Genomic DNA, 288,358 nt, shown 5'->3' on the forward strand with positions numbered 1-288,358 from the left:
TTCTATAATTATTCAAAATAATTTAAAAATTATTCCCTTTTTGAAGGAAATTAAGAGTTTTTAATCTCAAATTTAATCTCAAATTAAAGGCAGTGTTGCAGTGAATATTCTTCCACATACGAGGAAGAATACCTTCAGGGTGTGAAACTAGAAGTGGGTAAGCTGGGTTAAATGGCATGCACACACCTTCCAGCTTCGTTAGATTGTTCTCCAATGGAATTGCATCAATTTTTAGACTACTTAAATAAAAGTCAGTTTGTTTTCCCCTTAGAAAACAGTTACAATACTGAGTATTTATTTAATCATTTAAGAAATCTTTATCAAGTGGCTCCCCTGAGCTAGGCACTGTCCTAGGTACTGAAGATGCAATAAGAGAAAAAGAAAAAGATTGCTGCCTTCATGGAGTGATTTTATTAGATTTAATTTTTTGTTTTTGCTATTTCAATAAGTGAAACAGTAGCTCTTAGTTATTTTAATTTGTATTTCACAGGTTATTAGTGAGATAAAATATATTTTCTTTTTCTGTCAATTCTGTGTAATTGCTTGAGCTTTGGACATTTTAAAACATGGGAAGTAATTTTCCTATTGGTATGTAAATTTATTTATCCTGTATTCTAAACCTTTATAATCAGTTATACATCTTGCAAATATTTTCTCCCAGTCAATAACTAGCTTTAAACTTTGTTTGTGATGCCATTATTTAATAGAAAAATTTAGTATTCACTTAGTTGAGTTTATCATCCTATTCTTTTAAGGGTTGTGCCCTTTGTGTTTATGAAATTCATCAAGAGAATAGTTTTTGGTATGTGAAATTATTTGATTTTTGTTTTGATTTTTTTGAAATCTCTGTTTCTATTTCTTTTTTTCATTATTTCTCTATTATTTATGTTTAGTTTTTAAGTTAAATTTCTAATCCCCTAAATTGAACAATGAACTCATTCAATTTAAATGTTTCTAATTTTTCAAATAAATGTATTTGTCTAAGATCTTTCCATCATAGCTTTGCTTCAGTTGCATCCTACAAGCTTTATAAACATTTAGAAATTTTCATTGTAATTTTCTCATTACAATTATAAGGCATTTAGGAATTCATTTAACTCTTGAAATATAAAGATATTTTCAGCTATGTGTTGTTTATTGTTGTTTAAATTGCCTTATGATAAATGATGATTTCTATGGCATCTACTCTATAAAATCTATTAAAACTTCCTTTGTGACCTAGTATATGGTAATTTTTTTCAATGTTGTAAGTATATATGAAAACAATATATTTTAATTTGTATTTCTGCTTCATAATTCTTAGTCTTTGTGTGTCTTAAAATCTCTTTCTTATGTCCTCATTTATACCAAAGGTCTTCTTCTATCTAAGCTGTCATATTCTTCCCTCTGCACTTGAAAGTGATTCTTGATTTCAGACATCTGTTACTGCTGTTAGGTTGCTGTTAGTTTATCAATTCTTCATTGGAAATATGCCTTTTCTGTGGTAGTTTTTAATATTGTCTTTATATGCTTCATGTTTATAATACAACATATCTAAATGTATACTTACATTTTATTCTTTTTTTCATTTTCAGAGTGCACTATTGATCTGTAAACTTTTTTTTTTGCTTAAAATTGGAAAATTCTCAGTTTTTATCTTTCCAGTATACCTTCTTTATCAGACTGAACACTATCAGGGATTCAGTTGGGGATTAAGCTGGGTCTGAAATGAGTTTCAGTTTTGGTAAGACCCAGTATGCTTCTCTTTATCCCATATCCTAGTGTATGGCAACCCAGAGGTTTCATCCAAGAGCCTTATGAGTCTTCCCTTAAAAATGGGGAAGAATAGAAAGGTTCAGATCTTCCCTCAAGAGGTTTTCAGTTTAGTGCCTTAGCCTCTTGCCCCTCAACATTTTTGAGAGAGAAACTCGCCACATGTGAAGCCCTTACAGTCTCTTAGTTTGTCATTGCAGACCTTCATGAAGACACCATCTGTACTGGTTATTCTGTCTCCCAGTAGCAGCCTTCTGGCAGGATCAAACCTAAAACCCCCATGATCCCTTTGCTGTGACCTTTTTTCTCCAACTACAGATACTTTTCATTATTATCAAATAATTGCTGATGCTTTTTAAGAGCTTAGTAGATACTATGTTAAATATCTAACATGCTAAACTGTATTTATACTGTCTCATTTAATCCTCACAACTGTTGTGAGAATTAAGTACTATTCATTTCACTGTATACTTGAACAAAAATGAGTTCAATAGCTTCCCCAACTCTTACCTAGTAAGACATAGAGCCTGGATTTGAAGTGAAGAATGCCTGATTCCCATGTACTACATGCTGTTAACCACTATATCATGTAGTCTTGGCATCTCTAGTACTAGTACTTACTATTAATTTTTTCAGTGCTATTATATCCTTGACTCTTGTCCCATATTTTGCTGTTTTATTTCAGGTACTTTCTGAAACAGTTACTTACATTTGCCATTTACAATTGACTACTGCCTTACTCCTTTTGATGTAACCATCATTCATGTCATCTGTTGAAATAGTCTTATCAAAGCTCACCCATAGCTTCTTTTTTAATTTTTTTGTGTGTTATATATTTTTAAAAAAAAAATTTAATTGAAGTATAATGGACTAAAGTGTGCAAAGCAAACATAAACATTCAACTCAATGAGTTATTGTAAAGTAAACACCCCTGTAAGTACCACTGCATTCAAGAAGTAGAGTATTTTCATCTCCTGAGAGGCTCCCCTCATGCTCTTTCCCAAATTCTACTTCTTCTTTTCTTCCCAAGATTTTCCACTGTTGTAACTTTTCATGCTGTAGATTAGTTTTGCTTGCTTTTGAACTCTATATTAAATGGAGTCAGACTATGTATTTTTTATTGTCTGGCTTCTTTTGCTTTCATGCTTTAAGAATTACCTATGTTACCACAGAGAGCTGTAGTTTTTAAATTTTCATTTCTGTTTTATGTTCTATTCTGTGACTATACACAATTTAATTACATTATCACCTTTATTAGGGCATAATTGACATACTATAAACTGCATATGTTTTCAAGATACAATTTGATGAGTTTTAACATACTAATACATTAATAAAACTGTCACCACAAGCAAGATAGTGAACATATTTAACACTCCCAAAAGTTTCCTAGTGTTCCTCTATAATTCTTTCCTTCCAACCTCCTTACTCCATCTCCAAACAACAGCTGATCTGCTTTCTATTACTAGAGGTTTCATTAAACAGTCTTGTTTTATATATAAATTGAATCACACAGCAAGTGTACTTTTTGTATCTGGCTTCTGTCACAACATAATTATCTTAAGATTCATTCAATGAGAAGTTATTTCCTTTTTACTTCTGAGTAATATTCCATTTTATGGATAGACCAGATTCATTTGTTCATATGCTGATAAACATTCAAGTCATTTCCAGTGGTTGGGTGTTATGATTAAAGCTGCTATAAGCATTCATGTGTAAGATTTTTGTCAAGAAATGAAATTTTATTTCTCTTGGGTAAATACCTGGGAGGGAATGGCTAGGACAAATGGTAGGTGTATATTTAACTATCTGATAAACTGCAAACTGCAGTCCAAAGTGGTTATGGGGGTTATTTACATTTTTATCCGTAGTGTATGAAAGTTGCTCTATATGGTCACCAATGCTTGGTACGATCAGTTGTTTTAATTTTAGACACTTTAATAGGTGTACACATTTTATTTTTACTCAGTTTCTATAGCTGATGTATAGTTGGATTCCAGGTTATTGTTGTGAATATCAAAACAATAAAGCTTCTAAAAATAAATGAGAATTTCTCCATGAATTTGGGATATGAAAAGATTTCTTAAATACAACACAAGATCCACTGAACTATAAAGGAAAAAATTGGCACATTGGACTACATTAAAACTAAGAAATTCTGCTCATGAAGAGAAACTCTGTTCATCAAAACTGAAGTATGTTAAAACTAAGAAATATGATCATTAAAAGACATCATTATGTAAGGAGTGTTTGGGAGGTGATGGAGCTTTTCTGTATCATGATTATGATGGCTTATATGGTATACAACTGTTCAAAATTCATCAAAATGCACCCTCTTGCGAGATCTAGCTTTGTATATAAATTATCCTTCAATTAAATTGGTTAAAGAAAAACAAAAATAAATCAATAATGACACCAGTGAGAGACTAAAAAAGCTTTTAATTGTTGAATTTAGCCATCTTTCATTAATTTTATTTTTCTTGCAGTCTCTCTGGCATTAGGTGTAATTCACCATCTTTGAGGCTCTCTTGGTTTCTGTGATGCTACTCCATGATCTTTATCATTTTTCTAATATTTTTAAAGTATCCTTGGTTTTCGAGTATAACTAGATCTTCACATTGTATTTGGCACTGAACTAGGTGCTGAGAGTAGAAGAATGAGAAATAAGTGCTTAATTTTGTGATCTCATTCACTGGCTTCTGAATTTAACATGATTGGTAAGGACTGCCCAAGATTTCGTAAAGATTATTTTCCTTCTTGTTTTAAACTCTAACCTTCAATGATCTTTCTACCCAAAGAAAGTGTAAATGAGTAGACAAATTCACAGATGAATTCTGCCTTTTTAATTTACTAAATATAAGACTTTGAGTAAGTTACATGTTAACTTATCTAGGTCTTAGTTATCTTATCTATAAACTGAAGATTATAATAATGCCTTCTTTCTTGGACATTTATGAACAAAAAAATGAGGCAATTCATGTAGAATGCCCAGTTCGGCATCTTCCATGTAGAATATTCTAAAAAAAATTTTAGTCCCTCCCTTCTCCTTCCAGCCCTTCCCCACTAACTTCTTCCCTTTTATGTGTCTCCGTTATTTCCTTTTACTTAACCTCTTCTTTTTCTTTCCTCTTGGTTTTTCTAATCCTATTCTGTTTCTTTCCTCTTTTCCTCCTTCATCTCTTCATATAGGATTAAATTAGACTACACAAGTAATCTAATATAGTAGGAAATATATACATATATGTGTATTTCCTATTTATAATGCAGCTCCACCTCATAATGCTCACTTACCCATATAATCTCAAATTAAATTTCACTACCTCTATGAGCTGGATGTGATCTCTCATCTCCAAAACTGTTTGGCATTTTATTTGTGGCTTATCCTATATCATCTAGTATCATTACCTTGACTATACGGCTCTTATTTTAAAATGTGAGCCATTTGAGGTCTGGGCCATGTCTTAATCAGCACTTAGCATGGGTTCTGGTTCTTACTCCTTAGTAAATATACTTGAATGAGTTAATGCACAATGCAATTATGTACATGGCAAATATCAGCCTACTATGTTGTTCAGTATCTTAACCACACTGCAAATTTCTCAAGGACAAGATAAAATTTTTAACAATTATTTTTCTTCTTCAAACTCTGAACCAGTGCTGGGCATAAAAACAGTGAGCTCCACAGAGGCATGGATCTTTGCTGGTTTGTTCACCAATGTATCTCAAGCACTTAGGTATTTCAAGCACCTACAGAAGTGCCTGACATATAAAAAAAGATCAATAAATCTTTGTTACCCAAATGTAAACTATAGATAGTTGCCACTATATTTATATATTTTTAAAAGAAAACGTCCCTACTAGTTAACAATCCAGAGGTGTTTTATATGACAAACAGAGATAGAAAGATACAAAGTTCTTTACAAGTATAACACAACTACTGATAGAGCTGTGAAGAATGTCTTCAATGTGGCTATAGTGTCCTAGAATGCACCATGTTGTCCTAAACACACGTTGCTCTCATTAGCAGTGAACAATGAGAAAATGAAATTAAGAGAATAATTTCACTTACAGTAATAAAAAAGGATACAATATTTTACAGTAAGTTTAACATATAGGTACACAGAAAACTATAAAACATCATTAAAAGAAATTAAGGAAGACCTAATAAGTGGAAAGACTTCTTATGTTCATGGATTAGAAGATTTATATTGTTAAGATGACAGGACTCCCCAAATTGCACTACAGAGTTAATGCAACTTTTATCTGAATCTCAGCTGCAATTTTTGCAAAAATTGAGAAGTTGATCCTAAAATTCATATGGAAATGCAAGGAACCCAGAATAGCCAAAACAATCTTGAAAAAGAACAAACTTGGAGCACTCACATTTCCCTATTCAAAACTTACTACAAAGATAGTGTAATCAAGACAGTGTGGTACTGGCATAAGGATATACATATTCGTCAATGGAATGCAATTGAGAGTCCAGAAATAAGTCCATACATTTATGCTCAATTGATTTTTAATAGGGGTGCCAAGACAATCAATGGTAGAGAATAGTCTTTTCAACAAGTAGCACTGGGACAAGTGGGTATCCTCATGCAAAAGACTGAAAATGTACCCCTACTTTACATATCACATACAAAAATAAGCAAAAAGTGAACCACAGACCTAAATATAAAAGTTAAACCTATGAAATTTCCTAGGCAGGAATCCTCATGACTTTGGATTAGTCAGTGGTTTCTTTTATATGACACCAAAAGCACAAGCAATAACAACAACAAAAATAAATAAATTGTATATCATCAAAATAAAAATTTGTGTGCATCAAGGAAATAAAAAAAGCAGCCCCACAGAATGAGAAAGCATATTTGAAAATTATATGTATCTGATAAAGGACTTATGTCCAGAATATATAAAGAACTCATACACCTCGACTATGGAAAGCCAAGTAACCCAATTAAAAAATGGGCAAATAATTGGGATAGACATTAAGTCAAAGAAGATATTCAAATATCCAGTAAGCATATGAAAAGGTCCTCAACATCACTGATAATTAGAATGTAAGTTAAAATCATAATAAGGCACTACTTCATACCCTCTAGAATATCTAGAAAGAAGACAGATAAATTGGTCAGATTTTTAAATGGTGCAACTAATCTGGAAAACAGTCATGCAGTTCCTCAAAATGTTAAACAGGAAATTACCATATGATCCAAACAGTTCTACTCCCATGAAAAATGAAAATATAGATCAACACAAAAACTTGTACATGGATGCTTTTAGCAGTATTATTCATCACAGCCAAAAAGTAGAAGCAACCTAAATGTCCATACATGGATGAATAGTTAATCAAAATGTCGTGTATCCATGTAATGGGTATTATTTGGTCTTAAGATGGACTAAAGTACTGATCTATGCTATGACATTGATGAACCTTGAAAATATGCTAAGAAATTAGACACAAAAGGCCACATATTGTATGATTTTATTTATATGAAATATCCAGCATAGGTAGATCTATGGAGACAGAAAGTAGATTACAGGTTGCCAGGGGCTGGGAGGAGGAGGGAGTGGGGAGTGACTACTAAGGCGTGGGTGGGGACAGGCTTTCTTTATGGGGTGATGAAAATGTTCTAAAATTAGACAGTGGGGATGATCGTACAGCTCTATGAATATATAAATGCCATTGAATTTATACTTTAAAAGGATGGATTGTATGATATTTTAACTTTATCTCAATGAAGGTGTTATTAAAAAGCGGATACTTTCACTATAAAGCAAAACAAAACACAGGTGGATTATACATGTTATTTAGTTGATGTGTAAAAAAAAAAACCAAAAACCTAAATAGACCACCACAGAACAAGAAGCTCCCCTCCACCCCAAATTCTTCAATGAAGCATGACCTGATGACAAGTGACAGGCAGCCTTCCTGGCTGAACACACATAAATGCTTACTTAGGTGACAACTCTATTTGGGATGCTTCATGGACAGTAATAGGGCTTGCCTTTAAGGCAATTTCGTTGTACTTTTAAACGACAGGCTATCTCTAGTTTCATTTTCACAAAGATTGTTATAATGTCTTTATCTGCAGTGGTACTCATTACATGAAAACACAGTGTTGTGTGACTTTGCATGTTTGCCAACATCAGACTTCCTCTTGGGATTCCTGTGTGGGAGTCTGATGGGATAGCCTTTTTAACAAAGCAGTATTAACTGTGTGAGCTGAAACCTTATCCTTTTTGTGACTTTCACAAATGTGATGTGGGCTGATGCAAAGCTGCATTTTTCTCTCCTTCCTTCTGTGAATTATACCATCCCAGAGAGTGCAATCATTTACGCTCTCAGTCTAGTGTGTGCTTCCAACAAAACAAAACCCTGGCAGTGGGCTTCATGAAGTGTTTGTTTAGAGTTTTCTAAATAAGAAACATGATGGTTTGAGAGGAAACAGGCTCCTTTCACTAAAGAACTTGCATTGACAGAGTATATGGATACTCTTGGGGGAACTCTGGTTCTATTAAAATTTTTTTCTTGGTCACAAAGTCTTTAAATACGAGGTATGACCAGTTAATATTGAATCTTGTATCTAAAGCATTACCAGAGAAAAACTAATATGGTGCCAAATCCTCAATAGAGTATCTCCAAAATGTCTGGGATGAAAATTATAAGCATGAAAAAGTCTTCCAGATACAAAGGTCACATGCTTTCTTTCCAATTGTATTATTTTTCTATTGCTGTGTGACAAATTGCTACAAATATAGTGGCTTAAAACAACAGAAATTTGTTACCTCACATTCTTTGTAGGTCAAGTATCTGGCATGGTGTGACAGGATTCCCTGTTCAGAGTCTCACCAGGCTGAAATTAAGGTGTCAGCCATGTCAGCGTTTTCATCTGGGTTTACAGTCTTCTTCTAAACCCACTGATTATAGGCAGAATTCATTTCCTCATGGTTGCAGGACTCTAGGTACCCATTTTCCTTCTAGCTGTTGGTTGGGGACCACTGTCAGCTGCTAGAGACCATCTGCAGTTCTTTCCCATGTGACCCCCTTATAAAGTTCACACACAGATGTTGGCATTCTTCTAGGCCAATGGGAGCACATCTGTCTGACCTCCTTCTCTCTGACCAGCTGGAGAAGAGTCTTATCTTTTAAATAGGGCTCATGTGATTGATTTAGGCCCACCTGAGGATAAAATAAGGATAATCTCTTTATTTTAACAAAACCAAGTATGGTAAAACTCATCATACTCTCAGTCCTAGGGATTATGCAGGGCGTGTACCTCAGGGAGGTGGGAAATCTTGCAAGCCACTGTAGAATTCTGCCTACAATACCACACTTCTCATTTTAAAGAAATGAGATGTTTTCTTAATACTTAACACCAAAGAAAGGCTTGAGGGTGAAGATCAACTGAATGATTGCGCTTCATGTATCATCAAAGTCCTGAAGGTTGGGTCCAGGATAGGGTGGGTTAGGTGAAAGATGAGAAAGACATAGTAGCCCTGCTGTAATCACAGGTAAAATTAGGTTTAGTTCTGTCTGCATCTGCCTTTAAGGAATCTGAATCTCTGTGACCCATCTTGAATAAAGAAGATCACAGGCACTTGATGATCTTGCCTTTAAAAGGATACATATATATTTTCATGATTGACAGTTGTTGAATTGGATCACCAGGAATTTAGGTAACTTCATCATTGATCAAAGTTTTATTTGCTTTCCTCCTTTTGAACAGTCTGGAAGTATATGCTAATAGGAAGATTGAAAACTGGTGTTGAATGCAACCTACGTTTTTTGAAAATAACACATCAGCCATTAATTACAAAATCTACATATAAATATAAATACTGTATATATGAGAGGACAAAGACAGTTCCCCCCAGGTATCTTTGTCAGTCGGACAGGGTGGCTAGTATATTTTGAAGACTTTAGTGAGTTCAGGTGATCCCTACAACTTTTTACTTTCATGATTAGAATTTAAGGTCAGAGTAGCTAGGGAGCTGAGGCATTTTCCTGCTAAACATAAAGAAGAGGTGAATTCAGTGTTGTGCATTTAAAAGGGAGAGGGTTGAGAAAAGGAACAAGGATAAGGTTTCTTCCCGGGAGAATTTTAAAGCTGTTTCTAGAGAAATAACAAATGTGAAAATAAATTATACTAATCTATCCATTAATTCCTTAAATTCAGAGCCCATTAAAACATGCCTCAAAGAATGCTTGGGATGACCTGTTCTGCCCAATTAATTTTGAAGTATTGGAAATCAATTAGCTACAATAAACAGACCTGGCCTCATTATTTGAAGCAGTTTGCGATTAGCTTCATAGAAAGATGACTGTACACAGGGCTGTAAGTATAAATGCATGCTGGCATTGACAAAGAATACTGTGTACTCCTTCTTCCTAAAGCTAAATCGCTTTTGTTCTACGAGATCAACTTCTGCTAGGGAATTCAAACTTTTCCCAAGTGGTCTGCTTTTTATAGAACTGATTTAAATATTGAAACACGGCATTTTTCCTTCGCAGTATGTGCGACAGAAACTGAAGTTCTTCTGTGAATGTACACATAACATGGTACCAGTTTTTGTTTGCTATGCTTTCAGCCTGCAGGCAACATAGAATGAAATGTGTTTAATCCTTTTCTCTTTCCTTTTGGCCACTGAGGCACTTGGCTTGCCAAGGTACCCCTTCCTAACCACAGCCAAAAATGGACTCATTGTTCCCAACTCATTAAATGCAGTAGATTTGCTTGATAGAATCTGTTTGTTTGCCTGCCTATCTGGTGTGCTAACTCTTTTGCATCTGCAGTTTCCAAGGTATTCATTTGCTTCCCAGAAAAAAAATGAGGAGGAAAAAGCATAATCTGCATACTTCCCATATTAGTACATTGATTCATTATGTCATTTCTAAAAGAGGGACAATATTATGACTCATGAGCACAGAGGGAAAAAAATGGAACATTTTATTTCTTTGTTGGTTCAGTAAGCGTGCATTTGCTAGTGACATGAACTAATTGCACAGTTACCATGAAATAACATGTTTGATTTTTCTGTAATAATGTAGTAACTACATATTAACTTCTTAGGAAACAATGGTAATTATACAGTAACGTGATGATAGTGCTTTATTTTTCCCAACAACTCTGCAATTAACTGTACAAAACACACCATTTCTCAACTAACGTGCACACTGGTCTACAAAGGGTTTCTTCCTTGGTTTTCTGGTCCCTCACTTCCTCTCTCCCACATCAAGCCCCTTACACTATTCAAAAGTTTAAACCTAAATCCTTTTCGTATTCTCTCTTCTTCAAACCTGATAAGCTATTCATCCTTCAGAGTTCCATCACGAGGTTTAGAACTGAAGCATGAAACTTAAATACTATGTAGGGCTCTATGTTAAGTAACCCAGAAGTCACTTAGAATGACAAAAATAGCAAAGCCAGAGGGTGGCTTCAGCAGACTGGCTCTGGACAAACCACCTAGGGTGAAGATCTGAAACCCTCCTCGCAGGTTTCATGCTGAGCTAAGTCTGAAAGTAGGACATATATTTAGCGTCCAGGGTGAAGAGGTGTAGGAAGCACTGGTGGCACATCCTCTGCTGGATGATAGCACAGCCTTGGAGAGAAGGACAAGAAAGAGCTCCTCCATGTCTCAGCAGGCAGAGGGGAGTTGCAAGCCTCTGGAGAAAAAGCTTCTCTATAAAAATGCAAGGTATCAAAATGGAATTGCTCTAAACACTGTTGAGAGAGACAGAGAGTGGGGAGAGGGAGAGACTGTTACGGGAACAAAGACAGATTCCCATGGAAAAAGAGACTTAAATATGTGGTTAAAAAAGCAAGACAGGTGGGACTAAGAGAGAGGCACAGAGGCATACAGACCAAGCGGCAGCAAGAGAGTGAAAAGGACAGAGACAGTAAGTGACTGAGAGAGATCCAGAGGAGGGATCCACAGAGTCAGAGAAAGTAAGTTAGAGTAATAGAGACAGAGACAAAAAGAGAGGCAAAGAGAAAGGGAGTGAGAAGAAGATCAAGAGACAGAGAGATACAGTCCCAAAGATGGAAAGAGAGTCGGAGGGAGGGAGGAAGAGAGAGAGAGAGGGAGAAAATATATGGAGAGTGATATACGTATTATATATGCATATATATATATATAATATACATATGCATAAGACCCTTCTGATTTTTGGTCAGCCTTGTTCTAACTATTTTTGGAGTTGTATGAGGGCCAGAGGCAATGCTTCTGTTCATTATAAAATTGCATTGCATTTTCAACTTCTGGTTTGGTACCAAGAAATGAATCATACAGCCTCAGAAGAGTACTGTCATTTTTCTCTGTGGTCTAATTTAAATTCTCTATCAAATACCATTGCAACAGTGACTTTTAACATTTTGCATGATTTAAGCTGTTAATGAGCAAAGAACCAGAGCAGGTTGGGTAGTTTTCTATAAAGGGAATGGAATAAAATAAAATCCTGCACACAAGTCTTGCAAAAGTATTCCAATTCTGATGGGTCTCGTCCAAACTGATCACTTTAAGCTCTTGCTCCCACTTATTTTAAGTGAAATAACGTCTTTCAGTGACTGGGATACCTAGATAAGTTTTTTGCCTGCAGAAGAGAACTAATTGAATGGAGAAGAAGTACCCCAAAGGTAGAGGAAAGCCATGACATGATCTAATCGACTCTAAAAGATAAGCATGCTAGTCCAGTGGAAGACAGGGTGGACATAAAAAGCTGCAAATATCTGGGTTCATTGAAGAAAGTGCATTGGATTTTGGTGGCTTGACGTCTAAATTATAGAGTGCAATTTCTGAATTTTTTAAAATGTGTCTTGGGTTGTTTGAAGAGGATGTTGCCATGTGTTTAGAGAGTACTGTGCAACGGATTAAGGAGGGCATAAAAAACCCAAGTCCCTCAAATTTACCATGAGATCCAGTGTAAGATGTTTTGACCTGAGCTATGCCACTGACAACTTCAGATTCTGTTCACCACCACATCCAGCTTTTCTCTTTGGATATGTGGATCCCTATTCTAAACTTATTTTCAATGGGAAATATTAGTACATAAAACTGACAGTTTGTTCAAAGAGAATTTGAAAGAGAATGGGGAAGTGGTTCAAAACCATCCATCCACCCAACCAGTATGAACTGAGCCCCTCAAACCTACCTCTCACTCTGCTTGGAATGTGCCGTGCTAGTCACTGTGTAGGGAACGTGGTTGCACGGGGCCTGGTGTGCTTAGTGTTTCATTATGGGTTAGAGCTTCATTAGTGTTACGGGCTGTGACACCCGGCTTCATATATTCAAGAGCCTTGGCCCCCAGTAACTCAGAAAATGACTGTATTTGGGAAAGATCTTTAAAGAGGCAATCAAATTAAAATGAGATCGTTACATGGGCCCTAATCTAATGCAGCTGGTGTCCTTAAAAGAAAAGGAGATTAGAACATAGACATTTACCACGTGAAGAGACAGGGGAAAATAGCCAGATAATAAGGCGAATAAGCCAAAAAGAAATAAACCAAGAGAATAGTCTCAGAAGAAACCAACCCTTGCCGACACCTTGATCGAGTCTCTAGAACTGTGACAAAATAAACGTCCGTTGTATAAGCTGTCCAGCCTGCAGTGCTTTGTTATGGCAGCCCCAGCAGATGAATAGAATCAGTTCACATCATCTGTGCCAAGAATCATTTTCAGAGTGTAGATACTCCTCAACTAATGAAAGCTGTGCTTGATCAGTGATAAAAGCCTTCAGTATGATTCTTGAGTCTAAGTTATATTAACTGATCATCTTAAAAGTGATATTTAGAACAATGGTTTACTCTAAGAACATACTTGGACCCTTCTCGATAGGCCTCAAGTTTTCCTTTACCGACTCATCCTGAAAGTGAGAAACCCTTCTTACCAATTTGCATTAGCTACTTGGGGTCACATCCAAAGGCCCAGGTACCCTGTCTCTCAGCAGTGACATCCTCCGCCCTGTTCTGTCCACATGCTCCCTACAAGAGCAGAGAAGCTGGTGTCCCTCTCCTGTCTCTCTTTAAGCATCTTTTCTCTGTCCCTTACTCCTGATGACTTTATTCCCTTGCAGCATCCTCCTATGGGAGCTGTAGCTTCTCTCCTGCCTCAGGTGTTAATGTTTGCTCTCTGCTTGGCACTCCGCTCTCCCTTTCAGACTTTTGTTGACAATCTCTTCTTTTTTTAAGTTTAAACCAGTCCTTCTCAATATGGGGTCCCCAGAACTGTTTGTAACTAGTTTTTGTTGCCAGTGCATGAGGAGGTAGGAGCTTTCAACAATGTAAATTAACTATATCGCCAAACCCATTCTTTAGTGTGGCTCTTTGGCTAGTATTTTTATTATTATTTAAATAGTAGTAGCAGCAGCAGCAGTAAAACTTTCTCAAAGACAGAAACAGTGGATTGATTTACATTCTGGCATCAAGATCTGGTACTTTGAGCAACATTCTATTTACTTCCTTTATTCCATGGCTTTGCCTTACCTTTGGCACTCCAACAATCTTGTTTCTTTTATTCTGCTTTTATTTTTCTTCTACTTCCTAAAAGTAGATGCTTCCTTGATTTCTTCATTTAATTTTATCCTGTGAGCATCTCCTCCACTCTCTTGTATCCTTTTCCAACTGTGAGTAGTATTCCACATATCAGTGGCTGCCCATGAAACACTCTTTGGTCTTCTCATAATTTCCACTGGAAGCAATGTTGTGTTGAGCCTTTTGCCAGATGTAGCTCTTGCCTGCTCTTAAAACATGTCGTAGGTGATCAAATTTCTTTCCCCCTCGGTAATTCGATTTCACATTTTACTCCCTGGGCCTTGCTTGGACTTGTTCACTGCTTTCACTGAAATGGTAAGTATACTGCACTATGCTACAATATGCCTTTTCATAATGTTTTAATTTTTTTCTAAAAAAATGGGAAGAGTGCTTGGGTATCAGTCTCTTCAATGGAGAAAACAGAGTTATTTATGCTTTTTTTTTTTTTTTAATGAATGCTTGTTATACAGTTCTTTCTAGAATCCCATGTCCAACGTCCATACCTGGATGAGAAAGTAATACTAACGACCCAGCATGCCGGTATTTGAGCAAGAGCATCCTTGGGCTCACTCCCTAACTGCACCTGCGCCTGCAGTCAAGTGTCCACTTGTTTCTTGCTGGGAATGATCTTGGGAGTGACGTGTTCTGTTAAAGCCCTGTCATGGCTTCTCCTTCCTCCCCAGCCATAACGTACAGTGCAGGAGAACAGAATATCAAGAGGTCCTGACTTTTTTCTTTCCTTCCTTGTCCTCCTTCCTTTAATTCTTTTGCAGATCACCTTATCTTGCTTCAGTTCCTCAGAATCACCCTGACAACTCTTCTGCTGCTCCTGCAGGTCTCAGCTTTCTCCAAGATCTCCATCATCTGCCACCACTCAATGGCACTGGCTTTAATGCTTCTCTTCTGCTTTTTAGCACTTGCTTCTGTAATGTTATTGGCACTTACCCAGTTTTCTTCTGTGTAAATTCTTGATTTTATCCTGAACTTGGTACTTAAGGTTAGATCACTAGGTTTCCATGCAGTCCATTCTGTCCTGTTTGCTAGGAGGAAGTATTTTCATAGTTCAGTTTGATCCTAAAAATAGCATGGATGCTGTGCAAAAATATAAATTTAAGACTCCAGGATTCAGATTCTCCCTGGATCCATCCTTTCTATTGGGTTTGGCCATAGGTAATCACAAAGTCTTCCCCAAAAATGGAACTTTCTGACTGGTTGGAGATCTGTGAAAGGTACTCTTGGCAGTGGGTAGGGTGGTATTTGTGACATAAAATGTCTAAACTTATTTCTCAGCCTGAAATAAATGGGATACTTTATGAGATGCTTATATGCTTATTGCTTATTCTATTCTAGTTAATGTTGGAAAATGTCTCATCAATTTTGTAATACACCAGTGTTGTTAACTAGAGGTTCTTACCCTGAAGTCTAGAGCAACAGAGCACAGAAACTCAGAAATTGGATTTAAAGTCAGGCCAGATTGCATTCTGAATCTTGCTTTACCTCTCATGAACTATGTGGATAAGAGGAAGTTATTCAGCCTCTCTGGGCCTTTGTTTCCCACTATATCAAGTGGGGATAATAGTGTCTTTTAGGGCTCTAAGGATCTAAACCATAGAAATAAACCTAAGTTTCCATACCTCCTATTGAAAAAAAAAAATGACTCAAGGAATGTATTTGGTGTGGTTCTAAAGAAACTCAAGTTTATATGGTAGATACAAAAATCATCTGGGGAAACCTGGAGGAAGCACAGATTCAGCCAGTCTTTCTTCAGAGCAGCCATTCCTGAGATTCAGTGAACATGCCTGATTGACTCCCTATGAAGAGAAATATGTTATATGTATTAAGATATTGAGAGCATTGAAGACAGCAAGCGATTTAAGTTATGGCCCTAAGTTAAAGACACAACGGAAGCCACTCCTACTTTGCAGATACTTCTTTGTACTTGAGTGGCTTGGCACAAGAGCAAGTTCATGTGACTTCCTCAAGAGTGACTGGCCAAGAGTTTTTAATTGAATGATTCTTTCCAGCAGGGCTGAAGAGGCCAGGCCAGATGGTGTGATGATATCTCTAAGGTGTTAGTGCAGTGCCCGGCATGTAGAAAACGTTCAAAAACTGCACCTATGATTATGTCTCGTTAATGTAAGGGCTTTAAGGAGTCCATGGATGTTCTTCTGAAGTTGCATGCTGGTGTTTATGCGTTGTATGCATTTTTCTAAGGGTTGAGCACATATTTACTCAGATTCTTACATGATTCATAATCATTAACTATGTAGAAATATTTTAGCTTCTGTCTCAGATATAGAATCAACCCAGAGATTCTGTTCATCTTTAAATATGTTTCAGGATTGATATTGAATCCATGAAACTACACTTCAGTTTCAAAGCAAATAAAGGTCAGACACATGTCTGTGATAAATTGTTGTGAAAATCTAGAAACAGGCATGGGATGGAAGAGATGTTCAGGGTGAAGACATGTTATAACTTGTAGCTTTGGGTCCAGCTAATGTGCACCTCCTCGTGGACTCATCAAGACACCCATTTAATGTTCTTTGGACTCAATAAGTTCAAGTTCTTTCCTTCATTGATGATCCTCGAAGTCACCCCTGCTGGTAATGGCCGATGGTTATATGCCAAGACTTAAGCCTTTTTTGGTGCCCTACAATGTCGTACATCTTTGCTTTGGGACATTGTATAATGACTCTAGGATGAGGATCCTTCCTTGTCTTTGATAGCTCAAATTATAGGTAGTTCATCTATTGGTGGCCACTCCCACCCTGCCAGATGGCCTCATTTTATCAGAAAAATATGTATCTGGTTCTTCCTACTACAGTATTATTTCTGAATGGTGAAATTTCTTTCTTACATAGGTTAAACATTTAAAAAAAATTAGTCAGTTAACTTTGGAATTATATTTTCTACTTTGCTGAGCACAGGCTTCGCCAAACCATCTGACTGGTTGGGTTTTTGAACAGCATTGCAGTCTGGGAGTTTTGTTTTTCACTCTTCTTTTTTTTCATTTTTTCACCTTTCAGTAGTAATTTTGTGACATGATACATTTGCTGGCACCTTGGCTAACTATGTTCATGCATTCCTTTACACCTTCTAAAACTGTAAATGTAATCCAAAGCACAGCTGACAGAGGGAGTCCAGGAAGTGGGATACTGCAAATCAGAGGTGTGGTAGGGGAGATGACTGTGCACCACAGATAACTGTACTTGATTAGCTAGATTTAAATAGTGTCGGATGAATTTGCCAGGTGAAAATAAAAATTGTCAGTTCAGTTTAATTTCATGGTGAATCAAACAAGGAAATTAGATTCTGCTACTCTGTCAGTTTGACATCCACAGCAAGTGACAATTAGAGATGATGAGAGAACTTACATTTACTTTGAAACCCTTGATTCTCTGATAGGCATGTAACTTTTATTTACCTTTGCATTGCAGAAAAATGTGCCATCACAGTAGCACGGGTAGAGGTTGCTAGAACATGCAGGGTATAGGCTGAAGAGGCGGAAGGGGCAGGTGGAGAGGCCGGGGCTCACTTACATCGCGTGGCACGTTCTGATTGAGAAGGCTGCTGGAGAGGGAGAGCCCCTGTGCTGTTAGGCCAGACGAGTTTAGAGCTGAAATGCAGGTACTAACACAGTGGTCACACCTCTTGCTTCAGCAGACAAGATTACGTTAGAGCAAGTCGAGGCTGGAAGGCGAGGAGCGAAGGTGACTCTGACTTGTGCTGTGGCAGCCAGGGCATTCACGTTAATTTTCATTTTCTTCCTAAGTCCAAGACCAAAGCATCAAGCAACTTGGAGGCCTCCGATTTAAACACAAATGCATTTCCAGACATTCTCCCTTGTCAATCCTACTACAAAAAAAGTGGAATTTCAATTCCAAACAAGAGTTCAAAGAGCCCAGAAAATTCAGTAGAACCAAAGCTTGAAATGATCACATGGGAAGTTGCTTCCTTGATTTGCAGCCAAAGTTCTTGGCGAGAGGTAGGTCTCAACAGCATCAAGAAATCATTTTGTACCTGAATCTGCTTCCAAAGGAAGAGTTTCAGGGTTGACTGACTACCTTTGGAGAGCTAAGACAGCATTGGAAAGTGTAAACAGAACGAGAGGCAAAATATTGTTGATTCAAAGAAAGTGATAGAGACCAAGATATTCTCATCTTTGATTAATGTATAGATAGTTATTTTTAAAAGATCACACATCTTGAGGGTATAAGGGTCACAAGAAGACCTGGATAAGTTGATTAACACCTTTGTCCAAAACTTCTCATGAATCTGGACATTCTTAGATCTCAGTCCATAAAAGGCTTTCTCTCTCTCTCTCTCTCTCTCTCTCTCTCTCTCTCTCTCTTACTGTCTCTCTAGTTGGTTAAAGAGGAACACAATTCCTACTCCAATTGTTCATTAATTTTCTAGCAAAAACAATATGTCAGCATTCTGTACAGATTTCTTACAGTGCCTCTTCCCACATTAACCTCAGAAAATTTTTAAATGATAATAAGCAATGCATATTAAGATGTTGGTAGAATAGTCAATGATGAAAAGAACGAATACTTTTGGTTTTTAATATCTTGGAACTGGGAGACCCTCTTGGGAGGTTTAACAACTGTAAACGAAAATCCTGAATCAGGAGAATTTGATAGCTACATGGAACATATCTTTATAGTTACTGGTGGTTTTGAATTCATTTCTTTAATCTAGCATGATCAAAGTTAGGCTGGAAAGGAGAAGAAAAAAAGAATCCTGCATAATTTGTAGGTGATGATTTCAACTGCTGATCAAATAGGACACACGAGGTAGTATCCTTGTTATTTGGTAACGTGATAATTCATGGAGGTTGAAAGGTGGAGAAAGGAAAACGGATGAATTATTTCTTATCTATTTCCCACCTTTCTTGGCATGAATTTAAAACCAGAAATGTGAGCCATGGACATTGTCTCTGCTGTATAAAATTCTCAATTAATTTGATTAGTGCTTATACCAGAATGCTAGTACAAATGGAGCACCCTCATTCTAGGGTACTTGTTACATATAAATTCTGAAAGCATCTATTTAAAACCTTCTTCAACACTTTAAAAATGAGGTGCAATAATGATAAACAACTTGAACTAGAAATGGATTAGCAGCAGCAGCTCGACAGCCTTACATAAATCCTCACATTTCTACATCTTGTCTTTTATTGGGAGGCTAATTGGTACTTGAGTGTATCATCTGAATTACACAAGCAAGATAAATATTTATAAGTGAGAGACTGTGTGATATGTGAGAGTTCCAGAAGGGCAGCCCCTTACTTGATCTTATTAGTCATTGTATTCCTGACCCTCTAAACAGCTACTGCCTACCCTGGTAAAGTGTAAGGTTATTGATCTCTACTTCTTTTCTTCGCTTTTCCTTTTCACTTCATTTCATTTTACTTTTCTTTTCTGCCAGAGTTTCTTTAGGACAGTTAAATCTTTAGCTGACCATAACCTGCAGTTCTATTTTATTGACAGCAAATACTTGAGACTGCAATTTAATATATATTCTTTAGTTAATATTTTTGAGGGGTCCCTGAAGGAACATACAGGCAGAAGGCTATATGAGCTGTGCCTTTAAAGAGTTACTCACTATCAAATGCCAGAGGGCATTTATCTTGGATGCTCCCTGCCCCACCTTGAAATCCTCTGTGACGGTCTATTGGCAAAATATGGTATAAATTGGATCTCTCCATGGTTGATTAAAAAATTGCAAATTATGATTCTGACCATCCCTAAAATAAATACATTTCACTGCTAGCATATATTAATTGCCAATTGGAACGTTCTTTAGCTCGACCATAACACAATGCCATGGTTCATTACCTGCAGATTCTCCATTCAGCGAGCCACTGGTTACATGCAGGTATACCAAATGACTTCATAAACACAGGAGCACATACTGTTAAGCAGTGATTAATTCCTACAAGACCATGTGATGCCCTGTAATTCTTTAATGTTGCCAAAGTGATCTATAGCATGAGTGCATACTTTGGCTAGCTCAGCAAATGCCCCAGGGAAGCATCAGGAACATCTCTCCTTGCAGGCATTTTGTGGGGATTTTATTCACCTTGGAAAAGGACCTACAGGTTGCACAGAAAAGATGCTTTCAGAAACTTGCACGTGCAGGTGCAATTGCTCTGGGGGAATAAAAGGACATTTTTTTTCCTTTTAAAGATATAGTATTCTTTTATGGTGTTCACATGATCACCACACCCAACAAAAGGAAGTGGCCCAGCTACCCTTTCTCTGTTTCTCTGGCACCACTCCTGGGAGAGATACTTTTTCATATATTTTGAAATTCTTTATTCATTATACAAAAAGGTTCTTCTAAGGATACACATCAGTAGCCAGTTCCATCAACAACAGAGCATGAACAGAATGCATTTAGAAACCAGTGAGGTTACAACAGCAATCAACATTTTTCAGTGATGCACTCCAATTTTAAATGAGAATTCTGGTGACTCTGTGATGTCAGACAGCGTATCTTGATTAAAACATTTCTTTATTGAATTTTTTATGGGCCCATTATTGGAGTCCCTGGGTACAGATAAACATATTTCAGGACAATGCCATCCAGCAGAGAGGTGCGACTGGGTTTGGAGTCATAAAAGAGGAAACATTAAACCCAATGGCCTGGGAGTGTGCAATGCCCTAAACAGCAGTGACCCAGACTCTCCCTCCGGCCCAAGCCACTGTGTGAGATAAATTAGGGGCTTAGAAAGGAATGTGAATAACTGTGGGCACTGAAGCTGTAGTTAATTAGTGCTGGGAGCATCTTATTTCTAAACACCATTTAATAGTTGATGTGAGCAAATATATACTAATGGATATAGAAATGGTGGGCTCTGTTAAGCACTGGGTTAGAGACAGACATCCCAGGTTCCAGTACTGATTTGGACATTTACACTCTGCTGGATTTTGACAAATCAATTGAAATATCTCAGCTTCGGATGGCTCATTGTGGATGAAGAGATGAACAACATCTACTGTGCTTGGGCACATGTCACAAGATCAAAGGGGGGGGGAATTATCTGGAAAACCTTCTTAAAGCCTGAAAGTGCTTAAGAAAGAGAAATAATCATTGTTTATTTGATGATGAAAACTTCAATAGAGGCCTTCGAAATTTTCAAAAAGAAAAGTTGAAATCCGTGAAATGGGCTCTTTCCCAGCTGAGCCATTTGTTTCAAGGCCTGGCTGCCCTTTTACTTTACTTCAACCAATTCTGAAGTGTGAAGAGGGTTGAAATTCCCCCAAAGGTACGCTCGGCTGCTAAGTAGTGTGCTTGCTGGGCCCAGGAGTCGTGGCTCAGTGGTGGGAGCGGAGGCTGTCCTTGGTGCTGCTTCTCTAGGCTCTAACTTGAAAAAGTTGCTCACAGTGAGCATCGTTGTAAATGAAGGGGTCCATGCAGTTCGTGTTTTATTGAAGAGGGAATTGTAACTTCTATCACTTGTCTGGTTTATTGAGATGATCTACATGGTTTTAAAGATGTAGGGCCACTAAAGCCAAATAATTCATGAGAATTTTGAAGGTATCTCAGCTGTTTTATTTTAGAATAGCTCCTATTTCTGGGTGGTGTGTGTGTGTGCGTGTGTGCGTGTGCGTGTGCTTTCTGGTTTAGATGGAAATGAGTTAATTCTGGGACAAGACTACATAAATGATCCCAAGTAATGAGAAATCCTAAAGATAAAATAGATGGTTTGCTCGAGTCATCAACTGTTCAGGAATATGTACTTATTTGGTTTTAACTCTTCAGCATTCAAGGGCAAGATTCTCAAAGGCTAGAAGCCATCTCAGATCATAAAATATTGTTTTAAAGTCACCACAGTTTCTAAAGTGGTTGTTAAAGTAAATGGAAATTGCTACTGATGTGTTTTGTAGTTCTTTATTAAGGCATGGTAGCTAAGACACGGAACTTTTATATATACAGAAAGAAGCACACACACATAAACAAGTATATAACATTGTTTTCTGAAGTGAATTCTAACTGGAGGAGATTATAGTCTAGCTGATAAACAACCTTATTGGCACTCAATCTTTTCCCACTTTGAAAGATTAAAAGGCTATCTTGGGATTGATTTGAAAGAAGAAAATTCATACGCACATATTACACATCCTTATTATTGAATCAGCAGGCATTGTAGACATTTATTTCAATTCACAACCTAAATCATAAAATAAATGGGAAAGTTTGATTTCATTGTATAAATTGAGCTAACTGATACATTGATTCTCAGGAAGATTTTTTTCTGAGTTTTATTAAAGACGACACCAAACTTTTAGTTAACACTTAACTATAGTCCTGGCTAGATGGTAGACACTAGTACTGAAAGTTGAAGGAAATGCTGGTCTAGAGTGGGAGAAGGAAACTGCTGTGCAATTACCCAGATGAGGGACCAGAACTTGGAAAGAAGTGAGCTGAAGCATTAATGTGGAGATCATCCCACAGGCTCTGGAAGGACCAGGTGATGCTTGGTAAGATGCATTGCAGTGATTCTGAGATCTGTCATTAAGATAGAAAAATGAAAAAGAAAGAATGGGTGAAAATAAAACAAAGTGTAGCTAGCCAAGCAAGGAACTGAAAGCAACTTGACTTGAAAATATTTAGGATATTGAGTGCATGATGAATCTTGGGTCTTTAAGCATAGGTAGTTATAATGTTAAGGTGCTTATCAGTTTTTTAAATGTTTTCATTTCTGATTTTTACTTCCATTCTTGACTCCTCTCAAATCAGGCAGATAAAGCGTTGTTGTTGTTGTTGTTGTTGTTGTTGTTTTGTGTCCATGAAGCTTTGCAATAATGTGCTGAAATAGCACAAATTTTTCTCAGACTGAAGATGTTTGGTGATTTAATTTATTTGGGACAAGGGGCCTTGGCTGTGTTTGGTTGTCTAGGCTGTTTGAAAATAAACTTCATAAGCCATCCTTTCTTAGTTGTGTTAATATGTGGTCAAGATAAGTATCTTGAAATCCTTAAATACTGACAATTCACTCATTGCTACATTAGGTACAGAAGCACCCTCTGTGTTACTTGCTTTTCCCCAAATACTTACAGGATCTTGGACTCAAATGCGCTAAGAACTCTTGGCCTCTTTAGGATAAGGCCTAGAGGTATCACTGGCCTAGTTCTTACCTCCTTTTCTCTGGGCTCTAACTTGGTGGCTGCTTGGCATTCTATGGATACAGTCGTCTCCTCTTAAGATGGAGAATTTCCCTGGCTTGTTTACCTTATTTGGCTGCATTAGATCATAGATAGATAAATAGACAGGTAGATAGATAGATAGGAAATAGGTAGATGGGCAAATATGTAAGTAGGTAGCTAGCTAGACAGATGATAGAGTACACTACCATTTGGTAGAATATAGCGTATAATACAGTAGAAGGAAAGACATAGTTTACCCAGTTCAGTTCCACAAATCCCTTTGTTTGCCCCCTAAACCTCCAATCCCCATTAAGTTGACTTAACTCTGTGGGTTTAAATACTCCACTGGGTCCTTAATCCAAAAGAGAGCTAATCTTTGTCCATATAGATACAGGTTTTCTGATGGAGACTGTTCTCAGGGGGACTTAGAGTTTTAAAGGTCCTTGGTAGTGTCCTAGTGCCTCATGGCCAAATGGCCACTGCTTACTCAGTTCAAGAGTCTCCAGTTTTTCTGTCATACATTTCTTGATACCACTCTAATGACAAATGACCAAGCCTTTGGGAAGCATTTTTAAAATCCCATTTAAAAATCTATCATTACGCTATTATCCTATAAGATTGAGAATGAGGGAGAGGGGGAAGATGTGCTGTTGCCAAGCAGCAAAGGTTTTTCATTGTACCTCCTTTGGAATGTAGTAGTTCAAACAGCATTCTGGTATATAAGGTCTACAAAACAATGATACAGGGAGTCATTGATGCTAGTCGTAAAGTATCAAATTACTTTCAATGCATTAGGCTGTTTTGCATTGAAAAACCTTTTTTTGGTATATTATTGTACGTTTTTCTTACATGGCCGGGTTCCTTTGAGTACTGAATGTTTTGAAATAACATGAAGATTCAGGGAAGTTTGCCCTTTTTTTCTACAGGAAATGGTAGAACAGAAATCCATTTTTACTAATTATATTTGTCATACAACTTTAGAACTTACCCAGAATTGTTTTCTTTAAAATGTTAATACATGGATACCTATGATTCACAGTGCTCTTTGGATTTTGGAATGATGAACTAACAAAAGAAAAGACAAGACTACACTGAGTCAGCTTACTTTGTCTTACTATATAATTAACGTATGTACAATTAACATGACGGTGAGGAGTATGTGAACTTCTTTTCTTCTGTCTAATGTCATTATATGGACATCCTATAACAAAGGCACAACCCTATTTCTTACAGATAGATGAAACACTTCCCCAGGTATTAAGAAAGAAATAGCATAGAAGCTCTTAATCCTTCTTTTGACATAGACTTTGAAAAGGTCCTGGTGTAATTCTTTCTCCAGTTTAGTAGAACTTTGAGGTGAATGCCCCATGGAGTGTATAAGTCCCTTTCCTCACATCAGTGTTAGAAAAGGATTTAATTTGACTGGAAGGGCCTGTAGAATTTAATTGTACCTGTTTTAAGATTTTAATCTGTATAGTAAAACTAACTTCATAAGGACCAAGGAAACTGCAAGAGAACCTGAGCTTTAAAATCTCATTTTTTTTTTTTTCTTTTAACAATATCCTTTAGGTGACGGGGCTCTGTTGGTTCTGGTCTTCCTCATAAGAGGGGAGTGCCGATACTGGTCATCACTGCTATTCCTTCCTGAAAAAGAGTCTTTGAAATTGAAACCACAGAACTCCAGTTGTATGGATCATGATTTTCTCCATTTGACCACGTTAACCAAATCATGTAAATGCAAAGGATATTCTTTATCCACATATTGGGATATCTCTCAGGCTATATTTACCTCTTTCTCTCTCTCTTTATCGATTTCTGTATCACAGCCAAAATGAGGTCTTTTTTTTGGTGTGTAATTGTACCTGGAACAGCTTTACCTGGTATAACATCTATCCAATTGCCTTCACATCCTCTCTGAAAAAAGTATAGCATAAATCAATTTTGCTTTAAAAAAAACCTAAGAAAAAAACTCACTAAATTTTATACATTTATTATGTCCAGTATTTTATATATCAATTATACCTCAATCAAGCTGGGGAAAAAAAAGAAATAAAAAAAACCAAAATGCATTATTTTTTCCAGAATTTATCATTCTCAATCCATAACTTAAAAGGAGTTACTTTTTACTGTACTTGAGAATATATGTTGATCATTATCCAAGATTACATACTGGCTTTTGGCATTTTGTAAAATAAGTTGGATTAAATGGTAGCATAATCCTTGAGGATTATTACAGAGAAGTCCCTGATGTGTACAAGTTTTACTTGTATTCAGTTTTCAACAGACATTTCTGTGAGTACTATCTTAAAGATTATATGTCTGTTGGAAGAAAACTTTATAATCTAATTAAAAATGTGCTTTGGATAGTGTTGAGATTTGTATTTTAATTCTCACATTCAAGAAGCCAAATTAAAAATAAGAATAACTTAATTCTAAATCTTTGATCTTTAGGGCCATAATCATTTATCTATACCATTTCTTCTGGGAAGGGAAAATGTCCAGTTGTCACTTGCAGTTTGTGCTGTTTGAGGCTTTTCCTTTCTCTTTGTCATCACTCGAGTTACCTCTTGCAGTATAACGAATCATTCCAACATTTATTGGTTTAAAACACATCTGTTATCATATCTCTCTCTGTGGATGACTGGTGGTTCTTGCTCACGTTTTCTCATGAGGCTACAGCATCCAGCGCCGTGGCCGCTCACATGGCTAGCAGTCAGTGCTGGCTTCAGCTGAACCTCAGCTGGGCCATTAATCAGATCACCTACACACACTTCTCATGTGTAGAAATCTATGGAAAGTTATTTACTCTTTGTGGCTACTGCCTTTTTTAGTTCCCATCTAAGAGCTTGTGATAGATAGGCTTGGGGTCACTATTGGTTATTATGGCCAACAGTTAGGAAGGAAAGCTGGCTGCTGGGTAGGAAAGTAGAACCCACCAGTCCTGTGGCATCTGTCTACCCTTGCCTCTGACCAGTGTTGATATCCAGAATATAATGGCGGTTGTTTCAGTTCTACTTCTCAAATCTCACGCAACTTTACTTTTAGCCAACACCGTATAAAGTTGGGGATTCTGGGGAATGTTGCTCCCAATGTAAAGAAATTGATAGGAGAACAGTCCAGTGTGTTTCACTCCTTGTCAACTCAGTATCTAGCCACAATTCTTTTTATCATATTTAAGTTTCAAATATGGACAGTAAAATCGTGTTTCTGCTTAATGTGCATCTGTCTTCTTTACAACTGAAAATTTGCTTTCTCTTCAATAGAGGATTTACAAAGTCCCACTACATTTATTTTATTTATGATTGATGTTTATTCCTTTCCCAATGCTGAGCTTTTAGAAATAGCCTCCCCCTAAACTTTTCTTCTAAAATTAATAACAATTATAAAGAGTTTGAGATATAGAGAATTGTCTATATCCTACTATTAAAACTACATAGCTTTGTAAATTTAGCGTACTCCTTTTGAAAAATTTCCCAGTGTGATATATTATTATATATCGTGAATTAATAATAGGCATGCAATTTTAATTTACCATTCAATTTGCTACTGAATTATCACTATGTTTTCAGGTTGTTACATAGCCTTCATAATAATGGCTATGTAATATTCTACTCAGTGATTGTGGCACCAATTCTTTGTTCCCATTCTACTGATGCATATTTAGATTGCTTACAGTCTTTCACATGTACAAATAGTCCCATGTAGTCAAATATAATGCATTCTCAAATGGAGGTGAAATGCATGAAATTTGTATAATATACTCACAAGTTACAAGGGACATTTCATTCCCCAAACCTAAAAAATTTATGAAATCCATAACTTTATTTCTTTTAAGATAATATATGTTTCAACAATTATTCACAGAAAGCTTTTGCTCTTTTATTTACAGTAGAAGACTGTCGACTAGTTTAATTCCTGGAAGTGGCTGTCTGAAGCTAACAATTTCCTGATTTCTTCCTTTTTTTGCAGACATATTACATTGTATAAAAACCCCAGTGTTTTATTTGTATCAGCAATTTAATTTTTATCTTTTCTAGTAGTTTTTACATTATTTATAAAATAAACAAAACATTCAATACTATATCAAAATAATTGCAAAAACATTGTGAAGAGAAAAACTGATGGCAATATTGCCAAATCTGAATGTTTCCAAGAGGGGAACCAAAGCTTAAAATGTTCATTTTTTAGCTGATACACAGATGTAAAATATTGAAGTGATAAAGTAATTTAGAATTGTTGTGTAATGAACATGGAAATCTTACAAAAGTTGACAATATAAAAAATTTTGTGTTTTCCTACAATATGCCAATTACTTTTCATGCTTGTCACCTTTCCCATATTACAGAACTCTTTATAATAAATAAGTAGATTCAAGAGTATGCACATTGACCCAGTGTTGAGGATGTCTGAAAGGCAAATTTGAACAGTCAATGGAATTTGTCTTACTACATACCTCTACTTTGTCACAGATTTTCCTCCTGTTTTCATCCTGTCTGTTACATTTTCCTTATTTTCCTCCATTCTGATGACATTTAAGATCATTTAAAAATCAAAACGGAGTGACTATAGTTCAGGCATCCAGTATGGAGCCAGGTGGCCATTGTGCATGTGGTTTCAGACACATTTCTGTTATCACTGAGAACTCCGGTTTTCTCTGAACTGTATCAAACTCAAGATACCACCAGCTGTTTTCAAAACTATCTGCTAGTAGCTGCCACCTATAACCTTGTAGTTTCAAAATCTACCCCCCCAATTTTGCAACTGTGTAATCATTTCAGACTCCAACCAATCCTTGCTTAACAAGCACCCTTCTTGCCACCTCCAGTCCTAATTCATGACAAATAATTTATGTAACCTTGCATTTTTTGCCTATATAAGCCTCTCCCATTTTGTAGTTGGGCAGAACACAGTTCATATGCTTCTTAATCTGTGTCTCTAGGGCTGCAGTCCTAACAAACCCCAAAGAAATGGCTTTATTTCAATCAGGTCTCCATTTCTTAAATTTTGGTTAACAATTCTAAAGAATTTTTCTCAAACTTGGAGAATATATTATCAAACACTAATTCATTTAAAAATATTAAAATATGAATATATTATTTTTAAAAACTTTATTTGCATTTATTACTAGTTTTTCTGATCAGTGCACCTTTATAAATGTCCTAAAATACGCTTTTTTGTAAATGAGGTAAAGTTGACATTCAAGATTATATTAGTTTCAGATGTACAATATAATGATATGACATTTGTATGTATTATGAAATGATTAGAATAGGTGTAGTTAACATCTGTCACCATACATAGTTACAGAATTTTTTTTCTTGTGAGGAGAACATTTGATATCTATTCTCTTGATAACTTTCAAATTTGCAATACAGCATTATTAAATACAGTTTCCATGCTGTATGTTACATCCCCATGACTTACTTATTTTACATCTGGAAGTTTGTATCTTTTCAGTCCTTTCACCCACTTGCCCACCTCCCATCCCTTGCCTCTGGCAACCACTAATCTGTTCTCTGTATCTATGAGCTCAGTTATTGATTTTTTTTTCAGATTCCCTATGTACATAAGATCATATGGTATGTTTCTCTGTATGACTTACTTCACTCAGCATAATGACTTCAAGATCCATCCATGCTGTCACAAATGGCAGGATTTTATTCTTTTTTATGGCTGAGCAATATTCCATTGTATGTATATACATACCACCTTTTCTTTACCCATTCATCCATTGATGGACACTTAGGTTGTTTCCACAATATGAATTATTTCTTAAAGGCAGTGTTTTTCAAAGAGTGCATTGTGAGCTACCCAGATTTACCAACTCAGGTGATTTTGATACTCCTTCCCACTGGAGAAGCACTGCTCTAAGAGTATCTGTCTCTTTTAACAGGAGTGCAAGAAGAATTTGATATTACTACAAAAGAAATGATGGAAACATTATTATAGTGTGATGGAAATATTGCTTAGAATACTAATGAAAAGAAACCTTGACATTTTTCTCCCTAACTAGTTGTGAAGTGTTCTTAGCTAAGTTACTTGATCTCTTTGAAATTCATTTTGCCCATCTTTAAAATGGATACAATAATAAGAATAAAACCAATGATAAAAAAAAAACTTACTCCATGATACAGACTAGTTGTGAGCATCGAGAAAGAGACAGAGAAAGAAAGAGAGAAAGACTACTGGTGGCAGTAGTTTTACAAATCCGGAGTAATAGATATACCACTATCTTTACTTTAGCTAATGATAGAACATCTTTGAAGGGGGGGACACCATGTAACACATTTTATATTAAATGATACATTTACATATAAATATATACCTATAGATAGCTGGAATATATAAATGCAACGGAAATACAACATATGAATTGCACATAGCTGAAACTATAGATTTAGGTTTTTATTCTTATGGACATATTTCAAGAAAAAGCTTAATATTGCATCAGAATTCCTGAGTTGGTGCTCAATAAATATTTATTAAATAGGCGAATGCAGTTGGAATAGATTTATTTTATATTGTTAGTACAGAGCTATTCCTTTTTATTATATTTTCTAACATTTTCTCATAAGAACAGAAACTATGAAAACTTTGTTAATACCTTATCGATGCAGCATCCTGCAGGAGTATTAATATCACTGTGACAGCATATCAATAGTAATGCGACTAATGCAGAGAAACTGCCGTGAGGTTCATGTAAGAACCCACTTGAGCTCTCGTATGATTTTGAGGTCATTACCTATCAGTGCAATTATAATTTTATCTCAGCAAAATGACCATATGTTTGTCAATAACATTGTTTATTAATTCTTTTATAAAAACCTATAATATACTTAAAGAGATCAGATCTATAACCATTGTATTACCAAGGGACATTTATTTTCACTTCGGTGGTTGAAGTATTTATTTAAAAGCTTTCTAAAATAACATATAAATATGAGTTACAAAATTTGGTTTTGAATTAAGGAGGGAGTTTTCCTATGTTTGGTTTATAGTGAGTATTGAATATTGGGTAGTCTCTCAGTTTAGACTGAAAATTATCTATCTGCCAATGAATATTAGTAAATAGTGTAGAGTCCTTTTGTTCTGAATTCCCTCCCTCTTTCTCTCCTTCTTGCCTTTTCTTCCTTCCTTCCACCCATCCATCCATCCTTCAGCCCTGTCATAATTGTCATAACCTGATGGTCTTCTACGTCCCACGGAATGTATTAGGTGATAGAAGAGACTTAAAATCAGTGGTTCTCAATGGAGGGTAATTTGCCTCCCAGGGGGTCCTTGAGACTATCTGGAGAAATTTTTTCTTGTCACAACTGGCAAGTGTTAATGGCATGTACTGGGTAGAATTAGGGGTGCTGTTAAACACTCATAAAACAAAGAGCAGTACCCCTCCACAACAGAGTCCCAAAATCTCAGTAGTGCTGAGGTAGAGAAAGCTGCCTTAACATGTAGCTTTACCATATACTCAGAGTTGGCATCTCCTCTACAATGTCCCTGCCAGATGCTTTCTGCCTGATCCCTCATGACTTCTCATACGGAATCGAAGACGACAATTACGCATAATTACCTTCCATATGTAGAAAGTACTGGAGTCTTTGTAGCACTGCTTGGAGATTTCCATTTCTTCCATGGTCATCTTAATCATGTTCTGACAAAACATTGCTTTCTCTCTGTGTGATTATTACTGTTTATTAACCAAGCTACTATGGCAACATCTTGTGTTATAAGTTAACACAAGCAGGATGTTCCATGTTTCTTTTTGGTTAAGCGAGCACTTAGTAGAGGAGTGAAAGGTTTGGTTTGTACTGTGCAATGTCGCTTGAGTGGCACTGTGGATAGTGGCCGAGAGCACAAGCTGGAAACGCATCCTCCCTGGTTCTGGTGTTGATTTACTATGTGAATCTAGGCAAGTGTATTAATTTCTCTGTAAAATGGGGACTTTACATAGACTTGATTCAAATATTGAATGAGTTACTACTACATTTTATCAATGCAAGATGTTATTGATTTAAAGGCTCAGCATTTTTTATGTACTAATAAGAAAGAAAAAATGCTGTTCATTAAATTATTATACACCATTATATGAAAGGCATATTCCAATTTCAGAGATTATTAAAATGTGGAAAAAAATGTGCATCTTAGAACTAATGACATATAATATATGTAAAGCATTTAGAACCATGCCTGATACTGATTTTCCTCAATATCTATCAACACTTAAATCAATATATGTATTTAAAATTTTCAGCATAAAAATAGGCAATACTGTTCAGAAAGTTCCCTGGAACTGTTGCACTGCCAATATTCTTCTCCAGGATCATGATCTTTTGGGGGTTTAGGGTTTTTTTTTTTTGTTTTTGTTTTTGTTTTGTTTTGGTTTTACTGACAATACTTCTATTCATACATGTTTTAAAGGCCATTAACAATTTAAGCAAGATTATTGACTATGCTGTAAAGAATCCATTGAAAAAATAAGTGCTGCCAACTAACTGGAAACATTTAATAGGATGAAGAATTTGGGGTTGGGATGTCTTTTATCTACTTCTGTACCTGTTTTGGTTCCATGTTCTGTGTCATATCCTGGTGTATTCTCTTGACTGCCCTGTGTAAGAATAAATCATTCTCTTGGGCTTTCACGTCATTCTCTCTGAACATCTGTTCAGGTACCTTATTTTACACCGTATCCTGGATTTTCTATGTATGCCTTCTCCATTTCAATACAGACACCTAGAGGACAGTGACCAGGTGTTAATTGTCTCTGTATATCTAGTATCTGGCACAATTTCAGATGCAGACTATGTGTAAATTCATACGCTACAATTTGTTAGCCTCTTTTGTACTATAAGATGTAGAAGACATAGATGCCAGGACTAGAAACTATAGACTAAGTCAATTGGTTAAATAGTCTTTAAAAAAAGATTTATATGAGGTCAGAGTTCAATGTGACATATTGGAGCACAGAAAGCATCCTTGATCAGAAGGAGTAAGAATTTTCTATAATACTTCCATTAGTCCCATATTCTGATAAACTCATGAGTCTGAGGAAGTCTTAGCATTTGATCTCTTCATTTGCTCCAGTGTGGAGCTAGTTTCTGTTTTGTTCTTTCTCCTTACCTCCAATGTCCCATTTTGACAAGGCTGATGAAATTGGAGGATGAAGACAATGTTAGAGGCCTAAAAGTTTTGCCAGAGATGATGATCAGATGTGTAAGCCTGCCAGGAATACACTCAGTCATGTCTGTGGGATATAAGATTATGTCCTACGGTCAGAGGCAGGCTAAGACAACAGCGCAGGTGGAACATAACAGCTAGGACTCTGTTTCCTGATGATCAAGCCCAGAAGGAAGAGACATGCATTCCAAGAACAGAGTGTTCAACTAAAACCAAACCAAACCAACCTATTCTGGAATTTCAGGAATGTAAGAATACACTTCTAAACTGGAGCTTAGGCCATTATAGATAAACTTTGGTCTCCTTTTACCTGTGAGAGATGAGACTAATGTCCATAACTGCACAAGTCTTATCAGATGTGTAGTTGACTGGCTGAAGCTCTTTGCTCACATTGGGTCAGTTATCAAGGACAGTAGTAACTAGCAGACTGCTGGTTGCCAGGTGGCTTATTGAACCCAATATACCATCAAACATAATCAGGGTCATTGTTTTCCTGTTTATGCCAGTAGCTTTCAGAAACTCGGCCAGAAACAGTAGAAAGAAAGCCAAAATACAGCCACGAGAGAAGAAAAAATTTTACTATGCCAGTTATTGAATTTTATTGGATCTAGTTATTGAAAAGGGCTAAGGAATTTTATATCCTAATTTAGCTCCCTCTCTGAAATGACACTTATTTTATTTAGGCAGATGGTTGGAACAGAAGATAATATATTAACAACAGATGAACACCTTTCCCTGGACTTCACAGTGGGGAGGCTACTGTCTCAAGAAATCATTAATGGAATTTAAAGTCTCTCACTTCCAGGCCACAGGTGTGAAAACTGCTGCCTCCTTTGTTGTATCCAAAAATCATTACTATCTAATGTGCATCATCACCATGAACTTAGTCCAGAGCTCACCGGGTGTTAATAAGTTGCAATTGTAAGCAGGCGGGAAGTGATTTTTTTTTTTAAGTGCCACATGAATTACTCTTCTGTGTGATGTTTTAAATCATCCTTAGACAAAGGCAGTGCAATTTTGACTGAGGCTGACCAAATTCTTTGGCAGTCTATATCATCTTCACACACACTTCTTTTGAGATGGGGAAAAATAAACACCTTGGGTAGTAATTAGTTTTCCAACAGAGTAGTTTACTTCTAAGTACGCCTTACAAATATTATTTGATGCTTTATAATAACTAATTGGAAAGAAATAATATTTTGAAATACAGAAATACTTGAGGCATGAATTATATTTACATTCTTAAAGGTCATCTGCCTAGAATTTATTATGAGTAGAGGATCTGGGAGGCTTAGGGAGAAATAGTGTAAAGCTATTTCTTAAAGTTCTTTTTTAAGATTACCTAAAGTTACTTGAGAGAGGACAAGTAAAGCTGATGTTTGATTGTGTTGGGCACATCTTCCTCTGCAAAGTTAATTTATTCCCATGGTTTCCTACATATGTATTTACATTTTTCTTAATTAAAAAATAAAAATAGAGTAAAATTGACTTTTTGGTGGACAGTTCTAGAAATCTTAAGTATACGTATTTATTACCACCATCACAATCAGAATACAGACAGTTGGATCACCCCCATAACTTCAGGTGTACTACGACTTGATAGTCACACCGCACCCCCATCCCTAACCCCTCTCAACTGCTAATATGTTTTCTGTCACTACAGTTTTGTCTTTTTGCAGATGTCTTATAAATGGAATCATATAGCATGTAATACTTTGAAAGTGATGTCTTTCACTCAGCATAATAGGGCTGAGATTTACCCAGGTTGTTGTATCTGTCAGTAGTTCCTTTTTCCTGTTGAGTAGTTTCCAATGCATAAATGTCGTATGCTTTGTTTATTCGTTCATTTATTGAAGAGCATTGTCATTATTTCTAATTTTTGGCAGTTATAAATAATGCTGCCGTGCACATACACATACAGGTTTTGTGTTAACCTAAGTTGTAAATTATCTAGGATACCGAGGTGTGGGATAGCTGGATCATGTGGTAGGTGTGTGTTTCATTTATAAGAGTCTCGGCCGTTTTCATTGCCACCTTTGCTTCATATGTGAGTTCCAGTTACTCTACATCCTCAGCAGCATTTGGTATTGTCAGTAGTTTTTTGTCCTTCTGATGAAGCATAGTAATCCAACATCGCTTAAGTATGCATTTTCTTAATGACTAATGATGTTAAACGTGCTTAGAAGGACTTATTTACCAACTGTATATCTTCTTTGGTGAATTGTCTCTTCAAGTTCTTTTGCTCGATTATTAACTGGGTTGTTTTTCTTACTGTCGAGTGTTGAGGTTCAGGATCCAAATGATTTTATGATTGATTTTTTCCAGTCTGTAGCTACTTAACAGTATCTTTCATAGAGCAAGTGTTTTTCATTTTGATGAAGTTCAACTTTTCAGTTTTGTCCTTTATAGCTCATGCTTTTTGTGTTTTATCTAAGGACTATTTACTTAATCCTAGATAACAAAGATTTTAATCTAAAAGCTTTATAGTTGAACATTTTACATTTAAATATATGATCAATCTTGAATTAATTTTTGTGGAAGGCAAATTTCATTAGTGCTTGTATTATTTATCTTTGTCCATCCTTTTGCTTTTAACTTACCTGTATCATTTTAACTGAGGTGAGATTCTCATGTTTTTTCAATTAATTCTGAGACTGTCTGCTGTTTAATTGGTGCAGTAATACTACTTGCATTTAATACAATAAGTGACATGTTTGGATTTAAGTCTAAAATTTAAATAGTTGTTTTCTGTTTGTTTTTCCCTTTCCTGTACTTTAGTTTCCCCCTTCCCCTCTTTCCTTGAGATATTTGAAATTTGTTAGTAGTTCATTTTAATATCAGTTCTGTTTTTTGTCTATATATCATTTCTAAGACAGCAGAGCCATTGTCCAAGCTTGGGCTGCTGAAGTATACAGCTTCCTCATTCACATGATAATTTCAGATGCCTTCCTCTTGACTTTCTCTGAAATAGCAAGCAAAGCAACTTAACAGGCACTCAACAGTGTGTTAGTCTTAGTTTGAGTGCTAAGTAATTAGTATCCTATTTGATGAAAACAGCAAGATCATAATATTTTTCTACATTGGCACTACAGATTGGGAATTATTAGTGGAATAATGGTATGATATGAACTATCATGGTATTTTTTCTACCATGTCCAATAAATAGGCCTGTTTCCTTTAGTGGTGCCTGACTCTAAAGTGTATTTAATTTGGTTGTAACATGGCATGAGCAAAGAAGCCTTGAAATAGGCTGAATTATTAGGTCAGTAGTCATTTGGGGCCATACTGGCAACATGAGAAAGTCAGCAAGATAGGATTAGTAAGGTGCTTTTAAGGAAAAAACCTGGAATGTAGTAAGTACTCTACTTGTTGGATTGCAGCCCTCTCTTATGCCCCATTTTCTGATCCTCTCAGCTTCAGCGGCCTGGTCTGTGGATCAGCTGCTGCTATGGGCGCTGTCGAACTTCACACAGGTGTGATCAGACACTGTCTAATCTCAGGTCAGATGGCTCTCACTTCTGCTTCAGGGATTCCCTGTTTACTAAACATGGGACACTGTAGGGTTCTGAGAGGCAGCAAGAGTGCACGCTTGCTGTAGCAAAAACTTTTGACTGGTGGAAGTTAGTAACAAATGATTTCCCTTTTCCCCATTCTCTGTGCACGCAAAGAATTGTCCTGGGATGTAGTCTACGCATATGTTTTCTCAGAGGAGGGGCTCAGGAAATCAAGCAATCAATTACATTTATTGGCAGCCACCTGATAACACATTTTCTTAATCACTCCCCCTCCATCCTTGCTTCACTCTCTTTGTGTCTCTCTTCTGCACCCTGGTACTGTAGTCCCTAATTATACATTAACACTTAAAGCTATTTCTAGTGTTCTATTTTCTGGGGAACATTGGCCAAGACACATAATAACATTATTACTTAATTAAGAGACCCATGTGAAGTATAATAAAATATGAGCTAAGCATTTCTAGTTGAATATGGATATTAAAAAATTATGTTTAGTTGACTGCAATGAAATTTGTTTGCTTCACTTTTCAAATTTAATTTCCACCTCCTCTTTCCACTGCTGCATGCTCAAGGGGACTCTGGTCATCTGCCTTTTACCAGGTGTGTGCTGGGTAATCAGTGCTCCATAAATAGCTGTTAATTACTTTTGAGTTGTTTTACGGGAAACTTAAGCAATACATAATACGGAGGTGAAACTGATTTTTATATCCCCTCGGAATTACATAACAGACTACAAACTATTTTATAATATCCTTAAAAAGTCATGTGAGGTAGGCAGGAAAGCAGGTTTAGTTATCTCATATAGGACAATAACTGGGATTCAGGGAGATAAAGAGACTTACCTTAGGTCACAGAGGAGAGAATTGTCAGGTCTAGACTTACAGGTTTACCAAAATTTTGTTATTTCTCCTTTGATCTCTTTTACATCAGGAGTTTGCGATCATTATGTCTTGTAAATGAGTATTTTCAATGCACCTACAGCCAGCATCTCTGATAGTCTGATCTTTCCATTGATGCTGATTGTTAAAAAGTTTTCTACTTTATATGATGTAATAGAAAATATATAACATGTAACAATGTGAACTTGAAATGAATGGATCAATTCTATAAAAGAAGCAAATTACATTTCACCTTGACTTTCATCCTTATACAACCTATGCCTTTTTTTCTGCTCTGAGTTATTACTATGCTACAGTTACTCTCAGCTATTTAAAATTTATTTATTTATTTATTTATTTAGACATGGTTAATGTACCGTATTATCTGTTACAGGTGTACAATATAGTGTGATTCACAAGTTTTAAAGGTTATATTCCACTTATAGTTATTGTAAAATGTTGTCTATATTCCTTGTGTTGTACAATATACCTTGAAGCTTACTTATTTTATACCTGATAGTTTGTATTTCTTAATCCCCTACTCCTACCTTGCCCCTCTTCCATTCCTTTTCCCACAGGTAATCACTAGTTTGTTCTCTGCATCTGTATCCTGTACCTTTTTATAAATGCTTATTATTCTAAGTGTGTTTCATTTGTTTATTAAAGTTATACATTTTTTCAAAGCTCTTTGCTTCTCTCCTCCAATCCTTACATAGCCTCATTGAAGCTCTCACTGGAACAAACTGTGAGATTGGCTATTTCTGCAAATAAGAGGATAGGTTTCTGTTCTGTTTATTGAGCATAGTCCTAAACTGCTATAGGGGAATTTATTTTCAAATATATACTAAATAGTTATATAAGCAAAAGTAATCAATATATGAAAATCAAATATATTATATCTAAAGAATATAATGTGCATAAGGTGTTATAAATAACTATATAATTCTATTTACATATCTGGACTAACCTTTGTACAGTAAAAATTAAGTAGAATTTTAAAATATAAAATAATATAAAAGATTTTTGACAAGCTAAATCAGTTGAAGATACAGTATTTCTTTACTATAGTATGAATCACATTTTTCTCTTTTTGATAGTTGGTGTCTGCTTTTCACTATTAGATTTCTCAAATGACTGTTGAGGCATCAAATGGGTAATAATTAGTTACTGCTTAGGTGTCAACAAATCCTACTTCAGTACTTTCTGTCTGTACAATAGAGAGGAAACCGAAATATTTTTTTCTGTGTCAACATTCTTACTCCTCATACTTCATTAAATCAAGATGATATAAATCCCTGAAGACTGAAGTACAAATTTTAGAGCTGTATTGATTTAACCTTCCCTTTGTAACTATTTCATAGTTCTATAATGTGCAAATGCAGTCACACTTAGAACAAAGAATTGCACTTTCCTGTTAGTATGCAGAGGGAGTAACTGACAGCTTTTATTATACCATTTAGTAAATAATACATATGAAAATGTGTAAGGCTATTTCGTCATTATTATGGATGTCAAGAACTGATGAAACATTGTTTATAAAGGAAGAAATTTGTAGAGAATACTTTAAATGTGTCATTTTCAAACATAAATCCATTTACCTTTTTTAACTTAAAATTTTTTTCTCATTATTTTTTCAAGTTATTTATTGGTTCTTTTCATGTAAGGGGCTTTTTTTTCCATCAGCCTTTTGTTTCTCCCTCATTGACACTGTGAAGAAACTCAGGATTTAAATATGCGGTATTATGGAAACTTCCATATCAGCACACTGTGAAGTCATGGGGGTATAAAAATAAATATATTTCACTGAAGGATCCATTAAGGAAGAAGTATCCTTTCTCATCGAAGGGTTGGGAGTAAGACTGTAAAAATGACAAATATGTTATATCACTGTTTCATGTTTTCTCTTTTTAAGCTTTATGTAAAAATAAAGCCACAGTCAACCCAGAAGATTTTTGTGAATGCTGATATTTCAAGACATAACAAAATTAGTTTTCTGCTGCCATAGATGTGACATCAAAAAGAGAATGATTATTTGTTGTTTCAATACTTACTTTTCTAAGAATAAGGCAGAGAAAATGAATCTATGAATAAGAGCCTAGTATGAGATATCAGTGTGACCTACTCTCATTAAACAAAACATTTGGTCATTACACACACACACACACTCACATGCACAAACACTGTAGGAAAAGAATATTACATACTTACAAACTAGTAATTTTGAGCTCTGAAACAAAAATTCGGTCTACACCAAGGCAAACTGCATTCAGAATTCTAGGAATACAGTGATGAGGTTCACCTGTAGAGAGTTTTGCAAACAGGGGCCAGGGCTTTTCACTAGAGGGCAAACTTTAATCAGTACAGAAAGTCTTCTCAGTATTGAATCTGTGCTGACTTTTCTTATAAAATTTCCCATGAAAACAATAATCCAGATATATAAAAGGAAGGCTAATTATATTCAATTTCTTGGACTTACTCTTTAAGACCAGATAGCTAGTTTTTATTACTGTATCAGTGGGGTGTGATATACGTTATGTGAGAGTTCACATATATTTGTAAGTGGGTGATATTGCACCTTGTGACCTCACTTTAAGTGGGTTTTCTTTTCTTGGAGAAAGTTTGAGCTTTAACATTCCTTGTCTTTCCCTCGTAGTGTTTTCTGTGTAGATTGCCTATCACACATTCAAGTTAGAACACAGGGAAGGTAGTCTACTCACACGTGTTCCTCCAAGCCTACGCCTTTGTCACTCTACATGTGCATAAAAAACCTTGTCATTTGGGAATCATAGCAATTTTGTGATGTCCGAACCTACTTTTTCTTAATTATTTTCAATTCTTTCCCCCAAACATATTTCCAGGTCCAGCCCTAGCTACCTATTCTCCAGAACTCTTGTAATCTGAAATATGACTGTTAATTTCACCCCACAAGTATTTATTGATCACTTGCAGTGTGCTAGATATGCCCCTTCAAGTTAAGTTTGGGTGTAGAATGACTGGCACCTTAAAGGACAATCTGCTTTACTTATCAGCCCCCTTCCGAAGTTTTAAAAAGTGCCCAGGCATGATGCAGTTACTTACCAGAAGATGTAAGTTACTTTAATTGGGGGGATAAAAAATATTTCATCAAACAAGAAAATCTTTCATCTGAGTTGATTTTTTGTTTAAAGGCGAGTCCCGCGCCCCTCCCCCACATCCGGGGCTGCCCGCGTCTCTCCTCCCGCCTCCCGGAAGCCTCTCTCCTCCCGCCTCCTGGAAGCCGGAAGCCGGGCGCCTGAAGCCTGAAGACGCCAGACGCTGTCTCGCTGCTTCTGCGGCGCTAGTCCTGTACCAGCTCTCCGCAAGAGCCAGTTCCGAAGGCCAAGGTGAGTAAAGGACCGTCGTAGGCTCATGCCTGCCCTGCGGCTTTAGGGAGGGGATTGGTTTGGTTTTCTAGCCACAGGTTTTTTTGGTGGTCCCCGCAGAGCGGGAACCAGGATTTAGGGGCCCCTGCCTGGGGAGCCCAGGGATGAGGGGTTGGAGGCAGCGCCTGACTCTTGAAGGCCTAGGTCAGCATGGAGACCGTGACCTCCACTGAGTGCCAGGCGCTAATAGAGAGCTGCTGGGGTTGGGGCGGGGGGGGGGGGGTAAGGGGAGCAGGGAGGACGAGTTGACATCTGTGTCCAGAAAGACCTTCTGGCTGCTGTGAGCCTACGTTGGGTGAGGATGACTTTAGCCCCAATTAAAAGGCGAGGAAACAAACTCAGAGAAAAGATGAGTGTAGCCTGGGGGAGAGGCTCCTCTCTAAAGAAGCTGACTTCCTGGGGCGCTGCTGCCCGCCCCTCTCGGTGACGCCCAGGGCAGGTTCTAGGGCAGAGCCCCGCTCCTTCCCCACACCAGCACTCCTAGTTTCACCCTGTGGGACGCTTACTGACTGGAGAACTTCATGCCCGCTCCCCATCCCCTCTAGAGGATGTGAATTGTTCCAGGCCCTCATTCCTTAATGAGCACGCAGTGAATTGAGACCCAGGTGAAACTGGCCTTCCGGAGCAATATTCACAGCCTAGGATCTCAGAGCTCTATCGTCTCTTTCGGGGTGGAGGAGGAGACTGGTCTGCTCCAGCCCTTCAGGGCAGCTCTACCGGTTGGCCCTCCTCTAGGGCCAGGCCCTCCAGACAAACCCCACTTGGAAAACACGTCTAGGAGGAGAGGGAGACAAAGCAAGCAAAGGGAACAGAAACACATACTATATCTGTTTTTATTTCATTTATTCAACACTCAAATGAATGTAAACAAAGGTTTATTGAAAACCTTTGTACCAGGCAATTTATAGTCATTTGAGAACTGTGAAGAGTGAAAAAACAGCCTTCAAGGAGCTTACATTTTACTGGGGGAAGTAGGTGACACACAATAAACATATAAATAAATAACTTGTGTGATATGGTTGGAAGGTTGTAAGCCCTTTTGGAAAAAAAAAAAATTAGATGAGGATGTGATCAGTAGTGCTGGTGGGCAGTTTTAAGGGATGACCATGGGATGATAAGGATAGACGTTGTACAGGTGAGATCTTAGCTGAGTCTTGAAAGAAGAGAGAACTAGCCAAGCAGATATTTGGGAAAGGTCCCTCCAGGTAGGAGAAACATCTAAAGCAAATTGGAAATCAGTTTGAAAGCCAGTGCCATTATGGAGCTACTGAGTCAAGTAAGGGAGGAAACAAATCGTATAAAGCCATTTTTTTGGGGGGGGGCCTTTTTAAAATTGAAGTATAGCTGATGTACAATATCATATATGTTACAGGTATAAAATGAGGGCATAGTGAGTCACAATTTTTAAAGGTTACACTCCACTTATAGTTATTCTGGTCTATTTATATAATGGAATACTATTCAGCCATAAAAACCAACAACATAACGCCATTTGCAGCAACATGGATGTTCCTGGAGAATGTCATTCTAAGTGAAATAAGCCAGAAAGAGAAAGAAAAATACCATATGAGATCGTTCATATGTGGAATCTAAAAACAAAACAAAACATAAATACAAAACAGAAACAGACTCATAGACATAGAATACAAACTTGTGGTTGCCAAGGGGGTGGGGGGTAGGAAGGGACAGACTGGAATTTCAAAATGTAGAATAGGTAAACAAGATTATACTGTGTAGCACAGGGAAATACATACAAGATCTTACGGTAGCTCACAGAGAAAAAAATGTGACTATATATATGTTCATGTATAACTGAAAAATTGTGCTCTACACTGGAATTTGACACAACATTGTAAAATGATAACTCAATTAAAAAATGTTAAAAAGAAATAAACTCAGAGCCTAATATTAATATCACACACACAAAAAGTAAAATATTGGCTGCATTCCCTGGGCTGTACAATAAATCTTGTAGCTTATTTATTTTATACATGGTAGTTTTTACCTCTTAATCCCATCTCCTTAAACTGTGCCTTTCCCCTTCCATCTCCCCACTGATAGCCACTAGTTTGTTCTCTTTATCTGTGGATCTGTTTCTTTTTTGATATTCACTAGCTTGATGTATTTTTTAGATTCCACATATAAGTGATATCATACAATATTTCTTTCTCTGATCTATTTCACTTAGCATAATACCCTCCAAATCTATCCATGTTGTTGCAAATGGCAAAATTTCATTCTTTTTTATGGCTGAGTAGTTTTCCATTGTGTGTGTGTGTGTGTGTGTATATGTATATACACACACACATCTTTACAGTACATGAAAAGATGCTCAACATCACTGATCATCAGGGAAATGCAAATTACAACTTCAGTGAGGTAATAACTCACACCTGTCAGAATGGCTGTCATCAAGAACACAAGTAACAGATGTTGGCAAGGATGTGGAGAAAAGGGAGGCCTCTTACACTGTTGGTGGGAAAGTAAATTGGTGTAGCCACTATGGAAAACTGTATAGAGGTTTCTCAAAAAACTAAAAACAGAACTACCATATGACCTAGCAATTCTACTCCTGGGTATATATTCAAAAGAAACAAAAACACTAATTTGAAAAGATACATGCACCCTAATATTCATAGCCACATTATTTATAATTGCCAAGATATGGAAGTAACCTAAGTGTCCATCAAGAGATGAATGGATATAGGGCTATTGACCGATCTGACTCATGGTTGAAAAGATTGGTTTAGCTGTTGTGCTAAGAATAGACCGTCAAGAGGGAAGGGCAGAAGCAGCATAGAAGGAAAGAGGCTTGCATATCCAAATGGGAGATGATGGTGACTCAGACTTGGGTAGTTAACAGTGCAGGTAGAGTGATCACATTCTGGATATTTTGAATATATCCAAAGTTCTAGACAATGCAGTATGAAAGAAAATGAGAAGCCAAAGATGTCACAGTTTTGACCTAAACAGTGGTGAAGATGGAATCACTATCAAGAAAAAAATTAAAGAATGCAAGGGAGTAGGTTTGTATGGGGTGAGATCAGGAGTTCAGTGGAGAGATAAAGAAATCAGCTGGATGAGTCTGGACTTCTAGAGGGAGGTCTGGACTAGACATATGGCTTTATGAGTCATTAGCATATAGAAGATAATTGAAAGGTAGTCAGGTTGGATGAGATCACCAGAGGGAGTGAGTGTTGATAGAGACAAGATGTTTGTTTACCCTAACAGTAGGAGGATGAGGAGAAGAGACTTCTCTAAAGAAGATGGAGAAGGTGAAGCACAGGAAAAACCAAGACATTGTTTTGTCCTCAAAGGCAAATTAAGAAGGAGGAAGGAATGACCAACTGATGGTAAATGCTGATGGGTCAAGGAAGGAGAGGACTGAGAATTAAACATTCAGAAAATAGTGTTTGTGGGGGTCAAATAAAAGCCTTTAAGTAAATTAGTTTCTTTTTCCATATAAATACCAGAATCTTTCATGAGGCAATAACTCTATAATTATTAAAAACACATCTTTAGAATGAGATGGACCTGGACTTGAGTCCCAGCTCTGCACCCATAAGTTTGTAACTTTAGGGATGATAACTTAACCTTCATGAACTTCAGTTTCCTCATCTGTAGAAAGTGGTAGTAATATCTACATCATAAAGTGTTTGGAGGGATTAAATATTTAAGTGCTGGTCATCTTCCTGACATTTGTTGAGTGCTAATAAATAGAAGTTGTTATGATTATTGTAATTATAGTTTTAATTATCGTTAAGCCTAGTAGTAAAGGCTGCCTTAAATGTGATCCTTAAATGTGATCCTCTTCATCCCATTTGTTCACTATGGTCTCCTGTGGTCTTTATGGTCCAGTCAGAGTTACTGCTCATGATTGCCAGAATATTCTCTGTGCTTTTTCTTTCCCATTGTTAGACCATGTGTTTTCATCAAGTTAGAATACCTTCCACCGATCTTTTCCTATCAGGAGCCTGCCCCATTCTTCAAACCCTTGCTCAGATCCCTGAGTAAGAGGGTCCAGAAGAGGTCCAAATCTTCTCTGACCCCAGAGGATGAGGGCAGGGGATGTGGTCAGAATGACTTCTGCACTGTATACCCCTAGATTATGGTCTTCTCTGTAGTGACTCTAGCTAGGGTGGGCAGAAGCTAAGGTCTGCTCTGGATGAAGAGAGAACAACTCTTACTGATGTAGTTTCAATCATCTTCCCATACTCTCTCCTCCCTTGAAGGATGCTACAGAAACCAGGATTAGATTAAGCTTGTGAAGGTATCTACTACAGTGAATGGCCTACCAGATACTTGAGACATGGCACATGTCTAGAGAAGACCACTACCTTATTATTATGAGAAGCACATAAGAGATGCTATAGCATGTTGGCAATTGACAGCTCTGTTCTCTGTCAGATCGAGTTTCATATCCTATTTCTGTAGTTTCTTAGAAGCTGTTATCTTGGACAAGTTATTTAACTTTCCTGAAGTCCAGTTTATTCATCTAAGTACATAATCATAGTTCATTAAAATTTGACAATATGTATATGATTACAGTATCTGTATGCAACAGGCACTAAATAAGCAGTGATCGTACAAGTACATGTTGTATGGCAGTTTACAAAGCATGTTTATATAAAAGTAATTTGTGAGAAAGATGAGCTCTGTCTCCATTAAATGTCCTAGTAAACCTACTGACTTCTGAGCTGTCTCCTCTTTATGCCTTGTGCTGTCCATGGCAGGAGATAGTTTTATATTCATATTTTTGTCCCAGGGTCGGGTAGAGTCCATGTAGCATGGCAAACCTTTAGTGTTTTTTAAATTGAGCTTTAAAGACGTTCAGTGACTTTTTCAAGATCCCTCAAGCAAGAAAGGTGCCAATCAATGTGGGATTCATACAAGTCATCAAGTCCAATGAGCTTTCTACTCTGATTTTCCAGTGGATGGTATATCTGGTTGTAATATCATGTCCGCTGGTGGTCCAGACCTTAAATAAATTTATCATTTGTTAGATATGATTTTATTTCAGCTAGAAATTTCCATTATTTTAGCTCTAGGATTCTAATTATTTATGAGGTGTTAATGTGGGGATTAGGAGTCGGGGGAAGGCGATTAAAGGCCTTAGAATCTGTAGTGCCCTGGTAGAGGCGATCCCTTCTGTAGAGGGAAGACTGCATTTGGATTGGTGTTTGGCTTCAGGTGTTGGTAGTTCACTTTTCTGGCTCATGGCTAAGTATTTCTAAGGCATAATTACTGAAGTAGACACTCTGTACATTGGTTGTGACAAGGACAGTGTTTGCAAGCCTTTAGTTTATGCGTTTTGAGATCAGAAGTTCTGTAGGTCTCATTTGAATGTTTATCTCTAGAGAAATCCTTTCCATTAATTGGTTTATACTTTCCTCAGTGAATATCTGTTGAGAAATGTAAATGTTAAATGACTCACTTTCATCCCAGAAAACGTTTTCCACATTTTAGAATGAAACATCATAAATAAGGATCAACAGCTTTTTTGCTTTTTTCCTGATAATCAAAGCCAGACTTCAGTAACATGGCATTCTGGAAAACCACTACATTCCTTGATGAGTCTATTTCACAAGCTCCCCAATTAATATGAAGTCATTAAAATGATCTGGAGAGAATATTGTGGTTCAAAATGAGAGAAGCTGAAGCGTAAGATAGAGTAGAGTTTAAATTGTATGTAAAGACTCTGAACTACTTGAAAGGTACAATATACAAACTATTGTCAAATTGTGGTTTCGGGTCTTACATTTAAGTCTTAAATCCATTTTGAATTTATTTTTGTGTATGGTGTATAATCTATACAAATATCAAATCACCATGTTGTACCCATGAAACTAATATAATAATGTAAGTCAACCATTACTTCAATTAAAAAATGACTGTGTCTAATGTGGGGTTTGTGTGTAGCTCAGCGAAGACCAGTGAAGAATTCTGAAATTGTGATTCAGTCAAATGATGGCAAATAGGTTTTCACTTGTGAATCACTTCAGAATGAAAAATACTCAGGAGTATTTTTTTTTTTTTAAAAGACCTTAAAGCTGCTCCTGTCTTCGTTGGGGAGATTGCTAGGGGTAAGCAGCGGTGTGTATACTGTGAGTGCAGTAGGGAGGAGTGACCACATGCATCCTTCCTCTTTGCTTTGTGGACCTGGGCAAAGCCTTAGGTTAATCCTGGAGAGAATGTGAATCCATTTCATTACTTTCAGATTTTTAAAAAATATACTCTCGATATGTCCTCAACAAATCCCAGATAATTCATCTGAACTGTCTCCTTTTTAGATTAAATCTGAGGCAGATATCTGCAATATGTTAACTAAGTGGGGAGGGAGTAGATTAAAGATGCTTCAGGTTCTTGAGTTATCTCTTCTAGAACTTACTGACAAGAGGAGCAAACTTGGGCAGGTTTCTGTAGCTCTCTCTTCAAGGGACCCCTTTGGCATCTGGTGAAACATTTAGCTCTATGTGGTGTTTGGGCATCTCCAAATGAAACACCAAATGCAAATATTACAAGTCAATCAAGAAATATATATTATATATATATATATATTTATCATTTGGTTTGAAATGGTGAGTAAAGACTAGGCATTGCCTGCACTCTAGAACTTACTCCTCTGTTGAGGGACTATTGACTGAATAACATAAGAATTTATAAAACATTGTCAGTGAATGTGTATTATTTCAAACTTACGTGCATAAAGCATTATTAAGTGGTTTTGAGCATGTTTTCAGGAAGGCATCTGTAATCCATTATTGCTTCTTGCCTGGTTTTTGCATTTACAGCTAATAACATGAAGAAAAAAAAAGTATGCCAGGAAATAAACACTCCCCCCCCCGGCCCCACTTTTTGGTAACAGTTTTCTCCCTATTTGGGTCTTTTGATTCATCAAGTTAATCTCAAAATCATTATAGTAATGAGTTCCAAATAAAGATCTATTGACGTGTGACAGACACAGTGAACACAGTAGATGAATTGAAACCTGACTCAGAGGATAAGAAATTTGTTTTAAACATTTCCTGCCTTCCCACCGCATGTACGTCAGCCTCTTGGTAATTTTGAAGATGAATTCAGCTGTATGTACTAGACAAAAATATCTTTTCCCCTACTTTCCCAGGATTAAAGCATTTGGTTTTAACAGGAACTTCAGAATTAATCTTTGTGTCCTTTCTTATCTTTTCTTGCTCCACTGAGCTTTTTAAACATAAATGCCCTGAGGCAGCACACCACTCATCTTAAAACACTGGAGGCTCCGAACATGACAATCACAGGGTTCTCTTTACCACCAACTATTGGAAACAAATTGCAGGCCTCTGTCTCTTTCTTGCCCTCAGTAGGGAAAAAACACCCCCTCAGTGCTCCCCAGCCACCCTGCCTGTCCTGATTGAATCTCCACATCTTGCTTCTCTGTCAGTGGGGTCCTGGGCCATGTGTTCAGGTTGTAACACCTAGTGTTTAACTAGGAGAAGCATGACTTACTCTAATTGCTTGGGAACAAAACAAACAAAAACCTTCCACTGAAGTAGATCCCAGAAGTGGATCTGTTGGCTTTTTGTACCAGGAAGGCAAAAATCCAGCACAGGTGCTCAGAGCAAAGGATTCATTCCCATTCTTCATCCTGTAGCAGAAAGTAGTGGTGCTATTTAGTATATGGTTTCGTTTTACAAAGTTTTAGGAAATGAATCTCTTCATCACCACCCTCACCCAACACACATGTTAAAGCAAAAAGAAAGTCCAGTTAGATACATATGTTTTATAAATCAGACAGTAGAGAATAATAGGGCCATTTTGAAAGCGGCATTTTTGAAGAATAATTGTCAAATGGTAAAATGTGTTATGATGATTCATCTACATGATAAGAGGCTCTCAGCAGTTCTCCAAGGTGAAATTTGCAAAAAAAAAAAAAATTGTTAGGGTCTGACAGTTCTTTCCTAATGCTAATATGGAATTAACATTAGACTGTGCCCCTGAATGCCCTTCCTCCAGGAAGACATCTTTGGCCTGTCATTTAAGTTCATAGACTCTAACATCTGGAGCCTGTTTAAACACCTAATCTCAATTTTTCCAGTTCCCTGTTTGGCAGGCAGAGTTCTAAAAATGCTCCCCAAGATTTTGCATTCTAATTTCTGGAACCTGTGAATATGATGAGAGATCATTCCTATATAAGATTATGTTATGTGGCACAGTTGACCTTGAGATAGATTATCCAGGTAAACTTTATCTAATTATTTAGAATCCCTTTAAATTTTTTTTTTTTTTTTTTTTTTTTTTACAACTGATAGGAAAATGAAAAGTTAACGTTGATGCTCTCTTGCTGGTTATGATGGAGGGTACACATGCCAGTGAATACAAGCAGCCTTTAGGAGCTGAGTGCCTCTAGCCCCCTCCACCCCCACCTCCCTGAGGCTAATGGCCAGCTAGGAAAGGATTATCTAGTCTGACACCCACAAGGAACTGAATTTGCCAACATTTTTAAGGCACTTGGAAACAGATATTTTTCCGAGGTGCCTATGTAAGAACATATTTGGGTGACCTTGATTTTGGTCTTTTGAGGATATAACCTAGTTGCACCCTCTGGGTTTCCAGCTACAAAACTGTGAGCTAATAAATGGATGTTATTTTAAGCTGCTAAGTTTGTAGTAATTTGTTACATAGCACGTAGGTATACCCTACCTTCCTTATTGACACCCAAGTCTTGCTGAGAATAAATTGGAGCTGAAAAATAAGAATGTTAGGTCCCTGGAGACTTTTATTCCTTTAGATATTTGAGTTTGATGGAAGAGTTTTGGGATTAAAATATGCAAGCTATATAGTCTCTTATTAATGAATGTCCATCATTGTCTTATCAAACATTCAAAAGTAAATTCAATAACTTTTAAGATAGAATAATAGGAGGTTTTATATGCTGAGTAGAAAAGGAACCCCATCTCATAAACACAGTGTGCTTCTCTTTGTACCTGGTAGTAACTGATAGGAATGAGAGAGAATTAGGCTCTTGGCCTTAGTGAGACTGAAGTATTAAAAAGAGAACATCACAGCCATTTACTTCTCAACATTAGAGATTATTAACACGTTTAGAGGAAGTTCATTTTACAGTAATACACTTTGCTACATCATTTAATATTTGATTCATTTGGATTTATCTTTAGGGAAATAGTGAAGTATTTAGCATAAATTGTAACTTTACTGTACGATAAAATGTGAATGTTTTATGGAAGCACACCCAGTAAAGTAGGCTTTATTGGGTGGGTACATTCAAGTTCAGCAATAGAGCAAAGGGATGTGTAATGATCATATAAAGTCTTGGTAGGAGTATAAATTTAATTCTTTTTTAATATGGGAATGGATTTTAGTGTTTAATTTATAAATGTGGCTAATTAGTCTTATTTATGGATATATGTGTATATCTATTGATATATAAAAGCTTCTGTACAAGACCCTGCAAAATGAAACTTGCCTGACTAATGGATGTTTAGAGAATATTCTGACTAATTGAGTTTTCTATTTGAATTCTGGCCATGATAATTGAAAATCTTTCTCAAGTATACTATTCTGCTTTCTTGCCTTAATAGGTATACTATCCTGAAACTAAACATATTTTGAGTTCTCATAGATTCAAAGTAGTTACTAACTCAAGGGTTAATGTCAACAATTTGAAGTCATTCATACATTAAAGTATTTGTTTTTAGAGTAAATTCATAGGTATTTATCTGAACTTTTTCATGTACCATCAGAAATTTTCTCTTAAAGTAGAATGAAGAGTAATAAAGAGTTGTGTGAAAGTTTCTTTGATTTTGCTTCCAGGTAACTGAGGGGCATTTGTGGGTGTGTGCATAAATAATTATGTTTACAATCCATAAAACTGTAGGAAAATAGAAATACAAAGAGAAAAATACAAAAATCATGCATGATCTCACCTCACTGTTTATCTCTTGGGATATATTCTTTTAAGTTTTTTTTAGTTGATGCAATAATATTAAATGCAGTTATATTGAATATACTACATTAATTATGTTAAATATTAAGCAATAATTATATCAAATTATAATTATATTTAATATAATGTTAAATAAGTATAAAATGCTTATGCCAGTACCTAAATTTAAAGAACTGTTTGCAGTGTGGACCTCATATAGGAAAGATGAAGAGATCAGTCTTTAAGAGAGAGGTGATGGAAAGGGTAGAGTGTTAGAACTTCAAAGGCAAATAAATGTAGGCTACCTCTTTCTAATGGAAAAGAGAAGTGACCGAGTAATGGGTAATTTAGAAGGTGTTTATATTAGTCTTGGAATGTCGTCACAGAGGCAAATATACACACATACTCAGACACATGTATATCCCCCCTGGACCTGGTGGGTGGTAGTAAGAAAACACTGGGTTACTGAAAATAAACCGCAAATTCCATCATTGATGAGTAATTGAGGGTGACTCTCTTCTCAACAATGCACAATCTGTTCGAGTCCTTGACATTCAAAGAAACCAGTGTTACTGCACATGGAGAGAAATTTTCTGGTGTACTGAGGGATGTCTTTTCTTTCCCTGTTGGTTAATCATACAATTTTAGAACTGGATGAAATCTTAAAAATATTTTAATACTACCTCATTTAATGAAGGAGAATAATAAAATTCAGGGAGTTAAATTGCCATGTTGAGAATCATTAAACCTTTTTTATAATGGTCAACAAACTTTTTTTTTGATGTATGTATTTTTTTAATTTATAGTTTACAATGTGTCAATTTCTGGTGTACAGCATAATGCCTTAGTCATACATGAACATACATATATTCATTTTCATATTTTTCACCATAAGTTACTACAAGATACTGAATGTAGTTTCCTGTGCTATACAGTATGGACTTGTTGTTTATCTATTTTACATATATTAGTATCTGCAAATCTCGAACTCCCTGTTTATCCCTTCCCTCCCCCTACCCCTAAGTTTTATTTCTATGACTGGGAGTCTGTTTCTGTTTTGTAAATAAGTTCATTTGTCTTTTTTTTTAGATTCCTCATACAAGTAATATCATACGGTATTTTTCTTTCTCTTTCTGGCTTACTTAGAATGACAATGTCCAGGTCCATCCATGTTGCTGCAAATGGCATCGTTTTATTCTTTTTTTATGGCTGAGTTGTATTCCATTGTATAAATATACTACAACTTCTTTATCCAGTCATCTGTCCATGGACATTTAGGTCATTTCCATATCTCAGCTATTGTAAATAGTGCTGCTATGAACATTGGGGTGCATGTATCTTTTTGAATTAAGGTTCCTTCTGGATATATGCTCAGGAGTTGAATATTGAATCATATTGTAAGTCTATTTTTAGTCTTTTGAGAAATCTCCATACTGTTTTCCCTAATGGCTGCACCAAACTACATTCCCACCAACAATGTAGGAGGGTTCCCTTTTCTCCACAGCCTCTCCAGCATTTATCATTTATGGACTTTTGAATGATGGCTATTCTGACTGGTGTGAGGTGATACCTCATTTTAGTTTTGATTTGTATTTCTCTGATAATTAGCGGTATTGAGCATTTTTCCATTTGCCTCTTGGTCATTTGTATGTCTTCATTGGAGAATTGCTTGTTTAGAGGTCTGCCCATTTTTGGATTGGGTTGTTTGTTTTTCTATTATTAGATTGTATGAGCTGTTTATATATTCTGGAAATTAAGCCCTTGTCAGTCTCATTGTTTGCAAATATTTTCTCCCATTCCATTGATTGTCTTTTTGTTTTGCTTATGTTTTCCTTTGCTGTGCAAAAGCTTGTAAGTTTAATTAGGTCCCATTTGTTTATTTTTGCTTTTATTTCTATTCCTGGGTAGACTGCCCTAGGAGAACATTGCTAAGATTTATGTCAGAGAAGGTTTTGCTTATGTTTTCTTCTAGGAGGTTTATAGTGTCTTGTCTTACATTTAAGTTTTAAGCCATTTTGAGTTTATTTTTGTGTATGGGTGAGGAAGTGTTCTAACTTCATTGATTTACATGCAGCTGTCCAGTAAGAACTCTTGTCCCTTAATTTTCTTTCCACTCCTTTTCTGAACTACACAATAATATCAATTGATAAATATTTACTGGGGACCTTCGATGTTCAGGAAGATATTTAAATTAGTAATAATAAAAAACATTTATTGCAGTGTCTCTGACATTAAGGCATTTACATGTATGGCTCAATTATAAAACAAATCCATATCCTATTAAGCTAATAACCATATGAATTAGACTAAGAACAATAACAGATACTATGAAAAAGAAGGTACTGGGCTAGAGTCATTAGAAAATATTTTTTTGAAGAAGTGGTAGAGATTTTGGAAGTATTTTTCAGGGTTTGGTGCAGAACTGCCTTGGAAATAGTTATCACAATAATTCTTAGTTTTAAAAATGCTATGTTACTGTTTAAAATTTTATTTCTAATTTTATTTCATTGTAATTACAGAGTATAGTCTGTACAAGTTATACTGTAAAGTTTTTATTAGGATTTTTTTTTTGCTGCATTTGGCAGATACTTCAAGAAAGTTTACTCATATATTTAAATCTTTATTTTTACTTTTCTATAATTTACTTTACTTGGTTTATTTTTCTGTAAGAACTATGGTTCTATTAATATTTTCTTATATTTTTATTAATTTTTGCTTCTTTTTTTTAATGCTTTATTGTAAGCACATCAGTGTCACTGACTTTTGTATCTTCATGCTGGTTTTTACCTACTTAATTACTATCAAATGATCTTATTTCCCTTAATGATTTTTTCTCTTAAATTTCTTTTTATCTGAAGTTAATTTGCTCATTTTCCTTTTTTTTTTTTGGCCCCTGATCTTTATTCAGTCTTTTTCTGTCTTTTCAGCTTAGGTGTACTTTTTCAAAGTACCTTGTAGCTTTTTAATATTTTTTGGTAACAGCTTTATTGAGATATAATTCATATACCTTACACTTCACTGAAGTATAAAATTTAATGGGTTTTAGTATATTAAGAGTTGCACAGTTATCACTGCAATTTTAGAAGAGTTTCATCACCTCAAAACAAAATCCTGTACCCATTAGTCATCACCTCTCACTCACTGTATCCCTCGACCCCAGCCCTAATCAATCACTAATTTACTTTCTGTCTATAGATTTGTCTCTTCTGGACATTTCTTATAAATGGAATCATATAAGACACGGCCTTTGTGTCTGGCTTCTTTTCATTTAGCATAACGTTTTCAAGGTTTTTACATGTTTCAAGCATCTGTTGGGACTTCATTTCTTTCTTTGATTGGATAATATTCCATTGCATGCTTATATCACATTTCTTTTATCCATTCATCACCTGATGGACATTTGGGTTATTTCCACTTTTTAGCCATTATGAATAATGCTGCCATAAACGTTCGTGTACAAGTTTTTGTGTGGAAATGTGTTTTCATTTCTTTTGTGTATATGCCTTGGAGTGCGATTGTTGGGTCAGATGGGAAGTCTATGTTCTTTTTTTTTTTTTTTTTTTCTTCTTTTTTTGAGGAACTGCCAGATTGTTTTCCAAAGTGAATGTATCATTTTACATCCCACCAGCGGTCTATGAGGGTTCCAGTTTTTCCATACCCTTTCCATACCCATGTTATCTCTTTTTTATTATAGTCATCCTAGTAAGTGTGAAATAGTATCTTGTGGTTTTGATTTGCATTTCCCTGAAAATTAATGATGTTGAACTTATTTTCATGAGCATGTTGCCTTGCACTTGCGCAGTATCTTTTCTTTAGGAAAAATGTCTGTTGGGTTTTATGAGAGTCATTACTTTTTAAGACAGAAGATCGAGCTCTTTACATTCATTGACTAAACCAATTTTTTTTTTTTTACATAAAATTGAAGAACAGGCAGTTTACAATTATCAATTTTTGGTGTGCAGCATACTATTTCAGTCATACATATACATACATATATTTGTTTTCTTATTTTTTTCATTGTAGGTTACTACAAGATATTAAATATAGTTCCCTTTGCTATACAGAAAAAACTTAAAGTTGCAATATTTGTTCCTTTGTCTTTTGATGTTTTCTATTTTTTGATATTTTACTATATGAACTTATTTAACTTTTCCAAATGATTTGATGGTTATGAATACTAGTTTCAACCATCTGTTGGTTCTATTTAAAACCTGTAAAATCTTTTACTTACTCATCTTTGGTTATTAAAACAAGATGAAAATTCAGAAGTATCTTCTGAGTCCCACTCAGGCAAAATGAGGCATTTACTAAACTTTTACTTCCACTTTTCTTTCCATTCCCAGATTATATATATATAGAAGCTTAGATATGAAAACCTTAGATTATCATATAATCATGTTACAAACATCTATTTTGAGGACTATTTTGCATTCAGTTCCCATTTATTATTACTCAATTCTTTTTTAAATTGGTTTCACTGTGTATTTAAAGTTTTTCAATTTAATTTTTTCTCCTTTATTATCCTATTGTTTTTGGTCCATCATTTAGTCAATTGTTGTATAAAACACAAATTTTTTCAAGAAAGGTATAAATTGGCATATTGGAACACAGGGATAGCTGGAAAAATTTGTTTCTTTCACACATAAATTAGATAGCAATTAGTCTTTTACTTCAAAGATATTGACATATATTAGTGTTTTAGACTGTAAAATTAGCTTGATGATAAAATTGTGATTTTTTTATTGTTATATTTCTTTTTCTTCCCATATGTTTAATGATATTTTTGTTATTCCTATACTCAGTATTTTCCAGAGTATGTTTAAATATAGATTGCTTTTTTGTCATTTTGACTCTTCTTTTCATGACAGTTTTTGTCCTTTAATTTTACAGTTTCTGAAAGTATTTTTAATTATATTATTGATTTGTTTTTATGTCAAAATTGCTCTTTTTTCCCTTAAGCTAAGTTTGAAGTTTTAAACTTTTTTTTTGTTATCTTTCATTTCTATTCCGTTCAATTTTATTATAGTCTGCCAGTATCTACTGAGCATCATTATATACTGGGCTGTGCTGAGAATAGATGATGGACACACATCTTGATCTCCTGAAACTTCAGTGTAGTTGATAAAAACATTAGAGTTGGGGTACATGCAGTGGAAAGGGAAGTACGTGCAGCTCAATAGAGTTTAACATGAGGAACCTTATTTTAGCAATGGGGTAAGGGAAGGCCTTGTAGAGAAAGTAAAAAGTAAGGTGAAACTTAAGGATAGGTACTATTAAGTGATTCAGGGTCATGGTGATATTGACAGTGTGGTGGTGTTTAGGGAGTGCTAAGAGACAGAGGGATTACTCAGGCTGCCTGAAAAAAAACAAAAACAAAATAAAAGAAAATCCAGAAATACCATGCAGCAGGAGTCACCAAACAATAACCTATTGTCTGATTTCATAAATCAAGTTTTATTGGATGATGATCATGCCCATTTGTTCATATATTTGTCTATGGCTCCTTCCATGTGATGATGGCAGAGTTGAATAGTTACACAAGGACCTGATGGCCCATGAAGCCTAAAATTTTATTATCTGGCTCTAGAGAGAAAAATTTTGTCGACTCCTGCTACAGAGGGATGAAAATCTGGTTTTTAATCTGTCTGTCTGTAAGTCAGTTGTCTACCTCAAATGGTTGGAACACACAACAGGATTCTGAGCCAGTAGGTATGTTTTATGGGAAGGTGAATTCATATTTTTAGTTTCTTTGCACCTATGTGCAACACATAGATGGGTAAAGTACCTCCCCTTCACCAATTTTATCCATGGATTTGCAGCTTATGGAAACCCTCAGATCTTGTCAGTAACTAGTCTGCCAGCTTTTGTTTTGTTCTGTGTGTTTGTATTTTAGAGAGAAATTATGAGAGACCACACAGGAAAATCTGCACAGTTATTCAGCTGTGTCTGTGAATTATGTATGACACTTGAGATCTTGGTAGTAATCTGTTGTTGTTGCGTTAGGAATTGATGGCATGGCCTAACTCTTACCTTCTGGGTTGCTCTAATATAGTTATTAATACCATTATCCCTTCAATTTACTGGTCTTAAAATACTCCAGTTAACCTTGACACTCACCTTTTATACAGTTTTTAAACTGGATATCAATAGGCAAAAGAATGAAGTTGGACACTTCCCTAACACTATATATATAAATTAGCTCAAAACATGTCAAAAACCTAAAAATGTAAAACTCCTAAAATATAGAGCAGAAACTTCACAACATTGAATTTGTCAATGACTTCCTGCCTCTGACACCAAAGACACAGGCAACAAAAGAAAAAAGTTGATTAGACTTCATGAAAATTTTAAAAAATTATGCATCAAAAGACAGTTTCAATAGAGAAACCTACAGAATGGGAGAAGATATTTGCAAGTCATGTATCTGATAAGGGGTTAGTATCTAGAATATATAGAGAACTTATAAAATTCAACAACAACAAAAAAAACCCCAAACTGATTCAAAAATGAGCAAAAGACTTGATTAGGCATTTCTGGTTAGGGAGTGGAAGATATACACGTGGCTGATAAGAACATGAAAAGATGCTCAAATCAACATTGATACTAAGGAAATGCAAGTCAAAGTACAGTGAGATACCACTTCATACCCATTAAGATGGCTACTGCCAAAATCAGAAAATGCTGTACTGGTAAGGATGTAGGGAAGTTAGAAATCTTGTGCACTGTTGGTGAGAATATAATGAACAGCTGCTGTAGAATACAGTGTGGTGGTTCTTCAAGAAATAAAAATAACATTACAGTATGACCCAGCCATTCTACTTCCGGGAATATACCCAAAGCTTGAAAGCAGTCTTGAAGAGATATTTGTACCCGCATGTTCATAGCATCATTATTCACAATAACCAAAACATGGAAACAACCCAATGGGATGAATGGATAAGCGAAATGTAGTGTATACGTAAAATAGAATATTATGTAGCCTTAAAAAAGAAGGAAATTCTGACATATACTATAGCTGGCATATGTATGAACCTTGAGGATATTATGCTACATGAAATAAGCCATTCACAAAAAGACAAGTACATTATGATTCCACTTACATGAGATATTAAAGTAGTCAAAATCATAGTAGAATGGACCAGAGGCAAGGAGAAGGAGACAGTAGGGAGTTATTGTATATTGGGTTCAGAGTTACGGTTTTACAAGATGAAAAGTTATGGAAATGGATGATGGTGACGGTTGCACAATATTACGCATTTAATACCATTAAATTTTCTACTTGAAAATGGTTAAGGTGGTAAATTTTATGTTATGTGTATTGTACTATGTTAAAAAATGGGGGTTGGGGAAAATGTTTTCAGCAGGCATCCATTCATTCAGTGTTGTTGGAAAGTAGCAGAGACAATTGAAGGAGTTTACACTGGCTGGCTGTTCTTTTTTATTCCACTAGTATCACTGGATTTTAGAATTTCTTAAAAAATACAATTCCCTAGAAGTTATAAAGATATAGAACTGAACTAACTGATCAAATGGTATTATATTTAGATGATGTGACTGGAATGTTTTTTAAAATTGTGAAAAGTGGTAAGAAACATCAAATAAGATGCCAAGAGGAAGTAGAATTATTATGGGCAATGTGATTGTAATGATATAAAAAAATACAACATGCAAAAGTGAAATGACTATAGTTAAGCAGATTAAATTCTGTGTCACTGATAACAGGTTTTCATTTATTCTTGCTCTCTTCTCTGTATTTTCTCTTACATTTAAAATAAGGAAAACAAAAATCCACCTATGAAGCTAAACTGTCTACAGTCTCAGGAAGGATCACATTTGTGATTCAACCTGTTGAAGGTTTAGCCTCACATTTTACTGCTCCCTTAATGCTCTTACATACACAGTCTCATTTGATCTACCAAATTGCTCCTTCTATCAGATCTTTGCTTTTGAGCAAAGTTAATCACTGAGTTCTTCGTCACCATTCTCATCCCAGCTCATGTTAGACACATGAGACTATTTAGTTCCTTGTGTCAAATTGTCCGCTTCACTCTGTTCATTACCCACCTGTTGTGTATTGCAATAAAGGTGGCAGAAGCTAGAAAAAAATCCACTGAGAAGGACAAATTCTAAATCTGCTCCAGTTGTTGTTGTTGTGGACAACAGTGACAAAATTGGCTAAGTCTGGACAATAATAACAACCGTCTCTCTTACTCAGATGAACCCTGTGTGGCATTTTCCTCGCACAGAAGACCAGTTGCTTTCTCCTTGCACTCAAGTTTGACTCACCATTATTGTTTTGTTTCTAATGAACACTGGTAAAATATTCAGTGGTGCCTGAAATTTTTATCTTTTTCTTAAAGGAGTTTTGAAATGATGCTCTTGAGTGTATGACTAAAGGTATCCTATAATAAAAGTCATAAAAATGGGTCAACAAAATGAAAGTTTCAATAAAAATAGTCTCTGTGATGACTTCTAAAGGATGCTTGCTGCTGACCTGGCTTTTATTTCTTCTTTAAATATTAATTGTTGATTTGCTGGCTTGAAAGCTTAGCTTTGAGTACCAATAGATCTAGAGCTACACATTCCTCATTTTTTTCTTTTTGGATAGAGAAACTGGATTCTACTACTCCCACGAGAAATGTTGCGGTTTGTGTGCTAGTTCCATCTATATGGAATGCTGTTACTACACTTGCTGGGTTCCCACATCTCATTTTAATACATCATTGTGCTAGCAATGTTGGTGAGGAAGTTTGCCTATGAAAAATAGCAGAGCAATAAAAAGGAAAAAATAAAGAGCAAAGGCAGCACTTTCCATTCTGAATGTCTTTCTTCCTAATCATATCTCACCTCCACAGACATCCCAAGGAGGTAGTTCGATATAATGGAAATTATAAACTTTGGCATATAACCATTTTTGGCCCTGCAATTAAAAAAGGACTTGATTTTCAGGGAGATTCTTCACCTATAAAATTGAGGATAATACCTGTCTTGCAAGGATTTTGTGAGAGTTAAGTTCAGTAATGTGTACAAAATAGGTACCAGCCATGAAAGCATGTATTTTGTGAGTCTATAAAACCCCTGGATTCGCCTTCATTTTCCTGCTTTTATGTATTTCTAACGACTCACTTACGTATTTGTTTTATGTTGATAGTGGACATGATCCTTTGAAAACTCCCTTAAATACTTGGGGGGAAAAAGCTGGGAGTGTGCCAGTCCTTAATGTATTGCTTCTTAGCACGAAACCCACCCTCCTTTGTCCTACTCTGTGCTATTGGAACTGAATTCAGCAAACAACATTTCTTCTTCATCAGGGGCTTGAGGTTAGGCTCCGCCAGCATCGAGCACAGAGGAAGATTGCTAGGCTGGAGGAAGGAGGGCTGTGCTCTTTCTTGGGTATTCGTTTTTGCGTGGTGGTGAGTTGGTAAGTCAGTGGCAGGCCCTGCAGGTTTCACTGTACGGGTGGGTGAGGGGTCCTTACTGTGGTCCTTTCATGCCCTTAAGAGGTCTGAGTCTCACCCTCGTAACCTGTGGGTTCTTCCTTGTTCACTTTTCTCCCAGCACCTTGGGGAGGCAGCTGCTCCCTGCGGCTGTTCCTTCCATTCACCTTCTGTTCACCCCATCAGTTGTTAGCCACGTTTCACCAGGATGAACCACTGTAGTTAACAGTTCTTCATTCCCTGTTCAATTCACTGGTGCAGCTTCTCTGTCCTGACCAGACCCTGATGGATACGTAGTTATTAATATAGCTGACAGTATTGATTAAATTCAAAATGACTTTTTTATTTAAAAATCTGAGCCAGGTATTTCACTGGGAGTATAAAAATGAATTAAAAATTCCTCCTCTCAAGGAACTCATAGCATGGTTGATTTGTGTCATAGACTCATATGATAGAAAGGATGTATGAGATCAGCTTATTTAGTTTTCTAACTTATTTCCACCTTGCTTCTAAAGCAACTATGTTAGGTCAACTTTCAGTCTGAGCTTTAAGACTCAGGGGAGGCAACTGTATTTTTGCCTCTACAGATTTTTATCCTGTTCTTCCTTGTATTAAAATAAGCCCTACTGCCTTACAATTTTCTTTTTTGAGACAAATTCTGCCTTCTGGTATAATTGATTAAACTGATGAATATTTACTTGGCAACTGCTGTGCACCAAACACTGTTCTAGATCCCAGGAGTGCACTTGTGAGTAAAAATGAGGGTTCTCTGCCCTCATTGAATGTGTTCTAGTGTAGAGGTGATGAAGAAATGAATCAGTAAACAAGACAGCAGTGAGAGGGAAGGACATAAACTGGGGAGTGCATCAGGAGTGCCCGAGAGAGACAGAATACTCCTTTAGAGAAAGTGGCCGTCACAGTCCTCTCTAAAGGACATCATCAGGAATGGTTTGGCATGTCAGAGAGCCAGTGGAAGTCGGTATGGGTGCACAGAAGTCAGCATGAAAGCAGGTGGCACGATGAGGGGCAGCAGGTGCAGGGCCACATGTTTTCAGGGATAGAATACATTGGGAAACCAGCGAGGGTTTAAGCAGAAAGTGTCATCGTTTGCTTTGGGGGAAAAGAAAGAGAAAAAAAAGCTTTTTTTCCCATGAATACTTTGTTTCTATTTATCTTCCCTGTACCACTTCCCTGTCCTCCAAAATCAGTGTTATTCCTTTTCATGTTAAGAATTCTCAGCTCTTTCAACAGTTTTATCTTTCTTAAATGCAATGGTTCCCAGGCCCCTGTTATTTTGACTGTCTTCTGGACTTGCTCTATTTATTTGTCCAGATCCCAGAATTAAACATCTTTTGCATACTAATGTGATCTAATCAACACAGATAAAGGGGGCCTGTCACCTGATTTAGGTGGGTACTGAATTTTTTATTTTTCTAGAAGCAAACTCTGTTAGGTTCCTGACTTTTGCTGAGCCAGTGCTTGGTTAATTTGAACTATGATGAAGCATGATTGTTTTCATCTTATATTTCATTCTTAACGAATTGAGTTCTTGAATTGAAATATAGAAGTTTGCATCTTTTTCAGTTTTAGATGTAGTCTTGTTGGTATTAAACAAGTATTTTTATCCTAATTATCTCTTTCTTTGGCAGTGTATAGGTCTGTATGTATAACCTTTCAGAAATTGCCACAATTAAAAATTAAATGTGAATCACTATGAAATCTCTGCGTGAACTTTACAAATCAGCACTAGAATTCCGACACTGTCCAAGTGACACATGTGATTCCAGTTTCCAAGACTTTTTAAAAATTCTTTCATGCTTTTTCATACCATACTCCAGAAGGAGGAAGGAAGAAGGGAAAGAAGAAAGGAAAGTAAGGGAAAGAATTCACTTGATTCTGTGGTAAAATGCATAACCCATTCATTTGTTAACTTGGATTTATGGCATTATACATGTTGAGCCTGGAGCTCAGGAATGGGTTGGAAATCAATAGAGGAGTCTCTGAGAAATATCCTGCCTATGCTGAGAAAAAGAGTTATGTTTGCATTATAAGACATCTAAAAATAGGGTAAATAAGTGTAGTTGTAAAAAATTATAATACATACAAGACCGAGCTTCTTAAAAAATTAGTATTAATGCTTACCCACTCTAGCAAACAAGTGAGAACATCTAGGATGTCACACCAGTTGTGGTTATGGGGAACCCAGATTTTTTTCCAGGTCTTTGTGATGTCATGGTATTATCAGAGACTATGGATGCATTTGTGCCCAGTCATAACATGTAGACTGCTGTTGGCTCTATTAGTATTTGTCTTCTATTGTATTTGGTTGTATTATAATCATAGAAGATTTTGGTCATAGAACTTCTGTTTCCTCTCTGAAAGAATAGGTCTTTATTTTTGCCAAAGTACCCAGACAAGAAAATAACTATTTCTCAAGTGTCACTGTCTTCAGAAAGGTGAATATGAATACTTTCAAAGTGTGAAAGTGAGAATGAGGAGGCTAGTGGGGTTTAGAGTGGAAAGAAGGTTGTAGATCTGGCTCGGTGTATAAACATTCTGCCCCTTACTACTACCAGGACTGTAAGTTGGCTTAGGACAGCAGTATGCCCATACTAGAGGAAAACCTGACCCCTCAGCTGCCTCGCAGCTATGGGTAGTCATGTGACCCAGCCTTAGGCAGTGAGGTGTAAACAAAAGTCAATTGGATTGGGATTCTGGAAGTGCTATGGCTTTCCTGTTTTAAAATTTTTATAAAGACAGCTTGAGCTGGCATGTATTCTTTTTGTGTGCCTTTGCCTTTTTTCCCCTAGAATGTAAATTTAAGACTGAAACACCTTCTTATAAACTCTGAGTCAACAAGTAGGAAGAAGAAACCACATAATAAGGATGAAGGAGCAGACAGAGAGGCTGTGTGGGCATTACTGGCATAACAAAACTGCTCCACAGCCTGGGGCTCCTATCTCTGGACTCCTTGTTCTCTTATTCTGTGAACAAAATTAGACCGTATTATAATACGGTTTTCTTTACATGGAGATGAATGCAATCCCAACTGGTTGAGAAATCTGACCACAAAAATGAATAAATTTGACTTGATGTTTTACAGGAAGTCACTTTTATGAAGTCAGCGATGTTAGATTAAGCTGAGCCAAGTAAATGTCCAAAATGGCTTATTTGATCATTTGAACAAAATCTTCAAATAAATGTCATCAAGTAAAATGTATCATGTTTCTAATTCTATGGATTCCTCGCAGTAGGCCAAAAATGTTGGTTGAATTTAACTCTCTTCTTCCTGAATATCACATAGTTTATATTGAGTGAAAAATAGAGGTACAATATACCTCTGCTGTGGCTTTTTATTTTTCTCTTTTTTTACTTTTCATGCAGGCGTAGGCGTGCGTACGTATGTGTACGTACGTACGTACACACACACACACACACACACACACACACACAGAGGCATTTCCTGTAAACCAAGACCCTGAAACAAAATGTGTCTTCTCTTTTCCTTCCAAGTCCTTCTAATGCAAGTACAGTTATGGGCTTTTGGCTGTTTGCCTACCTTTTAGTGCAAATTACCTTTAAGATGAGAGCCCTTAATCATAATAGATTTAGCCTCCCCTGCTATACAATGTTGACAACTCATGTCTTATTAATGAGTATTTCAAGCATCCATTTCTGTATATCTTGTCTAATATGATAGGAAAGCATACCAATAAATCTTTTCTGCTCCGTTTATCACAGGTTTCGACAACAGGAGTGTGAGCCAAGACAAAGAGACATGGACTTTAAGAAGGTGTTGCTGTTGCCCCACTGCTGACATCACAGAAAGTCTCCTTCCTTGAAACCACAGGTAAACTGTCTGTTTTACCATTGCTAAGTAGAAATACTGAATTTTTAAAAAGTTACCCGAGTGGTCCACATCATCAATTCTATATCCATCATGAGTAGGACGATCAGAATCCATGTTTCATGGTCTGACTACAAAGGAAAATCATTTAGATACTGTTGTGTATTAAGCATCTTCTATCATCATGATAGACTATTAAGTCTCTATAAGCTTTTGGAATTCCATAGAAAACTTTAAAATAGTTTTAGTCTATTCTTTTTAGCAAGATTACTAGCAATGTTTATTGATTCTAAGCAAGCTGAATCTCTATAATACCCATGGATATTTCTTTCTAGTATCATAGTGGTGTGTTGATAATTGCTGAAGACTTCTTTTTCGCCAAGCCAGAAACTTGAGGGATCAGCTTGTCTCCTCTTATCTGTCATCTCTTCCCACTCACCCTTCTATAAACATTTCTCTCTCTGTCTCTCTCTGTCTCTGTCTCTTTGTTCGCCTCCTCCCAGTATTCTGAATTTTGAATCTTTAAATTTCACTTCATTCTCATCACTCTGACCTTACTTTAAACCACCATTATTCTCTAACTTAACCTTAGTAGCTTTCTAAATTAGTCTCACCTTTATTCTTACGGGTTCTCTAATTTTCTTTTTCAAACTCATCACATGCTAATTGTTTTTTTTTTAATTAATAGAGTGCTTTTTAGAACAGTTTTAAATTTATAGAACAAATGAACAGATAATAGAATCCCCATATCCCAGCTGCCTGCCCAGTACTCACACGCAGGAACATCTGGCATTAGTGTGTGGTACAGTTGTTGCAATTAATGAAATAAGATTGGTTCACTGTTACTAACTGAAGTCAGTAGTTTCTGTTAAGGTTCAGTCTTTGTATAGTTCTGTGGGTTTTCACAAATGCATAATGTCGTGTATTTATCATTACGGTATTACACAGAATGGTTTCACTGCCCTACAAGTTCCCAGTGTTATCCCCCACCCTCAATCTGAGCGCCAGCAACCACTGACCTTTTTATTGTCCCTATAGCTTTTCCTTTCCCAGAATGTCATATAGTTAGAATCAGATAGTAGGTTGCCTTTTTGGACCACTTTCCATCATTTAGCAATATGTGTTTAAGGTCCCTCTATGTCTTTTTGTGGCTTGATAGCTCACTTTTTTTTAATCACTGAATAATATTGCATTGTATGGATATTTCAGTTTTTTTATTCATTTACCTACTGAAGAACCTCTTGATTGTTTCCAGTTTTGGGTGATTATGAATAAAGCTGCTATAAACAGATTTTTGTTTTGAACTCAATTGGGTAAATACCTAGAATTACAATTGAAAAGAAACTGCCAATCTTTCTTCCCAAAGTGCCTGTGTCATTTTACATTTCCAGCAGCAATGAATGAGAGGTCTTATTGCTCCACCTCTGCAAACATTTGATATTGCCAGTGTTTTGGATTTTAGCCATCTAATAGAAGTATAGTGGTATCTCATTATCATTTTAATTTGCAGTTCCCTAGCTACATGTCGTGTCAAGCATCTTTTCATATGCTTATTTGCTATATGTATACTTTTGGTTAGGTGTCTGTTCAGCTCTTCTGCCCGTTTTTAATTGGGTTACTTGTTTCCTTATTGCTGACTTGTAAGAATTCTTTGTATATTTTCATTGCAAATTCTTTATTGGATATGCATTTTGCAAATATTTTCTTTCATAGAGCAGAAGTGTGTCTTTTAATAAATTTCTAACTTTTCAGTTTTTTCCTTTCATGGATTGTGCTTTTTGGTGCTGCATCTAAAATCTCATTACTAAAACCAACATCACCTAGATTTTTTCCTATGTTGTCTCCCGGTGGTCATATAGTTGACAGTGTTGCGTTTTAAATTTAGTCCTATGATCCATTTTGAGTTAATTATGATAGGTGAAATTAGTGAAAGGTCTAAGCTCTGTGTTTAGATCTTTTTAATATATAGGTTACAACTCTTCTAGCACCATTTGTTGGAAAGAGTATCTCTTTTCTTCACTGAATGGTTTTTACTCCTTTGGCAAAGATCAGTTGACTCTATATATGTAGGTCTATTTGGGGGCTCTTCATTATGTTACAGTGATATATTTGTTCTTTCACCAGTGCCACATTGTCTTGATTCCTGTAGCATCATATTAAATCTTAAAGTTAAATAGTGTCAGTCCTCCTGTGTTCTTCCTCTTCTTTTCCTTCCTCTCCTTCCCCTCCCCCGCCCTCTACTTCATTTTGTCTTCAGTATTGTGTTAGCTGTACTAGTCTTTCGCTCGTCTGTCTTAATGCTGAAATCAGTTTGTTGATACCAACAAAATAACTTGCTGGCATTTTGATTGGGATTGCATTTGAGTCTACAAACCAAGTTGAAAAGAATTGACATCCCTACTATATTGAGTCTTCCAATCCATGAACATGCAAACTTGAAATAACTCATTAAGATCTAGTTTTCCTCATGTAGATCTTGTACATATTTTGTTCAATTTGTACTGAAGTATTTCTTTTTTTGGGGTTAACGTAAATGGTATTGTGTTTTTAACATAAAATTCCAATAGTTCCTTGCTAGTATATAGAAAAGCAACTGACTTTTGTATATTTACTACATATCCTGCAATTTTGTTATAATTGGTTATTAGTTTCAGGAGGCTTTTTTTGTTGTTGTTAATTCATTGGTATTTTCTACGTAGACAATCATGTATCTGAACAAAAGCAGTTGTATTTACTCCTTCATTATCTGTATAACTTTTACTTTGTTTTCTTGTCTTATTGCATTAGCTAGGACTGGCATATGACATTGAAAAGGAGTAGTGATAGAAGACATTGTCTTGTTCCTGATATTAGCAGAAAAGCAACCAGCTTCGTAGCATTAAGTACAATGTTAGTTGTAGGTTTTTTGTAGATTTTCTTTATCAAATTAAGAAAGTTTCCTTCTATTTCTTACTTCCAAAAGTTTTAATTATGAATAGATACTGAATTTTTTCGAGTATTTTTCTGCATCTAATGATATGATCGTATAATATTTCTTCTGTATCTTGTTGATTATATTAATTGATTTTGAAATGTTGAACCAGCCTTACCTGGAATAAATCCCTCTGAGACATGATGTACAATTATTTTTACATTATTTGATTAGATTTGTTAAGATTTTGCTGATAATTTTTGCATCTATGTTCATCAGAGATACTGGTTTATAGAAGAGACTCTGGTTTATAGATTTCCTTCCCTGTAATAGCTTTGGTTTTGGTTTTAGGGTAATATAGGCCTCAAAGAATAAGTAAAAAACTGTCAACTATGCTTCTATACTCTGAAAGAGAGTGCATAAAATTGGTGTCATTCCTTTCTTAAATGTTTGATAGAATTCACCAATGAACCCACCTAGGTCTGGTGCTTTCTTTTTAGGAAGATTATTAATTATTTGATTCAATTTACTTAATATCTATAGACCTATTTAGGTTATTTATTCCTCTAGTGAGTTTTCATAGATCATGTCTTAAGAATTGGCCCAGTTCATGTAAGTTACCACATTTGTAGACATAGAGTTGTTTATCATGTCATTATAATATTATAACCCTTTTAATGTCCAAGTTATCAGTAGTGATGACCATTCTTTCATTTCTGATATTAATATTTTTTGTTCTTTCATTTTTCTATAGATGGCTTGGCTAGAATTTTGTGAATTTTATTGATTTTTTAAAAAAAATAGCTTTTAGTTTTGTTGATTTTTCTCTGCTGAGTTCCTGTTTTCAATTTTATTGATTATTGCTATAAATTATTATTATTATCATCATTATTTGCTTGCTTTAGGCTTATATTACTCTTTCCCCCATTTTCCTAAGCTTAGATGATTGATTTTAGGTCTTCTGTAATATATCAATTTTATAAATTTCCCTCTAAGCACTGCTTTCACTGTATTCCAGAAATTTTGATAAATTATATTTTCATTTTTGCTTAATTGGAAATATTTAAAATTTTTTCGTTAAAGACCTCCACATTGACCTATGTGTTATTAAGAGCAGTGTTGTGTAATATCTGAGTATTTTGGAATTTTCCTACTATTCTGCTATTGATTTCCAGTTTAACTCCATTGTGGTCTGAGAGCATGTTTTGTATGATTTTTGCTAAGGTGTATTCTGTAGTCCAGAATGTGGTTTGTCTTAGTGAATGTTCGTTGTGATCTTGAGAAGAATGTTTATTCTACTGTTGTTTGGTGAAGCATGCTGTAAATTTTGATTAGATAAATTTGATGGTGCTTTCCATATCAACTCTATTCTTACACAGTTTCTAACTGCTAGATCTGTCAATTACTGATAGAGGGGTGTGGAAGTCTTCAGTTATAATGGGTTCGTCTATTCCCCCTTGAAGTTCTATCAGTTTTGCCTCTTAACAGTCTATTAAGTGCATACATTTGAAGAACTATTATGTTTTGGAGAATTGACTCCTTTATAATTTTATAATGCTTTCTTTTATCCCTGTTTATTTTCCTTGCGCTGAAGTCTGCTTTGTCTGAAATTAATATAGCTACTCAAGAGTAGTGCTAGCATGGTGTATCTTTCTGTATTCTCTTACTTTTAATGTATTTTTGTTTTTGTATTTAAAATAAGTTTCTTCTAGACATTTGCTTCAGTTTAAAAAAAAATCCTTTCTGCCAATCTCTTTATAAAGCTTTTATTGATATAGTTGCATTAACACCTACCATGTTTCCTGTTTTCTATTCATTGCACTTGTTTCTTTTATATGTTCCCTTTTTTCCTGCCTTCTTTGATTTTGATCAAACATTTGTGAGTGTACTCTTGGGATTATCACTAACATAAGCACTCTGAATCTGTAAATCTACCTTCCTCTAAGCTAACCCCTGCTAGATCAAAGCAATAACATGAGAGTGGCAAAGAGAAGATAGTTATTTGTAGTTTGACAATGATTTTGTCATACTACTATTCACTTAAATAATAATTGACTATTTATATTTTTAAAGAATTACTGTATGTCCAGTATTGTTATTATTACTGTGTATAAAAATATGCTTACAGTTTTACAGTTACAATTCAGTGGAATGAGAGAAAGACAAGAAAGTATAATACGGTTTGATAAGTACCATAGAACAACAAAAGGTAGATGCTTTGAGAATGTGTGTTGGGACGTCTACCTGGGGTATAAGTGGAGTGAAGAAATGTCTGCTGATGGAACATGCATCCCAGTTAACATCTGAATTCGGCAAAAGTTGACAGGCAAAGACAAGGGAAGGTTGATGTTTGGGGTGCTATGAGAAAACTGCCCTATCTTCCTTTTAGGACTTCCTACCTTCAGAGCTCCCTGTAGGATCAGCTGAGGCCTTTATTAAGACTACATTACAACCCAATTTTTCAATCTGCTCAGTTCTGTTTTCTCTCCTTTCCCCCTGCCCCTTCCATTCCACAGCTCTTGATCCTAAGGGAAATCCCTAAGAAATTTTCTGTACTCTAATCTGTGTCTCACAAATCTTTCTGGGGAACCCAAACTTCATCAGTTGGTACCAGGAGTGGTGTTAGAAAATAGTTGCTAAGATGAGATGCAGGAGCTGTTTCGTATGTCAGTTAGCTAGCAATGATGACTCCATCATTGAATGGAATGTGAATATATATAAATGTGAATAACTCCTGGCACAAAGTAGGTTTGTAATAGTTAAATTTTTTTATTGGTGAATTAGGAAGAGTATACCAGTTGTTTCAGTTACCTACTGCCGTGTAAGAAACCAGTCCAAAATTTAGTGTTATGAAAACAAAGTTTTGTGGGTTATGAAGGCTTAGCTGGGGAGTTGTCATTTAGGGGCTTCCATACTGTTGTTCTCTGGTGTCAGCCAAAGCTGCTGTCATCAAAAAGTGCAAATGGAGCCATCTGAAACGGCTCACTCACCTTGCTGGAAGTTGATGCTGTCTGTTGACAGGGAGATCAGCTTGGACTGTGGAGAAGTGTACCTATATGTGGCCCATGCATGTGGCTTTGATTTCTCATGACGTACACTCCAGGATCAGAGAGGATACAGCCTAAGAGTAAGTGTTCAGGAGACCCTTACAGCTTAAGTTCTAAAGCTATGCAGCATTGCTCTTACTGTATTTTATTGGTCAAAAGCAAGTTATAGGGCCCATCCAGATTCAAAGAAATTGCTTACACAAAGGTGTGAATAATAGGAGATGAATTTCACTGTGGGAGAGGGGGAATCTTTGGGAAATGGCTACCATGTCAGGGGCAGCCTATCAAGTACTTGAGAAGTATGTGTGTGTGTATAGACAGAGGGATAATTCTAAGGACACTTTAATTGGGTGACTGTTGCTAAACATGATTGATATTTTGGAAAAGACATAAAAAGCAGGGAGTGTTTAATTAGCAATTAAATACTGAATATAAATGTCAAAGGGCCTGCTTAGTAGCATGTAAAGAGGCTGTTATCTCACCCAGAGGATAGAAAAATCATACAGTATTTTATCCCAAGGACATAAAGATATAAAGACTAATAGATACAGGGGTAGTGGGCCCACTCATATCCCCATTTATTTTTCTAGTCTGGCCACTTAAAATCTAGTTGAATTCTGGAAGATAATAGAGGACTACTGTAAACTCAGCATGGACTGTAGTACCACCCAGATATAATATCTTTGCTAGAGCAGAGAAACATGGCCTCAGAAACGTGGTGTGTGGCCATTAATAGGACTAATGCTTCTTCTTCCATCTTATTAAGAAAGAGTATCAGAAACAGTTCACATTTACTTGGAAGAGTGGAATGTACATTTATGGTCCTGCCTCTGGGCTGTATTAACTCATTGTCATGGTGTAGTCTGAAGGGACCAGGATTGCCTGGGCATCTCATAAGACTTGACACTGGGCCCATATTGCTGACATCCTGCTAATTGGACCAGCTGTTCAAGATGCAGCCAGTATGTTGGGGCATTGTTAAGATATGTGTGCTCTGGAAGGTGGGAAATAAATTCTGTGAAATTTGAATGGCTCACAACATTAGTAAAATATTTAGGAGTCCATTAGTTTGAGACATCTCATGACATCCTCTCCTTAGTAAAGGACAAACCATTTCATCTCACATCTCCTTCTATGAAGGAGGCCCAGCGGGCCTCTTCAGGTTGCAGAGGCAGATGATTCAACTCTTGGATTTACACTATCTCCAGTATATTGAGTGACATGAAAATCTGTCAGCTTTGAGTGGGCGCAAGAGCAGTGAAGTATTCTGTAGCACTCCAGGTTTCAGTTCAAGAGGCCCTGCTGTTTGGCCCATGTGATTAAGAATATGGTATATGTTGTGAGAAAACATGCCATCTGGAGTTATGGCAGGACCTAATAATAGGAGAACCACCATGCACATCCTAAGGATTTGGGGGCAAGACTTTGCCATTGGCAGTGAAGAGTCTTGCTTCACTTGAAAAATAGTTCCTACGATGATAAAGATAGAGAACCTGGCTGTGGGTCATCTAGTGATCATGAGCCACACCTGCCCATCATAAGGTGGCTTCTCTCATACTTATCAAATCATAAGATCTGGCAATATCCCATAGATGTGAGCAGTAATCCGTAGTAAAAGGAAAGTGGTGCATCCAGGATTGGACATGAAAAGGGCTAGTGAGCACATGAAAGCTGCACAAGTTGGTTACTCAGATTTCTTGTACCTATGCCTCTTCCTTACGTGTGACCCCATAGGGAGGTCCCTTGTAACCAGCTGACTGGGTACGAAAAAGCCAAACTTGGTTCATGGATCAGTTGGCTTGGTACATAAGTAAGCCAAAAAATGACAGCTGCTCTAAAACATCCTTTATCAGCAATAACTTTGAAAGACAGCAATTTGGATAAATCATCACAGAGAACTTTAGTCAGGTTGGAAACAGATGTGGCCCATGATTACAATATTTACAAACTTATGGGCAGTGGCAAATGGCTTGGCTGATTGACCTGGAAGGAAAAATTTTAGAAGATTGAGGACAAGGAGACATTGGAATAAAGGCTTAATTTACTGTGGATGGACTTACAGCAGTAAGCAAACTTTGGTGTGAAGATACTAGAATCATATTTTAATATTCACCATAGATATCCATCATAGAAGAAGTATTAAACAACTGAGAAGGCAGTGTAGCTCAACCAGTTGGCATCAGCTAGCCTTGGTCATCAGCCATCCCAGTGTTGACATAGTGAACGTGTGAATTCAGTAGCCATGATGGTAAAGATGAAGGATGTACATGGGGCAATAGCAAATACTCTTATTACTAATGATGAAGCTATTGTTAATCCCAAGTGTCTCATCTGCCAGCAACTGAGATCATTAATGTTTTTCCAGTGTGGCACTATCCCTTGAGGAGACTAATCATCCATTTTGGTGGCAGGTTGACTACACAGACCCTTTCCACCCTGGAAGGAATGGTACACAGAAGTTTTTGGATTGAAAGTGATAACCCATTGAAGCCAAAGCTGAAGTATCAGCTTTGAGAAGATTCCTTATGAGTAGGGGGTGCCATCCTCTATGATACTGTGTATACCCTTAATCAATGATATTTATTTGATGTGGTGCCCTCTTAATACAGATCTGAGAATCAGGAGTTGATACAGAAGTGTCTCTGTTTACCATCACTCCAAGTGACCCTCTTTAAGGATTTGTTTCCTGTTTCCAAATCTGGGCTCCGTGGTTCCTTAAGAGAGGAAGCATTTTCACCATTGGATACTGCACGGGCCCCACAGACCATAAGCTACCAGTTTCTGCCTGGATACTTTTGGCTTCTTGTGTCAAAGGAAAAGTAGGCAGAAAGAGGAGTTATTACCCTAAGGAAGTAACTGACCTTGACCATTAAGAGGAAGTAGGGCTTCTGTTAAATAAAGGGGGCAGAGAGAAATATGTTTATCATGAAGACAAAACATTTGCAAGTTTCTTGAAATTCTCTTACCAGTCTTGATGGTAAATGGACAAGTGAAGTAGTCATGGATACAGAAGGCTATGATGACCAGGCCATGCCCAAGATCATGTCCCCTTCCCTGGTGTAGCCTTCATTCAGTGGCTGAACTTTGTGGGAGCATAATAAAGGCCTTGCCCCCTCTTCACAATGGGGACCACTAGTAAGGGCCACTCTAGTTTTAGAACTTTCTATGGGTTGACTGAGACCTTTGACTAGATTGCATAGGAACCTGGCTTCTTCCTTTGCCTAATTTTGCTCCTTTCCCTTCCTTTTCCTTCCTCAGGTATTGATCCCAAGAGCACTCTCTAATAAATTTTATGCATACCAACCTCCATCTTAAAGTTGGTTTCTGAGGAAACCCAATGTTGAACAGCTGATTGAAGCCAGAGGGAATCCTTTGAATGCGTGATTGAGCAAGATGCAGTCATTTTTTCTAAAACTGAAATGGTGATTTAGTAGGAAGAGATGAAATTAGAGAACTAACCAAGGGCCTTGAAGGCCATTTTAATACAGTTTGACTTTATACTAGGTACAATATGTAGCAATCAAAATGTTTTAAATGAAGGAGAGAGACGACTGGACTTGTGTTTTAGAAAAATGACTGTCAGCATGGTGAAAAAAAAAAGGATGATACTGGAGGCAGGTATTCCAGTTAGAAGACTTTTGTAATATTGTATAACATGAAGGAGAAGTTGGTTGCTTGAATTAGGAAATTGACAGGAAGGAGAACAGTTGATGGATTTGAGTTATGAGATACAAGTGGGTGATGTTCTGTTTTCTTACTTGAATGATTGGGTGGATAATGTCCTACTGACAGTGCTAGGGAACACAGAAGCAGCATTGGGTTTGTGGGGAGAAAATGAGTTTAATTTAGAAATGATGAGTTTGAGATACCTGTGAGACTTCTGAATGGAGATGTCCAAACAGCTACTGGATATACAAATCTGTAATATAGGACAGAGTTCTAGGTTAAATGTAGATTTAAATATTATCAGCCTAAAATGGATGGAGCTAGGAGAACAGATGAGAGAATGTGTAGAGGATAAGATTAGAGGATTTAGGACAAACCTTGCAGATTTAAGTAATTTCTGAAGAAAAGGGTCTTCGCAGAGGTAGCATGAATACATGGTAAAATGTAGTACCCTAGAAGCCCTGGGAAGAAAATGTGTCGGGAAATGGAAAAATAAGCAGGAGAAGGAAGAGGAGTGGAGAGGACAGTGGTAACTAGCCGAGTATTTAAGCAAGTTAAGTACTGAAAAGTATTTGCTGAGTTTAGCAGCATGTGGAGGGGCCAACTCATGTGTGTTAATATTCTGAGGATATCTGATATTATTTTGACAGTGGTTGGACTCAGTGACCTTTAAGTTCCCTTCTAACCCTTAAATTCTGTGAAATTGTTTGAGTTGTGTGCTGCCATCTCAGCAAAGAGCTTAGCCTAAGAAATCAATAAATGGGACTAAAACAAATATTGCTCTGGATATAACCGGGGTGATCCCCAGGACTGTTAACAGCCAGAGCAACTTGTAGTTCTAAGAAGCTAGCAATTTGAGGTTAAATATTTTTATCCACAGTCACTGTGTTTTTTTGTTTTTGTTTTTGTTTTTTTTTTGGCTTATGTCGTTTAATGCAATTTCCAAAAATAAAAAGTATAAGCTGAAGATCCATAACATAACTAATATAGTTACTTTGAGAACATTTGGAATGCTGCTAAATTATTTTATTTACGAAGTAACTAATGTTTGCTGACCTTTGAGAAGGGATGGAAAAAACATTTTCTTGGCAAATCAAGACTAAATTTACTTAAGTAGAACTGGATTCAAATCAAAACCCTGTAGGCAATAGAAAAATGGTAGAAGTGGATATTCAGTTAGATATCCACCAGTAAAATGTTAGCACTGAGGATTAATTTGGAAAAAGCATGTGTTGTGTCATAACTTGAGTTACTTTGTTTATCAAGATAATTTGTAATTTAAATAGAGATTAAACAGATAGATTAGTGGAACAGAATAGAAGGCCCAGAATTAGAATGACATTTGATTTTCAATTAAGTATTTAAAACAATTAAATGCAGAAAGGGATGTCTTTGAAATAAATGGATAAACTGGATATTCATATGGAAAAAAAGTAAACCTTAAACAGTGCCTTATATCATACCAAAAATTAGTTTGAGATGACTTATAAATCTAAATTTAAAGCTTGAAAAATAAAACTTGCAAAGAAAACATAGGTGACTATCTTTGAGATTGCAGATAACAAACTTTTCTTGGACAGGATAGAGAAAGCAATAACCATTAAAAAAAAATGATAAACTTAATCAAAATTTAAAATTCTTGTCAAAAGATAACATTGAGAGAATGATTTACAAATCCACAAACTGGAAAAAAATATTTCCAACACAGATATCTGACAAAGGACTGATACCGAGGATATAAAAAGAACTTCTACAACTCAAGAATAAATATTGAGATAAATAATCCAATTGAAAGTGTGCAAATTGGGGGTTGGAGGAGGGTATAGCTCAGCGGTAGAGTGCATGCCTAACATGCACAAGGTCCTAGGTTCAACCCCCAGTACCTCCATTAAAAATAAATAAACCTAATTACCTCCCCTCTCAAAAAAAAAAAAAATGCAAAAATGTTTGGACAGATGTGTTTATAAAAGAAGATACACAAATTAGCACATGAAAAAGTACTCAACATCACAAAGAGATACCAATAGACATCCAGCAAATTTCATGGATGGTGCTCTTAAGATTTGTACATTTCTTTGCATATACATTATACCTCAAAATAACAACTGTGAATAAATATTGAACTCTAGTAGGTGGTGTGCATTTTGAGGTATTTAGCAAGCAGCATAGGTGAGACCTGCAGCTTAGACTTAAAGCAAGTAATAAAATACATAGATAGAAGGGTGGAGAGTTAGATAAATAAGTAATGAAGCAAGTTTAGTAAAATGTAGAATCTAGGTGCTGTGTATATGCTTGTGCAGAATCTAGATGATACATAGATGCTCGTGCACTGTAAAATTCTTCCACTTTTCTATATATTTGAATATTTTCATAACAAACTGTTGGAATATTATCAGATTGAATTGATACCAATGCAAGAATGACTAAAAAGTGCCAGAGTGGATATGTTTGTGAATAAATCTTTAAAATAAATGTGAACTTCTTAATAATAATGTTGTGGGTTTTAAAATATATATAGAATTACATGGTAAGAAGAGTACACAAGGAGGAAGGAAGATGAATGGTATTAAAAGGTTCTGAGTTCTTGTACTGTCTGGAAATGTGAGAAGTTTAAATTTGATAGATACTAGTAAAACTAGAATGCAAGTTTTAATTGCCGAGGTAAGCAAAACAAATGTGAATTGAAGAATGTATAAATAAAAAGCTAATACAAGGGAAAATGAAATAATATAAAGATTGATAACTCAAAAAGAAGGCAAGAACAGAGAACCATAAAAACAAAGGAAAAGATGCAGATGGGAGAAAAAAACTAAATACTACAATTGTAGATATAAATCATATATATTAGTAATTATGTTAAGTGTAAATAGATTAAATAATTAAAAGATAAATATTGTTAGATTGGATTAAACAACAAAACCCAATAATTTGCTGCTTACAAGAGACTCACCTTAAATACAAGAATACATAAAATTTGAAAGCAAAAGGATTTTATAGAAAGACACCAGTAAAAAAGATACAGTGAAGATATACTGACATTAAAGTAAACTTCAAGGGCAGAGGTAACATTAATGACTAAAACAGGCATTTCATAATATTGGGTAAATTCAACAAGAAGAAATAATAGACCTAAATTTATATATGCATCTAATATCGTAGCCTTTAAATACCCAAAGCAAAACCTGACAGAAATAAGAAGAAAAATCCACAATTATAGTAGGAGATTTTTAAGCACATCTCTTTCAATAACTAATAGAGCAAGCAGACCGTAAAAAATCATTACAGACAGATGATTTGAATTTAAGGGATACTAGCAAACCTTAATTGCTATGTATGTACATGAGCCAAGAGTATTTCATAATAGCTGTACCAATAAAGCTAAATGTGCTACTGAGAATCAGAATTTTCTCTAATTATTTCTGAGATTCCCTTGTTTCTAGAATTTATCAGACTCTGTATTTACAAATGACTAGGTTAAAATGTTCTCATAGAGATTTGTTGAATACCGCACTACCATCTTTGGCAAAGGACTAGGTATTAGGCTCCATTTTAAGCCACTTTGTAAAAATCCATGGTCAGTTACCTTGATCTTAATTTTCCATCAGTACAACTTCACTGCAATAAAATGTGCAGGTATCATGGCAACTAAATTATATAATGGAGGCTCCTTTTCCATGCTGTGAGTCAAGAATGGTTTGGACACAATGCTCAATCTTACCTACCTATATTTCCCACAGTAACTTCATTACTTCTAAAAATGATAAGAAAATTAAAATGTATTAGCAACTTCTATATGGCAGGTACCATGCCATGTAGACACTGTAGGGATCATCTCAAGTAACCATTCAGAAAAAGAGTGTACCTCTTTTAGCAGAGTATTCATATTTGACAGTAAAAGTAAATTGAGTAAACTGCTGCTTATTAGACAATGCTTTATAAAGGACAAAATCAAGTATGCAGGTACTATATATATTATTTACAAAGATAAATTTGTATGCCTTAAATTGTATACCTTAGCAGAAGATTTCACTTTGGCCTGGATATGAAGGTTCCTGAAAGCCTAGGAGGCAGATGACAAAGTGAAAGTCTCTTGTGCCTTTCTAGTTGATTGATTGGTTTCTTTCTTTATTCAGCAAGTATTTATTTATTATTTACTATGTATCAGGGACTTTGTTAATAATTAAGAAACTTGTGACTAAGATTGACGTAACTCTAGACCCCTAGCTTTTATAAGATCACGTTTTAGTTTGGGAGGGCAATATTAAGAAAACAAACAAAAAACAAAAAAACACTCTCCCTACTTAAATCAATTCATTACTTAATTGTAACTGTTATAAGTGCTATAAAGAAGTATGGGATTGGATAAGTTATTATAACAAGTAATCCTGTATCTTAGTGGTGATAGCAGAGAGGGTGGTATGTGTGTCACAGAATGTTAAAGACAGTGCGTTTGAGCCATGGCCTGATGATAAATTCAGTGCAATGGAAGTGTCTGGCCATGTATCCCAGACTGAAGGAACAACCTATATGTAAAAGACTTATCCTTTCCTTAACAAATATAATGTACCTAATGAATTAAGCCAAATGTGGCTAGAATGACTTGGAAAGGACTATATCTAGACCATGCAAAGCTTTTAAGAAGTCAAAGATTTTCTTCTTTATACCCAGCGAATAGAAAGCCTCCAAGGAATTTAGAGAGTGAAAGAATTTTTAAAGGATTATTCTGAATTGACTCAGAGCAAGATTGTATGCATGGAGGCCATTGGGAGAAATTAACTATAGTGTGGGAAAAATTCCCTAATGACCTGGACCAGCATGGTAAATGTGGAAAGAGAGAGAAACAGTGTCATTTTTATTGAGAAGGAAGAAATTTTCCTCTGCCCTTCTCGGTTCTTCTGGTTGGTCTAAGAATGAAACTGACATGAGACAGATTAACAAGAGAAAAATCAAATGAAGTTTAATAACATGTGTTCAAGGAGGAGACTCAGGAAAACTGAGAAACTCACTAAAATGGCTAAAGCCTTCGTCTTAAATACCATCTTCAGCTAAAGACAAAAGAGGGTGTGGTGGGTAGTGGTTTGGGAATTCAGGTGGGAGGAAGAAATTGACATGGAGATAAAAAGCAAATGCTCAGTAAACAAATGTTTGCTGGGTCTTGCAGAGACAGTGGGACACGGAGTGGACTCTGGTTCCTAAGCTCTGCCTGAGATTTCCCCACCACACCTAGCCTATATTCTTTGCAGATAACTCTCATGATACTCTGTTCTGGGAACAGACTATCGAAATTCTTTTGGGCAGTTAGTGGGGTAGGTCAAAGTTTCCTCTTATGACTAGGACTTCCAAAACTTTGTTGAATAAAAGTGTCAAGAGAGGGCATCTCTGATCTGTGAGGAGATGCTTTCAGCTTTTCCCCATTAAATATGATGTTAGCTGTGGGTTTGTCATATATGGCCTTTATTATATTGAGGTATGTTCCCTCTATGTCCATTTTCTGGAGAGTTTTTATCATAAATGGATGTTGAATTTTATCACAAGCTTTATCTGCATCTATTGAGATGATCATATGGTTTTTATTCTTTGACTTGTTAATGTGCTGCATCACATTGATTGATTTGTGGATATTGAAAAGTCTTTGTATCCCTGGGATAAATCCCACTTGATCATGGTGTGTGATCCTTTTAATGCATTGTTGGAGATGATTTGCTCGTATTTTGTTGAGGACTTTTGCATCTATATTCATAACTGATATTGGCCTGTAATTTCCTTTTTTTGTGATATCTTTATCTGGTTTTAGTATCAAGCTGGTGATGGCCTCATAGAATTTGGAAGTGTTTCTTCCTCTGCAATTTTTTGAAATAGTTTCCAAAGGATTGAGGTTAACTCTTTCTTAAATGTTTGGTAGAATTTGCCTGTGAAGCCACCTGGTCCTGGACTTTTATGTGTTGGGGGTTTTTAAATTATGGATTCAGTTTCAGTACTGGATATTGTTCTATTCATATTGTCTATTTCTTCCTGGTTCAGTCTTGGAAAATTGTACCTTTCTAAGAAATTGTCCGTCTCTTCTAGGTTGTCCTTTTTGTATAGGCGTATAGTTGAGGCTACTAGTTGCTCATAGTAGCCTCTTATGATCCCTTGTATTTCTGTGCTGTTGGTTGTAACTTCTCCTTTTTCATTTCTGATTTTATTAATTTAGTTTCTCTCCCTTTTTTTCTTGATGAATCTGACTAAAGGTTTATCAGTTTTGTTTAACTTTTCAAAGAACCAGCTTTTAGTTCTTGAGTCTTTTGGGACTTGATTGTTTTCAATTTGAAATAATCCATATGCCAAAGAGACATTTTGGGATTGCAAGTTTTGCTCCCTTACACATTCAAGAAGTATTTAGTATGTGGAACAGAAAACAAAAAAACTGATTCTTGATTGGATATGAGGGGAGAGGGGAGGGAGAAGGCATGGCTGGAGCCCTAGTTTATTTAATTACATGGAGTGGTGCTCTTTGAGATTCTAAGCAATTGGAGAAGGGCAGGCCGCAGGAGGAAGATGATGATGTTCAGGGTGAGCTGCCTATGAAACTTCCAAGTAGAGATGCTGGCAGTTACTCTCTAAAACTCAAAGGAAAGAGGTGGACAAGAAAGAAGTTGATAATTAGATGGTATTGCCTAGGAGTAAATGTAAAAGTAAGGCAAGTTTAGTTCTAAACTTTGAGGAACTCAGCTAAAGATCACTGAGAAAGGATGAGCAGGCAGACACAGAATGAAAATGATACACGTAGGAGGAAAACCTTTGGGTACGGTGTCATCTAAGGCAGGGGGAGAGTGTTTTGAGAATAACACTGTGCCTCAGAGTGAACTCTTCTCATTGTATTTAAAGCAGGTTTGCTTAGTGCTCTTTAAAATACTAATGTTACCTGACTCTGCTTAGAGTGAAGGTTTGGTTATTACTGGTGATAGGAAATAAAATCCTTGAGAACTGGTGACTTCATATTGCTAAGAGTACATGGTGCCAAATCTCTTCTAGAATAACATTTATCTCTTGAATGGTGTAATTTAGAATGTCTTCATTTAATTCACTGCTAATGTTGTATTAGAAGTTAATATGACTTGTCAGTGCATTATTGTATTCACATTGAAAAGAATTCTTTCTGACATTAAGTATGAGCATCTGAAGTCTGAATGTGTTTGAAATCATGCATAAATACAAGTATTACATGATCCATTACTTACATAGGAAGTTCTCATTCACTCTCCCATTCAGCAAACATTTCTTAATTGCCAATATGTGCCAGCAGTTGCTAAATGATGGGGATGTCAGAAAAGATCTTGAAACACAGTTCTTGTAAACCATTACACTCCTGGGGAAAATCTGTGTGTGGTGGGGAGGAGAGATTGAATCTGACAAGACAGGTCAGAGCTGGATTGTGAAGTATTTTCATTACTACAAAGCTTAAAATTACAGTTTAAAGTAACCAAATAATTAATGAGGAAAATTTCTTCTTTATAGACTATTTAGACCTAATAAATCAAGAAGAAATAATAAAATATCACAATTTTGCATCTAATACCTTATAAATTAGTGGATCTAGGCAAAGACTGGTAACATAAAAAAAGAGATAAGCCATTTTTATGCTAGTATGTGAGACAACCTATGAAATTTTCTTGCCTGAAATATTAAATCTAAAACAGATCAAGCCTATAGATATAATCAACAATTTATAGGAAATTTATAGCAAACAAAAGAGCATGTTAAAACATATCCTGGAAATGCAATCAGAAAAACCCAGCAGAACAAACAGTGCATTTTCTTCAACAAGTACTGTCAATTGAAAGAAAAATGCCCAGCATAAGAGCTGTGAGTTTAAGTTTTATTCAGGGACCTTACTGAGGACTATAGCCCAAGATACAGCCCCTCAATAGCTCTGAGGGAACTGTTCCAGAGGGGTAAGGGAGGTATATATATATGACTTTTGACTAGAAAGTATGGGCAGTCAAGTATACATCTTGGTAAAAGACTACTGCTATTCACAAAAAACAGATAACTCAAGTTAATGATTTTAGTGCTTTTCTATGTATGGGGAAATGCAAGAATCAGGGTTCATTAAAACTCTTCCCAAGATATCTATCCATCTAAGGGGCTTTCTTGTCCAAAGCTCAGGTGCCTCATCCTGTTTTGATTCCTCCCAGGGTGCACTGTCAGTGGCTCATGACTTACTCCTTGTAGAACTGGGTGGTGAGCAACCATCTTTGTTTTCCTTAGGTTTACACTACCGCAATAGCTGTGACAGAAAGAACAAAAAGAAGTAGACAATCCATAGAGTAAGGGGCTTAAAAGATACAGAAAAGTTGCCATTTTGATTCCTATCTAGACTTTGATTCAAACTGCAAAAAAAAATAAATGTGTAAGACAATGAGAGAATCGTGAGTACTGCTGGACTTCTTACTATTAAAAATTACAGTTAATTTTTATGTGTGATAATATTTTATAATAGGGTTTTTTTGGTTTTGTTTTAAAAAGAAAAGAGTTTCTTTCTTGCACTCTTCAGAGTTGAAATGATATGATGCCTGGAGTTTGCTTTAATATAGTCAGGGCCCAGTAGACTCAAGAAGAGCTTTTTACCTCTCTTTTAACTGCCTAAAAGAATTTAGATAGGGAGCCTGTACCAGGAAAGAGCTATTAACAAAGATAACTTTTTTACATCAGAAAGAATCCCCACATGGCAAACATTTATTTACTAGACATTGGCTGTTTGTATCTTCTTGTGAACTGGCTTTCTCCTCTGAAATCCCAGCCCCCTACCCACTTCTCCTTAGCCCAGGATGTCATGTAAACCTTAATAGCCTGACTGTTGTGGAGTCTTGTATGTTTTTGTGGGACTGCCATATGTATGAAATTATTTTTTTCCTCCTGTTTATCTGTTTTGTGTCAATTTAATTATTAGGCCATTCCAAGAGCCTAGAAGGGAGGAAGGGAAAAGTTTTCCTCTCCATAGGTTCATAATCAAAATATGGGAAGATTGACAATTTTGTACAGCGCAGAAGAGGTCAGAGTTTCACACTGGATTATCATAAAATAACTAACACAAATGTTGTCAAGGCTTATTATTAGAAGAGCATTTTCAGTAAGAATGGAGCACATTTCAGTACAGATGATCTCAAGATGATAAGCTTCTGTGGGGGTGCAAACCATGAGTTTTCTTTTGTATTGCCCCTGTGTTTCCAGTACAATCAGAAATATAATGGACAGTCAAAGATTTTTAAATTAATGAAGCAGAATGATGATCTGAAAGGGAATTAGATTGGAATGTCTAGGTATGTCTCTGTCACTAATCATCCTTTTGACAGGGAAAATTTCCTTTATTAGTAAAATGAGTGTATTAGGCCAGGTCTTTTCTAAGTTCTAATTCATGATTCCAAGAGGAATTAGTTTTAAATTAGCTGCAAAAAGGTCCTGATGTGCACATGCGCACATGCACAAACACACATACACACACTCCAACAACAAAACAACAAAACATCAAACCTAGAATACGTTTTCCCTGTGAAAATGAGCTACCGTAAATAAAATGTTGACTTTTTACACTTGAGGCAAAGTAGTCTATATCATAAGTAATGTACTTTCTCCAGTGGATACCACATGGGTTTTCCCAGGTCCCCTGTTCTGGCTGATGCACCCATCCTCTGGTTGCTTGGAATTTCTAGGGCTAGTAGCTCACAACTGCCTCCCTCCCTAGGCATTGCCCTTGGCTATAGGAACTGACTCACCCAAGAGTCTGCCCTCAAAGGGAGCTGCCCAAGGCCCCAGACTGTCTGCTATGAGGATAAAGCCCAGAATTCTTGCCTCGTTTGACACAACTCTTAGGAGCCATTCCATCCTTGGAGCTCCCCGGGATGAGTGGATGCCCCAGTTACAGCTGCATTCTAAGTCAGCTTCTCCCACTGCCTGGTTCCACCATCCTTTCCTTTTTTACAGTTGTAGCTCTCAAGAGTATCCCCTGCTTAACCTTCTGCTTATAATTCTCCATCTCACTATTTGTTTCCAGAAAACAATCTAAGACACAATGTAATCAAATGTGCTTATTTATCCACCTAAATAGTGTGTATCTGCCAATGGGCTTCAGGCTCTTTGTTGGATTCTCAATTGAGGTGTATGTGTGTCCTTTCTTATGTTAGTGGAGACAATAGTTTCAACGTGAGCCTTGAACCATCTCAGATGAGACAATTCTTTAAATTATAGTCTTTAACCTGGGATTAATAAAAAATAAAATTCAAGTCCTTTTCCTTTTAGACCAGCTGTGTGGTCTTGGACATGGGATAAAGCTAGGGCTTGAGAACTTTATGATGAGATGCTTCCTTTTGCAACAATATGATAGGATAATTGCGAGAAGAGTGCTTTTACGTAAGATTTCCTTAATTCTTATGTATGATGGAAAGTTGCATACCAAACTAAATGCCTAAAAGCCTTCTTTCACAAATGAGAGAAGAGACATACAGAAACTTCTTAAAAAGAAATGACAGAAAGAAAATTTTTCAGAGCTTAAAAAACAAAACAAAGTAACTGATCACAACTTTCTGATAATAGAAGGGATCCCTTTCTGTCATAAATGGTCTGGGGGCAGATATCATCATAATGGGTTTTACTTGGTTGTGTGTTCTAATTTAATTTTTACTTCTTTTGGAGTGAAAAGTTTTCTTAACCATAAGGTAAGGTAGGAAAGAAGAGGGAAAAACAAAAGTAAATTTTGTCCCTAAAAAAGGGAGCACATATAGCACTTATAAATATGTTTTAATATGTTGTTTGGGATTAGCATATACAAACTATTATATATAAAATAGATAAACAACAAGGTCCTACTGTATAGCATAGGGAACTATACTCAATAGCTTGTAATAACCTATAATGAAAAAGAATATGTGTATGATATATATATATAAAACTGAATCACTATGCTGTACTTCAGAGATGAACACAGCATTGTAAATCAACTATAATTCAGTTAAAAAGTTTTAAGTCTAAAAATGTTTGGATAATACATTTTTATATATGGATATTTCATAACAGATGAAACAGTTTTGTTTAAACTTTTCGGTTCTTAAAAGGAATGTTGTTGAATGTGAAGAAATATTCTGAGAACCAGGATGAATTGCATTATAGTAGCAAGAGCCTTTATTATGGCCATGAAATCAAATGAGAAAACACTGTCTTAATTTTGGTTATTATCCTAACTCTAATTTATTTTCTTTTTTGGTCATTTATGACAAAAACAGGTCTACTTACTGTTAACACTTTGTTTCTATGGTACTATGAACTTGAAAACTTTTGAAAATTCCTGTTACTCCTTTATAGCAATCATAAAGCTCTTCTGTGCAAGAGGAGGCTGACTCCTTAGTGATTAAAAACACCTCCGGAGGTGTGGAGGCTGGGGCCAGAGAATACCAGGAGCTGTTTAGCAGGCACTCTTCTGGCATCCTCTCCTAATGCCTGTTTTCTTTGTGACCAAGTTAGTTAATCTTGCTCCTTCCTCTTTTCACCTTTGGCCCCATTACTTTTCCATGTTAGTTCTATTTTTTTCTTTCCTGGGTGGAAAAAAAAAGGAAAAGATGTTACTACTGTAACTACCTTCTTTTGTGCTGGATTTTGTGTAACATGGGACTCCAGGGGCATTCAGGTTGAATGAGTTAAAGAACCATCAGTATCCAACCAAGATTCCTGTCCAGTGCTATATTGTTTGGAAAACTGGCTTATTAACTGCTCTATTTCTTTGTGTCCTTTGAAATTTTTACTGATGTTTTCCTTGATCTGAACAAGTGATTCCCCCCTCACCACTACATTATACAGGAGATTTGAGTTTTCTTCCCTCATTTCCAATGGCTTGCTGATCAAGCTAGCAGAAAGTTAAGGGCAAGTCATGGTTCTGTTCAACCCATGACATCAAAGAGCTTCTTCCGTGGCTGAAATCCTGTTGCCATCTTGGCCTATTGACAGTGTAACAAGTTTTCAGTACAGCTATTTGTGTCTCAAGTTTATATCCTAAGGTACAAGGAGAAATTGGGTAAAATAAACCATGTTGTCAAAGATCGACACAGTGAAAATCTTCATTTAGGGTTACCTAGTTTTTGGTTACAAAATAAAATCACAGACAAAAGCATATGAAAATACACCTTTCAATAAACAGTTCCAGAATGCTCTAATTACTAGGCAGTACTTTTCTCATTCCATAGAGGTCTGGTGTGTATGTTTCCAGTCAGGCAAGTTCAAGGCTCAATTTCAAGCTGACAGTTGGAGGTAGAAGGCAGGAGACTGGTTTGCTGTTTTAAGCAGTATATCTATAAAAATTCTATTTGGCTTTGCTGTACACCTGAAACTAATATTGTAAATCAACTACACTTCAGTGAGAAATAAGAATTAAAAAATAAAGTTCTGTTTTGACCCAGTGCTGCTGTAGAGACCTCTGTATATGCTGTCTTCTGACCATGCCTCCTGTTTCTGGTGCACAGTGTGATGCCAAGAGAGAGCAGCTTTTAACAGCCTCACTCTATTATAAATAACCAAGGATATTCTGTGCACAAAAATCTATTAAGGGTGACTGTCTTATTTAGATTGCAGAAGATCAGTAGGTGGAACCATTGCTAAAACAGTCCTCCAATTCGTGGACAGGGTGCATTTGTAACCTTACTGATCAAATCCAGGAAGTAAAGTGGCATTTTTCTGTAAAATATGTCTTACTCTCTGTTGTGATTCTAAGTTATAGGAGCAGCAGCCACACCCCAGAGGATTCCAGCAAATTGCACTATTTGGGCACAAAAAGCTGCTTAGAATGAAGGGTTAGCCTTTTCCATCATAAAAACATTTTATGTGATTGGCAAATCAGAAAGTGGTCAATCAGCAGACAGTTATAGAGATGTTTTTCATCTCTAGTAACAGCAGGATGCTAACGGGAGAGTTAAGACGAAAGGGGGAAAAATACATTGATTTGTTGGCAGAGGCCTAGCAGCTGTCACAGTAAAACATGGTTCTCTTGCACTTAATCAATGTCAGCCTCCAACCCAATCGTTTTGTAGCCCAGATGAGAAGCAATCAAGAGGAACACCTTCATAAGCATGAAGCTTGCTAGATGGGGTTCAATGAAGTGTGTCTTTCAGCTTAGGCACTCAAAATGTGATGCATGACCCAGAGCTAATCAGAAACGCTTAACCCTTTGAAAGGCAGCAATTACTTGCCTGCTTCTTTTTCTTTTTAAAGATAGAAAGTACATTCCCCACTCCATCTATAATTTTAAAATACCTTGTATCTGTTTTGATGTGCAGTTCTTTTTCTTTCTGAATAAGGTGAAGCATTGTCATTAATCATGGTTCCCATCTTAAAGTATGGGCACTATCTTAAATGCATCTCATTTCTCAGAAAGACAATATAGGAACCATAACTAACTTCGCTACCAATTTTTCATGGTTTCTTTCAGTGTGAATATTTACTTTACCAATTGGTACCTTTATTATTTGTGTCTCTGGCCCAAGGTTAATGGCTTGTGTCCTTGCAAATGAAGACCAGTTTAAGGACCTAAGTCATATTTCATATAGAATGATATTTAATTTCATGTGAGTTTCCTTTTCTGCTGACTAGTGGGGAAGATGCTTGGAGAAACAGAACGCCAGGGACAGGCTCACTCAAATGGAGAGAAATAGCCAGCAAAGCTCAGGTCTCCCAGCTTGGAGGACACGCCAGCACAGTCCCTCCACACCATTGCTTCAGCAGCACCCAGAGAAGCTGAGTCATCAGGGATTATATATATTTTTTCCAGTTTTCACAGAAATAAGATTCCTAAGTGGTGGTGGAGGGAGTTGGTTGGGACTTGACTCTGAACTATCTGGGGAAAAGCAAAACAACAAACGCTACTTCCTCATTTAATGTGAAATTTCGAAGACAGAAATCTGTCTTTTGTGTCAGTTTTCACTTTAGATGCTTTCAGAAATAATCTGTGAGTTGAGAGGGAGGGAGACTAAAAGTCCTTGATATCTAGTGTGGAGTGTGAAAAAAGTATTCAGTAAAGATGAAGAAATACAGACTCCTACAGAGTAATTTATACTTGAGATTGCCAAGAAAAAATAAAGGAAAAATAGACAAGATACTAAAATGAGCTTTTGTCTTTAAGATAATTGTATATTCCTAGGTTTTTTTTCCTGACAAAGTTACTTTATTCATGGTTCAGGTATAATCTGTATAATGGGTAGATTATAATGCTGAGAACCTGGAGGTTTTATACCAGATTTCCCACTGGTCAGATTTGCCACTAGGAATCAAGGCTTTCTTAAATAAGAGTTTAGTTATTCCTCCTGTTAAAAGATAAACTGAGGCATATTAAATATTTTAAGAGTTTCTTTGAAGAAAACTTGAATTGAGCAGCACCAAACTAGAAGTAGTCAAGAGGGCTCCATGGACAGGAGCTTGGGAAAATACTTTTACAGAGAAGATGTGGAAGCAAAGCAAGGGTCATTGTTTGATTGGCTGTTTGATTTGGGAAGGCCTTGTTAGGTGTTGTGATTACTTGTCCTCAGATTTCGCTTTCTTGACCTTGAGGCATTTCAGGTTTAGGATCTGGGTGTGCTTAGGCAGGCTCCCATGGCATTAGAGCCCCTTCAGTCTAATGGCCTCTTTTCTTAATGGATCTAACACTCCCAAACTCAAATTGACATCATTTCCATATTTGTGAGAGATTGAAATCTAACAAACAGAAATCATTATCTACTCTGAGTACGAAAACAAACATTAAAAATGGGCCTGGAGGACCAGACATATTTTATGTGCCTTTTCATGTGGATGGTATTGTATTAAAGCAAAAAAAAAAAAAAAAAAAAATACTTGACCATCACTGTAGGGAGAGAATATTTTCAAGTTTTTCGTGAACTAGGGACAGACCAAGGGAATGTGTTGTTTAGAACCACTTTTTACAAATTCAAGATACATAAAAAGACATTTTAAAAATACTTGTACTGTCATCATTCTTCCTTGTTTGGTTTTTATTATATATATAGACAGTGTTTAAAATAATTTCACAATTTTGATTATAAATCTTATCTCTAACCCATGTTTACTTCATAAATTCTTAAGTTACTTGCAATAGTAAATTCTTCTATAAGAAATATGTTTAGGAGCATAGGAATGAAGATTGTGGAGAGACAATATACTGATAAATTCTTTTTTTTAACTGAAGTATAATTGATTTACAATATGTTTCTGGTGTACAGCATAGTGATTCAGTTATACATATATATGTTCTTTTTTATACTATTTTTCATTATAGATTATTACAAGCTTTTGAATATAGTTCCCTGTGTTATATAGTATGACCCTGTTGCTTATCTATTCTTTATATAGTAGTTTGTGTCTGCTAATCCCAAACTCCTAATTTATCTCTCCTCTCCCTTTCCCCTTTGGTAACTGTAAGTTTGTTTTCTATGTCTGTGAGTCTGTTTCTATTTTGTAAATAAGTTCATTTACATCTTTTTTTTTTTTAAAGATTCCACATATAAGTAAGTGCTATCATATGGTATTTGTCTTTGACTTACTTCACTTAGTATGATAATCCCCAGGTCCATACATGTTGCTATAAATGGCATTATTTCATTCTTTATTATGGCTGAGTGGTACTCTGCTGTGTATATATACCACATCTTTATCCAGTCATCTGTCGATGGACATTTAGATTGCTTATGTGACTTGCTGTTGTAAATAGTACTGCTTGTGAATAGTGGGGTGCTTGTATCTTTTTGGAATAAAGTTCCCTCTGGATATATGCCCAGGAGTGGGATTGCTGGCTATTATGGTAACTCTATTTTTAGTTTTTTAAGGAATCTTCATACTGTTTTTCTTAGTGGCTGCACCAAATTACACTCCCACCAACAGTGTAGGAGGGTTCCTTTTTCTTTACACCTTCTTCAGCATTTATCATTTCTGGACTTTTTCATGGTGGCCATCTGACTGGTGTGAGGTGATACCTCATTGTAGTTTTAATTTGCATTTCTCTGGTAATTAGTAATATTTAGCTTCTTTTCATGTGCATATTGGCAATTTGTATGTCTTCATTGGAGAAATGTTTGTTTAGGTCTTCTCATTTTTTGATTGGGTTGTTTTTTGTTTGTTTTTTTGTTATTAGTTGTATGAGCTGTTTGTACATTCTGGAAGTTAAACTCCTGTCAATCGCATTGTTTATAAATATTTTCTCCCATTCCATAGATTGTCTTTTCATTTTGTTTATGATTTCCTTTGCTGTGCAAAAGCTTATAAGTTTAATTAGGTCCTATTTGTTTATTTTTGCTTTTCTTTCTGTTGCCTTGTTCTCCCTAGGAGAACATTGCTATGAATTATGTCAAAGAATGTTTTGCCTGTGTTTTATTCTAGGAGATTTATGGTGTCCTGTCTTATGTTTAAGTCTTTAAGCCATTTTGAGTTTATTTTTGTGTATGGTGTGAGGGAATGTTCTAACTTGATTGATTTATATGCAGCTCTCCAGCTTTCCCAACGTTACTTGCCAAACAGATTGTGTTTTCTCTGTTATGTATTCTTGCCTCCTTTGTGAAAGATTAATTGATTGTAGGTGTGTTGGTTTATTTCTAGGCTCTCTGTTCTGTTCCATTGATCCATATGTCTGTTTTTGTGCCAGTACCATAGTGTTTCAATTACTGTAGCTTTGTAGTATTATCTGAAGTCTGGGAAGATTATTCCTCCACCTTCATTATTTTCCTTCTGTATTGATAAATTCTAAATTCTCTTTTCCCTCCAAGATTTTGACCAACTTCTCTTACCCAGAATATCCAAATCCAAAGGATTTATCATCTACCAAGTTAGGTGGAATTAGAGGGGACAAGTGCAGAATAAGGCAGCTGTGCTGTGAGGCCTTCCTTACCCCCTGGATATTCTGTTAGACTACACTTACATCTGCACCTTATTGAGGTGTTAGAGTTTTTGTTTTGCATGTCTGATGCTTCTTTAATGCTGGAGCTTTTGTCTCCAAAAGCCCTTGTGGAAAATCTTTATTTGCCTTCATCAGCACTACTTTAATATTTATCAGATCAGAGATGTTAGATTCTTTTTAGTATCAATTAGTCAGGGCCTAGTATCAACATACATTGATTGATAGCTACTGGGAGTTCAGCGTGGATAAAGACGGGTCATTTACATTGTCTGAACACAATTAGATAAGCATCTTTAAGTGCTTTTTCCTAATAAGGAGATATGTTAGATACCTTAAGTACTGGCAAAAGCCCACTGTAAAAATGAACGAGGCAGTTATTACTATGCAGCTGCCAGTGAGGTGGTGGGAATCTCTAATGAAATGGGAATCTCTGGCCTATGTACTTGAATACATGTGTGTGTAATATTTGATCATGAAAAATTTCAAACGTAGGCAAAAGTAGAAAGAATACTAAAGTGAACAACCATACACCCATCCTCTAGATATAATAATGGTTACTGTTTGGCCATATTTGCTTTATATATCACATACACACATACATACATATGTGTGCATATATCTATATCTATATCTATATATATATACACTGAAATTATTAAGGTAAATTACAAAACATACATGTTTTGAAATCACTAGAGCATTGTAACTACTATGTATTCATTTAGCTTATTTTGTTATATGAAAAACACCTGAAATGTCTCAGACAATATATGAAGTGTTAAAAATCTTAAATGTCATTTTTGTTGTGGTAATATCCTTTATTTTTCATTTAAGGATATAGTTTCATAATTGTGTTAGTTGTTAATAGAAAACATGGTTGAAGCTCACAGTGAAAAAGGTAACAATATGTGTATGTTCATGTATAATTGAAAAATTGTGTTCTACACTGGAATTTGACACAACATTGTAAAATGAATATAACTCAATAAAAATGTTCAAAAAAAAGAAGGAAAATATGGTTGAAAATGCAAACACTCATTCTGTACAAATTGGAATATTTCTGACAAACCCTTGGGTAGACGTATTCCTGTTAAATTTATCTTCTCAAACCTGTGGAATAAAGGTACGTGAAGATGGTATCCAGTGAAGGCAAACCAAGGCTTGGACTTGGTAGCCTCTTTAGTTACAAGGGAGTTTTCAAAAACTTTAGAAGGATGACTTAGACATATCTGGAAAGGATATAGCACCTCCTTGTCTTCTGAGGTACATACATAGACTGTAGAATTAGGGTTTAGGCTTAAAATTGTCTGGACCTTTAAGAATAAAAGCAATATGCAAGCAAGTTCACACTGGGTTATAGTGCAGAAAAATTACAGTTAGCCCTCAGTACCTGTGGGTTCCACATTTACAGATTCAACCAACTGAATCAAAAATATTTGGAAAAGAAAAATTCCAGGAAGTTCAAAAAAGCAAATTGAACTTGCCACATGCTGGCAACTATTTACATAGCATTCATATTGTATTTACAACTATTTACATGGCATTTACATTGTATTAGGTATTATAAATAATCTAGAAATGATTTAAAGTATGCAGGAGGATATGGAGAGATGTCTATATTAATTGAAACTATTAATTCTCATGAGATTAACGACTATATTTGTATCTGACTTGGTGACTATGCTTATCTTAATCTTTCCTGGGTTCTAGATCACACTGTATCTTCCTTTTACTTGATTTGACATCCCTTTTTTATTCTTGTATGTGGCCAAGACTACAGACTGTAGCCTTACTCCCTTCAGTATTTACAGCCTTCTCTGCTTATCTGCGCTCAAGCCTGCTCTTTCCTAGAGTGATGCCCAGTATTAAATATAACATTTTCTTACGTATATCTGCTAATTTTTTTATTTTAAGAATACTTTTCCATATAGTCTGCTTACTTGTTGGCTGAGCTCTATGGCTTGCCCATTGACCAGTCTTAGCCCATTTGCTAGAGATATCACAGAGTAGGAGAAAGAGGATGGATGTGGATGTTGGCATAATGCTGAGCTCAGGTTTCTCCAAGGACAGTGTTGTTACTGTAGTTAAGTTATGCTAGGTAAAGCACCTAGCATAGAGCTTACCTAGCAGTGCTTCGTTGGTGTTTTCCTGTCTTCTGCTTGCCAGAGGAGAAGGAAGAAGGAAAGGAGAGAAGAGAGAGAGAATCTAATATATGTCTGAAAGGATTTTTCAGATTTAATTCAGAAGAGATCATGTCCTTTCACAGCTGTTCATATTCTCATCGAATTCAGCTCATGCCTGTAGCTCTGCTTACCTGTGGAGGGAAATGTCGGGGACAACTGCCTTCAGCAGTTTGCTGAGAACAAGATTTAGATGTGTGATTGCTGTGCCGCCGAGGTCCTACAAACTTTCAGTAGGGCTAACACATCAGGGTGCCTAAATGCTGTTTGCCGACATCTCTAAATGATACCCTGGAACTAGGAAAAGGAAAGTCCACATGTCTGTTACAGTCGATTAACAATTTCTGTATACCTGCAATTGACACATTGATAGCCTCTGAGAAGGTTGCAGAAATGACTCACAAAGAGACTGTATTTCTTTCCATTCAGTACATACAACCCACACCCCTGAAAGCAGCCACTTTCTGGAAGGATGGTGGTCTAAGTTCTGATTTACAACGTCTGGTCTGCTCACTTATAGATGGTGTATTCCCTGGGATTGACTACTCAAGCAACATATTAAAAAGTCTTCTTACATAATACTTGCGTTTATTTGTTCCTAGTTCTTTTCATATTTTACTTAAGGGAAGGTGAGGCAGATAGCTCCCAAATGTTCTCAGTTGAGAGCAACTTTTGTCTATTTGCACATGAAAGCATGTGGAGAGAGGCATACAGGCCCATGGAGCCAGCAAGAGAGCTCCGTTGGTCCCCATGCTAATGGGAGACGTTGTAAGTAGTCAGGTTTACCTCATCTTTTCGTGAATGTGTTATTAAAAGGAAGCCTCACAGATTTTTAGTTATTTGGTCACCTCTCTATGCAAAGCATTCGGAAAGTGATTCTGGATGTTATTTGATCAGCAAAAAGTGATGAATCATCGCACTTCAGTAATACGTATGTACAGGAATGATAAATGAGCAAGCGGTTGGTGTCTGCATAATGAAAGAGGTGCGGGCGATGCAGATGTTGCTTAGCTCTGGATGTGAAAATTAACCGGGAAGGCGCGTTTGTCAGAAAATTCTCGCTCAGGGTTTTATTAATTTCCCTTTCCTTCACTCCTCATCTGTCTTTTCTTAATGCTTAATTAGCGGCCCAAGCTGTGTTTAGGTAGCTAAGATCATAACTGATAAGAACTTTTTCTCTTATTTTCTGCTCCATTTTAATTTTTGTACCAGTGTTTGACTTATTTCTATGACATTTTGTGCTTAATTCTTACTTGAAATTTCTTTCATTTGAATGTGAAGATTCTTTACATTTAACATTTAGTATGACTTGGTTTGTGGTTTAGTTTATTTGTAACAAAATTAGAACTCTGAATGGTTTCAGAATAAATGTGGATTTCCTTATCCACTTTTGCCAAGTGAAAGTTCATTTAAGAGCTACATACTTTATCGGTAGCTAATGAGATGAGATTGACGCTAGATGTCTTTGACCTGAAAAGAATAAAAAGGGGTCCAATCAGTGCATATTCTGTGTAAAATACAATTAAACTGTGTTTCTGGGATTATTTGGAGAAAAATTCCCTTGAAAATCAAGCACATTGTGTTTGGAAAAAATTAAGAATTCTTTGTGATGTGTTTTCTTTTTCTTGTTTGATATAGCTCATGGTAGACAAGAAAAGAAAAATGTACTGTATCTTTCCTAGGGTAAGATTCCAAATGTTGTGTGGGCAGAATAATAATCTTGAATCCATTTGGGTTGCCCTTTCCCTCTCTCCTACCCCAGAGGTAGTCCTTAAGGACTATATAAAGCAATTGGTCTGGAGTCCATTAAGAATTTATTATATGCCAACTAGGCACACTCTGTTGCTATAGGGTGAGGAAAGCTTGCTGCAAATTAGAGTATATGGTTTTATTAGCTCCCTGTGGTTGCTGTAACAGATTGCCACAAACTTCGTGGCTTAAAACACAGAAATTTATACTCTCACAGTTCTGGAGGCCAGAATATGTAATGAAGGTGTGCCAGCAGGGCCATGCTCCTTCTGAAGTCTCTAGCAGAGAATCTTTCTTTGCCTCCTCCAGCTTCTGGTGGCTCCAGGTGTTCTTTGGCTTATGAGTACATCACTTCAATCTCTGCCTCTGTCATCACATGGCCTTCTCCTCTTCCCCCTGTGTGTCTCTCCTCTGTCTCTCTCATAAGGACACTTACTGCATTTGGGTCCCAACTTGGATAAAACCAGATGATCTCATCTTGAGGTCCTTAGATCTTTAAGATCCTTTATCCAAATGAAGTAACATTCACAGGCTCCAGGACTCAGAGCATGGACATGTGTTCTGGGGGGGTCACCATTCAACCCTCTATAATGGCTTGGGTGGAGGCTCTGAAAAATGTTCTGAATTGAGGCTTGACCTAGTAGAGCTGCAGTTTTCACTTTGTGGCGCCTTCCTGAAACTGTAATTTGAACATTTCATTTCAGCACTGCTCTTTCCCAACTTGTCTGCATTCTCTTACCATGCCAGTAAAGGTCATTTTTCTTTTTTTTTAACGTCTAATTTTTATTGAATACAACATAAAGTACACAAATGTTAAATATACTGCTACATAGCATGTATATGATGAACAATTGTTAAATGAATGAATACATGAGTAAACCTTATATGGGTTTTATTGTTGGAAGCAATATGTGGTCTTTTGAAAGTTTTCCAAATATGGTTTGGAATTATAATAGTGAAAATGCTTTTAGGGGCATGTGTCTCCCATCTACTCAGTCACTTTTCCTAATGTGATATGCTTCACCAAGTAAGGGTCACTTCTCGAGAAAATTTGAAATCAGTGACTCTTTTGAATCAGTAGAATAGCATGCTAATTCCACCCATAAAGATCGTAGCATAAGAAAGATCTAACATTCAGTGCATCCCAAACTATCGACAGTGAGGGGTACGAAAAGGCCTTGAGAAAACATGGACATCAGTTGGGAAGGCAGAGGGCAACTTGGTGAGGATTCTGCTTTTAGAAACATCATGATTTGATTCCAGATGTCAGGATGACCAGGTGGAGCATACTGTTTAGCTTTCTTTTACCAAAATGGAAGTTAGAATTGTCCCCACCCCCTCCACCTTCATTGTAAAGATATTATTAGAATATCTTTCTTTAAGGATATTCTAATATATCCTTATATTAGACAATAGGACATAAGGACAAAAAACATTCCAGTACTGCAACTCAGAAATGAATTTGTGCATACCCAAGTAGACAGTTTCATAAAGGCCATTGAAGGTCTCTGACCAGAGGGCAAGTTGGATTCATGATGGAGAAAACTGAGTCTTCCTTCAGCTATAGTAGCAGTGCTCACCATGAGTGGTAGTGGGTCAGGATGAATCCTGAGGTCAAAAGCCAGAGACAGTAGACAGAGATGAGGAACTGTGTTGTGAGATGAAGTAGAACGAGTGGTTTAGGATGTGTTCTGTTGGATGATGCCAGCAGGTGGCCATGATTGCAGACCTGATGGGCCAGGGGAACTGGAGAGTCCCAGACAGGGGATGACTCATAGGGGGGTTGGAGGAAGAGTCCCTAATGTCAAGAAATGGTTAAAGCAGTAATTTCATCATGCTATGATTAACGTGGCAATAAATTACACAACGATGATATTCATTTTATTGTATCTTTTTATTGCTTTGTGATTTTATAGCCTGTTCACTTCTTTAAAAAGCTTCCAAACTAGAATAGTGTAGGTGCAAAACTGCGCATTGGCCCAGACTGGCCTCGGTATCTAAGGCAGTGTTTCTCAATTGGAGAGGATGGAGTTGAACTTTGAGCTGATTCTAACGCATGCCCAAGGTCAAGAGCTACTACTCCAAGGTGGCCAATTTTAGAGGACTTGGTGGGAATTTTGAGTGGTAGCACTTCTCAGTGTCAGGGATATGAAGTGATCTGAGAAGCAGGATCTAATCTTGTGAGAAGGCATTGCAGAAGCAGTCAAGGTCATCATGGTGAGGCTTCAGTTTGAAGGAGCCATGTTGGAGCTCTGGACTTAGAGCCCCAGGCATGGGGCTAGTCAGACAGACCAGCACACACAGTGGGGGTGGGTACAGTGGCAACCCCGTGAGCCACCACGAGAGCTTCAGAGCACTGAATTCACTCCTGACGTGGGAGATTGCTTCTTGGCTTACCAGAGTGCTCGTGTGTCAGAAGCACTCACCCTCTGCCAGGTTGGATTTTCATGAGTGTAGGAGCTACCAGAGTGAGACCTATTGAGGGCAGAACTTTGCTACTGGCACCTGGCTGGGACAGGAGCTGGCAGGGAAAGACATCTAGAAGGAGAACTTGTTCAGCTCCTTTTTTGTCTGGAGGATTAGTGGAGAATGCAAAGTGATAGCTCAGGAGAGCCAGTCGGTGCCTGAGTTAGTTACCCTTTGCAGGGCAGGATGGCTGCTGGCCGCATAACAAGAACAGATGCATTTTCAGAGAATTAAAGCTAAAAGCACCCTTTTTAATCCCTCGGCCTAGAATCCTTGGCATTGTCTTCAGCACCAACTACTTCAAACCCCAGATCTAGTCAAGTATTTGCTAAACCAAACTCACCTATTTTAGAAGATACAGGATTAAAACATTTCCATTTGGGTTCTATGTGTGTATATGCCTCTGTTGGTAATGAAGGGGTGAAGGATTTTGGGGAAAATAGCAAACTGCTTAGTGAATACAGACAGCAAAACCACTGCATCATCATTAGTTAAAATACAAATAGGAGTGTGGTGAAATTAAGCTATTATGAGATGATTTCCTGTTGTTTAAAACTAAAGGTAATTTAGATTAAGGGTACATTCACGCAATACTAAGATAAATTAGCTAATTCAGAGTCAAGGGTTTTTTTTTCCCCTGAGGTGGGAAACGTACAACGGGGAATTTGGAAATAGAGGAAAGTAAATCTCTTTAAAAAACAGATTTTAAAGAACAATAGTGGATTTCAAGTTCTGATGAAGGGAGGAATGATACGGTGTGGCAGTGGCACTCACATGTCTCCTTGCAGTGACAAAAGTGGACAATGACAGGCCTTTAGCAGTGATTACTGCTGCTCTGTGAGGTAGGATCCCTGAGATTCAGAGCAAGCCAAGTCCCTGGCATCACTTTCGACTTGCTGACTTTAAACCTCACAGGTCGTTTTGGCCTGATTGGTCATCTTTAGCTCAGGGTAATAGCAGTAATTTTCACTTTATACATTTCTGCCTCTTGGCTGGAGATCCTTGAGCACATCCGTTAGTGAAGGCATTGGCCAGTTGCCGTCAGCTTCTGATGAAAAGACTTTTCATTGTGACTAGCATTTTAAGCTCTCACATCTGCCTGTGACTCAGTCATTTTCTGGGTTATTTTACGTGTGACTTATATTGGAATAAATGGTTCTTTCTTTTTGTCTTTTTTTTTTTTTTAACCTTTTCTCTGTGAGGAATTTTTCCTACCATGTAATACTATAATTAGGGGAAAATAAATTACGAGCTGTTGGGAAAATATCAGCTGCCCCCTGTTTTACGTGGTAATATTCTAAAGCTAAATATGGTACTTCCCCTGGAAGATTTGAAAAGTTAAAAAGCACAGTGGCCCATGATGAATACTGTCTCCAGAAAACATTTTCAGTCTTACATGTGGGTGAGCCTGGCCCTCCCAATTGATTCACAGATTTCTCCAAGCAAATTCCCCAGATCTTAGCAGTAAATATTTGTACATAAATTTTTATGGAAAATGAATCTTTCCAAATGATGATTAGTGATAAAACAGTGCAAAAATGTCTTCTCTATAAACCCTTTATTGGGTATCCTCTCTCAGGTCCACCACCTTCTGGGTCACCAGCCTTGGCGACTCTGGTGTAAAAATGACTTCTTTCAGCCCTCATGTGGGCATTCAGATGGTGTGATACTGTCTCTGAAATGGCCTTTATATCTGGATCGTCTGTTCTGTTCTTGCCACTGTTCAAGTTACGGTTCCGATCATCTGTTGCGGATACAGCTGCAGTACTCCCAGACTCTCTTCTTTGCCATCTCTGCTTTACACTGTCACCATGAATAACTTTCTGAAACTTCAGTTGGATCATTTCACTTTGGTCTTCAAAACAGTGCCCAAGTGAGGAATAAAAGTTAATTCGCACAACATGGAATGTGAGACCCCCTCAGGATTCTGAGAGTAACTCGAACTTTTTAAAGCAGATTTAAAGAGATAATTCAGGCCAAATATGCATACTTCAAGTCAATATGTAGAGCAAAAATGGATTAAAAAAATCCATACCTATTTGGTTTAACTTCTAATAAATTTATCCAACATATTAAATCTATTTTGATTATTCAAGTAATTATAAGAAAATATTACTTGGTCACTAGAAGAAGTCTACATTGTACAGAAAATTCAAAATCAGTATATTGTAAATACATAGTTATATTTGCAATTAAAGAACTTCAAAGATTCTAAAACTTCTTCAAATGGTCAGTTTCTGAATTCTATGTAATATGAAAATTCACTTAAAAAATTGAGTTAATGAACACCCCTAGCCACAGTACATTTATCTAAATTAGGAAGTTAACATTATTATAATATTATTTTATATACTTTATTCAGATTTTAGTCAGTTATTCCGTAAATACCCTTTATTAGTCCAGGACCTAAACCAGGATTTCATGCTGCATTTAGTTGGCATATTTCTTTAGTATCCTTTACTCTGTCAGTCAATTATTTTGAGATCACAGCAAATAAGACTGTCACATGTCACAGCCCTTATGCTTCCACCTTTTGCCAAATAACTTCTAAAACCCTGAAGCCTTAAGAGGCTAAACTTATGTTCTAGAAGCCCATAGGAAATAATATCTTACCTAAATCTTGGACATCCCAAAGCAGCATCAAATTTCCTAGAGATTTTGCTCTCCTTTATGCAACTCATGAAAAATGGATTTTGGATGTCCTGAGGATTCCCAGATAGTTAATTGGAATACTGGCAGTAAATGAGCAAATTTGCTGGAGCATGGTGCTATTATTACCTGCCATCCTTTGCATTACAACCAAGCTGGTGATTCTGCCAGACAGAGTCAGGATATAGCATTTGCTCCTCTGCTGAACGGTCAGGCATCGTCTCTGAGGAAAATCATCTCTGTACAGTGTGGCAGCTTGAATAGCTAAGAAAGGATTGTGGGCACAAAGAAATGGGATGTAGAGGTAACTAAATCAAATAATCAGGGTAAAACATTGGAATCGGAGTTGTTCCCAAACTGTCATATATTAAGAAATAAAAACAAAAATCAGGGGATATCAGGGGTTTCAATCCTAAAATAATTTTGCCTCCACCTTGTTCTTAGCTCTGGGACACTGACAATGTCTATTCAAATATAAATTCAGTTAACATAGATTTTTTCTTTCTGTAATTGGTATTTAAATATAGAAATTAGTAAAACATAATCATTGTTCTCATGGTGCTCATAGATCTGTTTTTGCATTCTAAGTTTTTAAAATTTAGTGTGTATGTTACACTTACAGCACTTCTCAATTTGGTCTAGCAACATATCAAATGTGAAGAGCCACATGTGGCTACCGTATTGGACAGTGGAGATCTGGGATGAAGATGGAAATGACTTAACTATATTACAAATGAAAAAGCCTATGACCCAAGTATATCCTAGGGTCCTGGGAAGAGCAGGTTAAGTGACTACTATCTTGTATTCTAGTATATATAGCAGCACTTATGTACTCAATACATACACATATATGTATACACACATACATATCTATATATTTAACATTCACATTTTCAAATGAATGAAAGTCAAAGAAGTAATCACTGAGACATTTGAGCCAGTTCTTGAGGGGCATGTTAGGGTCTATCCAGTAGTAAGGAGGTAAAGAGTGGAAAAAAGAAAAGTATTACCAGGCAGAAGGAAAAGGGCGTGGAAAGTCCCTGAGATCTGAGATTTATTTCAGAAGAATCTGTCTTTGCTTTAATCACAAGTACTGGATTCATTTCATAATTGAAATGATGTATTGAGCTTGCTCATACTTTTTTGATCATACTTGATTTTGGAGGAGAACACTGCAGAAATAAAGCATGGAATTTACTAGTTGCTGAGGTAATTTGTGCCATAGAGTTATTCAGTATGAATAATTCAGGTCAGTGTTTTCTTGGGAGCCTCATTTTGCCTAGGTTCTTTCTGTGAAAAAAAAAATTATATATATGCATATGTATGTATATATGCATATGTAAATATCTGTTGTTTATACTGCCTAGGATTTAGTTTAGGAGGTTCAAATTCTGATCCAGTCTGGCATTACAAACATGTTTTTTTTTTAATCAAATGATTATCAGCAATACTGTCTGTTAATGTTTGAAAGATGCTTCATAGCTTTGAATGAATTGAGTACAGCATAAGTTTTCTAAAATCCACTTGACCAGTGCCAGTTCCTTGTGAGGAAAACAGATTGTTCCCTTTCAGTGGAAAGAATCATAATGGGAAACAGTATGTCAACAACTCTTTCCCCCTTTTAAGTCCAATTCATACTTCCCAAAATTTGTCATAAGGTCATTTCCTCCAGTTTAATTTTGTCATTGTTCTGTAGATAAATGATGAATTTTTGTGTCTAATGTTCTCGGTCAGCAATCATTCACACAGCTCCCAAGCTAAGTAAAGAAAGAAAAAATAATGGAAGAAAAAACCACATTGAAAAATGCAGGAGTTGAATATAACACCCTTTTACCTACAAGCTTAAATATGAAGACCTTTCTTTTATAAAGGAAGCTTGCAGGGCCGAGGGTAACAGAACAATCTTAGAATTGAAAAGCACACCGGCCTCACAGAATTGCTCATTTTCCTCAGGAAATAGCAAGAAAGGTGAAAATGAAGACCTCGTCCAAATGCAAACCCACTCAAATGAAGTGTGAACGCCAATCAATTTTAGCAGTGGTCTGGCAGCCTCAATTCTAAACAGCAAGTTGAGACAGCAAGTGCCTAAGTGTCACTGCCAGCTCTGTTCAGTGAGCTTGCCTAGCCTGGCTGTGGGATGCAGTTGGTGCACACATGGAGCAAAAGGCCCATCTTGTATCTGTAATGAGAGTCAAATTCTTCTCTAATTATTCTGGCTGCAAGCTTGTGCAAAAGTGACGTACAGCATTTTTGCCTAAGTTGTTTGTTGTTATTCTTTTCCTTCTCTGATTTGTGATCCACTTGTAAGAAGCATGTGGAAAACGTGAAAATTAGTGGTTAGGTGAAAGATGCCTACATGCAAAGCAACCTTTTCTACTAGGTTTATTTAGCTTTTAATTTAAGGGCCAATTTCTCTTTATATATCTTTTTTTTTGAAAAGACTGACCTAAAGTCGTGTATGCAATTTTCATTAATTGCCATACATGACAGATTTTATATATATATATATATATATATATATATATATATGTATTTTTTTCCCACCAAACAAAACAGGAAACTTTCAAAAAGTGGAATTATTTATAACAGTTAATACTATAAACAAATCCACTCAGATTTAACAAGTTTTTCCAATTATAATCCTGAGCAAGACATTTTAAAAAAAGCTCTGCCAGGTCAACAAATACTACATCATGATGTAATACTGTTCTATTAATAACATGTTTCAAAGTTGAAAGGGGGAAAATCTTAACAGATAGGTCTTTAAGTTTTCATGAAAAGCAGGAATTAAATCTATTGTGAAGCCCATGTCAGTCTGAATGAAAATCAAAATTGGCAAAACATTTGAACTAAATTTGTAAGGGTAGTACCTTCCACTACTATTTGGCGAAGTTTCAAGGGATGAGAAAAAGAAAGTGGTGACAATGTCACAACAAGGGTAACACAATAAAAATGGAAACTACATTTTGAATAACCTACATCAAACATCAGCAGGATTTAATAATCCAAATCTTGAATATCCCAAATTCTTCTTTTATAAAAACCCAAAATATGACTAAACAATTGGAAGAAAATATAAAAAGTCTTTTTTTTTGGGGGGGGTGGGGTTTAAAAATAATACTATCCTTTATATGTGAAGTCAGACATCCAGTAACATTTATGGCCCTAGATAGACATGTGAAACCAGAGTAAAAGAAAAAAAATCCTCAAAATGAGGAAAAGCTATGATAATGAGCTCTTTTTTTCTGTTAAGTATTACTGCCAAGCTATATAGCTGTTGAAAGTCATGCAGTAGATTAAAAACAGGTTGGGATACACAAAGAAAATTTTCAGAATAACACAAAGAGAAAACCACTATCCACAATCAGTGCTTTCCAAAATACCAACCTTACTCATTCCAGAGCCCTTGAAAGCATCACTGTGCATATTGTCATTGACACTACTACTTGGCTATTCCGAAAGGCATTATCAGCCTCTGTCATATTTGTCACCTTCCACCATAAAGGCTGGAAAAGCTAATTTCTCATTTTCCCAGCCTTCTTGCATTGAGACGTGTCCATGTGACACAGTTCAGGTCAATGAAACATAAACAAAGAACTGTTGGGAAATTTCTGGAAAGATTTTTGCATGTCTGATAAAAGAGCAAGAAATAGATGCGGTCTGTCTTTCCTTTGTTATGCCTTAAATGTGACTGATGTTTGGGGCAGGGGTAATAACATCTTGGGCGGAAGGTAAAAGTGGATCCCTGAGACATCATCCTTGATACCTTTGAGCTGTTGAGTCATCGCCACGTACCTCTGTAGTGTCATTTATACAAGGAAAATAAACTACTGAGGTGGATTTTCTGTTACTTACAGCAAAAATTATTAACTGATCAGTGTAACAAAATTTTTTTCCTGGAATTATCAGAAAAGGATACATATATTCCATATTATTTGGGTGTAGGGGGCTAATAACAACCCATTCACTGTTTGGAACTGGCTGACAGTTATGGTATTCATACAGAAACCAAAATATTAGCATTATTACAGTTTAATATTGGGGGGTGTGGTTTTGGGCAAGAGGAAATGTCACTGCAAACCTACAGCCTGTAATTAGATTTCCTGACTTCTATCCATGCAGTTAGACAGCAACTGGCCTTGACATGTAAATCTCACATTGTGGTAATACTCAGAATATACCTTCTTCACAAGGAGACGGGGGAGACCCCCAAAAAGAAGGCTGAAGCACAAGTCTTTAGTTTCTTCTTCTAGACTCACCCATCAGCAAAGAGCAACAATCTTTATCAGGACAGCTTAGCCTGCTTTCACCTTTATGATGCTTAACATCAATAGCTTTTCCCTTTTTAGGATTTTCTTGGGTTCACAAGTTGACATTTCAGCTTTGTCCCCAAAAAGTTCTACCGTGGATCAAAGCAATACACAATTAATTACATTAATTCCAAGACACTACTATGACCAAAGACTAATTTATGATAGCCAGATTGCCCAAGAAAGCTCACCTGAAGAACTCTACTGAGATTAAAAATGAACATAAATAAAACCCAACAGTCTAGAAATATTCCAGATTTTACTGTGAATTCCTTTAATTATTAAATCCAGAGTGAAAATAAACAGACAAATTAAATTCTCTTGCTAGTTAAAGTCCTATACCCAAATAATTTATAACCTACAATAAAATCTTCTTAGCCCTTGTGAGTTAAAAGTTCAAATTCCAGCGAAATTAAAATGCTCCCAAATTTCATAGTTTGCTCAGACTGAGTCAGAGGGTCTGTAACACTTGGAATCCTTAAGAATCTTTTCTTTTAGTCTCTGCTGTTTTCTTAGGACCTCAGTAATATTTTACTTTAGTGGAAGTTTATCATGGGCTTCCTGTTGAAAAATTTTGAAAGCCAATAGGATGTATGAGATTTTCACACTGCTGCCCCTCAAGCCCAAGAAGTTTAAATGCAGTGAACCCACACCCCTAACGCAGTTACTCTGATCAAAATAGATTCTAGAACCCAGTACTTAAGTGCTGTTAAAGATCCTGTTAAAGACTAAGTAGTTACCTGAGAGAAGGTAGCTGAAGGTGTCAAAGTTTCTATGTTACAGGAACAGTCAGTCTAGACCAAAGTCTCTGACTTGTGAACTTAAAACAATCAGCAGGAGAGATTGTGGTGTTGAAGGTTGAAAATCCTCTATTTGTGCAGAAGGTGAGTAGGGATCCACTTACTCCATCCCCATTCCCATAAAAGTGATGTTTGGGATACTCTTTCTTTACTGAAAAATTTAGATGACTGCATAGATAACATCCTACCAGGTCTTATTTTGGTTGCATTTTCTTCCCATCCACTATATCAGAAACTTGAAATTTCTAGTTCCTTCGCTCCCTGTGTTTCTTAGATGATTGAGGTCTGAGCTTTGCCTGTGATAGAGCCTCTACCGTATCTTATCATCAGGCAATTTCTGGAATCTCTGAAACTTTAATCAAGTTTCTCCTGTATCCTCTCATTAAGATTACAATTTCCTTTGTACACATTCCTAAGAAGTTACTCTTGAAAATTTTTGCCTCTGCTACATACTCCATTTCCCATACCCTTTCTCTTTCTCTGAATACCAGAGTCTGTGACATATTCACTCCTTACTTTGGTCTCTTTTCTTCTCTGCCATATGTAAGGTTAACATGCTCATTTCCTTGTTCCTTTCTTCTGCTTTTGGGCCCAGTCATTTGCTGTCCCAACACACAGTTTCAGGGTTCATCCTGATACAAAACTAGTAAGCTCCAGGAATGCCCAGCCATTCTTTGTCTACCTTCCCCTTGTTTAGTTGATTGCCCAGGACATTCTTTCCTTCAGGACAATGTCTAAGCAAGGACTGACTTTACATTAATGTGGCTCATCTTTTTGGTACTTTTCTTTTATTCCACAGTTTTAGACAGTCTCTCAGGGCACAGGTGATACTTGTGTCTCCACCTACAATTGATGTATATGTTTGAAATTCACTTGGAACTCATAGTTTTACCTGACTCTCTGGATCTCAAATCTGTTCAAATTGATGTAACCAATTTACATAGTTTTTGCTACTTTCAAAATGTAGTTTCCCATAGCTCTTACTGAATTTTATTTTTTATTTATTTATATTTTTAAATTTAAAATTTTTATTGAAGTATAGTCAGTTACAGTGTGTCAATTTCTGGTGTACAGCATAGTGTCCCAGTCATGAATTTCAAATATGTATCTTTACAAGGTGTGCTTTTAATATTTTCCTGATTTCTGGCCTCTAAGATGTGAACAATTTTAGCCTGCTCTCTGAGATCTTGCTCTCTTCTGTTAGGTATCTTTAGGCTGCATTACATTTTCTGATTTGGTGTTAACTAAAACATCTCCCCCTTTCTAATGCCTACTTTGATCTCAGATTCAAGTGTACCTCCTTTTACCAGATACATATCTCTTTTAATATTTGGAAGAAAGGAAATCTCTTTTTTCCATTGGTTAGTTATTATCTGGCTTCCTTTATTTTATTTTTATATTTTCATTGCCCCTGTTTTGATAGTAAGACTGAAGTACATTTGTCAAACCATTCTACTTCATTTAAATTTCTGAATATACTTGATTTGTAGAGAAACAATTTCATGAATGTTCCATTTTAAATTGCTTTCCTAGCAGTGATATTTTCCCCTTCTTTGACCCATGTTTATAGAAAATCCTTTAATAAGAATCCTGTTCTTTTTCATTTGCTACTAATTAAATAGGCCTCCAAGGTTGGATTTTTAAGTTTAGAACTTGATTAGAGCTTTTGCATTAACAATACCAGAGCCAGTTTAGGACTGTGTGGCAATTTGTAACTGTTAAAGAGCCTAATCCAGTTTCAAAACAATACATGAAGAACAGAATTTGGGGCACCTGATCCAATACTTCTGTCTTCTTCTAGCTGCAATTATGTATGGCCCAGAATGTGGTCTCTTCCTGGTGAATATTCCATGTGCACTTAAGAAGGATATGTATTCTGCTGTTGTTGGATGAATTATTCTATAAATGTCAATTAGAGTTGGTTGATATTGCATTTGTAACAGTGTGTTTTGTATTTCTCCTTTCAGTTCTATCAGTTTTGCTTCATGTAGTTGGATACTGCTGTTAGGTCCATACACATTAAGGCTTGTTATGTGTTCTTGAAGAATTGATTCCTTTATCATTTTGCAATGTCCCTCTTTATCACTTCCTTATTCTGACGTCTGTTTTATCTGAAATGAATATAGCTGCACTAGCTTTCTTTTGATAATTGTTAGCATGGCATATCTTTCTCTATCCCTTTACTTTTAAACTACTTAAGTCTTTATATTTAATTAGTTTCCTTATAGATGACATGTAATTGGGTCTTATTTTTTCTATTCACTGGAACAGTCTGTCTTTTCATTGATGTATTTATACCATTCACATTTAAAGTGCTTTTTGATCTAGCTGGATTACATGTTTATAACTCTTTTCATTGAACTTTTCCTTTGTTTCTTTAAAAAAAAATCTTTTCTTTTGTCTACCCTGGTTTTTAATTGATTTTATATAATTTCATTTTATCTCCTCTCTTCACATGCAGCTTGTACTTCTGCTATGGACTGAATTGTGTTTCTCCCTCAATGTGACTGTATTTGGAGATAAGGTATTTCAGAGATAATTAAAGCTAAACAATTCATAAGATTGGGGCCCCAATGTAATAGGACTGAGGACACTTAGTCATTGTTACTTTGTTATAACTGACTGAACCAGCTATGACAGCTTCTTTTTAACTCTTTTTTTAGTGGTTGCCCTAGACTTTACAATGTTCATTGATGACTGGTACAAGCCCACCTTCCAATAACACTGTACCAGTTCATGGGTTATGCAGGTACCTCACACCTCCCATACCTTATCACATTGCTGCCATTTGTTTCACTTATACATATGCTAAAGTTACTGTATACATTGTTACTATAATTATTTAAATAAACACTTAATGCTCTCCATCAAGAATAAGAAAAATAAAATATTTTACTTTCATTTATCCCCTCTCTGACACTTTTCCTCTCTTTGTGTAAATCTAAGTTTTGGATACATACAATTTTCCTTCTCCCTAAAGAGCTTTTTTTAAACATCTCTTGCAGGACAATTCTACTGACAGTGAATTCTCTCAGCATTTATTTATCTGAAAAATGACTTCTTCACTTTTGAAGATAAGGTCACTGAAAATAGAATTCTAGGTTGGTGAAGTTTTTTTCTTTTTCTTTCTGTATTTTACATATTTTACCCATTCTCTTCTTGCTTGCAAGGTTTCTGGAGAGAAGTCCAGTGTAATTCTTACTCTTATTCCTCTGTGGGTAGTTTTTTAGTCTCTGGTTTCTTTGAAAATTTTCTTTGTCTTTGGTTTTTTGCGATTTGAATATTTTTAGAGGATATTTATTATGCTGAGTGTCATCTGAGATTCCTGGATTTGTAGTTGGATGTTTGTTAGAAGTTTTAGAATGTTCTCAGTCCTTATTACTTCAAATATTTCTTCTGTTTCTTTTTCTCTTTATTCTGGTATTCCTATTTTACTTATGTTGTACATTTTGAAATTGTACCATAGTTCTTGGATGTTCTGTCCTTGTTTTTTTTCCTCTTTACCTTTCAGTTTTAGAAGTTTTTATTGATGTATCACCAGGCTCACTCACTCTAATGTCTGCTGTGTCCAGTTTACTTATGAGCCCATCAGAAATGTTTTTTCATTTTTGTTACAGTATTTTTTATTTTTAGCATGTCCTTTTGGTTTTTCATAGATTTTCTATCCCTCACCTTTCATTACTCATCTGTTTTAACTGTTGTCTACTTTTTCCATTAGAGCCATTAACATATTAATTATAATTATTATAAGTTCTCTGTCTGATAATTCCAAAATTTATCCCATACATCTTTGATTCTGATGCTTCTTTTGTCCCTGCAGACTGTATTTTTTTCTTGCCTTTTAGCATGCCTTGTGATTTTTGTTGTTGAAAATTAGATATGATCTATTGGGTAATTGGAACTCAGGTGTATCGGCTCTTAGTGCTAGGTTTTATGTTAATGTGATTAGAGGTTGGGCATGTTTAATGCAGTAACATGGTGATAAATTGTCAGGGAGGAGCAGTGTTCTATTATTTTATGACTAAATCTCAGTCTTTTATTTGGTCTGTATTCCAGAGTCATGACCTTCACAGTTTCTTGGCTTATGTCTCCCCACTCACTACCCCTTATGTGAGATAGGACAGTTACTGAGTACTGGAGCTGGGTAATAACTCAAGTAATTGAAAGGATGGAGTAGGCCCTGGTAAATTCTTTCCCCTACAACATAGGTGTTTCAAAATATAGTAATTTAAAAATTGAGGTATAGTTAGGCCAGAGTACCTGGACATGATTGCTATTGAAAAGATAGTTTATTACTCACAGTTCCCAAGAGAAGGGGACATGCCATGTTATGGCGGAGGCCACATGGGGAAGGACCAGGGTCTGTCACAAGGCAGAAGAAGGAAGAGCCTTTGTTATGATTTCCACGGAAAGGGGTGGATGAAGCAGGATGAACAGTCTCGTATTGACTAGCTTGAGTAATTTCAGTGGACTCTGGGGCATAGGGGCTGTCCCTAGTTGTCTCTTACCTGGCTGTGTGGTGATGAGGGTAGATGGACTGGCTAAACTGTGAGATCGGATAAAGGAGGTGGCTGGGGTATGGTCTCTGGATTGATTGGTTTGCATTTGAAGCCAGCAAGGGGTCAGCAAGGCCCCCAGATGTAAAAGTATTAGAACACAGGAAAAAGGACATGGTTAATAGAGTTGGCTTTGCTTTCCTGTGGAATCCTTTTGGTATATCTTATTATTTTCTGCTTTTTCTCTCTGTTGCCAGAACTGGGAGGGGCTCTCTTTTGGCCCTTCACTCTGAGAATCTGGTAGCGTTCCTGGAGATAAATCCCACGTAAGTGTGAGGGTACGCCTAAGGCTGTCGACCCAGGATTTTGTCATTCTCATGCTAGTCCATAGGCAGCCTCCAGCAATTTGTCTAAACTATCATTTCACTGTTCCTCCAGTTTATAGCTCTGGCAGCTTTAACTCTGGGTCAGTGGATCTTGGCTGTGACTCTCTATTCATCTTGCTTGTCTCTCTAGATTTCATTGTTGGTTGTTGGCCCTGTAACTTCTGTTCTCTGATGGGTCCAAGAAAAGTCATCACTTTTCAGTTCATTGAGCTTTTTTTCTTGTTATAAACTTGGGAGTGATGCCTTCAGAGCTCTTTATATATTGGAACTGAAACTGGTAGCATTACAACTGAAATTAAAAAATCAAACTATTTAAAACTGCAGTATCACTAGTGCTTTCTAGAATTAGAGCATTCAGCTCATTGAAGTTCTGCTCTTCTACCCTGCAGAATTGGCTGAGAAACATAGTAAAATGTAGAAAGAAAACATTCTACAAATTAAAAATGTTAGAAGTCTTCAGATTATACTTTTTTTCCTATAATATTATATTCCTGTTAGTTGTGTCTGCTTCCTGAAGAGCCTAATGCTGTACCAGAACAGTTATCTTACTGCCAGTAAACAGCCACTAATATGGACAAAGTCATGATAAGCCATAGTGATCTACCAAAATAAAAATTGTATGTTACCAGTGCTTATTAAACCAATCTTAAGGCTATCCTTTCAGAGCATGTCAGTTAAAAAGCTAACCACACCATTTTAATAACTGGCTACATGGCACAGTACAATCTACTAAAAATGCCAAGATTAAGATTTCATGGCTCATACTTACAGAAGCCCCAAGTGTAAAGGCTCATATGCATATGACATGCCTCAAACATTGAACATTATTTTGCTTCCTCAAATTCTGTTCCTTACCTATTTCTCAGTGTTCCTGGTCGATGAACTGGATGATGTGTTTTGATAGGATCTAACCAGTAACACTTCTCTATTCTGCTTAGATTCAGAAATAGTTGAGTAATTAGTGAAGGAGTTAGATGGAGATGTGAATATCATCTGTCTGACACATAGCTATATTGGAGACATGGGGAAAGTTGGATAGATACATGGGATTTATATTTCTACTTGCTCCTCAATTTAAATATTAATACAACCTACCTATGGGAAATAGAAAATGTAGTTACCCAGAATCACTACCTTCCACTTTTTTGTGTGTGGTGTAGAGGGAAGAAAAAGCCAAATGTCTCATTCTGAAGTACTTTTTGAATATTAGCTTAATACAGTTGAGAAGCATAGGCACCTGCTTAACAGATGACTCATTCCAAGTCCACAAGGAAGAGTAAGGCATCAGATAGGATGCTGGATTGGGGAAATACCTACTTTGAGTTCTGTGAAAATTCAAAGAGTGAGGGATACATGTTCTCTCCTTAAGAGGGAAGAAAGAAGGAAAGTATTAAAGCATTTCATAAATTTTTATATCCCAATTAGTAAAATTATAAAAGGAAATACTTAAATACATAGGCTTCAATTGGCTTGAAAAGCACTTTTTAGGCAGCAAACATCTAGTAAAAAGAAGGCAATGGGAAATTTATGATTGCCTGAGACTCTTGAAGCTAAACATTGGTATAGGTTTTTTTTTTTTTTCAATTCTAGGAATTTTTTTAAAATGCTGTTTTTTGTTTTTTTTTTTGCATACACAAATCCAGAAATTTCATGAGCACTTGAAATGTAAAAATTTTAAAGACATATGTTGCTTTTTAAAACTAAATGATTCTTCAATTGTATATTAACATGTATACCTCAGCATTCCTTAACTTTTCACATGTATTTCCAATTATATTTTAGGGAAAATTTCTTTAAAACAGTTTTTGTATCTTATGATTTTGAATAAGAGTATTCTGAATGTGATTAACTCAAAAATTGAGAAAATATTTTTATGTTTCTTTTTTGTAAAAGTAAATCATATAGTTTTTATCTGATTTTGTTTTTTTAAATCAATTAGCTATATTATTTGTATATATCATTTAATAAACGTATGATGAAAGAACATAATTTCCCTCAGGTATGAATGATAAGCAAAGTGGTAGGGAACCATGTTCTATTGTTCTTCATGAAACTATTTTGAATTTTTTGTAATTCGCAGATATTTTAAAGTACATTTTCATTATCTTTTTCTTATTAATATGTTTGAACTTGATTATTTTATTGACTTCTGTTTTCAATTATCTTTTGAAAAAATCATTTAAGGTTATTATGGGCTGAATTTTATCTCCCCAAAACATTCATATATTGAAGTTCTAACCCCCTGTACCTCAGAATGTGACTCTATATAGAGATATGGTCTTTAAAGAGATAATTACATTAAAATGAGGTCATTAACCCAATATAACTGGTATCCATGTAAGAGGAGTATAGAACAGAGACACACATGGAGGGAAGACCATGTAAAGACAGGGAGAAAATGGCTGTCTATCTATAAGCCAAGCAGAGAGGCCTCAGAAGAAGCCAACCCTGCACCACACTGATTATGGACTTCTAGCCTCTGAATTGTGAAAAAGTTAATTTCTTCAAAATGTGAGAAAATAAATTTCCATGCTTTAAGCCACCCACTTTGTGATACTTTGTTATAGCCATTCTAGCAAATTAATATGAAGATATATAAGTTTGTATGAAAACTTTTTTAGATGAGTTTGTGTATCTGACAGTTGTTAGAGGTGTGTTAAGTGATTCTGATAGGTAGAACTGATGATTAGTCTTTTTTTTTATAGCTATATTGATATATGATTGCTATATAACACTGTGTAAGAGTAAGTTGTACAACCTGTTAATTAGATACACTTATATATTGCAGAATGATTGCTAACACCTCAATCACATCACATAATTACTATTTTAATTTTTTGTGGTGAGAACATTACAGGTATTCTCTTGGCAATTTTCAAGTATGTAATACAGTATTATTAACTGTAATTAACATGGTACACATCACATTCTCAAAACTTACTCATTTTATCATTCTTGAGTAACATCTACCCTTTTACCCAATCCCCAGCCCTTGGTAACCACCACTGTACTCACTGTTTCTATGAATTCAGCTTTTTTAAAGTCTACATATAAATGATGTCATACAGTGTTTGTCTCTCTTTTACTTAGCCTAATGCCCTCAAGGTCCATCCATGTTGTTGGAAATGGCAGGATTTCCTTCTTTTTATGGCTGAATAATATTCCATTGTATATATACACCACATTTTCTTTATCCATTTATTCATTGATGAACACTTAGGTTGTTTCCATATCTGAGATAGTATAAAAAATGTGATAGTGAACACATACCTGTTGGCCATTTGTCTGTCTTTGGAAAAAATGTCTGTTCAGTTCCTCTGTCCATTTTTTAATTGGGGTGTTTTTTTTTGTTTTTTTTTTTTTTTTTGCTGAGTTGTAAGACTTCATCATATGTTTTGAATATTAACCCTTATTGGATATATGATATTGCAAATATTGTCTCCAATTTGGATGTTGCTTTTTCATTTTGTGGATCATTTCTTTTGCTGTGCAGAAGCTTTTTAGCTTGATGTAGTCCCTTTCTGCCTTTGTTGCTTATACTTTTGGTGTCATCTTCAAAAAATTATTGCCAAGACCAATGTCAAGGAGGTCTTTCTGTGTTTTTCTCCAGGAATGTTAGGGTTTCAGTTTTTATGCTTAAGTCCTTAATACATTTACAGGTTTTTTGTGTGTGTGTGAGTTGTGTAAAATGGGGGTATAGTTTAATTCTTGTGTATGTGGTATCCAGTTTTCCCAGTACCATGTATTAAAGAGACTGTCCCTTCCCTATTGAATTTTCTTAGCTCCCTTGTTAAATGTTAGTTGACCACGTATGCAGGAGTTTATTTCTGGGCTCTCAGCTATGTTCTGTTGGCCTATGTTTTTATGCCAGTACCATACTATTTTGATTAATATAGCTTTGTAATATAGTTTGAAATTAGAATGTGTGATGCCTTCAGCTTTGTTACTTATTAGTAGAGAAGGACCCAGAGAAAGAGATTCATAACCCATGCTTCATTCATGTATGAGTCTTTTAGTTTTAATGCTACAGTGTTATTAGTTTGTTTCTTTAGGACAGGGCTACGATTGGATTTGAGGTTAGTCACAATTTGTTTTCCTTTGCAGAAATCTTATAGAATTAACTATTAAGAAATAAATACCTCATTAAGTAGTTGTTGTAAAGATTAATCTGGCTCCAAGGTGGCTCTATCATTGTGGAATCAAGAGATATATTTGCCTCTGCCCTTAGGTTTCTTCCCCCCACCAAAGCTATATTGGCATACTGACAATGTTTTTGTAACTCCTGGTGTCTTAATTCAATCATCGGTTCCTTATAGGATTGTGCCCAAAGTCTTTATCTTTTAACCAATCTTACATCTTGATATTCCAGACCTGCCTTTAATACTTGGGGTCAAATTTACTTCCCCAAGTTTCTGAATCCTAGTGTCTCTTGCTTCTTAAACAGATCACAGTTTCTGGTAGGGCTTAATGGTTACAGTGAGCATAATCCTTATTAAACTATTGGCATCTGTGGTCTTGCACAATTTTTTTCCAGAGCAAGTTGTTTCAAGGGGATTGCTCATGTTCCCCAGAGTTACATCAGAGAACAAGATGGAATGAGGATCAGTAGATGTCATCTCACTTCTATTTTCGAAGCCTGGTCTGCTGAAAAGCATACAGCACAAAGCCCAGGTTGTGATTCCTCCTTGTTGGGAACTGTTTGTTTATTCCAGGCGTCCTCAGGATACTGGAAACCATAGTCAGTATAGAGACCAAGAAACAGTTGAGACTCTGCTCTGCAACTTTGTTTGAGAGTTCCTCTGTTCTTCGTTGTATACTTTCCAGCATGTAGAACATATCAGATGTCATGTATATGTTCATGTTCTTGAATTTGGGGTGCATGTAAATGGGATTATTTTAGGGGTTCCCAGACTTTCTGGATTACTGACATCCTTGGTTCACAGTAATTTTTTCATGACACTCCTAGCCCATAAGAAATGATTCATTATTCTGTTTTTTTAAATAGTTGAGCCTAAACAATTTAGTATTAGTAGTTTGTGTGATGTCAGACAGCTGGGTTTCCCATTTAAAATTTAAAATGTCTTGCAGTATCAGTGTGAGTTCACTGCATCAGCCCAGGGCATCTTAGCACTCCAGTGGGAACCAGGGGACCTAGTGACTGGCAGAAATGATGTCAAACTGGCACAGCCATCCCTCGTGGAAGATGTCATATCTGTAAGTCTCCTGCATTCCTTAATAGGAATCTGGGCTTTGAATATTTAGGAAATTGTACATGTTGATCTTAGGAGTTCCCAATTTCCAGCAAATATAAAACAAATGGCAGAAAAGTTAATCTTTTCCACAAGGAGTAGAGGAATTAGTCCAACCATTCACTGTTTATTATTAGTAGCAGTAGTGTGCAAAATAAGATACGCTTACGTGAATGTGAATGCTCTCCCAACTCAATGTCAATATGAAAGTTTATAAAATGTAATAAAAAGCCATTCCTTGGCTGGTGGTGGATGACACATGTTTAGCATTTGTTGCTTTCCACTTACCCATTCTAAATGTGAAAGTCTGCCTGCATTTTATCAGGTTCTCCCATCATTAACAGCCTATAAAAAGGCACAAGATGATAGAAAAATAATTCTGCATATTTAAAGAAAAAAGTGATGAATGATGTATTTCCCCCAGAATTCAGGTGTTCTTCTTCCACAGTCTGCCTGTGAGCATTTTACTGCTGGGTGAAACAGCCAGGTTTCAGCAGCAAAACAAGATGTCCTTTTGCTTTTTATCAGAGGACATAAAATGCTTGCATTTTTTAACTGCATTTAATGTTACTATTAAGCACATAAAATGGGTGTAGATACAAGGGTCAGGCTCTGTGGCAAAAGGCAAAATTATGCTTCATTGTCGAGATACTGTTAAATTCTCTTCTGTTCGTTACACGTGACCATTTTTACACTTCCCAGATCTATGTGGAATGTAATCTGTATCTGGTGATGCTGTATTTCCCTGCCATGGAGATTAAAAAATAGTCTGAGGGTAATTAGTTAGTTGATTTCGTGGCACTTTGAGAAGTGTTAGCTGGGTGTTTCCTGCCCTGAAGTCTAACCTCAGAATGACCACCCACAGATTACTCTAAACTGACTTATTTATTTATTTATCTGAGAATTGGTTAAAATATGCATACCAGATGATCTCCCTGCCAGAAAATACATTTTAATTAGAAACGATGGGCCAAGCATTTACTGAGAAATAGGAGAAAGAGAAGAAAGCAAGGAGACTGGCCCAGATTGTGTGTTTCCACCCAGCATTGCACAAGACAAAGTGTATCTATGAATAACCTAGAGTTTACCTTTCTGTATTTCATTTTGATTTTGTGCAAGACTACAGGGGAATGGAGCCAGATCTATTACTTCTTTTATGTCTAGGACAGGCATGTACCCCATATTGCCTGAGGACACTGCACAGCATATGTTGGACATTTGGTAAAGTTTACTGACTCCAGCCATGAAAGCCTTTCCACTCACTTCCTCTCTGGAGCAGGTCTTGCCAGACAGGCAAATGGCTAATGATGGAAGCTAGGCTCTGCGAGGGCTGGGAATTACTCCTAAGTAATTAGGAACACTGGGAACCAAAGATCAAAACCAAAAGACCATGGAGGAAAACCCAGGATAAAAACCACATCTAAACCACAGAACCTGGATTCCATACTCTCCTTGGCACTTTGTCAAGAAAGCAACCCAAGAAAAAATAAGGTGGAAAGAGATGGTCTTACATAGTTTTTATGTGTGCTTTCTTCTTTGGTTGTGGGAGAGGCGGAAGAAGAAATGTGATTTCTAGATGACAGCTACCACTTGCCCATCTTTTCCAGTTCCCATCACTGTCTGTATGCTGCTTTATCTTATTTCCTATTTGCTTCAGTCAGAAACAGTATTTGGACTAACATGATTTATTAATATTTAGGAATTTTACATGTGAGAATTATACATTGTATTGAACAAAAAAGGATAACAATAACTATTGAGTGAATACTATGTACAGAGCACTGAGCAAATTTAATGTTTTGAAAATTCAAGATACTATTATTTAATGTTTTAACAACTCAACAAGGTATTATTATTATTTTTTATTATTATCCTCTTTTCAGAAATGAGGGAACTGAGTCTTGAGAGATTTTTAATGACTTGGCCCAGGCCATAAAATTAGTAAGAGGCAGAAGCTAAAATTCTAACCCAGGAGGTCAGTCATCAGAACCAACACTCTTACTGCCTCTCTTGATAATCCCCTTAGGGAACCCATAATCTAAATACAGATGCACAGCATAATTGTGTGAAAAGTGGTGAAGAACATTTTGGGTGCAGCATATGCGTGAGTAGAAATAGACATGGTGCAGAGTAGAAAAGGAGTGATGAGATTCCTGGAAGATATTGAAGGTCATGCCAAATACATAAGGGGAATAAATATAAAAACAAATAGCTTCCTTGTCAAAGAGGGAATAAATAAAAATAGTAGCACTGAGTATTAATTCAGAAATGTTATTTTCAATTATTCTGAATGAGCTAAGCACGTGATTTAAAAAACCCAACAGACACGGCAGTACTTAAGTCAGTCTCTCTCTAATCGTATTTCAAGCCCCTCAGTTTCCCCACATAGCTGCAGTCACCATTTTCACAGAAGTTCTCGTATTACCTGCTCAAAATTTATTTTCTCTAGATTGAGGTTATCAGAGAAGTCTTTAAGACACTGATTTTGGAATGGAGAAGCAGTGGTTGTTTACAGACCGTTTCTCAGAGATGCCTTAGTTCCTGTAAGATCTGATTAGTCAGGTCTCACTTATTTGAAGTTTGTGGTGAACCACTTTAGGCCAGGTGCCCTTTTGTATATTCTATTTGAAGTTTTCAAAAGAGAACAGGAGTGTAAATAGGAAAGGGTGGGATTTCTCACCTACTATTGAAAAAAAATTGCTTTCAAGAACTTTAGAAGAATAAAATTATGTAAATCACTCTCATCAAAATAGACTTTCATAGGATCTCAGATTTTCTCAACTGCCCACCTTCGAGTGCTTTCTTTGCCTGCATACACACACATATGTATATGTGTGTGTCTGTGGTGTATTGTTTGAAGTATTTTTTTGAGGACTGTAGAATTTGAACTTTTATCTCAGATTTTCCTTGTCTCCCCTGAGTCTGACTTGCTGAGATTTGTGAAAGCTTTAGCATCATCTCTTTATTATAATAGAGGCGGGAGAGACAGCTCTGTGCCCAAGAGCTGTGGAGCGTTAGCCACTGCCCAGGGGAGAGAGTTGAGAATGCAAACAAAGAGACGGCCCCTCTTTATTCTTCAGGGTGAATAGGGCCCCACAATTGCACACTGGGCAAACCAGCATACCTGCAGTGCAGTTGCCTGTGTTGAAGGGCCACATACACTTCTGCTTATCAGTTGGCAAGCATACACTGCAACACTTGCAAGGAATTACAGCAGACTGGGCATAATAAAGTGGTACAATTCTGTAACCGGTCTTGATCCTGCTGAGTCTTTCCAGGACACAGCTCGCAAAGATACAGCTTATAAGTCAAAGCTTTGGGCTTCTTGAGGCACGTGCCAACGATCTTTCTGGGGAGAGCTCCAGACCCTGTCCACGCCACATCAGAAGGTTCTCTCATCCTCTGTGAACAAAGAGAATGGGGAGGATTTTATTTGAAGGCTTGGCTCTGTAGGAAGAGGGGTATAGTGGGACTGGTGAGGGTTTTTGGAGCCAAAGAGAGCCAACTCCAAATCTCTTCTTTGCTACTCCTAAATGTATTACTTTAGACAGTTTCCTTGGTTTGAAACTAAATCCTCTCACCCATGAAATAAGAATAATCATCATTTGGTATTGTCAACTTTGCAGCATTGTGATAATTAAATGAAATAATGTTAATGAAATAATGTGTTCATAGTACCTAGCACAGAATTGGCACTCAGTGTTTCTTTCCAAGTACCAGCATTGGAGGTGGGGACCCCATGCCTGCAGAAGATACAGTGCCCTGCCCTGCCCCCCTCCTCACCATAAGAGCAGCAACAGATTCTGGGGAAGTTTCTGGGGGAAGCAGAGATTACAGATGGTTTGGGTTCTGCTTTCTTGAATTCCCTTTCACATTCCTTCTCTCCTTTTCCTCTTAGAGAGCAAAATTGCAGGAATTGGATCCCTGGGCACAGGTATATGAAATGCTCAGTCTCTTGGGATGGTCAGCTAAGTTGCTCTAAACTCCACTATTTTCTTATCACAATACTTACCTGTCTGGCAGGATTCTTGTCCCATCCTTTAAAATGGATAGGGATGTGGTATATATGAGAAGAAATAGCCCTATCCCTATCTCTGCAAGAATCTATTCCAGTGTTCAGTGTCCTCTGTGAACCAAGAGAATGAATGGGGGCAGCTTTGGGTAACAGAGAACTCATCAACTTCTCTCAGCATCTACCAGTAGCAGATTCCTATTAAACTGCTATAAAATTTCAGTATAATTGACTTTCTCTTGTCTATTATTACTATTTTTTCATTTTATGTGTACTTATTAATAATTCGAAATTGGTATCTTGGTAATGTCAGTGTTTAACAGATATGCACACCTCTCCCTCAGACACACAGATACGATGAGAAAATGCCCTTTTGTAAAATTTAGACTCTCTTGGAGGCTCTGAGGTTTAGTGCCTGTAATCACTTGGTGATTGAGTTTTTATGTTCTTGACATTTTTCTAAATGAATTCTTCTCTGATGTCAAAGCTGGAATAGTAGCTTGTCTTTCAATGTACTGGGTTAAATGTTAAGGGGAGAACATCATCTGGGAAAATCCCTTTGGTGTGGTTGCAAATCCTAGGTCATGGTGTGTAGGCAGTTGTGAGTGGGCTGTCAGACATGGTCAGGACCCTGTGGTAAATCTCATCACTGTGAACTGTTCAAAGCACCCAATATGTGAAAGTCAGGCTGATTCAACCATTCTCTGTGGCCACCCAGGCAGCCTCCTTGGGTATATTTTTAAAAAATGATCCAGACAGCAGCTGCAGAAAATTTGGGGACCCTTTCCCCTATGAGTGAGTGTTTCCAGAAAGCAAAATAAATAAAATGTCAGGGTTTGTTCATCTGGTTGGCAAGGCAAACCCTCTCTCTTCTATGAAGGAGGCTGAGTTGAGGAATGTTGTGGTTTCTGGGATTCAAACCTGGAGACACAGCACAACACACACCTTATTTGAGAGCGATTCACATCATACATTTTCATAAGGCACGGACCAGAAAGCAAGCTTTGTTTTCAAAATGTGTTTCCTTGGCACTGGTTACAGCAGTTTGGTGTGTGGTTCATTGTCAAAATGCTGTGGGTGGCAAAAGCGATGGGTTAAAGTTGCATGAAATATTTAAATTGGGCTGGTTTGTTCAGACCATTTACCCTACTCCTAACACCTGTATTCCAAAGACAACAATTAAGCCTTTCCTGCGGTGATAATCTGTATCATAGGATGTCAGAGTTGGCAGAAACTTTAACTGAGCAGACTTTTTCTGTGTGGCGTCAGAGAGTGAATATTTTAGATTCGTAAAGCATATAAAGCATACAGTCTCGGCCCGAACTACTCAACTCCTTTCAACTCTGCCTTGGTAGAAGGAAACCAGCCACAGGCGATACATAAACAAGTGGGCGTGGCTGCGCACCGATAAAATGTTATTTATCAAAACAGTCGGTGGCTGGATTCGGCCCATTGCTGCTGTTTGCCAACCCCTGGTTTAGAGCATTGCTTCCTTTTTGCATATGAGGAAACCAAAACCTAAGGAGGTTAAAAGAGTTTGTCACTGCTATAGGCCAGTTAGTGGCAGAATACAACATATCAAAGTCCTATGTTAGGTTCTTCTATTTTTTTTTTAACATGTAGTTTTCTCTGAACATAAAAAGTCCCACTGTTGCCTCAAAAGCCTCAAGAAGAAATAGACAACTTTCTTCTCTGTTTTGACATTTCCTTAGCAAAAGTAGATGTTTGAACCTGAAACGGCTTCTGTCCTTTGGACATTTAATGAAGTAAAAAACTATGATGAAATAGACAGATATGAATATGTTTATCAAAAACATAAGGGTACATGTTAAATGTAGAATCTGTTACTTAAAGCCCTAGGGGTAAAGTCATCTCTAATAAGGGAAGAGCAGAAAATTTGGATAATGATGGCCTACTTTTCTGCTCAGAATATGGCATCCTGGTTTTGAAGAAACCCCGTTCCTGTTCTCTGTTTATTTTGGTTTGACCAGCCCTTCAAACAACCCTGGGAGGCATCTGTGTTTTGTGAACCCCCAGCTTTCAGTGACTTCACCTGCATAGAATTTATTTCACTTTTTTTTTTTTTTTGGTGATATTCCTTTGGTGATGTCATAGACTGCTTTGTTTTGTTTTTTACGTTTTTATGAATTTTTGGAAATAATTAATAAAGGAAAATTAGGTAGTGAGAGGAGAAAAAGATGGTAAAGTAGATTTTCAGTGCTAGAGAAGGGAGAGTATTAGTTTGATGGAGACATCACTGATGGCTCCTCTCTGTTAGGGAAAAGATTAAGAAGTGAATGAGGGAATAGAGGATCTAGGTCACAGTTTTAGGCTTTGGATGAGTTCTAGTTTAAGATCTAGTTCAAGATCATGTTGGGCAGGCTAACACTTTTTGAAACCCTGCGTGTGCTAGGGTAGCAAGGTGTCTGGAAGGACAGCACACATGCATGTGCGCACTTCTCCCTTAGCCACACCCAGGTCGCAGCAGACTCTGGCTCACTGAGTCTGATACATATGAACATGTGTTACATGAATGAAAGGGTTTCTTATCCAAATAAATTTGAGAAATGGATTAAACAAGGTTCTACAGGTGTCTTACCTCAGGACCTCCCAAAGCCTTTAATGTGACAGCATGCATTAAGAATCCCTAAGACAGGGATACAGTTTGCTGTGTTTCCCAAACATGTTGGATTGTTCGACCTTTTTATTCAGAAAACATTTAAAGGGACAGCATCCCCAGAACACATCTGCGAAACACTGATTCCAGTTATCTGTGTCATTCTGCACATAATATCTTCTTTTTCCTTGTTCCATCCTTCTGCTGCACACAAAGGCACAATAGGGATCCTGATTACCTGTGGGACCCACAGAGGTCCTCTGCTTCCCTCTGGCCTTTTTGATGGTGAAAAATTAGCTACTGGATGAAGCTTCAGCCACTTTGGCCTCCTTGTCCTGCTCCTGCATGAGGGCCTTCTGTCTAGCTGTGCCCTCCTGCCCTTTCCGTTTCCACACCTGGCACTCCTGGTCCCACTCACCTGCAGTAATTTTTCTATTTTCTTGCCACTTATTAGCACCTAAAACATACCATTCAGTGTCCTAGGCTAATAGCCTATTTGATAAATTTCGTATTTTGGCAATGCTATTTATAATTTCTCAATTCTCTAACTGGTTCTTTTTCATATTAGCGTGGTCTTGTTTTCTATATATAAAAATTTTTTTTTGAAATCTCCTACTTGTCTCTGATCTACTTATTTACAAACTCCCTTAGTTGCTCTTTGGCCTCTTATGTGAAACTTTCTCTGAAAAACATATATGCTTGATCCTAGCCCCGCATGAGAGCTAGGCAGGCTCAGGGTGCACTCACTTAAAAGTTCTGAAATGGACACCAATGATACAGCCATCCAGCCTCCCTATTGTGAAGTTAGCTACTAGGTACGTTCTGCAGCTGCAAAGCTGGATCACAAGGGCCACATTAATTTGGAACATAAATGGCTTAAAAGTTCCATCTTGCTTCAGATTGTACTAAATCCTCTTAAATAGACATTACCATCCAAGAAATTTATGTGTGCTTCAAGAGAGCCCTGTGGTTAGGGTACTAATAGACTATCCCTGGGTAAAATCCAGAACTATTTTTGCTTTCCCAGGAACTTCACGATTCCTCAAAGCCACATGATTGCTTCTAATGGTACTTTAGAAGCCTTAAAGTAGGTAGTTTTGTCAAAACCTACTTTATTTCCTGCTAGCCTAGCAGCTCACTCCATCTTGACATTCTGTCCTCCCTAGTATTCTTCCAACATACCAAGCTCAGTCCAATCCCAGAACCTCGGCAGAAGCTGTTTTCTCTGTCACGAACTCTCTTTTCCCCATTATATACGTGGGTCCCTCCGCTCCCTGCTTCATATGAAGCTTTTCAATCATTCCTGTATTTAAAATGAACATAACCCACTCTGCTCCAGTACTTCCTAACCATAAACCATGATTTTATTTTCTATCATACCACTTTAAATCTAATCTAGTATATATATGTATTTTTTTTCTTTTTTTGATTTATATTTGTTTTGTTTGTTTATGGACTGTCTCCATTAAAATATAAACCCCATGAGACAATTTTCTTCTTTCCCACCTTTTACAGCTATATCCCCAGCCCCTAGGATAGTGCCTGGCATATGGTAGGTTCTCCAAGAATATTTTTGAATCAATGTTCTGGAAGACAGAACTTAGAACAACAGGCTGTAAATCAGTTGTGCTGGTAAATTGCAAGCAATGTGATGACTTAGCCTGGGGCCTGGGAGACGAGGTGAGAGAGTAAATGTTGATTTCTGCAGAGAGTAACAGTAATTGCCCCGAAGAAGCATTTGTGTTTAAGTTATCTTAGTTAGGGGTGCACTGAAGAGGACTGAAGATGGCAGTCCCACTAATTATTTTAAAATACATCAGATCATGTCACTCCTTTGCTTAAAACCTTCCAGTGCCTTTCCATCCCACTCAAGTCAAGTCCACAGTCTTTACCATGATCTCCAAAGCCCTGCATAGTCTCCTTCCTCCCCTAGACATTTTCATTTTTATCTGACGTTATCCAGTAGTATTGCAATGTGAGTCACATAGGTAACTTTCAAGTTTTTAGTAGAAATGTTAAAAAATAAAAGAAATAAATTAATTTCAGTAAGCTACTTTAACCCAGTAGAGTCCCAAAATTATCGGTTCAACATGGAATCAATATAAAAATTAATAATGAGGTATTTCACCTTCAATTTTGTACAAAATCTTTGACATTCAGATTGTACTTTATACTCACAGCTCAGCTCCGTGTTAACCAGCCACATTTCATGTGCTCAGCAACCACGCATGACTGCCATACTGGGTAGTCTCTTCCTCAATTTTTCTCCTCCAACCACTTTGGCCTGCTTGCTCAGCCTCCCTGCTGACCCTGTAAGAGAGCCAACACATTTTTACCTCAGTAAGGTGGCCAGATTGAGAAATCAAAAATACAAGACACGTGTTTCAATTTGCATTTCAGATAAATATCAAATAATTTTTCAAGTATAAGTATGTTCCAAATATGACAAGGGACATACTGGCAACACACTGGGACACACTGACATCACATGGAATGTATTGGTCCTTTATCTGGCAGCCGTGCGCCTCAGGACGTTCGCATTTTCTCTTCCTTCTGCCTGGAATGCTCTCCCCCAGTTATCACACTTCCCTCAGTTCACTCAGGTCTTGGATCAGAGACCTCATAGAAGTTCTTACGACTTGATAGCAATTATACTCTGTGTCTCCACATCATTACTTATTATTTCCTTATCCTATATTATTTCTACTATGACAGTTTCTAGTTCTTAAAATCTATTTTTATTTGTGTATTTACCCCTCCCCCAATTAGAATATAGATTTTATAAACAAATGTTCTCACATTCGTTTTGTTTCCCATTGTCTCTTCAAGTGTGAAGAAAATTCCTGGCTTACAGAAGGCATTCAGTAAATATGTACTCACAAAGAAGAAAGAAATAGTGGAAAATAATATATATATACACACACACCTATATATATATATGTGTGTGTATATATATGTAGAAGAAGGATCAATTTTGAGTTGAATGTTCATAGAATAGAAACTTGACTCTGCTCCTTACCAGGGGCCTGATTCTTAATTTCTTAAAATGAAGTTTTATTATGCAACTAAAACACTACTGAGAAGATTTAGAAAGTGTTGAATAAACCACTTAATACTCGCCTGCTACATATGAACTGGTACATGTAGTGTCATGAACAAAAGTAACTGTAGTAATAGTAAAAAACAGTAATTTTTGTTCTTATGGTTGACAATCCTTAGTTGTCATTCCAAATGCCAGACATCTCCAAAATTTGAGTCTTTTTTCATAAGCTTAAGAGACATCTTATTTGGAGGCAAAACCCATCTTGAGGTGACATTAGGCTATTCAGAGTTCATATTTATGTAACAGTGTGACTACAAAGTCATGTGTCATTGCAGAAATGTTAATGTGTTTGACTACAGGATGCTGCCTCAGACCCACCTGTGGGTAGTTATATATTATAAAACAAATGTGCCATACATTTTCTTACATCTAAAAAACTGAATTCTCAAATACATCTGGCCCCAAGATTTCAGTAAAGGAGAGAAGACCTCTGTTCGCTACTCACCAGTCTCATAACTTTGCCAAATAAAACTTCAAAGAACAGCGTACTGTTACTCTGTCAAATCTTACTGCCCATTCTATTACTAGGTTTCCCAGAAGACTTGAGTCTACATCTTTCTTTTCCCTAATAATCATATATCTAGAAAGAAGTTTTAAATCATTTGGGGGACCTCTGCTTTAACATGTCCAACATTTTCCCCATCCATTGGAAATAGAGCAGGATAATGCCAATTAAAGTGGGTCTGATCATCTGTTCATAAATGAGTGGTCTTCTGAGTGGAGGAGGTTCTGAAATTACTAGCCCTTCATTTTAAGAAATACTTTGTTCCTCTGAAAAAATCCTGATAGAAAGGAATTTATATCCACTCCTGTGTAAAATGATGACTCTGTAGATAGTCGTGCATCCCCTTACTTTATACTCTTGGTCAAACCGCTCTGCTGTCAAAAAGGAGCATGAGTGCAATGAAGAGAGCAGTTGTTAAGGCAGACGGTGTGTTTATGGTGAAGATATAGCTGGTGAAGAATATAACTGAGAACTTGTTGATTTTGCATGCTTTTATCCACAAATGCTTTCCCATATGGCTTCAGTCTTGTGTTCTGCACATGTTTTTAAAACTTTCCTGAAGTTCCTCATGCTCTCTAATGATTGCACTGTGCTAATATTTTTTTTTCTTCCTCTTTGTCACGCTTGGGTGACCAGGTACCTTTCAGCCCAAAACATGGTCCTCTTGCCCAGGTCATGTTTAGCCTAATTATGTTGATTTGATAGTGTACAATTTCCCAGTAAAATATAGCAAACAAAATAATCCCAGGCATATATACCTACATGATGATGCCTTCTATATAGTGAAATACTTACAAGATATACCTAAGCCATTTTCTGTCTTTTAGTGCCACATACTACCATTCTCAACAATGCTTTTATTCACTGTTCCACTTAAAAAGAATATGAACAATAGATTGCTTAGAGTATTATTGTTATGGACTGATTGTTTGCGTCCCTCCAAGATTATATGTTGTAATCCTAACCCCTAAGGTGATGGTATTGGGAGATGGAGACTTTGGGAAGTGATTAAGGAATGAAATTGGTGCTAAGAAAGCACCCTTGCTCCTTCTACCGCGTGAAGACTGGGAGAAAGCACCGTCTATGAGGAAGCAAGCTCTCACCACATACTGAATGTACCAGTGCCCAGATCTGGAATTTCCTAGCTTTCTGAACTGTGAGAAATCAGTATTCTGTTGTTTACAAGCCACTGTGTACAACATTATGTTACAGCAGCCTGAACAGACTAAGACAATTATTCTAAACCTATCTTCTATAGACCTTTCTACATTTTCTGATAGATAAGTTGGGTGTTGATTGTAACTGTAGCTTGGAATATACCTAATTTGAAAAATAAATACTTTAAATTGATAAATATGTAACATTTTCCTGTAATCACTAGTGGAAACTCATATCCATACTTAATGCTACCTATGCCCTTTTCTGTACGAATTCCAGACTTAATGGCTCTTAACTTACCATGTTACAATGGACAATAACATCATCTGTTTATTTAGCATTTAGACAAGTACACAGCTGTGAGCTAGTGATTTTACCTCCTTCCCTGGTCCTTGTCTGAATATCTTAGAGTGGTTGAGATCAGTGGTTCTCAACCTTTGGCAGGCGTCAGAATCACCTGCAAAGCTTGCTCAACCTGATTGCTGGGCTCCAACCCAGAGCTTCTGATTCAGTAGCACTTACGACAAGTTGCATGGAGATGTGGATGCCATTGGTCTGGAGACCTCACTCGTCTAACCTCTGGTCCTCCATGTCAGTGTCTTCTCAGCCTCGTACTGTCTGCGTCAAAAGAGAAGGAAATACCACTTCCATCACTATCCCTAAGGGCATAGGGAAATTTGAAGCCACTTGGTATCACAGAACCAACTCTTAATCTTATTGGGCAATAACAATAAAAGATAGAACCGAGATAAATTAAGTTTTAACTAAAATCCTTCCATTCCTTTTCATTTTTCATTCTGGCCCAAATAGAGACCTTGTTTTCTCAAGCTAAACACTGTCACAGATCTTTCCTTGTTATGGTTATTTTCTTTTTTCAGTGATGTTCTTTTTATTCCTCTCAAGGAGTTTAATTTTGAACATATCTCAGAGCCTTGGGCTGTATTCACAGAACTGTTTTTGATTACTGTGTCATTCTACAATCCCCTAATTTACAAAAGTCAGTGAAAAAGGACAAAAAATAAAAATTGTAACAATATAGGAACATATGTTAAATGTTGTGAAATTCAAAACACCATTCAGAAAGTTCATAAAGAAAGACTTTCTATTGGTTGAGCTCTTAAAACGATCAGAATTAAGCCATTAGCTCAATTTTTTAAAAAGCAACCAAAAACCCTGTAAAGATATAGCTCTGATTTTGCCTTCTTTGATAGTTGTACTGTTGCTGGAAAGAATAAATACCTAGTCTCCACTAAAAGTAATCTAATTCATCAAAATATTTTCTCTCATTATAGTTAAGAACACCACACAATGAATTTCTTGACATGATGATTATTAAGTGCCCTGGGCCGTTGTTCCACACTTAGGAGTCCTTCCTTTCTCACCACCGGCCGTTTCACTTCAATTCTGGGACTGTTGATACAAGAGTTGGTCCAGGAGGTTGAGGGAACCTGTGTTCTGTGGTTGTACTGCAGGGCAGGTTAAGGACGGATAACTAGTAGAGGTACTTTTCAATGAGATGGCAATCCATAGAACACTCTTTGAGAGCAAGGAACAGGAATTTAAGTAGATTCTGATAAGAGCTGGATAAGGGTTTTCAGAAGTGGACAGGAATTGAACTTGTTCCAGCACAGTGGATTTTTTTGTTCCTGTTTCCAAGACTGTTCTTAGCATTCTTATTTCCCTTTTGGCCAAGTGTAATTGATTAATTTTTTTGTCTGTCCCCAATCTTATTGTAATACCTGTCAGGAGAATGAATCTATAATGATTTTCTTTTCTCACTACCATCCTAATATTGTCACTGGAAATAACTAACATGCCATTCTGTATTATTAAGAGATTTGTTACATGAGCGATAAAGATCTAACATTCCTTATCTCATCCTATAGTCCCATTTTGCTTGTAAAGGAGCTGGCTCGGATAAAAAATTAGCTTGGTGCTCAGGTTGAATTCATTCTGTGAAGTGATCTTATTCTAAATGCAGTACAGGAAGATTCCCTTGTTCTGAGTTCTGATGTGGGGGAATTTATCCAATGTAAAAAAAATGCTAAGGAAATACAAACTATAATTACAGTGCATTTAAAAGAACAAGATAGGTCTTGTAATGCAAGCCCTCATTTGTATATAATAGGAAAAGAGAAAAATAAGAATAAAAATCTCTACCATAAATTAAAGATAAAACCAATTGGAAAGTTTGATTCATGAATATATGTGTCTGCATGCATGCTCACCTATGTATTTTGTATCCTTTACAAAATAACAGACCTGCTCAATTTAGTAATCATGATAAGGCTGTGTTAAAAAAAAATGTTATTATATATTATGGATCCTACTGTTTACATGAAAATGTAAGCATAGAAATCTGAGAATTGTAGACGATAACTGTTAAATATATTTTTAAAAATTTTGCAAACCTGAGGAATTCTCTTTGACTTCTAAAGGAGAGCTCCATATTGAGATCTGCAAGCAGATCTTTGCAAATACTTATTCAATATACTTTGTGTCTAGAAGAGTTCAGAGGTGTTGCCAGACAGAACTTTTGGCAAAGGATTTGTGTGTGTGTGTATGTTTGTTTATTGCTACTTTCAAAGAATAATAAGAACAACTATACACTGACTGTTTACTAGAGGCCATGATCTATTGCCATCCTGATGCAGGCATGGTCTCCTGTGTGAGGTAGGGTTATGTATTGCTATTTCGCTGGTAGGGACAAGGGCTCAGCAAAGTTGAGACACTTCCTTAGTGTCACACAGTCAGTAAGTGGCAGAGGCATAATTGAAACCTAGTTTTTGTTCAGCTCCAAAGTCAATGCATTTTCTCCACTATTCTCTAAGACTTCTTTCTGAAGTCTTAAATGCAGAAAGGCCTCAAAGAAGGAATTAAGTCATAAGTGCAAAGTTAGAGCACCACTGATTGCAGACAAGTAAAAGTGTGCGTTTTCTTAATTCACATTGCATGAGATCTAGCTTCCTAGATTGTAAGTGCTACAATTTTGTGACTGTAGTTCTTGCACATGAAATATCCTGTTTGTATGGCACTTAGTACAATAGACGTGGATATGTGTTTTAAAGGTGTTGCTGCTGCTGTTAATAGATTATACTCATTCATAGAAAGGCCCATTCACGTTCGTAAGCTTTTGGTAAAATAGCCTCAGTGTTTAGAAAAAAAACCAAACCCTGTCAGAGCAAGTAACTACACCCTGTAAAACTCTTAATAGAATGAAAGTCTGGAATCCAGAATTGCTGTTTAGGTTTTCATAATTAATGGGAGGTTTGTGTGGACACTGGATACAGACGTTAAGGACTCTATGACAATAGATAATACTTCTCATCTTAGAGAGGTAAGCTTATTGAAGAGACATTAAAAGTAAATAAAATTTCCAGTCAAACCTAGGCCCAGAGATATTGGGTCATTTGGATGTTTCAGCACTAAACTGCAGGGCCACCAACCTTGACTTTCAGTTGCTTACAGAACCTAGTGCCCAATTAAAATGCTCCTTGGCAAGCAACTTTCTTGAGCAAGGCAGACTAATTACTGTAGGGAATGAGGAGAGAACTATGCTTTAAATCATACTGTCTAATCTCAGAAGGAGAACAGGTCAGTGCCAAGAATACAGCTGCAGAGGGTAGTGAACAGGAAGGAATAAAATTTGCACTGGTATTAAATCTTACCTACCTGAAAGGGCACTGAATGACACTATACCTCATTCTTGGGCTTATTTGTTAACTGTCAGAAAGTTGAATGCGCATGAAATGTTTTACAAACTTGTGCATCTAATACTTGGGTTTTTACCCTATTCATATTTTGAAGTTACTGTTGCATTGGAGTTGGTGTTAAGTATCATCATGTATGATAAATAACTGCTTCAAATGGTTTTCCAGTGAATGGAGGTGAACATGGCTTGCCTTCTTTGATGTTTTTGTTCTTTTATCTGCTGTATTCTGTGGTATCACATGCAAGAAATAAGCAAGGGGGGTCTCTGTGTTTTCTTCAGCATAATAAGGGATGACACTGTCTGACATACTTTTTAATGATTTACATCTTGAGAAAGAACCTGTGTATAATGGTAATTCTCATAGCTGCTGAAAAATCTCAGTAGATTTATAGCCTTTTCCTGAAAGCTTGACCTGCTTCGCATTTCAGACACACACACACACACACACACACACACACACACACACACACACACACACACACACACACACACACACACACACACACACACACACACACACACACACCCTTACCAGAATTCTATAAAAGGTTTTGGTTTTTCTCCTCTAGAAAAATGAATTTTGACTCTTACAGGCAGTTAGGTTACATTCAGTACAGTCTTATTTACTGCTGGATCTTTTTATTGTATCCTATATGCTGTGCATTCAAAGAGGTACTGTCTGCTTTTCTGTGACCACTTCTTTCTTTAGGGCTATATTGCCAAATCATATGTGTGCACATGTTGCTTATGCACTTGTTAAAAGTCTTGTCTCCAACCACTGAGTCTTAATTTGTGTTTATGCATGGCTTTGCTTCTTTCTAATGAGCTCTGCATGACGCTTTCTATAGCTGTCTGATGTTTCAGCTCTTGTTCTCTTCAGCAACTGCGTTGTTTCTGCTCCATATGTATTCACCTTGCTCTGGTTAATGGTATGGAGCTCTGAACTCATATGAAAAGTTGCTGCCTATTTGAGATGCAAGCAGAAAATCCACTATGCTACAAAGATAGAGTATCAGTTTTTTGCTTAACATCAATAAAACTTCCTCTGGGACTCATAGTTCAGAAGTGGCTCAAGGGGATTATTTCTTTAATGCTTTTCTTCTACTATTGTGAAAAATCCGTTCTGTGGCTGAAGGCCCTCTGTGTATAGTAGTCTTCGCGGTAAGGCTGTATGAAGAAGAATTTGAAAGGTGATAACACTTCTTCTAGGAGTGTCTCCTACTGAGGGATGAAGGAGGACTGTCTGTAATCCGTAGAGCACTGCTGTCCCATAGAACTTTCTGTGATGAGAGAAGTGTTCCATACGTGTGTTGCCCAGTGTGTGAGCCACTAGTTACATGTGCTGTTGAGCACTTGAAACGTGGCTAGTGTGAATAAGGGAATGAATTTTAAATTAAAGTATAGTTGTGAACAATATTATATCAATTACAGGAGTACAATATAGTGACTCACAGTTTTAAAGGTTGTCTCCATTTATAGTTATTACAAAATGCTGGCTATATTCCCTGTGTTGTACAGTATGTCCTTGTGGCTTATTTTATACCTAACAGTTTGTACCTCTTACCCCTATGTTGCCCCTCCCCCTAATGGTAACCACTAGCTTGTTCCCTACATCTGTGAGTCTGCTTTTTTTGTTATACTCACTAGTTTTTGTATTTTTTAGATTCCATATATAAGTGGTATCATACAGTATTTGGCTTTCTCTGTCTGACTTACTTCACTTAATATAATACCCTCCAAGTCCATCCATGTTGCTGCAAATGACAAAAGATTTTTCAATGGCTGAGTCGTATTCCATTGTATGTGTATTATACCATATCTTCTTTATCCATTCTTCTGTTGATGGACACTTAGGTTTATAAAATTTATTTAACTTTAATTAAATTAAGTATGATTTAAATGGCCACTTGTGGCTAGTAGCTACAATATTGAATAGTGCAGCCCCAGAGGGTATCAAGAAAGTTTGTCCAGAAATTTGACTGTAGATCTATCTGTGTAGCCCTATTTTATATTTGGGGTTCTACCATTGATTTTCAACTACAGTGATTAGAAAAAATACATGTATGTATACTTGTATCTGTGTGTGTGTGTGTATAGAGTTAGATACAGATATAGCTATATAACTGCCCTTCAGGCAGCCATCAACCTTGATAGAAAGATGAGCACATGATACAATTAGAGAATGTATGTGTATTAAAATGTGTTCAATATGCTCAGTTGTTTTGATCTTCCTTGAGTCAGTTGGAGAAGAAAATAATGAAGTGCTATCATTTGCTCAGTTATAAATTTAAACATATTGTAGCATCCACTCATTCTTGCTGATACTGTGGTACAGGTCTTCTCCTATTTATAGATATTTAGAAGACGAGATCATGCAGATGCCTTTACTGTGTAAGAGGTTGCCCCTGGGCTTCCCTAACCCTAGTGCTCCTGGCATCCTGCAGATGTTGGTATTCTAAAAATCTGCCGTTTAGCCTTTTTGATGGATTAAATACCACATGGCAATGCACTGACTGCATTACAAATAAGAATTAAAAATGTGTTTCATGAGATTATGTTTTAGACTCAGCCCTGTACTTCACTAAAATTATCAAATCAATTTTTGAATTTGGGTATAGAACAGATTGTAGCAATATAATGCCACCAGTTGAATGCTGGGTAAAATTCTGTCTTTTCAGCATTTGGGGTGTGAAAGATAATGTTAGTCATTATGAACTGTACAAATCCTCTAGCCCATTTAGGTAGTCGTAAAAATTTATTGAATGTTGTTATTGATTGAATTCTCCATTGGAAAGAATGTTCAAATCACATGCCATTAGATTCATAGGTGAATATTAATTTTTTTCATTGAGTCAGAAATGTTGATTTTACTTGTCCCTAATAGTTTTCCTTCTCTTTAGAAATTTTTTGTTGGTTTCCATAATAATGTAATATGTGATTATAATAGGCTTATACAACAGAGAAAAGGAGGAATCAGAAAAGTTTATTAAACATTCAATAAAATATACTCATCCATTACTGTTATATCCTAATAAACTAAAGATAAGAACATAGAAACATTCACTTTGAAATCAAAATAAAATATAGATTTATTTTTACAATTATTTAATTTTTCTGGAGGTACAAATGCAATAAGATATGAAACAAAAATATTAGCTAGTTAGTGAAAAAGGAAATAAATAACTTGTCATTTGCAGGCAGTTTTTCCCCATAGGGAATTTTAGAAAACAAACTAAAAATACTATAAATTTTTACAATTTAATAAACTGTGTGCCAGCAATCATAATTTACTGATTGAACCTCTGTAGTTAGACTGGCTGATTTCACATACCACAAGGATGTGTAATTTTGGGTAAGTCACTTACTTTCTCTATGCCTTAATTCTCTGAGATATCAAATGAAGGTAATAATAGTACTTACCTCACAGAGTTATATGTACTAAATGGCGTGATTCAGGTAAATTAGCAAAGTACCTGGCACATAGTGATACTGAATAAATTCTAGAAAATTAATCATCATTGTAGTTACTTAATAGAAATTATGAAAATGATTCCATTGCAGTAGCAAAAATAAGAAAAATGTGAAGACATTAAAACTTGAGCATTTTAAGTTTTTTTAACTAGAAATATACAAAGAGTATAGATGATGAGTATTGTAAACCCTATAGCAACTATTGACTTAAAATAGGTACAAATAATGAGCCAAGAGTAGAGATAAATTGGAATAATAAAAAAAAAATACTTAAAAGAAAAGACAGAGAAGGAGAAGGAGGAATAAAAAGGAATCATGTTCCCCTCAGAATTTGAGACTGAATAGTTTTAAATGGCACAAATGGTCCCTTAGTTCCTATTGGATATCGTAATACTTAAGCATCAATAAATTTGCTGCTGTATTCTTCAATCTCACACTCTTAACCTTGTTTATGTAAAAAAAAAAAAAAAACTTAGTTATATTCTGTAATGGATAGCTTTGGCATAATTTATGCAAACTCTCAGCATAGCGGTCATGACACAACTTTTACTTTCTCTAACAACTTAAATATTGCCCATAAGTTTGAACTACTTCTAGATGTTTGCTCTCTTTTTTATATTGATGGTATGTATTAGCATGTCATTTGGGATATGTTTTAATTGTGTGTAATTGTGTTCTGCCTTTATGTAGACAATAACTTTCTCATTGTTTTCAAAGTACTTGATTTGTAGTAGAAAGAGTTATTTTCCCACATACCGTAACTGTTGGTGAACTGATCTGAGCAAGAAGTTTTAAAATAAAATGGAGGTAATGAATGATACCTAGTTTAATCACATAACAGAAAAGCAACTTAAACCTACTACATGAAAAGCATTGTGCCTCGTGATGAAGAGATTATATATCTACACACATATATATACGCATATACATATACATATATATATATACATACAGATATATATATATAGTAATTTGGTTCAGTTTATCATGTGTTTCGGGAATATATTCTATGTCAAGTGCTAAGCAATAGATATGCAAGTTCAGCTTTGGGAGCTTTTAGTTTAGTGAGAGAGATAGTTACATGAAAAGTATTTTATATTGTGTAAGAGCAGGGATGGACTCTGATGAGGGTATTGGTGAAGCACAGAAGAGTTATTTAGTCCAGAATATTATTCCAAAATGGTTAATAATCCAAAAAGAAAGTAATAAAAATACTAAAAATGCAATGTTGTTGATGATGATAATACGTTTCATTTATTTCAAGTTTAGTTACTTTTACAATTCTCCTAGGAAAGGAAGGAAAGTATTATTCTTTTCATTTTACTAACAAGGAGACTACAGATTGGAGAGGGTAAGTGACTTGTTGAATAGAAAAGAAATACTGTGTGACAAAGTAGGAAACTAGAAGTATAATTGCCTGACTCTAATATAGGGCCCTCATAAATTTGTGACCACATAGACTGTATGTAAATGTCAAATGCAGAAATCTGACTTGCAGACGTGTAGAACAAAAAAAAAGAAAGCAGAGAGGGTTGAAGTGTCTGAAGGACTTCACTGAGAATAGGGGTGGGAAGGATTGAGATCAGTACAGAAATGGTAAAAGGCATTCCATAAATGAGGAATGATGTAAACAGTAGGGTTAGAAACTCTCCTGATGTCTTCAGGAGACAATAGATACACATCTTTGATGAAGTGGAAGTTGTACAAGGATAAAGATGAGAAATGTAGTAGAGATTGTAACCATTAATTGGAATGAAAATTCCATTGCCTTTCAAGAATGAGCCTAATTATAGCAAAGAAGTGGCTTAAATATTCAATTTGATTCTGATTATTCAAACACACCTGCCATAATTTATTCATGCTTCTGTTAATAGACAAAGTGACCTGGGAAGTCGTCTGTACCAAGAGACACGTCATTGTCCAGTGACTTAGTAACATTTGATCTTTCCAAGACTACTTGCTTTATAAATAAAACATTTCCATATTGAAGGAGAATTTGCCTTTTATACAACCACCTGCACAAATACAAACATATTTTTTTAGTTTCAGGGAGACTGTCTTTAGCAAAAGAAACCCATTTGTCATCTCTGAAATAAAATCATAACAGAAAGTTCAGCTGTCTAGAATACAACAATGAAGACTGCCTTCCATTTCTGAAGTCTCCTTTCAGTCAGTTTGACTAATTAACAGTTTCTCTGCCTCTACTCTGGGTTTCTTTTCTTCCTTGTTTTGTGTGAGGCATCCCTTGATCAAACAGGTAAACCTCTGGTTTATCATTGCTCTTTGTATTTCTTCCCTACTCCAGACATTGACCATAGAAATGAGCATTCCTTGTTCTCTCTACTGATCTATGTTCTAGCCATTGACCTCATAGTCCAGCAGTATTGGCCTGTGTGCTACTCAGTCAGCAACAGATTTCATCCATCACAATGGAGGCATGTTCTTGGAAATGGACAGCTGGCCCCATGCCTTTCTTCTTCATCAAAGCAGAGAAACTTTTGGAGCAGAACTGTCATGACTCATAAGACTTAAAGAAGATGACTAGCAGCTTTGATTGTCATCTTATTTATGGATTAATTCAATATTTAATGTCAACTTTTTTGTTTAAGCTAATAACTGCCCTTCCACACCCCACACTGAAGAAAAGGAGATTATGGTGATTGTTTGCATTTTCATAAACCATCAGTGGGACAAATGGGACCTACATTACTTTGTGTGTGAGGAAATATCCCTTTTCTCTGTCATCTACAAGCACTGCCCATGCCAAGGACCTGTGCACCTCTAGGAATGTTTTGCCTTATTCATAACCTGAGGACAGCAGTAAAAATTAATCCACCAGCAGCTATAATAAACAAACCGTGTGCTCCACTGACAACAACTTCCTGCCTCACATCTTTGATGTATCTTAGTGGATAAGTTGTATGTATATAAGCCGGACACCTAGGCTACACTTCCCCTGGGAACCTGGGCAAGCTTCATGATCACAGCCGTCAAAACACTCCTGTATTTTGAGAAGCAAAACGTTGTAGATCTCTGCTACATATGCAAAAGGTGGGAAGCTATGGATGGCTGTTGTCTTGTAGATGAGTTGGGGCTAAGATTATATACAAGTCTGAGAAGTCCTTGGAAGGTGTGAAATGTGATTCCTAGGCCAGATCAAGTACAGCTGAGTGCTGGTGACTTTTTTGCCTTGAATAACATGAAAGGCTTTCATACTAATTTAAATGAACCTAAAATTTTGATTAAGTCTATAGAGAGATCATCAGACAGGCTGTTTCACTGAATGGATTGAATGATTCAAAGCTCTCAGTTTGGAAGCTCTGTAGGTACAGCCCCATTTGGAGGAATATGAATATTTCATGTAAAGGCTGTACCCTTTTATTTCTAATGGAGCAACAGTAAGTATATTCAACTTAGAAACAAATCCAAATTGCCTACATGTGTACATGAAAATCAATATTTAAATTTTAGCTTCTAACTTTTACTTTTTAGCATTAAAAATGCAAATGTAGAATGGCATTTCCAATCTGAAAATTACATAAAATGAATTTAGTGCTTTATTATTCTGAATTAGAGAATTTGTGTGTGTGTGTGTGTGTGTGCAAAATTTCCAGAAGGTAAAATGGGAAAGAAAGCAAATTCAGTTGTGTTCTCATAAGTAAAAATCAGCTAATCTGGTGTTATACATTTATTAAGAAAAATACTGCCTCTCACTTGGAACAATTTTAGCTCAAAAAATGAATTTCTCATCACTTACTAAGAGTTACACATCAAAAATGATAATTTAATTCATTTAGCTGTTTAAGTGTAGCATTTGCCTATGTGAATTCTGTGGTGCGATCAGAATAAATGTCAGAGCATGTGAAAGTTAACTAGGGGCTCAAGTTCCCCATCATCCACGTAGTTCTCTGCAAAGTTATTTACTAAACTACATTAATGTATTCCAACTACTAACATATCACTTGAAACTTTGGCTGAACTTTAAATTTATTATGGAAATGAATATGATCCCTTTTTAGAGAAGTCTAGTACAGCTGTGGGTTAGTCAAATAAGGTAGTATTTCATATTTTTTCTGTCATGACCCCTTTTGATAATCTGATCCTCTCCCCAAGGGGGAAAACATACATATAGATGACATTTTGCCTTTAATTTCAGGATGTTCATAGGTCCGTGAAGCTCTTGGCTCCAGGTTAAAAACTCTTAATCAAATGAATAGAACATTTGATTATAAATCAGCAAACTTAGATTCTTATTCTGACTTTATGCTGATGAGCTGTGTGACCTTGGATAAATTATGTATTTTTCATGCATTAAAATCTTCGTCTATAAGCATGGTTGCTAATATTGGTAATAATGTATTCCTTAATATAAAGGAGAATTTCTGGTTCTCTAGAGGTATATCACTGTACAAATCCAAGATTATATCATTATTAAAAGTAATGTATGGCTCAGATACTGTGTACAATGAGTAATACCAGTTTTATATATCTACATATATTTTTGTTTTCTTCTCCATATTAGAGGGATAAACTTCAAACTAACTTTTTCCATAGGCCGTTCCATTCTTACTGAGGCCTTCCTAGGACTATCTAATTAAAAAAAAAACACCCTATTTTGATACGAATTGATACATAGGTGATTAACAGCATCCACACTTGATTATCATTTATTACCTCCTACATCTTGGTTTTAAACAAAAAATAATGCTGTAAGACTTTCACTAAAATTGCCTTATGGCCCTTCAATCAAAGGTTTCTTTTGGATCATTAGAAGTGATAGACCTTCTTTAATACTAAAGTCGTGTGGTTTCATTTAAGGAATTTCAAATTGATGCCAGACGTTAGCATGACTTGAAATCATTTCATTTGAAATACAGCCTGTGTTTGGTCTCAATTTTCCTGTCTGATTTCAGACAAGGGTTGGCCATGGGTCTTCATGGTCCTGTGTGTTATTTAACAAATATCCCCCAGATCTTTCCATGTTGTCCAGATCCTAAAAGGTAGGTCTCTTGCCAAATTCACCTTTCATATCTTTATTGACTAAATCAGAGCAAGTAAAGACGAAAATTGGAACTGTTAATACAAGAGTCAGTCACTAAGAATAATGCAAACCAGCAAAAGTTAGTGGAAATGGAGATCCTTTGTGGTAGGATATGAATTGATTTCGCTAGGCTAAGTAATCATTTTGGGGCAATGAAATATCAACAATTGTAAATGAGAGGTTCTAATGTTGAAATCATCTTAATGAGCTATTAACAAATCCCAAGTGCTGTAAAAATCATTGGTAGATATGAAATTGTGGTTTCAGGGTGTATGGAAATGATTCATTCTTCCTTTGTGGTTCTTGAAATGCTACAGGCTCAATGGCAATCTGCCTGATTATTGTTGGACCTTTCTGTATTTCATTTCAAATGAGGACACTGAACCACAAAGTAAAGACCATATTCTGCAAACTTCCTCTGAATGAAAGACTGCCAACATATGCTTACAACTGCCATAGCTACCTACAAGTATATTAATAGTATTATTCTTTTTTTATTGGGGAAACAAAGGGTAAAAGATACACTCTTACAATTTTTTCCTGATTTTTAATTTATTCTTAAACTTCAGCCTAATTACTGTTTTAAACATAACATCTTCATACAAAAAGGATGGTGTGTTCATCTAGTAGTAGTAGTATTTAGAATCACATGATTTATTCAGGAAGTTATTTAAAAAACCTCACAATATGAGAAGGGGCATATAGTCACATAGAATGTACAGTATGCTTATAATTCTAAATTAGGTGAAGTAGACTTTTTTTTTCTCATGACATTGGTTATACCTGTAATGTAGTAGTTACTTGTATTACCATTTGTTTAATATCTGTCTCACTTGTTAGTAAAGATAAAGACATGATCATGTCCATTTCATCTTTACATTTTCTAGAACTTTTCTAGACATTATATTAATGTCAAAGAAGTCAGTAAGTGTTTCCTGACAGTTACGTGGATATATGTTGAATTTTTCAAATGTTTTAGGCAAAATTCATAGTACTAAGAATAAATGTAGTCTTCTTTAAAAATTATATTGAAAGAATCAGATAATTACACGGACTAAATTCACCCTTGTCAACAGTGTGCCCCGCCTGTATAGTGTTAACATGCCGTTGGCCTGTGTGCTATTTGTGAGATTTTCTAGTGGACCATGGCCCTTTTAAGACTATGCTCCTGATGTGGAGGCAAGTGTGTAAGTGACTCATTTGAAAAGGAGTCCTTTGCAGAGAGTCAGCATTCATTGGATACATCGTATAAAATAGCCATTTCTACCGATGACTAACTGGCTTTTGCAGAGACTTTCTGAGGCTCCTACTTCAACACTTTCAGCATTCAGAACGCTATAATCTGTCATCGTTTTTTACACATTGATACTTACTTCAGTGTGTAACTTGTAACTTTTGGACTTTCTCCTGCCTTCTGTCGACTTCATTTGAACTGTCCACTGACATGGCTTATAGGGACTACTCATAGAACTGAAATTAACCCTGGACCTAACCACAGTCCAGAGACTTTTCCAAGACACAACTTTCACCTTGTGTTATGTCCCTGGATTCTTCTCATGTGAATTGGCCCCTGTGACACACCAGGCTGGCATGGTATAGCATCACTCCATTCCATCTGGGCACAGACTCCATCTGTGGTATTAGCTTTAGTTCAGGCACTTTTTAAACTTCATTTTGCAACATGGGGAGTTGCTTTAATTTCCTTAAAACCCCTTAAGGTACATTCCTAATGTAGTTTAGTGAGAATGATTTCTTGATTTCTCCCTCTTTTCCAAAAAGGGCATGCAATTCCACCTTAATTTTAAAACATGTTAAAGTATAATAGTATAATAAATGTAAAAATGTTCACAAGTGGGCTTGATAAAGACAGGGAATTTTTCTTTTCCTGTGGTTTTTACACAATTATAGGAACAGTGTTGTTTTACGAGTTCGAATTCTTAAGAGCATAAAGACCGAAGATGAAGTAGTAATTGCCAACTAGTAAGTGATAGATTAAAAGCATATGAGAGGCTCTAAAGTGCCTCGATGTATAAAATAATGAACTATGGTATTAGAGTAAAAAAGTAAATTGCTGAAATTATGCTATTTTAATTCTGCCTTAGCAATAGCTATCATGTTGAATCAGTAATATTATGTTTCTTTTTCTGTCTTTAGATGAATATGACATTGTTTTTTCCCCCCAAAACCTTTCAGATGATATAACAAAGAGGTTCATCCAACAGAAATGATCTGTGACTTTTTATCTGCAAAAGCAACAAAAGAAATCATGGCCTTTGGGGATAAAGAAATTCATAAAAAAATTCCACTGGTGTCTAGAAGTACAGGTCTTTCTACAAAGAGCATAATCAGAAGAGAGAGGCTTAGAGAGTAGGGAAACCATGTCTGTAAGTGGGTTCATCTTGCTTCCTCAACTACCTTTTAGACTGATTTTGGAAGGCCCAGCAACTTTTTGCTAGGAATTCCTTTTGAATGTCAAGAAAAGCCTAAAGTTGGACAGGAACACCTCATGCCCTTTGGAGTTCTGTCAAGTGACACCAATTTTTTGTACTAAGGTTAATATAACTTAGATTATAAAGCTATAATTTAAAATAACACCTCGATTTCTGACATTCTGTATGGCTAGTATAAGTAATGTGTACAAATTACTTCATGCCATGAATAGTTTATGCTTTTCCTAAAATTGGTTAAGGGCAGACATAACTATATCGACTTTAAACTTATCACCTTCCCTGTTGTAGTGCATAATAGAAAGAGAACTTTTGAAATCTTGGGATATTAGAGTCCCTGATATAGTCTCCTATGTCTAAGGCAGAGATCAAAGGAGACGTAAGAGGTCTTAATTTCCCACAGTCTAAAATGTCATCATCTCAGAAAATTTGTGGGAACTTTCATGAGCACCAATTTTGTATGCTCTCCACTCTCACCCCACACCTTTCCTTCTTTTAATTTCTATACTACAGTGTGATGCTAGTGCTTTACCTAATTCACTCTTTGAGGAAAGAACACACCAGATAAATCTTTTCTTGCAGTGACCTAGAGTTCTTTAAAAATGTGCCTGTTAAAATACAGTATGTGATATGAAGCAATTGCATTGAATTTTTTTCATTTATTCATATCGTAGCTTGAATCTGAAATGTCCACAATTAATCTGCTCTAATAAGCATTTATTAAACACCAAAAGTATATCTAGTAACGTACTCAGGCAGAAATACTAAGAAATCCAGGTAACAGTCTGGTTTTAAAGTTAGTATACCAGCTGTGTCTGGTCCTGTTTCATTATAATGGTTATTAACTTGTTGCTTTGCAATATATGGAGCTCAATTCTTATATTTTTAATATTTATGTTTTAGTCTTTTTTCCCTCGGAAGTAACATCCCATTTAGTTAGCATAGAAGAACTTTTATTTACGTAATTTATATATATATTCTTCTAAAATTTTGCACAAGAAAGAATATGTGTTACATTATGTAACAGGACAAAAGAAGAGATGAGGGAGATGCTAGTGAATTATTTATTTCAACAAAACAACTCTTGCTAATATCCTCAGTCATGGTTAAAAGGTAAACACATCAATAAAAAACACAAGCTTACATTGCCCTTAACATGCATAAAGTCCCCTCCCTTCTTAGCTTATATAACCTTAATCACCAGTTATACACTATTTTTAAAATACAGGTTTGTGTATAATTTTGGTGAACATAAAAGTAGTGAGTGATCTCACATCACCAATTGTGTTAGGTATGAAAGAATTATTATTTTATCGTATTTTCATTTAGATGAATTCTCTGATGTATTACTGAATTCTCATACCCAGTTGGCTCCGTAAAAGGTGTATCTAAATGTTCTGTGTCGTCACATCATCTTGAAGGACACTTTCACTGTCTGCGAGTCTAAGGATACCGTATCATTCACTCACACTCGACAGTTATTAGCCAAAGTAAATGAAGATTTTGATTTGTAATGATGCTTTGAGAGACAAAAATGTAAATCTAGTGTGTGATGTTTCATAAACAAACAAAATGACACAGGTTAAACTGCAACTATTAATATGTCACTTGGTTTGCAGTTACTCTGTTAAATTTAAATAGTATGGCTGAGGGCAGGACTTGACTCTTACCTTTTAGAGTGTTCAACTTCTGAGGATTTTGGCAAATCCAGATGTTGCAATGATCAGTTACAGAATAACATCAGTCTGTTATACTGTCTTCTCAGCCTGACCTTCATGAAGGTTAGGAAGTGCAAGATGAACATTTTACAAACTTCTTAAAATAAGTTAAGGTAAAGTTAGATTTATTGTCACAATATCTGGAAATCATTGTGATGCAAATAATTAGGAAAAAATGTCAGAGTATTTTTAGAGAAGTTCGTAAGTAGTTTATTCTCTGGAAGTAAAATTTTATTCTAACAAATTTGTTCCCTTTGTTATATTAATTGGAAATCTAAAGTTATACCTGATAAATTCCTATTTCTAACAATAGAAAGTAAGATCTTTAAGAAAAAAATGCTTTACAGTGAGTTGTGATCACTTGGGATTCTTTACTTATATTATGAGCGATCTTTTGATAAGCTTGGTCCAGGTCAGTTTTGAAAACACATATTCCCTATATAAGAACAGCAAGGAGTTGATAAATTCTAAGCAATAAATATGAATATTGATGTCATGTTGGGATTTATTTATTTCGTTTGAGTTTAAAAAATTTGTGGTTGTGTAAAAACAGAAAATCAAAGAATTTTTTTTTTTTTTTTGCAAATCAGAGACTAGCAAACAATATCATAGAAAGAAGACTGATCTGTAAAAGCTCTACTTGATGATCTGTACAGCTACATCCCAAATCAGTCTTTATTTTCCCCTCCTTTTTCAGTTTTATTAGGTAGAATCCAAATCAGTCTTGATTTAGCTGTTAACCAAAAGTTTAATTGAAAAAGTTTGATTTACTTAAAAGACATGGTTTATTTCTCCAGCTAGATTTGTTATTTTTATAAGTGGAAATATGTATTAAATTTTTTCTTTGTTGCCATGTAAACTAGTTTTTTTAGTAATTTACTATCAAATGTTTTAAACTGTGAGCATAGTAAAAGTATACCTTGATTCCTAGCATCAAAGAGTTTCATAATATAAATTTTTAAAAAATTCAGCTTATTTAAACTGGAATAAAAAACCAGATCACTCGTTTCTCCTACTCCCACTTCCTTCCTCTGGCAAACCATCAGTCTGTTCTCCTGTTCTCTGTATTCATGTTTATGAGCTTGGGTTTTATATATATATATACACATACACGCACACACACACACACACACGCACGCATGCACACACAAAGATTCCACTATAAGAAAGATCATTTTTCCTCTGACTGATTTCACTTAGCATGATGTCCTGGAGGTCCATCCATGTTGTCGCAAATGGCAAGATTTCATTCTTTCTTATGGCTAAATTATATGTATACACATACACACACACATACATATATACACATACATACCTACCTACATACATACATCTTCCTCATTGATCCATTCATCGATGGACACTTAGGTTGTTTCTATATTTTGGCTATTGTAAATAATACTGCAGTGAACACTGGGGTGCATGTATATCTTTTTGAGTTAGTGTTTACATTTTCTTCAAATAAATACCCAGAATTGGAATATCTGGATCATACAGTAGTTCTGTTTCTAATTTTTTGAAGAACCTCCATATTGTTTTCCATAGTGGCTGCACCAATTTACTTTCCCACTAACAGTGCAAAAGGGTTCCCTTTTCTTCACATCTTTTCCAACACTTGTTATTTCTAGTCTTTTTGAGAATAGCCATTGTAATGGTTGCGAAGTGGTATCTAATCGTGGTTTGGATTTGCATTTTCCTGATGATTAGTGATGTTGAGCATCTCTCCATCTGCCTGTTCACCATCTGTGTTTCTTCTTTGGAAAAATGTTCAGATCTTCTGCCCATTTTTTAATTGAATTGTTTGGTTTTTTGCTGTTGAGTTGTGTGAGTTCTTTATATGTTTTGAATGTAGCCCCAAAGAAGTCATCTTTTAGTCATTGAAGTTACCACCTGGCTTCATGAAATTTAAATAAATAGCAATACTGTTTATTTATTGTTTGTTTGTTTCTCCACAGCAATATTCACAAAAATCTTTTAATCCCTTTTAGTATGTACAGCTGATTCAAGAGAATATAGTATAAATAGTTGCCTTTCCCTTTTGATTTTACAGCAAATTGTACATTTCTAGCTAGGGGGTAAATTGATGCAGTGGCTGGATCTGTGTAAGCTCTTCCTTGGAGAATATCTCAGTGATTTAGTCAACATATTTCTCTGGTGGGCAAGTCTAACGGTAGATGTGCTTTTGGCATGAACTCCAAAATACCTTACCAGGAAGCTTTTATGTTTTATTTTGCAAGCGTGAATGGAACTTTTCTGTGACGGAACTCTGATCCTTCTCATAGTAAAGCTTCTAAGAATGTTGTCACAATTTGGGGGGATTGACAACTTTAAGGAGGTTTTTAGATAAAAAGGAAATATTGTAAAATATATTTTTGTTGATTATTGATTTTATACAGAAAACTATGGCACATAAATCCATGTGCAAAATATTATTACAAAATACTGCAGGATGCAGAAGCTCCATTCCCCAAATCTTTTGAATATGATATAAGTAATTTTGCAATTAGATTAACCAGTATCACTGAATGTTTCTGGGCTTCATTTCAAAACGCTCAATTGGCATACTCTTGACTCTTGACTCTTGACTCTTCCTCTTCTAATCTGTAGTGCAAGAATTGGTGATTCTGTGCTGAAATGCAGAGAGGACAGAGAATATATATCCAGTATTCTGCTTCATTGTCAATAGCCAACACTACATAGATAACTTTAGACAAATTTCCCCTTAATCTTTGAGCCACATAGTCATTGTTCTTATACTCCAGGGGTTTTGGGGAAGAAGCAGTAAATGTTAAATATAAGTAAAGGACATCAGTGGAGTGTTTCATCCTAAGTTATTTATTCGAGATTATCAGGGTGCTTATTAGAATTTCTCAAAAGAAGAATGTTATGAATAGATAGTATACCACACCACACAAGTGCAAAGAATTTCTTACGAAATTTTATCTCTAAGTAGTGAATTTTGTGCTACTGAGCAATGATTTTTTTTTTTTTTTTTTACTGAATAACGTAAAATCTCATCAAAGCTTAGTTTTATGCCCAGTAAATGGGTAGAGATAATTTTACAAAGTTTGTCCTCTCAGAAGTATGGCACACTTTTATTCTCAGTATCTTGTATTATTTTGTTTTCTGCATTCTTACCTATTTTTAAATTTTTAAATGTGTTGATTTACTTCTCATTTTTTTACTTTATTTAATTTACTTTTTTTGGTTAATGGAGGTACTGGGAACTGAAACCAGGACCTCTTGCATGCTAAGTACATGCTCTACCACCGAGTATACCCCCCAGTTCTTATCTTTTTAGACTGGAAATCATTTATGATACCAATTCTGAAAAACTAGTTGACATCAAACTTTTCACATGATCCTGAATAATTTTAAATGTGGATACTACTCACATTCCAGTTCATGGGCTATATGAAGTCACTCCTCCCGATGTTTCACTGTTTATTTCATTTTTCAAGTATTTTCTCTTGCTCTCGTGTTTTCTGATTTTTATTCTTATGAAAGAAAAACATTGATTTTAGAAAGTATAGGAAAATGGCCTTAGTGAAAACTTACTATTTTTTTTTCCTTTAGCAATTTTTTTTATTGTGCTGTTTCCTTTTCATTTCCCTCTCAAAGATGAGCTGTGCTTTATTTATGTTAATTATCTTTTACTTATGCTGACTTCATACATAAACAAATAGTTTTGCTGGGTCACAGCCTTTCCTCCACATCCTTCATTCAGTAAAGGTTGTAGCACTTATGTTACTATCTTTCTCACTCCCACTAGCCTAGCCATTATTCTGGGTGATACAAAAGATCTTTGAATTGCTCATCTCTGGTGAACTTCACCTCTACTCTGCTTGAGCCTCTTATTTCTATGGTCACATGTTTGTTATCAGCTCAAATGTTCCAACTCTGAAGTGTTCTATAATGAAAGAATAACAGAAATAAGTCACTCTAGGGCTACAGCCTTCTCTCATTCTCTCACTCTTTCTCTCCTTCATATCCCCCCTTTCATTTATGTTCTCTCTTTCTCTCCTTCTCCTTTCCTCCCATTCTCTCCCTCCCTCCTTCCCTTTCTCCCTCTCTGCCTCTCCCCACTTGACATATTTCTGCTCTATAACCTCATAGGACACTCTGTGCTCTGATCCTCTAATTTCTTCCTGTAAGTTCCCCTTTAACTTCTTTTGATTGGTAAATCAATTTATATTTTCTGACCCAAGAAAATTCTTTGTTGTGAGGGGTTGTTCTTTGCATTGTAGAATCTTTAGAAGTGTCCCTGACCTTTACCAACTAGATTTCGTTAGTGGCCCCCTCTCAGGTTATAATAGTCAAAAATGTCTCCAGACTTTGTCAAATATCCTCTGGGGAGCAAAACCGCCTCTTTTGAAAACTTGTAACATCAACCTTTTTTCTTTCCAATATCCTTATATCTATTTACCCATTGTCCATTGGTCACAATTGCCTTGTGTCACACCAATCCTGAACAGCTCAACAGGCCAACTTCTTTATTCTTGTTCCTGAGTTTTTGAGTACTGCTTAAAAAAAAATCACAGTGTTTCCCAACTTTATTGGTGCCTAGCAGTTGTTCCTTGTTTCTCTAAGTCCCACTTCTCCATTCTCTATAGCATCTGTACTGATAGTTATCTGCTCTTCTCGTGATTCCATTTTCTCACTTGGCCCACCTTCGAATTTATGGAGAAAATAAAGCCATCAGCAAATGAGTCTCTTAAATTTCTGCTCTTAAACCTAAAAATATATCTGCCTGTCATTTCCTCTTTCTGTCTTCTCCCTCCTGCCCACTGATAGTTTCTCTATGCCAACTCCAACCGTCCTTGAGACCCTTACTCTGTGAGTTACATAGTCAGTGGCATTTAGACACTTTAAAACATCTCAGCACCATTTCTTTTTCCAATTATTTACCTACTCTTGCCTGTTTCTTAATAGCTTAATTACTTTTGAAAATTAAATTTGTATCACTCCTTTGGTCTCATCTAGTCATTCCTCAAAGAGCTCTAATCCAGCTTGTACCTCAGACTCCTTCCTATGAACTTTAGCCAGTATCTCATTATTATGCTTGACCATTTTGCTCCTGTTAAATTGCTTAAAATAATGTTCGACATTCCTGCTCTTTCTTAAAGTTTCCTACTTTTTGTGACACTGCGGAGTCCTTGTTTTTCTTTCAGTCCTCCAGACAGTCTTTCTTGGGAGCCTTTCAGTGCTCTTCTTCCCAGTCGTGCTCGTATTCCTCAGGGTTCTCTCCCCATCTCTGCTCTCCTCACAGAACATCAGCTCATTGCTCTCATTCTCCGTATTGTGTTAGCTGCGTTCCCATATTTAATTCTGCATGTCTAATTTCATGCACATGGTTCTGATTGTGTTCTGTAGGTCTTCTTGTTCAGGTAAAAAAATTTTTGTTAGAATTTGATTATTTATAATCCAGATTTTGTAACTCTTCTTTCATTGCCTTCAAGCATCTTTTTACCTCAGTCTGTTTTCTTCCTCTTTCTTTTGTCAAAAAGCAATATGAATATTTTCATATTTCTGCAAGGTTAGGGCCGTCTTACCAAGGAAAATGGAAATTTGAGTTAATAGACAAGTATTGTAAGTTAAAAAGTCTGAAAAGATAGTGAGAACTCCAGAGAGTTACCTCCCCAGGAGGTAACTTTGCATTCCAAAGGGAAAGAAACATGGAGCCTTGGGTATGTACCAGGAAAGGTAAACCTGGAGATAGTTCCCTTACAGCTCATGTAGAGACCATTATTTACTTACCCAAGTGTAAGAACCCAGGGATCTTCCCTTTCTGTAGCCAAGGAGGATTTGTTTGCACTAGGGAGATTCGTTTCTCTTCTCAGGAGGGAAGGATGTTAACTGGACAGCATATATTAACTCCCTGATTCCTAATTTCAGGGCTCCTCTCCTGTTGTACGACACCCATATGTGCCATCCTGTCCATTTGGCATCACCTCAGAAGGAAAGAAATTAACTAGCGTATAGGGAACTGATACAGATATTACTGTAAGCAGTAATAATCTGTCTTGATCTGGAAACCTCATGTTTGAATCCAGGGTAGCATAAACAAATATAAGTAATAAATCATAAGTTTTTTCTTTTCATAGAAATCATGTCAACTTGGATACTACTGAGAATGGTAAATAATTTTATTAGACTTTCTTTCTTCTTCTTTTTTTTTTTTTTTTTTTTTTTTCTTTTCTGGCATCATTCTTAACATTTGAACCAGGGCAAACCGACTGGACTATTACATGGGTTCCAGCTACCTCAGGCTCTGCCTAGTCACCCTGAGAACTGAGAAGAATAAATTTCAGCCACTTGTAGTCTGTCTGCGGCATCTAGATGGGCTACCGTACACTGGTTGATGACTTTGGCTGTAGAAAATCATTTCAGATATTTATTTTTCCTTGTTTTGCAGAAATTTTATAGCTCACTTCATTGCTGTTATTGCTGTTTCTGTTTAAGACAACAGATTCTTGAAGCGATCCATCCAGACCAAGTGCTTGCCCATAGATAGAATTATGTGTTCTCAGTCTGCTGTCTACTGCCCCCAGCTCCAGTGCTGTACCGTGGATACATCTCCTAAAATGTATTGTGCCACCAGCGGTCACCCCTCTCCCCTTGAGTTTCTTCCTTTCTTCCTTTAGTTACTTTCCCTTCCTTCCTTCCTTTTCCTTCCTCCCTCTCTTGTGAGGAAATGTGAAGTTGAAACCTGTACAATGGATGTTGAAGGAGAGGCATTGAAGTTTGAGACAGGCAAGGATAGCACTATACTTCTTCAGACTCTGAGCATCTTATGAAAGGAAGACTGTCTTGTATTTTAGGAAAAAACAGACTGGTTCTAAACTAGGTAAGACAGTAGGGAGGTACGTGGTAATGTGCCTGCTTTCATTAGTTTTTCAACATTTGTAGATAAAGGCACAGAAAAGGGATAGCTCTGTAGTTCTTCAAACATTCTTTCATTCCAGTAAAATTATTCTTCTACGAGTAGTTGCCCTATTCATTTTATTTAAAATTACTTGCCCTAGAAGAGTGTAGATGGACCAAAGTCCCACCAATTATGGAGCTGCTGTTCTTAACATCTCAGTGTTTCAAATCATCTAAACTTTGGATATATTTAGCCCATGTTGTCTTTCCAAGTACTTTAATGAATAAATATTTCTAATTGACATTCTGCTATGCTAGAAATTACATAGAAACTGCTCTTATCTTATGCTCTGTGTAGGGAAAGGTCTTGGAGGTTTTTAAATAATTTTAAACTTGTCACAGTGTATTTTGAAAGAATCCAAAATTGCACTTGAATTATATCATAATTTTCATAGTATTAAATGAAGTATTTTAAAATCAAAATGAAGTCTTATTACATTTAAAATCTGTCATCATCAGATTAATAGTAGAGAATTAAATGGTTCTGCTTTGTGTTCCATTTAAATTTTATGAAGGTTTTAAATATCTTACTAGAACTGGGGAGGATAATCTGTTAACAAAGAAAAAGAAGTTGTAATTATTTTATGGTGAGCATTCATTCAAACATATTTATTACGTTACTCCTCTGGGCAAGGCACTGTGCTGGCTGTTCTGGTATATCAAAATAAATATGTAAAGTCAAAAGAGAAATATCTCAAAATGTTTATTGAAAAACTATCTTGTGTCTCTGTCTTTCTCTTAAAGTTTATTTGAAGAGACTAGACAAAGACACATGAGGAATTCATAACCATGTAAAGTCACATAGGAAATTCCAAGGCATGATTTGGGCTGTTTTATAATTCCTAATGAGTCAGTTGTTACAGGAATAAGAGACCACCATGGACCACAGATGTAGGAAAGGAATAAAAATGGATTCAATTTGAATGGGCCAAGAGGTTGGAGGCAATCCAGAGAGAGATGAGACTGATGTGAGAACAGGATTTTGAAAGCTCATTTGGAAACTTGCTTTGGGTATAGGAATGGAAATGGGAACTGAGGGACATATTGACCATAAGTGAATAAGAGTCTTGTTGGATGTGAGTAATAGGTAGCATTTGCTTCATAAAGTTGACTGTTCTTAGTGAGGATGAGCCAAAGTTCCAAAGGAAGGAAAATGTGGGCTGGATGCATCTGTCATCCTTAGGGATCATGGCTGCTGGAAAAAGTAAATTAAAAGTAAATTATTCTTCAGGCAAATAACTTTACATTTGAGCTTTTCTTCCATTGTCTATTTCTATTTGATGTTTATAAATCTCTTATCTTCTATTTGATTCTTTCTGAAATGTTTGCCTCCTGTGTATATTCTTTTAATACTGAATCAATGAGCTATTGCCAATACCAGTTAAAAGTAAATATATATATATATGATTGGGGAGGAATAATTGGTTAAAGTGAGAATTAATGGAAGAGTATATTAAATAGTCTCAGAAAATAGTGATTGTAGAGGTTGAAAACATCTGAACAGCTTGAATCCGCAGACTATTTCAGCATTTTATTTTTCATTATTTTGTCAGGTTAAAAAGTCTTTTATAGATATTTAACTTTAATTTTATTAAATGTTATATCTTTTTTTATGCTAGATATTTTTTCCTTATTTTTTTAAAATTTCATTTCATTCTTTCCTGAATGCTTCAGTTTCTATTACCAAACCTTTTATTTTCTGAATTAGAAAAGATTAGTATTATCCACTTATGTAATTTCCTCCTGTTTCCCCTATGAGTTCCTTACATTTGAGATTTTTAATTAAATTTCTTTTTCTCTCATCATTTTGTTTTGTTTGTAATTTTTACATGTCTATTCCTGGTGATTTTTTTCATGGGGGAATAAATTAAGTGAATGTCTTTCTCTTAAAGCAAGGGCACTTATTTAAGCTGAGAAAAACTATCTTCTAAAATACACAAATATATTAGAAAATTGTGTTATTGTACGCATTCTCTTGATACTAAGAGCATCAGTATTATAATGAGAAGAGTTACACACAGTCATATTTTATGCAGTTATTCTAGCAAATGCATATATTTTTGACTAAACTATTCCACTTACCTTAAACTTTTATTCCCATTACCTGCAACTAAGAGCAAGGCCTGCTGCAAACAAATATCCCCGTTTTAATAAATTGATGCTAAGCCCTCTTAGCTCTTTGGGGATGTAGTTTTATCAGAAAGGAAATTGGCCTTGTTTATTGCCTTTCTTTCCTTTGCTGCTCTGAATGGATTTTCATGCTTGTGAAAATGAGATACTGGTAGGGACTGGATTAAAAGAAGGAGGGTATTGGGCCCATTTCCTCTTCTGACTCTGCCAAACCAATTGCACTCTTATAAGTAACCCTCCTGCTCTTCCAGACTTGAGCCTCTCCTGTGCAGAAAATTAGGACAGCATCTGAGGAGGTCTAGGACAAGGACAACTGTCCACCAGGGACCAAGGGAAGATTGGTAAACCAATTTTCACTTGTGAACAATGCCAGAATTCAACCCATATGTCTCCCATGGTGAAGCACTGTAGTGTGTCATTAACCCACTGTGCCACTTAGCAGCTTCTCTCTGCTTGCTGTCTTGTGAATTAGCATCTCAGCTGCCACCACACCAGACCCTGGGTTTATTTCTGCTAGGAGTGCTGCTGAATGAATAGCAGCTCTCTGTAACAAGTGATCAGGACACAGCACTTTTAAAATTTCAGCTGAAAGCAATAGCAATTTACCATTCAGTCCTGTCTTATCATCGTCATTAAGTTGGGAAATCGCAATTTGAAGGCTCCTTGCACTGTGCTGTCAACCTGATATCTTGTAATTTTAATATGTCTGTGGTTAATAATTAATTGCTTTAACTCAGTAGGTGGGATCTGAATTTGGCTCCAAAAAAGAAATCCCTCTGAGCTGAAATATTCTTTGAGACTCCAACATCTTACGAAGTTCCCCCTCAATCAGCCTCTTTGCCTTCTTATTTAAATGATCTGCCATATAATGAAATCTGGATCAAAAGCGCCAAGCTTAAAATATACAACAAAAAGCTGCTTCTGGGTGAAGAGTTTGGATCTAAATCAAAACGTTTCTGTGCTCTGGCCATTATCACATGCGGTTAACTGCTGGGAAATACTGATGTTCAAAAGATATGGGGGAAAAAGGCACCTGCTTTCTCACGCTGGTGTATGTTTGTCATCTTGATAAAAATGCAAGGCAGCATATGCAGAAATTGTGCGGAAACACCATTCACATGGTAATGCCTTTGTATGTGAATCATTTCTTTTCAGGTGCTGGACTGAATGGCAGACTCTGGGAGGGTTTGAGCATCTCCCTCCTTTAAGTTCTTCCATGGCCATATTTTAGTGTCTGGTTCATTTTTTGATCAAAGAAAACCACTTTGTCAGGTCTTTAGAATGAAGAGGTCCTGCCTCTTGATTTCTGTGGATCACAAGCCATAATGTGGGAAGGTTTCTCACATTTTATCTAATGAATATTACTTAAAATATAGCTCTATGAACTCTCTAATTCTTTATCTCAGCCGAAATCTTTGGTTTAATATGTTTAACAAGGGGAAGGGTATTTGGGTAGACTCAAGGATACCCACCATAAATCAAGCCTATGATAAATCTGAGTGGTAATTCTCCTTGCAAGTTTCAAATATGCTCTGTATTTCCATTGTATTAGCTGCACTGGTTGCTTGTTCTCACAGTCTCTACCTGCCCAGTATTGAAATGCAGGAACTCTGAGCATTATTCTATTTCTGCCAAGAAAAGCTTAAGATTTTTCAAAAGTTATTCTAGGACTCTACAAAATTCTTTTAAAAATCTACAGCATACTGAAAACAAACAAAAAAGTGTAAATGTAAAAGTCTGTGAGATACGACACCAGAGATGGCTTGAGGGCTAAATCTCATATTCAGTTGTAATTAAGTACTAGTGACGTGCTTGAGGTGGAGAGGCTGTGACCAGCCTCTGGTGGTTTAAATTTGTTGATAAACCAGTAACTTTTATTTGGCAAAAGGTGGGACTTCACTCTTATGCTCCATAGCCTTCACTCTGACCCTAGGAAACCACTTACGGCTGGACTTTTGGGGAAGTGCATATGGTAACCAGCTGGTAGAAACAGCATTTCAAAGTCTCAGTACATTTTTTTTTTCTTAAATTCATCAATACTTCCTTTCAACCAAGTCTTCTCAAATCTCAGAGACCCTTTAGATGTAGCCAAATTGTTCTTTTTCTACAGGAGGTACCTTTATGACTACATATAGTCTTAATATGTAATCACACTAGAGTATTTGGGTTTTTTAAGTTTTTCTGTGTAAGGCGTAGTGCTTGAGACTATTAATTCATAGCTTCCTTGCCAGACGGTAAAACACACTATCAATAGGGCAGTGGATGTCTCTACTAGGTGTTCAAAATCAAAACTCATGCTTCAACTAAAGAGATGGTTAGTGGGATATAAGAAATGAACTGGAGCCACCTTATATCAGTTTCTGAGAGCTGATTATTAAGTTCTCAGTACCTTTTGATCAGGTAGTTACACAAAGTCATTACTAAAAAATTAAATTGTATGAACTTATAACTGAATAATCTTAAAAGCAGAAGGAATGCATTCTTAAAATTCATCAACTTCTGATTATTTCACTACATTTTGCTATGATCTGTGCTGCTGAAGTTACTTATGCCATTTGTAAACTACATGGTGAAAACAGAAATAATGGTGTGTTGATGTGCATTTCTTCCCAACTGTGCTTTCAGTGATTATCATGTTGGAATTTGCAAGGTGTGGGCATTTATTTCACAGAAACTGGCAAACACTAAAATAAGGGCATGATTTATGATGCTAATTGTCTAGACCATGGATCAATAAACTTTTCTGTTAAAGGCCAGATAGTAAATATTTAAGGGTTGTTGGCTGTATAGTCTGTGTGCAACTACTCTACTTTGAGGCTGTGTTAGATGTCATAGATAATATGTAAATAAATGAGTGTGGCTGAGTTCTAATAAAACTGTATTTACAAAGCCAGGTGGTCAGCCCAATGGCTATACTTTGGCCTAGACAAAGAAAGGAATAGAAAAGTGTTAGTCATGCAGATTAAACTTTAAAATGTGCCATATTTGTAGCCATTGCATTAGTGAAAAGCACAAAATTTTCAGGTTATTCTTTCAGGGTTTGGCAACTATCATCTGATTCTGTAAAGATGTAGGTTAAAAAGACTCAGAAGGCAATTTGTATAGCTTGACAGTAGTCAAAGAGAAGAAATTTGGAAATCATTAATAGTAAGGCAACAGGTTGAAATGAATCAGATTTGTTTACATCCATGAGTGTATAGCAATACTGAAATAAACATTAGTAGGTGACCTATGAGGATCCTAGGGAACCAAATGATTATTTGGAAAACTTCCATGTAATGGAAAATATCAAGATATTTTTTCTAATCTTTTCTATGTGAACTGTACTTCAGGATGAGTAACTAGTTATAAGGTGACATTTTACTCTTTGGGATTATTTCAGCTAATAAATGAAGAAATGGTAGAATGTGAAGATTTTGTAACTCCAGTTAAATTAAGAGATCTAGGCAATTGTAAATAGCTGAAAACAGAAACAGTTAATATTATATACCCCTTATTTGATTACATATTACCACCTATGAAATAACAAATTGCCCAATCAAACCTGAATATGATCAAACCATTAGATTTAATTATCAATTTATAAAAAACTAAAGGAATAGAACATATTAAATCCCCCATAGTTAATGCAGTTAGCAAAATCCAGAGTGCTGTAAACTCTGTACAATGAACAAACAAGGTTCTTCAACAATAATAATGAAAACATTTTAAAGAAATATAATCAGGTGGATGGGAAACTACAGAATTAAGGATGTTTGAAAATGAAATTATCCAATTGCAAAGTTATGATCTTAATTAGACCCCAATTAAAGTAAATAAATTAGGGAAGTATAAACAATGAATGGATATTTAAAGAATTTTCTTTTATTTTTGGTATGATAATGGAATATTTATTTTAAAAAGTATCTCTCACTTAGAGATACATTTTGAAATGTTTACAGATTAAATAAAATGATATAGAGGATATACTATTATATATGTGTATGTATATACATATGTGTGTTGTTTTAAAATATTTAAAAAGAAGGAAAATGATGACTGACTTTAGGTTGGTAATTATTGAAACTGGGTGATGGATGCATAAGTTTTTATTATACTATTTCCTCTAGTTTGTGTATGTTTAGAGTGTTCTATAATCAAGCAGAAATAAAAGGAATGAGACTAATGCTGTAGTAGGGTTAAGCTTCTTACACTTTCTGATCATGAAAATAGATTTTCTTAAACTAGCGGCAACTTTTTAAATAATGTTCAAACCAAGTTGTTAGAAAGTCATATGGCATATCTCTAGTTCATTCATTCTTCAAAAAAAGTTTCATACCTTATCCTCTTGCCTCAAAACCTCCTTTCCCACGCTTACTCTCAGGTTATAACATTTAGAGCAATCTGAAGAGAATTTCTGTTGGCGTCCACCCCCGTATCCCTCCCTGTACCAGATTCTGCATCCACATGCTCTTCCTTCCCTATTTCTAAATACAGTTCCTCAACTGGTAGGCTAGATACAGAACACCTTATGTCTGCTCAAGACATTTTTCCACAAATCTCTCATTTCTCTCCTATATTATTATTTTCCCTCTCTTCTAGATTATTTTTGTGCTATTCTCTCATTTTAAACAAGAGCTTCTCTTTATTTTTCTTGAAATGTAGTTGACTTACAATATTGTGTTAGTTTCAGATATACAGCATTGATTCAGATATATATGTATATATATGTGTGCACATATATATAGTTATATATATATTTCAGATTATTTTCCATTATAGGTTATTACAAGATATTTAATGTAATTCCCCATGCTAAATGAAGTCAGACATAATAAGACAACTATTATATGATACTATTTATATGTGGAATCTGAAAAATAATACAAATGAATCTATATACAAAACAGAAACAGCACAGACATAGAAAACAAATATATGGTTACCAGCTGGGAAAGGGAGAGGGAGGGGTAAATTAGGAATATGGGATTAACAGATGCACACTACTATGCATGAACAAGGACTTCTCTTGACTATACTTCCCTTGCCAGCTACCGTCATGTTTCTTTACTCCCCTTTACAGTAAATCTCTTCAGAAGAGATGTCTGTATGTGCTGTCTCTAGTTGCTATTTTACAAGTCCCTTAAATCTACTCAAGTTGGGCTTTTGCCCCCACTACTCCACCAAGAAATGATATTGTTGAGCTTACCCATAACCTTCATACAGCTAGGCAAGTGGTCAGTTTTGGGTTCTCATGCTTCTTGACCTCACAGTATCATCTGACAGTGTTGATCATTCCATCTTGCTTGATCTGATGGCCTCATTTGTCTTATAGGTCACCACACAATTTGCTTTTTCCTCCTCATTCAGTACTTTTTTTGAGTTTCCTTTGCTGGCTTCTCCTCATCTCTGGTTGTCATTGCTTTGCTCCTGAGCTCAATATTTGATGCTCTTATTCTTCACTTACACTCATTCCCTTAATGATCTCATCCAAATACTGGCTTAAATACCAGCTACGTGCTGACAATACTCAAATTTATATCTTTAACAGTCATCCGAATAAGATAATTTGAAAAATAATCTAAATTTCATTGAAGAATCTTATGCATTTTTCCAGCAAAATTAAGTTTCTAAGGTAAGAATTTAGTCACTCATTTAAGATGTGTGTGTATTTTCTGTGTGCATAGTGGTTGGAAGTCAGGGAAGGGATATCAGGAAAATACTAAATTGTTAGAGAAGAGCCGATTACAGAAAAATTATGTCATAGGTACTTGAGAAGCAACATATGGAGAATATCTTTATGATGCCCTATAAGTAGGAGAGTTAAGAGACTGAATTAAAGAAACAAGGACAAAATCAACCTTTAGTCATTTCAGCTGTCATCTCTGTAATTTTGCTTGAGAAACTCCTGTGATGCAGTGGTTTTCAATGACTCAAGGGTTAGAGGTTCTAACTTTTCTTGTAAGATTATGTCACAATTATATATTTTTAAAAAAGCTCATTAATTAATGTTAAAGAAAGCTCTCTTTAAATTCTTTGTTATGCTGGAGAGTCATTCATCCCATGATTACCTACTGCAAAAAAAGATCTCACTGGGAAATATTTTTTTTCAACTCAATAGAATAGTATTAACTGTAAATACAGGAGTTATTTGATATTCTAAATGAAGATAGGAGTTGATTGTTTCAGGGTACTATCTTTCTATAACTAAAAATGGAGGCTGACTACAGTACTTTCACAATTTTAATAAAAGTTCTTCCACTTGTATTTCTTTAGTGGGATATTTTCCCCTCACCATCCTAGTAAAATATGCGGTTATCATCAAGATTTGTTATCTCTTTGAAATACTGGTCAAACAAGTTCCAAACAGGATAAACCACATTTAACCACATATAATTAGACCTTATGCACTGTAAAAGATTCATTGGATACCAAGCAACTTAGCAAGCATGTGGTTAGCCACGTTGAATCATAATTGAAGATCCCGTTGGTAACCACTGGGCCATTGTGGTCTGGGGATGGTTGTTTTGGCTTTGGTTTTGGCTTTGGTTCTCCGTTCCTAATCTCTTGGAGAAGTGTTTACATTCTATGATTGTACTTGTAGCTCTACACCAAGTTTGTGGCTTGCATTTAAAATTTCAGTGTCTTCTGGAATACAGTTAGCTTATCTTTTTCAAGATTTGCCTTGAGAACCTGTGTTTTATTACCAATTAGATAGATTTTTTAAACCATAGTCTGAAGGGAAGAAAAAAATTCTAAAAACATTAGCCATAATAAATAGGTTTTATAAAAGTTTTAAATCCCACTATAGTTAATCAGTTTGAACAAGACACTTAGGCTGTAAATAGCATTTTAAAGTAAACAGAGCTTTACACAAAGTGACAGTTAGAATTACATTTTCTGCTTCTGAGTGTGAGAAAATTAATGTACCAAAAAAGTGCCTACTATTTAAAGAGGTCTTGCTCCAGACATATTTAACAACTGAGATTTGCAGTGGGTAGACCACTGAAGTGTCTCGTCATTAAATTATATACTGTACATTGGAAACAGATGTACCCCTGGAAGTCTTGCATGACAACATTGTTTTGTAATTTTCCAATTAAGACATTGCTGAAACTGAAAACAGAACTGAACTAACAGGTCAACTCTCTTACCTTAATCATGGAGATGGAGAGTGGTGAGTTCTGAGAAGGCCTAGTGACTTTCCTTGGCAGTTTGATATAAATTTGAAAGGCTAATTCTTCATCTTATTTTTCCTCAAAAAACAAAAAGCTAAGGCGTTCAAAAAATTATTCATTTTAAATATCACTCAATCTTTAAAGTATTTAGATTTTAACAGGCCAATGTCATAAGCTACTTTAGAATATTGAGTCACAAGAGAAGTCTTATAAAGCAAATGAAAAAATACTTTTTTTCGTTGTGGAAAGAAATTATACCTATTCTTTCTAATCAGTGAAAAAATTAGCTGTATAACTCTGGAAATGAATTGTATAAAACAGTATTTAAATGAAAGTGAAATTTCAATGAAGCATAATTATTGAGGTGGGATTGGACAAAATAAATATATAAGAAAGCAGAGTTATTGTCCAGGATACTACTGTTGTGTTTCACATTAGGCTTGTGGTACTGTTTTTTATAGACTCTGTTTTACTAACATGAGTGGTCTATTGGTGTTTTGCCAAAAAAAAAAAAAAAAAAGAAAGAAAAGGAAGAGAAAGTTGAAAATGAAATGTTAACCTACCATTGAGCTATTTTATCTCTGCAATTTCCTTATAGGGAAATTTTATATTCTGATTACTTCATGAAAAATGGATATTCAGCTTCTGGCCAGGATGCAGAACATGACTCAGTAGTGCATAGAGTTAAAAAGCCCTGAAAGCTGAAGATGAAAATTCATTGACCACTTCTCTAGGAAGAATTTTTAAAAAGAATGGATACTAACTCTATAAAAATCCATGAGCTTATATTTCTTCATGTGATATATTTTCTGTGGAAATTAATTTGGGAAACATTCTCAAATTCAGGTGATATATGTGGTACTTCTTTTTTTTTTTAGACTTAACTGTTCTCAAAAGCATTAGTAATTAAGAGGGCAGCGTATATAGCTCAGTGGTAGAGTGCATGCCTAGCATGAATAAGGTCCTGGATTTAATCCCCAGTACCTCCATTAATAAGTAAATAAATACGCCTAATTACCAACCCTCCACCCTCCCAAAAGAAAACATTAGTAATTACGACTTACAAAATGAGTCAGGCTCTGCTAGATAAATACAACTGAAAACATTTTTGCAAATTTTGTCTCAGAAAATATTATTCACTGGAGCCTTCAGTATGAAGTGTCTTTTAAAAATTAACAAATCAAATATTTTACTGAATTGGAGGGAATAAAATCTGCAAATTGTCTTCATCTATAGTTACCATTCTCAAATATGAAACAAGAAAAGTCATTTTTTCCTACTTTGTTAACCATGGGCCACATGTTTATTTGCCCGCCCTCTGTTTATTTTCATATGAATTTCTTCACTAGGAATTTTTTATTTCAAAAAGCAAATCTTATACATTTGTACTATACCCACAGTTAAGATTCTTGTGCCCAGGTATGTGCATTTTCATTCCAAAGAATTAGACACTCAAAAGACATCACTTTACTTCAGAGTAGCCACAGATAACTGATTCTTCCTAAGTTACTGTAATTGTAAATCTTTGAGCAAAAAGAAAGAATTTCTTCATTAATTCCTCATTCCTTACAACACAGGTTAGAATAGTGTAAACCTAGGAATAATAGTCCCACATTATCTATTTTGTTAACTTTAAGTTTAAAATAATGTCAAGTGAAAAAAATTATCCATTCAGTTAGTTACAGTTTTCAGTTTCTAGTTTGTAGTTGTCTAAATTTGTTTGGATGACTGCAATTTCATTAGTTATAAATATTTTTATAGATGAGTTGAGGTTTTATGGGGAGGGGAAAAATGCAAAATATTATGAAAGACAGACACATGTTTAAAGTGTTGCCATTTGTTTTACATGAACTAGAAAAAGATGACACAGCTCTGTTTTGAAGTCATCCGTCCTCATGAACTCTTTTATAAATAATATAGTTGAAATAGAACCTCAGACTTATTTTTGAGTACTTATTTCCTTATTATCTTTAAACTCAGGCATATATTAAGGGAAACTAAATCCTTAAGTTTTTAAGTTATGATACACTTCATGTACCAAAAAGATTTATAGGGCTTTTTTTTCTTTGGGGGCTCCCGAAATATTTTGAGTATTTATGTTCTTGTTTGTTTATTTAGAGAAGGCTCTAAGTCCGTGTTTTGTTTTGTTTTATTGGTAGAAAATAGAAATTATGCTTTGCTAAGTATAAACAATATCAAAGACTACAGTATCTTCTGGATTTGGATCAAATCCCTAAACCCATAAGATTGCGTAGCTTCTCATATTGGCAAAATATGTTCTCATCTACCAAAGATGAAAAATGGGCCAAAAAGTAGCTTTAAGGTTTTTGCCAGATATTTACATATGAATCAAATGTGATGTCTTTAAATTGTGCTTAATATAGAAAACATAACCATGTTTGATTTCAAACTTAATTGGTATTTGATGCAGTCATTGGATGTTCATGATTAAAATCTTACAGAAAGCCCACCTATGATGAGCAATCTAATATTTGTGGTCTCAATTGGTAACCTATGCCAATTTCATGAAAATCATATTATCATAGTTAGATCCAGGCTAACCACATAGAGCTCTTTCTCTATCTGTAATTACATAATTAGATTATTTTTATCTTAACGCATACTTTAAGGAACATTTTCTCTATGGTATATTATTAAAGAATCATGCCTTCTTAAAGTCTCTCTGTAAGCCAAGAAATCCACATGTTATGCATTATAGAAAAAAAAAGTTTTCATGAGATTTCTGCCCGGTGTTGAATCAAGGTCCAGGAACTGTATTACAGACTGCCTGTGATATTTAGGGAGTGAAGGGAATATAGTTACAAAGCAAACATTACTAAGATAATTGATGTGACAAGATATTGGATGTTAAAAAAATGTGTTATTATTCTCCATGCCAAACCTATCTCTCTCAAGACATAAAGACTTGGACATTTAAGATAATATTTAAAAACTATGTCATCTATATAGAAGCTGCATCTGCTATGGTGGACTCAGGGGAGGAGGCAGTCTTGATATGTAATAAGTCTATTTTGTTTCTACATTTGATTACTAATGTAATATATACATTGTCTTTCATCTTCATTCTCATGTTTATATATGTCAAAGAGATAGTGTAAATTCAACAGTAATACAGAAACCTGGCATACAGGTTTGATAGCTATCACTATGAATTCTGGTAAATTGCTTATATTTCTCTTTCATTATACTAGAAATGTCAGCATGGCTACCTCATGCTTGATACAGTAGAAATGAATGACAGACATACGGCTCAAGGTGAGAATAAAATGCCTAGGGAAATAGAAACATGTGACATTACCCCACCGAACCAAACAGACAACATTAATGAAGTGCTAAATGGTTTTGATTACAGTGATTTTGTTTTCTGTGGATCTAGTGGATAAAAATTGAGCTTAAGAAAAGAAGGCTAATTTTGAGCCTGAAGGATACAAAGAATCAAACATGGAAGAATGCTCATTTGGGATTATGTGAGCTGTGACACAGGGAAGTTACTCGATAGGGAAGGGAAAGAGTGTTGATTTAATGACACTTCTCCTCAGTCATTTTGTATATACTAGGTAATAGGCTAAGAAAAATCCTGAAATTAAAAAAAAAAAAAAAAGAAAAGAAAAATCCTGAAATACCCTGAACCTTACAGATACACATTTTTTGTCATGGAGTAAGAAGTGATTAAAAAATTCAACCCTAATTTTATAGTTTTTCTGTGTGTAATAAATGGTAGGAAATAAAATAATTTAGATTCTTTAAAAAATTTTTTTTCCTCATAGAGTTCAGTAGTAAAGCCTAACAAATGAATAGTACCCTTTTTTTTTTTTTTTTTTTTGCATTTAGGGTAAAGAGATGATTTGATGTGATTTACCCTATTCCATAAACTCTTAAGGAAAAAAAAGAGATCTCTCTAAATGGACAGTAGATAAATTCCCATTTTAAAAAGGAAAGAAAGGTATATGTATTTCTAGGATTCTCCACTTTATAAGAAAAATGAGGATAAATGTTCTAATTGCTGGTTGGTAGTTAACTCGGTACTTCCTTTGCTATGTATATATCATCTAAAATGGATTAATATTGGATCTTTATTTTGATAATTTCATTGATAAAGACATATTACTGATATTTGGACAAGGAATACAGATTGTTTGGAAACAAGAATTACTTTTATTGGTTATTATCAATTATTAGATAGTTTCATTTCCCAAATAACATTTTCTTAAATTGATAGAATGGCCACACGCCTAGATGTTTGTTGTGAATGAAGACAGAGGAATCTTCATAGGTCCATGAAGAAGTAACTGCTGTAGGAACAGGCCATAACTAGCAGCCAGAAAAAAAAAAAAAAAAAATGCCATCAGACTATTCAGACTTCTGGCATGCAGGATGATGATCCCTAAGAGAAGAAAACATATGCAGTGGTCTCACCAATACCAGAGCTTACTGATTGGAGGCACAGCACAGGGATGGGGAATGCAGACAGAGCCAGGTAATCGAACAGAGTTAAGGAAGTAGAGATAAAGGCTCTGGAAGGCTGTAGGGGAGTGAACCTGTGGGGCAGAATATGAGAGTGGAAGGAGCTGCGTAATGAGAAAGTTTTGGGTAAAGGCAGAACAGCCACTTTGAGTCTTTTCACTCAGTGCTGATCTATACAAACAGTCAGTGAAACTCCATAAAGTTGGAGAAAGAAGATGGGAAAGCCTAGGGTAAAAAATTTTTGGCATCCATATCGGATGGAAGTAATTTTTATTCTTAAAAGCTAGAGTGGAGAGACCTCATGATCCATCAGGCCTTAGTAGTAAAGGTGAGTTAGCCTTAAAATCAAGGTTGTCTGGACATATTTACAAAGTTACAAAGGAAGGCTTGAAAGGAATTATATGACTCACATGTAACTTAACTGTCTGCCCAGTCAAAAGTGTAATGCTCTTTAAAGGAATGCAAAACAAAAACAAAAACAAAACCCTTCACTGAACAATGTGAAATACACAATGTCCAACATCCAGTCAAAAATTACTAGGCAATTACAGAGGCAGAAAAATACAAGTTTTCATCAGGAGAAAAATAATTGGACAGAGATAAATGCAGAAATAAATACAGAAAATAATTAACAAGAAAAGGCCTTTAAAAAGTTATAACTTCCAGTTTCTGATCTAACATGTAGAAACCTTGAAAATTGTTACTTAATTTTCACAGAAAGAAAAAAAATGAGCAAATTAAAAATCAACAGTTATTTTTAGACATATGAAACATCAGTGAATTGAAGTCACAGGGCAAACTGCTGCCCCAACTGGAGATAGAGTCTTATATCCCAAATTATAGGTTCCTTTTTTTTTTTTTAAACTAGGAGCAGAAGTCCAAGAGCAGAAGCCCACTGCTGAGGCCAGTACTGCTAGGAACACCTACACTGCAATTGCTGAATTGTTGGAAGCTCAGTTTGGACCAGCTTGAGAGTGAGACTCCAGGTAGGTCCAGTCTTACAAGGTACTTACTTCATGCTTATGAGAATTTTACCTTCAGTAGTCCCATTAGGTCCTCAGGATGAAATAGAGAAAAATGAGGTGATACCTCATTGTAGTTTTGATTTGCATTTCTCTGATTATTAGTGATATTGAGCATTATTTCATGTGCCTCTTGACCATTTGTGTGTCTTCATTGAATTGCTTGTTTAGGTCTTCTGCCCATTTTTGGTTTGGGTTATTTGCTTTTGTTGTTAAGTTGTATGAGCTGTTTATATATTCTGGAAATTAAACCTTTGTCAGTTATGTCACTTGCACATATTTTCTCCCATTTCGTACATTGTCCTTTTGTTTATGGTTTCCTTTGCTATGCAAAAGCTTGTAAGTTAAATTAGGTCCCATTTGTTTATTTTTGCTTTTATTTCTATTGCCTGGGTAGACTGCCCTAGGAGAATATTGTTAAGATTTATGTCAGAGAATGTTTTGCCTGTGTTTTCCTTTTTTTTTTTTTTAATTGAAGTACAGTCAATTACAGTGTGTCAATTTCTGGTGTTCAGAACAATGTTCAGTCATGCTTGCCTATGTTTTCTTTTAGGAGTTTTATAGTGTCTTGTCTTATAATAAGTCTAACATATTTTGAGTTGATTTTTGTGTCTGGTGTGAGGAAATGTTCTAACTTCATTGATTTACATGCTGCCGTCCAGTTTTCCCAGTACCACTTGCTGAAGAGACTGTCTGTATTCCATTGTATATTCTTACCTCCTTTGTCAAAGATTAACTGATCATAATTCTTGGGTTTTCTGGGCTCTCCATTCTGTTTCATTGATGCATATGTCTGTTTTTATGTCAGTACCACACTTTTTGATTACTGTAGGTCTGTAGTATTGTCTGAAGTCTGTGAGTAGTTTATTCCTCTAGCTTCATTCTTTATCTTCAGTATTGCTGTAGCAATTCTGGGTCTTCTGTGATTCCATATAAATTTCAGGATTATTTGTTCTAGTTCTGTGAAAAATGTCCTGGGTAATTTGATAGGGATCACATTAAATCCATAGATTGTCTTGGGTAGTATGGCCATTTTAACAATACTGATTCTTCCAGTCCAAGAGCATGGGATATCTTTCCATTCCTTTAAGTTATCTTTAATTTCTTTAATCAGTGTTTTGTAGTTCTCTGCATATAAGCCTTTCACCTCATGGGTCAGATTTATTCCTCAGTATTTTATTGTTTCTTTACTCTCTTTTTCTGATACTTCATTGTTAGTGTAAAGAAATGCTACTGATTTCTGTATGTTAATCTTATATCCTGCTACCTTGCCAAATTCTGTCATCAGCGCTAGTAGTTTTTGTGTGGAGCTTTTAGGGTTTTCTATATATAGTATCATGTCATCTGCATATAGTGACAATTTTACCTCTTCTCTTCCAGTTTGGATCCTTTTTATTTCTTTTTTGGTAGTGTCTTAGTCTGGTTTTGGTATCAGGGTGATGGTGGCTTCATAGAATGAGTTTGGGACTATTTCCCCCTCTTCAATCTTTTGGAAGAGTTTGAGAAGGATCAGTGTGAATTCTTTGTATATTTGGTAGAATTTCCCAATAAAGCCATCTGGTCCTGGGTTTTTGTTTGCAGGGAGGTTTTTTATTGGTGATTCTATATCACTTCAGTGTATGTTTTTAGAAACTTGTCCATTTCTTCCAGGTTGTCCAATTTGCTTCCATATAATTGTTCATAGTATTTTTTTGTGGTTTTTTGTATTTCTGTGGTATTGGTTGTAATTTCTCCATTTTCCTTTCTTGTCTGTTTACTTGTGTCCTCCCTCTTTTCTTCTTGGTGAGCCTGGCCAGAGGTTTGTTGATTTTTGTTTACTCTTTCAAAAAACCAGGTTTTTGATTGATTTTTTTTTCTATTTTTTTAATGTCTATTTTATTTACTTCCTCCTTGATCGTTATTATTTCTTTCCTTCTTCTGACTTTAGATTTTGTTTGTTCATTTTCTATTCTTTTAGGTGGTAGGTTAGGTTGTTTATTTGAGATTGTTCTTGTTTTTTGAGGAAGACCTTTGATATGGGGAAGGGAAAATACTGACTTCAGAACCCCCCATCCATTCTGTCTCATCCAAGGTGCGGAAACTAGAAAAAGAGCAAATTAAATCCAAAGTAAGAAGCAGAAAACTAATAATAAAAATTAGAGTAGAAATCAATGAAATTTAAAACAAATCAATAGGGAAAGTCAAAACCAAAAACTGGGTCTTTGAAAGTATCAATAAAGCTGATAAATTCTTCTTGTTAAATTACTTCTGGTCAAATTAACTAAGAAAAATAGAACACACATTTACTAATAACAGAAATTTAAAAAAGGCTATGACTACTGATCCCATGTACATTTGAAAATATAATAAAGGAATGTTATGAACAACTCTGTGTCCACAAATTTGATAACCTAGGTATAATGTACCAATTATTCAGAAGGCACAATGTACCAAAATTTGTATAGAGAGAAATACATTATCTGAATGGGCTTATATCTGTTAAAAAATTGAATAATTATTAATAACCTACCAAAAGAGGAAGCACTTAGCCCAGACAGGTTCACTGGTGAATTCTATCAAGTAGTTAAGAAAGAAATTTTACCAACCTCTCCCGGGTATTTGAAGCAGGAGGAATATTTCCCAGCGCATTCATGAGGTCAGCAATACCCTAATACCAAAACCAGACAGAGACACTATAAGAAAGGAAAAAAGAAAAAAGACAGACCAATATCTCTTATAAACGTAGATGCAAAATTACTCAAAAAAAAAAAAAGCACAAATCAAATCCAACAATGTCTATAAAGAATTATGAGCATAACCCAGTAGGAATTATTCCTAATATGTATGACTAGTCTGACATTCAAAAATCAGTTATAGTAGTGCTTCATATCAGCAGGCTAAAAGCACAAATCATGTAATCATACCAAGAAATGTGAAAAACATTTGACAAAATCTAATACTTGTTCTTTTTTCATTTTTATTTTATTATCATTTTTTATGTTTTATTTAAGTATAGTTGATTTATAATGTTTTAGGTGTACAGCAAAGTGAATTTTTTATATATAGATATATACTTTTTCAGATTCTTTTCCATTATAAGTTATTACAAGAGACTGAATATATAGTTCCCTGTACTATACAGTATGTCCCTGTTGTTGTTTATCTATTTTATAAATAATAGTGTGTATCCGTTATTGCCAAATTCCTAATTTATCCCTCCCCCTACTTCCCCTTTGGTAACCATAAATTTGTCTTCTGTGTTTGTGAGACTATTTCTGTTTTGTTAAATAAGTTTATTTGTATCATTTTTTAGATTCCACAGATAAGTAATATGATCTTTGTCTTTGACTTACTTCACTTAGTGTGATCATCTCGAGGTCCATCCATGTTGTAACACTCATTCTTGATTAAAAAATCTCAACAATCTAGGAGTGAAGGGGATCTTTTTCAACTTGATACAGAACATTTACATGAAACCTGCAGCTAATGTAAGACTCACTAGTAAGAAACCAGAATCATTTCTGGTAACTTCATGAGGAAAACAAAAATGACCCCTCTTACCACTCCTATTCAATATCATAATGGAAATCCTGCTAATGAAATAATACAAGAAAAGGAAATAAATGGTATACAGATAGGAAAAGAAGAAATAAAACTATCCTTGTTCATTGATAATAAGGTTGCCTATGTAGAAAATCCCAAATAGACAAGAATACTCCAGGAACTAAAAAGTGACTATTGCAAGGTTGTAGATTATAAGTTTAATATTCAAAAGTCAGTTGCTTTCTTATTTAACAGCAGGGAACAAATATAATTTGAAATTAAATATATAATATCAAATTAGCATAAAAAAGGAATATTTAGGTATAAATCTCATAAAATGTGTATAAGAGCAATATGAGGAAAGCTATAAAACTCTGATGAAATAAATCAAAGAAGAAATAAATAAATGGAGATATATTCAATGTTCATGAATAGGAAGACTCCATACTGGCAAGATGTCACTCCTTCTGGGCTTGATTTATAGATTCCATAAAATTCCATCAAAATCCCAGCCGTTTGTTTTGTGGATACTGACAAGTGAATTTAAAGTTCATACAGGGAGACAAAAGACCAGGAATAGCCAACACAATACTGAGAACAAAGTTGGAGGAATGATTCTACCTGACTTCAAGACTTACTACTACTGTAAAGCTAAGGTAATCATAACAGTGCAGTATTGGTGAAAGAAGAGACAGATAGAACAAACAGAAAATAGCAAGATGATAGATTTAACTTTGGTGTTACTGACAGCCACGCTGCATATATTGTGCCGTCTGATACTAGAATCACATCTAGTGGCTTAGCCATGATGTGATGTGAGTTTATACAACATGTGTTGGATTTCAAAGACTCAGTATGAGTTAAAATAATGTAAAATAGTCAGTAATATATTTTTATATTGATTGTATGTTTAAACTATAATATTTTTGATGTATTTGGATAAATCAAATAGCATTTTGAAAAAATACTTGTTTTTGGTGTGTCTACTGAAATATAAAAAAATTACATACATGACTTATATTTGTGGCTCACACTGTATTTTTATTGGATAGCTCTCAGTCCAAACACTCCAATTAAAAGTAAATATTGTCAGATTGGATGAAAACCAAGACCTATATATATGTTGTTGACAGGAAACCCACTTTGAATATAAAGACATAAGTTAAAGGTTAAAGAATGGAAAAAGTTATAACATGAAAAACACCACTTAAATGAAGGTTGGAGTGCTCATTTCATATCTTACCAAGTAGACTTTAGAACAAGGAAAAATGCCAGGACCAAGAGAAACATTATATTCTAATAAAGAGTTCAATTTATCAAGAAGCTATAATAATTCTAAATTCAACCAATAAGAGAAGTTTAAAATATGTGAATAAAAACAGCAGACTGGCATCTTAAGAACTCAAGCTACATCAGGCTAAAACAATTTATTCATGCTGAAGGGAAATGATACCAAATACAAACTGGATTCTCAGGAAGAAATGGTAAATATTGGGTAAATGCAAAACACTATATATACATATAGACACACACACACTTCTCTGTATGTGTGTATATATACACACATACATATTCATACATATATTTATGCTTAAAGCAAAAATTAGAAATTATTTTAATGGATTTATAACCTATGTGGATATAATATATATTAAAATTTTAGCTAAATGATAGTGACCTTGGTAAATGAGCCTATATAGGCTTATTTATATATATATAAATATAGTTGCAGTGTTTCTACAACTGATACGAATTGGTACAATTTTAACTCTATATTGGTTAGGAAAAGCTAAATATTTGCATTATACTCCCTAGAGTAAAAAATAAAACTTAAAAAACATTCAAAAAATTAAAAAAATATGAGGAAAAGGGGACGAGAGTAATAAAAAATAAAGTGGACAAATGAAACACTAAATGGCAGATCTAAATTGAGCCACGTCAGTGATTACATTAAATATTAAGAAACTAAACGCCCAATTTAAAAACTACCCAAATGGATAAAAGCAGGACCCAATCATATGCCACCTATCAGAGATACGGTTTAAGTATAAATACAGAGAAAAATGCAGAAATTCTAAGATAAAGAAATATAACCCTGTTAATAAGAGATGTATTTAAAACCTTAAAGACAGATAAATTCAAAGTAAATGGCTGAAGATGAGAAATAGATATGCCATGCCAAGAGTAAGCAAAAGAAGGCTGCAATGGCTATATTAATAATAGGTAAAATCGATGTTAAAACAAAATGTATTCCTAAAGATCAAGAAAGATTTTGTAATGATGAAAGTCATTTCATTAGGAAGACAATTATCATGACTGTGTGTGTGCTTAAGAATAGTTTCAAAATACATGAAGCAAAAATTAACAGGATTAAATAAACAGATACTTAGAAAAAGGAAAATAGATTTTGATAGAGATTGTCTCCTCTTTAAGAAAATTGATAAACTAGACTTAAACAAATCAGTAAAGATGTAAATGATCTGAATAACCATCTACCATCAAATATCTACCATCTTGACCTGAATGACATTGATATAACCAGGTATCACAACAGTTATCAAAAATGCAATCTTCCAAGTATACATGATACACTCACCAAGATAGATCATGTTCGAGGTCACAAAATAAGCCTCAAGAAATACAAAAGGATTGAAATTGTATCAGACAAATATATCATGTATTAAACTTCTTTTAAAGTAAGATAACACCTCATTTTCTTGCTATGTTCTCTGACCAAGATAAAATTAAGTTGAAAACCAATAACAATTAGTTGTCTGGGAAAACCCCAAACATTTAGAAACTAAAATCCCTGTGAATAATCTATAGGTCAGGGAAGAAATAAGAAAAAAAAATCAGAGGACAAATGTTGACATTAGCTTCCTTTTTCTTTCTCCCACTCTAGCCCCCTGTTCATGTTCTCATCTTGGGGCCTTTGAACTGGCTCTCTGCCTACAATGCTGTTCCAGGAGACATCCACATAGCTTTGCCCTCTCCCTCCCTTTAGGGGTCTATGCAGTTCCCATTCAATAAAACTCTGCTTAAAATGAAATCCCCAGTATTTCCTACTCCCTTTCACAGTTTCATTTTACTCCGTAGCACTTGCAGTGATCTAACATGCAATAAATATATTGTTTTTTCTTTACTTTCTGTTTGGCCTATCCTGTTAAGATTTATGGGGGCAGGGGATTTTGGTTGTCTCTTTTTCTGATGTATCCTTTAACTCCTAGTGAGCATTTAATGTGTACACATATATACACAAAATACACACCAATCTATTAGAGTAGTATCATTGGGTACTGGGAGTATATGCAATTTAAACTTTTTCTTTTTGCTTATCTGCATTTTCTAATACCTCAGTAATGGGCATGAATTGCTTGTACATTTTAAAAATAAAAATTGTGTCCAAAAATACCTAGCAATATATTTCCCAGAGCTAAAAGTAGTAAGTCTAGGATGTTGCAATGTACCCATGAACTTCTTATATGGAAAACCTGGTTCTTGGACAGAGATCAGTATGGTATGGCATTTGAGTAAACAGAAAGTGATAAAAATACATTTCTTAGAAGCATCATCAATCCATCGTAATACCAAAGACCAGCATAATGGGGTAGGCAATCTGTGTTGTTAGTTAGATCTAACACTTCAGTTTTCTTGTGATCTGATTTCTTTTTCTCTCTGATGTGTGATTGGTATGTACGTGTCTTCTCCCTTCCTCCTCCAACCACATCTCCCTCCTCTGCTCCTTGAGAATTGGCACTCTTGGTTGGAGATATTTGTAGAGTTTTCCTGTTGCCAGTCCAGGAACTGGCACTATTTCTGGCAGTCATTTTAACTGGATTCAACCCAAACATTTTAGAGGACTGAAGTAAATTAATTGTGTTGTCTATTTCAATAAAAGAGCCACCACAGCCAAGCCAACATAAACAGGCTATAACAGTAATGGCCAATTTAAAGGTTCATTAACAAATACCAGTGGTAGCACTGTAATTCCCAACCCTCCATCACTCAAATATTAAACAACAGGCATTAAAGACAACAGAGAAGAGACTACATAATACTAAACAGACCGAAGTTGATCAGTTTTTTTACTTATCATTATAAACATCCACATATGAATTAAGTTCCAGCTGTCTTGCTTTTTTTCAGGTTTCATTGTTCCCTCAAAATGATGACAGTATTTCAGTGTTCTTTTTGGTTCTTCTTTTCTCCTTTTGTCTCCTCTGGCCAAACACTTACTTTTCTTTTGATTTCCACTCCTTTAATTGTTTAAGATGTTTGATAGAGTTTTATGTTGATTTGGAACCTCAACTTTTGCTTCACTTGTTCACAGGCAGAAAGATGTAGAAGAAGAAACAAAAAGGACAGTAGTATCCCAGAACTGAGATATTGTTTCTGCCTTCCCTTCTGGACGGAAAAGAAGCCATAGCTAAGTCGAGCCCCACCTTCAATTACCGGGTTGTCACTTGTGTACAAACAAAAAAAGGATAAAAGTTAAAATGACAAATTGGGAAAATGTATTCACAAAACTCTATAGATTAAAAATATTTATTATTCATGTACTAGAGATGTATGAATAAATTTTCCCAATTTGATTAATAGTATTAATCATTTATCTGCTAAAGATTTTTAACCATTCAAGTGGTAACATTAAAGCTATAAAGAAATAAAAAAGTGAGCAAAGTTTATAAAAATGTATAGATGAAGGAATACAAATGACTCATAAGCATAGGAGCAAATTTTCACCCTTATCTGTGCTTTCATTTGTAATAATAATAAAAAGGACAATACACAATTTTTCACTTACCCTTTAAGTAATGAAATTTGAGTGATAGTATCTGGTACTGTTGAGAATGGAGACAGGAAAAGTAAGTGTGGATGGTGCCCAGGGTTAGTGGAATATTTCTGTGCCCTCTTTTTTTTAGACCTATGAAATTTTTTATTGAAATAAATGTACACAAGTAAATATTTAAAAATATAGTCCAATGAGTATTCTCAAATATGTGCTAGTGGGTAATTACATCTTCCATACCAAGAGAGGTATACTCCCACTACTCCGAAAACTTCACTTTCTATAATGTCTTCATTCCCAGAAGTAAACGCAGCTCTGTTAAACACTCTTGGTTAGTTTTGCCCTGTGTTGAAGTTTGTATGAATAGAATCATATGGTATAGATTGTTGTTTCTCTTACCACTTTGACTTCACATAATGTTTTAAAATTCATCCACTTTTGCCTATAAGCTATTTTTTTTCATTTTAAGTATTGAAAGCATTCTATTATATGACAAATATTACAATTTTATTGTCCATTCTCCAGTTGAAGAGCATTTGGTTGGTTTTAGTTCGGTACTATCAAGAAAAAAGTATACCGATTTCGTAAAGAATCAACTTCTTAAAATACTCGTAGTTTGAATCACTAGAGACAAAGAACAAGCTGTAAAAATGATACAGAATCACTTGTATCTTACCCAGCTTACCCAGTGATAACATCTTAGAACTGTCATACAGTATCAATACCAGGGCTTTGAGATTGATACAGTACTGTTAACTGGACTACAGACATTGCTCAGATTTCACCACTTTTTACATTACTGCACTCGTGTGTGTGTGTGTGTGTGTGTGTGTGGAAGAATCAACTTAGGATTTTGTGAATTGATGAGTTAGTTTTCTATTACAGTGTTTAATATTTATCATTTTTTTCTCATTTTCCATTATACTTGCTCCTTTTTTGCTTAGCGAGGTGAAAACCTAGCTGATTTTACATACTTTTATATTTCTGTTAGAGCATTTATTTTTTGAGATAAAGCCATTTTAAAATTTACATACATGTACTGTTCATTGTTTCTAAGAACAGTTTAGAGCTTTTGTTTTAAACTTACAGTAGTTATCAAAGGAATAAAGCCAATCACAAAATAAGAATCAACAGAGTGCAGTAATCCAGTCATAAAGGACAGTCAAACGTGTTTACATGTATTCAAGAAATCTGTCATTTAAGTTATAAAATAATAAGTAGTTTGTGTCTTTTTTTTAAGATTCCATATATAAGTGATAACATACCGCATTTCTCTTTCTGGCTTATTTCTCTTAGAATGATTATCTATGTTGCTGCAAATGGCATTATGTTATTCTTTATGGCTGAGCAGTATTCCGCTATGTATATATACCACATCTTCTTTATCCTGTTATGTATTGATGGACATTTGGGATGTTTCCATATCTTGGCTATTGTAAATAGTGCTGATGTGAACATTGGGGTGCATGTGTATTTTGAATTATACTTTTCTCTGGGTATATGCCCAGGAATGGAACTTCTGGTTCATATGGTAAATTTATTTTTAGCTTTCTAAGGAACCTCCATACTGTCCTCCATAGTGGCTGCACTAGTTAACATTCCCACCAACAGTGTAGGAAGGTTCCTTTTTCTCCACATCCTCTCTAGCATTTATTGTTGGTAGACTTTTTAACGACGGCCATTTTGGCTAGTGTGAGGTGATACCTCTTTGTAGCTTTGATTTGCATTTCTGTAACAATTAGTGATGTTGAGCATCTTTCATGTGCTCGTTGGCCATCTGTCTTTCTTTTTTGGAGATGTCTATTTAGGTCTCCTGCCCATTTTTTGATTGGATTGCTTGGTTTTTTTGTTTTGTTTTGTTTTGTTTTTTAAGCTGTATGAGCTGTTTGTATATTTTGGAAATTAGTTCCTTGTCAATCGCATCTTTTGCAAATATTTTCTCCCATTCTGTAGGTTGTCTTTTTGTTTTGTTGATGGTATCCTTAGCTGAGCAAAAGCTTTTAAGTTTCAGTAGATCTGCTCAGTTTATTTTTGCTTTTATTTCCATTACTCGAAGAGCTGGTTCGAAAAAAAATATTGCTGTTATTTATGTCCAAGAGTGTTCTGCCTATGTTTTCCTCTAGGAGTTTTATAGTATCTGGTCTTACATTTAGGTATATAATCCATTTTGAGTTTATTTTTGTACATGATGTTAGAGAATGTTCGAATTTCAGTCTTTTACAGGTAGCTGTCCAGTTTTCCCAGCACCCTTATTGAAGAGACTGTCTTTTCTCCATTGTATGTTCTTGCCTCCTTTGTCATAGATTAATTGACTATAAGTGTGTGGACTGTGCCCTTTCTTTTTACACTCGGCTACAGGGACCTAGACTTTGTAAAACTGCAGGGAGATGGTCATGTTTATTAAACAATTGTTTGAAGTGTCACAAGTACAATATTTTTTATATCTATTTGGTAATGTACTGTGGTAATTTAAAAAAGTGAATGAGCTCCTGTACACTACTGTGAAGAAACAATCACATGTATAGGCAAAAACTTTACTAATTGGTTCATAACAAAATATTATATAGTAATGAAAAATCAGATATAATCCATATAACCAAAAGTATGGCTTAAAAGAACATGACAATCTTTATGATGGGATATCATGAACACACTAAAAGGATATTTTCAGAGTATTAACATGAGAAAATGGCTATACTGAGTGTTGGTTGTTAAAATCAAGAGGCACAATGATGTATGATATAAGCATGACTTTATCGAAAGTTATGTATAACATAATTACATACATATTTATATAATTATAAATATATTTATGTTCATATACTTATTTTCATATATTCATATTTAAGGCCAAAAGGACATGATGAGCTCTATCTCTGTTTATATTAGTCAGCTCAAACTGTTACAACAAAATGCCATAGACTGAGTGGATTAAATAGTAGAAATTTATTTCTCACAGTTCTGGAGGCTGGAAGTCCGAGATTACGGTGCTAGAAGGTGGGTGTCTGGTGAGAACTCTCTCTTTGGATTGCAGATGGCTACCTTCTTGCTGTGTCTTCACACGGAGGACAGAGAGGGCTCTTTTTACAAAGACACTAATTCCATCAAGGCAGGTGTCTTACACTCATGATTTAATTCAAACTAATTCCCTCCCAAAGTCCACACATCCAAGTATCAAAACATTGAGGTTTGGGGCTTTAATGTATGAATGGAGGGATACACAGTCATTGGTTCTGTATTTTTTTTATTTTCATAGTATTTTTTTTTTTATTGAAGTATAGAGTTAGTTCACAATGTTGTGTCAGTTTCTGGTGTACAGCGTTTAATAGTTCAGTCATACATATACATACATATATACATATTCTTTTTCATTAATAGGTTACAAGATACTGAATATAGTTCCCTATGCAATACAGAAGAAACTTGTTATCTATTTTATATATAGTAGTTAGTATCTGCAAATCCCAGACTCCCAATTTATCCCTTCCCACCCTCTTCCCCTTCTGGTAACCATTAAGTTTGTTTTCTATGTCTGTGAGTCTATTTCTGTTTTGTAAATAAGTCCGTTTGTCTTTTTTTTTTTAGATTCCACATGTAAGTGATATCATATGGTATTTTTCTTTCTCTTTCTGGCTTACTTCACTTGGATGACAATCTCCATGTCCTTCCATGTTGCTGCAAATGGCATTATGTTATTCTTTTTTATGGCTGAGTAGTATTCCATTGTATAAATATACCACAACTTCTTTTTCCAGTCATCTGTTGATGGACATTTAGGTGGTTTCCATGTCTTGGCTGTTGTAAATAGTGCTGCTGTGAGCATTGGGGTGCATGTATATTTTCAAATTAAGGTTCCCTCAGGATTTATGTCCAGGAGTGGGATTGCTGGATCATATGGTAAGTCTGTTTTTAGTTTTTTGAGGAATCTCCATACTGTTTTTCATAATGGCTGTGCCAAACTACATTCCCACCAACAGTGTAAGAGGGTTCCCTTTTCTCCACACCCTCTCCAGCGTTTATCGTTTGTGGACTTTCGAATGATGGGCATTCTGCCTGGTGTGAGGTGATACCTCATTGTAGTTGTGATTTGCGTGTCTCTGATAATTAGTGATATTGAGCATTTTTCCATGTGCCTATTAGCCATTTGGATGTCTTCTTTGGAGAATTGCTTGTTTAGGTCTTCTGCCTGTTTTTGGATTGGCTTGTTTTTTATTTTTATTATTATTATTAGTAGTATTGTTATTATTATTATTATTATTATTTTGTTGTTGTTGTTGTTGTATGAACTGTTTATATATTCTGGAAATTAAGCCCTTGACAGTTTCATCTTTTGCAAATATTTTCTCCCATTCTGTAGGTTGTCTTTTTGTTTTGCTTATGGTTTCCTTTGCTGTGCAAAAGGCTTATGAGTTTAATTAGTTTTCATTTGTTTATTTTTGCTTTTATATCTATTGCCTGGGTAGACTGCCCTAGGAGAACATTGCTAAGATATTTTTAAACAGATTAACAGTATTAGTGACAATTAAAAAAAATAAGATTCTAAATGGGACTGTGATGAATCTGATTTCATTGTACACTTCTGAGCACTTCATAAACCTTCCCTTGATCACCTCTCATATTCAGGAACTCTTTGAGATCAAAAGGTGACAATCAGTGTGAATCATACTTCTTATATATGCACATTGGTACTTCAAATAAGAGTAGCAGTTTAATCAAGGTGCATAATTGCTCTGGAGCAAAATTGGGAAATGAAAAAATATGTTTAGATTTTTTCATCTTCTATATACTCTGATGGTCCATACTGCCATTAAATAGTTATGTTTCTAGTAAAATACCTTGGAAGAAAGTCCATGGCAAAGAAAGATCACGCTTTTCCTTCATACATTAATTAGTCAAGTAGGAAAGTGCTAATGAGAAAACAGTGCCAACCGGAAGTTATCACATGGAGACAAGAATGAGGCTGCCAGGATCCCCTTCTTAAAACTTTTATGGCCCAGTCATATCTTTCTTAATGCATGGCAAACAAAATCACAAAAAGAAAAAAAAAAAAAAGGAAGAAAGAAGAAAACAAACAAACAAAAACAGAAAACATGATACCAGGCTTGGCCCACAATCCAAAAATTCATCCTGTTAGGGGAAGAACTATATAAAACAAATTTCACTGGTTTACTGATCCCACTTAATTACAAAGTTGTTGCAAACGTGCTTTTGGACTTCCGTAGCTTTTTTGTTTGTTTTTGTTGACATTGTTTTTGTTCTCATCCTTTGGAAAGAGAAAGTACATTTGGAGTCCTGTACACTCTACACTCTGAGGTTCACTCTCCTCACTTCCAGCTCTAAGATGGCAGAAGCTCTTGGTGCCTGAGTGTTTGTTGCATGTTCAGGGCAGACAGAATCCTTGAGGGTAAAGACCAGAACTTGCTTCAGAGCAGGGTTGTTGGAAAAAGCAAGCTCCTAGTAGCTGTATCACAAGCACTTGCTTTTCCTCTTTTTCTCCCCACTTTGATTATCCTGAAAAACACTTAACAAAACCCATCCTATTGAAGCATAATTTATATAAAATAAATACTACTATTTTAAGTGTAGAGCTTGGTGAATTTTGACAGTTGTAATCATCCATGTGTCTACCACCACAAGCAGGAGGTAGAATATTTCCTTCACCCCAAAACTGTCCCTGAAACCCCTTTGCAGTCAATTCATCCCATCTCCAACACCAGGCAATCACTAGTTTGCTTTCTGATACTATAAATTAGATTTGTCTTTTATGGAATTTCTTATAAGTAGACTGTACTCTTGTGTGTCTAGCTTTTTATGATCAGAATGTGTTTTGAGATTCACTCATACTGTTGGATATGCCACTAGTTTATTCCTTTATATTGTAGTAGATACAGTTTTACCACTCTTTCCTGTACAACCTATGTGCTTTCCTTTTCTTTGCCATGTCTTATTGCACTAGGCCTTTAGTCAAATAAGTGGTAAGAGTGAGCCTCCATGCCTTGTCCCCCATTTTAGGGGGAAAGCGTTAATTCTTTCAGCACTAAATAATATTAGGCATAGGATTTTTTTTTTTTTGGTGCTCTTTATCAGGCTGAGGAACTTCCTTTCTATTTTTAGTTAGAGAATTTTAACATGTTTGAGTGTTTAAGTGTTTTTAATTTTTTTTACATCTGTTGACGTGATCATACAATTTTTGTTTAAATCTATTAAGGTAAACAAACTTGATTTTTTGAGTGATAAATCAACCTTGCAATTCTGTTAACAGCTCCACTTCCTCATTTTGCATATTGCTGGATTCAGTTTGTTATTATGTTTTAAGGACTTTGGGGACTTTAAGGACTTTGTTTATAAAGGATACTGGTCTGTAGTTTCTTTACTTAAAATGTCTTTGTCTTGGTTTGATAGAGTAATACTGGCCTTATAAAATTAGGAAGCATTTCTTTCATTTCTATTTCCCAAAACATTTTGTTCAGGATTGTTGATATTCTTCCTTAAAGGTGGATAGAATTCACCAGAGAAATTATGTAGCCTAGAATTTTCTTTGTAAAGACCCTTTCAAGTCAGTTCAGTTTATTTAATCTAATTAGAGTTTTAGAAAGAATCTGGCATGTCATCTTGTTTGCCAAATGTATGTGCCTTAAGATCTTATAACATTCCTTATTATCAGATTAATGTCTATAAATTCTGTAGTTATATTTTCTGTTTCATTCCTGATAGCTGAAATGTGTGACTTTTCCTGTTTTTTTCTATGATAAATCTAGCTAGACATTTTTCAAATGTATTCTTTTTTTCCCCCCCAAGTACCAGTTCATGGTTCTGTTAATTTTCTCCTACTTTTGGCTATTTACTATTTTATTGTCTTAAGTGCTTTTTTTCCTTCTTTCTACTTAATTTGGGTGTACTGTATGCTTCATTTTTTAGCTTCTTAAGGTAGAACCCTAATAGACTTTAGAACTTTCTTTTCAATATAAGCATATGAAATTATACATTTTCCTGTAAGAAGTATTTTAGCTTCATCCCACAAATTTTACTGTTTTTTCATTTTTTTTTTAGTTTAAACTATTTTCTGATTTCCCTTGTGTGTTTTTTCCTTTGACTCATGGGTTAATCTAAAACATTTTGCTTAAGGTCCAAATGTAGAGTATCCTTTTATATATCCTACTAATGTCCTTTTTCTGGTTCTCTCCTTTCATTTAGTTGTCATGCCTCCATGTCTTCTGACAGTTCCTCAGTCTTACTCAGACACATTTAAAACAAAAATACTAGGCAGGGGTTTTTTTAAATTTTGTTTTGTTTTGTTTTGTTTTTAGAATGTCTCTCAGTTTCAGTTTTTCTAATATTTTCTCATGATTATATTAAAATTAAATATCTTTGGTAAGAATACCACAGAATTGATGTGATACCCTACTCAGTACATCATGTAGATTATATGTTGTTGATGTATTTTGTACTAGTAATGTTAATCACTTAGCTAAGGTGGCATCTCCACTATAAAGTTAACATTTTATAATGGAGTACCTTATGGGGAGATACTTTGACACTATGCAAATATTTAATTTCTCATACCTACACCACTAATTTTAGCATCCCTCAAAGGTTCTTCCCTGCAACAATTATTACTGCAGGGTTGGCAAGTTGATAATTTTTTATTTTCTATACTCCTTCCTATATTTAATGATTAAAATTTACTATAAGGAAGTGCTAGCCCTTCTCCCTTTTTTGTGTATTCAACTATTGTTTATATTGGTGTGGACTCTGGATATGTTACCTTCTTCTCTAGGTTATCAATCTGTCACTACCCTTACTGATTTTATTGGTCAAATTTACCAAGCTTCAGCTATGAGAGCTCCTTCAGGTTGGGTTCTGTGTCCCCTACACGTGTCTCCATCTTTTTTATTTTTATTTTTTTTTGAACAGTTCCTTACTTTCTGGCATCACAAAATATTCCAAGTTCATCTTGCTTTTTCCCTGCAAATACTGATGTCAAACATTTCTCCAAGGAGCCTTGACTCCTTTAATTGGAGAACGGTATTCTCACTGCTACTGGGGTGTCATTGCTTCTAGTCCCTTTTGCTAGAGGAGATAGATATATATGTATCTGCTCTCAAGTTCACATGCGTCTGTGTACTAAGAACAATGACAGCACCAATGCTTTTTGTTCTAATTCAACACTGCAGTAGTCCTTCTAGCCTACCCCTTATTTGTAACTCCATTCTCTGACAGTAAACAACCTGTTTTTCCATTAGTCAAAATGTATTTATTTTTTGCTCATTCCTAGTATACGCATAAAGTAATTTCACATTTGTGAACTCATAACCTTATGAAAAACACACTTACAATGTGGTGTGTAATATTTGTGCACAGCTCTCTTTGTCCTTAGCTTTATAGGTATAGTCAAATAGTGTTTGATTTTTTTTTTTTTTTAAGGATTACTTTGGCTCTTTTCTGCCCCAGTCCTATCAGTGTGATCATATTTTATCATTTATAACAGTTAAGTTCATTTGTTACATTCTGCATTCCATTTTGTATATGCCATATTCTGGTAGATTCTAATGATTTATTTTGGTTATGTGTGAAACAGTGTCATGGCTTTTAAGAGTCAGAGCTCACAAAGTGCTCAGCAGACTGTCACTTCTCCCTTTTCTCTGTGGCATGCTTCATTTTCCCATTCTTTCTGTCCCATTCCCACCCATGCTCTGTAGGAAAATAGTCTCATTTCTGGATTCTTTTCCCTGTATATCTTTTGCACAAAAGATCATGCATACCTATTTTCTTAAATCCTATTTTTCCTATAAAGTGTCGTATACTATAGAAACTCTCTTGCACTTTGCTTTGATCACTTAACAGTATTATTATGTTCAATGTCAAAATAGTTAAACATAGTTATAAGAACTCTAATAATATCCTTATTTTCTAGTTTCATGATCCTTCTCTTTTCCGATTTTGTTTCAATTGTCTTATTTATTCCTGATTGTGGTTTATGTTTTCTTGGCTTCTTGGCATGTTTAGTACTTCTTTTTTTTTTTAATGCTGGATTGTGTCTACATTGTTGTTGTTTTCCTTTAAAGAGTGCTTACTTTCATCTGGCAGGCATCTGCTCCATCTCTTTAAGGCCTCTTTTTAAGCTTTGTTATGGTTGGCCTAGAACAGGCTTCATTCCAGATACAGTCTGGCTCTACTGCTAAGGCATGACCCTGTGGGCTCTCACCAGGGACTCTCACGGCCAGATCAAATGTCTTTCTACAATCTGTAAACTCTGGGAATTGCTCAGCTTACAAGTCACTAATTATCCCTTGTTCAGCCTCATGAACTCTACACACACACTGATTAGTTCTCAGCAAAAATGCAGGGGGACCCCAAGCATATTTCTGGAGCTTTTTCTCTGCATACTTCTTTCCTTTCTGGAACTTTGCTGGGCAGTTTCAGCCCTCTCCCCCGCGGTTTCTGTATCCTCAACTCAGCAAGACTTTGAGGCTCTGCCTGGGCTCCCTCTTCCTGTGCCCATGATTCAAAACCTGCAAGCACGCAGGAATCTGGGGTGATCATATACTGATCTTGTTTGTTTCCTTTCCCTCAGGGCTCACTGTTTGTACTGTCTATTGTACAATATTGGAAGCCAACTGGTACATACATAGTTATTTATCTTAAAAAAGCAAGTTTGGTTCTTGTTATTACATCACGTTTGAGGGCAGAAGTTTGGCCTTTCTTAGTTGTTGATATCAAATTATAAGCAGCCACCACTAGCCAGTATGCCACCTTTGTACACATAGGAACAGTTGTCCATTCAAAGCAGTGAATCACCATCTTCAAATTGTGGCAATAAATAATATGCCAATCTCTGATGACTGTGACGTGACCACTGCTCATGGAGCTGTGCACATACAGCTTACACATGCATGAGCCGTGACCCTGGACGAAATCTGGAAAGAGAAAAATTGTTGCCGCTGCCATGTCATGTAGAATTCTGTTTGCAGGATAAAATGGGGACAGTGGTCTTACTTTTTTGTTAGAGGCTATAATGGCTCAATGGGGATTCTTAAAATAGATTAGAAACGTGTTGACTACTAAAGGAAATTAGAAATACAATTTAAGTGTGAGAAGCTAGCAAATATAAACATTGAGAAGAATGTTGTAGAAAACCGGTCAAATGGTTGGATGCTGGAAACTAAACTATAGGGTGTGATACAATGAAGAAACAAGGGATTCCCAGGATGCATATAATTACACATTTTATATATGTACATATATTATGGAGATAAGCTATTATGTGTAATTCTGTAGACACATAATATTATTCCTTGAGTCATCTTTATTTAGGAGAAATTAATTTACATAAGCAACAGAAAGACTGCCTTAGCTGGAAAAAAAGGCAAAATTTATATATTGAGACTATGGAGAACCAGCCTCTCTCTCATGATGCTCTTGGAGGTGGTTGACAGGTGAGCTGTGGGACTAAGACATTTTTAGACCCACTAATAGAGCTAAATAATTCTCTGTCCTTAGCAACTTCTTGATTTACTGCCTAGGAGTTTGTATTATGGAAGTTCTATAATTTCATCCAACAAGTTACTGACCACCTACTAGCCATTATGATACAGTACCATGCCAGGTAAGACCAGTAAGACATGATCCTTGGCTCTGAGCATCTTACAGTATGGCAGGAGGGATAATTAAAACTTAAGGGGTGTTAGTTGGACGGAGGCATCCTCCCAAATCGTTACGATCTACAGACCTCTCCTACTGCACATAGATCTCCAAACACCAACATACATACACATGTACACAAAAGTTTATATGCTTATTTAATAATAGTGTCTATGAGTCCTCATAAGTTATTAAACAGAAGTTGCATTAAAGTTTTTGATTCAAATTAAATACCCTCTGTCATCAAATGTAGATATTCATTTTGTTCTGACGTGTATAATTTAATTTCAGTAATTACCACGTTTCATGTAACAGTATCACATACATCAGGCTGAATTTGGTGAGACTAATGCAGTGGCAGTTGTATGAGTTTCCTGCTGTGTCCTGCTGTAATGTTTTTGCGGTGAAACTCAGTAAGTTTGCTACTGTTCCCAATGAAAGTTAGCAGATAAATTGCAAATCTAAATGAAGATGATTGAGATCCAATGGAATACTGGATCTCAGATTTGAAACAGTGGCTTCCTGGAGAGTGCTACAAGTGTTTGCTGTGGCTTGACTCACACTATTACTACTAGAAAAGGAGCAGTGTTTTCAGATGAATCAAATCCATGGTTCCCGTGATGTCCCACTTCTCCTTTTTTGTCTCTTTAAAGTAGGAAAGATGTGGCAGCTCTTCGCATTGAGAAGTAAAAGGGCAGACCTTGTGCTGTATGATCACTAGTGAAATCTTAGAACTGTATTAGAATATCATTTACTTAAAAGGACAGTTTGTCCATTATATTAGTTTCTTATACCTGCTGGCACAAATTACTACAGTCTTAGTATCTTCAAATAATAGTGTGTCATCTTACAGTTCTAAAATTCAGACACCTGAAGTGGCCTTACGGAGCTAAAACCAAAGTGCCAGAAGGGTTTTCTGGAGGCTCCAGGGAAGTGTTTAGTTCCTTGCCTTTCCCAGCTTCCAGAGCTGCCCTCATTCCTTGGCTCAAGGTCTCTTTCTAACTTCAAAGCCAGCAGTCACATCACTCCGACCTTTGCTTCAGTTGTCGTATTTCCGTCTCTCACTCTTTCTCTCATGCCTCCTCTCTTTCACTGATAAGGATCTTGTAATTAGATTTGAGTCCAGCTAAATAATCTTCCCGTCTCAACCACATGTGCAAAGTCTCCTTTGCCATGAAGGTATCATAGTCACAAGCCCCCGGAGTGGGCACACGGACATCTTTGCAGGGCCATTATGGTGCCTACCACACCCAGGATGTCATTGGTGTTTAAAATTCCCCATGTTACTACTTTTCATAGGTTATATTATTAGGCTGATAGTATTAAAACATTTATTTTGAGTTGCTGATTCAAACTGGGTGTAGGAAAAAATTCAATATTCAAGGTAAATTTAATTGTAGAAAGTCTCTTTGAGATGATGCAATAACTTGTGGTGTTGAATCTGCTACTGGAAATGCTTGGCAGTAGGGGGGCCTTGCATATTTAAAATATTTGAGTTATATTTCTGTAAAAGAGTATGTCCAGTTTCTGCAAATGTCCTTGCTTTCTCTGTACTCTTGGTGCAGTGTCTGCCCCCTGGTTATTGCTCAGCACACTACCTACCACACAGCACTTGGTCAGAAACGCCTTGTTCATTATAGAAGTTACTTAATTCTGTGTTATTGGTGGCTGAGCAGAGAATCAAGTTTTATGAGGACATAGAATTATTTAGTTCTGACAGTAGCTCTTGGGAAAAAAAAAAAGGCCTACAACTTACCTACTAAATATCTCCAAGGCATGATAAGATATGTGTGTCAGTAGCCATTTTGCTGAAATGAAACAGAATGTTTAAGGCAATGATCTAGGGTCCTAGGATGTTTCTCATTTCTGCCAGTGCAAAGTCCTCCTCTGATTTTGAGCAGGAACCCAGAGTCCCTTGAGTCTGCTGCTAACAGGGGTCTGTTTCCCCTCCTTTACTCCCCTCAGCACTGACTTGGAAGTTGGAGAGGTAGATGTGTGTTGTGCTGAAACTGTCCACCTCACTGGATGGTATGAGACTTAGTGGTAGTGGGTGTTAGCAGTATTGAGTGCCTGTTCTTCATCTTTCTGTGTGCACTATTATTTTATGGTGCTGTCTCATTAAGTAGCAGGATGATCGGGTTTTAAGAAAGGAGATAATCATGCCTTAATTTTTGTTTTCTGGAAAGAATCCTAAAACATTGGGTGAGTATATTAAATAACATATAGCGATACTTTCATTTATTTATTTTTTTATTAATAGACTATTTTTTTTAAAGCAGTTCCAGGTTTTCAGCAGAATTGAGCAGAAAATAAGAGCGTTCACACATAGCCCTCCCCACTCACACATATGTACTCCCCTACCCTCAACATCCCTCGTCAGTGTGGCATATTTGGTACAATCGATGAACCAACATGGACACATTATTATCAACCAAAGTCCAAGTTTACATTAGGGTTCACTCTTGATGTTGTACATTCTGTGGGTTTTGACAAATACATAATGACACGTAGCCACCACTATAGTATCATATAGAATAATTTCGTGGCCCTAAAAATCCCTTGTGCTCCATCTATTCACTCCTCCCTCCCTCCCTCTCCCCAAACTCCTGGAAACCACGATCTTTTTATTGTTTCTGTAGCTGTGCCTTTTCCAGAATGTCATTTGATTGGATCATACAGTTTGTAGCCTTTTCAGACTGGCTTCTTTCATTTAGTAATATGTCTTTTAAGTTTCTTCCGTATCTTTTATGGCTTGATAGCTGTTTTTTTTTTTTACTGCACATATATTTTTAATTTACATATATGTACTGTTCATTGTTTCTAAGAATGTTTAGAGCTTAAGCTTTTTAAATTACATAGTTATCAAAAGAATAAAGCCAACCACAAAATAAGAATTAATTCAAAAAGATACATACACCCTGCTATTAACAGCAACATTATTTATAATTGCCAAGATATGGAAGCATCCTAAGTGCACGTCAGTAGTTGAATGGATAAAGAAGATACAAGTCACCCATAAGAAAGATGGATATTTTGCCTTTTGTGGCCCTTTATTCATTTTTTTTCACTTCAAAAACCGGAATTTTATAACCAGCATAAACACTTCCATTACCTCAAAAATATCAAAATACCTAGAAATAAACTTAACCAAAGAGGTTACCTATACTCAACCTAAATGACACAAAGACATGGAAAGATTTCTTGTGCTCTTGGATTGGAAGAATCAACACTATCAAAATGGCCACACTGCCCAAAGCAATCCACAGACCCAGTACAACCCTGGTCAAAATACTCATGACAGACAATAGGTCACTATCTTCCTAAGAGGGTGTGTTAGTTTGCTAGGGCTGCCATAATACAATATTCAAGACTGGGTGGCTTAAACAACAGAAATGTATTTCCTCACAGTTCTGGAAGCTAGACGTCGAAGACCAAGCTGTTGTTAGGTTTGGTTTCTTCTGAGGCCTCCCTCCTTGACTTGCAAGTGGCTGCCTTCTTGCCGTGTCCTCACGTGGCCTTTTCTCTGTGCACAGCTCCCTGGAAGCTTTTTGTGTGTCCAAATTTCCTCGTCTTAACAAAGACACCAGTCAGTTGGTTAGGGCCTGTCCTTTCCATCAGATCTGAGAGCATTCCTACAAGCAACAGCAAAGCAAAGTCCTTTTTGTACGTAAGTCATCCAGTGTTGGTTTCTGTTACCTACAAGAAGAAAAACATCCTGATAATACCAACCATATTAATAAGATTTCCAGACAGTTTGCATCTCTATATGACTCTCCTGCTGCCTTTTCAGTAAATCAACCCCCATTATGCCAACAGAGAATAGAGATGTCTTTGCAAAGCTAAAGAGCTTTCCAGACTGAGGCATTAGGATGAATGGAGATTTAACTACAAATGGCTACTTCTTTCTGCAACTGAAAATCAGCAAAACATTGAGAACTACAGTCCTCAGATGTGATTACATACCGAACTAGTTTATTCATATTTGCACTTGTATATGCATTGAATCTATTTGGAGCCCGTTGGTCCTTCATAAGCACATCCTGGGTCAGCTGTTGTCAAAACGTGGTCCCGGGAAACTCTTAAAAAAGCAGATTCTCTGTCCCCTCTCCCAGGACTACTCTATCAGCAGCTCTGGGGGTAGGACCCAGTCTGTGTTTTTTGGTTTCGTTTTAACAATCTGTGTGTTAGTAAACCCTCCAGGTGATTCTGTGGCTCACTGAAGTTAAAGTGCCTTGGGGTGAAGGAAAGGCTCAAACAGCAGGATGCAGCACCTTAGTAACAGACTTTCCTTTTGGTGAGACAATATAAGAAACCCTTAAAAGCATCCCTCGACAGGTCTTGTTCTAGCCGGGCCAAAGCCTCATTCCTCCTGCAACCCCTAGTGCTTCTTGTCTGCTGTCTCAAGAAAAAGAGAAATGGTCATTAAAGAAAGGCAGGAAGTCTGAAAATAGAGCAGTGCGGTCATTAATGCGAAGCCCGCACCCCCATTTCCGACTATGTGAGTGTTTTATTTGCCCTGGAGGCACCACTTTTCACACATTTGGCTTCTCTCTTTAAAAGGAACCCCAACTAATCATTTTCTTGTGCATCAATGCACTAGTCTCTCAAGTATTCTTTTTAAATTGAGTGAAGATTAAACCTAATGCACACAGTTCCGTAGTAACATTTCTTTTAATGAGACCCATCTTCTAATGGAAAGAACTGCCCTACTAAATTAAAAGGAGGGAAATATATAAAACACATAATCCAGCGCATGAAACCAAAAACCTAATTTACTCATTCATTTCACTGGACAATGTGATGACGCATAACAGGAACATGAGAAAATGAAGCTGTGTTCCTGCCTCCTCCTGCCATTTCCCCCTTTCTACTTGGAAAAGGTCAGCTTGAGAAAAACTTGACCTTAACATTTACTTCCCAGTAAAGCAAACCGGTGAAAGCAAGTATTTTTCATGTCCTATTAATCTGAAAATCTAATTGTAAATTAAAAAAAAAAACTCATTTCATGCCATCTTTTTTATTTCAAATGTCTTTAACTTGAAAAAAATTATTTTTAGCCAGACTGGGATGAATTCCAAGCAGTTTCAAAATTGCTATCAGAATAATACTTTACTTATAAGGTTAAAAAAACCAAGTACATAATCTGCAGTGTTTTATGAGGTTATTAATTTGAATTATGGAATTCTAATTGCTTAGGAGATTGTCCATAAACCACTGCTCTCCTCCGGCAGGATGGAAAAAAACACAAAGTAGTCCCACCAGGAAGCTTGGAAGCTTGTCAGAACCTACAAATGTTTCTCAAACTTCATGGTTTCTTTCAGTGCTTTGGGTATTTTGCAAAAGCCCTGATCAAAGGTAACCATGACCTCAGAGGTGTGTATGTGTGTGTTTAGCTTTTTCTTTTCTTGGCATGCTTTATGCACACTGAAATGCTGACACTGTAAGAGGCCAGAACTATGTCAACTCCTCTAATAATGAAGGTGTGCTAGTTTTATAATGATAATTAACTGTAGGTTATTGATGTGTGTGTGTTTACTTGCAGGCATGTGAAAGCACACATGGATACAAGCACTTACTTTGTTTGCATGTGGTAAAATAGCCTTGTGGTTTCCAATTTTTATTCCAGCCCTGTGAAAATGCAGATTGCTCCAAATTTATTTATTGGTATATAATACACTGAGATCACAAATCCTGTTTTGAAATAGATTTTCTATGAAAGATACCCAGCTCGATAATTTGTTTTCTTCAAGTTTTTTTCATTGCTTTAAACAATGTCTGTACTCTTAAGATTTAACAATCCTGATAAAAAGTTCTTCATTCCGTTCATCTCATCACTCAGTTGACCTGTGTGCAGTTTGGACTGTGTACAGGAAATAAGATTAATTTTGAGCTTGTTTCCATAAACTACATGAGGTCCAGCTACAAACCCCACAAGATAAATATAAAGTAGTGGGGCAACATTATAATAGTAGTAGTGAGTTTTTAAATGCCTGTACCAGCAGAGGAAACTTGTCCAGAGCTAAAGAAGGAAAAAAAAGGAAAACAACTTGAAATGACACAGTTTTATATAAACTTCTTATGGGAACACCCTTACTTTCAACACTTTGTATCCAGAATTTATTTCCTGTTGGAATCTTGATGTAAGTTACAAATACTAATTAACAAACTCATACCATACTCCTTGGGTGGTTAAAAAGAAAATTGGGTGGGGATCTCGGTAGTTCTTGGAGTTTTAAGTATGGCCACTTGGCCCAGTCAGTCAGATCCACAGTGTACTGGAAAGGAAGGTATCTTTATTCAGGCATCTGTGCAAGTTGGTGGCTTTATTGGACTAACCATGATCTTCCAGACAGTGAGACCAACCATTCAGCCACAGTGTCTCTTAATTGGCTTTGTTTGGTTTTGGTGTTGAGTAGTTTTCCTCCAATGAGTAGGTGGCTCAGTGAGAAATCCAAAAGAAAACAGCCTCTAAAAGAGCTTTTGGTACTTAGAGGTTTTGGAAAGATGACGAGAAGAAGCGTTTTCCTGGAGTAAATATTATTCCTTGGAACAAATCAAGGTATTGACTCTAACAACAACAACAACAAAAAGTTCAGAAAAATTCTATACGGCAGCAATTGGGATAACTTCTGACAAATCACTTTGTAGTGACATTGAAATAGTAAATACTCGATTTATAGCTGTTTTTTCTTTTGACTGAAAATGTCCAATGTATGTGGCTTGAATACATGTTCTTGTCTCAAATGCTCTACCACACACATTTCCACCTACTGTGAAGGCAAACACATTTTGACTAATGTTATTGCTTATGAAAATTTTCCCTGTGACTTGAAATCCTACCTCTGTGTTTTCTTTTAAACGTTCACATTTATAAATGGGCAATTGTTAAACCACTTACTATTTCTCTTAGAGTTACCATAATAAGGGTGATCCAGTAAGTAATGTAACCTTTCCGATACTATGATTTTCCATTTACTGCTTGAGAACAGCACTTAGGAAAAAAGAATCCTTGAGAGTGGGAAATTTTTAAGAATGATCCTTAGATGCCAAGGCCACTCATTAACATTTCTCCAATGAGAGTATTTCAAGTTGTCTGAAGTTGTGTTTCATACAAAAAAGCAACTAAGGTAAAACTTGTCTGCTCTTATATTTTAAGACCACTGGCGAAATGCACGCTCATTTAGCTGTGCGTAGGGACTCACACAAACAGAATGAAAATACACCAGCCTATTCTTCCAGCATTGCAGATGTAAGTTAGCCAGAGCACTCCCTTAAAAGTAAGACATCACTCTCAAAAACTACTTTTACATGCGGTATTTTAGACTGCGTTATATGGAAAGTGAAGTGTTTTATGAGTAAGCCCCACTCCCGATGTGGGCGGTGAATCCCTGGAGGAGATGAGCAAGTCTCTGTCTCTGATTCGGTCTCAGAGCCAGTGCTACAGGGTTCTCCATTCAATCACAATCTCAAAAAGCTTTGCAGACCCAGTGGGACCTGTGACTTGCCAGGTTGTTGTAAGGTGCCAGGATTGAGGTTTCTGACCAAGGCCAGTGCCTCAAATAGCCTGATGCTGCTAGATGCTCCAATGGAGGCCTAAAATCAGCTGGAAAACTGTTAATAATAGCATTCTAATGAGACTTCCCCCAAACATCAAGGCAAACCACTATAGGGGAAGGAAGCATGGGAGGGGCAGGCTGTGATGGAACAACCTAGAGTTCAAATTAGGACTGTGCCAAGTATTGATTGCATGACTCTACAAGTGTAGCTAAATTTTTCTGAGTATCATGCAGATTCTGAGTAACACGGTTGTGCTGGATAGTATGCTAGGTCTCTCAGCTAATTCACCTTTCTGTATTCTGCTTTGTTATGGTGGGAGCTGGGGCTCTGCCAAGTGCGTTTCTTCATTGCCAGCTGGCTTCTTGTTAGGTGATCCAGAAGAAGGGGAAGGGGAGGGAAAAAACCTTCCATTTTACCTTTGGCTTGCAATTCTCATCGACTCTCCTCCCAGCAGCAACAGTTGGCCCCAGTTCTCAGCTCCTGTTGGCACTTACAGGATGAGGCTAATGGTCATATACACATCAGACAGGTGCTGACTCCTCCTTGAAAGCCTTATGTCCCAGCCCCTCAGCATCCATTATGTGAGCTTCTATTTTCTGATCCTATTTTTAAAAAAAATCTTTATTATGGTATAATTCCCATACAGTAAACTACACATATTTCAGATGTACAATTTGATGAATTTTGATAGGTGTATATACCTGTGAAAGCACCACCACACTCATGATAGCAGACATTTCCATCACTCCCCAAGAGGTGCAGATTTTGACCTCCCAATTTATCCCTTCCCACCCCCTTTAACCCCTGGTAATCATACGTTTATTCTCTATGTCTGAGAGGCTGTTTCTTTTTGTAGGTAAGTTCATTTGTGTCCTTTTTAGATTCCATGTATGGTATTTTTCTTTGTTTTTCTGGTGTACTTCACTTAGAATGACAGTCTCGGGGTCCATCCAAGTTGCTGCAAATGGCATTATTTTATTATTTTTATGGCTGAGTAGTATTCCATTATATATGTATACCACAACTTCTTTATCCAGCCATATGCTGATGGACATTTAGGTTGTTTCCATGTCTTGGGTATTGTATATAGTGCTATGAACATTGTGATGTATGTGTCTTTTCAAATTATATTTTTCTCCAGATCATATGCCCAGGAGCAGGATTGCTGTATCATGTGGTAAGTTTATTTTTAGTTTTTTGAGGAAGCTCCATACTGTCCTCCATAGTGGCTGCACCAATTTACATTCCCACTAACACTGTTCCCTTTCTCCACACCCTCTCCAGAATTTATCATTTGTAGACTTTGATGATGGCCATTCTGACCTGTGTGAAGTGATAGCTCACTAAGGTTTTGATTTGCATTTCTCCGATAATTAGTGATGTTGAGCATCTTTTCATGTGCCTATTGGCCGTCTGTATGCCTTCTTTGGAGAAATGTCTGTTTAGGTCTGCCCAATTTTTGATTGGATTGCTTTTTTTAAAAAATTATTTTTATATTAAGCTGTATGAGCTGTTTGTATATTTTGAAAATCAGTTTCTTGTCGGTCGCATCTTTTGCAAATATTTTCGCCTATTCTGTAGGTTTCCTTTTAGTTTTGTTGATGGTATCTTTAGTGTGCAACAGCTTTTAAGTTTAATTAAATCCCATTTGTTTATTTTTGCTTTTATTTCCATTACTCCAGGAGCAGGTTTGAAAAAAAAATATTGCTGTGATTTATCTCCAAGAGTGTTCTGCCTATGTTTTCCTCTAGGAGTTTAATAGTATCTGGTTTTACATTTAGGACTTTAATCCATTTTGAGTTTATTTTTATATATATGGTGTTAGAGAATATTCTAATTTCAGTCTTTTACATGTAGCTGTCTAGTTTTCCCAGCACCACTAATTGAAGAGACTGTCTTTTCTCCATTGTATATTCTTCCCTCCTTTGTCATAATTGACTGTAAGTGTGTGGGTTTATTTCTGGACTTTCTCTCCTGTTCCATTGATCTGTGTGTCTGTTCTTGTGCCAGTACCATACTGTTTTGATTGTTGTAGCTTTGTAGTATAGACTGAAGTCAGGGAGTGTGATTCCCCCAGCTCCATTCTCCTTTTTCAAGACTGTTTTGGCTATTCAGGGCCTTTTGTGTTTCCATACAAATTTTAACATATTTTGTTCTAGCTCTGTGAAAAATATCATTGGTAATTTGATAGATTGCATTGAATCTGTATATTGTCTTAGAGAGTACAGCCATTTTAACAATATTGATTCTTCCAATCCAAGAACATGGTATATATCTTTCCATCTGTTTATGTCATCTTCAGTTTCTTTCATCAGCGTCTTACAGTTTTCGGAGAACAAGTCCTTTGCCTCCTTGGGTAGGTTTATTCCAGGCTATTTTCTTTGGTGTGATGTTTAATGGGACTGTTGCCTTAATTTCTTTTCCTGCAATTTCATTGTTAGCGTATAGAAATGCAGCTGATTTCTGTATATTAATTTTGTATCTTACAACTTTACCAAATTCATTGATGAGCTCTAGTAGTTTTCTGGCTGCTTCTTTAGGGTTTTCTGTGTATAGTATTATGTCATTCATGAACAGTGACAGTTTTAATTCTTTTCCAGTTTGGATTCCGTTAATTTTTCTTCTCTGATTGCTACAGCTAGGACTTCCAAAACTATGTTGAATAAAAGTGGTAAGAGTGGGCATCCTTATCCTTGTTCCTGATCTTACTGGCAAAAAGCTGAAAGCATTTCCTTTAAGTATGAGGTTAGCTGTGGGTTTGTCATATATGGCCTTCGTTATGTTGAGGTATGGTCCCTCTATGCCCACTTTCTGTAAAGTTATCAAAAATAGATGTTGAACTTTGTTAAAAGCTTTTTCTGCATCTACTGAGATGATCATAGTGTTTTTTTCTTCAGTTTGTTAATGTGGTATTTGATTGATTTGTAGATATTGAAAAATCCTCACATCCCTGGGGTGAATCCCACTTGATCATGGTGTATGATCCTTTTAATGCATTGTTGGAGTTGATTTGCTAGTATTTTGTTGAGGACTTCTGCATCTATATTCATAAGTGATATTGGCCTGTAATTATCTTTTTTTGTCGTACTTTGATTTTGGTATCAGGGTGATTGTGACCTCAGAATGAGTTCAGAAGTGTTCCTTACTCTGCAGTTTTTTAACTGTTTTAATAGTTTCAGAAGGCTAGGTATTAACTCTTCTCAAAGGTAGAATTCGCCTGTGAAGCCATGTGGTCCTGGACTTTTGTTTTGTTGGGAGTTTTTAATTAGTGATTCAATTTCAGTACTGGTAATTGGTCTATTCGTATTTCCTATTTCTTCCTGGTCCAGTCTTGGCAAATTGTACCTTTCTAAGAACTTGGACAACCTAGAAGAAATGGACTTTTCATTGGCATGTAGTTGCTCATAGTAGCCTCTTATGGTCCCTTATATTTCTGATCTTATTAATTTGGGTCCTCTCCCAAAGTAATTGATGAGTCTGACTAAAGGTTTATCAATTTTGTTTATCTTTTCAAAGAACCAGCTTTTAGTTTCATTGAACTTTTCTTTCTTTCTAGTCTATTTCATTGATTTCTGCTCTAATCTTTATGATTTCTTCTACTAACTGTAGGTTTTGTTTGTTCTTTCTCTAGCTGCTATAGGTGTAAGGTTAGGTGGTTTACTTGAGATTTTTCTTGTTTCCTGAGGTAGGCCTGAATTAGCTGTAAACTTCCCTCTGAGCTCTGCTTTTGCTGATTCCCAGAGGTTTGGGACTATTGTGTTTTCATTTTCATTTGTCCCAAAGTGGTTTTTTATTTTCTCTTTGATTTCTTTGGTGGTCCATTGGTGGTTTAGTATCATATTGTTTAGCCTCCATGTGTTTGCAGTTTTTGCAGTTTTTTTGTTGTTGTTTGTTTTTTGCAGTTGATTTCTAACATCATAGCATTGTGGTCAGAAAAAATGCTTGATATGATTTCAGTTTTCTTAACTTTGTTGAGGCTAGCTTTGTGGGCCAGCATGTGATCGATTCTGGAGAATGCTCCCTGTGTACTTGAGAAGAATGTTTATTCTGTTGCTTTCAGGTGGAATTGTCTATAGATACCAGTTAAGTCCAGCTGGTCTAATGTGTCATTTAGGGCCTGTACTTTCTTATTGATTCTCTGTCTGGATGATCTATCCATTGATGTAAGTGGGGCATTAAGGTCCCCCACACTATTACTGTGTTACTGTAGATTTCTCCTTTTATATCTGTTAACAATTGCCTTACATATTGAGGTATTCCTATGTTGGGTGAATATTTACTTAAAATTGTGTCTTCTTCTTGAGCATTATGTAGTATCCTTCTTTGTCTCTTATAATGGTCTTTATTTTAAAATCTATTTTTTTCTGATGTAAGTATTGCTATCCAGCTTTCTTTTGGTTTCTATCTGCATGGAATATCTTTTTCCATCCCCTCACTTTCAGCCTGCATGTGTCTCAAGCTCTGAAGTGAGTCTCTTGTAGACAGCGTATACATGGGTCTTGTTTTTGTATCCATTCAGCCAGTCTATGTCTTTTGGAGTGTTTAATCCAATTACATTTAAGTAATTATCAATACATATGTTAATACTGCCATTTTGTTCATTGTTTTGGGTTTGCTTTTTTTTTTTTTCTCTTATTTTTGTTCTCTTTTCTTGTGGTTTGATGACTGTAGAGTTACATTGGTTTGTGGTTACCATTAGGTTTTCGTATATAAGTCTATATAGATAGATAAATAGATAGATCATATAGATAGATAGATGATTGTTTTAAGTTGCTGGTCTCTTAATTTCAAATGCATTTTAGATACCCTGCATTTGTACCCTCCTCCCCTCAACTAATTTTCTCTTTCTAGTTGTGGCCTTTGCCTTTTTTACCTAGAGAAGTTTCTTTAACATTTGTTGTAAAGCTGGTTTGGTGGTGCCGAACTCTTTTAGCTTTTGTTTATCTGTTAAGCTTTTGATTTCTCCATATCTGAATGAGAGCCTTGATGGATAAAGTATTCATGGTTGTAAGTTTTTCCCTTTCAAAACTTTAAATATATCATGCCACTCCCTTCTGGCCTGTAGCATTTCTGCTGAAAAAAAAAATCATCTGATAACCTTTTGGGATATTAATATTTTCTCCTTATCCTTAATTTTTGTCAAGTTTGATATCTATGTGCCTCAGTGTGTTCCTCTTTGGGTTGATCCTGTGTGGAATTCTCTGTGCTTCCTGGACTTGGGTGACTGTTCACTTTCCTAAGTTAGGGAAGTTTTCGGTTATTATCTCTTCAGATATTTTCTTAGGTCCTTTCTCTCTCTGTCTCTTTCTGGGACCCCTGTAATGCAAATTTTAGTGTGCTTCATGTTGTCCCAGAGTTCTCTTAAACTCTCTTCATTTCTTTTCTTTCTTTTTTCTTTGTTCTGTGGTAGTGATTTCCACTAATCTTCCTTATAGGTCACTGATCCGTTCAGCCTCATTTAGTCTATTCTTGGTTACTTCGAGGGTATTATTCATTTCAGTTATTGTATTCTTCAACTCTGTGTATTCTTTATATTTTCTAACTCTTTGCTAAAAACTTCCCCCTGTGTATCTATACTCCTCAGTTCTCTGAACATCTTTATCATCATTACTCTATAAACTCTTTCTTAGATAGATTGCCTATCTCCTCATCACTTATTTCTTCTGGAATTTTATCTTGTGCCTTGGCCTGGAAGATATTCCTCTGCTGCTCCATATTATCTAATTTTCTTTCTTTCTTTTTTTTTTTTTTTCAGTTATATTTATTGACCTTGGAGAGGTGGCCGTCTGTGGAAGATGTCCTGTGTATCCCAGCAGTACACTCATCTCTTGTCACCCAAGAGTCAAGGTCCAGCCGGTCTCGGGGTAGAATTTGGCCTGTGTTTGTAGATTTTTTCCATAGGCTTTGGGATTGTTGTTTTCTAACTTCTGGTTATCTGCCTTCTGTAGATGAAGCTGGACTAGGTACTTACACAGGTTGCCTGGCAGTGGGAGTCTGTGCTGCTGGGTAGAGCTTGGTCCTGGCCCTCTGGTTGGTAGGGCTGTGTTTAGAGGCAGTGGTGGACTCAGGAAGTCTGCTGATGGATGGGGTTTGCATACCCACCCCAGTATGTTGTTTGGCCTGAGGCTTCCCACCACTTAAGCGTACAAGCTGTTGGTTGGGGCTAGGTATTGGTGCTAATGACTCAAGCAAGAAGTCAGCTTCCAGGAAAGCTCATGTAGATGAATACTCCCTGAATGTCCACCACCAGCTTTTATGTCCCCAAGGAGAGTGACAGCTGACCCCTACCTCCCAGGAGACCCTCCAAAACCAGCAGGCAAGTCTGGCCCAGGTTCTGCCCTCGGACTTGGTGCACGTGAGATTCTGTGTGGGTTTACTAGGAGAGTGAAGTCTGTTTCCCCCAATCCTGTGTGGCTTCTGGAGTTAAGCCCTGCTGGCCTTCAAAACCACGTTTTGGCGTCTCCTCCTCCCACTGGCAGAACCCTGGGCTGGGGAGCCTGATGTGGGGCTCACAACTCTCACTCCTGTGGGAAGGCCTTTGCAATATAATTTTTCTCCAGCTTGTGGTTCCCTTTTTATGGTTCTAGTCTTTTTTTCATGGTTGTTTAGCAGTCAGTTGTGGTTTTCTTGTAGTTGTGAGGAGAGTTGAGCTCGTGGTCCTACTCCTCCACCATCTTGACTGGAAGATCTATGTTCTGATGATCTTAACTTCTTCCCTTTACTTCCCCAGCCTTACAGATGGAGCCTGCTTCCTGGATTTCTCCCATCTTCCTTTTTTTCTCATTCAGCTACCAACATCTATGCATGTGACTACCTAGATTAAATTTTTTCTGTTGAAGTATCTGAGTGGTTTCTGTTTCTCTAATTTGTCCCTTACTGATAAAATGTGAGACAGTGCTACCTACTAAATTTTTTTTTTGCATAGATTAAGTGAGGAATTGCATTTCAAATGCCTGTTACAAGGCTTGGCTCATAACATAAATACATGACTTCTCTCCATTTATATAAGCTGTGTCCTTGGCAAAATTCCACTCTCCCCCAATACAATATTTGTGCAAGTTGTAGCTTTAGATATATTTGACTTGGGAGAAGAACCCTGGTTTTCTAACTCTCAGCAGTCTCTATGTAATCATAGATGCAATTTATGACCACAAGCCCCGTGATGCTAGTCTCTGACTAGAAATCTTATCACCTCATTATCAAGTATAGTCAGTTTACAATGTTGTCAATTTCTGGTATACAGCATAATGCTTCAGTTATACATGAACATACATTCATTTTCATATTCTTTTTCACCATAGATTACTCCATGATATTGAATATAGTTCCCTGTGCTATACAATATGAACTTATTGTTTATCTGTTTTATATATATTAGTTAGTATCTGCAAATCTCTTCCATCCTGGTGACCATAAGTTTTTTTTCTAAGTCTGTGAGTCTTTCTGTTTTGTAAATCAGTTCATTTGTGTCTTTTTAAAATTTTTTAGATTGCACATATAAGTGATATCACATGGTATTTTTCTCTTTCTGGCTTACTTCACTTAGAGTGACAGTCTCTAGGTCCATCCATGCTGCTGCAAGTGGCATTATTTTATTTTATTTTTTATGACTGAGTAGTATTCCATTGTATAAATATACCTCAAGTTCTTTATCCAGTTATCTGTCAGTAGGCATTTAGGTTGTTTCTATGTCTTGGCTATTGTATATAGTGCTGCTGTGAACACTGGGGTGCATGTATCCTTTTGAATTAAGGATCCCTCTGGATATATGCCCAGCACTGGAATTGCTGGATCATGTGGTAAGTCTATTTTTAGTTTTTTGAGGAATCTCCATACTGTTTTCCATAACGACTGTTCCAAACGATATCCCCACCAACAGTCTAGAAGGGTTCCCTTTTCTCTATACCCTCTCTAGCATTTATCATTTGTGGACTTACAGCAAGGTAGGAGGATACAAGCTTAACATACAGAAATCAGTGACATTTCTTTACACTAACAATGAAATATCAGAAGAGCAAAGTAAAGAAACAATCCCTTTTAAAATAGCATCCAAAAAAGTAAAATACTTAGGAATAAATCTGACCAAGGAAGTCAAAGACATATGCAGAGAACTACAGAACATTGACTAAGGAAATTAAAGGTGACTTTTAAAAAAATGGAAAGTTATCCCATGTTCTTGGATTGGAAGAATTAATATTGTTAAAATGGCCATACTTGACAAAGCAATCTACAGATGTAATGTGATCCCTATAAAATTACCCAGAACGTTTTTCACAGAACTAGAACAAATAATCCTAAAATTTATATAGAATCACAAAAGACCCAGCATTGCCAAAGGTATACTTAAGGAAAAGAATGAAGCTGGAGGAATAACCCTCCCAGACTTAAGACAATACTACAGAGCTACAGTCATCAAGACAGCATGGTATTAGTACAAAAACAGGCATATGGACCAATGGAACAGAATAGAGAGCCCCAAAATAAACCCACAAACTTTTGGTCAATTAATCTTTGACAACAGGCAAGAACATACAAGAGAGTAAAGACAAGTCTCTTCAGCAAGTGGTGGCAAGTAGTGTTGGGAAAACTGGATGGCTGCATGTAAATCAATGAAGTTAGAATATGCCCTCACACCATACACAAAAATAAACTCAAAGTGGTTCAAAGACAAGACACTATAAACCTCTTAGAAGAAAACATAAGCAAAACATTATCCAAAATAAATCTTAGCAATGTTCTCCTAGGGCAATCTACCCAAGCAATAGAAATAAAAGCAAAAATAAATAGGACCTAATTAAACTTAAAAGCTTTTGTACAGCAAAGGAAACCATAGGCAAAACAAAAAGACACCTATGGAATGGGAGAAAATTTTTGCAAAAGATGAGACTGACAAGCCCTTAATTTCCAGAATATATAAACAGCTGTTACAACTTAATAATTAAAAAAAAAAAAAACCCCAATCCCCAAATGGGCAGATCTAAACAAGCAATTCTCCAACGAAGACATACAATGGCTAAATAGGCACATGAAAAAATGCTGAGTATCACTAATTATCCGAGACATGCAAATCAAACTACAGTGAGGTATCAACTCACACTAGTCAGAATGGCCATCATTCAAAAGTCCACAAATGATAATTCCTAGAAATTCTTTACATCTCTTCTCCGTCATAAGGGTGCAGCACTTTTGGGGAAAAGACTTATTCTGTCACAATGTTGATAGGTCCAGTAAGTAAACACATATATACACAAACCAACAAAGGAACCAGACAGAACAGTCCTTGCTGTAATTTTCATTTTCACAAAGTATCTTCAAAACTGCATCTGAAGTCAACACAATTTAAAAGGGCAGGTGCAAAATGAACTTTCTAGGCTGCATCTTCACACACACATAGAGTATGGTTTATTGTCCAAGAATGTCAATGATCAGCTTTGGTTTATTTAAAAACTGGAAAATGTAAGTTTGTAAAATTATATGTGAAGATTTGGTAACACGACTGTCTTCAGAGCAGTTAGTCCCATTTTTAAGCAACAACTGATGTGAAATTTCAAAATATTTGCATGCTGTTAAAAATTCATAACTTCCTAAATTTAAGTTAGTTTCAAAACTTGGCTTGCATGGTCTCCTAATTCTCTGAAAATTTTTTAAAAAATTAAAGCTACTAGAGTTCATCTTTTTTTCTCTTGGAACAAACTGCTGGTTCTGTAAGTCACTTTCAACTGTAGAAGATTTTACCTACTCCCAACATGTAAACAGAATACTAATAATTCTGATATACTCTGGTATGTGTCCTAGTTTTCTACTGCTGCTGTAATGAGTCACTACAAACCCAGTGACTTAAAATGATGCAAAGTTATTATCATACAGTTCTAAAGGCCAGAAATCCAAAAATGGTTCTTATTAGATAAAATCAAGGAGCCAATAAGGATGCACTTTTCCTGGAGGCTCTCAGGAATACTGTTTCCTTGCCTTTTCCAGGTTTTAGAGGCCACCCACTTTCCTTGGCATAGGCCCCTTTCTCCATCTTCAAATGAGCAACAGCAAGTTGAGTCCTCCTCACACCACATCAAGGCAAACTTTCCTCCACAGTCACATTTCCCTCTGACTCTCTTCTGAGTCCTTCTTCCACTTTTAAGGACCTGGTGAGTATGCAGGGCCCATCTAGGAGAATCTCCCTATCTCAGTGTCCTTAACATAATCACATTGGCAAAATCCCTTTTCTGCGTATGGTAACACGTTCATTGGTTCCAGGGATTATACACTTTGCTTTTCCACTTTTTGGAGAAATTCTTGGGAGATGCTCATCTAATCCAGCATCTGATGGGTGCACAGTCCTCCAGTCAGGACACTTGAACATTTCATTATATTCCTAACATTTTTAAAGCTACTTTTAAAACTAATAGTTTTTACATGAGATAAAGAGGTGTATGTAACCACTTAACTCACTTATTATTTTTGCTGATATGAAGCTAAAGAAAAAAATGTTCAGTTATCTAGGGTATTTATCATTTTCAAATTGTATATTCTCTTTATTCATAAGATGCCTCTTCGAGTGTGTAGAAAAGTATAAATCAGCAGTATTTGCTAAATGATTGAATTACATATTGATCACGTATCAACAAGCACAGAGACCTCTGGAGTGAGATGGCTTACAGTGGCTTTTCTTGTGAACATTTAAAATAAAACTATTGGTATATGTTACGTAATATAATCACCCAACATTTTAGGATTCTTTCCAGCTTGAGCCTTTCCTTCGCCCCAAGGCACTTTAACTTCAGTGAGCCACAGAATCACCTGGAGGGTTTACTAACACACAGATTGTTAAAACGAAACCAAAAAACACAGACTGGGTCCTACCCCCAGAGCTGCTGATAGAGTAGTCCTGGGAGAGGGGACAGAGAATCTGCTTTTTTAAGAGTTTCCCGGGACCACGTTTTGACAACAGCTGACCCAGGATGTGCTTATGAAGGACCAACGGGCTCCAAATAGATTCAATGCATATACAAGTGCAAATATGAATAAACTAGTTCGGTATGTAATCACATCTGAGGACTGTAGTTCTCAATGTTTTGCTGATTTTCAGTTGCAGAAAGAAGTAGCCATTTGTAGTTAAATCTCCATTCATCCTAATGCCTCAGTCTGGAAAGCTCTTTAGCTTTGCAAAGACATCTCTATTCTCTGTTGGCATAATGGGGGTTGATTTACTGAAAAGGCAGCAGGAGAGTCATATAGAGATGCAAACTGTCTGGAAATCTTATTAATATGGTTGGTATTATCAGGATGTTTTTCTTCTTGTAGGTAACAGAAACCAACACTGGATGACTTACGTACAAAAAGGACTTTGCTTTGCTGTTGCTTGTAGGAATGCTCTCAGATCTGATGGAAAGGACAGGCCCTAACCAACTGACTGGTGTCTTTGTTAAGACGAGGAAATTTGGACACACAAAAAGCTTCCAGGGAGCTGTGCACAGAGAAAAGGCCACGTGAGGACACGGCAAGAAGGCAGCCACTTGCAAGTCAAGGAGGGAGGCCTCAGAAGAAACCAAACCTAACAACAGCTTGGTCTTCGACGTCTAGCTTCCAGAACTGTGAGGAAATACATTTCTGTTGTTTAAGCCACCCACCCAGTCTTTGGTGTTTTTTAGGTTTGCCAGGGGTGCCATAATAAAATACCAAACATACCATCTCAGGAAGATGGTGAACTGTTGTCTTGGGTATCAGAGACAAAGGTTCCGCAGTGTATTCGAAAGCTTGATCGTGTTTTTTGTTTTTTTTTAAATGACAAAAACTCTAAATTTATTTAAATACATTACAGCTTTTGAGCTTTCTGTGAACACAGAAATCACCTGGTTGGTAAATCTGTAATACAGCCACTGACAACGCTTGAAGATAACAACTGTTCCCCTTTTCTCTAGACTTAACAATGCTGATATATTTCACTGGTCCTCATAGGACGTATATTAACTTGGTAATATATGATATTAAACCCTGATCATCTGTTTTACTCTTCTTTGGGATTTTCTCAAGTTACCCCAAGGCAGGGCCTCAAATGGACTGCCACATGTCACGTGGCAAAAAAAAAAGATGTAAAAAGCCAGCCACTGGCTGATTTTTTTATTTTCAATAAGTATACAAACAACTCCTATTTACCCTTCACTAACATTCCCCCAGATGTTAAGATTTGACTGTCTTTGAGTAGCTTTTCAATTTTCCACAGACTCGTCTCTGTAGGTACCTGTTCCTGATGATTACTGATGTCACGTTTATTACAGGCTTTACGTTTTAGTTCTCTCTACTGTCTCAGGATGTTTATGGTTTGATGGTCCCCTTGAAGTCCATTTCTATTTCAGTAATCTCAGCCTTCCCTGTTAATGTCAAATTCTTCAAGCTACCTCAGTATGGAGCACTTGCAACTCTGGGATGAATTTACTCCATCTGCAATCACAATCTCAAAAAATCAACCCTATGAAGTGATTACATTATTCTCATCTGAGATAGATAGGAAAAAATAGATCACAGACAGATTAAGTAACTTGGCCAAAAGGAATCACCAAACCATGCTTTTTGCTTTAAGCAAAACTGGGCTACATACACAATGGTCTTTAATTAACTTCTGACTTTAAATATTCATTTAAAACTAACATTGATTTTTCTAAGCATCAACATTTCATTTCAAAAACACTGTTCATGGGGGAGACTGACTAAGAGAGCACTCACTGGTCACTGGTGGAGGCCTTAGTGGAAAACACATTTGCATATGGTTAAATAATGCCAAACTTCTCAAGGCTTTTGGCAAAGCAGGTGTAAAACAGGAGGGAAATATGTCCTGGGTGTTTTTGATGACTCAACCAAGTTAATAGCTCTTATATTTATCTTAATGATTCTTTTGAATTTTGCATTCTGCTCAATAATATACTTGTGCTTACTTTATGTTTACATGCCATTGGTTACACTTAGAGATACTGTTTTCTATATTCCCTGGTTGTTAGATGAGATACCGTTGCGATTGACTTTATGAATTTTAAAAATGAAATGGACTGAAATGAGGGAGGTTCCATGAGCCAGAAATATCTTCTGGTGCTACAATAAAAATGTCCCTAATGTTTCCAAAGAGTCAGTTCAAGACAGTGTATATTCAAACCATTGCTGGAAATTTCATGAGTTGTGGGTACATTGGAGCCATACGACAGGGCTGAAATTTCTCTGCTCCACTGGGAGTTCTCTTTTACCATCTCTAGCATATACTCATCAAAGGACGCTTTAGTGAAGAAAGCTGAATGATGATGTTATTCTTATCTTTAACAAAGACATGGTAAACATCATTACTTTTAATTGAACTAAAGTGCTCAAATGCCTCATCATCCACACAGCAATTCTCCTAGATCAGCTCTCAACATTCATTTTAATTGTACTGATCTTGTCATATGCAGTAACAACCTTGAGAATGTCTTCTTGCAATCATTGATTGAATTATTTAGCCTTGAAAAAGTATCTTCTAGATAAGCCAATTTTGTTAAAACATCCTTTATCACTGAGAACAAAAAAGAATTAATTCATCTTATCCAAAAGGTTGACCTTTCACTGAATGTGTTCATTTTCCTTTCTGTGAGGAAAATAATCACTGGAGCCAGGGTCAGAAAATAATGGTCCTCCTGCTTAAGCATGTGAGTTGCGGTTTTCCAGATTAAGCTGGAGCTCGTCTGTGTGGTAAGTTTTCAAAGTCACTTCTATTGTTTTTTTTCTCTTCAAAATGATATTCAAATCACTGCCTCTCCCCCCCCCCCTTTTTTTTTAACTGAAAGTTTCCATTTTTACCACCCCATTGAGCTCACAGAGGAAATCAGGAGGCATATTGTTTGAGGTGAGTATTCTTGGTAAATGCTGCAGTAGCTGCTGGGTCATTCACAGTAAGTGACGCCCTTGATGCAGGTTACAACTCCCTAAGTTCGATACAGGCACCTTTTTTCAGCTTGGCTGCCTCTTTTTGATCCAAAATAGACTTAGCCATGCCTACAGAACGGGCTCTATCAAATATTCTCCAGTTACATGAGCTTCATCTTTTAAAGTATTTTTGAAAATGACCTTGAAGTTAACTTTGAAAGATATTTATTTGCCTATTTTTGCTGAATTGCTCCCAGCAAAGTCTTCTTTTGTTTTAATTTGGAAAATATTCTCCAAATTGTGTTAAAATTGTGTTAACTGGGTTTTAAATTATGCTGTGGAAGTGATATAGACCATTTTGTGTCAAAGTTTTCTAGTAAAAAGTTTTCCAGGTTTTAGGTTTGTTATTCCTCTATAGTAAAAAACCTCAAAATAAATGTGAAAATATATTTTATTTTGCTAATACTTACCACTTACAGGGTAGTGTTATAATTTTATTAAATGTCATACATACTGTGACTCTCTGGGAAAATGTCCCATTTGAAAGAATTCTCAATACCTTGATTTTTCATTTTTTAAAATAATGTTGTATAAACTGGAAAGTTTTAAGGCTTTTAATTAAAACTTTCTTTTTAAGGCAATAATTTATACATTCATCTCAAAATATAATTAAGAATTACTACCTTTAAAAGACAAACCAAGAATGACACTATAATAATAACAACTAACATTTTTGGTTATTTTATGATATTGTGGTACTTACTATGGTGGAAATCATAGCTAAATGTAATTGTATTCATGTCTGTCTAGATCATAGATTGAAATAATTAACATTGTGCTTTTTATTTCCCAAATGCTTGTTTGTGACTTTCCTAGTTAGCTAGAGGCATTCCATGTTGCCTCCAAGAGAAGCAAGTTTTTTTTTCTTTTAGTAGTGGCATTTTATTTTTTTTTTTAGTATAAAGAAATGCTACTGATTTCTGTATGTTAATCTTGAATGACAATTTTACCTCTTCTCCAGTTTGGATCCCTTTTAAGTAAAGAAACAATCCCCTTTAAAACTGCATCCAAAAAAATAAAATACTTAGGGTATTAATTTGACCAAGGAAGTAAAAGACTTATATGAAGACTAATATGTGGAGAACTACAAACCATCAACTAAGGAAATAATATTGTTAAAATGGCCATACTACACAAAGCAATCTACAGATTTAATGGAATCCCTATAAAATTACCCAGAACATTTTTCACAGAACTAGAACAAATAATCCTAAAATTTATATGGAATCACAAAAGAAATACTGAAGAAAAAGAATGAAGTTGGAGGAATAACCCTCCCAGACTTGAGGCAATACTACAGAGCCACAATAATCAAAACAGCATACTATTCGTACAAAAACAGACATATGGATCAATGGAACAGAACAGAGAGCCCAAAAGTAAGCCTACAAACTTTGGTCAATTAATCTGACAACAGAGGCAAGAACATACAAGAGAGTAAAGACAAGTCTCTTCAGCAAGTGGTGGCAAGTGGTGTTGGGAAACCTGGACGGCTGCATGTAAATCAGTGAAGTTAGAATATGCCCTCACACCATACGCAAAAATAAACTCAAAATGGCTTAAAGATTTAAACATAAGACAAGACACTATAAACCTAGAAGAAAACATGGGCAAAACATTCTCTGACATAAATCTTAGCAATGTTCTCCTAGGGCAGTCTACCCAGGCAACAAAAATGCAAAAATAAAGAAATGGGACCTAATTAAACATACAAACTTTTTCACAGCAAAGGAAACCATAAGCAAAACAAAAAGACAACCCATTTGCAAAAGATGAGACTGACAAGGCCTTAATTCCAGAATATATAAACAGCTCATACAACTTTATAATAAAAAAAAAAACAACCCAATCCAAAAATGGGCAGAAGACTTAAGCAATTTTCCAACGAAAACTTAGAAATGGCCAATAGGCACATGAAAAAATGCACAATATCACTAATTATCAGACATGCAAATCAAAACTACAATAAGGTATCACCTCACACCAGGCAGAGTGCCCATCATTCAAATGGCCACAAACGATAAATGCTGGAGAGGGTGTGGAGAAAAGGAAACCCTCCTGTACTGTTGGTGGGAATGTAGTTTGGTGCAGCCATTATGGAATACAGTATGGAGATTCCTCAAAAGACTAAAAATAGACTTACCATATGATCCAGCAATCCCAATCCTGGGCATATATCCAGAGGGAACCTTAATTCAAGAAGATACATGCACTCCAGTGTTGATAGCAGCACTATATACAGTAGTCAAGACATGGAAACAACCTAAATGTCCATCAACAGATGGCTGGATAAAGAAGCTGTGGTATCTGTATACAATCAAATACTACTCAACCATAAAAAAGAATAAAATAATGGCATTTGCAGCAACATGGATTGTCATTCCAAGTGAAGTAAGCCAGAAAGAGAAAGAGAAATACCATATAATATCATTTATATGTTGTATCTAAGAAAAAAAGATGAACTTACTTATAAAACAGAAACAGACTCAGACATAGAAAATAAACTTATGCTTACCAGGGGGGAAGAGGGTAGGGAGGGATAAATTGAGAGTTTGAGATTTGCAGACACTAATATACATAAAACAGATAAAAAACAAGTTTATACTATATAGCACAGGGAGCTATATTCAATATCTCATAGTAACTTACGATGAAAAAATATGAAGATGAATATACGCATGTTCATGTATGAAGCATTATGCTGTACACCAGAAATTGACACACTGTAAACTGACTTACTCTACTTCAATAAATATATATATGTATGTACGTATGTATATACACACACACACACAAACTGGCATTTAAAAGACCTCCCAGTGTTGTTTTTTTTGACATCCAGATCAGGATTTTTAGAATCAAAAAGGGAGACCTGAGGGAAGCATGTGTTAGATTTGCATCAGTAGAGTTAGGAAAAGAAAGATCTAAGGATTCTCCTTACCTCAGAAGGCTGCGTAGTCTGGTGGTGAATGGACTGAAGGCAAATGAGAAGTTAAAGGCAGGAAAAGTTTAGTGCATGGAGAGCCATGTGGAGAGATTCAGGGTCAGCAATAGGAAACTCACCAATATTCAGTTCCAGGAAGCCATCCAATATGGTCCACTGCTCCATGGCCCTTTAGGGAAGTCACTGGTTTCAACCCTGTGGGCTGTGCACGGTTCCTTCATAGCAGCCTGCATGTCCTTAACGGTCATCCAGCAGAGGGCAGCTTACCTCCTCTGAAACTTGGCTGAGTCATCAGTCTGCCTCTGTAGATACATCTTCAGCACCTCTTTTTTTTTTTTAAAGCAGATTGGGTAATTCATAAGCCTCCTGAAAACAGAGAGTAAAATCTTTAACAACCAAGGAAACAGGCAAATATAAAAAGGAAGTACATGGGAGGAGCCTTTAAACTCATGAAATCTGTCCTCATTACATAAAGCATTTTATTGAAAGTAGTTGTGGCAGAAGAGCCAATGACTGTGTGAGTGGGTGTGATCAAAAGCCAAAAAGCAGAACAGTGGCTTCTGGCTATTACACTAGTCTATAAAACAAAGGGAACGCCTGGGTGAGCTGCCAATGAGAATTCTTTTCAAATTTCCATGTTGCAACTTCTTTGGACAGACAAGAATCAGTCTCGTGGGCCAGTGACACTGGGAAAGTCTGGTCTTGTCCCAGCAGCATTCCCAACTAGTGATGTAAACTGCATGCTGGGTTTCTAATTATCACAAAAATACTAGATTTCTTATTTAGTCCCAGCATACTAAAACAGTCTGTTCTTTGGGCTTTCATTTAAAAAAAGCAACCAATTACCTGACATGGAATATGCATTCTGCTGATTTTTGTGTATGTATGTGACAAACACCTCAAAGACATTAACAACACAACAATAAAGCTGAAAAGAGTCTGTCCTAACTCTGTGGTAAAATTAATGTTCTAGGTACATACATCATGCTGCTTCTATGGGTTGTGCCCCTGGGAGGGCAACACCAGGGAACACGTAGGCCCCAGTTTAAGAGACCATTCAGTCCCGTGGCAACAGTAATATTTACGATTTGAAATTCCAATCAGTCCCTTCCCATAGATAAACAAGATTGTACTATGTAGCACAGGGAAATATATATACAGGATCTTGTGATGGCTCACAGCGGAAGAGAATGTGACAATGAATGTATGTATGTTCATGTATAACTGAAAATTTGTGCTCTACACTGGAATTTGACACAACATTGTAAAATGACTAACTCAATAAAAAATGTTAAACTTAAAAAAGTACTATTTACAGAGAATAGCTAAAGGTTAAACAAGCTATTTTTATAGGTTTCATGAGAAGAAATATAGATTTCTGAAAGGTGTTTTATTTTTATTTTTTTAAACAAGTCAAAGTATAAAAACTTTAAAATAAATCTCATTTGAAAATGAATGTTATTGGGGCCAGGCTAATGACTCAGAATGGAAAAATAAATGGATCACATGATCTTCCAGTCCATACATTGTAAAGTCAGTTACCCTGTGTATCCATTGCTTATTTCCTGCATATATTAATTCTTCTTATATTTTACTGTCCTATTAAAATGCCGTCTCCACCAAAGAGGCTTCCTGGATGCTTCTGCCTGGAATTAGTTATTCCCTCCTCTGTTTCTTTATAGAATGACATTTGGTATTTTTCACATAGCACATTATTTGCTAATTCACATTTAACTTATTTATGTGTGTGGCTGATTTGACCAGAATGAGAGCCTTGAGGACAGGGACAATACAATACCCAATTCTGTATCCTCTAGACACAAAGGACAGCACACATTTTCTGTAAAAGGCTATGGGAAACATTTTAGGGTTTGCAGGCCATGTGTGGTCTCTGTCTCAAAACTCCCATTTTTTTTTACAACCATTTAAAAATGTAAAAATAATTTTTAGCTTGTGAGTTGTAAAAAAATTAAGTTGTGTATCAGATTTGGCCCTTGGACTGTAGTTTTTCAACTCTTAAGAGTATTTAGATTTAGCAATGCATATAACAAAATAAAAAATGTTTGTAAAGGGAATGAGTAATAATAATAAATAATTACTATTAAGTAAAATACTGGATTATTCAACAACAACCTTATTCTAATCAGCATTCTAAAAAACATTTGCACCTCCATTAAACAAATTTACCAGGTCATCTTCGTTACCCCACAAGAACTGCTTAGTCATAAAACCAACAGAATTGATATCTTTTTCCTGCTAAAATTTAGTTAATTCTTATCCTCTGGGGATATGTGGGATGATGGACGTTCAAAAGCTCATATTCCACGCGTGCATAAGATCTATATACAGCGAAACAATTTTTAAAATATAAAATAGAATGTTGTCAAGGAACACAGCTTAAATTCTTTGAGTTCTTAAATAGAGTCATTCCTCCCACACGAGGGAAGCTTTATGATTGCTTCTGTTTAAGACATAGAAAGCTATAGAGTTAGTCACTCCTTCCCTAACAATGACAGAGAGCCAGATAATCTAAGAAATAGTAACTTTTTTTGAACCCAGCAGAGACCCGAGGTTACAACACAGTGAAAGGAACTGAGTTCCAAAGAGGGACAAGTTCTTCTGAGACGGAGAGGAAACATGAACTATGTCAGCTTTGGAAGAACAAAGAGGGAAGAGGTGGCTCCAGAGAGGTGGTGAGAAGAAATCAGCTAAGATATTAATGAACTTTTAAAGGCCAGGTGTGGGCTAGTGTATCAGTTTAGAGTACCTGAGAGCTCCCGAAGCTCCCCTTCAAGACCCCTGAGTGCTCTTGAAAAATACTAGACAGAGCTGGAGATGGGTCAGAACCTGCTCACTGACTCCCACATACAGAAAGTGACCGCCTGTCACGAGGTTGAGGTATCTTCCCAGGATCAGCATCTCAGAAGAAGTAAAAGGCTTCTGAGAAAGGGGTAGAAAACCCTGCTGTCCTCAGGGCCATTATGGCAGAAGGGATAGAAATGAAGTATCTCTGTGTCTTAGGGAGGGCCACTTCTTGGACCAGACAGCAAACAAAATCTACTGTTTCCAGTAAAGCCCTTCTGCTTTTGGAGGAGAGACAAGAGAACCTCTTGGGCAAAGACTGTAATAATACAAAGCAGATTTCTTCTGGTGCAAAGGGAAGGAGTTAAACTCTCTTCTGTCCTCAAACCTCCAGAGATACAAGGTAGACTTTGGTTGCCTTAAGAATCAAGAGGCAAGAACACAGAGAAAGCCCCACCCCAAGGGCCCAGCTCAAAGACCCCAGGTCTTGTAGCTCAAGGACTAATAGCTAACATTAAAACTAGAACAAAACAGAGCCTGCCCAGCTGCTATGGTGAGTCTAGCACTGACTAACTAGCAATTAACAGGTCTACCCATGGGGAAGGAGTGAGAGGAGAGGTTCGCAAACTAAGGCCTCTGTGCCAATCCCAGCTAGCAGACTGTTTTTGCAAGCCCTGTGAGCTAAGAATAGTTTTCCCAGTTTTAAAGGATTATAAAATAAAATGAAAGAATGTAAGACAGAGATCATATGGAGCCTCAAAAGCCACATTATTAACTGTCTTTACAGAAAAAATTTGCCAACCCTTGGACAAGAGCATGGAAAAAGACTCTTCTGTTGCAAGTGCAAAAACTTCCAAAAATGAAGGTGGAGCGAAACACTGCAGCACACCATACCCCACCTGAAGTACTATAATAAGAGGCAACTACTAAAGGAATTGGAAGCAGTGTACTTGTGGCGTACTGACAGTAATGGCAGCAGCACAGAAACCTATGCCTTGCTTACCTAGCTCACTTAACTACTAACTGGACTGACCCCTTCATATCAATAGCCTGGTGGAAAAAAGAAGCATGCCGATTTCTAGGTTTAAAAATTATTTACCTCAGTATCTTTTTTTTTTTTTTTTGATTCTGCATACAATTTCCCTGTTTCAATGAAAAAAGAAAACATAAGATACAAAAAATAGGAAGGAAAAATAACCTATTTTCAAGTGATAAAGCAGTTAACAGAATGATAATTGGAGATGACCTATATGTTAGAATGATCAGAAAGTAACAAGAACTAGAATCAAGATGGTAACTTACTCAGTTTTTTAACTGGATGGAAAACATGGATGAACAGAAGCTGGAAAAGGCAACAGACTTACCCTCATCCTTCCAGAGGGAATGCAGGCCTGCTGACCCTTTGATTTTAGCCTGGTAAGACCTAGTTTGGACTTCTGATCTCCAGATGGTAAGATAATAGTTTTATATTGTTTTAAGCCACTAAGTTGATACAGCAGCAATAGGAAACTAGTATGAAAATAGATACAAACTCTTTAAAAATATTAGCAAATCAAATCTAGCAATGTACAGAAAGGATACTACATTATGACCAAGGATAGTTTATACCAGGAATGCCATGATGGCTCAATGTTTGAAATATCAGTCAATGTAATACATCATACAGGGAATAAATAGAAAAGAAAAAAAAAGACCACATGCAGTCCTCCCAGTACAGGCAGTGTGATGATTAATTTTATGTGGCACCTTAGCTAGGCCATAGTATCCAGATACTTGGTAAAAAACTGTTCATTTCTGTGAAGGTATTTTTTAGATGAGAATAATATTTAAATCAGCAGACTCTGAATAAAGCAGACTGAAGCAGACTGCATTCCATAATGTGGGTAGGCCTCATCCAGTCAGTTAAAGGCATTGCCCCCCCTAAGAAGAGGGAATGCCACCAGCAGGCCGCCTCGGAGGTGAGCTGCAGCACCAGCTCGTCCCTGGGTCTCCCACCGCTGGTCTACCCTGCAGATTTTGGACTTGCCCATTTTCACAAACACATGAGCTAGTTCCTTAAAATAAATCACTCTCAGACAGAAAGACAGATACAGATAGAGGGAGGGGGAGGGAGAGAGACAGAGATCAGTCTCCATCTAATGGATGGATACACAGATTCATCAAATCAGTCTCTGGAGAACCCTGATACATGCAATCAAAGCATTTAACAGGATCTATCATCTATTCCTGCCAACTAGGAATAGAAAAGAACTTCCTTAATCAATAAAAGGCCTCTCAGAAAAACCAACAGCTAACGTCATACTTAATGGTGAAGGACTTTGTTTTCACCGTAGAACTGAGAACAAGTCAAGGATGTCTACTTTCAACACCTACTCAATGTCTACTTAACATTGCACTGGAGTCTTAACCAGAAGTTACATAAGAGAAAGAAATGAATAGGATCAGTATTGGAAAGGAGTAAGTAAAACTCTCTATTCACAGATGATACAATTATCTGCAACCTCCCCAAATCCGCATATAACTGTTAGAATTAATAAGAATGTTTAGAAACATTGCAGGACATTAAGATTAGTATTCAAAATTCAAGTGTATTTCTATATAGCAGAAATGAACAACTGGAAATTAGTATTAAATTACATTTAACATGACATTAAATAGGACACAATAGGATGAAAATATGAAATACATGTGGACAAATATCCTAAAATAGGTGTGGAAACCTATAAATCATTGATGAGGGAAACTAAAGAAGACCTAAATAATTGGATGATACATCATAAATGACTGGAAGGTGAATGTCAAGATGCCAGGCTCTCCTATTTGACCTATAGATTCAGTGTGATCCCAGTCTGTTAGTCTTTTTAGTAGAAATTGACAAACTTTTTCTAGATGTATATGAGGACACAAAAGGTCTAGCAAAAGAAAAATTTTGGATGACTCATGTTATCTGATTTCAAGGCTTCATAGAAAGCAAGAAAGTGTGACAGTTTTATAAGATAAATATTTAGATCAATGAAATAAACAGTCCAGGAAGAAAGCTTCACATATATAGTGAAGTAACTTTTCATAAAGTTACCAAGGTAATTAAATATATAGAAAGGATGGCTTTTTCATTAAGTTTGGCTATAAAAATGAAACATCCAAATGCAAAAAAAATGAACCTTAACCCATACCTCACTAATATACAAAAACTAAAAAAGGATCATTGACCTAACTGTAAAAACTGAAGCAAAGTTCAAGCAAATATTTATTAAATGAGATGCATAAATCATAAACATGATTATAAATCATGTTATAAATTTGTAACAATTATAAAGCAATAGACTATGAGAAAATATTGGCTAAGTCATATCTGATCAAGGATTTCTGTCAGAATATACAAAGAACTCTGACAACTCAATAATAAGGAGCTTGGTAAAATAAAATGGGCAGAAGTTTGAAATGATATTTCACTGTAGAAAAAGATATTAATGGCAAATAAGTATATACAAACATGCTTAACATCGTCAATCATTAGGGAAATGCAAATTGAAAACCGCAGTGAAACATCACTACACACCTACTAGAGTGGAGAGGAAAAAAAGACAAGTCCACTTGCTGGTGTGAATGTGAAGCTATTAGAACTCATACATTACTGTCGAGTATGCAAAAAGTGCAGACACCTTAGGAAACATTTAACTGTGTCCTATAAATTTAAACGCACATTTTCTATATGACTCAGCAGTCCCAATCCTAGACGTTTACACAAAAGAAATAAAAACATGTCTACAAAACATATACATAATATACAAATGTTTTAGCAGCTTTGTTTTTAATACCTCCTAACTGTAAATATCTGGATGCCTAATAACTGCTATTAAAAAGGAATGAACTACTGAAATGTGTAACAATATGGATGAATTTCAAAAGTATTAATGCTAGGTAAAAGAAACCAGACCCAAAAAAAAAAAAAAAAAAAAAAAAGAAGCCACAAATGTACAATTCAATTTATATGACCAAGGCATTTCAAATCCAGATTTTCCTACCCTACAGTCATTTTCTTGGAACCATTTTCTTCTGGGAAATTTTATGTAATCATCTTTGGAAGAACAGAGAAGACAAAATTGTAGGGACAGAAATCAGATCAGTGGTAGCCAAGATCTTGGGAGCTGGGGGAGAGTTTTCATCTCAGAGGACACAGGGAACTTTCTGATGATGAAAATGTTGGAAATGATGGAAATGTTCTAGAGCTCCACTTTGGTGATGGTTATATGACTGACTATGTTTAAAACCTCATCAAAATACAGATCTAAAAAGGGTGAAGTTTACTGTATGTAAACTAAATTTCTAAAAAAGTGAATTTTTAAAAGGGGAAAAAAGCACGCTAGAGAGAGTTGGAGGATTGGTTTGAGTAGAGGCAATTAATTTTGGTATTTGGAACATGGGCAATGTGGTGGAAGGTTTTGCATCATAAGCCAGTGAAATTGAACGTTATATTATTGGAAATAAGGAACTATCAAGTGTTTTTTAAACAAGATGATATGGATTCAAAGACAGAGAAATGTAGTTCTGAGTGGAACTTTGGAAGACATTTTATTTGTCATCATTTTTCATATGAAGTAAATTGTATATACATCAAAATGGTTAAGTAACATCTTTAAGGTCTTAAATTTATTTATTAGCCCTACTTTTCACTGTCTTCTAATGCATTAATTTGCTTATATCTTACTAAATTTTTAAATTTCCTTTTCTAAGTTGTATTTGGTTGTTCAATTCTTAACTTCTTACTTTGGTTTAATTTATTTTGATTCTTTCTTGGGTGCTTATAGTTATAAATTTTTTCTCTAAGCACTGATTTAACTATATCTCATAATTCTGACATGCTTTTATTGCTTCTAATTTCTAGGTATTCTGTAATTTTAAGTTTTAAGTTTTCCTCTTTGACTCAGTAGTGATTTAACAAAATTGTGAAATATCAAAATTTGGGGGTTTGTGTGTATCTTGTTTTTGTTATTGTTAGACTTTTTATCATTATCCAACAAAACTAGATATTAGTAGACATTAAAAGTCAACAGTAACTTTCTGGAATTCAGTGAGATTTGTTTGTGATCTACTGAATGGTCATTTTCATTTTTGTGCAGCATGAGCCTTAGAAAATCAGTCTTATTCCTGTTTTTAGGGGATAGATTTTGATACATATTTTTACACCAAAATTTTGTTTCTTAAGGAAGATAAGAAAGTGCATTTAACATTCTCTCAGCATCCTCACCACATTTAGCACCTCCCAGTCATTACCAAACCTGTCATGTTCCTCTATATTTTAAAATTTATACAATTTTATTTTGTGTTTGTAATTATAGGTGGTATTTGGCCTTGGTTCTTTTCTACCAGGGATTTATTTTTTCTGAACTCTTATTTTATCCCTTAACTGTTTAGATTTTGTGAACAAGAATTTTTGTTATGAAACATTTACAAATACTGTATTTCCTGAATCTTGATATGTCTCTTGCCTTTATACCTAAAGAAGACCTAAGTTTAAGACTTTTGGGTCACACTATTTTGTTTTTCTTGTAACATTTTATAGACTTTTTTTTTTTTAAACAATATTCTATCCTTAAATGTTGCCTTGGAGAAGTCTGAGATCACCCATATTTTAAAAACTTAAAATCCCAGCCCTGCTTTAGGACCTTTTAAAAAAATTATTTGGTGTCCAAAGAGTTACTGTTATCCTTGAAGTCTGGTAAGTTTGTCAAGACTTTATTCAGTGTTGACTATTCTGTACTAGATTTTTCTGGGACACAATGTTCATTTCTTTCTGTTATATCTTAGCATACTTTTACATCTAATTTAGTAACTTGGCTCTACTTCGCCTTCTATTTCTATCACTCCTTCTAATCACCTTTATGTTTTTAAATTTAATTTGCTTGGTATTCTGAAGCTTTTTCTTTAGGTCCTTGACTTTTATTTCTCAGTGTCTATTTATCATGAGAACTGCTAATGGTAAGAAGCCAAGAAACTATTAGAGTATTCTTACTATTAGGGTATTCTTGAGACATGGCACCTGTGTTCAGCACTGCTCTTCACCCTGTTTTCACTGAACTGAGTTGATATTGCAGGTACCTCCATGTACTCTTTCAAAACCAGTGTTGTGAGGCCATGTGGAGAGTCACTGGGCGTATGTCAGGTATTAAGTAGGCTGGCCATAACTAGGGATTGCTGAATTTGGATGGAATGAGTCTAGTGATTTCTATGATCTTAAATGACTTAGGGAGGGGAATTTCCTCTGAAGTAGCAGCATGAAAGGAAAGAAAGAGCAGTTTGGTAAATGCTTAGGAAATTAAAACAAAGTACAAGAAGTTTCATAATAAGCAAAAAGTGCCCAGAGAGTTACTCATTTCAGCTATTTGCTACATTATTCAGGCAGTAGGTATTCAGCATGCTAGACTGACTTTAGGTGAAAAGCTAAGATAGAAGGCTAGAGTCTCAAGATGCCATGAACACATTGTAGTTAAAAGTGTTGATATTAAATGTTTTATTAAAAATTGTAAATAAATATAACATCAATAAGAAGTCAAAGATTTTACAAAATTATGACTTGTGGGGGAAAGATCTCCAATCATTCACTAATTTTTTGGATTTTTAAGTCCATCATTCCATAACTTTTTAAATACTAAAATATGTGTGGAAAACATACTTCACTAAATGAAAAATCTGTAGACTGAATGATGTAATTTTCAGACGAAATAAAGTACAAAAGGACTATCATAGGTACTTTTCTAATATTTACTTCTAGTATATAAAATTTGTTTGGGGGGAAGTGCCAAGATGGTGGAGTAGAAGGATGCACAGCTCCCTCCCTCCCATGAGTACACTTAAAATTACATCTATGGATCCATCCATTAGCACAGAAAACCTACTTAACTTTGGCAGAGTATCTCTTACTTCAAAATACAAGGTTCTTCACAAAAACCGACAAGAGAAAAAAAAAAAAAAAAAGGAAATCAGTATGAGACCTGTCCTACAGGGAGGAAAAGTGCTCCCATACTTCAGTGCCTCCTCTCCAGCTAGGAGGTCAGCAGGGACAGAAAGGGAGCCTTCAAGCCTTGGAGAAAACAGCAACCACTTGGAAAACAACTGAGAGAAGCCAGCACAGAGAGTCCCTGCGATCCCCAGCCCGAGAAGCAAGTCTGTGGGGGTGGGCAGGGACTGGCTGCTGGATCTCAGTGATGAGCCCAGGGAGAAGGCTGGTGCCTACTGTGCAGAGGCAGCCTTAGGAGGCTGGAGTGTGTGGTGGGCTGTGGCTAGGAGTATGTGCATAACAGAACAGCCTGGGATCCCCATAAAAAAGCAACACTGCTGGTTCCCGTTGTGGGGAGGGGCTCAACACAGCCAGGCCATAGCCTCTGTCTCCACTAGCCCAGAAGGCTTTCCTGGCACCGTTGTTAGCACATTCTCTTAAGAGACGCAAGGCTCAGTCATAGCCATCACAATTGCTGGTGCGCAGCTCCCTAGAGGAGGCAGTACTGAAACCTGAACCCATATCCAGGGGCCTTGCAACTTCACAGGTGGGACTGAGCCTCAGCAGAGGGGGCAGATTTGCTCAGCTGCTGCCTTTGTGGACCCACACCTCTAAGATGAACCAGCAATGAATATAAGCTAATACAAAAGAAAATTCTCAAACCACAGAAAGAAAAAAAGAAAAAGGAACAAAGAAGAAGTATCAAATCAATTGGAAAACTAAGTTCAAAATGACAGTAAACACACATCTATCCATAATTATCATAAATGTCAGTGGACTAAATGAATAGTCATTAATGAAACAGTCAGTGAAACAAGAGCCTACAACATGCTGACTACAAAGACCCACTTTAGGATGAAGGACACACACAGACTGACAGTGAGAGGATTGAAAAAGGTATTTCATGCAAATGGAAATGACAAGAAAGTGGTAGAAGCAATACTCATAACAGACAAAACAGACTTTAAAACAAAGGCCATAAAGAAAGATACAGAAGGACACTAATGATCAAATGAGCAATATAAAATGAGGATCTTATACTCATTAACACATATGCACCCAATATATAAAACAAATACTAACAGACATAAAAGAAATTGATGGGAACAAAATAATACTAGGAGAATTTACCACCTCATTAACATAATTGGACAGACCTTCCAAACAGAAAATAAATAAGGCAATGGAAATGATAAATTACACAAAAGAACAGTTGGATTGATTGATATTTTTAGGACATTACATCCTCACAAAACAGAATATACATTCTTTTCAAGTGGTCATGGAACCCTAGGTTAGACTGCATACTCAGGCATAAAAGAAGCCTCAACAAATTTAAGAGGATAGAAATTATTTCAAGCATCCTTTCTGACCACAATGGCATCAAACTAGAAATCAACCACAGAAAAATAAATGAGAAAAAAAAATTGCATGGAGACTAAACAAAAAAACCAGTAGGTCAACAATAAAATCAAAGAATAAATTAAAAAAATACTTTGACACAAATGACAATGAAAACACAACCGCACAAAATCCATGGGATGCAGCAAAAGTAGTCAGTCCTAAGAGGGAAGTTCATAGTGATAAAGGCCTTCCTCAAAAAATAAGAATAATCTCAAATAAACAACCTAACCTACCACCTAAAAATTTTTTTTAAAAGGAGAGCAAACAAATCCTAAAGTCAGCAGAAGGAAATAATAATAAAGATCAGGGAGGAAATAAACTAGAGATTAAAAAACAATAGGAGATATCAACCAAAGCGCTGGTTTCTTGAAAGAGGAAACAAAATCAACAAACTTCTGGCCAGGATAACCAGGAAGAAAACAGGGAGGACACAAATTAAACAAAACAAGAAAGGAAAATGGAGAAATTACAACCAATACCACATAAAAAAGCTAACGCATAAAAAAGATTACCATGATCAAGTTGGATTTATCCCAGGAACACAAGGATGGTTCAACATATGCAAATCAATGTGATACACCATATCAACAAAAGAAAGGACAAAAATCACATGATCAGCTCAATAGATGCAGAAATAGCATTTGATAAAATTCAACACCCATGTATGATAAAAACTCCTACCAAAGTGGGTACAGAGGGAACATATCTCAACATAATAAAAGCTATTTATGACAAACCCATAGCCAGCATAATACTCAACAGTGAAAAGTTTAAAGCCTTCTCTCAAAAATCTGGAACAAGACAAGGATGCCCACTCTCACACTTCTGTTCAACATAGTATTGGAAGTCCTTGCCACAGCAATCAGGCAACAAAAATAAATAAAAGGGATCCAAATTGGAAGAGAAGAGTTAAAATTATCACTACATGTGAATGACATAACACTATATATAGAAAATCCTAAACTACCCACACAAAAACTATTAGAGCTGATAAAAGAATTCAGCAAGGTAGCAGGATACAAGATTAACATACAGAAATTAGTTGTATTTCTTTACACTAGCAAGGAAATATCAGAAAAATAAACAATCCCCTTTAAAATCACATCCAAAACAATAAAAGACTTAGGAATAAATCTGACCCAGGAGGTGAAAAAACCATACGTGCATAACTACAGAACACTGATTAAGTAAATTAAAGATGATTTAAAGAAATGGAAAGATATCCCATGCTCTTTGATTGGAAGAATTGATATTGTTAAAATGGCCATACTACGCAAAGCAATATATAAATTTAATGTGATCCCTATCAAATTACCCAGGACATTTTTCATAGAACTAGAACAAATAATCCTAAAATTTTTTTTCCCAAATAATCCTAAAATCGATATGGGATCATGAAAGACCCAGAATTGCCAAAGCAATACTGAAGATAAAGAAAGCTGGAGGAATAACCCTACCAGACTTCAGACACTACTACAGAGCTACAGTAATCAAAACAGTGTGGAATTGGCATAAAGACAGACATATGGCTCAATGGAACAGAATGGAGAGCCCAGAAGTAAACCCACAGTATTACAATCAATTAAACTTTGACAAAGGAGGCAAGAATATACAATGGAGAAAAGACAGTTGGGAATACTGGACAGCAGCATGTAAATCAGTGAAGGTAGAACACTCCTTCACACCATACACAAAAATAAACTCAAAATGGCTCAAAGACTTAAATATAAGACAAGACACTATAAGTCTAGAAGAAAACATAAGCAAAAAATACTCTGACATAAATCTTAGCAATGTTCTCCCAGGGCAGTCTACCCAAGCAATAAAAATAAAAGCAAAAATAAATAAATGGGACCTAATTAAACTTACAGGCTTTTTCACAGCAAAGGAAACCATAAGCAAAACAAAAAAGACAACCTATGGAATGGGAGAAGATACTTGCAAATGCTGTGATTGACAAAGGTTTAATAAACAGCTCATACAACTTAGTAACAAAATAAAAACAAACAACCCAATCCAAAAATGGGCAGAAGACCTAAACAAGCAATTTTCCAATGAAGACATAACAAATGGCCAATAGGCACATGAAAAAGAAGTTCAATATTGCTAATTATCAGCGAAATGCAAATCAAAACTACAGTGAGGTATCACCTCACACCAGTCAGAATGTCCATCATTAAAAAGTCCACAAACGATAAATGCTGGAGAGGATGTGGAGAAAAGGGAACCCTCCTACACTTGGTGAGAATGTAGTTTAGTGCATCCATTATGGAAAACAGTATGGAGATTCCTCAACAAACTGAAAATAGACTTACCATATGATCCACCAATCCCACTCCTGGGCATATATCTAGAGGGACCTCTAATTCAAAAAGATACATGCACTCCAATGTTCATAGCAGCACTATATACAATAGCCAAGACATGGAAACAACCTAAATGCCCATCAACAGATGACTGGATAAAGAAGTTGTAGTATACTTATACAAAAGAATACTATTCAGCTATAAAAAAATAATAAAACAATGCCATTTGCATCAACATAGATGGACCTGGAGATCGTCATTCGAAGTGAAGTAAGCCAGAAAGAGAAAGAAAAATACCATGTGATATCACTCATATGTGGAATCTAGAAGAAGAAAAAAAGGAGACACTAATGAACTCATCTACCAAACAGAATCAGACTCACAGACATAGTAAACAATCTTATGGTTACTGGGGGGAAGAGGGCAGGAAGGGATTAATTGGGAGTGGGAGATTTGCAAATATTAACTACTATATATAAAATAGATAAAAACCAAATTTGTTCCATATAGCACAGGGAACTATATTCAATATCTTGTAGTAATGTATGATGAAAAAGAACATGAAAATGAATATATGTATATACATGTACGACTGAATCATGCTGGACATCAGAAATTGACTCACTGTAACTAAGTACACTTCAATTTAAAAAAAGTTTGGGGTGCTAAAGCTGTCTGTGAACTACTTTCATGAGTAAATAGTGCTTTGCAACTCAAACACTATGTATAAACGCTGTCACAGGAATCCTATAAGAACTCTCTCTGGCGTCCTTTCTGTATTTTTTCTGAATCTTTCCAAATTTCAAACACAGGTAATGAGTCTAGGCTGCCCTGCTGGGAAGTGAGATTGAGATTTACATGGGCTGAGACTAGCAGGGATGCTTGGCTGGGCATCAGACCAAGGCATTTCAAATCCAGAGTTTCTTGAGACCCCACAGTGATTTTCTTGGAACCATTTTCCTCCGGAAAATTTTGTGTAATCTCTGGTGAATGAAGCGAAAGAACACTGTTAATCTTAGTTTGATCACTCAAAATTTGCAGCATCCTCTGCAAATCCCAAATCAAAGTTTTCCTTTTCTCCCCGTGTTGCACTGAGTAGCCAGGACAAGACAGCAGGGTAAATAGGAAGTCAGAACCCCTAAGGAGAACAGCAGGTAGGGCTGGCTCATAAAACAGAGGCCACCCCGCCATATGTGGTCATCTGGCAGCCCCATGAATCAGTCACACAAAGACAAATACCTTTGATCTACTTGAAAGGCTGAAGATGTGAAATACAAACTTGAGTGACCTTTGAACTTTTCAGCCTGAGCAGTTCGCCTTTGTTTCTGGAATATTTTTTTTTCCTTTAAAATTCCACACCACTTCAGATGAACCCAGTGTGGTTTTGTGATTTTTCCTCTCTCTCTTGTCCATTCAGCAAGATCAGTGTATGCATTCTCAGTTCTGTAAAAATGGTTCTACAAACTCCAATTTCAAAAAGGAAAGCTATACAGGATGCCTTTTAACTTGCCTCCTAATTGCTCTCCCTGCTTCTTTCTGCCCCTGTTTCTCCTTCCATGGATCCTCAACACAGCAGCCAGAGCCATCCCCTCAACATCACATCACCCTGAGCACGTCTCTCCACCGCTGAGTCTCTGCAGTGACTTCCGAGCAAACGTGAGGCTTCCACAACCCTACAAAGACTCAATCTTCTGTTCCTCTCTCCTTCAGTCACTCTTTTCTTGTCATCCTGGTCTCCTCGAGGTTCCTCAACGGCTCCAGGCACACTTGCTTCTTTTAAATAGCAAATCTACCCAACACTCCTGGTCTGCTTTACCACACTGCAGTATCCATGCTATACATATCCACGTATACGTCTAAGTGGGTATACGTGTGTGTGTGTATAAAGGAAGACATGTTTATGTACTTAATATCTCTCAAACTGCACTATTCTATGTTAGCAGGATTTTTTATTCTGAGTGGTTCATTGATGAACCATCTTCTAGAACAGTGCTGGGCACACAGTAGGTGCTCAATGAAATGTGTTGAATGAATTAAAAATGAGTACATATTCTTAAAATAGTCTTTAAAATTACCAAATTTTTTTAGATTCAGAGAAGAAATAAAATGAGAAGAGTAGAAGGGGATTGTAAGACAGAGACACTCTCCCGGCACGGATGAGGAAGGTCACTGGCGCGTCTGGCTGCCCGAGAGAGACCCCCAGAGCCCCCAGGTGCACTCTGCACTCCACTCTTGTGCTGTAAGGTGCAGTTTTCTTTCTTGAGTTGGTTTCCTGACATACATGTCTGTGATTGGGGGTAGCTTGTTCATTCTCAGATAACTGACCATGTTTGTGCCAGAGATTTAACTCCCTCCTCAAGAGCATCTGGATCCTGTTTCCCTATTAGAGGCCAGTCCGTGACAGGAACAACATTTCTGCCAACTCTCTTCATCTGCTTTCTCCTCATTGTCTTCTTCCTCAGTGAGAATCATCATCAAGCCAGCAGTCTGTTAACTAGGTTTTTCCTCAACATCCTCACACTGACTTTGTTTAAAAAATTTCCACTTAACCTGTATTTTTGTATTACTCTTTACCCATTTAAGTTTATACTAGACTACTTCTCGACTCTTTCAAGCTGAAGCATTCATCCAGAATTCATCATTTTAAAACTTGTATTTCATCAACATGACATATCAAAGATAAACTATGACAGACCTGATTCTGACTGTACCAGACTTAAAGGCTCTGTTTGCAATTATGCAAACAATTTAGAAGGTGCCATCCTCCAAAATCTCAGTATTAATTTGAAGGGCAACTGCAGCCAAAATGTCTCTTTCAAAACCTCAGCCTTGTAAAGTAACTAATTAAAAATTCTGGAGAACAAAATAAAACACACTCAAGCTAGAGGAGTTACATAGTCTTTTTTCTAATCAAATCAGAAAAGGCACTTCCCATGCTGCTTATTACTGAAACTTTATCTTCATGTTATTATAGGAAGTTGGAGCAATCACCAGAAATGCAGTGTATGAAATTTTCGTAATTAAAGGAAGATGGTACCTTTGGACATATATCAGGACATGTTAGCTAGTACACCTCCAAGACCTTGCTTCACAGTTTGCTGAAGAGAGAGGACATGACCCTCATGGGGCACTGCAGCATTTGTTTGGGGGGTGGGGGGAAGCTGGGGCAGGGGACAAGGGGAGCCATGCAAAATTGAAAGAGTATTCAACATACTAATGTATTCTATGAGCTATAATATATGTGATATGTTGTTATATACCATGTGCAGTGCCTCAGTTTACTTTTTTTCCTGTTTCTAAAGTTTCTAAACAAGCAAAACTTGTTTGGTTTACATGGCCAGCTTGCTCTATGTTATGCACAACCTGGGGAAGGCATTCTTGTGACAAACAAGCTAACTCAGTGCTTACATTAATGCCATGTGAACAAAGGAGGAAAATACATTTGTATCTTAAACTATAATAAATTAATTTTTATTATAAATCAACTATATTCAATAAAAATAAATTTATATCTTTCAAATTAAAATGAAAAATTATCCTCTAAAATTCCATTGATTTTATTTATTTTGTGTTTATGATATTTATTTTGAACTTTCCAGAATCCAGGAACACTTGGTATTTATATTTATTGAAAGAAGACACTGGTTTGTTAGGAAACACTAACAGATAATTATTCTGTGTAATGCACTGAACTGAAATTCATGCAAGGGAAAAATAGAAGAGAAGTACAGGAAAGTTGTGCAAGAAGGAAAATGGCAGATGGAGATGTGAGTCATCAATCCAGAAAAGATCTAACTCCTACTATGTGTCAGATACCATTATGATTTTAGCCAAGGCTACATTCCGTCCTAAATAACGATGACTACCATCTACCATAGTGAGTTCAGGTGAAGAACAGAGGGGAAAACTGCTTTGAGCTGTAGACGCGGGATTGCAGGCTGTGTTTGATCACAACCAGCACCTCTGCCTATCTCATTCAAATCCAGGCCTCAGTTGTTATAAATCACTGCAGGTACAGGACTTCTGGGCTGGGCTGCATGCGAATCATCAAAACCATGAATATTATATATAGGTGTGAGGGGCTACTTACTAAATAAAGTTGGACAAATCAGAAGTAAGGATGTTTTGATTCCTGACATGACTCAGTTTTGACATCAGTGAATGTTGTGAGAGCGACTGGTGGCTTTTAGGTGAACAAATAAGGTAGTCAGCTTAGGTCACGTCCCGTCGTAGTAGGTTTGTTACAATCACTGGACAGACGCTGACTGTCCTATCGTTATTGCCCCAAGTCCATAGTTTACATTCAGGTTCACTCTTTGTGCTGTATATTTTATGGGTTTGGACAAGTGTATAACAGAACATGAATCCATCATTATGGTATCATGCCAAGTATTTTCACTGCCCTAAAAATCCTCTGTCCTCCATCCGTTCATCCATCCCTCCCTGCAAACCCCTGGCAACCACTGATCTTTCTCCTGTCTCCATAGTTTTGCCTTTTCCAGAATGTCATATAGTTGGAATCATATAGTATGTAGTTTTTTTAAGATTTGCTTTTGTCATTTAAGTTGACTCCAAGTTTTTTTCATGGCTTGATAACTCATTACTTTTTAGTGCTGAGTAATATTCTGTTGTCAGTATGTACTACAGTTTAGTTATCCATTCAACTAGTAAAAGATATCTCAGTTGCTTATGAATTTTGGCAATTATGAGTAAACTGCTATAAATATCCATGTGCAGGTTTTTGTGTAGACATAATTTTCACCTCATTTGGGAAATTACCAAGGAACTCAATTACTGGACTGTACAGTTAGAGGATATTTAGGTTTGTAAGAAACTGCCAAACGTTCTTCAGAAGTGGCTGTACCATTTTGCATTCCCACCAGCCATGAATGGGATTTCCTGTGGCTCTACTGCTGATGTCTTTATGTTTCAGTTTATTAGCAACTAAGACAGGAAATGGTATTAATCATGGGAATAATTAGGTTTTTGTTTAGCAAAATAATTTACACTACTTAGAGAAAAATACATATATTTATATTAAAAGGATTGTAGGTAATGTGAACAGGTGGAATTAACAACAGTAAAAAAGTAGGAGAAACATGCCTGAGGCTTTTCTTGCTAAAATTACCAAAGGAGATGCTGAGGGTAACTTTACTGGAGGTTAGCAGATGTAACACTGATGCTTGGGCATTATCAAATCATTCACAGTAGCGGATTATAGAGACTGGTCAGTTTTTAGTTTGATGATTCCATAATGTCCCCGCTAGGGCGTTTTTGTATGGGTAAAGATACTAAGATATTACAAAACTCCACTTGCATTATGTCAAATATTGGTTATCAGCCCATTATTTTGTTGTGTTTTCTTTTCCTTTGGCTTAGCTTGTTTTGGTAGTGTTAGATTTAGGAAGTGACTTACTGAACCTCATTTTCAGCCTCTGGTGGTTACAAAAAGGAAAATTTTATAGAAATCTCTCTTACCTTCAAACTTTATACCAGTAGTAGCCTAAACTGTCTAGTCAACATAAGGTGGTTTTGGAGTACAGAATGTTGTAACAAATATTATAAATAATAAATATTGTAATAAAGCCCATTAGGTTCTTCAAGTTTTGCCCTGCCTTAGACTAAGTTTAGGATGGACCTTCCATTTTCCAGTGAATTGTAGTGTATTAAGGAAGAATAAATATTGTCTACATATAATCTAGGCATTCAATTTATTGAACTGAGTGAGTTCTTTAGCCCTACAGAAATATTTGGTGTTTTGTTCTTCCTTTTGTATCCACTATATGTTTTTATATTTGTCTCTGCAGGGGAACTAACAAGCATAGCAAACTTGGCATCTTAAAGGAAATACAGTTACTGCATCAGTTAAGGTTGGACAGGTCTCTGTAAGAATTAAAAATAGTGAGAATTTAATCTAGGTAAGTGATGAAAGTGCAGGGGAGCTATATAGGGACTGGTGAGAAAACCCAGGGATTAGACAAAGAGGAAGCTGATGCCACTTCCTTCTGAAAGGGCAAAGAGAAGAGCCAAGTTAGCTAGGGGCTGCCTGGGGGTCAGGATTCCAGGAAGAATATGGAATCACGCCAGGTTTTGTCATGTGGGAAATAGAATATGGAGGGCACACAGCTACATCCAGAGGCTGCTAGAAGCAAAGGGCATGAGGCAGAGAGAGAATTCCTCCTTCCATGCTCATGCTCTCTGGTCTCCCCCCACCCCAGTGTCACCCACTGACTAAATCCAGGTGGAATCCAGCATTAATAGGGCCTGTGATACACAGCCTGCGGGAATTACCATCCCTAGGAAACAAAAAGGCAAGAGTGGAAAAAGGGCGAACGGTCCAAAGACCAGCATAGCTAACCACCACTTGGAAACGCTGCAGATCTCATGCTTTTTCTACATATATTGGGATGGGAAACATTAATTGGCCTGAGTTCTTTCCTTCAACTCTATATTCATCATTTGAATAAATAAAGCAAATGATTCCAATGCCGACAAAACTAGCCTTATGGGAACATTTACTTTAGGGTTTATATTTTGACATTTTTTTTAACTTAAAATTCATGAAGTTTATTTCTGTCTCCTGTCTATATTTAGTGAATTGTGGGATTTTGCAGGCTTTTTAGCATTTTGATAATATTTAAAAAAAAAAGGAAGTTTTAAAATGATAAAACGTTGTCTAAATATGTATTCCATAATAATTTGATTATCAAAGTAATACAAGGTATTTTTCAGTAATTTATTCAGTCAATGTAAAAATGTCACCAAGTTGGAAGCATAATATATGATTCAAGCTACCAATATGCCAATATCCTTTAAAAGATAGTTTGACTCCAGGCCTCCTGCTTTATATTGCTTTTCCATAGATGTGGGCACAGACCTAAAGTTTCCTGCCTCCATCTGTTCACTGGGCATTATCATTTGATACACAGAAATAAGGTTTAAAAATCTTAACTAGTTAGTCTTTCCAGACTTTAAATGTTTGATCTTTAAATTTAGTTTTTATTCCAACAAACTGCTCTTTCATGATCATAACACATTGTGGTATCATCGCATATCAGAATAACAAATGGTTCCCCTCTAAATTCTTCCAAATCACTCCATTGGTTAATATAATGCAGTGTTTCTCAGACTGGGTCTTGGAACATTCTTCTTGGGTATCCTTGAGTTACCTACCTTGTATATATGGGTATATAACCTTATATTTTGACTACAAAATGTGGCTTTGAGGACTCACATAAGCTTAGATCCATTTTATGAATTACAAGGCAACTTCCAAATTGAAATATATATTAATATATATTACAAGCTGTCCTAATCAATATATAGACACGAGAATAGGTCTACCAACAATACTTAAGAAACAAAAACAACTGAAGTGTTTTCAGCCCTAATCAATGTCTTATCTCAGTGATATTAAAACAAGGTAAGATTGTATTATACAAGCTGAAACTTAATGACATATATCAAAACTAGCAAAAATTAAACAACATTAATAGGAAGAAGTCAACATTATTTTAGAAAAGGGGAGAATTCTAAAATCAAATTTAATGTGTCCACTGGATTGTAAAATGGTCTGTACTGGCTAGCCGAACCCCTCCATCCTAGTTGGCATGTGGTCCACATTTATCTTATAAACCGCTATCAGGAAGATAACATAATCTTTGCTTACTTAAATCACCTGCTGCGTTAGTTTGCTCAGGCTGCCATAGCAAAATATCATAGACTGGCTTACATAACAAATTTATTTCTCACAGTTCTGGCAGCTGGGATTTCTAAGATCAAGGTGCTGGCAAGGCAGGTTTCATTCTGAGGATTCTACTTTGTGTTTGTAAGTGGCCTCCACCTTGCCATGTGTTCACATAACTTCTTTGTGCATGTGTGGGGAGAGAAAGAGCCAGCTCTCTGGTGTCTTTTCTTAAAAGGGCACTAATCCCATCATGAGGACCTCACCCTCAGGACCCATCTAACCCCCAAAGGTCTCATCTCCAAATATCACCACATTGAGGGGTAGGGCTTCAGCACAAATTTTAGTGGGACATAAACATTGACAACACCTTCTCAGTGACCTTCTCATCATTATTTTGTCTGAACCCCTGCTCTCACACCAGATAGCTAGAGTTATAGAGAGAGGCTCTGAGCTAAGATGGTGATGTACCAGGAGTTCAGGCCAGTGAAGGACAAGACAGAAAAAGCCTACAGACTCAGTATATAGAAGTTAAGTAGGATATTGCAGAGAATCCAAAATAACAAGCCAAGCAGGCCATTTAGCTGGGTCATCACTCTGAATGGGACGAGCTGAGAGAGAGCATCCAGGTAGAAGGGAAGTTGTGAGGGCAGAACTGCGAAGAGTGGAAGTATCCAAAAGGAGGACAGTAGGAAGAGCCTGAAAAATTCTCAAAGCCTCGGGAGCAAAGCCATGGCCACTTTTATGGCCATGCAGACGATGCTGTTAGAGAGCTACACCACTTAGACCTATGTTTGGCTTGCCGTTTGGACTTTACTATACAGAAAGAACGTTTTGGCTTATATTTTCATCTGCGTGGCAGTGCTATGCCTTATTTTAAATAAATATATTACATAAATTGACCATGCATTCCATACATTTGCATCTTGTTTACTTAGAAAATGTAAATTTTTTCCCTGAATATGAACAATTTTTGCTACACTGTTGGAAGTAAGGTTCTGACAGCAAAGTTAAATGACAGAGCAATTAACATGAAGTTTGCACTATGGAAAGTTCTGTCTGGCCTGACTACCTCTCTAAGATGTCATCTTGTATTAGAGTGTTAAGTTGCAAAAGACATCCTCCAAATCTCAGTCATCTTGGGCACAACAAGGATTCTTTCTTTCAGTCACAGTCTAAAGCTAAGTGATCTTAGTTGGGAGAGATGGCTCTGCTCCACTGTCTTTCAGAGATCAAGGCTCATGTCACATAGTGACCATCTTCTACGGCCTCAGGTCTTTGCCAATTTTCAGCATGTGACAAAAATAAGAGGAGGACTACACAGGAAGTACATTAATATCAGGTCTGGGCATGGTATATATTATTTCTACCCAGATTCCACTAGAATTTAGTTCATAAACTATTAACATGGTCCCATACAACTACAAGGGTGGCTGGGAAATGGAATCTAATTGCTGTGTCTGGGCAGCAAAGCTATCAGAGAATAGTGAACACATACCTTGTCCCTGCTAAATCGCTTTATCTTATTATCTCTCTCTCTAGCCTCTTCTCCATCAATGGAAAAGCCATGGAAAAGCAGACTGACAACCACAGATATCGCCAAATATGTTTATATGTTCTAACAAGTATCTCATAATTTCTAAAATATGAATTAATTAATATCTGGACAGTGTAGTTTTTGTGTGCCCAAAGTCAGCTTCACATGGTTTTGGGCTTCTCCATGAACACAACATATGTTCCAGAAACAGTAAGTCTGTGTTTAATATGAATTGAGAGAATTGTTGCCAGTAAATTTAAGACAAATTCTTGAATATCCTTAGCATTAGTAGATTTGTTATTATTTGAGAAGTCTGGTTACAGTTCTTCATGGTTGTTTATTTGCTTTATCACACGAGCATAGAGTTTTCTTGTAAATCCGTATTTCAATAGGGGGAAGCATTTATGAACTTGCTTCTAGGGAGAACTTGTCAGTGGCCTTTGCGAAAAGCTTTAGTGTTACTAACCTTGAAGAGTACAACAGAGAAGAATTTTTCAAACTAATTCTCAGTGTTGAAAGTTGGCCATGACCATAACTGGTATAAAATGCCTTCACTTTGTGTCAGAAAGAAGAAACAGCCTCTTCACTTACTTAGTTAATCCTAGAACTGCATTTTTTAATATGGTGTCCCTTAGCCACATATGGCTACTTAAATGTAAATTCATTAAAATTAAATAAAATTAAAAATTTAGTTCTTTTAGTTACTCTAGCCATATGTCAAGTGTTTGATAACCATATGTAGCTTGTGGCTACCATACTGGACCGAACAGACAGAGCATTTTCATCAACATTGCTACTGGATAGCAGTGGTCTAGAAACAGTTTGCTGACCCATTGCTCTGTGAATGAGAGACACAAAGAACTCAGACCAGGGTGAATATTCACAGCAGGCAAGCTTGCCTGCTACCTATTTCATTTTTTTTTTTCATATTCATGAACAAATCTGAATTTATTCCGTACATTAAAAAGACCCAGGCTTATTTATTGGGTGTTTGCTTTGATGGCTGGAGGAGGATGGCTGGGTCGCTGGGGACTTGTGTTTATTCCTTCTGCTAGCATAAAGACTATTAGAGCTAGTCAAAGAAAGCCATTCTGTTTGGTGTAGATGGGCATAATAAATTAAGTACATAGCAATCTGACCTATAATACTTAAAATCACAAAGCATGTTGACATACTCTTGACATAAAAGCCAATCAGAAAGACCACTAAAGCTTTTTCTCCCCAGCCCCACCCCCTTCCATCCATCTACCTTCTCACATCCTTTTTTTTTTTTTTTTTTTTTTTTGGGTTCCTGGAACATTCCGTTTTTTTACAAGCTAACAAGTTTGATGTGGCCCTGTGTCTTATTCCCTTCCAGGCTTGCAGCTGTTTTGGCAACAGAAGAAAAAGTCCCCATAACAAATCAAATAAAAGCCCTTTCTGTGAAGAGGAATTGAAAACAGCAGGCCTCAAAGAGGCCTGCACATGAGCTGCCTTGTTCTGGCTTTCAACACAACTCAAATCAGAAACACATTACCATAATCTGAAACAGCCCACTGCTAACACAAGACAGATGGCGGGTAATAACCCATGCATCATTAATAAATAAATTCCAGCATTAAAGGCTTTACAAAGTATGACAACATTATCTGGGCACAATTACTGCCCCTCTCCCACCCCTAACATCATTTCAGTGTGCTATGGGCTATGTTAGGCTTTTTTCCCTCCCTCCAACTCCACGGATCTGAAGGAAGTTTAAACACGGCACAAGTTTTAACCAGATGAAAGCTATCTCAGTGTACAGGACAGGTCTGAAACTCCGTAAGGGAAAAATAAAATAGCTGCCAAAGAGTAATAGCTCCCACGTTCGGCTGTTGGATCAGCCCATGGCAATTTATTACACTGCCCTCCACGCTGGCCTCACCCTTTCTGGTCTGCCTCTGTGCCTGCGTCGCACTACACACTTCAAGCCAGAATCTTGGCATCCGATTTGCCACAAAGCTGAAAGATATGTGTGATCTCTCAGCTTTCCTTTTGCAAACGATACCATCTGTCTCTTCTCCCCCAGCTCCCCTCAACAAGAGGGGAAGGAAAAACGACCTTTGATTAGCCTGAAAAAAGTGAGAGAGAATGAATTTTAACTCTATAAATAATGTTGGAAATCAAAAAAATAAGCCATTCATCAGCTGCCCAAAGACACCAATTACTTTGCATCACTTTATTTTGTTTGTTCAATTGGATCATGTTATTCCAACAGGATGTGAGAAGTACAGGAACTGAGCAGAGGATGGGGCAGCCTCTGGAAGAGCCTCTCTGGGGTCCCCCAGGGCTCTGCAGCATTTCTACAAAGCCTAGGCTGTGCATACCATTCTGTGCCAAAAAGCACGCATGGTGCTGGCCATAAATTCTGAAGAAACATAGGCTTTGGGAGACCAAATATCAAGTTTGCTTCCCCCTATTATGAAATTTAGTATTCCCTCCCAACAATGGGCAATATAAGCATTTTGTCAACTATATCAGTGTTGTGTCCTTAGTGAAAGAGAGAAACTGTTTGGCATTACCTCACTTGATGGGTTAAGAGCTAGGGACAGAAAATACAGTACATTCTAAATTGGCTAATTTCAGACGACTAGAAGGCCAAGTGAAAATACCTCCTTGGTCTCGTCCAATGCGCCAGCTGGTCAGTCACATGGACTTGACTTACAGTCTCTGCGCAGAGTTGCTCCTCCTAGTCTAGGGCCATTTGTGGGTGGGGGGTGTGAGGAACAAGAGAAGTCTCTCCTCAGAACAGCTGTCCCCTATGTTTCAGCACACAGAGAGCTTTCCATCCACTTAGATGTGCGCACACGAAGGCTGCAAAGTCTGCAGGACTCTCCTGATTAGCATCTAAATCCTTTGCCTCTATGTCCTCTTTCCCAAACTTAAATCAATATTTTTATGTGTACATATGTATCTAATTTCTCTTAATTGTGTGTTTATCTTATTTCCTCCATTAAACTGTGAGATTCCTGAGGGTAAAAACCATGTCTAATCTATGCTCTAAACTCCCCTTTAGCACCCTGATCAGAATGCTGTCTCAAGCTAAGTGAAATCACAGCTCAGAGAAAGGCCAGAGCCCCCAGCAATGCAGACTCGCTTGGAGTCCATGAGTTCCAGGTGAGTCTATTCCAAGGTGGCTTTTCTTTGAGCTCCCTCCAACCTTCTCTGGGAACAGCTGCTGAGGGATGGTCAGAAGGAGGTAAGTTAAGCTTTAATTGGTTCCTGAGGTATGCAATTTCCTTCACGATCTGGACATGATGGACAGAATTTTAATGGAGTCTGATACTGAACCAGTAGACAGAGAATGGAGAAAAAAATCATATTGATCAAGAGACTTTCAAATAAAATAGCATATTCTGAAAAGTAAGGATTCGTTCCAAAAAATCGTGGTCTGTTTCCAACTCTATAATTTCTGATGTATTTGATAGTCTCTTCTGTCTTGTGGTAATTCCTGAACAGGATGATTTACTAAACCATCACTTCATCATCATCTGGGTGAAATAAGTAATCTATGAGCTTCTATTTGCTCATTTTAAAAAGTACAGTCTATGGTCTGAAGTCAGTTAACCAGATTTAACCTCTGTTTTCTTGAGTTTTAAGTCTAAAAAACCTAGCTCATGCCTGCAAACATTCTAACTGTGAAAAAACAATATAATAGCACATTCACTGTATAGTTTGGATTGCTGTTTTTACTTTTATATGTAGCAAAGAACAAAACACATCACGACACTATGGAGGAAGAATTACTTTTTTATAGTCAGTAGAGTCTGATTCTAGAAAAATAAAGAGTGATTTGGTTCACTAATTAATAAATATTTATGTGTGTCAGGCATTGATTGGGGTACAGCGATGAACAAATCTTGAAGTGACAGAGCAAAAGAAATTAGAGCAGTGGGCTGGCTGAACAAAGAGGGTGGATTTACTTAGATGAATCAGATGAGGAAGCAGAGGATAACGCTGTACTCTTGTGAGACCAAGTAGAAGAATTAAGAGCACAGAACAGCCTATAAACCTGAACTAGTCCAATGATCTCGGTTGGCCTTGCTCTGGCACGGCTGGCCAACTGTGAGTTGACTGTGGGCTGGTTTGTCTAACATGGATTCATTTGGAATGTCTCAGCTCTTCTTTGAGTGGTCCCTCACACTCTAACAGTCTACTCTGGCATTTGTTTCAATGGGGTGGCAGAGTTCCAAAAGATTGAGTGGACACGTGAAAGGCCTCTTGAAGCCTAAGCGTGGAACTGACATACTGTGACTTCCATGGCCTCCTGTTGGTCCAAGGATGCCTCATGGCCAGCTCTGAATTAAAGAGTGGGGAAAGTAGATTCCACTCCTTGATGGAACTTGCTTTCAAAGTAGTATTTCAAAGGGTGTGGAGGCAGGAGGAGTGGAGAATTAGAATCATTTATACAACCAGTTTATCTCATTAATAATTAATGCTTTTTGGTTATAATGATCCTTTGAAATCTCTCTTCAAAAGAAAATTAAAACTTTAAATACTTTATATTGAGATAGTCTACTTGTCAGAATATATTTGTCAAAGAGTGCTTGTCATCTTGCTGGCTGCTAGATTTCTGAAGAGTAACAGCCTCAGCATCATTCCTTGCCAATCTTTGAAGGATAACTATAAAGTGGTATAAGCTGAAGAACAAACATTTTTGGTCCTTTCTAGCTAGTTACTTTAATTTTTTTCTAGTTTTGCTACCCACCATAGAAAGGAGAGTTGCTAATTTTACCTGTCAGATAGCGTGTGGGCTGGAAATCTATTTGTTGGCCATGATGAAGTATCTCAAAGAACCTAAGTCTAGGTACCATCCTTTAACATGATTTCTGTTTCTCATGACCTAGTGTAAACAGACCCCATGGGCCAAGCTCATCAAGTTCTCTTTCCCAACTCTGCTTTATTAAAATTGAATCACAGTCTGTACCAGACCTTGCTCTGAACCTTGACTCTTCTCTCAGGATTAAAATTTGAGAATTGGAAAGTATGGTGGTCTAGAAGGAGAAAACAAAGCCTCCAATAGTCTCTGCTACAAACTAACTTGTACAAAATAGTCAAACATGAGAACCTTTGTTCTTGCCCAGATATTAATAAAATGATGCCTTAATTCTCCTCCTGGTGATGTCTGTGTGTGTGACTCTCTCAGGAATGTTACAAAGCCTCCAGAACCTCACCAGCATTCCCAACAGTCTCCATAATACAGTCTCCGGGCTACTGAGCTTCTCAAAAGTGATGTAAATAAGGTTGTCAACAGAAGGAAGCAGGAAATGGTAAGGAGGAAATCAGAATGGAAGACAGTCTTCATATTAGAAAACTTCCCCATCCGTGTGATAACTTGCAGATTTCAGTGTGCAGAACTTGGGCCAGAATTTTTCAGCAAGTCATTCTGCATGGTTTCATGCTTTCCTACATTTCCTTTGAAGCCTCCTGAGCTTGAAAATATGGGAGTTAAAATGAAGAAAAATACGTTTCCATGAATTTTCCCTCAATCCAGCCAAAAACTCTTGGGCCTGCATCGACCCTATTTGACGATGTCTCCAAGGACTGACAAACAGCATCTCTGACATCTCTGTGATGTGGCCCGGGAGGTTAGAATGTTCTAGGCAAAACTCTACACATTTCCAGTATCAGTAGTTTCCAAATAAAGGCAATGTGGACCTTCTATAATCACTAGATGAATCATCTCTTAAGTTCTCTTCATTTGTGATTTTTATTCATTGTAGGAAAATAGAAAAATAGAAGACAAAAACATTTAAGATTGTAGTTACCAATAAAGGATCACAACCACGTGACATTCCTTTTTAAAATAAGTAACTTAAGCTGAGCTGCCACAATATGAGGAATAAATAAAAACAGGAGAGTGATAAGGAAGACTTTTATAACACTTATATAGCATCCTGTCATATTTAGGAGTGCCCACTGGGACAGGATTAAAGTTACAGCCAAAAGAAGTGAGAATAAGGGCCCCTGAGCTATTAAGAATCTTTGTTTTCTATTAGAACATAACCCATTTCTAGAGTAAAAATTTTAGAAGATGCATTGGAATTATAAAGCTGCTTAGAATAGTACCTGGCATTGTGTGAAGGCAGTTTCCAAAAATTATTCACTATAGGAAAATAGAAAAAAAAGGCAAAACATTTGAAGATTTTAGGCTACCAGTATAGGATGGTGGCCTGTTAAAAACTGGTAATGGCAAGAGGAAATTTGTGACATCATCTGTTTGCTTTTCTTCCATATTTTTCAGAATCCTTATTGTCATACAAAAGTTGGGAAAAACAAGTTCATCCCCAAAGTTACCTAACCATATATGGACACTTCAGGGTCAGCACAATGAAACACCTCAGAGTTAGTTTTAGCTAAGAGACAGTATGGAGGAAGAAGAGAAAAAGACACACTTTAGTAAACCACACTGTGGAATCTGGTATCAAAAAATGTTTAATGCTGGAGAGGGTGTGGAGAAAGGGGAACACTCCTAGGCTGTTTGCGGGAATGTAATTTGGTGAAGCCACTATGGAAAACTGTATGGAGATTCATTAAAAAAAACTACAAATAGACTTACTATATGATCCAGTAATCTCACTCCTGGGCATGTATCTGGAAGAAACTCTAACTGGAAAAGATACATGCACCCCAATGTTCATAGCAGTACTATTTACAATAGACAAGACATGGGAGCAACCTACATGTCCAACGACAGATGAACTTATAAAGAAGATGTGGGGGCTGTGTGTGTGTATAAATACATACATATATACAATGAAATACTATCATAAAAAAGAATGAAATAATGCCCTCTGCAGCACCACGGATGGACCTAGATATTATCATACCAAGTAAAGTAAGTAAGACAGAGAAAGACATATATGATATCACTTATATGTGGAATCTAAAAAAATGACACAAATGAACTTATTTACAGAACAGAAACAGACTCACAGACATAGAAAACAAACTTATGCTTGCCAGGGGGGAAGGTGGGGGGAGGAGAAATTAGGAGTATGGGATTTGCAGATACTAACTACTATATATAAAACAGACAACAAGGTCCTACTGTTTAGCACAGGGAACTATATTCAATATCTTATAATAATCTATAAAGGTAAAAAATATGAAAGGAATATATCTATATATATATACATATATATACACATTATATATGTATATATATATATACACACACATATATATATATATAACTGAATCACTATGCTGTGCACCAGAAACTAACACAACATTGTAAATCAACTATACTTCAATAAAAAAATTTATTATTATTCACTTATATGCAGTATAGACAAGGGAGGTTGAATAAAGGAAAAAATACTATGGACACAAAGTAGAATTAAAGTCAACACACTCACCCTGTGGAGAAATGAGCTTCTGTTTTCCTTTACAAATGACAGTTAGTGAGGAAATTCAACAATTGTACCTGATTCCTATTCTACACAATCTTTCCTTGACAGATTTAGCAGGAACTGGATAAAAGTAGATTATAATTTCAATTCTCACTGCTATTTTGGAAACTAATCAGAGGAGAAAAGGCCAAAACTGTTCTTTGAAGACTTAAAAAGGGGAAAAAGAAATTTGGCTAAACTGAGTCCTCTAGGCAGATGTTTCGATTGGCAAGAGAAAAAATATTTATTTAAGAAAATATTCATAGGTGGAAGTTTGCAGCTTCTCAAGGTTTTATGCGAAAGAACCTTGTAACTTGCTACTTTCATTTTATAATCTGAAGTAGGCTCGTGATTTCAACTATCACAGTTTATAGATGACGGTACACCTCGCTGTTGACTTACATAGATTAATGACATCAAAGGGTAGTTGATTGGGTGGAACCACCTTCCATAATCTCTATCAGCCACATAAACTTCCCATGATAATCAAACTCAAATAAAAACATTTTTACTATGTAAACACCCAGCTACTTACCTCCCCAAAATAACATAATGATGCTCCTAGGTTTAGAGCCACTGTAAACTCCAAATTTCTGCTGACTTTCATATTGCCATCTAATTGTCCCTCTGACACCCCAGCCAACATATTCAAAAAATTTTCATCACCTTTCTACCTCCAATATCTCAAATAAACTTCTCTTCTTCCTGTTGCAATTGGCTTTTTCATTCTCCTAATCATACAGGTCATCTACTTCTTGTCTCTTTGATTTTTCTCTTCCCACAACTCTTGTCATTGCCAAAATTTAGAAAATTTACATTTGTAACCTTTAGCATTTTTCCTCTTCTGTCTGTGTCTACTCCCACTATCCTAGGTCAGAGTCAGATGAATGCTAACCTGCTCTATTGAAATATTCTAATTTCAAGTTTTCCTACCATCACATTTTCCCCACTATAATCTACTCTGCATGTCACTGTCAGACTGATTTGTCATTCCCTCATTCAAAAAAACTTAATGACTTCCCTGGGGGGTAACATGGCAGCAATTTGGGGACAGACAGCTCCCCTCAAATTGTCTCTACCACTTTTTAGCTATGTTCTCTCAGACAAATAACTTAGTTCTCTCAGCTGCAGTTTTTCTACCTTTAAAATAGAGATAATTATTATTATTATAAACCAGCTATGTATCAGTCACTTTATATAAATGCATTACCTATATTATCTCAATTCTCTCAACTTCCCTGCAAAGTAAATATTGTTATTACCATCTTAAGAATGGAAAGTCTGTGGCTTGGAAGGTAAGTGAATCCCCTAGCATTACAAGACTAGGTGTTTCAGCTATTATCAAAAAGTATAATTTTAAATGGACCACTTCCTTTCTTCTGTCAAAAGCTAGACAGAATAATTTTTTGAAAATTATAACTTGGGAAATATGATAAAAATCAAATACACTGCCTAAATCACTTGCTGATGCCAAGTAGCCACTAACTGACATTCATAGACATATTCTAGGCTGCTTGCACTGCCTGTATAGCCTTCCAAGCCCGGCCCCTCTCCTCGTAGACCTACTGAAGATCGTGTTTATGAACTCAGGCATGGACTGTATACAGGTAACTCAGCTACAGTTAGCTGAACAGATAAGACTCAGGACCATCCAGTAGCATATTTATTTCTCAAGATTTTAAAGAAAGAAGAAACAAAGACTTTGGTTAGTTAATTATGGGAAACAAGGTGAAAGCTGGAAGAGCATAGAAATATATGCAAATAGAAGAAGGAATTCTGACGTCCTGGGAGAGAGAGAAAAAGAGGGGGAGAGGAGTGGGGCAGAGGAGGAGAAGGAAGAGGAGGAGGAGAAGCAGAAGAAGAGGAGTAGGAGGAGGGGAGAGAGAGAAGCAAATACATAGAAGCACAGAGAGAAGGGAAGAGGAGAATGAAGCAGATACAAAGAGAATAAAGGACAGAGTCTACGTGGTTCCACAGAGCAAGAGTGCAATGTAAGGACAAGCTCCCTTGACCACTGATGGCTTCAAGTTCTTAGCTCCAAGGCTTCTCTGGACATTTCGTGAGAATCTTCCTGGCGCTTTCAAAAACCCACTTTTCCCATGGCCTAGTTCGAGTGGATTTCTGATGCTTGCAACAGAACAAGCTCTGTTTTATTTAGCTTTCCAAAAATCGCCTCAAGAATTATTTATCTACACTTGTCTCCTCCAATCCCAGCCACAGTTTGTTCTCTACATTTATCCATAGTGATCTTTGAAAAAATAAAAATCAAATGGTCCCTGCCCTGCTTGAAATCATGCATTAGGATTCTTATTCCACCTGGAATAAAACGCAAGCTCCTCAGCACGGCCGACAAGAGCCCACGTGGTCGGCTCCTTGCTACGTCTTCAACCTCTTCTCCGTGGTCCTGTCACAGACCTGCAATAGCCCTGCAGCTTCTGTTCCAGCTTCCACAAACCCAGCTAACCACAGATTTCTAAAAGTAGGCTTTATGAGTCAAATATATATTTTAGATTTTTGGTAGATATTTCAAAATCCTTTTTTATAAGTCTCTAAAAGTTTACCACCAAAATATGAGTCTGTCATATGCCAACACAGGATATCAAATGTCTTCAACATTGCTGATGTTTCCCAAATATTTCTAGGCTTTATTTTTCTATCAGATAACCCAAGTTACTCACACATACCTTCCTGTTAGTTTTTTAAACAATATGTGTCTCATTTTCAGTCCTTTGCAGAGATTATTCCCTTTTTTCCTAGAACATGCCTGTTTCACTTACTTCCACCTTTCCACTCCCAGCACTTTAACCAATTCATCCCCATTCCTCAGTCCTCAGCTCAGGTGCCCCTTCTCTGACAGTGGGATCTAGGTTAGAGGGCCCTCTGTGGCACTCCCAGGGTACCCTGATGCCCTGCAATCATACACATCACACTGAATTTTAGCATCTATGTTTAATCCTCTGAAGCCCACAATGGCCTGCATACACCATGAGGACAGGGACTGTGGCTACCTTCTTCACTGCTGTTTCCTTATCACCTAACCCACTGGGGTAGCATCTATCCATCCCAAGACAGAACTGAGGAGTTCGGTCACATTCAGCAACTGCCACTCAACAGTTCATCTCAAGACTTCCCACTTACAGTGCTACTGAAATCTGGAGACCTGAAGGAGAATACCAGTAGAACTACTATGTACTGACCACTTTCTATGTGCCAGGCATTTGTCCAGTCTCTCTACACCTACCATCTCATTAATGCTCATCACAGCCCTACAAAAAAGCCTCTCCTGTGATTCCCACTTTAGAGATTAAAAAACATAGGCCAAGAAAAGCTAAGGAATTCTTCCAAGTTCTCACAAATAGTGGATGAGCTAGCTGAGAGACGAATCCAGGCACTATATATCCATAGCCTGTGTTCTTTAAACCACTATTATTTGGATGAATCAAATGCTCAATTTGTTGAAAATATGTTCCAGTGATTGCTAGGTATGGGAGCTTCTCAGAGTCCTACTCGGGGCTTGATTTGGGGCCTACGTCTTAAATACCAGGTTTTAAAGCATCGGTGCTTCCTGCTCCTGCAAGGTGCTTCTGGCTGTAGAACAAGTTTCCATCGGTATCTCCCACACTACTCCCTGGCCAGAGCTTCCCCATTAGGACATTACTATCAAACTGATGAAACAGTGTGAGAAAAAGTCTCTTATTTCCTCACAAGGGGAAGTTTAAAGTCTATGGAAGGGTACACAGGTAGCTTGGAGGCCTTAGCTGAAGAATATGACCATAAGGAGAATCAAGAAATGGTGAATGTAAGCTGTCATCTAGAATATATTCAGAAATCTCTCAGCCTAGCACATAGTAATGGTGCACTACATAACGCTGAATGATTAAATCAATCAATGGATTTTATAATTCTTCCTACTTCTCAAGGTTGTCAGGGCTTCACAGAACTTCAGTTCTTAAAGTTAATGTACCATCATAATAATTAAAGTAGCTTAATTGTTTGGTAATTTTGTTTCCTTTTTGGCTTTTGATTTTTCCAGTTTTATTTCACAATCATTATAGCATTGATATATTTATGATAATCACTTGCCTTAAAATGTTTTACCAAGGATGGGAGTGGGGACAGAGAGTCAATCTTACAGACCAGCACTGTTGAATAGAAATATGAGTCACACATGTAACTTTAAATTTTCTATAGCTACATTTTAAAAAGTAAAAAGAAACAGGTGAAATTATTTTAATAAAATATTTTACTTATCCAAATATGTTTAAAATTCCAACATGTAATCAATGCAAAACTTAATGAGGAATATTAAGATCCACTGTGTATTTTACACTTAATAGCACATCTCATTTCAATTAGAAATTCAGTTCTTTAGTTGTGTGAATCCCATTTCAAGTGCTCAATAATTATGTTAGCTAGTGGCTACCAAATTGGACAGGTACAGTCACAAAGTCCTTGTGAAAGTAACTTTGTTCCGAGGTAAAAGAATGCAGAAGTATGGTGAAGAGCGATTGGCCTTGAAAAGCACACTACAATTCTTTGCTTTTTGTGTCTTTCTTCCTGGCTTATATTAGAACAAAACAAAACAAAAATGGTTGAAAAAGGAAGATACTTAGTATAATGATCTTAACAATTCAGGTGTGGTTTACCATCTAGTGAAGGCCAGCAACCACAGTAAATGGGAACATTCTGGGTATCCCTGATTCTCAGAGCAAGCTGCATCCATATTTGGCATAAACGCTGGATTCCCACAGTGAGGAGAGATGGAAAACAAGAACACTGTCTTTGTACCAGTAAGTGGGACTGGAGCAACGATCCGTGAAATGGTGTCCTGGAAACTCTATCCCAGGCGCCCCCCACTGTAATTGTTTTTAAAGTGGTAAAGCACAGAGCATTTTGCAAATCTCTTCCTAACCACCCACTGGAAAATGTGAAGGCAGCAGTCACCCGCTGCAGGCAAAGAATATCAGTGACAGACGGCAGCATTCACCTGTGCCTGAGCTTCTGAGCTAAGTGGGGTCTGCTTCAGGCAGCTGGAATAGAGAAGTGGTCTTCACGGACAACTATCTGATCTATAAATCTCTGATTTATGTTTGTGATAAACTAATAACTTCAGAGTCTTACTAGGGTTGTCATGCATCCCATATCCAACCAAACAGCCTGGTACCTGAACTTATCATCTGGCGTCTCATTTTGTTTTTATCGACGGGTTTCCATAGTGGTTTGGAGCCTGAGACCCTCTGGTGTTTAATTATATCCCCTCCCTCCACTGGCATTTGGAAATGGTTTTAAGAAATGGTGCCATGAAGGCAAGTAGGTTACCCAGATTACCTGCTTTCAAAAAGATACTGTGAGATTTGAAGAATAATATTTATTTTTTACTTCTATCTGAAGGGAATGATTCAGTCCTAGTAAACAAATCATAGAGCCTTCAGCTAGGAAAAACTTAGGTTGCTTTAGTCTCTAACCAGTATAGGAACACTTGGCAAGCAGGCTTCAGCTTCTGCAATAACACTTCCAGTGATGGAAAGCAAATAATCTTTGTAAAGCAGAGCATTTCATTATGTGTACAATTCTTAATCTTTGCTCCTTTCACTCTCAATTCCTTCTAACACTGAGCTAAAATCTTAGTCTCAACTTCCCATTCATTTTTTCCTAATTCAACATTTGGAGACTTAACTTAAAAGATCTTCCACATGACAATCCTGAAAATATCTGGACTCAAACCTTCCCCGAATAGTCTTTTTGCCCAAACTAAATGTCTAAATTTTCCTCAGCTATTACTAAATGTGATTTCCATATCACTCACTCGTCATTTGAGTTCATATAATCTTTAGAATTTTGGAGTTTTGTTACATACAAAATTCATAACTAAAGATAATATTCCAGATTATTTTATGACTGAAAATTTTGTAGAGATATTATTTCCCTTCATATGTGTGGATAATAAATGCAGCCTAAGATTTCATGTGATTACATGCTATGATGAATCTTCCCTCTTTTCTTCTGATTATTTATCATCTGATTTTTGTTTACTTTAGATGCATTTTCTCTCTTCCACTGTGGAATAGTTCTTAAAAACAGAGAAAACTACAGAGTAATAAAAAAAAACAACCCACTCATTATATTCCACATAGAGACTTAGCTTTTTAAACTGTTGACATTTTGCTATATTTGTCATTTTTTTAATAAAAAAATACAATGGCTCAGAAATAGACTTTTAAAATAACACTCCTTGTACATCTTTGGTATTCCTTCCCCCAAAGCAATTACCATTCCAAAGCTAAGCTTATTCTTCTCATGTATATTTCTCTGCTGTTTTCAATGTTTACCCACCATAGCCATGTTAATATTCATTCGTGTATCTCAGTTACCTCTAGGTGCATCTGTAGTTATATATCTACCAATCTGGAATGGAGTTTCTGTCTTGCTGAGTTGGAAGGGGGAGTGGGAGGCCACAGACCTTGGTTTGAATATCAGAATCCTGCCATTCTGAAAAAGTTTTAGCAAATTTTCCTCCTCAAAAAAGTGTCATTATTTTGTAGATGCTGATAGTGCTATTGTCAGATACTTGCAATGGCTGGGATTCCGTTCTCACCAGTGTCTTTGGGCAGCAAGTCTGCAGAGCTCCTCACGCTGCCCTGCCAGCAGCAGGCCCTAACTGCAGCTTTTATATTCTAGCAGTCATATCAATACATTCTTCCTTTATGTTTTATGCCTTGTTTAAAATATTTTCTCTCTACCCTAAGGTCATAGATTTATTCTCTTATGTTTCCTGCTACTATTTTAAGTGTTTTAATTTTCACATTTAGGGATTTAACTATCTGTGAATGGTGGAAATTAGGAAGGTACATATTTTTTCCTCCATATGAGCGGTCAGTTCTCTTAGCACCATTTACTGAATAATGTATTTTCCCCCAGTAATTTATAATTCCTTCCATAAGACAGTGTATGTTTCTGGACTTTATATTTTAAGCCAAATTGGTCTGTTTCCCTAATACAGTGTATAAACTATAATAGCATTGTAATAGGAAGCCTTAATATCTGGGAGAGAAGACCCTAACCCATATTGTCCACCCTGAAATTTTACATCTTGCAAATTAAACTTTCTTGTCCTTTTGTTCTTATATATAAATTTGGGAACCAGTTTGTAAAATATAAAAACAACAACAAAAAACCCTGATGAGTACTTCTTTTTCAGTTGCACTGAATTGATTAAAATGGGGTTAATTAAAATATTTAAACTATTGAATCTATAAAAATGGTATAGCCAACTACTTACTATTTCTCTTATTTATTTAATATATTTGTTCATTTATTACTTTTGTTTTATTCGGTATTGTTCTCCAGAGGTTTTGTTTGTTTTATTCCTAGATGCTTTCATTTTTGGTGATTTTATGATGTTGACTTTATTTATTAATCTATCTAATTAGCTTTACTAGTTTACATAAGTGATATTGATTCTTGCTTATTTCAACATACAGGCACTTATTTCATCCATGGTTAGTACTCTGCCACTGACCCACAGTCAGTATTGCCTTGTTTCCCAAAGTCCTGACTCCTTTTATTCCTGACGAAAAGGTACTGGCTATCTGCATATTGAATATCCAAAAGTAGCAAATGTGTCACAAAGGCTATTGGCTCCACATGCAACCAATTTCCCTTCACCTCTGTGCCTTAAAATTCCCATTACATTCTACAGTTCCTGAAGCCTCCAAGTTCTGAGGTTTCTGGGACTCCGGGATGAACTGATTCCTTTACACCCTTATTTTAATCAGGGTACAGTTTTTCCCTCTCTGAAAAGTCCATTTGAATTTCAACTTTTAAAACTTGAACTCTCTCCTCTGCTTTTGTTTCTAACTCATTCTCTTTGTACATTAATATATTTATAAATACAAGTATAGGAGACAACAAAAGTCCCTGTGTAATTGGAGACCTCTCAGAAAACCCGAGAGGCAATCTAACTAGACAAAATTATACTTCTTCAGCATAATTTACAAATACTGGTAGGGGAGTGTACAGGTCAATGGTAGAGTGCATGTTTAGCATGCATGAAGTCCTTCCATTAAAATAAAAACTTCATTACCTCCTCCTAAAAATAAAACACAAATTAAAAAAATAAAAAAATACTGGTGGCATCTATTTCTAGGATGATGGAGTAGACATACTTTTCCCTGTTCCTCCAACAAAGTACAACTAAAATCAAGGGATATTATATGTATTTTAAAAATCAGAAGACTAAAAAGTAAAAGGAAGAAGGTAGACCTGTTAGAGGACACAAGGATTGACATGGGGGTGATTTTCCTGGGTTTTCTATTTTCCTGATACAACCCAGACTTGTAGTTGAAGAACTTGGCAACTCAGAAAAGCCAACAGGTACAAAGAAAAGTTCAATGAAAGCTTGCTGTCTTTATTCAAAGCACCAAGAAAGAAGCAGCCAGTAAGGCAGAACACATTTAGACAATAACTGCTCTACTAAGGATTTAAAATGTGCTTCTACCCTATTCATGTCAGTAAAGACTAAGTAAGAAGCCTAGACTTCTGTGCTCAAACTGAGGTCCAGAGAATGTGATCAGCTATCCAAACGTATTCCCTTTCAACATATTTCTTGAATCTGTTTTCTTTTTAAAAAATTAATTAATTTTTTGCTCATGGTATTTTAGATTCTCAACCTTTTAAAAATGTTAATTGGGGTTACACTGATTAATAATATTGTATAAGTTTCATTATATTTCTACTTCTATATACACTACAATGTGCTCACCACCAAAAATTAATTTTCCTAACACCACCAGGTAGTGGATCCCTTTTACTCATTTGCTTTCCCCTGTTACCCTTCTACTCTGTAACCACTACTCTGTTCTCCGTATCTATGTGTTTGGTTTGGTTTGTTCATTTTTTTTGTTTTTGTTTGTTTATTTTTTCGTTTTTGTGTATTGGTTATTTATATTCCACAAACGAGTGGAATCATACAGTATTTCTCTTTCTCTATCTGACTTAGTTCACTTAGCATAATACCTTCAAGGTCCATCCATGGACTAATGAAGATTCTTCTCTCTTCAGCAATCATCTTAGTTTAAAATGTTACCAGCACTCATATGAATTGTTACATGTCCTTTTTACTGGACTTCCCAGATCACTTTTGTTCTCATCACATTCTAGTGTTCATATGATTAACATGGAAAATCATACCATTTCATTCCCTTGCTTAAAACTTCTGAGACTCTTAGGATGAAGTCCAAGACTTTCAACATGCCCTTTCCATCTACGTGATCTTCCTCTATCACCAGAGTTTGAGTTTGGGCTCCTATCCATCTTGCTCTCTCCTTTTAGGCATGCTGGCATCCAGGCACTTGAAAGTACCACATGCTCTCCAGCCTCAGGGTGCTGGCCCCTGCTCTTCATGCCACACTATACCCCATCTCAAAAGTCTCTCCTGACTCCCTATCCTAGAGTGGACACTATCGTACAAACAACGGCAACCTTTATCTTTTCTTCACAGTATGCGTCAAAGATACTTGTGTGATTGTTTAATAAATCTGTCTTCTCCATGAGGCTGAGGACAGAGGCGATCTGTCTTTCTCCACATTATATTTCCAAGCAGAGCATATTGTTTGGCATATGTAGATGCTTAATAAATATTTACTAATTGATTAAATAAATGGATGAACTTCCAGTTTTTATTAAATGTACTAAGATCCTTCAAAATATTATGACTGAATTAGTGATATGATTGTTAAAAACGTGTTAACCCTAGAAATAGTCAAATGATTTCTGAATTTCATTATGGCCTTATAATAACTCTGTATTTATCTCTCTTTTGAATGCTTAGTTATTCTTTTTCATCATTTTTAAATTGGCACATAAATACTACAAAAACATTTCCTCAAAACAAAAAGAATAACAAAAGAATACAAGATTAGCTCTCACTACCAATTCAGAATTTGGGCCAATATGAACATGAACAAGGAACTCCTGTGTTTTACTAAAGGAAAAATGATCTCCAAGTCAATGTAATATAGTGTTTTAAAAAAACATGCTTTCAATTTGACAGTCTAGCTATGAAATCTTGGATAAATTATTCACTTGATCATTTATATATAAAATGCAAATATTATTTTAGAGAAAAATTGTTAAATCATAAAATAATGTTGTGATTATGAATGGAACATTGCTAGTAAACCATAAGAACTATATATGATTCTCAAATTAATGAAGAATGCAAATACCATTGCAAGAGAAAATTTTAACCTAAGAAAATGGAATGTGTTCAAATGATATAGATGAAATAAATCTCACAAATAATCTATGTGCTAATTAAAGCTTGCCTTCCCTATTTTTTAAATTTAGTTTTAGTAAAACTTTGCTGAGCTAGTTTGAATTAGAGCATATGATTGAAAGCAGTAAAACAACACTTAAAATATAAAAAATTTAGCTGATAGTAATTTACAAAAATTAGCATATTAAAGACTTACTCATATTTCAAAAGTCCTCAATTTGGCTGCTATGTTATTATCAGGGGTTGGCAAACAACAGCCTACAGGCCAAATCTGGCTGGCCATCTGCTATTGTATGGCCCACCAACTAAGAAAAGATTTTTACCTTTTTAGGTGGTTGAAAAGATCAAAAGAAGCATATTTTATAACATGTAAATGTTACATGAAATTCAAAATTCAGTGTCTGTAAATTAAGTTTTACTGGAACACAGCCATGTTATTCTTTTTCGTTTAGTCTATGATAGCTTTTTGCTAACAACTGCAGGGCTGAACAGTTGGGACAAAGACCGTATGTCCTAAAATACTTAGTATCTGACTCTACAGAAGAAGTTTGTTGTCTCCTGTTGTATCATGACAGCATAACTAGCCTATTATATATCTTGGCCCTTCCTGGCATCTCTGTGTTCCTTAATCCTGCATTTTTATGTGCTGCCCTATCCTGACATTAGAACTTATCTTTGCTGTACCGATTTAAGACAATTAAACTTGCCTGGATCCTTTATTGTTCTTCTCCTGGTTCCTGGCCTACCCTACCACCCACCTAATCCCAGCTTGCTGTCTGCTGGGTCTTCAGTCTTAGATGAAATAGAAGCTCTTCACGTGGGCTGTCAAACCACTTTACCCAAATGTGCAAGTGAAAATTATATTGTAAAGTAGATAACCTCACAGGCTCCCTGAGGAAATTGTTATAAATGAGCTTTGTTTTTCTGAATAGAAATCCAGCATCAAATGAAGTAATGATCCAATATAAAGACATAGGCAAATTTGCATGAACAGTTAAAATTATCCAACATGTATTTCAAAATACAAACTTTTAGAACTGGAAGTTCTTTGGAAATAATCCATTTAAATTTTCTAATTTTCAGATGACAAATCTGAAGCCCATGCATTCTTTCCAAAGATCATACAGCTAGTGGGTACCACGGACTGCACCAAAACTCCCATCTCCTATTTCTAGACCATATGGTAGGGGAGTGTATAGGTCAATGCTGCTAACTTCCTTAACAATGTGGTAACGAGACTGTTCACTTATTATGCAGAAACATTTAACATATTATGTAAAGGTACACATAAGTTACAAAACGTAATTATATTTTATCATAAGTTTGATTATTTAAAATGAACATTAATTTCATAAACATTAATTAAAATTAGTCCAATTTATTTTTCTTTGCTTATTGTCTTGAAATACAGAATGCTGTTTGTGTTTGTGGCAGTGGGGGAGGGAAAATTAGCCAGAGTCGGGAGACTGATTTAAATAGCTGAATAGAACCCTATTTCCTCTGCCGAAGTTGAAATTTATATCATTTTTGTGGTTCTTCCTTTCTAGATTTCCCTAACTAAAGCAAAGATTTTTACAGTATGATACATACTTTTCTTTCCAAAAAAAAAAAACCCCAAAACTTGAATGACTAGATTTCTGCGATGCAGTTTTATGGATGAAAACTCTCTACAATCTGTGCTTTTTGATTATATTTTGTCCTTTCTCTGATAACACAAACCTCCAGCCTAAAATATCAAAAGAGTATGATATTGCATTTTTAAGTGAAAAGAAAACACAAAAGGAAATCTAATGAATGTACGTGGAAGAGGAAAGATTGTGGACAAGGTCGTTTGGCTAGATTTGCTATTGTGAAAACTATTTTTACTTTTCATACAATTTTTAAAGGTTACCCTTCATTTACAGTTATTATGAAATATTGGCTACATTCCCTGTGTTGTACAATACATCCTTGTCGCCTGTCTTACAGTCAACAATTTGTACCTCACACTCCCTCACGCCTATAGTGCCCCTTCCCCCTCTCCCCACAGAGCTGAGACTAGAAATGAACCACACATACACAAAAAATTCTACAAGAAAACTATAGTTAATTGTATGTATATATATATTTTTAAATATCCCATCATAGGAACTGTCACTTGTCCCTCTTCTTTAACCCTTGGCAAGTCCCCACAGCACACCAGGAATGACGAGACTAAAAGGGACGATTATTGGATCATCGACTAGACAATGTCAAATGAGGAGAGTGTAAGACGCGTGAGGTACTGCGAGTGTTGACTCTGTGTAGCTGAGAAAAAGTTGTCTTGACAATGAATTATTATTCCTACAGTGAAGTCTTCATTTTCCTCCAAGATGCACATTTTGTTTCATGGCTCACCTCGGTGCTGGGACCTTCCATTCCTTTCAGAGTGATGACACAGGTGTGGCCTGGGGTTTCTCAGACTGAGCTAAACTCTGGTAGTGGTGAAATGTGAGGACAGTGGAGGGCGTCTTGGGAAGAAGATACCAGGTGTAGGATGAAATGAAAGGAGATTGCTTAGAAATATGTTAGAAATTTTAAGTTTTCAGTTTTAAGAATTTGATGCTGTTCAGTTAAAAATGTGTGCTCTGCATAGAGTGAAAATAATTAACTAAAATGAGATTTCAGGAAAGAGATCAAATTGAGTTTACTCCTTCCACTGAACAACTATGAATACCAATAACACAGTCACAGATATTCCAAACATTTCTTAGAATATTTGCAGAGAAACTTCCTCCATTATTTTCCATTTACTTTTTAATCTGTCTGTTTAGCCAGCAAATCAGTAACTGCCACTAAAATGGACATATAGAATAACAGAAGAAAATGTAGTTTCGGAGAAACTGAAGATGTTTCTAGAAGTCATCCAAAGCAAACTTATACTAACTTACTCTATTATCAGAGGGTCTCAAAATCACTATTCTACTCCCAAATATTTTAAATTTAGCTAGTAAATAGTATTGTCCTACATATTGAAATTGTGAGCTGAAATACAGTTCCTACTAGAAATAAATCCAATATAACTCAACTTTTTCTGCGCTGAAATTAATCCTGGTCCAGCAGGAGACCAAGGCTTCCAAACAGCCTGGATAAGGCAGCTGATTTGCAAAATTTCTGATTTAACTCAGTACTTCATACAGACTTTAGAAGCTGCAAAATGTCATTGCTTCCTAAACCAAATAATCTCCCTGTATATAAAATCTGCAGAACCCTCAACTCCAGTTGTTTGGAAAGTTTCCAGGAGTCTTAGAACTACACTTATACATAAAAAAAAATAAAATTATAATTGTGCTTGCATACAGAAGCTTCAATACTCTAAAGAAATTTGTGGGTTTTTTCTTTAGTTTTTAATATCTTAGTGCTAATTTTCAGAATCAAAAGGTTGAAGACATCTATTTATATCTAGTTGATCTTGTCTCTGTTTCTCTGAGTCCAGGTGTGTTTCTCTGAGTCTACAAACATTTGTTTGTGTATGGTGGGGTGGGCAGTGGACAGAGGGGGAGAATTTCAGCAGACTTAACCTGGAATTAACGTATCTGCTCAAATTAATTAGTGCCATCTTGTCTGATTCATGTGGCATAAATGTGTAGAATAGCCAAAGTATGAGCTGGCCCATGTGGCTGAGGCACCATTTATAATTATTAATTCTGAGGTTGAATGATTACTATCTGTCTTCCATTGCACTGTAAGTTTCACGAGGGAAGGACTGTGTCTGTTATGATCACCACATACTCCTAGCATCTAGAATAGTTTTCACACCTAGGGGGATTTCAGTCATGTTTCCTAACAAAAATACACGTATAAAACTGTTCATAGAAAGACAGATGTTGTTTAACTACTTAACACAATGTGCTTAGTGTTTCTTTTTACCCTTTGGTCCTCCCTTTCCCTTAACCTAACCCCATTCAGGCCACAGTTGCCCTGCTCCATGCTCATGACAATGGGTGTGCAGACATGGGCGAGCCTCTGGGAAAGGGTGGTCCTGTGCATTAAATGATGGGGAATTTAGAGTCTATTAATCAATGTTTGACTAAAGTCAAGTCTACTAAGCAGCACTGATACCTAAGGCTAAACAAACAAATAAATCTAGATTTTACTATTATGATTTACTTTTGCTTTCTTAGATATTAAGAGAAATTGTGGTTAATCCTGACTGACAATTCCCACTTGCTATAATACACCCAGAGTTCAAGAACAAATGTCAGATCCCTATTCTCTCCAAGGAGAACGACTGGAATTGTCTCTTTTGAGTTTCAAAACATTACTCAACTTTATTAGTATAAATACGGTACTAGATTTCCCTTTGCCAATTCAGAACTTATTTTTCCACATTTCTGATGCCCAGTTGATTATGTCATTGTCTCGTTTTAAACAAATCAAAAGCTCTCAGAGCCTACAGGATATAAATTCTTGATGGTCTCTGTAAACTCCTGTCTTTGTGCTCTCCCAATGTACTCCCTACAATACAGGATACAGACTCAGCTTTTCCTAGAGCACGCTCTTTTAACCTCTGGATCGGTCTTCCCTCTTACTGGAATGCCCATTCCACACCCTTGCTTGTTATGGATTCTGTTTAGCCTTCACATCACTGAGCAAGATGATCCACTCATACAGCATCCTTGACTCCTCCAGGTTACAGCAGACACCTTTGTTTCTGTTTCCACAGCACCTCACCGCGATCTTTATTTTAGTGTTTCACACAACATGTTTTAACTGGCTTATCAGTGGTGCTCTTTCACATGACTTTGAGCTCACCAAGCTGTCTTGTTCACCTGTTCCCTTGTTCACCAGTGCTACTCACAGTGCCTCACAAAGGAGATTCTCAATAAATGTCTATTGACCAAAAGAGGGTATGTTTGAAATTCTATTATGTCCTTCCAAAATTAAGCCTTCATTTGAGTGTTATACCATAGTCAGTCTATTAATTTCATGTTCTTTAATTTATTTTCACCATCTATACATTTTTTTCTGAGAGTTCTCAAACCCATCAGTTGAGTATTGCCTCTATGCGTTAAGTGCTTAGCTTTTTTGAGCTGTCTGTGCAAAGACTAAGGCCCTTTGTGCCTTCTAAAGAAAGCCTCACGCAGGAAAGCTGAGAACTGCCCAGCCAAATGCTTGATGTGAGATTAAGAAGTACATGCTGTGCTGAAATTGAAGAGTCAGAAACCATGTGCAGCAGAGCAACACAAACATCTACAGCTTCTATTTCTAGTTTGTTAGCAGTTGTAGCAAGAAGGGATGCCAAATTTTATTCCATGGTTTTCCCACAAGTTTTTAATTCATTAAAGTGATACTTCGCATTGATTGATTAGCTAATGTTAAACAAACCTCGCAATGGTGGGATAAATCCAAGTTGGCCAATGATGGATTAATGTATTTACTTACTGCTGAATTCAGTGTGCTAATCCTGTGTTTAGAATTTATATCATCTATGCAACTAAATTCAGACGTAGCATTTTTCCTTTCTCACATTTTGGTTATCAGGTTATGGGATCAATGTTGTACTAGCCTCATAAGATGAATTATGGATTGTTCCACTTCCCTTTTATTCTCTGGAAGAGATTATATAAGAATGGAATTATTCAATTCTTTAAATACTTAGTTTAACCTGCCAGTAAAACTCTTAGGCCTGAAGTTCTCAGTAAGATTAACAATACTACATTTTTGTTAATGGATATAGGAGTAATCTGGTTTCTACTTCTTTTTGACCCAGTTATGATAAAGTTATGTTTTTATAAGAAATTACCCATTTCATTGAAGTTTTCAAATTTGTAGTTCATTTATAATATTCTCGTATTATTTTTAATCTTTTCTAGAGTTCTGTCTTTCATTTTGTTATTTTTTTCTTCTCTTAATTTGATTAACCTCATCATGGGTTTGTCTATTTCCTTAGACAATAAGACAACCAACATTTGGCTTTATTGTTCCTGTCTATTGTATCTTATTTTCTGTTTCATTGATTTTGGCCTTTATTTTTTGTTTTTCCATCCTTTTAATTTCTTTGAATTTATTACTTTGTTATTCATTCTAACTTTTAAAATGAAAGATTTAACATATGCATTTATATACAAAAAATGCTCTATTTGCATCCCATACACATAAATATGTGATATTTTCATTCTCATTCAGTTCTAAATATTCTATTATTTGGATTATGATTTCTTCTTTGATCCAGGGGTTATTTAGCTTTATCTTGGAAATTTCCAAACAGAGTTTTTGTAACTATCTCTTGTATTGCTTTCTAACATAATCATATTGTGGTCCCAGAACACAATTTCTTAAATTTCTTGAGATTTTCTGTATTGGCCCAATGTGGATTTAATTTTTATAGGTCTCTTGGGTCTATGTTTAAAAAGATTCTGCAGATGTTGTACACACATCCTTTAGTTCAAGCCTGCAGATCACGTTGTTTGTATGTTTAATCATTTAATTAATCAGTTTTCTTGTATCTATCAGTTACTAAGAAAGTTATATTAAAATCTCCCATTATGACTGGGGGTTGTGTGACTGGTATGTTTCTCATGTAATTCTGACAATTTTTACTATTCATATATACATACATATATTTCGAGAGAGAGAGGCTATATTATTTAGGACATAACAATTTTAAATGTTCATATCTTCCTGGAGGATTTAAAATTATATTTTATGGGGTAATCCTCTTTATTTCTAGTAGTTTTTTGCTCTCGGTCTACTTTGTCTGATGTAAACATAACTGCAATAGCATTTGTCTGATACATCTTTTCCCACATACTGCATTTCAACCTTATCATGTTTTTTTTTATGTTAGGTATATTCATCTTACTGTGGGTGCCATGGTGTGCCTCCTGTCTGTCCTCTTCTTCCTTTCTGTAACATGAATGCCATGCTTCAAAATTCAGAAGCATCTCGAATAATCAGGCCATCTGGAGAATGGGAGTCTCGTGGTATGGACTGTGTAGCAGTAGAAGGAATGTGGATTCCTGACCACTGTGAAGTCACCTTTCTACCCTTTAATATATGCCTTTGGATGTAAGCCACTTGTTTTGGTTTTCTCTTATACACAGTTGAGTTTAATCTTAATTGATACTCAAACATACAGTCCATGGAGAAACTAAAGATAAATTTAACTCAACACTCCCTAAATATATTTAATGTCCAGTTACAAGTAGTATCTTTTATATACATAGATTTTAAGTTTTTATTTTTTTAAATAACAAATTATTTTGAAATTCAGTGTTTTCATAAGATGTTTTTAGGTAAAATACTATGTTAGCTCAAAGTAGATAATCAGTTACTGTATCAGAAAAGTCATATTTAGGGTGATGGCTTTTTAGCTGGGCTTTGAATAAAAGATAGGATTAAGACATGGCAAAAAGTGACAAGTATTACAGTTATATCGAACATATGGGGGGAATCTCAAAAGGAGAAGGTGACACATCTGTATCGGTAATAAGTTTTCAAATTTTACTTACTAAATTTTGGAGAATTATAAGAGGTGGTCCTAGTACTTTGGTAAAGTGGCTTAAATTCAAATTGTTAAGGTCCTTGAATGCCAAACATAAGAACATTTCCTTGTTTGGAATGCAGTTTAGTTGTACTGGGAAGGGCAAAATAATCCTGAAATCTGCTTGCTTGTACTGTTTGTTTTTATGAGGGGGAAGTAATTATGTTTATTCATTTATTTCTGCTTGGAGGAGGTAGTGGGGACTGAACCCAGGACCTCTTGCGTGCTGAGCATGCACTTTACCACTTGAGCTGTACCGTCCCCCTAATCCTGAAATCTGAAGAACTAAACTATGTTTCATTCAAGATATGTGATTTAGAGAAGTCATTCAGTTTTTCAAAGTCTGTTTTCTTTACTGAAAAGGCAGTTTAATAACACCTACATAAAACTGGAAAATGTACATAGAGCACCTCCACATATTTTGAAGGGCTACTGGAATGTAAGCCATCATATTCATCAGATAAGACCTTTAGAGATTTATTGTCTAGTGAAGGAGACAGACAAGGAATTGGGTCATTTAACGCAGATGTTCACCCAAATTGTAGGGGTATACAGAGGAGGGATTCCCAAAAGAGTGTGGGAAAACTAGTATAGACTATTTCAAATATGGAACTGGCATGACTGGCTGGGATTTTAGGAAATGTAGTCAAGAAGCACATGTAGGATAACTACAGTGGAAGACCAGTGAGAAATCCAGATCATAAACAGTGAAGACTTAAGATCGTGTCACTGGGCTGTGGAAACAGTGGTTATACACTAATTCATTCATTTACTTTTTGCTACAAATAGCAATTGAGCACTTACTACGTGACAAGCAGTCTTCTAGATATATAGATAAATAGATTGACAGATGGAGCAATAAACAGAAAAAGTCCCTGTCCTCTTAGTGCTTCCAATGTTTTTGGAAGATAGAAAATAGTATCAGTAGCGGTAAGTAAAAGCAAGAGGAAAAAACTGGTAAGAGGATGGAAAATGGGAGAATCACATTTTTAATAAGGAGATCCAGGAAGATATCCCACTAAGAGGGTAGTGATGAATAAAACAAAGAAGCCACACTGGAGGATGTGCGATCTACTAACAGGGAAAAGGTGAAGCAAACATCCAGAAGCAGATAAGCAAGACATTTTCAAGGACCAGCAGGGAGACCAGAATGTGCCAGGAGAGTTAGCAGAAAGCAGCAGGAGGTAAGTTCTAAGAGGTGACAGGCTGGTTCCTGAAATGGTGTTTGTTGAATTAAAGTATTTGGATTTTAGTCTAATTGTGATGAGATTTGAAAAGATTGAGAAAAGGAATGACAAGATCTGATCTGCATCACTCTATTTGCTATGTGGTGGATGGATTAGGGAGAGCAAGAGTGGAACCAGAACTCAGGACTAGATGGAAAGCATGGGATATAGTCAGGTGAGATACTGTGGTCAGAACAGGCAGTGGCTGCTATGATAGTGGTAACAAGTTGTCACATTCTCAGGGTCATGAGAGACTAGAAATAATATGTGAAGATAAGGTCCTGTTAATGAAATGAAAGGCTTCAGAAACATAAATTATAGTCATCTACAAGAACTAACAAATTGATGCACTGCAATCTAGATTTGGCATGTGAATGAGTTCCTCTGGTAAATCCTCTTCTAGGTTTAATTAATTGATAACATTTAAAAACAAGGATATTTCACATAAAAAAATCTACATTTTCTGCTTCCTTCTGAAATATCAGTACACTTGGCAACTCTTACACCGAGCCTCATGCTCCAAAATTTTCCACCATGGCTACAATTGATAAACTTATCATCAGAGGCTGCCCCTGTAGATGGGGTATGCACTATGTACAGGGCCTCATTTCTTTATATTAAATTCTTCTTCCCTGTAGACATTTGAGTTTGTGACACCGGCCTAGACCATACAGGACAGCACACAGTCAAATCCACACACAGCTCTTATTTTCTTCAGTGGTTTTCAACAGAATTCTAAGATTCTATTAATACAAAACCTCACATCTGCTTTTACCTGCTTTAGGTACTGGGATTCTATCTAAAATTTAATTTGACATAAAAATGTTTCTTAAGAAATTACTTTTATCTGCATGGCAAAGGAAATCATAAATAAAACGAAAAGACAACCTATGGAATGGGAGACGATATTTGCAAATGATGTGGCCAACAAGGGCTTATTTCCAAAATATACAAACAGCTAATATAGCTCAATATTAAAAAAAAACAACCAAGCAACCCAATCAAAAAACTGGGCAGAAGACCTAAACAGACATTTTTCCAAAGAAGACACACAGATAGCCAACAGGCACATGAAAAAGATGCTCCCCATCACTAATTAGAGAAATGCAAATCAAAACCTTAGTGAGGTATCATTTCACACTGGTCAAAATGGCCATCATCAAAAAGTCTATAAATGATACATGCTAGAGAAGCTGTGGAAAAAAGGGAACACTGTTGGTAGAAATGTAAATTGGAACCACTATAGAGAATAGTAAGGATGTTCCTTAAAAAAAATAAAAATAGACTTACCATGTGATCCAGCAATCCCACTCCTGGGCATGTATCTGGAAAAGATGAAAACTCTCATTAAAAAATGTATCTATATATACGTACTCCATGTTCACAGCAACGCTACTTACAACAGTCAAGACACAGAAGCAACTGACATGTCTAATGACCAATGAACTGATAAAGAAGATGTGGTGTGTATATATACATATACATATATGTATACACACACACACACACACATACACACATACATACACACACAATGGAATATTACTCAGCCCTAAAAAGGGTGAAATAATGCCATTTGCAGCAATATATATGGACCTAGAGATTATCATACTAAGTGAAATAAGTCAGACAGAGAAAGAGAAATATCATATGATATCACTTGTACCAAATAAATCAAATAAACTTATTTACAAATAAACTTACTTTAAAACAGAGACTCACAAACATAGAAAACAAACTTATGGTTACCAAAGTGGAAACAGGAAGGAGAGATAAATTGGGATTTTGGATTAACATATACACACTACTATACATAAGATAAACAAGGACCTGCTGTATAGCACAGGGAAGAAAAAAATTACTCTTCTCAACTAATCATATTCTTCAGTACGATAAATACTATTCATTTTTGAATTTTTCAAGAATTCTAGCATGTTTTCTATTTTCTTTTCCTTCACAATCACTGGCACACAGAACACATGGGAATTACAACTTGGAGAGTACACTCTGTCTGGGAGAGGGTATCCCAACCAATGTTAAGACAAGGAAAGCCTAATTAGATTTTCAAATCAAGATTTAAACTTCAAGACATAAGCTGTGTGGTCAGGAGACCATAACCGATGGGAAAGAGCCAGGAGTCCAGGGAGGGAAGATATAGCTTCATTTATAATTTGGCAGAAAAAACTCCTCCGGCCATGAACAGTTCCAAGGGATGAAGCACTGCAAAGCCAGACTGTCCAGCCTGAGCAACACTGGGAGCGATAAATGTTCCTGGCTGACAGTGAACCTTCAGGAAACCACTTGGGCAAAATGCCGTTGCTAGAATTTTTAAGTATCTTGGAGGACTACAAAAAGCTTCTTATTTTCTATTTGTAAGCACTTTCAGGATGGAGTAGAGAAAATTTGGTAGGTCTCCGAAGTCTAGGTTCTAAGAAAGCAGAGTGTGATAATGCCACATGCGATGTCATTCCGGTATTCAGAAGAGCACCTGGGAGGCTTGTGTTGTCTCCATGGTGGGGCGCTCCTCAAAGTTTAGGGTTGCAGCAACCCCAAACTCCTCCTGCATCAAATTGTCACCTATCTTCCATTAAAATATTTAACACTATCACTTACAGATACTTGTGGATTTTTTAAAAGCATAAAAATTAGTATTTTTGGTGAGACCCAAATCAGTGTTTCCTGCTGAATTAAGTCACATCTTGGTGGGAAGGGGCATTCTTTACTGAGAGACGAATCATTTTGCTTTTTGACAGTGTAGAACTTTCTGACCCTTTTCCTGTGTCCAAATACAGAAAGAGGGAGGATATTTTTAATGACGAAACATGGAGACTGAGGATTTCCTCTTCACTAACTACTCCTTTATCAGTCAGAGACAGACAGCCTCCTGGAGAGATGTAATCAGCCTTTAAAACAGATGCTGAAGAAATTCACTGAAGGAGAGCAAAAGATCTGGATGAGTGATTGCCCTATCTCTAGGGTCCTACAGGGAAGTCTCTTATGCATCTATAGCTTATTCATCATTTGAACAGTTACAGAGGAGATTATTCCACATGAAATCATTTGGCAGGCAAAGGGAACAGTCCAATAATCACCAAGAGGACATTTTCTTGCTAAAAATAAATACAGACTATACAAAAAGCCTCCTAGGATGCACCCATAAGTTCTCCTGCGATTCCAAGGTCAACAATGTTAACCAGGCTCAAACTATACACCTCAAAACCTGAAGTAATTGTTCTGGGGTCAAGACAAGCTATTGAAGCTATCTATTAGCAGACACTTCAACTTAATGTTCTAGAATGGTGTGTCATTTCACTGCACTGCTTTTTCTAAAAGAATTGGCTCTGCACTGATATAGGAAATACACACACAAGCACACACACGTACGTGAGCAAGCCTGTTACCAGAGCAGGTGGCTTCAGTCCCTTACAAGCTGTTCGGTGCCTAATCGGTCATCTGGAAATGTTCTAATTGTTTCCCTTTCTAATATAACACAGTGCATCTCCTTGACTCATTCTTTTATGACTCTTGTTACCATTTATGATTTTTATTCTTAAAGATGATTTACCATTAGAATAAAAACATGTGCAGCTCTTTTAAGCACTGTTGTGCTAATTAACCTGTATTGATTATATAAACATTCTCAGGTAGAACCTGTTATGTTTTTCAGGACTATTCAAAAGCATTGGTCCCTCTGTGCTCAGGGGCCTTATGGACCAAGGTTGTTATTTTTATTAATTTATATTTCCTGCCTGCAATTGTAGAAAAATTTGCATGGCCAGCATTGAGAAAAATATTACAATCTGGTAGAACTCATTATCAGAAGAGCATCCTTACAATATGAAAATTAAACAATGACACGCCATTGTTGCTTTAACATGCATTTATTTTTTAGTGAATTTGAATGCCTTGTTTGAGGTGTTTATGAGCCACGTGCATTTCATTAGCACAGGTTTCCCCCTCTATCCAACAGCAGAGCGTTCCTATGGAAACTTTTGTAGGCCGAAATGGTGTAACGTGAAGGAGCAGTTACCTTAGGACATAGCTTGCTAACAGATGCACAAAATAAATCGAGACGGAGCACAGATGCTCAGAGTTCAAAGCTGTGGTGGCTTGTTGCAGACATGCTGAGTGTAGTTCCTGGGAAGAAGCTTGGAGGGGCCACTCTCACTGCTGCTCCGGGTGGGTGTGGCCTCTCTAAGGATTCCATGCAAAAAAACCAAATGCCGACTGTATTTTTGCTTTTTTGCTGTTTTCCGTAAAAGTGAAAATTCTCTTCAGATTTCTTTAGGTTAGTAAACACAGGTACTGGTGTAGGTCTTTTGTAAAAGCATAGTGACGTAAAGCAAGCTTTCTAAAAGTGCAGGACACCTGCAAATGTCTGTTATATTCCTTAATGACAAATTTGCACGTGACAAAATTATGCTGCCAAAGGAAAATACTAAGTGAAAATAATTTTATTCTCATTTAATTTGGAAAAAATAGAATTTGAAAGTATATTGCTTCCCCCCCATATTTTTTCTAAGTCCTCGCATCATGTTACATTGAATGCTGAAACAGGCTGTCTATATTTGTTTCTCCTTCATATCTCTAAGTATTTAATGGAAACTATACTTGATTATGTACACACTTCTGAAAAGTTTCTGAAATGTTAAAGTAGCAACTTAAATGTGCACTAGCAGAGCTCACAGCCATTTTGAGATTATATATTATGATGTAAGTGCACTTTACTTTCAAATGGAATTTTTTGAGCACTTAGTGTTCCTACTGGTAGCAAATGAAGTTCATAAAATAAATTTATTTTCTATGACTACAAAATTTTATTTAAAAAATAAACTTGTAAGGTCAAAATGGAAAAAAGAATCTTAAAAGATAGTAATAGTATAATCCAGAGAAAAACTGTTAACTCTTAACAGCGTTTTATTTATATAATCTTAGAATATTAAAAATTCCTCAAGTAAAAAACTGAATGGCCACAGAATATCTGTGTGTGTATCTTTTTCTATTGATGAATTTTCATTTTTTCCTATTATAATTAACAATATGATGAACACTTCTGTATATAAATGTTTTTACCCTATGATGATATTCTTAGAAGAGATTCTTAGACATGGATTATAAATCATGAACATTTAAAATACTCATTGATATTTTGAAAATTTGTATTACACAGATTTGTACAAGCTTCAATACCTTCCATCAGTGTCTCTGAGGCACAGTGTACAACACCCTTTCCAATGTGAAAATTTTTTAAAGATATATTATTGTTGTCTTAAAGTCCACTTCTTTATTTTATAATAAATCTGAACTTTTTTCTGTATTCATTAGTCATGTGTAGTTTATTGGGAGATTGCCTGTTCATACTTTAATAGACACACAGTTTTCATCTATGCAGCATACTTCTCTTTGGGAAACATCCCTTTCTTAATCCATAATAATCTGCGGTTTAGTTCCAGTCAGCCTTGCCTACTGCCACTCACAGCCCTGATGCCCCACACCAAATAACCATGTGCTGGTAGTAGACACATCCAGGATCTCTATGTAAGAATTGATACATGGAAATTGAAAGGAGAATGGTCTCCCTGGCTCTGTTATAAACTCTAAAAACCACAGGGGGTTGGGTGATCAGCCTATGAACATCTTGCTGACGTCGCACTGCCATACTGAAAAAGCATGTCAGAGAATGAGGCCAAGCAGAAGCCAGCAGGACTAGAAGATGGAGAGAGGAAAAATATTTCCATAAATTTGTTAGTAGGACCCTTGGATCTAACTCTGCTTTAATCCAGATCCACCACTTAGGTTTTTCCCATAACAAGAGCCAATATATTTTTTCAGTTTTTGCTCATCTAGTTTGAGTCTTATTTCTAATAACATGCAACCAAAAATTTGTGATAAATACAATGTATTTCCTATTTTTCTAACATGTGGCTTCTTACCTTGGTTTGTAAGAGTTTTTAAACATTATGGACATTAATTTATTAAATCTCCTAATTGTAATAATTATTTTTAGTACAGTATAATATTTTCTTTTCTGGAAATTATAAAGATTTATGTTCATAAAAATAAAAGTGATATTTTCTTTCATTTTTACTTTCTCTGCTTTTTTTTGCATAAGCAGTTCATTTCCCGCCACAAATCTATTAAATATTTGCTTATGTCTTCTTCTAGATGTCTTAATTTGCATCTAACTCTTTACTGTAATTTATTTTAGTGTGTGTTAGAAACTGAAGTTTTATCATATTTTCTCCATAGGTAACCTATTTATCTGGTAAACACATAGCATATCTTATAACATCTATTCTCTATTAGATTGTAATGCTTTTTTATTATATATGAATTTTTATATGTACCATAATCTTTTTTGGCATTGATATCCTGGTCCATTCTCAAAGTCTACTTAAAACTATTGGATTTTATAATTTTATATTAAGTGAGCAAAAGCTTACGTAACATTACTATGTGTTAAGATTTTTTTAAGAAGTTTTAAAAATACTAACATGTTTCTATAAATCTTGTCAATTAGGTACTATTATCTTTATTTAACAAATGAGGAGACTGAGGCACAGAGAGATAAAGTGACTGCTCACGGTCCCATTACAGGTAAGAAGCTGACTCAGAATTCATGGTCTTTCTTAATCATCGCCCTCTGCCTCTATTACAGACATTATACTCATATTAGAATGATAGAAGACACATAAAGAAGGATATATGTGAAACCAGTGACAGCTAAAAAAGCAACAATGAGTAACAACCTGATCACACTTCTGAATCTCTCTAAATGGAATTTTTATATTAGTTTAGGCATTAAGCTTAGCCTCAACCTAACTGCCTCTCCATCTTGCAAGGGGAAGAACCTGCGGACATTTCAGAGTGAAAGAAGGAATTATGTGATGTACTTCAGGAGTCCTTTCATTTCAAGTATCAGATACTGACTCAAGGAAATTAAAGCATCAAAGATATTCATGTATTTCTCCCAATTCAGAATGACATTTTAATTTTCTTGATATCATATACGTTATAAAAATGGCATACTTTTTACCATCCTTTTTCAGTCTAGAAAAGGAATTTACCTTCTAAATCATGTCTTCTTGGAGTAAAGGAAATAGGCATTAGGATTGGGACTACACCTGTCTCAGGAAGGCACTGAAATCAGGGACTGAAAACCAGCCTGGACTTTCTATTCTACTTTATTTCTGCTCTTCCTCCTGCTTGTCTGCTTCTTTCTGTTCTTTTTTCAGAGCAGCAGCTGCTCTTCTCTTCCATACCTCAGCTACTACGTTCACCTAAGGAAAGTCTCTCCCTCTCTCCCTCTACGTTTGTCCTCTGTCTGCTTCTTGACCAATTACAGATTCCAGGGAAGGGACTTTCATCTACCCTCCTTGGGTCATAGGTCCAATTCTAGACCAATCGTTTAAGTTCAGTAGGTGGAGCACAACTTGCCACTGCAGATTCGCAGGAAGGTTAAAGGAATTTGTATGCTGGGAAGACACTCCCAAAGGTGTCTACTTAAAAAAAAAAAAAAACAGAAAAACTACATTATTTTAAAGCCACAGCCAAGGTAGGTCAAGGTTTCCAGCTTCATACTGCTCTTCTTACTCAGCCACTGCCTGCCCCACGTCCCAAGTTCTGATTTTTACAGCACACGACAACCCATGACTGTGCTTTCCTAAAGTTAAAGTCTCTTCTTTTGCCATGCAGAATAGCTGGATACAGTTAGAGAAAAATGGGAGGTGGTTAAATTCCAAAGTTTTTCCTTTAATCTATAAGTTCTATAGATTTTTGAAATTTTCATTTGACTGTTTCTCATGATATTGGCATAACCAAAGTATCTTTATTTCTTTATATTGAATAGTACTAATATAACTCTAGAAAGCTAAAATTATGCGTTACATTAGAACTCCTATTTCTTGTTCATTTACTTAAGAAAGTCTCCATAAGACTAAGTATTGTTATTTAACAGCTTAAGTGTTTCTTCTTTGCAAATATATCCGTCTCTCTCTTTCTCTCTCCTACTCCCGTATCAGGTTAAAACATGATGCATATCACCATAGATTTATTACTCAGAGAGTTATAAATTACTTAATATATTCAAGGACTTTACTGCATACCTTTGGTTGTTGAAAAGGACCACGGCCACTTTTGCAGAACATTAACCAAAACCCAAAGTAACTGCCACCTTTTTAAACACTAGCATTCAGTGGAATTTCTTTCTTATAACAACTTACAGCCAAGTAGCACTGGCTACATAATTGGTGGAACCCAGTGAAAAATGAAAATGCAGGACTTTTTGTTCCAAAATTATTAAGAATTTGAAGATGGTGACAGCAGAGCATTAACCCAAGCCCTGGCCCTTCCACATGCGGATTCCATATGATTGCCCAGGTTGCTTGTCCACGAAACCACTCTGCAGACATGTGTCAGAGGAGACAAGTAATTAACTTTTAGGCATAATTAATTAATAAAAATAAAACTATTTTCATGAAATTAGGGTAGAAAGACTGCTCCATTAAAAAGAAACTATTCTAATTCTGTGAAAAATGTCAGTGGTATTTTTGATAGGGATTGCACTGAACCTGTAGATTGTCTTGGGCAGTATGGTCATTTTAACAATATTAATTCCTCCAATCCAAGGACATGGTATATCTTTCCATCTGTTTGTTTTGTCTTCAGTTTCTTTCATCAGTATCTTACAGTTTGCCAAGTGTAAGTCTTTTACCTCCTTAGGCAGGTTTATTCCTTGACATTTTATTCTTTTTGATGTAGTTACAAATGGGATTGTTTCCTTAATCTTTCCTTCTGTTAGTTTGCTGTTAGTGTGTAGAAATGCAACAGATTTCTGTATATTAATTTTGTATCTTGCAACTTAACCAAATTCAATGATGAGTTGTAGTTTTCTGGTAGCATCTTTAGGATTTTCTATGTGTAGTATCATGTCATCTGCAAACAGTGACACTTTTACTTCTTCCTTTCCAATTTGGATTCCTTTAATTTATTTTTTTATCTGATTGCTGTGGCTAGGACTTCTAATATTATGTTGAATGAAAGTGGTGAGAGTGGGCATCCTTGTCTTGTTCTTGATCTTAGAGGAAATGCTTTCAGCTTTTCACAACTGAGTATGTGCTTAGGTGTGATTTTGTCATATATGACCTTTATTATGCTGAGGTATGGTCCCTCTATGCCCACTTTCTGAACAGTTTTTTATCACAAATGGATGTTCAATTTTGTTAAAAGCTTTTCCTGCATCTACTGAAATAATCATATGTTTTTTATTCCTCAACAAATAATTTGTAAATTTGTATGGAAGTACAAAAGACCCTGAATAGCCAGAACAATCTTGAGAAAGATAAAGCTGGAGGAAACAAGTACCCTGACTTCAGACTATACTACAAAATTATAGTAATCAAAACAGTATGGTACTGACACAAAAAAGAGACTATATATCAATGGAATAGAATAGAGAGTCCAGAAATAAACTCACACACTTAATGCCAATTAATCTACAACAAAGGAAGCAAGAATATACAATGGAGAAAGGACAGTCTTTTCAATAAATGGTACTGGGAAAACTGGATAGCTACACGTAAAAGAATGAAATTAGAATACTGTCTAATACCATATACAAAAATAAACTCAAAATGGATTAAAGACCTAAATGTAAGACCCAAACCATAAAACTCCAAAAGCAAACCATAGGCAGAACACACTTTAACATAAATCATAGCAAATTTTTTGGAGTCATCACTTAAAGCAAAGGAGCAAATGGGAAATAAAAGCAAAATTAAACAAATGGGACTTAATCAAACTTAAAAGCTTTTTCACAGAAAAGGAAACCATGGACAAAACTAAAAGACAACCTACTGAATGGGAGAAAAAAATTGCAAATGAGTGATGAGGGGATAATATCCAACATATATAAATAGCTCATACAACTCAAGATCAAAAAAATAAACAACCAGATTAAAAAATGAGCAGAACTGAACAGACGTTTCTCCAAAGAGGAAATGCAGGTGGCCAACAGGATTATGAAAGATATTCAATTTTGACAGTCATCAGGGAAATGCAAATCAAAACCACAATGAGATATCACCTTACACCTGTCAGAATGGCTATCATGAAAAATAACACAGATAAAAATGTTATGGAGGATGTAGAGAAAAGGGAGCCTTTGTACACTGTCAGTGGGAAAGTAATTGCTGCAGCCACTATGGAAAATAGTACGGAGGTTTCTCAAAAAACTAAAAACAGAACTACCATATGACCCAGCAATTCCATTCCTGGGTATATATCTGAAAAAAAAACACAAGCACTAATTTGAAAAGATACGTGCATGCCTGATTTTCACAGTAGCATTATTTACAATTGCCAAGATATGAAAGCAAGTGTCCATCAACAGATGAATGGATAAAGAAGCTGTGGTGTATATATATACAATGGAGCACTCCTCAGCCATAAAAAAGAATGAAATGTTGCCATTTGCAGCAACACAGACAGACTTGGAAGAAAGTGAAATAAGTCAGAGAAAGACAGATATCATATGATATCACTTATATGTGGAATCTAAAAAATACAATAAACTAGTGAATATGACAAAACAGAAGCAAACTCACAGATCTATAGGAAAAACTAATGGGGAGAAGGAAGGGAGGAAGGGCCACATAGGGGTAGGGATTAGGAGGTACAAACTATTATGTATAAAATAACCTACAAGAATATATTGTATAACATGGGGCACATAGCCAATATTTTATAACAATAAATGGAGTATAAAAATTGTGAGTCACTATATCACCTATGACATATAATACTGTACATCAACTATACTTCAATTAAAAAAAGAAAAGAAACCATTTAGATAAGTAGGTAGCATTTTATCTCTTACTATTCTACCAATACAAAAAGCATAGTTCTGAAATAGCTTCCTGGGCGTATTTCTAATCTAGGAGAGAAGTAAAACCTCTTAATTCAAGTCTCAAAACAGACTTAAGAACCATGATGCCCGGAGATACCTCACCAAAGCATCTTATCTGCAGCAGCAAATATGCAAATATAATAACATATTTGAAGCTAGTAATCAGATGTAAACTTCAATAGTACAAGCTAAGAACTAAAGCCTTATCCTGATTGGTAGTTCTTATCTGCAAGATGGGGAGGAAGGGTTGATACAGTGTGACTCTAGGCTTTCAGTGGATGTAAATTACATGTCAAGTAACAGTGCCCCAATCCTCTGATAAGGAGAGTGAGACTGCTTAGATAAGAAAGAGAGAAGGCAGATAAGGGAAAGCAAATAAGAGAAAAGAACACAAGAGACTTAAACCACCAGGCTGAGGTTTTCTGTGTAAATGCCATGCCATTTAATTTCTGAGAAGCAGAAGCAAGACATTGGAATAATGAATCCAGGCAAAAGACACAAGTGGGTAGCCAGAGATCTGGATTTTAATTCTAAGAATTCTATTAACTCCTGGTGTGTCCTTGTGTCAGCTTTCTGTTTACCTCTGCTTCAGTTTCCTCTCATGCAAAGGGAGGGATTTACAGCAGAATAATTTTCAACACTTTGATAATTCTGAATTCATGTATCTAGTTCTCACAGAAGTTGGATAATATCATAGTAAAGGTTCCTGGCTTTTCTTAGTTCCTTCTCTGGCAAATCCACTGACATCTGTTTTATCCAGCATTCACTGATTGCCCGTTTGATCCAGATACTTAGTGCTAAGTCCTGGAAATACTGTGGCAATTAAAACACAGGCCTTGTAGTATTATATCTACATAAGATTAGTGAACCACGTTTCTTCATATTGAAGTAAGAGAGTCGAGATTAAATTTTTTCCATTAATCTACTGATACTCTTGGCAAAAAGGTGATGATCATTGGTATTATAACTATAATACAAGGTATCCTGTCTATAAGTTTAAAAAAAAAAAGTATGTGGGGTTTGAGACTAAGATCTAGGGTCTGGTATTTGCTCCCTAAGGTCAAAGGATGAATCCACATTCTTTCACATTTGAACCTGACTAAGCGAAAGCAGTATGCTATTTAAGAAATAATGATATAGTCTCCCAAATGAAACTGAAAAGGGTGATAAATTTAGAGGACCAAAGTAGATTCTGTAACTAGACAGTCAACTAATCTGGTAAAATAGGAAACCTAAAAGGGTAGCAAATTGAGTCCTTGAATCTGAGAGCAAGAAGCCCCCTCAAAGTTACTCTATTTTAATCCCCTCATTTTATGGATGAGAAAACTGATATCCAGAGAGGTTATGTGTCTTGGGCGAGGTCACCCAGGAGTAGGGGTGAAAACCAGGATTTTAAGTGTCCCTCCATGTAGCTTTTTAAGTGGGTAATTCAATATTATGGTGAAACACGTATTAATGTAAGCCTGACATATGATGTGATAGATGGCTTAACACAGTATATGTGTAGGAAGTCAGACAGATAAAAAAGCTACTCTGGTTGAAAATCTTGTCTGAAACATCTAAGGAGGAGCAGAATTCTCCTACACATAATTAAGATTGGTTCTAGAAAAGTATGGAGACCATGTGTAGAGCTAGAAGGATGCATTTTGGAGTTCCTATCCGATCAACTAACAGGGCAATGATACCTTGTTAAGATTTTCTGATGCCTAATCCTTGGAGAGCCCAGAAATTTATTTTCTTGAATTTGTATACCATCTCTCTGAAACATTAAGCTTCCAGACAGTTGGAAAAAAAAAAAAAAGTCTAGCAATGACACAAATTTATGTTTACTGATCAAATGAGGATATAAAATACTTTAATTCCAAATTGTTCTCTGGAAAGGTCTAGAATAAAATGTTATGTGCAATGCTGATATAGCCTCTGAGAAATAGGGAGATAATAAATCTATCACCATCCAATCTTTTCTTTTTATTTAACATATTTCTAAATAAATATCAAACACAATGAAAGGAAAACAAATCAGGGAAAACTTAAATTTATGCTAATTAGTTTTTCTTAGATGACCTACCCTGGAGTGAACCAAAGGGCCATAAAAAGATAAAACTAGATTCATATTGTTGATCATAAATGTTAACTCAGAGTAACAACTTCAACCCACTTTTCTTCCTTAGTTACAGACAAGGAAGGTCATGGAAGCCACTTCAAATAATCCTCAGAACTTTGTAGATGTTGCTGATGACCAAAGCTGTCACCAGGGGAAGGCAATATAGGGAACAGAGGTCACATTCCTACTTGCTTTCTTTATAAGGGCAGAGCTGTGAGGATACCTAAGCGGGAGCCTGCATTGCTGTGGCACAGCAGAACACCAGCAATTGCTTCCAAGCTGGAGAAGCCCTAATTAACAAGAGTAGTTTGTTCTAGAACTATAATTTGGGGGTTTTGGGAGTCATCTCCTTGGCATCATATGCTGTATGCCTTGTTGCTATGCTCAAAAAGCACAGAATGTGAGAGCTGGAAAATATTTAGGGAATCATAGTGCCCTGCCTCTTTATTTTACGGTTGAGGACATTGAGGCCCAGTAACAGCGTGTCATACTCCGGGTCACATAGCTCATTACTAGCTCTACCTAGATTGAATCTAGATTAAATCCAGTTAGGTGATTTAGCAGGCTGAATAATGGTCCCCTAAGAATATCCATGTCCTATTCCCTGGGTCCTGGGAATATTTCACTTATATAGTAAAAGGGACTTTGCAGAAGTGATTGTGTGAGATCTTGAGATGGTGAGATTTTCCAGGTAAATCCAATGTAATCACAAGAGTCCTTATAAGAGAAAAGCAGAAGGATCAGAATTAGTAGTAGGAGATGTGACAGTGGAAGCAAGACTGGAACAATACAAGGAAGGGGCCATGAGCCAAGGAGCGCAGACAGGGTCTAGAAGGTGCAAGCAAGGAAATAAATTCTCCCCAAAAGCCTCCAAAGGAATGCATTCCTGACAAGACCTTGATTTTAGACTTCTGACCTTCAGAACTTTAAGATAATATATTTGCACTGTTTTAAACCACTAAATTGTGGTGACAGAAAATTTATCTGGGGGACTCTTTCAATAACATCAGGTTCCTATCAGTCTCTGTCCATGCTATATGGTTTTAAATATCTTTTTTGTTGTTGTTTTTAAGTATCTTACTCTCTGTCTTCTCAGATGTTCAGATATCCTTAAAGACAGGCACAGTATGTTATTCATCTCTTTATATCCTGTACCCTCAAGAGGTGAGTAAGAGTCTATAGATGTTGAATAAATGAGCAAATAATCATGGCACTGATGTTTGTTAAAATACATCTGAACTCCACTCATAAGATGTATTTGCCAGTCACTCAACAAATATTTTATTGAGAGCTCTCTGTGTATGAGGCACTGTGATAAGTACACACAATATATGAAAACTTGAGCAGTGTATCTTTTTGTGAAAATTTTAGTCGCTGAAATTTTCTTACAAGTTCATAAGCTTGACTCAAGTCAACACAAAGGAGTAGATTGATATTTATTAACTGTGTATTAGACCATGACTTTAAGTTCCAAAAAAGCCAGACGGAATGCAAGTGGGATAGTTTCTCAAAGGAAATCCATTTCATACCTTGGCTGCCCAAATCATATATGCCCTTTTTCCTTTATATACAGTTTTAATAATGTTTCAGTCAAACTTAATACTTAACTATTCCAAATAAAACTGAAACATTTTTCCTTCTCAGAAGGAAATAACCCAAATCATGTCCATTTTTCCATCCAGACCTAAATTCATGATCTCTGGGAAATGTGGTTAGGCCAGAATGGGGCTCTTCATGACCCTGAACCCAGACGATAATGAAAAATTTAACCATCACTACATGCATGAAACACAATGGTAAATGGAAAAGAGGAAACCTGCAGTTAAATTCCTACCATTGGGTAAAGGGAAGAAGGTTAAGAAAGCACACTACTGCGGAGGGATAAACAGGTCTTCCTGACCTTGTCACGGCATAGACTTCCTAGCCAGTTTGACTGTATGGGGTTCCCCTCATTGAGAAAAGATTGTCATCCTTGGGAGAAGTATAGAGGAGAATTTTTTCTGTGATCTGCCCCATTCCATTACCCCACACCTTTTGGCAACTGGTGACCTGAGGATTGTTACCCAGTTTTAAAATCATAGGTCCCTGATTGTTACTCACTTAAAAAGTAAACTAATTTGTTTGATTTCAGATTATAAGCTAGAAATTTCATTGATTCATGGTCTTTAGATTTGACGCAGATCTTATATTGAGTCTGATATCCTAGCATCCTTAAGTTGTACCTGACTGGAATCCAATCACATTTGCTTAAATATAAAAGGAATTTGCTGGTCTAAATAACTGGGAAGTCCAGGGCAAAGTTGGCTCCCTGTAGATCTGGTTCTAAGAACTCAAAAAACATAACCAGGTCACACTCCCTCTTCTTCTCTCTATGTCAAACTTCTTTTTGTCCCATCGTTTTTGTTGTTGTTGTTGTTGTTGTTGTTGTTGTTGTTGTTGTTGTTTGTTTCTGTTGAAGTGTTTTCTTCATGTGGCAAGAAAGATGGCTGCTAATAGGTCCCAATCACACCTTCTCAGGTCTTATCAACCCCAAAGGAAAGAGTTTCTTATTTTTCCAAACCTTTGTATATAAAACTGAGAAAGACCCCTTGTTGATCCTATCTGATTCTTATGTTCACCTCTGTGAGCAGAGCTGGCAGAGGACTATAATTGAGATGTACTCCTTCAAAACAAACTGTCATGCTGAGAAAGACAGAAAGACAGACAGACAAAGGAAAAAGAGGAGGAGGCAGAGAAGCAGAGGCCATAATCTTTTTCCAATGTTGCCTGTCACAGATTGTTAAAACACACAGATACAATAATGTTTTATGAATTCATGACCATATGCTTATAGACTGAGGATGCTCTCAAAGGAATTTTGTTTGAAGTAGTTCATAGAGATGCTTCATGGCAGATTGCATCTTTAAAATTTTCGTCCCATCAGTTGACTATAGTCTTAGCAAATAAAATCATGGCCAGTGTTAGAGCCTTTGTCCTTGTATTTGGGCCCTATCATCCCCATCTGTCCCAAGTGTCCCCTACAACCACATTGGCAAGTGGTACTCCGAAGTAGTTAAGAGCACAGACTTTGGAGCTGAACTAACTGGGCTTAAGTCCCAGCTCCATCATTTCCCACCAGTTTTATAACTTTGAGCAATTTACTTAAGTCCTTGTGACTCCGTAGAATGAGTGTAATATTAGCAACTATGTCTTAGGTTGGTTGTGAGGATTGTCTACAATAATACAGGTAAAGCTCTTAGAAATGCTCAGTCCATGTATGCAAGTGCCATGTATGTAATGTTAATGATATTCTACTTTAGATTTTTTGCTTATAATTTATAGTCAAAAACAGCATTTCAAAACATACCTAAACTCTAAGCAAAACTATCGCAATGTGTTACAAGTAAAAATAAATAAGTGGATATAAAAATCAAGTTTGGGAACAGGTCCTTATACATTGAGCGTTATCTACCAAAACCTTTGTTAATGTAATAGTGACTGTTTCTGAAATCTAACAAGGTGATAGAAATGAAAGTTTCTAGGACAGTGCCCTTTATGTGTTGAATATTTGAAAAATAAAAGATAAACTTAAATATATTCCTAAAGCAGTCTTACCTGGTGTAAGTCACAAACAAAGGAATGTTGGGTTACAGGCCTTTTAGCCTGGGGGGCACTTATAAGACGCATTAAGGCATGCAGGTTGGTGTTCCAACTAGGTAATAGCTAATCCAGAGTTTGCTTAATTGACTATGTAAACAGATATTCCTGTACTCTTTTTGACTTTACCAAGTATCATCACAATTAGCCAGATGTTGCAACGATGATTTTTTTAATTGTATTAAGTTTCCAATATATGTTTCGAAAGCATTCATAAAGGATACTTATTAAAAATTTGATCTGATTCCTGCACACTGATGTTTTGTAGTTTATTTATAGTGCTCTTATGCAACTGAATCAGATAATTTAAATACATTATAACATCATGTATTATTAATAGGCAATTAGTAAGCTATTTTATTAACAAGTTTTAATTATTAAGAGTAATAAAAACATGGTATATTATTATCTAGTCACAATTATGCTTCTTACTGTAGCCCTTTAGAAAATGTGTACGTGTGCATGTATGTGGTTAGTTTTAGTTTTCAAAAGTGGAGACAAATATTGACTATAAGTTGCTTTTTATTTAAGACGGCCTTTCAAAAGTGACACTCAGTTCAGTTAAGGGGAACATCTCATGGAGTTGAAGTAGTCAGTTTGAAATCCTAATTTATTCCTGTTTTCTGAAGATGAATTGGAAAAAAGGGCTCCCATTCTGGCAAATGATTTGAACATAAATATATGTAGCTACCTTAGTGCACTCCTACTTTTTTTTTTCCTGATGAATATCCATCCATTTTGGCAGCTGTCCTCTTCTATGTATTTGGACTAACAAGCACACATCTATCCCCCTCCTTACCAATCCTCCATCCGCCTCCCCACACCACCAAGTTTTGGCATATGAATCACACTAGTTTAAATTATCCCTATTCTCTGGAAAGAATGGGGCATGTGACCCATGTGGGAACAAATTCATTTTACAGTGATTCATACAGATTCTCAGGGTCTCTCAATAAGATTAAGGTTTCCAAACTAGGCAAGCTTGGAACTTCCAGAAGCCATTTTGCCCCAGGGGTTAAGTTCTCACCTGAGCATTGAAGTCAACAGGAAGGAAGGCTGAGTTGAGGTATGTAGGCGGCTAGGGAGATAGATACACTACAAGTAGTGAGGAAATGAGGAAGAAAGGGACAAAGGAAGGAAGGGAGGGAGGGAGACAGAAACTAATTTGTGGCATACCTTAACCCTCTAAAGCAGATAACATCAGATAACTAGCGTAACAAACGTAACAGATAACAAGCAGATAACTGGACTACCCAGTCATATGAGCTAATTTCTCATTTTTTGGTTGGGACTCTCTCACCTAGAATTTAAAGAGTTCTAATACACTATTAACTGGAAGTTAAAGATTAGCTAAATCCCAGCTGGGAGTCCCATCTCTCTTGCACAGAATGGAGGGCTGAGATTCAGGTTCTTGGTTCCCTAGATGCTATACCAAACTGGGTCCACAACTGCTCACACAGCTCTAATGGTCTTCATCTTCTGAGACATGAACAGAGTGACTCTCATTCTCATTCTACTCACACATTGCCACGGGGGTGATGAGAGTGGGTCAGGAGTATCCTGTATTTCTTAATATCAGATTTTATTGTTCCATTTATCTCCATAAAATATAAGATACTCAAAATAATCTGATTTGATTTGCTGCAGTAACCACAGACAGACCTTGCTTTAAATCAAAGCAAATGATTTATGTGTACACATTTATTTATACCGGTGTGCTTGGAAAGAAGGTATAGGGAATAGTTATTGACTGCTTTCCCATTAAAAATACAACCAAAAACTATCAGATAACAAATTTCTCAAGAGGAGAGCCTCTCAAACTTCCATGTGCACACGAGTCACCTGTAAATTATTAATCTGTAAATCCTGATTTACTAGTGCTGGGGTTGTGCCTAGGAGTCTATATTTCTAACAAGTTCCCCAATGCTGACAATACTCCTGGCCAACAGTCCAAATTTGGAATAGTAAGGTTTAGGAAACTTCATCCAGCCAAGGTATGTGAGCCAGAGATAAAGTCTCTGGTCAGGCCCTGTAAAGCAGAACATCCAAGAGTGATGGATCTGATGGCATCAAGTAAGTTAAAATGTACACTCATAAATCTTTACTAATGCTAAATGTCAGGAATAATAATGCAATTATTGTTGGCAGATCCTAAGTCCTACGGAAGAGAAAAACAACACATTGTAAAGAATAAATTTTGTGTTGCTTCTCTGACAGACACTGTAAAACTAATCAATGAGTTTGATGAGAAAGTAAGCCATACAATTAAAAATTATACCCATGAATACCAGGAGAAGGTAGGGATGTCAGGCTGAGTTCCCTCTGACTATTGTCACTGTGACTCTGGGGCACATTATTTTAGGAAGGAGTTCATAGTTACTATCCAAATTTCCATCCTCTGATGGACACTTGGAAATGATGAGGAACATCTACATTTAAATCGTGAGGTTGCCTGCATTAATGGAAAGCAACACATCCATTATTACTAATCAGTACTGTTTAATATTAAGACATGCACTTTTAGTACTTTTTGATATAGGAAATCTTTGATAAAAAGCAACCCTTCCTTAATGGAAGTTCTAAGAAATGAAAATCTCACCTTTTGTTGTCTGATCAATTTACTTTTAGCTATATATTTCTTTTTTTTTTTTTTTGCCAAGTTCTCTTGTGTAATTTTTTTTGGCAGAAGTGTGTTTCATTACTATTTGCATGGAATATAAATATTTGGTTTTTATATTTACATTAATATGAAATAAGTAAATTCAACAAATATTTGTTGAACTGAATTAGAATACACATATTCTATCTGTATATATGCACATATTGGCTGAATATTCCATTTTGGTTATTAAGGTTTATCTTAGTGAAATCTCAGATTGGCTGCATTAATTACTAACTGCAAAACACGGTGTCTTAGGCCAGGCAGGCTTCATTTGAAGTCATGGTAGCAAGGCCGCTGGGTAGAGCCATGGGGCAGGATGGAAACCTCAGTGGGTCCAAAGGGCAGAGCATCAAACCAAAGAGGGTTATCCTCAAACCTTAAGATTTAATGATAAGAACACTGGATTGCACGTATCTTTTTAAATTAGAGCTTCCTCCAGATATATTCCCAGGAGTGGACTTGCTAGATCATATGGTAAGTCTATTTCTAATTTTTTAAGGAAGAAACTGGCACATCATTGTAAACTGACTATACTTTGATTTAAAAAAATGACTTAATGACATCTGTGTTGCTGGGTTTTGAACTTGCTTCGGATCATTACTCCTTTCCTTCTTCTTCTTTCTCCCTTGGGAATGGAAATGTCTACCCCAATGTCCCACTGTTGTATTTTGGAAGCACGTGATTTATCTGGTTTTACAGGTTCACAGCTGGAAAGGAATTTTTCAGTATGAAGCATACCTATATCTGATTTAGATGATATTTAGAGCCTCTGGACAACAGAGCTGATGCTGGAGATGTGAGACTTTGGGGGCTACTAGAATGGAACAAGTGTATTTTGTGTGCAAGAAGGACATGCCTTTTTGAGGGGTCAGGTAACTAAGACAGACCACATTTTCTCTGCAGTACCTTGGATTTGATCTTTGCTTGAAAGTCATTGCTTAATTTTAGCACTGGTTGCCATCTAGAGAGACTAAAAACATTTCAAAACAATCAAGCCCTGCCTCCTTATTGTTTAATAATTTAGCTCTCTTCTCACATTTCACTACAGGCAACAAGAAATCAGGCAGCATCTGCTAAGAAACTGCATTAGTTAGATCGCCCAGTTCATTAGGAACCTTTCCTCTTTCCACATAATTGCAGATGACAGTGCGCTAGACCTTTTGCTACTTCATGACAAGGATCCTCTTCCTTCCAGTTTCCAATAATGTATTCCTCACTTCCTTTTGAGCCCTTGCTGGCAGCATCCTCAAAGTTCAGATTTCTACTAAGTTTGTTTGAGATAATTTAGGCTTTCTCTAACACACTCCTAAAAAAATCTTTCCAGCCTCTGTCCACGGCCTGGTTCCAAATCACTCCCACATTTTGGGGGGCTGTTGTGACAGCACCTCACTTATAGGCACTGGGGTCCATATTAGTTATCTACGCTGCAAGAAAAACTATCCCTAAATTTCGTGCCTTAAAAACTACATTTATTATCTCACAATTTCTGTGGGGCAGTAATTTGGACAAGGCTGAGCTGGGTGCCTCTGGTACAGGAGGGCTGTTCACCAAGGCGACAGTCATCAGCCAGGGCAGCATTCATTCTAAGCTCATTTACGTGGCCACTGGCAGGCCTCAGGTCCCCACTGCCAGTTGGGGAGAGACATCAGTTCCTTGACACGTGGGCCCCTCTGCTGGGAGGCTGCAGTAGGCTAATTAGTACGCCCCCAAAATTCATGTCCACATGGAACCTCAGAATGTGACCTTATTTGGAAATCAGCTCTTTGCAGATGTATTAAGGTAAGATCATACTCGGTTAGCATAGGACCTAAGTCCAATGACTGTTGTCCCCCTAAGAGGAAAGGACACAGAATGGAGTAATGCACCTACAAGCACCAGAATCTGGACGAAGCAAGGAAGGACTCTTCCCTAGAGCCTCTGGAGGGAGCATGGCCCTGCTGATACCTAGATTTCAGACTCTGGGCTGGGAGAACTACAAGAGAATAAATTTCTGTTGTTTTAAACCAAAAAAACTCAAAAACGAAACAACAACAACAAAAAGCTGTATCTTTTTAAAATAAAGACTTAGTAATTTGATTTTAAGGGCATAATAAAATCATATGTTCCTAATGAATGGAAAATTGAGACAAAGGTATGTTCCACTGTTGGCCTGAGAAGAAACAAGTATGTATATAAATAATTTTCTTAGAAAGCGTCACCTTTATTTCACTTGAAGGGTCACTTATTTTTAAACATGTATTTTTTTAATATATTTTTTTCAAATATAAATATGTTACTGGGTCATACTAAAGATTAAAATGAATCAAAAATATATAATATGGAAAATAGTTCTCCATATTCTCAAATTTCAGAGATAACCCTTTGGTAACAATACACTTCATCAACATATTATTTTTATAATTAAAGAGTAATTATAAATAATTTTAATTTATCTTGAGAACTTTGATAGTTCCTGGGATAAGACAGAAAGATGGGAAAAAAAAAATAAGGCACAGCATCTAGGAACTGAAGAACTTGATGAATGACTCAGCAGTGAGTACTATGAGTTTGTTTGTTTGTTTTTGACATTATATACCCCTGCCTGCCTGCTAGAGAACCTGTAATCAGGAAACATCAGCAGACACAAATAAAAACTTCCATGAGAAGCCAGCCCTCTTTGGCCAAAGGAAGGAGAAAAGAGCAGCCTAGCAAGATAGAATCCTTTTGACCACCCCTGCCCTATTCCAGGTGAGCAACACTTTTAAAAAGCCATGTGGGCCCTTTTCCCTCCCCATCAGACACTAAACCCCTGGAAACTATCAGCAGAGCCCTGCTCACCATCCTATCCCTGCAGTAACAAAACAGCACCACTTCCCCTCCTCTCTGGGTGCTGCAACTGTGGAGACTGTAGGCAGAGACTGGATCAACATCCCTGCCTTGAATAATGAGGCAGAGGTACACATTCTCCTCTAAACCAGACAGTGGAAGGAGGACTATGGGGAGGACAGGGTTAGAGAAACAGATTTTCTAAACGTATGTATGGAATCCTGGGCAGAACTCTGAGCAGCCCCGTGTGTGAAAACAACTAGGAACAGCATAGCAGAGGTTTGCCAATGGAATTCTAGTATGGAATCCTTCCCAGGTTTCAATCTGAGTAGCATACAACTGGGGTGGACCAAAATAGCTGTTTTTCAAAGTCTTGAAAAATTAAATTGACATTTGAACCACAATCTACAAAAGTGACCACAACATATGCTCTAAATTTAAATAAACCGACTGGTAGAATATTTAAATGGGCAAGAGTCTCACAAGATATGTAAAACTTTTAGGATGCAATTCAAAATTACTCTTCATATCAAAAACCAGAAAAAATCTCAACTCAAATGAAAAATGACAATTAAGAAACTCCAGCACCAAGTAAGCATAAATGATTGATTTTAAAGCAGCTATAATAAAATTTCTCCGATAAGCAATTACAAACACTCCTAAAACAAATGAAAAAACAAAGTATCAACAAGGAAATCAGAACATTTAAGGAAGATTCAAATAGGATTTCAAAACTGAAAAATACAGTGACAGAAAGAAAGGAAGGAAGGGAGGGAGGAAAGAAGAAAGGAACCTCGCTGGATGAATTCAATAACGGAATCAAAATGTGCGAGGGAAGAGTCTGTTAGCTTGAAGACAGATCAATCAGAAGTATTTGACCTGATTATTTTTCTATAAAAAATAGAATAAAAATTGACCTCTGCTTATAAACATTGGGTGACTTAGGTTATTCTATAGTTCACCAGTGTCCTTTTCATGTAAATGTTTTTAGTCTTTTTCCTTTCTGGATTTTACTTTGGCTACTTTTTATTGTTTATCTTGTTATATCTTTGAATTCACTAATCTTTTCTTCTGTAGTCTTGCTTGGCTGTTAATCCCATTGGAGAATTTCTTATTTTAGTTTTAATGCTATAAGTTCCAGTTGGTCTTCATTATCTCTTTTTTATGTCTACTTATGATGTTCAATTTCCTTTAGTATGTTTAGTTTTGTAAGAAACCACCAAACTTTCTTCCAAAGTGGCTCTTCCATTTTGCATTCCCACCAGCAATGAGCTAACATTCTGTTGCTCCACATCCTCATCATTATTTGGAGTTGTTAGTATTCTGGATTTTGGCCCATTCTAATGGGTGTGTAATAGATTCTCACTGTTGGCTTAATTTCTATTTTCCTGATGATATATGATGTGGAGCATCTTTTCACATGCTTATTTGCCCTCTCATTATCTTCTTTGGTGAGGTGTCTGTTAAGGTCTTGGACTCATTTTTTAATCAGATTATTTGTTTTCTTATTCTTTAGTTTTAGAAGCCCTTTGTATCATTTTGGACAACAGTGCTTTATGAGATGAGTCTTTTACAAATATTTTCCCCCAGTCTGTGGCTTGTTTTCTCATTCCTGTGACATTGTCTTTTGCAGAGCAAAAGTTTCTAATTTTAATCAAGTCAAGTTTATTGATTCTTTCTTTAATGGATCATGCCTTTGGTGTTGTATCTAAAAAGTCACTGCCACATGCAAGATTATCTAGGTTTTCTCTTATGTTATATTCTAGGAGCTTTTTAGTTTTGCATTTTACATTTAGGTCTAAGAGCCACTTTGAGTTAATTCTTATGAAAAAGAATTTTTCATGTAAGGTCTACGTCTAGATCCAGTCCTTTTTTTGTATGTGGATGTCTAGTTGTTCTAGCACCATTTGTTGAAGAGACTAACTTTGCTTCATTGCATTGCTTTTGCTTCTTTGTCAAACATCAGTCAACTATTTTGGGGGTCTGTTTCTGGGCTACTTTGTTCCATTTATCTATTTCCCTATTCTTTTGCCAATACCACACTGTCTTGATTACTGTAGCTTTGTACTAAGTATTGAGGTTGGGTAGTATCAGCATATTTGTTCTACTACAATGTTGCATTGTCTATTCTTGGTCTTTTGCCCCTCCATATAAACTTTACAAGAGTTTGTTGATATCCAGAAAGTAACTTTCTGGGATTTTAACTGTGATTGCATTGAATCTACAGATAAAGTTGGGTAACAGTAACATCTTGACAACATTGAGTCTCCCTTTTCATGAAAATGGAATCTCTCTCCATTTATTTAGTTTTTCTTAAAAAAGAGTTTCATTTTTCTTATATAGATCTTATGCATATTTTGTTAGATTTATTCCCAATTATTTAAATTTTTGGATCCCAATATAAATGGTATTTTGTTTTTAATTTTAAATTCTGCTTGTTCATTGCTGAATTGGTCAATTTAAACCAGAAAGAGTAGGGTTTTGGTAAGCTCCATAGGGGTCTTATCTAAGAGGTGTGAGAAGGTGTGAGAAGTGAAGGCCCTTGGATAGGGAGACTTTATTACAAGGGCCGTTGCAGAAGTCTTTTCATTTGCTTGTGACTCTGCAGACTATTAACTAGGGCATGCACTCACATGAGGGTGTGGGAGTCAGCTTAAGGCCCCAACAGGCTGCTTGGCCAAATAAAATAAATGCTGAGGCAGCAATAACATCTTGTACCTTAGCTAAACTCTTGGCAGTGCATTCGGCAATTCATCTTGGCACATTCAAAGTGATTGTTGAATGTAGCTGGACTAATACTTACCACATTCATTACTATTTGCTATTTGTTGTCTTTGGTCTTTTTTCTTATTTTTGTTTTCCAAAATTTTTCTGCTTTTGCAGTTTTAACTGAGCATTTTATATGATTCCATCTTCTCTTCTTTCTTAGCATATCAATTATACTTCTTTTTTTTACACTTTTAGTGGTTGATCTAGAGTTTACAATGTACATGTATAGCTAACCCAACTCCACTCTCAGGTAACACTATACCACCTCATAGGTAGGACATTTTATAGTAACAAATAATTCTCATTCCTTCCTTTCATCCTTTTTTTCGTTGCTGTCATTCTTTTCACTTACATATAAGCATACACTGCATATTTACACATACATAAGATATATACATAAGCATAAACATATTGTTACTATTATTTTGAACAAACTGTTATCTATTAGATCAGTTAAGAACAAAAACAAGTTTTTACCTTTCCTTATTCCTTCTGTGATTGTCCTCCTTACTTTATGTAGATTCAACTTTCTGACTATATTTTCCCTCTCTCTAAAGAACTTCTTTTACTTTGATTTTATTATATTTTTCTAAGAACTTATTTTACCATTTATTGCAAGTCAACAAATTTCATCAATCTTCATCTGTGAAAGTCTCTATTTCTCCTTCCCTTTTGAAGGATAATTTCACACGGTACAGAATTCTAGGTTGGCAGGTTTTGTTCTCTTAACACTTTTAATATTTACTGCACTCTCTCTCACTTGAATGTTTTCTGAGGAGAAGTTGGATGTAATTTTTATCTTTCTCAATAGGTAAGATGCTTTTCTCCCTCTTTGATTTGCTGTAGTTTGAAAATGATAGGTGTAGGTGTCTTTTTTTTTTTTTCCTCCTTTGCATTTTTTCCTGCTTGGTGTTCTCTGAGCTTTCTGGATCTGTGGTTTGGTTCTGACATTAATCTGGGAGAAATTCTAAGTCATTGTTGTTTCAAATATTTCTCGTGTTTTTTTCTCTTTCTCTTCCTGATATTCCCACTATGTGTATGTTACACCTTCTGTGATTGTTCCACAGTCCTTGGCTATTGTTGTGTGTGTGTGTGTGTGTATTTTTTTTTTTCTTTCAGTTTTTATTCCCTTTGCAGTTTTGGTTTCAAGAATTCTGTTGATATATCCTCTAGTTCAGAGATTCTTTCCTTTGCCATGTCCAGTCTACTAAGGAGCCCATCCATCAAAGGATTCTTCATTTTTTCTAGTGTTTTTGATCTCGAGCATTTTTGCTGTTGTTGTTGTTTCAGGATTTCCATCTCTCTGCTTACTTTGTCCATTTATTTTACATGCTGTCTACTTTACCCACAGAGTTCTTAGTGTATTCATCATAGTTGTTTTAAATTCTGTCTAATAATTCAAAACTCCCTTCCAAGTATGATTCTGATGCTGTCTACGACTCTTCAAATTGTGTTTTTGCCCTTTGGTATGCCTTGTAAGATTTTCTTGATAGGCACACATGGTGTACCAGGTAGCAGGAACTGTTATAAACAGTCCTTTAGTAATGTGGTGGTAAGCTGTGGGAGGAGGGGAAGTGTTCTATAGCAGTTAGGTCTCAGTCTAAGTGAACCTGTGCCTGTGGACTGTGAACAAGTATTTCTCTTCTCCTCCACCCCTTAGGTGGGACAGAATGGCTAGAGTGGGCTTGATTTGAGGACTTACTATCTCCCATGTGTCAGGCTAGGGTCCACTGGAGTTGGGCATTTCCCTTCTCTCAAGTCAGTTAGGCTTTTATAATACCCCAGCAGGTTGGGCTTTGGCTAGCTAATGTCCCCAAGGCCAGGCCTTATTAAGAACAAAGTGCTCTGTCATTTTTCAAAATTGTTCCTTTTCTCCTTTTTCTGCCAGAAGCATGAGGGGAATTTTTGCAGTATTTACTCTGGGAATCTGGTTGAGCTCCTGGAGGTAAGTCTCAGAATACTGTTGGGGTAGGGGGTGTCCTATGACTGGGTCCCCTGGAGTTTTTAATTCTCAGACTTGTCCACAATAAGCCTTGAGCAATTCATCAATTACAGTTCAGGTTCTCCTACCCTGGTACTGGTTCCTACAATACTTCTGTTTGTGAGTCTGCTCTGGTGAGGCATTAAGTCACTGTATTTGCCTGTCTGTCCCTCCAGTCTTGGGGACAGTGGTTTGCTCTGTGTCCCTCTCTCTCTTACAAATCCAAGTGTTAACAATTTTTCAACCTGTTCAGCTTTTTACTTGTTAGGACAGAATGGAGATGTTCATACTTTTTATGGAACTGGAAACCAGAAGTCTCCAATATTGTTTTTAAGCATTCTTAGGCAGTACTGAACAGCATTTAGTTTAGGGCTCATTTCCACCTCTATTTCTCAGTTCTTTACTCAATGCACCATGAGTTTTGAGAATTTGTTGTACTCTAGCTATTGGGAAAATAAATTATCCCAAGTTTGTGTGAGTTTCAGGGAGTTTTCTCTCCCATCATTTGGGTGGTTCTTTCCTTGGTCTTGGAAAGTTTCCTCATTTACACATGCTCATCAGTCCTCTGATAAGAATTCAGAGGGGGAGCCCTCTGCAGATTCTCTAAGGTTTTCTTTTTGTGCAATTTCTTCCTCTCCGGCCCCCTGCCCTACAAACCTTAGTTGTCTTGGTTTATCTAGAGTCCCAGCTCTATTTCTGTATTTCAGATCTCTGGGCTCCAACTGGGCCTTCCTTGCCCTTGACATTGAAATTCCCTGGAGAATATACTGAGGCAAACACAGGGCTCACCTCATTTTTCCACTTCTCTCAGGAAACACTCTCTTTTGCCTGATGTACAGAATATGTAAAATGCTTTGGAGCATTTTTCATTTTCACTCATTTCTGAAAAAAAAGCTTTCTGCAGTTTCTTTAGTTGCCTTAGACAGAAGAGTAAGTATGATCCTTATTAACTCCATCTTGCTTGGAGGCAGAGTCCCCATGTTGAATTTTCAATGCCTAAATCATATCATGAAGTGACCTTATCCTGATTTCTAGATTTAACTCTTGTCAAATATCCTCATATTACTTCTTAGGGTATGTTAGGTAACTTTCTCATGTTTGTTTTTTATTTTTTATTTATTTATTTATTTATTTATTTATTTATTTAACATTTTTTATTGATTTATAGTCATTTTACAATGTTGTGTCAAATTCCAGTGTAGAGCACAATTTTTCAGTTATACATGAACATACATATATTGTCACATTTTTTTCTCTGTGAGCTACCATAAGATCTTGTGTATATTTCCCTGTACTATACAGTATAATCTTGTTTACCTATTCTACAATTTTGAAATCCTGTCTATCCCTTCCCACCCTCCACCCCCTTGGCAACCACAAGTTTGTATTCTATGTCTATGAGTCTGTTTCTGTTTTGTATTTATGCTTTGTTTGTTTGTTTGTTTTTTAGATTCCACATATGAGCCATCTCATATGGTATTTTTCTTTCTCTTTCTGGCTTACTTCACTTAGAATGACATTCTCCAGGAACATCCATGTTGCTGCAAATGACGTTATGTTGTCGGTTTTTATGGCTGAGTAGTATTCCATTGTATAAATATACCACCTCTTCTTTATCCAGTCTTCTGTTGATGGACATTTAGGCTGTTCCCATGTCTTGGCTATTGTAAATAGTGCTGCTATGAACACTGGGGTGCAGGTGTCATTTTGAAGTAGGGTTCCTTCTGGATATACGCCCAGGAGCGGGATTCCTGGGTCACATGGTAAGTCTATTCCTAGTCTTTTGAGGAATCTCCATACTGTTTTCCACAGTGGCTGCACCAAACTGCATTCCCACCAGCAGTGTAGGAGGGCTCCCTTTTCTCCACAGCCTCTGCAGCATTTGTCATTTGTGGATTTTTGAGTGGTGGCCATTCTGGCTGGTGTGAGGTGATACCTCACTGTAGTTTTGATTTGCATTTCTCTGATAATTAGTGATATTAAGCATTTTTTCATGTGCCTATTGATCATTTGTATTTCTTCCTTGGAGAATTGCTTGTTTAGGTCTTTTATCCATTTTTGGATTGGGTTGTTTGGTTGTTTCTTATTAAGTCATATGAGCTGCTTATATATTCTGGAGATCAAGCCTTCGTCGGTTTCATCGTTTGCAAAGATTTTCTCCCATTCCGTAGGTTGTCTTTTTATTTATGGTTTCCTTTGCTGTGCAGAAGCTTGTAAGTTTCATTAGGTCCCATTTGTTTATTCTTGCTTTTATTTCTATTGCTTGAGTAGACTGTTCTAGGAGAATATTTCTGAAATGTGTGTCAGATAATGTTTTGCCTATATTTTCTTCTAGGAGGTTTATTGTATTTTGTCTTATGTTTAAGTCTTTGATCCATTTTGAGTTTGTTTTTGTGTATGGTGTAAGGGAGTGTTCTAGCTTCACTGCTTTACATGCTGCTGTCCAGTTTTCCCAACACCATTTGCTGAAGAGACTGTCTTTATTCCACTGTATATTCTTGCCTCCTTTGTCAGAGATTAGTTGACCAAAAGTTTGTGGGTTCATTTCTGGGCTCTCTATTCTGTTCCATTGGTCTATATGTCTGTTTTGTACCAATACCATGCTGTCTTGATGACTGTAGCTCTATAGTATTGTCTGAAGTCTGGGAGAGTTATTCCTCCAGCCTCTTTCTTTCTCTTCAGTAATGCTTTGGCAATTCTAGGTCTTTGATGGTTCCATATAAATTTTATTATGATTTGTTCTAGTTCTGTGAAATATGTCCTGGGTAATTTGATAGGGATTGCATGAAATCTGTAGATTGCCTTGGGCAGTGTGAACATTTTAACAATATTGATTCTTCCAATCCAAGAGCATGGGATATCTTTCCATTTTTTAAAGTCTTCTTTAATTTCCTTCATCAATGGTTTATAGTTTTCTGTGTATAATTCTTTCACCTCCTTGGTTAGATTTATTCCTAGGTATTTTATTACTTTGGGTGTTATTTTAAAGGGGATTTTTTCTTTACTTTCTTTTTCTGTTGACTTTTGAACGTTAATCTTTTAACCTGCTACCTTGCTGAATTCTTCAATCAGCTCTAGTAGTTTTTGTGTGGACCTTTTAGGGTTTTCTATATATAGTAACATGTCGTCAGCATATAGTGACACTTTTACCTCTTCTTTTCCAATTTGGATCCCTTTTATTTCTCTTTCTTGCCTGATTGCTGTGGCTAGGACTTCCAAGACTATGTTGAATAGGAGTGGTGATAGTGGGCATCCTTGTCTTGTCCCAGATTTTAGTGGGAAGCTTTTGAGTTTTTCACCATTGAGTACTATGCTGGATGTAGGTTTGTCATATGTAGCTTTTATGATGTTGAGATATGTTCCCTCTATACCCACTTTGGTGAGAGTTCTTATCATAAATGGGCGTTGAATTTTATCAAATGCTTTTTCTGCATCTGTTGAGATGATCATGTGGTTTTTGTCCTTTCTCTTGTTGATGTGATGTATTACATTGATTTGTGTATGTTGAACCACCCTTGGGTCCCTGGGATGAACTCCACTTGGTCATGATGTATAATCTTTTTTATGTGTTGTTGGATTCTATTTGCTAATATTTTAACTTTCTCATGTATTATAAGGATGAATTAACTCATATTCTTTTAGTGACTAGCACTGCTAAGAAATTTTTCTAGCTTTTTAAGTAATTAGATCACTCTTCTAAAGACTAGCCTTTCATCTTAATTTCAGATACCACAGCTGTACATTTTTAAAGAGTATCTATTAGATGTTCCCAACATTGTAAAATAGAGAGTATCTTACAACTAAAGAAGCCTAGAACCTTTCTCAAGAGTGCCTTCCAGTTCATGGGTACAGTTACAATTCCATCCTTCCTAGCATCTGGCCTGCTGCCATGTGGCAGGGCAAGTTTACCTACTTTCATGGTATAGAATGCTACCATCAAAAATGAAGTTCCATTTATCCTGTTATTTTAAAATAAAACCAAACTTCAACTAAGCCAAAGGTTGAGGTTTGTTGTTGTTTTTTGTTTTATTTAGTTCTAAAAATTTTTCAAATCCTTATTTCTTGCCCCTGGATTAAACTCTCTCAGAATGATTGACAGTGGGATATCAATACTCTGTTAAGAAGTGTGGTTACAACTTATATCACAAATAAAACCAAAACACAATATCTGACATCATCAGAACATTTTCCAAAAACCTGTTTGGGCTATGTAATCATCAGTCTAGAAATTTCTCCTCCATCATTTGTTCTGTATAACTTTCCTTGAACCCTCAATTTTCAGAGCTCATCTGATAGTCTATAAATACCCATTCAAATAAGAACTTACATAATTTCCTAAGTTTAATTAACAATTTACAGATGCAATAGTCTAAACCCAAATTCAAAAAAGATATTTATCCTAAAAGAAACAATTTAAGAATAAACTTATAAGACTGTTAATTTTAAATTTTTATTAATGAACAAAGGACTTGAGATTTATTCTCTTCCATGGTGCCCCAATTACAAAAATATTTTGCATTATTTTATCTTACTTGACTACTAGAATCAAGACTGTCTTTCTCTGAAGTGTCAGATTTAAGTAAAATTCTTATAAAAATTTGTTTTTGTGAACTTTATTTCTATCTGACCAAATAATAAACAAACCTAAGCGTCTTTATAACTAGAAACTCATCCCAATGTTTGCTGCATTATTTACTTCTCTGGTAAAAATTATTTATAAAATAAGTATGTCATTTCTTTTTTTGGTTCATGGAAATATTATTGTAGTAACAATTCATGCTAAGTGTCTATGATTTATTGTGAATTTGATGATCATTCTAATATATTGCTCAACCTGGGAATGAAAAAGGGTGTTAATAATTGTATGAAAGATAAACTGAGACATATAGCCATCTTTAGTAAGTAACTTGGTACAAAGGACTTAATATCATACATGATAGCAATCAGTATTTTGTTATTGTTTGGCTCTTTATCTTACCTCTCAAACAACAACATTTTAAGCTAATAAGGACCAACTGTTGTGATCTGCAT

At 36.2% G+C, this 288,358-nt stretch overlaps 3 long non-coding RNA genes across 6 annotated transcripts; 2 read left to right on the forward strand and 1 right to left on the reverse strand.

Annotated features, from left to right (window-relative positions):
* The first annotated feature begins 40,177 nt into the window (after positions 1 to 40,177).
* LOC116662527 lies at positions 40,178 to 197,693 on the forward strand. The gene is made up of 5 exons (XR_004318490.1): positions 40,178 to 40,366; positions 63,506 to 63,614; positions 163,769 to 163,886; positions 191,573 to 191,608; positions 196,187 to 197,693. It is a non-coding gene; the product is annotated as an uncharacterized LOC116662527 (long non-coding RNA).
* LOC116662526 lies at positions 185,918 to 208,337 on the reverse strand. The gene is made up of 3 exons (XR_004318489.1): positions 207,436 to 208,337; positions 190,848 to 191,033; positions 185,918 to 186,570 (listed from the first exon to the last, which is right to left on the reverse strand). It is a non-coding gene; the product is annotated as an uncharacterized LOC116662526 (long non-coding RNA).
* On the forward strand, positions 199,549 to 224,336 carry LOC116662524. 4 transcript variants are annotated; one of them, XR_004318488.1, is made up of 4 exons: positions 199,549 to 200,573; positions 201,730 to 204,138; positions 222,399 to 222,481; positions 222,914 to 224,336. It is a non-coding gene; the product is annotated as an uncharacterized LOC116662524 (long non-coding RNA). The 4 variants fall into 4 exon arrangements; XR_004318486.1 differs by lacking the exon at positions 199,549 to 200,573 and having other exon boundaries at positions 201,167 to 204,138; positions 222,914 to 223,069; positions 223,800 to 224,336; XR_004318487.1 differs by lacking the exon at positions 199,549 to 200,573 and having other exon boundaries at positions 201,167 to 202,019; positions 204,042 to 204,138.
* The last annotated feature ends 64,022 nt before the right edge of the window (positions 224,337 to 288,358 follow it).

This window comes from Camelus ferus, unplaced genomic scaffold (assembly GCF_009834535.1).
Source record: "Camelus ferus isolate YT-003-E unplaced genomic scaffold, BCGSAC_Cfer_1.0 contig299, whole genome shotgun sequence".
In the NCBI taxonomy this organism is placed as follows: Eukaryota; Metazoa; Chordata; class Mammalia; order Artiodactyla; family Camelidae; genus Camelus; species Camelus ferus.